Source organism: Bos indicus x Bos taurus, chromosome 9 (genome assembly GCF_003369695.1).
Source record: "Bos indicus x Bos taurus breed Angus x Brahman F1 hybrid chromosome 9, Bos_hybrid_MaternalHap_v2.0, whole genome shotgun sequence".
In the NCBI taxonomy this organism is placed as follows: domain Eukaryota; kingdom Metazoa; phylum Chordata; class Mammalia; order Artiodactyla; family Bovidae; genus Bos; species Bos indicus x Bos taurus.
Window position 1 is genome coordinate 37,929,903 of NC_040084.1, and position 288,358 is coordinate 38,218,260.

Sequence of the window (288,358 nt, forward strand, 5' to 3'; positions counted from 1 at the left end):
TTAAAGGGCAAAATCAGTTATGAGGTCTGGATTTTTTCTTTGGCTGTGCTGCATGGCATGTGGGATCTTAGTTCCCTAACCTCCAGTTTGCAGAGGGAGCTCAGAGTCTTGACCGCTGGACTGCCAGGGTAGTTCAGAGTTCGGGGATTTCAACATGGGATTCTCCGGGCAAGAATCCTGGAGTGGGTTCCCATACCCTCCTCCAGGGGATCTTCTGGACCCAGGCATCAAACCCATGTCAAGTTAGAGGAAATAAAAATGATTTCTGGAATTCTTTGACCCTCAAGACTCAAATAGTTGTGTGTGTGTGTGTGTGTGTGTGTGTGTGTGTGTGTGTGTTTGCTTTTCTACTGCTGCACAACAAATCACCAAAAACTTAGTGGCTTAAAACAGTATACACTTATTCATTCATAGTTCTGTCGGTTAGAAGCCAGGCATGGCACGGCTGTAATCTCTTCTCAAAGTATTGCAAATCTGAAATCAAGGTAATGGCTAAGCTGAATTCTTGTTTGAGGGCCATGAGGAAGTATATGGTTATACTCTTCTAAGCTCATTCTTACTGGTAAACCAGTTCCTGGAGTTTGTCAGACTGAAGTCTTTTATCCTGGCTGGTCATTGTTCTGTGTGCAGCTCTCAGCTCCTAGAAGACATCCACAATCCTTGTCACATGCCCTTCTCTATCTTCAAGCCAATGATGATGTGCCAAATCCCTCTCATGCTTTCTTCTCTGCTTTTAAGTGGCTCATGTAGTGAGGTTAGGTCCATCTGGATAATCTCCTTTACTTAAAGTCAACTGTGCCATATAACATAACTCAACCATGGGAGTACAAGCCCTCATGTTCACAATCCCAGGGATTATACAAGGCAGTACACCTGAGTGGGGACATCTTTGAGTTTTGCCTCCTGCCACAAGTAGTGACACTATTGAGATGACAGACACTGGAACAGGAAAAGGCAAAAGAAAAACTGAATTCCACTTTGGAAAACTTGGACTGAGAAACCAGTGAATACTCAAATGAAATGCGCCGTTGGAAAGGCCTGGACTAGAGAACAAGAAATGAGACTGATTGGCATATAATCAATAACTGAACCCATGAGTATGGATTATATCACCTATGGAAAGGTACAGAAGGCTTAGGACCAAGCCTGGAGAAACTACAATATTGAAGGAATGAGGATACATCAAAAGTGAGTCAGCAAGGGACAAATCAGCAGAACTTGCTAACATGAATTACAAGGGGAGAGGTGACTGAAGAAAGTCATATTTGTTTATCTGTGTTAAATTTTGCTGAGAAACTTAGTATGAAAAATGTTCAACCATACTCCTGGGGATGTGGTGACATGGGTTACAGTGGCTAAAGTTGTCTCTGTAAAATGGCAGATTCAGCAGCCAGACTGAAGAGTAGGAGGAAGGTGAACTTCAGAAATGGAATCAATAAAAGACTACCAAGGAAAGGTGGAGATTTTGTTTGTTTCCTTTAAGATGGGAGAGTTGGGCACATTTAAGCTCAAAGGATATGAAAGGAATTTAGATGAGAGACTAGAAAGGGGACAGACCCTGAAGCAGATGATTAGAACCCGCCTAGAAAGTACATTTTCTAAAAACACCTCTATCATTATAAATTGGCCAAGAAAGGAAAGGATAATTGTGGAAGTCAAAAGATTTATATTTATGGTGTAATGAGGATGTCCTCATCTATTTTCTAAGTAAAGTGAAAGTGAAGTCGCTCAGTCATGTCCGACTTTTTGTGACCCCATGGACTGTAGCCCACCAGGTTCCTCAGTCCGTGGAATTTTCCAGGCAAGAGTACTAGAGTGTGTTGCCATTTCCTTCTCCAGGGGATCTTCCCAACCCAGGGATTGAACCTGGGTCTCCCGCACTGCAGGCAGATGCTTTACCATCTGAGCCACCAGGGAAGCCCAAGTGAAGTAAGAGAGAAATAAAGTTTTTGAGAGAGAATAAGAAATGAATGAAACCAAAGGCTTGAGGAGAAATGTTTAAATGTGCCTTTCTGTGCCAAAAGGGAAAAGAAGCTGACTAAAGTAGTATCACAAGAGTATCTTGTAGGCATTAAGACCTAAATAAAATTAGATTAATAGAGGAATCAATTGGTTTGTTTATACATTTTCTCCAGTAGTATGCAGCTACAACTCCTGGAAATACCAATGGAAATTAATAACTATATTCATTAATCCAGGTTGGTATTTTTGCTAAGGGGCCAAGATAGAAAGACAGTAGAGTAAAACAGTTTTACATAGTCCCAAGAAGGTGGTAATTTAAAAAAAAAAAGAAAGTATAAGGAAAGTAATAACATAGAACAGACATGATAGTGAACACTTAATGGATAATACATGGACCCAGATGGCTCAGTGATAAATAATTTGCCTGCCAATGCAGGAGATACAAGTTGGATCCCTGGGTCAGGAAGACCCCTTGGAGTAGGCAATGGCAACTCAATCCAGCATTCTTTCTGGAAAGTTCCATGGACAGAGGAGCCTGGCAGGCTGTAGTCCAACCGGGTCACAGAGTTGGACACACCTGAGTGAGCCCTCAACGATTCAATGATAATATATAGGGAGAAAATGAAATTGTTTTGGTCAGACAAAAGGGTTGAATAGCAGGAATAATTGCACCTTTCATAAAAAAAGGATGAAAGGTTGCAATGAAAGACTAATGTCTGCATCTGTGACTTCAGAAAAGGGTTTGCTTTCTATCTTGTAACTGCATTTTAGCTTTTTTACCCTTCATTCTTTGTTTATGATTTCAATACCCACTGCAAGTCCTTTTAGACCATAATTTTCCTTTCTTTTAGCTGGTAATTTTGTTTCATGTCTCAGTTAACTAAAGTATTTATTTTAGTCATATTTAAAATAATTTTGTTTAAATTAAAGAAAGCTGAGCACTGAAGAATTGATGCTTTTGAACTCTGGTGTTGGAGAAGACTCTTGAGAGTCCCTTGGACTGCAAGAAGATCCATCCAGTCCACCCTAAAGGAAATCAGTCCTGAATATTCATTGGAAGGACTGATGCTGAAGCTGAAACTCCAATACTTTGGCCACCTGATGCAAGGAACTGACTCATTGGAAAAGACCCTGATGCTGGGAAAGATTGAAGGCAGGAGGAGGAGGGGACGACAAAGGATGAGATGGTTGGATGGCATCACCGCCTCGATGGACATGAGTTTGAGCAAGCTCCAGGAGTTGGTGATGGACAGGGAAGCCTGGTGTGCTGCAGTCCTGCTGCTAAGTCACTTCAGTCGTGTCCGACTCTGTGCAACCCCATAGACGGCAGCCCACCAGGCTCCCTTGTCCCTGGGATTCTCCAGGCAAAAACACTGGAGTGGGTTGCCACTTCCTTCTCCAATGCATGAAAGTGAAAAGTTAAAGTGAAGTCGCTCAGTCATGTCCGACTCTTAGTGACCCCATGGACTACAGCCTACCAGGCTCCTCTGTCCATGGGGTTTTCCAGGCAAGAGTACTGGAGTGGGGTGCCATTGCCTTCTCTGTGCTGCAGTCCATGGGGTCACAAAGAGTCTGACATGACTGAGCAACTGAACTGAAACATATATATATATATATATATATATATATATATATATGTATATACACACACATACATGTTTGTGTGTATATATATATATACACACATAGAGAGAGAGATAAAATACATATATAAAGAAATACATAGACTCATATATAAGATATATACATATATATGTATCTTACGGTCTCGGCATCTTGCTAGATATTTTAGATGCATTTTTTATTTCATCTTTACAACAAAGAGATGAGTCAATTAATTTTTCAGACTAGGTAACTGGAGAGGTTAAGTAATTTGCCCTAAACTATAGTCTATGGAGCAAGCAGCACTGAAAGAAGAGGACCTCAAACAGATCTGCTCAAATTCTAACTTCAAATTTTTCTTCTCAAATACTAAAATTTGGTATATAGCTTTGAGCCTTAGCATATTTGAGTGTCCTTCTGTTCTTTTATGTATGATTATAAATTGAACTGGTATATAATCTGGGAACACACAAGCATTTTTCAATATGTATACTGGAATAATCGGAATGATTCCTACAAACATGGATTCTTATTTTGAGATCCTTGGAAAAGGATGACAAAGGAATGTTTGAGAAATAATTCGTAAAACTGACAGGACTCAGCGACAAACGGGTTAGATCTAAATATATAATTATTCAAAGGCAAATTCAGGATCTCAAGTTATATGAAAGCTGATGCAGAATGCAGGTAACCATTGTGAAATGAAAATATATCCTGTCATATCAATAAACAAATGTCACAGTCATCATCGATTTCTGCCCTCCAAATGTGAGTGAGGGCTCCCAAAACTGCAATCCAGCAGCTGCCTCTACCCCCTACAATGATTGCTGGGGAGCTAGGAAGAACACAAGCAGCAACCATCTGCCACACCTGCCACTCCCTAAGGTGAACAGGGAAACAGGATTTGGCCCCAGATAGCTGAGGTGCAAATGAAAGGAATGAATTCAGTGAGCCCAGAAGCTTGCATCGTCACATACATAGAACACTAAATTTCTTAACTTGATATCTGATCTTTGATATTCAGACTGCCTGCTCCCTTTGTTGCAAACCTGTATATAGCCTGATTCCCACTCGCAACTCTTCATAGCAGTTTTCTCAGAGCTACTGAGACACTGTCTCCCAGGCTCAGAGTCTTAAATATTCCCACCAAATAAAATAACTCTCTACTTTCAGGTTGTGGCTATATTTTTAGTCGATACTATCCATCCTCAGTTTCACCCAAACCATTGGTTGTGTCCAGTGGTTCTTCACAGATTCCTGGTCAGATCACCCTCCCAGACCCCAGGACTACTGCTTCTCTAAATTCACTTTTCTCTTCAGATCCCTATTTCATGTCTCACTCCTTACTCCCACTCCCAATGGACAACTTTGATCTTATTTCGAAGAAAAGGAAGCCATCAAGACCAGTTTCTCTGCTTCTCTCTGTATCACTTTTAGATTTAGTCACTGCAAATACCTACTTTTACCTCTTCCTTTCTGCCTTAAATGAGAAAATAAATATGCTGTGCAAAGTTATTCTCTTCCAGGAGCTAAGGATTTCCTTTCCTATTGTATTTTGGCTTAATACTTGAGAAAGCAAATTATTTTTATAAATTCCAAATACTATATCTGGAATTCTTACAACTATGACATTTTATAGTGTTTAGAGCATAATGAACAAAAGCAAAGAAGGATCAAGAATTTGGACATTTTATCAAATTTAATATTAATTTTATGTCTTCAGAAAAGTCACTTCACATTCTGGACTTGAGATTTCTCATTATTAGCTCTGGTATATAGAAACATTCTATTAGAAACCTCATATTATTTAGAACTCTCAGTCACAGTTCTGTTTTCTATAAAATAGGTTGTTTGAGACTTTCAGTTTCAACTTCATAGCGTAAATGTAGATTTTCCCTTCTTTGACAATTACCCAAAAGCAAAAATGAGAATAAAAAAGAGAAACTCCACTTTTATTAAAACCATGGGATTGCTAAAACCTCATTACAAATAATAGGAAAGTGGCTTCCAGAAGCTCTGAATGTCTAAAGTAGTATAAGAAAAACACAGTTCAAGGAGACCTAGAGTTACGCATCTAATAAAAATCAGGCCCAGTGCACTTCTCCAAGTCAAGAGCACAAAGATATTCACTCCAGATAAGATTAGCAGCTTAAAGCCACAACCATTTTACTGTATCTCATGAAACTGTGGCAACAATTTGACCAAATCGTCAGCTGAATCATGCTTCTGCTCCATCTGGCCTTCACAGAGGTCATTTGACAGAGGTCATTTGGTTGTAACCATCTGGTGGATCAGCTGACTGGAGTGTCTGAAATAGTTTCACTCTTTTGTCTGGTGCCCCTGTGGGAAGGACTGAAATACTGAGGTCAACTGGAACTGTCTACACTTCTGTCTCATGTGGTTCCTCCACTGGTGACCACAGAATACTTGGACTTCTTACATTTTATTTCAATGTTCTCAGAGCAAGTGTCCTAGTAAACAAAGCAGAAGTGACCTTTTATGACCTACCCCCAAAAGTCACAGAGCATCATTTATCACTGTACCGTATGAGTTGAAACAGTCGTAAGCCTAACTAGACTTAACGGGAACCCTAAACTCTAAAGACTTGATGAGAGAAATGTCAAAGAATGTGCAACCATGTTTTAAAACTGTTATATGCAAAACCAATTAACGTTTTTTGGGCCACATGGAAAACAAGTGTGCAAGCTACTGTTGAGCCTCCAAACATCTGGTTTGATTATGAAGATTATGAGTTAGAACCTAACAGGAAAACACTAAAGGTCCACGTTGCAAAAATGATTGGAGAGGAAAATACAATAATGTTAACCCTATAGCTGCTACTTTTACTTCAATAGTGAGGAATAAACTGAAAAATAGTGCACTAATAACTGTTATTGTAAATAAAATTTCTTTTTACCCATGAGATGGTCCTATCCTTGTAAATAGCTAGTACAGAAGTATAAACCTTATTTCAAACTGGTTGATCATAAGAACCAAAACTGAATGCTAAAACCAAAAAGAAGAAAAAGAAACAGGAAAATACTTATAGCAAATAATGAATATTAACTTTCAAAAGTTACTAATGTTAATATAGAAATTAAAATACTGTTCATACACATGTAACTATAAAATTAAATTTAAAAAATTTACTGAAACAGTCACTTCTATAATAAAAGAAACACAGAACTATCACATATCAGGCAAATATGATGAGACTATGTAAAACTATAATATGTAACCTGGCTGAACTCATTACAAACTTGAGGAGAACAACAAATCCATGAGAGAAAAGAGGCCCCACTGGAATCTACACCAAAAAGAGAGTTATTACTGACAACACAGAAAAAGATAGAGGCCAGGATTTGAGTAAAATGAAGAAAAGGAAATGAAGTCAGGTTTTTAAATGGAATACAGTTAAAAGTTAAACATGAACTACAGGTCAAAGAAGTACAAAAAAGAAAAAATCTAATAGCTGGAATCCTAAAATAAATAATGGAACAAAATAATTTAAATATATATTTTAAGAAAACGTTCCAAAAATAAAAAAAAAAGAAGCTGAATCTAAAGCTTAAAGTGGGCACTATATCCCAGAATTTAGAATGATCAGTACCAGGACACATCTTAGTATATTTACTATATGTCACAGATAATAAAAGAATCTTTTGGTGGAATAAGCATAAGATTATGGTATGGGGAAAACACTGCCAGAATGACTGGTGTCGTTTCTCCGACATAGAGTAAACTTTAAAGAAAGTTGAGTAAGGTCTTGCAAAGTCAACAAGAAAGTAAAACCTAAGAATTTTATGCCCAGAAAAATTGTTTAAAAATAAAGACAAAAAAAAAAAGCATATTTAAATAAGTAAGTGTTCATGGATAATTGCTTCTGATGGCTCAGCTGGGAAAGAATCTGCCTGCAATGTGAGAGACATGGGTTCCATCCCTGGGTTGGGAAGATCTCCTGGAGAAGGGAACAGCTACCCACTGCAGTATTCTGTCCTGGAGAATTCCATGGACTATAGAGTCCATGGGGTTGCAAAGAAGAGGACATAACTGAATGACTTTCACTTTCATGGATTATAGATTCCATGAACCCTCTTTAAGAAAGTACTGAAAAACACACTTCAATCTATGAAAAACTGATAAACAACTGTAAAGAGGGGTGATACTGAATTCTGAAATCACTTAACTCTAGGATTAAGACAAAATAAATATGGTGATTATGATGATAGAACAGAACATAAATAGTATAAGCCCTGACAGAGTAGAAATAAAACAGCTGACAAAAGTCAGAAAGAGAAGGAACAAGAACACAGGAGGTAATAAGCATGGTGATTCCTTAATCTTGTACATTAAAGATCAATAGATTTGAATTATTAAAAAGCAATAGCTATATTTAAAATAGGAAATAAATGTTAAATATATGAATGAATGAAAATGTCTGGGTAAAGGAAGGGAGAAGAGAAAGAAATTTTAAATATATCAATTTTATCATTGTTCAGCATTTCAGTAGGAAATCAATAGATACATGACTAAAAATAAAAATTAAATCATTATAATCAAGAGATGGGAATACTAGATCACCTGACCTGCCTCTTGAGAAAGCTGTATGCAGGTCAGGAAGCAACAGTTAGAACTGGACATGAAACAACAGACTGGTTCCAAATAGGAAAAGGAGTACGTCAAGGCTGTACATTGTCACCCTGCTTATTTAACTTATATGCAGAGTACACTGTGAGAAACGCTGGGCTGGAGGAAGCACAAGCTGGAATCAAGATTGCTGGAAGAAATATCAATAACCTCAGATATGCAGATGACATCACCCTTATGGCAGAAAGTGAAGAACTAAAAAGCCTCTTGATGAAAGTGAAAGTGGACAGTGAAAAAGTTGGCTTAAAGCTCAACATCCAGAAAACTAAGATCATGGCATCTGGTCCCATCACTTCATGGGAAATAGATGGGGAAACAGTGGAAACAGTGTCAGACTTTATTTTTCTGGGCTCCAAAATCACTGCAGGTGGTGACTGCAGCCATGAAATTAAAAGACACCTTGGAAGGAAAGTTATGACCAATGTAGATAGCATATTGAAAAGCAGAGACATTACTTTGCCAACAAAGATCTATCTAGTCAAGGCTATGGTTTTTCCAGTGGTCATGTATGGATGTGAGAGTTGGACTATAAAGAAAGCTGAGCACCAAAGAATTGATGCTTTTGAACCATGGTGTTGGAGAAGACTCTTGAGTCCCTTGGACTGCAAGGAGATCCAACCAGTCCATCCTAAAGGAGATCAGTCCTGGGTGTTCATTGGAAAGACTGATGTTGAAGCTGAAACTCCAATACTTTGGCCATCTGATGCGAAGAGCTGACTCATTTGAAAAGACCCTGATGCTGGGAAAAATTGAGGGCAGGAAGAGAAGGGGATGACAGATGATGAGATGGTTGGATGGCATCGTTGACTCAATGGACATGGGTTTGGGTGGATTCCGGGAGTTGGTAATGGACAGTGAGGCCTGGTGTGCTGCAGTTCGTGGGGTCACAAAGAGTGAGACATGACTGAGTGACTGAAATGAACTGAACTGAACTGAATCATTAGACAAAAACACAAGCTCCAAAGTTCTTTTTTTCATTTATTCCCCCCACCACAAACACCAGCGAGGAAAATAGTATAACATAAACTATGATAACAGAGCTAAAACCAAGCCACTTGTTTATATAAAAAATGATAGTAAAAGAAAAAGCTCAACTATATGTTATACATGTCGTTAGCCAAAGCAATGTTACTTAGAAATAAATTTCTTATGTCATTATAGAGCAAATGAAGGAAGTTACTTAGAAGGATTGAAAAATAAGGAATCGAAAATACATACTAGACAAATGTTAGTAACTATCAGAGGTTGTGATTTTAGTATTAGATTAGATTGATTTCTGAGGCGGAAAGCATTAAACAAGATGAAGAAGATAAGACTCAAGTTTCAAACCACAGGAAAATCTAAGAGCATGAATACATCTGTACCAAATAACATTGCATTAATATACATGAAGGAGAAAAGGGTAAAAATACAAGGAGAAACAGAAATACACTAATAATAGGAAACCTGAATTCACTTCTCACAGTCAACGATGGTTCAAGTGGATACAAATTAGTAAGATACAGAAGACATAAATATGATGATGACTTTTAAAGTGGGCATACATCAAACCTAGCATCTCGAAAAGACAAGTGACAATTTCTTTCTAAAGGGCACGTGGAACACTCACAAATAATATCATCAAATATTTATTCTAGGGATGCTAGGATGATTCAACACTTTCAAATCAATCAATGTGATACATGACATTAACAAAATGAAAGGCAAAAATCATATAATCATCCCAATGAAACACTATTTGACAAATTTCAACATTTATTTGATAAAAACTCTTAAAGTGTGTAAAAAGGGAACATTCCTCAACAAAATAAAAGCCACCTATGACAAACCTACAGCTAACATCATACTCAATGATGAAAGGCTGAAAGTATTTCCTCATAAGACCAGAAACAAAACAAGAATGCTCACTCTCATTCTTTTCAACCCAATGTGGTATTAAAAGTTCTAGTCACAGAAATGAGACAAGAATTAAAAGGCATCCAAACTGCAGACAATATGATACTATATATAGAAAACCCTAAAGGCCCTTCACACACACACACACACCAAAAAAAAAAAAAAAACATTAAAACCAATAAATTAATTCAGTAAAGTTACAGGACACAAAATCAATATACAGAAATCTATTACATTTCTGTCGAAAGAGGTATTAACAAAAAAATCCCTTTTACAATTGTATCGAAAAGAATAAGATACCTAAGAATAAATTTAACCAAGGAAGCAAAAGAACTCTACACTGAAATCTATACCTTGATGAAAGAAATTGAAGTTGATACAAACAAATGGAAAGAAATACCACCCTCACAGATTGGAAGAATATTGCTATAATGACCATACTACTCAAGCAATCTAGAGATTCAATGCAATTCCTATTAAAATACCAATGGCATTTTTCACAGAACTACAAAGAATCTTAAAATTTGTATGGAACCACAAAAGATCCCAAATATCTAAAGTCTTGAGAAAGAAAAACAAAGCTGGAGGTATCATGTGCCCTGATTTCAAACTCTATCACAAAGCTACAGTAATCAAATGGGTTTCCCTAGAGGCTCAGACAGTAAAGAATCTGCCTGCAATGCAGAAGATCTAGGCTAGATCCCTGGGCTGGGAGGATTCCCTGGAGAAGGGAATGGCAACCCACTCTAGTATTCTTGCTTGGAGAATTCCAAAGACAGAGAAGCCTGGCAGGCTACAGTCCATGGGGTTGCAAAAAGCTGGACACAACTGAGCAAATAACACATAGTAATCAAAATAGTATGGCACTGGCATGAAAACAGACACATAGGTCAATGGAACAGAATAGACAGCCTAGAAATAAATCCATGTGTGTATTGTATATATGGTCAATTTACAACAAAGGATGCAAGAATATACAGTGATAAAAAGGTAGTCTCTTCAACAGGTAGTACTGGGAAAGCTGGACAGCTACATGAAAAAGAATGAGCAACTGGACCACTATCTTACACTGTATACAAAAAACATTCAAAATTGATTAAAGATTTGAATGTAAGACTTGAAACCATAAAACCCTTAGAAGAATATAAAGGCAGTAAGCTCTTTGACTTCAATCTTAGCAATATATTTTAGACCTGTATCCTTAGGCAAGGCAACAAATGCAAAAATAAGTTAAATGGAACTACATCAAACTGAAAAACTTTTGCACAGTGAAAGAAACTATCAAGAAAACAAAAAGACAACCTAACCTACTGAATGGAAGAGTATTCATAAATTATATATCTGATACAGGCTTAATATTAAAAATATATAAATAAACTACATAGTTTACTTTCAAAAAAGCAAACCTATGAAAAAATTGGGCAGAAAACTTGAATAGACATTTTTCCAAGAAAAACATGCAGATGGCCAAAAATTACATGAAAAAGGTGCTCAACATCACTAATCATTAGGGAAATGCAAATCAAAACCACAGTGAGATATCACCTGGCACCTGTCAAAATAACTTATCAAAAAGACCAAGAAATCAGTGCTGGCGAGGATGTGGAGAAAAGACAACTCTCATGTACTGTTTGTTGGAAAGTAAATTGGTGCATTCATTATGGAAAATAGTATGGAGCTTCTTCAAAAAAGTTAAAAATAGGACTACCATAAGATCTAGTGATTCCATCTCTGGGTCTTTATCAAAAGAAAATGAAAACACTTTGAATTTGAAAACATACCTGCACCCCAATGCTCAGAGCAGCATTTACAATAGAGCCAAGGTTTGGAAACAACCTGTGTCCATCGATAGATGAATGGATAAAGAGGAATGGATAAAATGGAATATTACTCAGTCGTAAAAAATGAAACCATGCCATGTGAGACAATGTGGCTGGACCTAGAAGTTATTAACCAGTGAAATAAGTCAGAGAAGAAAGACAACTACTGTGTGAGTTCATGTATATACGGAATCTAAAAATCAAAACAAATGAACAAATTAAACAAAACAAAAAAAGACTCAGAGATACAGAAAACAACTTGGTGCTTGCCAGAGGGGAGGCAAACTAAGATACAGGCAAAGTATGTAAAGGAAATTAAGAAGCAAAAACTTCTAGTTACTAAATAAACAAGTCACAGGGATATAATGTACAATATAGATAATATAGTCAATGATATTGCAGTAACTTTGTAAGATAACAAGTGGTAACTGGACATATTGTGGTAACAATTTTGAAACTTGTATAAACACTATATTAGTTTAAGGTGTATATCACAGTGATTCAATATTGTTTGTCAATTGTACCTCAATAAAAAAATCACCTGGTTATTCCATAATAAAATTAAAAATTAATAATATGTTTAACACTAATTTAAAAAGCTGCATGTACCCCATAGTTCACAGTAGCATTATTCACAATAGCCAAGATAAAGAGCAACCTAAGTATCCATCAACAGATAAATGGATAAAGAAAATGTTTAAATATCTAATTTTTAACATTTTTACCTCACCATGTTTCTAGATCCAGTTACAGAGTTTCTCTTGAACATTCCAGTAGCAGAAGAGTACAGTATGTTGCTTTCAGAATAGACAGAATAGCCCTAATTGGTGTCAACCATGGGGAGGGGTGTTGAAATAGGTGTTGTTGCTCAGTTAAGGCTTTATTTTGTTTCTTTGTAATCAGATCCCCAGGTATAAAGGAAATGATTTTATCTACTTATTACCTGGTTTCTCAGTCTTGATAGTTCCAAGTTTTCAAAGCTCAATAAATTATTTTATACTTTCACTTTACACTTTCAAATATACTTCAAAATATATTTGTATTTTCCTTTAGTATCTTTCCAACCCCATCAATTTATAAATGGGAGCTTGGAATTATCAAGGAAATCAAAGGGCTTTGCTCAAGTTGCAAGCAAATAACTGCCCAAGAAGAAATCAGAATTTAGTTCTCACACCCTGAAATCCAAATATTTAGAGACGACAGTCATAGACATTCACTTACTGCTCCTCTCCCTCCACCAAGTTAGAAAAACAAGTGTTCATATCCTTAGAATGCTTAATTTGTGGGAAAGAAACAATAGAGATATAGGTAAAGAAAAAATATCTACATAAATATGCATAAGATAGAAACCTTTCCCCCCACTAGAGAATTTTTAATCAAAGATCAAAGTGATTATAAGCCTTATAAAAGGAAAATCCCAGTTTATTTCAATGAAAATATTCTATGAAAGCAAGATAGGCCCAGAGGCCCAAAGGCCTGCTTGATGGCTCATCTTGACTTCAGGATAAGCCATCCCCCACTGGCTATCTAAAGCAACCTATTTGGTGGTTTTACATAAGGTGGAGAACATTGCCATACTCCAGTTCACATCAGGTCTCTGAGATAACAGGAGGAAAAGGACTCAATATATATAATAAGCAGTTCAACAGCTGAGAAAGACAGCATATGGCAATGGAAACGTAGGCGTTGCTTTGATTTTGGAAAAAGCAGCGAGAAATATTCCTAAGTCAAAGTTCACTGCCACCTGAATAAGGTGATTTATTTTTCTGCAACAGAGTGAACTTTGTGTGGGCATAGATTTATAGCAAATACAAAAACACCTGCACAAATCTCAGCAGGAGTTTGAGGAAACACCATTTTCCCATTACTGAATTGATTACAGGTGCAATAATAATAGTATTTTCATTTAATTAAATAGGTTTTTTCCCCAATTCCTAAAAGCATACAATACTTGTTAAAATTAATTAACTTATTTTCAATGAACTTTTCAGCAAAAGAGAGAAAGATGTATGACAAGTAAGCTCAAACTGACAGGCTTTAAATAATAGACCCCTAAGTAAATTGATTTTAATTTAAACAATCAAGTAAAATAAAGCTAATAGCCCACTTCATCAGAAATTTTCTTATAATTTTTCTTAAAAGTTTGTAAAGTAAAACTTGTAAGATACCCCCTGGGGCTGCTCCAGCACACTTTAATATGTTTTAAGTTTTAAATTCTAGATTAGAAACAGTCTTTCCTTCTAGACTTTCAAGATAAAGGAAAATATTATAATGAACATTTCCATGTTTTACAAACTCTGGTTCACTCTTATTTCACTTTAATGTTTCAAAATTGTGCATATGAACCTTTAATGTCTCATGAAAAACTTCATAATCATGAATGCATAAGCTGAGTCATCCATGCTTCACTTTCTTGGCTGCCCTAGAGGGGAGCTGTCTACCTACTGCAACCCAGAGGATGAACACTCAGCTCCACCAGGGAAAATTACTCCACTGGTAACCTTCAGCAGGACCCAGCCAGTGTGCCTATGATGGAAAGCCTGACGCTAGTGCTATCCTCACCTGTGGTGTCATGGTACACAAAACTGACAGGATTCATCACAACCTGTCACAAGAACAACCCATGGACCACCTGGCCTTACCCACCTATGGATGTGAAGTCACCTTGACATCAACAGTAATGCATCTGTTCTTGTTTCTCCCTACAAAGAACCTCAGCCATTTCCATTACAAAGTCATCTATGACAAAATCAAATATTTCTGAGAGGCACTTAAAGGGCATCATATGTGGTCCCAGGCTTTGTGCCACAGCCACCACTTGGCATCTACAATGTCTCTTTTGCCTAATTCTTGTTGATTGGTTACTGCCATTAAAGCCCTGCTTCTGGTGTCAACACTCCTCAGAACAATGTCACAGTCCTGGTCAAAGATGCTTCCAGTAGCAATGTCTTTCAAAACCACAGCTGTGTGCATTCTGTTTTGTACTCCACCCTACATTCAGCATCAACCACAGTGCCTGGCAGAAAGCAGACAACACCCAATGAATAAAATAGGAAGATTTTCAAAATTAGGTGCTTTTCCTAAATCATGTTGGCCTTGGAGTACAGAATGAAGCAGGGCAAAGGCTAATAGAGTTTTGCCAAGAGAACGCACTGGTCATAGCAAACACCCTCTTCCAACAACACAAGAGCAGACTCTACACATGGACATCACCAGATAGCCAACACCGAATCAGATCAATTATATTCTTTGCAGCCAAAGATGGAGAAGCTCTATACAGTTATCAAAAACAAGACCAGGAGATGACTGTGGCTTAGATCATGATCTCCTTATTGCAAAATTCACACTTAAATTGAAGAAAGTAAGAAAAAACACTGGACGATTCAGGTATGACCTAAATCAAATCCCTTATGATTATACAGTGGAAGTGAAAAATAGATTCAAGGGATTATTTCTGATAGTGCATCTGAAGAACTATGGATGGAGGTTCGTGACACTGTATAAGAGATGGGGATCAAGACCATCCCCAAGGAAAAGAAATGCAAAACAGTAAAATGGCTGTCTGAGGAGGTCTTACAAATAGCTGTGAAAAGAAGAGAAGCAAAAAGCAAAGGAGAAAAGGAAAGATATACCCACTTGAATTCAGGGTTTAAAGAACAGCAAGGAGAAATAAGAAAGCCTTCCTCAGTGATCAGTGCAAAGAAATAGAGGAAAACAATACAATGGGAAACACTAGAGATCCCTTCAAGACAATTAAAGATACCAAGGGAACATTTCATGCAAACATGGGCTCAATAAAGGACAGAAATGGTAGGGACCTAACAGAAGCACAAAATATTAAGAATAGGTGGCAAGGATACACAGAACTGTCCAAAAACGATCTTCACAACCCAGATAATCACAATCGTATGATCAGTCACCTAGAGCCAGACATCCTGGAATGTGAAGTCAAGTGACCCTTAGGAAACATCACTGAACAAAGCTAGTGGAGGTGATGGGATTCCAGATGAGCTATTTCAAATCCTAAAAGATGATGCTGTGAAAGTGCTGCACACAATATGCCAGCAAATTTGGAAAACTCAGCAGTGGCCACAGGACTGGAAAAGGTCAGTTTTCATTCCAATCCCTAAGAAAGGCAATGCCAAAGAATGCTCAAACTACCACATAATTGCATTCATCTCACACGCTAGTAAAGTAATGCTCAAAATTATCCAAGCCAGGCTTCAACAGTACGTGAACTGTGAACTTCCAAATGTTCAAGCTAGATTTAGAAAAGGCAGAGGAACCAGAGATCAAATTGCCAACATCCACTGGATTATCAAAAAAGCAAGAGTGTTCCAGAAAAATATCTATTTCTGCTTTACTGACTATGCCAAAGCTTTTGATTGTGTGGATCACAACAAACTGTGGAAAATTCTGAAAGAGATGGAAATACCAGACCCCCTGACCTGCCTCCTGAGAAATCTGTATGCAGGTCAGGAAGCAAGTTAGAACTGGACATGGACAAGACACTGGTTCCAAATTGGGAAAGGAGTACGTCAGGGCTGTATATTGTCACCCTACTTATTAACTTCTATGCAGAGTACATCATGAGAAACGCTGGGCTGGATGAAGCACAAGCTGGAATCAAGATTGCTGGGAGAAATATCAATAACCTCAGATATGCAGATGACACCACACTTACTTATGGCAGAAAGTGAAGAACCAAAAAGCCTCTTGATGAAAGTGAAAGTGGGAAGTGAAAAAGCTGGCTTAAAGCTCAACATTCAGAAAACGAAGATCATGGCATCTGGTCCCATCACTTGATGGCAAATAGGTGGGGAAACAGTGACATACTTTATTTGGAGGGGCCCCAAAATCACTGCAGATGGTGACTGCAGCCATGAAATTTAAAGACGCTTACTCCTTGGAAGAAAAATTATGACCAACCTAGATAGCATATTAAAAAGCACAGACATTAATTTGCCAACAAAAGTCTGTCTAGTCAAAGCTATGGTTTTTCTAGTAGTCGTGTATGGACGTGAGAGTTGGACTATAAAGAAAGCTGAGCGCTGAGGAACTGATGCTTTTGAACTGTGGTGTTGGTGAAGACTCTTGAGAGTCCCTTGGACTGCAAGAAACTGATTTCCATCCTAAAGGAAATCAGTCCTCAATATTGATTGGAAGGACTGATGATGAACTGAAACTCCAATACTTTGGCCACCTGATACGAAGAACTGACTTATTTGAAAAGACCCTGATGCTGGGAAAGACTGAAGGCATGAGGAGAAGGGGATGACAGAGGATGAGATAGTTGGATGGTATCACCAACTCAATGGACATGAGTTTGAGTAAACTCCAGTAGTTGGTGATGGACAGGGAGGCCTGGCGTGCTGCAGTCCATGGGGTTGCAAAGAGTCAGACATGGCTGAGCAACTGAACTGAACAGCATTCTCAAGTGAACTTACTTGGTTTTTCTCTATAGGTTATGTGACACCAAGAATTTATTTTTCATTGCAGTAAGAAAAGTTGACTCACTAACCCTTGGAAAATGCAGTGATGCACAAAAGCCTGTGTAACAGAGCCCCAGCACAATCACTGGGATAAGTAAGCTTTGCTCATTGCATTCTCTCACGGTCTTCTGCGCAAATTTACAAATCGCTTAAGTGTCTCTAAGTGACTTTGGAATGTTTTACCTCCTTTTGTACAAATTTGGATCACAGGCCCTTTTAATCATCATCCTGTTTGATTAGCTAACTGAATTTATTTGTCTTAGATTTTACATTCTCACCAAAGACTTCATGACCTTTTAAGCCCTTCCAGTACAACCCCACAGCACTCTCTATTAGGCAGTATCTCAGCCCTCACCCCTCTCTTGACTCCAGAGACTGACTGTTTTCTTGGAGGGCAGTAAATGCTCTCTGGTTCACCAATGTATCCCCCTGTGTCTTAGTGGGGCCCAGCAAACAGTGTTTCACGCATGCTGAGAGAACAACCTGCAATGCATCATGTAGAGAGCACCTTAGACATACTAAATGTCTACAAGACATTTAACGAAGTTGAAAATTATTTAGCTCCAAGGAGCCTGTTGAGCTACACCCCACTGGCCCAGCTTCAAGACCAAAAAGGCCAGAGTCAGAGACAGAGACATTAATGGGGAGCTTACATGTCTACAGCAAGGTCCCAGAGCAACATCCCACTAAGTGCAGTAGACAGAAGGTAGGATATGGCTGGGGGAGAGGTTATAGGGAGAATTGACAACCAATTGGCTGATGGGTTACCAGGGAAACTAGCGAGGGGCATGCTCCTCACTGCCCCTTTGAAAAGCTATCAAAGGGAAATGTTCTGATCTAAAGCTAAGAACAATTACCAGCTGAGTTCAGGGAAGTATATAGGAAGATCAGCCATGTGAGTAGACAGAAGTGAAGCAGGTGCTGGTTGAGCAGTGGATATACAGAAAGCAAGATAACAGCCATCCTGGATGGCCTGATCATTCACTCCACCCCTACATACCCTGCACCACCCTCATAATCTGGGTCCAGCCCTCTTTTGTGGTATCCCTCAGGTCAGATATGTAGGGGAGTCACTACAACCAGATACCACAAATACAATACAGACAGCAGCAGCCAGAGAGTATCAAAAGTAAGATAACTCATTTACTAAGAACAGTCACTAACCAGGATGTCAGAAAATTTTGGAGTCAAGCACTTATTGGGTCAGTGGAAAGCAAGTCAGTGCCGCAGTGTCCTGTCCAGTTATAAAGAAGGTAAGGCCACTCCTTGTTTTTACAGAGCCATGACTATGAGAAGAGGAAGGTCCCAGCTTTAAAACATCCTGGTGGCCTAGCCAAGAGTCAGCAGTCATAGTACCAACTCTCAAATCCATACATGACTACTGGAAAAACCATAGCCTTGACTAGATGGACCTTTAGGTCTTTCCAAAAAAAAAAAAAAAAAGAGTTAATACCACAAGTTGAATGCGTGTGTCCAGAAGCTGACCTATTTCGCTCCACACAGCATAACCCCAGGGACTCATGGGCCATCAGTTGTACAAGTAATATTCACCAACATGGGCCTTTCTGGTGTACTGGCATGTGGGACAGGAAGATGGTGAGAGGTTTTTCCCCCTGCTGTCAGTTGCCTCCACACAGTCACATTAACCAAATCAATTTTTCATGGAAGTCCAGAGGAGGAAAACCATGCCATTTTGCTCTCAGTTCAGTTCAGTTGCTCAGTCATGTCCAACTCTTTGCAACCCCATGAACCGCAGCACTTCAGGCCTCCCTGTCCATCACCAACTCCCAGAGTTCACTCAAACTCATATCCATTGAGTCGGTGATGCGATCCAATCATCTCATCCTCTGTCATCCCCTTCTCCTCCTGCCTTCAATCTTTCCTAACATCAGGGTCTTTTCAAATGAGTCAGCTCTTCACATCAGGTGGCCAAAGTGTTGGAGTTTCAGCTTCAACATCAGTCCTTCCAATGAACACCCAGGACTGATCTCCTTTAGGATGGACTGGTTGGATCTCCTTGCAGTCCAAGGGACTCTCAAGAGTCTTCTCCAACACCACAGTTCAAAAGCATCAATTCTTTGGCACTCAGCTTTCTTCACAGTCCAACTCTCACATCCATACATGACCACTGGAAAAACCACAGCCTTGACTAGATGGACCTTTGTTGACAGAGTAATGTCTCTGCTTTTTAATATGCTATCTAGTTTGGTCATAACTTTCCTTCCAAGGAGTAAACATCTTTTAATTTCATCTTGCTATAGACCCAGCAATTAGACTCATTTCACAGTGAGGCCATTGCTGCCACTCAGTCCTCAAATAGATTTCCTCTGCTCAGGCTAGGGACGAAATGTAAGACATCTAACAGGCACAACATAGGGAAGATCATGACTATTAAGCAAAATACAAGCAGTAACAGCATCCCAAAATAATACCACACCTGCTGTCTGCAACACAGTTCAGAAAACTTAAGTTTTCAGTAATACAGGAATGTGTCTAAAATCATGTTAATAATCTGAATCACAGCTACTCCATTTTGACTTTCTAGAATCCCCCTCCTCAATAGCCAAAGGAGATGTACAATACATGTTCAGTAGGCCACAAAGCAGGCTACTCTAGTCAGTAGAGTTTAAGCTAAACCATGGGTAAACCAGAATTATTTTCCCGTATCTCCACATGTGAAAATTTTTCCATCATTTCTCTGATTGTAAACCTTTTGATAGACCAAAGTACATGGACCTTGAAGCCAGGGTAAATGCAGCCTTCAGCCCTAGGTGCAGATCATGTCCCTTTAGGTGAGGCAGTCTTTGTATCTGTCTAGGTATACACAGTGCAGGGAAAGTGATCAGATAACATGAACAAGTTCAGAGGTATGCTGATTGGGAAACATTTCAGAGGATGTACATTTTATCAGTTACACCAAGTTGCTACACAAATATTATACATGTGTTTTTAGCAGTAGACTTAAAGCAAGAAGTGTTACATATCATGAGTATTGTGCTCTGTGACAACTTCACTAGAGAATTTTTTCATCCTGAACATCAGGATGAAAGTATGACTGACACAAGAGCTTTTGTAAATACAGACTTCCATTAAAGGAACTCAAATTTAATATCCACTAAAACATAGTATTTTTCTTTCAAAAATTACCCTCCACCAAACACAGCCAAATTAAGATAAATTTGTTTGCAAAATAAGTCTGGTCAATTGACCGTATAGGCTCCTCCAGACTAGCTATGGTAGAACTCCTCAGAAGGAATCTCAGACTGAATTTCCAAAGCCAGGGAATCCATGTTAAATGCTTGCCATCAGACCCCACCTCAGTGGATTTCTTTCTTCTCGAGGTCCCAAAAATACTGAGATTCCAACTCATGCCAGGAAGACAGTTTTTCCCATTTACCTGTTGAGGCTGCCCAGAATGGGAGTCTCAAATTTCTGGAGGGACCAGGCAGAGAGAAAAGAAAAATGTTTCAGTTTTACCCACAGGTGTAGTTTACCAAATTGCTTTAAGTCATAACCAATTTGATGGGAAGAGTTCCCTTGTTTCTGGCAAACACAATTCAAAACCAGTAATATTCCAGACAAAATTATAATCATTTTCACAGTTCACTCAGTAACCAATGCTTCTGTTAACTTTTTATGAAGTGATAAGGTTTTCCGATGTCTAGAGATTTCTTCAAGAAAATTAGAGATACCAAGGGAACATTTCATGCAAAGATGGGTTCAATAAGGACAGAAATGGTATGGACCTAACAGAAGCAGAAGATATTAAGAAGAGGTGGCAAGGATACACAGAAGAACTGTCCAAAAAGATCTTCACGACCCAGATAATCACAATGATGTGATCACTCACCTAGAGCCTGGAATGTGAAGTCAAGTGGGCCTTAGGAAGAATGACTACGAACAAAGCTAGTGGAGGTGATGGAATTCCAGGTGAGCTATTCCAAATCCTGAAAGATGATGCAGTTAAAGTGCTGCACTCAATATGCCAGCAAATTTGGAAAACTCAGCAGTGGCCATAGGACTGGAAAAGGTCAGTTTTCATTCCAATCCCAAAGAAAGGCAATGCCAAAGAATGCTCAAACTACTGCACAACTGCACTCATCTCACACGCTAGTAAAGTAATGCTCAAAATTCTCCAAGCCAGGCTTCAGCAATATGTGAAGCGTGAATTTCCAGATGTTCAAGCTGGATTTAGAAAAGGCAGAGGAACCAGATATCAAACTGCCAACATCTGCTGGATCGTTGAAAAAGCAAGAGTTCCAGAAAAACATCTATTTCTGCTTTATTGACTATGCCAAAGCCTTTAACTGTGTAGATCACAACAAACTGTGGAAAATTCTTCAAGAGATGGGAATATCAGACCCCCTGACCTGCCTCCTGAGAAATCTGTATGCAGGTCAGGAAGCAAGTTAGAACTGGACATGGAACAACAAACTGGTTCCAAATAGGAAAAGGAGTACGTCGAGGCTGTATACTGTGACCCTGCTTATTTAACTTCTATGCAGAGTACATCATGAGAAATGCTGGAACTGGTTGAAGCACAAGTTGGAAACAAGATTGCCAGGAGAAATATCAATAACCTCAGATATGTAGATGACATCACCCTTATGGCAGAAAGTGAAGAAGAACTAAAGAGCTTCTTGATGAAAGTGAAAGAGGAGAGTAAAAAAGTTGGCTTAAAGCTCAACATTCAGAAAACAAAGATCATGGCACCTGGTCCCATCACTTCATGGGAAACAGATGGGGAAACAGTGGAAACAGTGGCTGACCTTATTTTTGGGGGCTCCAAAATCACTGCAGACAGTGACTGCAGCCATGAAATTAAAAGACTCTTACTCCTTGGAAGGAAAGCTATGACCAACCTAGACAGCATATTAAAAAGCAGAGACATTACTTTGCCAACAAACGTCCATCTAGTCAAGGCTATGGTTTTTCCAGTAGTCATATATGGATGGGAGAGCTGGACTATAAAGAAAGCTGAGTGTGAAAAAATTGATGCTTTTGAACTGTGGTGTTGCAGAAGACTCTGAGAATCCCTTGGACTGCAAGAAGATCCAACCAGTCAATCCTAAAGCAAATCAGTCCTGAATATTCATTGGAAGGACTGATATTTAAGCTTAAACTTCAATACTTTGGCCACCTGATGTGAAGAGCTGTCTCATTTAAAAAGCCCTGATGCCGGGAACGATTGAAGGCACCAGCATAAGGGGATGACAGAGTATGAGATGGTTGGATAGCATCACCAACTCAATGGACATGAGTTTGAATAAACTCCAGGAGTTAGTGATGGATAGGGAAGCCTGGCCGTGCAGCAGTCCATGAGGTCGCAATGAGTCAGACACGACTGAATGACTAAACTGAACTAAAGGTTTTTCATTAGGATTCTCTAATTTCTTACCCAGTTCAGCAGTTCAGATCCAAAATTTATCAGAGACCCATACTTGAAAAAAAAGTCCTTTCTACGAATGTCCTTAATGATGAAGCACTTTTTGCAAAAGCTTCAGAGTACAACAGTAATTTTCTATGAATGCCAAGACTTAAAAAGGCAGAGTTAAACACCTGATCACAATGTAATCAATAAAGAAACTTGGTTACAATGATTAGAATTACAAGTGGTTATAATCTTAACTCTTAAAACCTCTCACCAATCTCTTTTTTATTTCTGAAAATTTATAAGTGCTTAATTTCTTTTACACCAATTATAGCTCATCCGCAAACCAATCTTGGCAACACCATCTGGAGGCAGAGACGCATCATATACATAGACATACATGTACCTATATAGACACAGATCTCTCAGTTGTCCTGCTACTGCTAAGTCACTTCAGTCGTGTCCGACTCTGTGCGACCCCATAGACAGCAGCCCACCGGGCTCCCCCGTCCCTGGGATTCTCCAGGCAAGAACACTGGAGTGGGGTGTCATCGCCTTCTCCATCTCAGTTGTCCTAATAGAGCTTAAAAAGACCTCTTTTTTGCCTACATTCTCCAGGGTTAAAGTTCCTGAGAGCCCAGGTAGATCACTTACATCTTGAAGGCACCAGAGAAGACATACCAATTCCTTTTAGAAAGCTAACTTCTGAGACAGAATATACAAAAACCAGTTTTAGAATTGGAAGAGTCCCATCAAGGACATTTTCAGGGATTTTTTTTTTCAGTTTCTAAATATTTAGTGTAAACAAATAACAATAATAGACAATAATAATAGCTATCATTCACTCACATTCACATGCTTCATTTCAGAACAAAAAAATCATCATTCAAGTCAACATTTGCTTCAGCTATTAGGTCAGCCCTTATGACCTTAATACAAAAACAGCCAACCCACAGCTGCAGCCACTTTTCCCCCCTGTAATAGTGGCCAACATCTCCCCAATAGCCCTAGGGGTGTCTATGAGCTCTTTGCACTCTCTTTGTTCCCCACTAATCAAGGACAGACACCCCAGGGCCCCATATACTAGTGGACAGCCACCCTGGGATTCCCTTGCAACTTTTGGGATCGCCTCTGGAACTTGCAGGCCCCAAACACTAGTGGATGCCCCCGCAGCTTTCCATTCCTCATCCTTATTTCCCAATATCTCGGTGCTCACGGGAGTTTCCTGGGTCGCCTGGGCTGCACCCCACAGCTTCAAAACCAGGAAAAAAGCCCAGAGTCAGCAAAAGAGACATCAATGGCTTCATGGATGGGGAACTTACACGTCTGAAGCAAGTTCCTGGAGTGACACTCCACTGTGTGCAGCAGATGGCAGACAGGGCAGAACATGGCGGCAACCTTCGCTTCTGGCAGGGAGGGGGAAGGTTACCATTTATAGGGGGAATTGACCACCGGTTGGCTAGTGGGTTACCAGGGAGACTAATCGGGACGCTCCTCACCGCCCCTTTGAAAAGCTATCAGATGGAGGTGCTCTATTCTAAAGGTTAGAACAATTACCAGACCGGTCGCCGGCAAGTATGTAGGAAGGTCAGTCATGTGAGTAGGATGGAGACGTAGCTGGTGCTGGTCAAGCAGCAGATGTACAGAAAGCAAGAGAACGGCCATCTTGGGTGGCCTGTTCAGACAGAGCCTTCCTGATTGAACCCTGTTCAATTAGAGAGCCGCCTCTTATGGTCAATGTGAAAAATTATAACAACCAGTTTGCTAAGATGTGTTTAAGCAACTACTTTAGCTCATTTTACATCCTAGCTATTTTCTCTTATGTCTGATGTGATTCAGCTAAATATGATAACACCAGTTTAGTCACTTGCTTTGCTGTTATTTGTTCTTTAAAAATGTAGTTATTGATTATATATTGACACACAGACATTGGAGATACTGATAACATAATAGTGAACGTGACAGTCAAGATCTTTGCTCTCTTGGTACTTACAGTCAAGTGGGTGGAAGTAGACAGAAAATAAATGAATATGAAACATTATATAATAAAGTGATAAGTGCTAAGGTGGAAATATATAAATGTGCTTTGTTAGAGAGACAGCAAAGGACTTCAGTTTAGGCAATCAGAGAGATTTCACTGAAGAGGGGGCATTTAATCGGAGGCTTAAGCAGTAAGGAGTCAGTCAGGAGAAAGAAGCTCTGGGGAACACCTTTCTGGCTGAAGAGCAGCTCATGCAAACACCCTAGGATAGGTCCCAGCTTGGCAGGTTTCTAGAGAAAGAATGTCTTTCTTTCCCTCAATTCTCACATTTTTAATGTGTGCACATGCTTGTCTCCTGCATTTAAATATCTGTGGATGATCGTGGAAATAATACAGAAGTGGCCTCATTTATAAAACAAAATTCTCAACTTTGTGACTTAAAGTGTAAAAAGAATTTCTGAGGAATCACCTTTACCAAAGCCTGAAGGATTGAACAAGTGGTCTCAATTCTTACCCTAGGTAGGGCACTGGGGCATGTTGATCCCCACTGCCACAACACAAACAGAACCCAAGGATTAGCTGCTCATCTTTAAATCCCAGTCCAACTTCAGACAAAATTTCTTTCTTCTCTCTCTTTTTTTTTTTTTTTTTTTGGTTTCCTTTAATATTGTCAAAACAGGCCAACTAGGTATAAGTGTTCCTAGAAGGCCCACATCACCCCCAAGACATGTGGCTGACCTTTCTGAACCAGGCTGCCTCTGGACAAAGTTTATTCCTCCTTGTCTCAAATCTGATCTAAAGCTCTCCTGTCTTGTTACCAACAGATTCAATCATTCTTCCTTGTAAAAATTTCCACATTTTCCTGATTTGAAATTACCAGTGAGGATCTTCCTCTAAATGAATTCAATGTATCTTAAAGACAGACCATATTCAGACCCGACAGACAGGGCTATGCTAAAAGTTATAATAATTTGTCTCTACACAATAACTTGTCTAATAGTGCCCATCAGATGTGACACGTCCCACTCAAAAAAGTTTCTTATAAGGGAGTAAAGAAGGGTTCTCTCAGCTGTCTCTATTTAGGAGTCTAAGTAGCCTAAACATGTTCTGAGTAGTCAAAATGCCTTTTTATAATTTTAATCAATTAATCTATTTATAAGTCTTCGGCCACTAACTTATTTGGTCAAGTTTATGAGAATGAATATAGCGATGAGGATGAGCTGCACTTGGGAAAGAATATTATGAATCATCCACCTTTATCAGGGTTAATTTTCTCAAACTAATCACAATTTGAATAGAATTTGAGTAGGAAAAAACATGAACAAAGAAAAACAGTGGCAGAGAAACAGAGGCTTTCAGTTTTGTAAAAACATAAGATTAAGTGAAGATAAAAGATGCCTGTGACATAGGCAAGGAATACAAAGCAAGGCAAGCTCTTGAGAGGGGAAGCAGAGAAATAAAACAGCGGAGATAGTGAAGCACCTTCTTCCTCTTCCTGCTCTCATTCCCTTTCTCTTCTTCTCCTCTCTTTGCTTCCCTTTCCTCCCCTTCCAAAACAGTTTAATTTATTAGGTAGGGCAGAACATGGGAGACCCTGATCAGGATATCAAATTTTGAGGGAGAAGGAAACTCACCCAGAGGGGCAAGCTGGCACAGGGTGTCAGAGCCCAAGGGAGTGAGAAAAATATCAAAGTAGGAGAGTGGCCTGAAGTGGGGTATCAGGGACTTGAACCAGGTAAAGAGAACATCTGTGTAGGGTGGGGTCAGTATGGTCTAAGATTAGTTACATACAGGGAGATTGATCCAGAAGAAAATACAGTAAGTATGATGGGAATCAAGTGTCTCACTGTTCGAGATGGGGGCTGAAATTTTGGAAAGAGAGAAAACTAGAATAAATCTTGTGGCTTTGGTTTGAAACTGGAGGCATTGATGTGAATGTGTAGGTTTATAAATACACACATACACACAGAGGTAGATATGTGTAAATGTGCATAAATGTATATATATACATTTGTACATATATACAAATATACAATATATGTACAATAGTACACATATATTTGTGTACTATTATCTCAGTCAAGCCAGGCTGCTTCAACAAAGTACCACTGATTAAGTGGCTTATAAACAACAGAAATCATATTCCTCACAGTTCTAGAAGTCAGAAATCCAAGATCAGGGTGCCAGAATGGTTATGTTCTGGTAAGAAACTTCTAGGCTGCTGACTGCCGATTTCTTGCAGTATCTTCATGTGGCAGAGAGCACAGAGAAGAAGCAAACCCAGTCATGACCTTTACAGAAAGAAATACATTAGTCACTCAGTCATGTCTGACTCTTTGCGACCCCACCAGGCCCCTCTGTACTTGGGATTTCCCAGGCAAGAGTACTGGAGTGGATTGTCATTTCCTTCTCTATGGGATCTTCCCAACCCAGGGAGTGAACCTGCATCTCCTGCATTGCAGGCAGATTCTTTACCATCTGAGCCACCAGCGAAGCCTGTCATGACTTTTATATGGGCTTCAATTCCCTTCATGAAGGTTCCATCTTCATGATAGCATCTAATCTAATCTTACCTCCCAAAACCCAACCTCTTAATATCATCACGCTAGGAGATAGTATTCAAAATATGAATTTGTGGGGGACACAAACAGTCATTCTACAACAATTATCTAATTGATCCCTGAGAAATGCTGCGAACAGTAATTTCCAAGTAACAAAGTGCACTTAATGATCGCATATAAGTTTCTAAACAACATTTCCATTGAAAAGAACCACAGTTTGTTGGAGAAATAGTCAATGCCAGAGCTTGGGCAGAAAAGCACAAAATAGTTTCAGAACATCTGTTTTTTCCAGAAAGTAGAAAAAGTAGAGAAGTGCTCAAAGAACGGTGGGGTTATATCAGAGGGTCACACACAGAAGCCAACTTGAATGGGTTTTCACTAGTCAAATATAGGACACTTTGAGCATTGACTAGCTAATAATAATAATGAACAACAGCCCACTGGATTAAATAGAAATCTATATTTATATAAATAAACACATTTAAATTTGGCAGTAAGTGGAATATGCACATGATCTCAAACTAACTGCCAAGGAAAAAAGAATGACTTCACGGTAGGGAAGCTTGGCAGATACCACTCTGAACAAGCCCATCAGCCTGAATGTCACTACTGTCACCATAAGGGAATGGATCAAAAATACAGAAAACACCTCCTTAGTATTGCGATAAAAAATGTATAACCTGGATCCAATCGTAAGGAAACATCAAAGCCAAATTGACAGCTCTTCTACAAAATAACAGGGCTGTAATCTTCAAAAATGCCAATATCATAAAACTCAAGGACAGACAGGAGCTGCTCCACACTAGAGGAGACTAACAAGGCATGACAACTCAATAGAGTATGTGATGTTGGACTGGGCCCTTGAGCTAGAAAGACTGTTGTCGCTACAACTGGTAAACTCTAACGGAGCCTGACAATTAGATGGTAGTAATGTATCAGCATTAATTTTTTGGTTATGATGGTCCAGTACTGGGTATGTAGAACAAAGTCCTCTTTGTAGGAAATACATACTAAAGTTTTCAAGGGTGTTTGGGCATCATATTACCAACTTACTCTCCAAGGGTTCTGAGGGAAAATAAGATTTTTTGTACTGTACTTGCAACTATTTGGTGGGCTTGAATTTCTCTCAAAACAAAAAAATGTAAATAAAGGGGGACAGATGCAACTAGATGCTACTTTTTTGCATCTCCCTCCTCTCTCTCCCTTCAAAGAACAGGGATGTCTAGAATTAGAGAATGGCTATGTGGCTTTGAGACAAGATACTAACCTCGAAGCAGAGCAGTGCATAAAAAGGAGATGCTACCTGGCTTGAGCTGCCATGCCAAATCTATTGTACCTAAATTTACTGGGATCTTAGCATGGGGAAAAAAACAAGGGCTATCCTGTTTGATTATAGAAACAAAGAAAACTCCAAAAACTATAAAGATAGAAACAAGTATTTGTTTAATCAGGCACATATACATTTGTGTCCAACTGTCTCAACAACCCAGGTCAATGAATATTAGTATCACTACTAGATATTAAATCATGAAATTGAGGCTCAAGTAAGTTTTTTGGTAAAAGCCACACAAAATAAACTGAGAACACAGCCTGGTTCTGCTTTCGGTGGGAAGGGCTAGTTGATAAGCATATAGTATTCCCATATTTTTAAACGTGAATTTCTCGTGAAGATAATTGAAATATCCTCCGCTCTAAGAAAAGATATTACCTAAGGTGTGGCCAGAGACACCTGCAGGAAGCGTGTCCCTACCTTGATATTTGAAACCATGTGCTGTTGAGATTGATGAAATGCCAGTTAGGGAGACCTGGAGGAGGAACAAGAGGAAAAAATGAAACAAATTATCTTGAAACAAGCAAGGCTTCCCACTGGAAAAGGATTTGCAAAATAAAATCTGTAGTGACAATAAATGCAGATTAAACGTAGGACAAAAATAAGGAGTAGCTCCTTTTCATTTATCCAAAGAAGATTAAAATCAATGTTTTTATTGATCTCTAACTAGAAAACATCAAGCTTTTGAGCAGAGTTACGCACAAAAAACCCAAGAAAGTATAGATTTTTAAAATTTTTTCTCATCATCAATCAATCAACCATACAGTGCATGTGATTGTAAGATCTTAGAACCAAAACATTTTTCATTTCAACACAAGAACCATGGTTTTCATCATTCATGGGGTCATGGAGTAAAGGAGTGTGTGCGAACATGAATTGTGTCTGTGTGCAAGACTGCTTCCACTTGGCATCTCTGCCATGCACCACAGAAATAGTAGTGTCTACATAAACAGTTTAAATAAATGCATGAATTTAGCTCAGTATATTTCCAGCCGTATGCAGTTCAACCTACTCTACTGGTGGCAAAGACCTCAGCATGAATGTTCTGTCTATACTCACTTATAAATACTCATAGCTATATCATTTTGTTTGTTTTTTGACAACTTGGTTTAGCAGTGAAATATTAGATAGAAAAAATTCCTGATTGATTTGGCCTTTCCACCCATGTTCGAAGAAATGGATATTATACCCTTTACCTCTGGATATTCTATAAAACATGGTTTTCAGACTCCTTAAAGCCATGAAAATAAAACTATGAAAAACTATGAAGAATGAAAACTATGAAGAATTAGCTTCTCTTTAAATGGTTTGTCAAGTATCACTTCTTTGATTCATAGCAACAAATACTGCAATTTTCATAAATGACACACTGCTATATTCTTCAGAAACTGATGAGAGCAAAGGGAAGGTTTTCAGAGGTAAGGGGGTGGGAATCAGCTATAGAAAAGTTTTTCAGACTATTTTGAATTCTAATTGTCCTGCTGTCACTTTGCATCTGTCTTCATAAGAAAAGTCTAAAATTTCAGTTTTGGAGGAAGGTTAAAAATAACACCTTCCTTTAAAAAGTATGAATTTGAAATTAGTTAGCAAATATATCTATACTTTGGAATTTTCTAACCAGAAAACACTGAGGGTGTGTGTGTATGTGTGTACACGTGCATGTGTGCGTGTATATTATCACAGTTGCCATGGTAATCAAATAAGCAGCCCTAGGCTTTCTCACAGCTTCACTGTCATTCAGATTACATTTTTCTCACCATCATTTTTCACTGATACAGTTTAATGAAAGCAATATTATATTTCACTGCAAGTTAATAAAGATCCAACAGCCATTAATTTCCCAAGCATTTGTTTTTAATGGTTATGAAGTTCATGTCAGGATGTAAAATGCCAGGATATTTTCCTCCTTGAGCCTTTTGAGCAGAGCACTCACAGCTGCAGAGCACTACATAATTGCACTTCTCAACTGCTAAGTTCATAACTATTAACCTTTTGGCAAGGATCACCAGAGCCACCATGTCGTAAATCACCCCCTGACCTCCTTAGATCAAACAGCTTGAACAGTAGAGTCATGGCTGTGGCAGCCTGGCATGGGTGGCCCCACCCACCCAGCCAGTTGAAGCTTCTTCCTAGCTGACTCTTACGACTAATTTTAAAATGAAGTGCTTAAACTCTTTAATCAGCATCACACCACTCTACAGAGCAACTCTAAAAATTCTGTTTCCATGGTAACAACTGGAGACGTATTCACAGGTCCTCATATTGCCTACATAATCTATTTAATTACAAAGGAACCACTAAACTAGGTATGTGTGTATGTATATATCCATAAAATTAAACCTACAGATGTATATTCCTGCATGAAATTAATCCTGGACAGAACTAATTGCCAAACCTCATTGTTTAAATAAGATTTTAAAATATAAATGTCTAGAAAAATCTTCAACATTTATGAAAAAAGACAGCAGAGAATAAAAATCCTCATACTTATTTTTGGATCTTACCTTAATTGATTTACAAACTCTGCCCAAGATGAAACCTCTATTTTCACTCCTCATAAAATTACTTTGGAATACATGTATCAGTATTCCTAGAAACACTAACTTATTTATCTGATACATAAAGACCAATTATCCTGCCTTTCAATTCACTTGAATTTAAAACTAGACAAGTAAGTGCATAAATTAATAAGATGAGCAGGGCGGAGGGGGTGTGATAGGTCATCTGCATTGCTTTCCCTTTGTCTCCAAAGCATACATTTATTCTCAGCACATACCAATGTGCTGATCAATCAATCAGTATGCTGATATCAATGAGTCTTAATTCTGTACAAGGCCCTGGAGGTAAACCCAGGAAATCCAAATAAGCAAACAGTTCTTATTAAAATTGATGAGCACACCATGTGCACTGGCAGCATCTAATGTAGACTGTGGGGTTAAGCCAAGAAGGCTTCCTGGAGGAGGTGAAATCTGAGCTGAATTTTGATGAATGAGGGGGGAATCTGCCCACTGATATGGAAAGGGAGGGATTAAAAGGCTTTCTCAGAAATAAACAGCATGTGCCAAGCAAGCAGAATACTCTAGGTAAGAAAGCTCATGTGGTGTGCTGTAGCTAGAACATGGGGTACACCAGGTGTGACATGGGGCCAGGCTAGAGACACAGATAAATAGCCATCAGTCAGGGTCAGTGGGGACATACAAGAGTTTTGAGTAGTATCTGAATTTTATAAAGATCATTCTGGTGGCTGCTGACCTATGGACTAAAGGAGGGAGGTAAAGAGACCCATGTAAAAATTAAGAGAGCCTGGGTGAAGGGAGTCTGGTGGAGATGGTGGGGATACATCTGAAAAAAAGTTAAAACGGCCAGTTTTTGGTGACTGATTTTACCCAGGAAATGAAAGGAGCAGTTTTAAGGCATCAGGTTTTGTATTAATACTTACATTATTGACTTCTTAAAAAAAATATTTGCAATCACTGCCTCCATTTTCTCATATTACCCTCATTCCTCAACCCACTTAATTCTCGATTCCACCTCCACCAGGCTATTGAAAGAACTCACACTAAAACGTCTCTGTCTTCCACGTTGCAACATCCAATGGATCTGTATTTTCCAGCTGGGCTCATTCTACCACATGCACTTGCTCCACCCTCAGCATCTGAGATGCAGTATCTTCTTGGTTCTGCTTTCCCTCTCATCATCTCTTCTGAACAACAGTCCCATGTGCCTTAACCACTGCAGGACTCAGATTTTTCCAATTACCACAATTCAATATACCAAATCCTAAATTTACTATCTTTTCCATCTGCCCCTCACCCTTACCCCAACACAGCCTTTCCCAGTCTCTTCATCTCAGTAAATGGTTCCACAATCAACTATGGTATGTTAAGCCCTAATACTCATGTTTCTATTAATTCTTTTCTCTATCTCAAGTCCTATATTTAACCAATGACCACGTTCTGTTGATCCTACCATCTAAAAATCTCTCCGTTCCCACTGTCATCACCCAAATCCAAACTACTAGCATCAGTTTTAATAACTCCCAATTGGATTTCTGAATTCCGTCTTGTATTTCTCCAATTTGTTCTCCAGACAGCAATGTGATTTTTTTTAATGCAAATCTGACTTTATAATTTTGCTACTTAAAACAGCTTAATGATTTTCTATTGCATTATGGATAAGTCCAAAATTGGTAACATGACCTATGCTGACCTTGATTATCTTGCACCTGCACTTTCCATTCTTGTCTGGCATCACTCTCCAAGATTTCAGAGATTTCTGTGTACAGCAATACCAACTTGAATGCACCCAATCTCATTATGAGATTTCAGAGATTTCCTACTGTTAACTAATAACCAATATGTGGTCAGAACAGGTTAAAAAGTTGAAGGGTTAAAGGTCAAGAGCAAACGAGATGACAGTACTGCCATCTGTATGGATACTTAATTTACAAAGAATGATAGTAGAAATTAGGATAGGAAAAAAAAAACAGTAATTTTCCAAGAATTATTTGTTGGTTTGGCTTGTTGATAAGAGTAAGTTTGTTGATTACAGTAACAAGACAGATGCGGTAAGAGTACAAACATCTTGTGAGTTGATGCACCAAGTTTCATTCAAGGAAAGGAAAGTAATGGCTTAGTAACAACAGTAGCAAGCTTAGATAGGCCAGTATTTATTAACATCCTGCATTATGGGTACACGCCAGGCCACAGAATACTGCAGGGAGAGTTGAAAGCTCTGGATTCAAGACCTGATTTTGCCTCTCATGCTACGCAATGAAATATGTGAAACAAAATATTCTCTCCAGTAAAATGCTAATTAGGTCAACTTCCCTGTTTACCTCACAGAGATGCTAAGAAGACTAAGTGAGACAATGTACACGAATAAACTCCATGTTCTTTATAAACTCTATAGTCTTGGGCAATTTATTTTCCCTTATTCTCATATAAAATGGATATACTCCAGACAACGTCTTAAGACCTTATTGTCTCTAAACAAAATTTTTTTGTTATCTAGAAGTAATTTAAGTAGTATAAATGCTTAATATACTATCATCAAATGCCTAAAACTCCTTCATTATCTAGTTAAGAATCCTAAAAAAATGAAATGCTTTACTGAAAGCTGGGCAAAACAGCCAATAACACATCAGGAGGGTGGGCTCCCCACCAGTAGACTGCAGAGTGTGTGTATACTGTCCCCTGCAGGTGTAAATGCCAGGATCAGACCGTCTTTGCAGTCCACATCTTCTCCGGCATCAGAGAGGGCCTTAGTTTCCCATTTCCCACCACCAGGCACCACCAGGCACCACCAGGCCCACCCTCACCACCTCACCACCAGGCACTCTCAACCCTCCTGTTATCCAGCTGGCATTCAGGCTTAGGCAACATGCAGAAGACAATTTTAAGGTCACCCATTTCATAATCAACATCATGAAATCAGAGCTCAGCATCCAAAAAAGAATGAAACCTAAAATTTATTTTCTGAAGAAGCAATATGTTATCTAAAAATAAGAACTAGCCACGCATTTAAAGAGGCAGCTCCAGGCCTGAGTTATGAAGTAACTTGCCAAGCTTCATGTCTCCCAAACCCCAAAGCATATGTCTAATGCTCCAAAGTAGTGTGTTCCCCTTCCAAGTGATCTATTTTGTGTTGCACAGGATCCAGAAGAGTCCTTCAGCAAACATAACTCTTGTATGTAGGTAAGCACTGATTTAATGAATTACCTAAATTATTGGGTTTTTTTTTTTTTTTTCAAAATCAACATTCAGGTGGGAAATGTCTGTAAATTTAGTATGTGTTGAATGTTTCCTGATTCTTAGTTTTATACTTATCTAGTTTCTAGCAATAAAACTCAACCCTTGACAGTTGGAGTGTTGCTTACTCATCTAGTATGGCTACAGGACAGTGATATAATAATGCTGTCTAAATGGACTTGTACTGACATGTTGAAATCATCGTAATGAAGTTTCCAAATGAAGAAATTACAACTGACTCTTACAGACTTCATAAGTGAGGTGACTGTTCTTATATTTTATATTTCAGGTTCAACTATATAAGTATCCAGTAGCAGTAAGGGATTTCACAGTGTTTTTTAGTAACAAAATAACAGATTGCTCTCTCTTCCATTTTAGGTTTATATTTTTAACACAAATCCCTCCATGCAAAGATTTTACAGTGATGGCTCTAAGATACTGGCAAGTTCCATTCAATTTAAGTCCTGGCAATATGATGGGAATAAAGTCTCCTTAATTCCCTTTTTAATCACCTAGCCCAGGAGAAAGAGGGTTACAGGATTAAAGCCATTGCTGTCACATAAGATTAATATATCCACATGTAAATTAGATTCAGTACATAAATCTGTCATATGCTCAGGGCTGTACCAAAGAAAAATCTTACCAGTGGCCAGATAACTGGACATTACACAAAATAGGTTACAAAGAATATATATGAAAACAAGTCATTCTGACAGATCTTGATGGAAGAATAAGACTATAGAAAAACCATAAAAATGTCATATTTGTGATATAGTTGGAAAATATTGAATATTAACCTGTATTTAGTTTCAGAGACATGGAAGAAATAAGAAAGGTTTATTAAATAAGTAAACATTTATCATCCAACAAATATTTATGGTGTCTCTGCTATATGTGGGCACTGTTCCAGGTCCTAGAGAATCAGCATGAAATCAAACAGAAAAATCCTTTACCTTCATGGAGCTCATACTTGTATGAAGAGAAATAAATAATAAATAAATAATAAAGCATGAAATCCTTCTTCTGACCCAGATGAAGTAATAGGAAATCAATTTAATCTCCCACCTGGAACAATCATAAAATGGAAAAATATATGAAACAACAGTTTTCAAGACACTGAACATCAGACAATGAAGGACAGTGATCCCTGAAATTAATGGATTTTTCTCACTGATTGTTTCCCCTCTCGTAGTTTGAAATACATGCATTTAATTTTTCAGTTGTTACCCTTCATTCATTCAGCAAATATTTAATGAGCATCTACTATGTGCCTGGCAATCTTCCCAGTACTAGTGATATAAAAATTGGGAATAGGAGAGGTAGATAGATAATAAATGGGTAAATAAATTTATAGCAAGCCAGATGATGATAAGTGTTATCATAATAGAGTAGGGGATTGGTTGTCTATGGGAAGAACACTTGCTATTTTAAATGAAGTCATCAGACAGAGCTTCACATAGAAAGCAACATTTGAGCAAAGGATCTACAGTATGTCGAGAAGAAAGCTATGTGGGTATTGGGGAGAAAGCTGTATGAGCAGTGGAAGTAGGGGGAAATGGTATATGCACACCATGAACTCTGAGGAATTTCTTCATGATATAGGGTGCATGCTGCTGCTGCTAAGTCACTTCAGTCGTGTCCGACTCTGTGCGACCCCTTAGACGGAAGCCCACCAGGCTCCCCCGTCCCTGGGATTCTCCAGGCAAGAACACTGGAGTGGGTTGCCATTTCCTTCTCCAATGCATGAAAGTGAAAAGTGAAAATGAAGTCGTTCAGTCGTGTCCGACTCTTAGCGACCCCATGGACTGCAGCCTACCAGGTTCCTCTTTCCATGGGATTTTCCAGGCAAGAGTACTGGAGTGGGGTGCCATTGGTTCACTGTAAATGACTTGCAACTCCCCCAAATATGGAAAAGGGGATGTTGAAGAAATAAATTGAGGCGTCTCAGAAGAACTGTATATAAAATCCCTAATTTGGCAAGGTAAAGGCAGGCAGTGGGGCGGGTAGCCAAAACAAACAAAATCAGCGCAACAGGAATTTCTTTAAGGCTAAAACAAATCAACAAACTGTGTGGCATGGCTTCCTTCCAGAACAGATGTCCCCCACAGGCAAACAATACAAAACAGAGTCACAGGGGGAAGAAAAACCTACCCTCGTGTGATTTTCTTCCAGAACAGATGTCCAAAGACAGAAATCTAAGGGTCCAAATCCACTGAAATAAGCGACAGAGGAAAACAGCATTAAAAATAATAGGAATTCGCTCATTGAGAGCAATAGTTCTTTGTTACAGACCGCCTCTCCACCCTTCCAAGAATGTCTAGAAAAGCTGGTCACAATATTTACACATACATGAAAAAAATCTACCAGAAGCCACCAGAAACCTACTAAGTCAAATAGGACTTAAGTAGACAAGGGTCATAGAGGAAAAGTATGCTCATTGGAGACAGCTAACATAATGCAGCCTTGTCTTCTGTGATAATTTGTCAATAGTTGGATAGACTGAAAACCTAATCGGAAAATGGCTGCTAACAGACTGCAAAGCTGAGCAGTACTACTGGAAATTTCATGAAGTTGAGGAGACAAGACATTCATTTCAGTATACACAAAGGAGGAAGGGCATTGATAAATACCCCAGGCACCACACTAGGACATTTGGAAGAACTACACTGTAAGAGTAAGGATTACTTGAAAATGGCCCAACTCTAACAGAAGTCTGAAGACCAGTTTCTGACCAGCTTAATGCCATTCTGGATGGAAGTAATCTTTTCCACCAAGCAGAAAGAAACTTCTCTGTCAATGAAGATCATTTTAACCAGTCTCAGAGTATCTCTACACTTTTCCAAAAACTATTATCTGCATTTGAAGAAAAATTGCCATGAGTCAAAGCAGAATAAATGAAAGCCAAGAGAAAAAACAGAAAATAGAAATAGTTCCATATATATTATAATACCAGAAGATATTGACTTCAAAATATGAAATTTAAAATAATTGTGATTAATATGTTCAACAAAAATTACAAAATGGAACATTTTACCAGAAATCAAAAATATATAAAAAAGAATTACATGAAATTCCCAAGCTGAAAAATATGATAACTGAATCTAAGAACTCAATAGATGGATTCACCAATAGAGTAGACACAGCAGAAAAGAAGATCAGAGGATTAGTGTACTGAAAGACAGGCTAATATATCCAGACTGAAGGACACAAAAGCAAAAATTAAAAAAAGGTAGAAAACACCCACAAATATGCTAAATAGTACTGGGAGACAGGGTTTGTCAAATTTTTTCTTTTTAGGTTTTATTCTGTCACAACTATTCAGCTCCTCAGTTGTAGCATAAAAGCAGCATAGTTCAGTTCAATCGCTCAGTCGTGTCCAACTCTTTGTGACCACATGAACCACAGCACACCAGGCCTCCCTATCCATCACCAACTCCCAGAGTTTACCCAAACTCATGTCCATCGAGTCGGTGATGCCATCTAGCCATCTCGTCCTCTGTCGTCCCCTTCTCCTCCTGCCCTCAATCTTTCCCAGCATCAGGGTCTTTTCAAATGAGTCAGCTCTTTACATGAGGTGGCCAAAGTACTGGAGTTTCAGTTTCAACATCAGTCCTTCCAGTGAACACCCAGGACTGATCTCCTTTAGAATGGACTGGTTGAATCTCCTTGAAGTCCAAAGGACTCTCAAGAATCTTTTCCAACACCACAGTTCAAAAGCACCAATTCTTCTGGGATCAGCTTTCTTTATAGTCCAACTCTCACATCCATACATGACGACTGGAAAAACCATAGCCTTGACTAGATGGACCTTTGTTGGCAATTTAATTTCTCTGCTTTTTAATATGCTATCTAGGTTGGTCATAACATTCCTTCCAAGGAGTAAGAGTCTTTTAATTTCATGGCCGCAATCACCATCTGCAGTGATTTTGGAGCCCAGAAAAATAAAGTCAGCCATTGCTTCCACTGTTTTCCCATCTATTTGCCATGAAGTGATGGGACCGGATGCCATGATCTTAGTTTTCTGAATGTTAAGCTTTAAGTCAACTTTTTCACTCTCCTCTTTTACTTTCATCAAGAGACTTTTTAGTTCCTCTTCACTTCCTGCCATAAGGGTGGTGTCATCTGCATATCTGAGGTTGTTGACATTTCTCCCGGCAATCTTGATTCCAGACTGTGTTTCTTCCAGCCCAGCATTCCTCATGATGTACTCTGCATATAAGTTAAATAAGCAGGGTGACAATATACAGCGTTGACATACTCCTTTTCCTATTTGGAACCAGTCTGTGGTTCCATGTCCAGTTCTAACTGTTGCTTCCTGACCTGCATATAGGTTTCTCAAGAGGCAAGTCAGGTGGTCCGGTATTCCCATCTCTTCAGAATTTTCCAAAGTTTATTGGGATCCACACAGTCAAAGGCTTTGGCATAGTCAATAAAGCAGAAATAGATGTTTTTCTGGAACTCTTGCTTTTTCGATGATCCAGAAGATGTTGGCAATTTGATCTCTGGTTCCTCTGTTTTTTCTAAAACCAACTTGTACATCTGGAAGTTCATGGTTCACATATTGCTGAAGCCTGGTTTGGAGACTTTAAAGCATTACTTTACTAGCGTGTGAGATGAGTGCAATTGTGCAGTAGTTTGAGCATTCTTTGGCATTGCCTTTCTTAGGGATTGGAATGAAAACTGACCTTTTCCAGTCCTGTGGCTACTGCTGAGTTTTCCAAATTTGCTGGCATATTGAATACAGCACTTCCACAGCATCATCTTCCAGGATTTTAAATAGCTCAACTGGAATTCCATCACCTCCACTAGCTTTGTTCGTAGTGATGCTTCCTAAGGCCCACTTGACTTCACGTTCCAGGATGTCTGGCTCTAGGTGAGTGATCACACCATCGTGCAGCATAGAAAACTCATAAACACATAGGTGTGGCTGTCTTCCAACAACCTTCATTTTGAAATGGATGTGGTAAGCAGATCGTAGTCCTGGAACTGTACTTTGGTGAACACAATAGAGGAGAAAGTGGAAACATTTAACATTCATGTAATTGAGGTCCCAGAAGTTGAGGATAGAGATAATGGAGAAAAAGCAATTTGGGGAGAGATACAAAGAATTTTCCAAAATCAGTTAAAAAAAAATAATTATGTCACAGATTCAGGAAACCTGTTGCTGTTTCATCACCTTAAAAACTGATCAACAAGGATAAAGTGAACATCTTAAATGTAGGCGTAGTATAGAAACACATTACTATTAAAGGAGCAACAATAATGCTGATAGCCATTTTCTCAACAGAAATACTGGAAGCCAGAACACAATGAACAGGATCTCTTACACTCTGAAAGAAAGTTAGCTCATGGTCTAGAATTCTAGAGTTAGCAAAAATACCCTTCAAAAGTAAAGATAAAATAGTGACATTTTGTCATACAAAAAAAAAAAAAACCTAACAAAAAGCATCACCAGTCAACAGCATAAGACATAAACACTAAAGAGAATTCTCCAGGCAAAGGAAAATAATCCCAAATGAAAGGGTAAAACATTTACAAAGAATACGATTAATAAAGAGTTAAAATGCATATGTAAATCAAATATTTATCACATAAAACAATGATGTTTTATTGTACAGATTATAATCTATTAGAACTAAAATACATGAAAATGATAACAGAAAAGGTGGAAGAATAAAGGGAGTTAATGATAAAAGCAAATGATAAAGACATTTTTTAAAATAGTTGGATCTAATAAGTCAAGCATGCATGCAGTTAATCCTGGTGATATAACACAAGAACATAAAAGGAAATATAATTAAAAGCTCATAGAAGGGGGAAACAGCATGATTGAAAAAAAGGACAATGGAAGTCCAAGGATGTGAATCACCCTATAGAATCAGAGTCAAGGTTAAATTACATTATGACAAGAACAAACTCAGAGAAGAGCAAAGAGAAGGGTAAGAATCTGAGATTCCCCGCTGGAGTGGAACAAGGCTGAAACAGGCTTGTGAAGAAAAACCAGGGTGAAATGGTGATAGAGTTGGAAGGACTGGTTGAGGGGAGGGAAGGATGGGGAAATGGGGTAATAGGAGGTCCGCAAGAGGAGGGGCTATGAGGTCTCCATGTGTAAAGGAGAACCACTGAAGTATTCTGAATATAGTTAACACAGAATCACTGAAGTATTCTGAAGCATACTGAAAGGTAGATAAGAAATATATTTGAGAGACTTTACCAGGCAAAGTTATCTTGTAGATCATAAAACATAGATAATGAACATATCACCTTTAGACTGGCTAATATTTAAAAAGGAAAATATCATTTTAGTAGCAATATAACTTATTCACAGAAAAATTCTAGCTATCCAACCCTATTTTAAGCAACTTTAGGTTTTGACATGCACCACAAACTTCATATCACAGCACGAAAATAGGCAGAAAAATGTTGGGGAAAAAATGACGATACAGGTCAGTAAGGAAAGATTAGTAACAACTGAAAGCAAATATAATCATAAAAAGGGAGGATGTATTTTACTACTTTTCTGATGTGACTAAGAGGAATTAACACAACAAATTCCTATGATGTCATGGCTTTTTTCATATTACATTATTTTAGTTACTGAGAGTGTGAGAGGATGTAATGAAATAGAATTTGGGGTCAGGCTTTAGTTCATTTAATTTCATTGTCTGGTGTAAGTTTCTTTAATATTTAAATTAATCATCATAGGACAAATAATGAAATTCTGAATCAGGTAGCACTAGTGATGGTATCTATATGACTGAAGAAATACCAAAAACATAATAAATGCTGGCCTATGAAAGTTGACCTTTTACTTTCCTAATAAAACATTTGCAGTGAGAAGCAATGAAGACTTCTTGTCAAAATGGATCTATTGATTCAGAGTTTGGTTGAATTTTGCTTGTTCTTGTCATGGTGATGATGGTATGAAATAGGAATTCCAGACTCACAACATTGCCCATGTCCAAAATAGAACAAAACCTAAAATGATGAGCAGAACAGAAAGCAGAGAGGCCAATTTGGCCCCGCATTCAGAAGTAGGTATTTGGGACCAGGCTTTTGGTTCCCCTGGGATAGAAAATTTCAGAAGTGTTCATGGATGGGAGATAGAAGGGCTAGAAAACAGCCAAATCTGCTTGAAGTCAGGACCATTGGTGTCACTGGAAATAATCTGTTGTGGTTTTAGAAGGATGCTGACCCAAGGAGACACAACAAGCATAAAATCAGGAGTATTATTATTTTTTTATTTATTATTTTTATTATTTTATTATGCAATATTATGCAATATTTCTCAAAATTATTAAAATTACCATAATTAATTAATTAATTTTGAACTAAAAGCAAGATAAAACTGAGAAACTGTCACCAGTTGGAGGAGACTATGGAGACACAGCAATTAAATGTAGCATGGATTGGATCCTAGAAGACAAAAAGGATGTTGGTAGAAAACTGGTAAAATCTGGATAAAGTCTGAAATTTAAGTTTAGCAAGTATATAAAGTGTATCTAATTTATAGATGTTTGGGAATAGATCTTTGCAGATGTGCAGTAGTCAAACAGTAACTTACTTCTTTGACAAAGGATACTACCTTCCTGAACTTGTCGTCATAATTTGTAGAAACTTACTTTTCCTTTCCATCTTATCTACAATGGATAAACATGTATATTTCCTCCTTTGCATGGAAGTATTAAGATCATTAAACCCTGAACTATGAGACAATTAAACAGGACTGATTGTCTAACTCAAATGTTTAAAAAACTGAAACCAAATAGGTTTCTTTTTTTTTTTTTTTTTTAAACTTTACATAATTGTATTAGTTTTGCCAAATATCAAAATGAATCCACCACAGGTATACATGTGTTCCCCATCCTGAACCCTCCTCCCTCCTCCCTCCCCATACCATCCCTCTGGGTCGTCCCAGTGCACCAGCCCCAAGCATCCAGTATCGTGCATTGAACCTGGACTGGCATCTCGTTTCATACATGATATTTTACATGTTTCAATGCCATTCTCCCAAATCTTCCCACCCTCTCCCTCTCCCACAGAGTCCATAAGACTGTTCTATATGTCAGTGTCTCTTTTGCTGTCTCGTATACAGGGTTATCGTTACCATCTTTCTAAATTCCATATATATGCGTTAGTATACTGTATTAGTGTTTTTCCTTCTGGCTTACTTCACTCTGTATAATAGGCTCCAGTTTCATCCACCTCATTAGAACTGATTCAAATGTATTCTTTTTAATGGCTGAGTAATACTCCATTGTGTATATGTACCACAGATTGCTTATCCATTCATCTGCTGATGGACATCTAGGTTGCTTCCATGTCCTGGCTATTATAAACAGTGCTGCGATGAACATTGGGGTACACGTGTCTCTTTCCCTTCTGGTTTCCTCAGTGTGTATGCCCAGCAGTGGGATTGCTGGATCATAAGGCAGTTCTATTTCCAGTTTTTTAAGGAATCTCCACACTGTTCTCCATAGTGGCTGTACTAGTTTGCATTCCCACCAACGGTGTAAGAGGGTTCCCTTTTCTCCACACCCTCTCCAGCATTTATTATTTGTAGACTTTTGGATCGCAGCCATTCTGACTGGTGTGAAATGGTACCTCATAGTGGTTTTGATTTGCATTTCTCTGATAATGAGTGATGTTGAGCATCTTTTCATGTGTTTGTTAGCCATCTGTATGTCTTCTTTGGAGAAATGTCTATTTAGATCTTTGGCCCATTTTTTGATTGGGTCATTTATTTTTCTGGAGTTGAGCTGTAGGAGTTGCTTGTATATTTTTGAGATTAGTTGTTTGTCGGTTGCTTCATTTGCTATTATTTTCTCCCATTCTGAAGGCTGTCTTTTCACCTTGCTAATAGTTTCCTTTGATGTGCAGAAGCTTTTAAGTTTAATTAGGTCCCATTTGTTTATTTTTGCTTTTATTTCCAATATTCTGGGAGGTGGGTCATAGAGGATCCTGCTGTGATGTATATCAGAGAGTGTTTTGCCTATGTTCTCCTCTAGGAGTTTTATAGTTTCTGGTCTTACGTTGAGATCTTTAATCCATTTTGAGTTTATTTTTGTATATGGTGTTAGAAAGTGTTCTAGTTTCATTCTTTTACAAGTGGTTGACCAGATTTCCCAGCACCACATGTTAAAGAGATTGTCTTTAATCCATTGTATATTCTTGCCTCCTTTGTCAAAGATAAGGTGTCCATATGTGCGTGGATTTATCTCTGGGCTTTCTATTTTGTTCCACTGATCTATATTTCTGTCTTTGTGCCAGTACCATACTGTCTTGATAACTGTGGCTTTGTAGTAGAGCCTGAAGTCAGGTAGGTTGATTCCTCCAGTTCCATTTTTCTTTCTCAAGATCGCTTTGGCTATTCGAGGTTTTTTGTATTTCCATACAAATTGTGAAATTATTTGTTCTAGCTCTGTGAAGAATACTGTTGGTAGCTTGATAGGGATTGCATTGAATCTATAAATTGCTTTGGGTAGTATACTCATTTTCACTATATTGATTCTGCCAATCCATGAACATGGTATATTTCTCCATCTATTATTGTCCTCTTTGATTTCTTTCACCAGTGTTTTATAGTTTTCTATATATAGGTCTTTAGTTTCTTTAGGTAGATATATTCCTAAGTATTTTATTCTTTTCATTGCAATGGTGAATGGAATTGTTTCCTTAATTTCTCTTTCTGTTTTCTCATTATTAGTGTATAGGAATGCAAGGGATTTCTGTGTGTTGATTTTATATCCTGCATCTTTACTATAATCATTGATTAGTTCTAGTAATTTTCTGGTGGAGTCTTTAGGGTTAAACGATACAATAGACCGGTTAGACCTAATTGATATCTATAGGACATTTCATCCCAAAACAATGAATTTCACCTTTTTCTCAAGTGCACATGGAACCTTCTCCACGATAGATCACATCCTGGGCCATAAAGCTAGCCTTGGTAAATTCAAAAAAATAGAAATCATTCCAAGCATTTTTTCTGACCACAATGCAGTAAGATTAGATCTCAATTACAGGAGAAAAACTATTAAAAATTCCAACATATGGAGGCTGAACAACACGCTGCTGAATAACCAACAAATCACAGAAGAAATCAAAAAAGAAATCAAAATTTGCATAGAAACGAATGAAAATGAAAACACAACAACCCAAAACCTGTGGGACACAGTAAAAGCAGTCCTAAGGGGAAAGTTCACAGCAATACAGGCACACCTCAAGAAACAAGAAAAAAGTCAAATAAATAACCTAACTCTACACCTAAAGCAACTAGAAAAGGAAGAAATGAAGAACCCCAGGGTTAGTAGAAGGAAAGAAATCTTAAAAATTAGAGCAGAAATAAATGCAAAAGAAACAAAAGAGACCATAGCAAAAATCAACAAAGCCAAAAGCTGGTTCTTTGAAAGGATAAATAAAATTGACAAACCATTAGCCAGACTCATCAAGAAACAAAGGGAGAAAAATCAAATCAATAAAATTAGAAACGAAAATGGAGAGATCACAACAGACAACACAGAAATACAAAGGATCATAAGAGACTATTATCAACAATTATATGCCAATAAAATGGACAACGAGGAAGAAATGGACAAATTCTTAGAAAAGTACAACTTTCCAAAACTCGACCAGGAAGAAATAGAAAACCTTAACAGACCCATCACAAGCACGGAAATTGAAACTGTAATCAAAAATCTTCCAGCAGACAAAAGCCCAGGTCCAGACGGCTTCACAGCTGAATTCTACCAAAAATTTAGAGAAGAGCTAACACCTATCCTGCTCAAACTCTTCCAGAAAATTGCAGAGGAAGGTAAACTTCCAAACTCATTCTATGAGGCCACCATCACCCTAATACCAAAACCTGACAAAGATCCCACAAAAAAAGAAAACTACAGGCCAATATCACTGATGAACATAGATGCAAAAATCCTAAACAAAATTCTAGCAATCAGAATCCAACAACACATTAAAAAGATCATACACCGTGACCAAGTGGGCTTTATCCCAGGGATGCAAGGATTCTTCAATATCCCCAAATCAATCAATGTAATACACCACATTAACAAATTGAAAAATAAAAACCATATGATTATCTCAATAGATGCAGAGAAAGCCTTTGACAAAATTCAACACCCATTTATGATAAAAACTCTCCAGAAAGCAGGAATAGAAGGAACATACCTCAACATAATAAAAGCTATATATGACAAACCCACAGCAAACATTATCCCCAATGGTGAAAAATTGAAAGCATTTCCTCTAAAGTCAGGAACAAGACAAGGGTGCCCACTTTCACCATTACTATTCAACATAGTTTTGGAAGTTTTGGCCACAGCAATCAGAGCAGAAAAAGAAATAAAAGGAATCCAAATTGGAAAAGAAGAAGTAAAACTCTCACTATTTGCAGATGACATGAAACCAAATAGGTTTCTAATCTTTTGGAAACTCTGAGAGTTTATGTCCTAGTCCTCACATTCTTAACAGGACTTTGCTCCTGGAAAACTATCATCTTACCAAGCACAGCACTGTTCATGACTGACTGTTTTATTACCACATAATAAAGAGAGTCATTTTAATTAACCTATTAGTCTTTACCTAATTCATAATTCTATGTCATTAAATGCATGATTCTACTGATATTTCCTCTCAATAACCACTGAACTCAGCATATAACATCAGTAATTTAAAATAGTTCTTTTTAAAATCACATATGATTGGTAACTTAAATATGCAAGTCTAAATAGCCTGTCTGATAAAGGTCAAATATTTGTCATGAAAAAGTATTTAAAATTGGAATTAAAAGGCCAACCCATAAACTTAATAAGTATACTGAAAGCAGTCCTAACAGAACAAGTATAGCTTTTAATATTTTTTAATTAAGAAAAAAATTTTAAATGTTTTCAAGTATTTCAGACAAGCAGCTAGTAAGACACCAATAGAGATAACATAAAGAACAAAGCAAAAGATATAAATTAAAATGAGTAAAAATTAATGAGAAAATAATTGATTCAATAAAATTGGTTTATATAAAAAAGCAAACTACCTAACATAAATATTTACATATATTGATACAGGATGACACAATAAAACATATGGATTTTAATTAATATGGTTAATTATGAATTTTATTAATTATCAATTAATTAATTGATAATTACAAATCTTACCCTCAACGATCTCACTCATCCCCAAGTCCCCAGACTCCCACTGTTTCTATGAAGGATTTATTTTGACAAACTAGCAAAGAAAAATATTTCTTATCACAACAAATTGTTTCAAAGAATGTTGAAGATGAGTGAAGTGCCTCATTTTATATCAAGGACTAGAAAAACCTGAAACTAAAATCAGAGAGAAAGAGCATAAAGCAAAATTTACAAACCAACCTCACTTTTGAACACAAGTAAAGAGCCACCAAGCACACAGCACAGCAAGTATACTACATTGAACTCTAATGTAAAATGTATACAAAGAAAGATGATTCATAAGCAACCTGGCTTTAACCCAGGAACAAAGGAACATGCAACATCAAAAAATCTAATAGCATAGAACATAGCATTAAAATGGGAAAAGAAAAAAATCCACCTCAGAAAATGTTCATAAGCCTACAATGTTACTCAACCTTCATTCATGGGAAAAGCCTGAAGAGGCTGAGACTAGAGGAGCTAAAAATTACCTCTGAAAAGCCTAAGGGCCGTGCCTTTTGATTTGCGGGTCTTAGTTCCCAGACCAGGGACGGAACATAAGCCTGGGCAGTGAAAGTGTCAAGTCCTAACCACTGAGCTGCCAGTAAATTCAAAGTAAAATGTAATGATGAAATTTTAAAATCATTCCTTTTAAAATGAGAAAGCAACCAATACTTTCATTCAGCATTATACTGCAATTTTTAGCTACTGCAAGGAGACAATAAAAAGAAATTAAAAGCATAAAAATTGAAAGATGATGTTAGGCAGAAAAAAATGCTTTTTACCTTGAACATGATGATTGTTTACATAGAAAATATGAAAAAATCTATAGACAAATCATTAGAATGAAGTTCAACACTGTTTCCAGAATGAACATAATAAAACCAAGGGTCTTCCTATATCTCAGTAATAGATCTTTAGAAACAGCAAAAAAGAAAAGTCCCGTTTAAAATACCTACAAAAACCTAAGATAAATAAGAACTGGTTTAATATAAAATGTGAAAATTCATGAAAAAGTATAAAACTTCATAAAGATCATAAAATAAACTATAAATTAATTGTATATCCTGTATTATATATTTTATCACAAGATAATATTATAAAGACATCATTTCATTCTGGGTTATTTGTTCTATACAATTTCAATAAAAATCTATAGTTTTTCTTGGAACTTTGTATACAAACCTCAACATAGAAGAGAAAGGGTTGAAGGTTTGAAAGGTAATAGGATTTGAAGACTTGCCAGGTATAGAGATTTAAAATATACTACTAAAGAATAATTTTTAACATAAAGACAGAATAATGCACAGCACAGAATGATGTGGTGGACTGGAAGGCGCTCCTTCAGATCCATGTCTTTTGGAAAGGTCTTCTTTGAGCTGGTGCGAACACTGTGTACAGCTGGTTTCTGGGATCAGATCCGTCAGGGTTTGCCTGGGCAGAGGGCTGCCTTCCCTGTGGCACACCCTTCCAGAGCAACCCAAATCCAAGGACTGACTGTGGAGGGGGTATAAAAGTCAGAGTTTTTTGCCCACCAGGGTACAATTTTTAGGGCTTGTTATATCCAGAGCTTTCTGTAGGGCCGGCTGAGTCTTTTCTAGCCATTAATCAGTTGATCTCAGAACGAAATGGGAAATTTTATTCCAGCCAAATTGAGAACTGCAACCTCTCAAGAAAGCTCTGAGAACTGTTCTGCCCATCAGAGGTCAAAGCACAGTTACATAGGTTTGTTCAGATAGAGGGTTCTACATAAAATGATGTATTATTGGTAGTTCATACAGTCTAGCAAGGAGTGGGTCGTGGGTCATATGGCCCCTTACAAGATTAAGAAGGAATGTTATTTTTTTAAGGAGTTGTCTTGTTGGTGCTAGAAGAATGCAGTTGTGGTTGAGCAGGTATTTCCATGGATTGGGGGGATTTGGTGGATGCATAACGCAGATACACAAAGCACAGTAGAGGGGAGACAGGAAGCCAAAGGGCAGGAAAAAATATTTATGTTTAAATTTTTCTTTTCTTGCCATAAAATGGGGTCACAAAGAGTCAGACACGATTGAGTGACTGAACTGAACTGAACTGAACTGCGATAAAATACGGATTTTATTTCACACCATGTATCACAGGTTGACTTCTCATCTGCCCAGTTCTACATCCTTCTCCCCTTCATAGATGCCACCCCTTAGTAAATACCCTGCACACCAAACTCTATCTCAGCACTGCTTCTGAACCTCCCAGCCTGTGACATAATGAGCCAGAAACAATCCACAGGCATAGGCATCCTGATAAACAGCAGAGGTCATACTATAAATCACTGGAGATATATTCCATCCAGTATAAGATACTAGGACAAATGAGTATGTGGAAAAGATAAATATATATTACATTGTACACAATAATCTATTAATTCATGATCTAAATTCAAAAGAATAACCTTAAGACTTTAGAAGACTCAACATGAGAATATTTTTAAGACCTTAGATGAAACTTCCAGATGACAGAAGACACTAAATAAAATTGAAAGAGAAACCACAAGCTGAGAGAATACATTTGATGCACATATAATTGAGAAAGCAGAAATTTATAAATAACTTCCATGGATCATTAAGAAAAAGCAATCCAATAAACAAATGAGTAAATGTTATGAATACTCGACTCATAGAGGAAGAAACTGAAACTACCAATGACCATAAGAAAGATGTTCAAATTCGTTAGCAATCATAAGATGCAAATAAAAAAAAGTATAGCATCATTTCTCTCCTATTAATTTGTAAGGATTTAAAGTTCTGACAGTACCTAATGTTGAAGCAATTGAATTTCACAGGCACTGCTCATAGGAAGGTGAACATTAACCGCTGCAGGACAATTTACCAATAATTCCTTATCAAAGTACATACTCTAATAATACTCTCCCATATTTTCACTAAGAGGGTCATACTAGAATATTTATTTAGCATTATTTAGGAAGAAAAATTGGAAACAATCTAAATAGCAATCGATAGGAAATGGTTAACTATATTTTGCATGTTCACAAAGGAATATTATATGGTAATGAATATTCATGAAATATGATCATTGATGTCATCAAGAAAAAGATACTGAAAATAGTGTTCAGAGGAAAAAAAGATGCATATATAACCATACACTATAATACTATTTAAAGTTTTAAAATAAGCCAAACAGTAATATATATTTTATGGATGTATGTATTGGCTCAGACGGTAAAGAATCTGCCTGCAATGTGGAAGACTTGGGTTCAATCCCTGGGGCAGGAAGATACCCTGGAGGAGGAAATGGCAACCCACTCCAGTATTCTTGCCTGGAAAAATCCCACAGACAGACGAGACTGGCAAGCTACAGTCCATAGGGTTGCAAAGAGTCAGACATGACTGAAGCTACTTAGCATGTATATATAAGTAGAAGTGTTATAAAAGACATCATGTAAATAATAAAGACCAAATTCAGAGTGGAGTTTCCATCTGGGCAAAAACGAGAATGAGTGGGATCAGAGAAAAGTATAGAATACCTTCAACTCTATTAAATGGTTTATTACTATTACTTTGAAATGTAAAACTGATGCTGGTACATGCTTTTTAATCTGAAGCTTCTATGACAAAAAAAAAAAAAAAAGATTTAAAAAACCTAAATGAAAGAATAAATGAGTATCAAGTTAATCCCTAGAGTTGTTTTAGAGAGATAATAATCTCTCTTTAAAAGACAAAGAAAATAGTTTTAAGAGTTGCCACCTGTTTTAAATTTGATTAAAGCATTCCTAACAGTACAGAGGTGAGCTTGGGCTGAGTCATGTATTTTCTGTAATTCCAATAATTATAACTATAAACCTATATCCCCTTGATTCACTTTAATTTTTAAAAAGTGTGTTGCTCAGTCCTGTCTGACTCTTTGCAACTGCATGAACTGTTGCCCACCAGGCTCCTCTGTTCATATAGTTTTCATCAGTTTTACCTTCTAAGGATATTTTGCTGCTGCTGCTGCTGCTAAGTTGCTTCAGTCATGTCCGACTCTGTGCAACCCCATAGACGGCAGCCCACGAGGCTCCCCCATCCCTACTATGGGGCTAAGTCTCACTTATATGTAAGAGAATATTCTATGTTTTCAAACCTGAGGAACTTTTAGTTGTACTGATCTTGGTTAATGGAACTTATTGGTCAACTAATCAACAAATACTGGGGACAAAATGGATGTTCAAATGTTCGAAAATGGTATACTAGCTGCATAGATAACACTCAAAGTACAATTTTACACTTCCTGGATATGTTGTTTATGTGGATTTAGCCTTCATTTCAATTCCAAATACTTCTCTTGTTTTCCTTGAAGTAAATGATACCGGTTAGCAATCTGGTATTAAAACAAAATAAGACATAATGTTTATAATTATTTAATTAGCTCCTTAAGTATACTCAATATTACAAATACCTTTCTCTTCCAGATAAATAAGAACTTTGGTACATATTTTTAGCTAAGTTATATTTTTTATTTAGAATGAAACATTTCTTCTACTTTGGTGACATTCTATAAAAATATAGCAAACATTAACTGAAGCAAATATTTTCCTTTATTTATTTTGAACTATATTTTTCTTACTTTCATCATATAAGAAAAAAGAGAAGACAAGAGAAAAAGGTATTCATAACGATTCTACTCCAGAAATCAAGCCTTTGTTAATTTTTTTGTCCTCCATTATAGTACTTGGAATAATTACGTATAGCATATTGTTCACATGACAGAAGTAGATCCATCAGGCAGTATTGCTTAAGGCAATTTGTCAGACTTACAGCTCAAAGTGTTGTTTAGTCGTTCAGTCATGTCTGACTCTTTTGCGATGCCGTGAACTATAGCTTGCCCGGCTCCTCTGTCCATGGGATTTCCCAAGCAAGAACATTGGAATGGATTGCCATTTACTTCTCCAAGGGATCTTTCCAACCAAGGGATCAAATCCATGTCTCCTGAATTGGCAGGCGGATTCTTTAGCACTGAGCCACCAAAATGTCCCAATAGTTGGCTGTAATTATCTATTTGCTTCCCACAAGAAGCTTTCCATGGGCCTACAATGCATATTGTTCTCTGCAATCCATGTTTTCTTCTCCTGCGTCTTGCATCAGGCATGGCCTGGTGACTTGTTCTTACCAGTGGATGAGTGACAGCGACGTTTCTCCTACTCACCCTCACCCGAATCTCTCTATTCCTTTCCCTGCTCTGTTTCTTCCACAACACAGGTCACCATCTGAGAAGCACAAATTTAACTCAATGCATTTACTTTTTGTCTACATCTCTCTGTTAGAAAGCTAGTTCCATAGGGAAAGGGCTTTTCTCTGTTTTTTACTTATAGCCCCAGAATCTACAACAGTGCCTAAGGGCACATAATAGTTTCTTAATAATTACTGATTTAGTATCTATTGAATTTCAATTTAGAAATTAGAAAATATCTAATCCCATTTCATAATCAAAGCTTCAAATTATTTAAATTGTCTTTTCTCCCTCAATTAGGGTCTTCTGTAGGTAGAAGGCCAGAGGAGAGAGTCTATTTTCACTTCTCCCACTTTCTAGTCTTTGTCCCATTTAGCTGAGCAAGTTTCCTCATCCCTGTTGGGTTGGAGTGGAGATTGAGGGAGAGGCTGGGCCTGTGTCAGAGGAGTGGGACATTTCTGAGTGACTGTTTACATTAAGATGACTCTGAGCACTCAGAGCCAGACAGGGGCATAAAGCTGATGTGTACCTCGTGAATTCTTCTGAGACCCCTGGGAGCATTCCCATGTATAGGTGATTCCTTTTCCTCTGGGCAAGTGTTCATCCCTCACCCGTTTGTGCACTGATGACATAAAAACAGATGCCCCATCACTCTTTCATGCAGCACTCTTGAAAAGAATTGAAAAGATCCGTAGAGCAGGTCTGTTGTCCCCACTTACCCACCTCTAAGTCCACAAGAAATAAACATCCTTTGCGACCAACAAAAGGCCAGAGGGCAGTTCAATCTTATCCTGGCATCAAACCTTTTTCGCACAGCCATCAAAGAAGCTAGCCAGCAATATCTTGTCTCCCAGATTTCTCACTTCAGTAAGACAGCAAGTTCACTACATGGCTCTGATGGAGGCCTTCTCACATGACTTGAGAAGAGTATAGAAGCAGCCCTCCCCCACCAAAGACATACCCAGAAAAAGGTTTGACCAAATGTATGGGTATCCAAGGTCCAGTCAAGTTGACACATAAAATTAACCATCACAGGGTCTTTAAAAAAAAAAAAATACTGCCTGCCACAATATCCAAACTACAAATAAGAGAGTGTAAGTCAAGCATTAGGATCTAATCTCCCCTCATTGTGAAAATGATGATGGGCTTTGCCAGGAATGTCTGCCTTAGCCCTACTAAATTCTCCCTCATCTTACTTCTGTGTCACACACTGGTCCCCTTTCCTGTGTCCACTGATCTCTGCTTCCCTGTTTCAGAACTTCTGTGTCTACTGCTGATGCTTCAGTACATCTGTCTACAGATGCTCAAGGTTCAGACTTGGAGCATAAAGCCTTCATCAGTTCTTTCTATAGCTCTCACAAGCCCTACTCTTCATCTGCCCTGCACAAAATCTTTGCAGCTCTAGAACTTCAGCAAAGCCTGTTACTGTTACTGGGTTCTGAAAAATGCCCTGAGTGAACTTCCCTTGCCAGCAACTGCTGTTTTTCCTTGTATAATGCTAAGTAAATGGGTTTGGAAAGCACACAGTCCTGGCTTCAAACACTGGCTCTGCCACTTGCAATTTGCCTCACTTTGGGAAATAAAATTAATCACTCTGAGCTCCACTTTTCTTACCTAAAAAAGTAGTTAAGACATGACAAATGGGTGATGATAATGTAAAATGATGATGAATATTAAATATATAGCACTGTAGCTGACACAGAGTAGAATCTCAACTACTATTCTATTGTTACATTGGTGGTGGTTGTTACTAATATCCTTGTTGCACCAGCTCAAGAAAACTGCTTTTATGGGCCACTTTAACTCTGGCAAGAAGCAAACTTCCTCTAGCCAGGGGATTCACTAAATAAGTCCACAGCATGCCTGTCTCTGTAAGACAACCTGGTAAGAGTAAGATAGAGATATGGTAAGCAGTTCTCTGCCCTGTGAGACGGGCCAAAAATTTACTCTAACAATTGTTTGTTACATGTTTGAAAGAAGACAAGAGAAATAACATTAATTAGAACCAGATATGTACCTGCCTCACTGTTAGGATTTTTATACTTGAACTTAACCCATCTGAGCCTCAGTTTAATTACCACTAAAACAGGAATAAGAATAGTACAAACTTCATAGTGTTGTTACAACAATTAAATGATATAATGAATCAAAACTACTCACAGTGCCTGAGTAAATAATAACTATAAATCAAGAAATGTCATTAAGGTAGAAGTATTTTATTTTTAAAATATACATGTATATAATTTTCTGCATGATGTTTGTCATAAAATTATTATTCTTTTGGAAAATTACAAAGAAATGAAAGCCTATTTGTCAAGTTGGTATAAGCTTGAGGAATTAGTCAGAAGAGGTGGTAAATTATACAAGGTTACACTGTACCTAAGGCATAGAGCTTAGACCTCAGCCCAACTCTGTGCTCTTTTCAATATACTACTTCCTCCCTTACATCCATATAGGTTAATTATTCATAATTTAAAGTGATTTTTGCACTAGAGACAAACAGTTCAAAAACTTTTAGTCTCTGAACTCTTTAAAACTCTTAAAAGTTATGGATCATCTAGTGTTCAGATCTTGGTTTCTAACACTATTTTCTAATAAAAAAGGACCAGGTATCCCTGAAGAAATGGCTGATTCTAAGACTGAGGCAAGAAATCCAAAAGGAGCCTGGAGCGTCTTGTAATGTCAGAAAGTCAGGGAGTGGAAAATAAACCCATATTGATAGACATGTGTCAGAGGTACATAGGAGCCAACAGAAAGATTGCTCACAGGCCAAAGTTGGAAGAATTTAAGCGATGAAACAGATGAAGCAGAAAGAATTATAACTCACCATGTAAAATAAGCACCCATGAGTTGTACTGATATCAATAAATAGGTAGAGAACAGACAAGTCTGCTGTACAGAAGAATTCCAAATAATATATGCAATACTCTGCCTTTATGGAGGGGATGACTATAAAGATGAGCTGCGTGTATTGACTTTCTTCCAAAGACTACAGTGTACCAAGTTGGGGGAGGAAGGAATGATTTACATCAGAGAAACAGCAAGTACCACCTGAACCAGGTGATGAAGGTCAGAATCACAGGTGATAAATCAGATAGTAAGTACTTTGATATGATGAGATAAAAATGACACTTCATCTCTCTGGTCTTTGTCTCAAAAACATGTAACTCCAGTCTAGTCATGAATAAAACATTAGACAAATTCCAATAGAAGAGAATCCTTCAAAATCCACCACTAGTACTCTTCAAATCCTCATGGTCACCAAAACATAGGAATGTCGGAGAAACTATCACAGCCAAGAGGAGCACAATGAGAAAAATCCCATCCACTGGTTAGGACTCCATGCTTCCACTGCAGGGGGCATGGAGTTCCTTCCCTGGTCTGGAACTGGGATCCTGCATGACATATGGCATGCCCCTCTCCCCCCAAAAAGAGGAGCATAATAAGAAATAAAAGCTAAATGAAATGTGGTATCCAGGGTGCGATCTAGAACAAAAACAAACAAACAACAACAAAAAAAGAGCAGCATATTAGGCTAAATTAAAAAAAAAAAACTAAGAAAATCTGACTAAAATACAAACTACACATAGAGTAATATATCACTATTGGTTTATTAATTGTGACAAATACACCATACTAATGAAAAATGATGATAATTAGGGGAACTGGTGCAGAGCACATGGGAACAACTCTCTGTACTATATTCTCAATTTTTCTGTAAATCAAAAAGTGTTCTAAAATATAAAGTTGATTAAAAAAAGATCTGAAGTAAACTTGGACAATATTTATTAGAAGTGAGCTGTTTTGACATCAGCATCTCTGTTATATTATTATCTCTACTTACAAAGAAGGAAATGGCACCCCACTCCAGTGTTCTTGCCTGGAAAATCCCATGGATGAAGGAGCCTGGAAGGCTGCAGTCCATGGGGTCGCTGAGGGTCGGACACAACTGAGTGACTTCACTTTCACTTTTCACTTTCATGCATTGAAGAAGGAAATGGCAACCCACTCCAGTGTTCTTGCCTGGAGAATCCCAGGGACGGGGGAGCCTGGTGGGCTGCCGTCAGTGGGGTCGCACAGAGTTGGACGTGACTGAAGCAACTTAGCAGCAGCAGCAGCTACTTACAAATACGTTTGAAATATTTTCTAATAAATATATTTTTAAAGAATATTTTTAATCAGAAAATCCCAAAAGGAAGCTAAGTCACTAAAAGTCAATTGATTGAAAGAAAACAGACCTTTTAGATTCACAAATACTAGCAGTAAAAATGATTAGAAAATTCTGGATGTTATTTTTAAATTTAAAAAACAATAAAATATTATAGTAAGAAAAATTGAGAACCTCAAAAAGCTTTTATGTATGAGAGTTATATCTATCAGTTATTTCCTTATTATAAACTAAAACACAAGAACACACAAGCACAAATCGCATTAACCATCAGAATTGTTGTGTCATTACATAGTCTCTGGAAGACTCTACTGTACATTCATGAAAGAATAAAGTGAAATAAGACCATAAACCTTAAAATCCTGGGATAAGGCTCAGTTTTTCATAAACTATTTCTTTTATTTTATACATTGTTGAATTTGATTTGCTAATATTTGAGAGTTTGATTTGAGGTACTACCAGAAATGCTGCAATGAACATCTTTATACATAAATCCACACATGTAGATGCTTTTATTTCTGATGAATAGGTTCCCAAAAGTGAGCTGAATGATGAAAACCCTTTGAATATCAATAGTTCTGTCAGACTGTTCTCCTAAAAGTTTGTAACAACTCATTTTTTCTTCAGTCTATGAAAGTGCTATCCCACAACTTTAACAACACCAAATGTTATCAATATTTTATTAATATTTCTTATTAAAGAAACTAATATCAGGCACCTCTAGTTTCTACATAAATGATATTAATTCATAGATATTTACAGGAAAATGTGAAAACATCTCATGCTTAGCATTCTTATACAACTATAAAATCAAAATTACAAATTAAATATAAACTAACTAAAAATCCAACACAATTAAAACATTAATTCAATGAGACAGATGATACTGATGTACTAAAACAGATAGCAGAAGTTGGGACTACTATTAGTGAAATGTAGCCTTAGGTCTGTTTCTGCATTTAATACGTTTCCTTGTTTTCACTTCAATTATACTAATGTAGAGAATGAATGCCTATTCACGTTAGCATGCTTTACAAAATGATATTCATGACTTTAAGGTTCTGCTGTGGGTTCATGATTATCAGACTCCAAATTTAACTAAAATTCTGCCAGTTACCCATCTGCTAAAGCAAGTTTTATTTTAGTATCCTATAATAACTCTTAAAAGTCTCATATGAAGATAAGGTTGTTATGTGGTTCCATTAAATTTTGCATTAAGCCTTACTAACTTGCGCTTCCTTGGTTATGTGCCTTTGTGTTCTTATGTATTTAGTTGTTTATTTTCTGACTCTTTTTCTGACTCCCACTGTAGAATAAACTCCCATGTTTATTGCAGTATCCCTTCATCTAACCCCAGCACTGGCCAAATAAATATTCAAATTAATTATTGTACAATTTAATTACTGCTGGAATTGGGTACAGAAACTACTTCATTGCTTATTTACCACCACAGTTAGAGGTAATGTTCATACCACTTACATAAGTGGTATGTACACAAACAAGGTCCACATGATTCATTTTTTTTTCAAACTGTGGTTATGGTACAACATTAGCAAATCTCACTTGGAAAATTCAATTTTAGATCAAATGTAAATAGGAAAATTAAAATTGCATAGCAGTACTTCACTATAAGGCCATTACTTAAATGACTGAGAAATGACTTATATTAAGCTTTTTGTAGATAAACATTAAATGAAAGCAAAAAAAAAAAAATTAGTTCTCAAAGACTGTACATTAAAGAACTTCCTGGAGGTCATTCAGCTCTTTTGGAAAATATTAGTCTACAATATATATGCCTACTGTCATTTGATGTCATTTTTTTTTTCTGGGAGAAATTTTCTATTCTCCAAAAAATTTCTAGATTCTACATTCAGAAGCAATTGCATTAGGATTGTGGGGAGGACTCCTGGTGTCAAATTAACCCCCCAAATTCCAGATAGTACATGAGAGACAATGGTAACAACCCTATAATTCACAGCTGAACATAAAAAGTCAAGGTCAACTGAGCCTCACATGCCTGCTAGGAATCAAAATTTTAAAAGAAGATTTTTAGATATAAGGGTTAAAGGTAGGTGGCTTCTGGAGGGTATTTTAAAATTTTATGTTTACATACATGGAAATTAAGTTTTTTGACCTATGAAAGGTGACTGGATTTGTTAAACCCTGTAGACTGATGCTAATTTTACAGAGTTTATACATAATTCTGAGTAAATTTACAGACAAAATCTATGAGAACTGCCAGTTGTCCAACATTCAACTATTTTTGCTACACATTTCATATTAGAGTGATAACTATCTCAAAATCATGCACAAGAACCTAAAAATATTTATTATGTATTTCTTTTATTTGAATATTTATGAAGAATATATTTCTTATAAGTCTTACAAGTTACCTTAAGCAAAATCATAGTTTCTTCAATAATTCTAAATAGATTTTTTAAAATAATCATTATTAACACATACTGGTGTTTAACTTATGGAACAGTTTATATTACTTTCATACTTGAACAATGTAAATAGATCTAAACTCCAATTCACTTAAATAAAATTGATTTTAATTTTCCTATATATTTTGAAGAAGTTGAGCATCCTTGCTAACATCTTTAAAACAATATCTTCCCCTTCCAGTAAGCTGGCTCTTATTTATAAAATATTCTAATAACTCAATTTCTATGGCACTTAAATTAAATATATATTCTATATTTGTCAATATCATCAAACTAAAGAAAACTATGAGCTATCAATGACTGTTTCTTAGAGAGCATGCATTTCAAACTTTTGTTTGATCACAGACACAGAAATATTCAACTCTAGTTCTTCCTTTTGTCTTTCAAATGGCTACAGGGGTACATTTTCCATGATTAAAACTAGAATATTTGATCTGAAATGAAAGTTTGTATCTCCTTATTTTATAAAGAAGCATGTTGGAGTACACTGAAAGGCTTCCCTGGTAGCTCAGACGGTAAAGCGTCTGCCTGCAATGTGGGAGACCTGGGTTCAATCCCAGGGTTGGGAAGATCCCCTGGAGAAGGAAATGGCAATCCACTCCAGTACTCTTGCCTGGAAAATTCCATGGATGGAGGAGCCTGGTAGGCTATAGTTCATGGTATCTCAAAGAGTCGGACACGACTGAGCAACTTCACTGACTTTAATATTTTGAATTTAATAAAGTCAGTTGCATTAAGTTAAAGACCATGACTGGTGTTTTTCCCATGGTATCCCAGTGTGTACGCACTGCAAAGTCTCAATCTATTTTAACAGAATGAATTAATGAATGAATGGCAATGACAAATGAGGAGAGAGTACCAAGGCTCAGGAACTGCACAACTTCCAGGAATCTCTTCTGAATACAGGGACACAATTTTAACAGATCAGAAAGACAAAACAGTACCCTATGACTATCCAAATGTAAAGGGAGATGCCCAGCCTGGCTCCATAAGAAATTCTCAGGAACAGCTATCAGCCTCCCTCAACTGCACTGTCCCATTGGCAGATCCACAGAGTTCTGAGGACAGTGGTAGAATAGATGGTAGTAATTGGTTCAAGAGAAGAAAGTAAACAGAGGTGAGGAAATGGGGATAAACATAAAGACAACTTTCCTTTTATCAGGATAGATTCCACTCCTTGTCTAGCTGGAATACCTCGATAACAGAATTTTAGAAGGCATGAAAAAAAAAAAGGATTATATCCTTCTATTTAAACTTTTCTCACTGGTAATAAGATGTATGTTTCTCCCTGTTCAGAAGGATGACCCATTTAGGAAACATCAACATGCTCCCTTGCCCTCTAGCTTTCACTTGTCTTTGGCCAACGGAAAGCCCAAGGAGACTGGGGGAGGAGCGAGGTCGGAGTGCATCTTCTCTTGGTACCGTCCATGCCAGGTCTCCAGAGCTGTCAGCATCACTTCACCAATTAGCCCTGCTCCTGTCAAGATGATCTTGCTCTGAGGCTCTCATTCCACTTTAGGTTGTTCTTTGCTGTTCTTAATGCTAGATGGTAATTATTCCTCAATTGACTCTGTAAATGGAAATTTCATCAAAACTTTCTTCAAATTATCCTATTTCAAATTTGCCTCCATGTCCTTATGGGTACATAAAGATTGATGGAAGACTACATTTTGTTTTCTTTCCTCTGACTTTGGTCACCTTTTTCTACATACACAGAAGAGTTCCATTTCTTCTCCATCTTCACTATCTCTAATCTCTAAGAGAAGGCCAAAAGAATCCTTGGTGCCTGCAAAAGTCTCACAATACATCCTCTGACATCACCTATTCCTTAGAGTAGATTGGAATCAGAAAGGATAGCTTTGAACACTGTCTGGGCTGGGAAACAAAAACACCAGTGAGAAAGTTTATTTTCTCTTCAAAAGTACATATTTTATCTTTTTTAAGGGAGCCAAAGTCTGTCTTCTTATTGCTAATATGTATTGATTTTAGACCTAACACTATGGAACTACAGAGAATGTGTATATTGCATTCCCTTATCCTCTCCATCATAGGAACAGAATTCCCCTTCATTGGGGGCATGCTAATAACCCTATGCTGCACAAGGTGCTTGTTCTCCACTTACTACCATGCCTGGGGGTGTTGCTCACGCAACACTGGTTAGATCGCATCCCGTGTGTGCCAGTCAGAGGCAGGTCAGAGATCACTGTTTCTCTGGCTTTAAATCACAGGCTCCTTCCCTGCGGCCATACTGTTTATCTTCAAATATCTGAAAATAATAATCTTGACTTCCACATCCTATTTTTCTTCTTTGGGTTAAAAGTATACAGCTACTTAACCATTCCTGTGTAACATCATTTTTAGTCACTCTCCTGTCTGGCCACTCCATACTCTATGTGTTCCTTACATAAAATACTCTTCACTTTTTGCATTTAGAATTGAAGGCAGCTCATCTAAGAGTGGGCTTCCAGGTGGCTCAGTGGTACAGAATCTGCCTACAATGCAGGAGACTCAGGTGTGATCCCTTGGTTGGGAAGATCCCCTGTGGGAGGGCATGGAAACCCACCCCAGTATGTTTCCTGGAGAATCCCAGGGACAGAGAAGCCTGGCAGGCTACAGTCCTTGGGGTCGCAAAGAGTCGGACACGACTGAAGCAGCTTAGCATGCATGCACGTAGGACTACCACCCTTTTTGTCTTCCACGGCTACCCTCTGAGCTTGCTGCCTAATAACCCCTGCTCTTTGAAACCTATATCGTACTTTCAATTCATCTTAACTCATGTTCAATTCTTTCCTCTATCTACCACAACCCATAGTTTTCCTGGAGTTTGAACCTGAACTCCAGACAACATGTTGTTTTCTCTATTAGCGTTCCCTGTAACAGCTCCAGCCTGGCCTTCTAGTTGTCTCCACAATCCATGCACTGTTAACATCACAAAGCTGAACAGACTCCTTGCCACCTGGATGCGTGGCCAAATTCAAATAAACATCACTATGACCCCAAGAGCCTTGAAATACAAGCATTTTATAGGAAGACTTCTAAAATCATTATTAAAACCATCTCCCCTTCCCCCAAAACATTACACTTAAGGTCAGTACTAAAAATCTCACTACCTCTCTCTTATGAATTCACTTCCGGCCCAGAGTCCCCTAGAATTCATTCCATGCAACTCTCCACCTCTGGCCACAGAAACCTTTACCCACTGACACTCCTCAAAGCCCACCACCTGCCGTGTGATCTGGACTCCATGCCACTCTAATTCCTTCTCTCAGGGTGCCAGTTCCCTGGAAATCCATGAAATAAATCCCCCTTCTCTCTCCAGCACCATCTTAAATACTGCAGCCTTCTTGTCTAGCCTCTTCTTATGTACAAACTTGGAGAGCATGCCTTTCACTGCTTTATCCAAGTCAGGGTGAAAGATCTTTGTCTAGTTATTTATACCCTAAGTCACTCCAAAAAATAGCTTAAGAGGAGATTAACCTCACAATAATATCTATCCATTGGTAATAAGCATATGAAGTCAAGGCCATACAAAAGAAAGGAAGCAATTAGAGCTTATGTAATTACAGTCTGTGAATGTTACTCTTGGTGCTATGCATTCTGGCAGCAAAAGCAAACAAGAGAAAGATTCTAAATACTATAATTTCCAATATATGACAAAAGAAAACACACCAGTTCTTCAGGAGAAATAAACATTTTCCTCACACAGTCAAGCTTTATAAAAGTATTCTTTGTGACAGCCAAATGAATTTAAAGCTCCTTAAAAATGGGGACTATTTTTGGTGGTTTCCTCTCTACCCATCTCCCCAAGATTTCTGCTGTGCAAAACAACAAAGCATTCTGGTTGTAATGTGTGTTGTTGACAAGAATATTGGGCAAGTGGCTTTTTCCCATGTGTGATATGAGCCTGGGAAGAAGTGGTTACAGTTTATGGGTACAATAGTTGTTAAGGAAGTAAACATGTTGACTAGGTCTGTGAGATATTCCAGAGAGGCCAATGATAGGAGTAAAACATCAGTCAGTTACTGAGATGGGGAAAGAAGAAGAGTAAAAGGGAAAAGCCACAGTGATGGAAGGTGTTAAAAAACAACAACAAAAAAAAGCGTTCTGTTGAGTTTGGGGAAGAACAGATGCTCCCCAGGGCAGAAGTTAAGCTGTGACACTTTGAATGGCTGTGTGTGGTCAGCAGCCATTCATTTACTAGTAGCTCCTGTTTAAAGAGTTAATTTGACCCAGTTACTGTAGCGTTCGACTTTGTTCATCTTCCCACACACACCAAGTTGAAATTCTTTTCTTTCTGAAAGCTATGATGTTGGACTAAACAACACATCCTTGTGGGGTACTCATTGGATTTTAATGAGCATCTGGGCAGACCCTGGGAGAGAGCTGTGTTCTCACAGTGCGAGGGCAGGCTCGACGCTTTCAGCTGTTGGCACCGCTCACAGGAGATAGTGTTCTCAGGAGAAAGAGTGTTAGTAAACCTTTATTTGTGTGTGTGTGTGGCTGCAGAGAATTGGCTGCAAAAGAGAAGTTCAATTCTCTTGTTTCTGAAAGCAGTAAAGAGGTTTCCAAATGACTTTCTCTAATGCATTTTGGTAAGCTGCCCTCAAACACTGTTGTTTGAACCTCTCAAAATGTAGGCTTAAAAACCCCTCTAATGTCTTTCACTATAAATAATCTGCTTAATACTTGAAAATATGAGTTTGTTTACAAATTTCACATTTTTAATGTAAGTTTGTTTACCAGTTGCCTATATTGGGAATAAGATGGTGCCCTGAGAAGTTCTGGAAGAGGATGAAACGGGGGTAGTTTCCATGAGAGTCGATGTAAGCTATCCCACCCGATATAACAGCTGTGCAGAAAGCTTCTGAGCACTCCACCACACAGCAGCGGAGGTGCTGATGCTGGTGGTCCTGGTAACTTCCCATGAAGAGAAGAATAAACACAGAGGGAACCACCGATATGGAGTAGCCCATTGTACAACGTCATATATTCTATTCCCTTCACCTAGAATGCCTTTCCCGTCTTAGTCTTATCTTCTTGTCTTAGTTTTATTAAATTCTTACTTATCCCTCAAAATCCACCTCACTTTGTACTTCCTCTGTAAAGCTTTATCTATGCATCTTAGGAAAAACTGATTTTGCCATTCTTGTACTGAGACCTATGCATTTCCACAACATTTTTTACTGTACCTTGATTTTCAGGCCTTACACCTTCTACTCTTCCACTCTGCTGTTGCTGTTCAGTCGCTAAGTTGTGTCCAGTGATTTGCAACACCATGGACTCTGCCAGGCTCCTGTGTCCTCCATTGTCTCCTAGAGTTTGCTCAAATTCATGTGCATTGAGTCAGTGATGCTATCCACCCATCTCATCTTCTGCCACCTCCCCCTTTTGCTTCAACCTTGCACAGCATCAAAGTCTTTTCCAATGAGTCGGTTCTTCACATCAGGTAGCCAAAGGATTGGAGCTTCAGCTTCAGCATCAACCCTCCGAATGAATATTCAGACTTGATTTCCTATAGGATTCACTGGTCTGATCTGCTTGCAGACCAAAGGACTCTCAAGAGTCTTCTCCAACAACATAGTTCAAAAGCATCAATTCTTTGGTGCTCAGCCTTCCATATGACCCAACTCTCATATCCATACATGACTAATGGAAAAACCATAGCTTTGACTATACGGAACTTTGTCAGAAAGTGATGTCTCTGCTTTTTAATATGCTGCTGAGGTTTGTTATAGCTCTCCTTCCAAAGAGCAAGCATCTGTTAATTTCATGATTGCAAGTCACGATCCAAAGTGATTTTGGAGCCCAAAAAACAAAATCTGTCAATCCCCTTATATTTGCCATTAAGTAATAGGACTGGATGCCATGATCTTCAGTTCAGTTCAGTTCAGTCACTCAGTCATGTCCAACTCTTTGTGACCCCATGGATTGCAGCACCCCAAGCTTCCCTGTCCATCACCAACTCCCGGCTTGCTCAAACTCATGTTCATCAAGTCAGTGATGCCATCAACCATCTCATCCTCTGTCAGACTGTTCTCCTAAAAGTTTGTAAGGACTGATGTTGAAGCTGAAACTCCAATCCTCATTGGAAAAGACCCTGATGCTGGGAAAGACAGAAGGCAGGAAGGGAAAGGGATGAAAGAGGATGAGATGGCTGGATGGCAACACCGACCCCTCTGTCATCCCCTTCCCTTCCTGCCTTCTGTCTTTCCCAGCATCAGGGTCTTTTCCAATGAGTCAGTTATTTGCATCAAGTGGCCAAAGAATTGGAGTTTCAGCTTCAACATCAGTCCTTCCAATGAGTATTCAGGTAGGACTGATTTCCTTTAGGATGGACTGGCTGGATCTCCTTGCAGTCCAAGGGACTCTCAAGAGTCTTCTCCAACACCACAGTTCAAAAGCATCAATTCTTTGGTGCTCAGCTTTCTTTATAGTCCAACTCTCACATCCATACATGACTATTGGAAAAATCATAGCTTTGACTAGATGGACCTTTGTTGGCAAGGTAATGTCTCTGCTTTTTATATGTTGTCTAGGTTTGTTATAGCTTTTCTTCCAAGGAGCAAGAGTCTTTTAATTTCATGGCTTCAGTCACCATCTGCAGTGATTTTGAAGCCCAAGAAAATAAAGTCTGTGACTGTTTTCATTGTTTCACTATCTGTTTGCCATGGAGTGATGAGACCAGATGCCATGATTTAGTTTTTTGAATGTTGAGCTTTAAGCCAACTTTTTCACTCTCCTCTTTCACTTTCATCAAGAGGCTCTTTAGTTCCTCTTTGCTTTTGGCCATAATGGTGGTGTCATCTGCGTATCTGAGGTTATTTATATTTCTCCCAGCAATCTTGATTCCAGCTTGTGCTTCATCCAGTCCAGCATTTCTCATGATGTATTCTGCAGATGAGTCAAATAAGCAGGGTGACAATATACAGCCTTGACATACTCCTTTCCCAATTTGGAACCAGTCTGTTGTTCCATGTCCAGTTCTAACTGTTGCTTCTTGACCTGCATACAGATTTCTCAGGAGACAGGTCAGGTGGTCTGGTATTCCCATCTCTTGAAGAATTTTCCAGTTTGTTGTGATCCACACAGTCAAAGGCTTTGGTGTAATCAATAAAGCAGAAGCAGATGTTTTTCTGGAACTCTCTTGTTTTTTTGATGATCCAACGGATGCTGGCGATTTGATTTCTGGTTTCTCTGCCTTTTCTAAATCCAGTTGGAACATCTGGAAGTTTATGGTCCACATATTGCTGAAGCCTGGCTTGGAGAATTTTGAGCATTACTTTGCTGGCATGTGAGATGAGTACAGTTGTGCAGTAGTTTGAACATTCTTTGACATTGCCTTTCTTTGGGATTGGAATGAAAACTGACCTTTTCCAGTCCTGTGGCCACTGCTGAGTTTTCCAAATTTGCTGGAATATTGATTGTAGCACTTTCACAGCATCATACTTTAGGATTTTAAATAGTTCCACTGGAATTCCATCACCTCCACTAGCTTTGTTCGTAGTGATGCTTCCTAAGGCCCATTTGACTTCACATTCCAGGACGTCTGGCTCTAGGTCAGTGATCACACCATCATGATTATCTGGGTTGTGAAGATCTTCCCTGTATAGTTCTTCTGTGTATTCTTTCCACCTCTTCTTAATATCTCTGCTTCCATTAGGTCTATACCATTTCTGTCCTTTATTGTACCCATCTTTGCATGAAATGTTCCCTTGGTATCTCTAATTCTCTTGAAGAGATCTCTAGTCTTACCCATTCTATGGTTTTCCTTTATTTCTTTGCATTGATCACTGAGGAAGGCTATCTATCTCTCCTTGCTATTCTTTGGAACTCTGCATTCAAACAGGTATATGTTTCCTTTTCTCCTTTGCTTTTTGTTTTTCTTCTTTTCACAGCTATTTGTAAGGCCTCCTCAGACAACCATTTTGCTTTTTGCATTTCTTTTTTTGGGGGATGGTCTTGATCACTGCCTCCTCTACAGTGTCATGAACCTGCATCCATGGTTCTTCAGGCACTCGGTCTATCGATCTAATCCCTTGAATCTATTTGTCACTTCCACTATATAATCATAAGGGATTTGATTTAGGTCATACCTGAATGGTCGAGTGGTTTTCCCTACTTTCTTCAATTTAAGTCTGAATTTGGCAATAAGGAGTTTATGATCTGAGCCATAGTCAGCTCCCAACCTTGTTTTTGCTGACTGTATAGAGTTTCTCCATCTTCGGCTGCAAAGAATATAATCAATCTGATTGTGGTATTGACCATCTGTAGAGCATTTGCCATGACCAGTGCATTCTCTTAGCAAAACTCTGTTAGGCTTTGATCTGCTTCCTTGTGTACTCCAAGGCCAAATTACCTGTTACTCCGGGTATCTTGACTTCCTATTTTTGCATTCCATTCCCTTATGATGAAAAGGACATCTTTTTTGGATGTTAGTTCTAGGAGGTCTTGTAGGTCTTCATAGAACCATTCAATTTCAGCTTTTCAGCATTACTGCTTAGGGCATAGGCTTGGATTACTGTGATATTGAATAGCCTTAGCTACAGTCTTTGTTTTTTGAATGTTGAGTTTCAAGTCAGCAGTTTCACTCTCCTCTTTCACCTTCATCAAGAGGTTCTTAAGTTCCTCTTCACTTTCTGCCATTAGAGTGGTATCATCTGCATATCTGAGGCTGTAGATATTTCTCCCAGAAATCCTGTTTCTAGCTTATGAGTCATCCATTCTTCTACTTAATTATCCCCAAAAGAATGTGAAATACTTAAGAATAAGAACCATTTCACTTTTTATCCTCATTCCTACTGCAGTGCCTAATATTTCTGAATGAATGAATGAAAATAGGACAGAGGACAGGACAGAGAAGGGCAAGACAAAATAAAGCTGAAGAGACTGGACAAAATAAGAAAGAGAAACAAACAGCATAGGTCAAACATATGTCAGTCTGGAGAAGCAGACCAAGTCAAGAAAAGAGAGAAGAACAAATAATGCAAAGATATATGTTAAAGGACAATCAGTCTATATCATAAACAAAAATCACATGGAGAAAATGGGGACTGAATCACAGAGGCACTGAGCTAGGGTAAAGCAGTCGAACTGTCAGAGGACTATTTCTCTTTATAGGAAGCCAAACTGGTGCCCCATAGATAGAGTGCTGGACTCAGCCCTAAACTGATGCTTTTCCAGCAACTAGATTGATGAAGACCCTGGAAGAAGAAATGCATTTGTTGTGATCAGGGCAGTTAACCTTGGCATTGAGTGGAAAATGAGAGCTATAATAGCAAAGCAGTTATTTCCAGGGACAAGAAGAGATGTACATCAGTTTTTATTCCATGACTAACTACATTGCTTTAAATTGAGGACTGGAGTGGCCAAAGAAAGAGAACTTAGTTCATGAGTTTTGACCTGCCACAGGGGTGTCCTCCCAGCTCTACAAATGTGCTCTGAACGTGTGGTTTGTAGGCCAAGCCCTGCTTCACATGAGGTCGCCTCTAAATTTTGGAAGCAAACCATATTAACTCATTTGTATCTTGATTTTCTACCAGATTGTAATTTCCTCAGGGAAAGAGGCTATGTGTACTTCTGGAATCAATCCTGGTATAAAACTGAGAGCCATTCCAAAAAAAGTGGTTGGTGCAACATGATGTTAGTTTCATTATTGGTCTAATTTGACCATAGAAATTAGCATTAGTTACCTAGATTTCAGCCCATTGACAACTATTTTCCTCACTGCTTAGTCTCTGCCCCTAATTATTCCATACTTTAACTAGGGAAGGGCTGATTATAAACTTATATGCCTATATTTTTTCCCAAGTTCTCCATTCTACTATTTATTCTATAAAGTCTCATTCTTTTCTTCAGAGACCTCTTTGCCACCACCTCCACCCTTCTCCAATCTTGAGTGCTAGCCCTCTAGGCTGCCATAAGCCACTAATGCTGGTTCTTCTTATCTTTTATTGCTTTCTGATATAGAAACTGTTTCCTGAGTCATTGTTTTTCTTAGTTGACACCATTATTTTGTTAATGTACCTCCTCAGGAGATTTCTGAAGAAAGGGTATCTGACATCTTAATTTTCTTATTCAGATAATGGCTATACTCTGCCATCACACTTGAATAGCATTCTAGCTAAGTTTAGGATTCCAGATGGGAAAGCATTTGTCTTCAGTCTGAGACTGTGAAGGCATCATTCCTCTATTTTCTATCACCATAATGCAAATCAAAAGTCTTAGACCAATCTGTCATTGCTTTCTAGCTTAACTGCTTTTCCCTCACTAAAATTTTTTAAATATCTCATTTTTATCCTTGAGGTACTAAACTTTTATATTGATGTGTCTAGATATGGATCTTTTGGGGTTATTATGCTCAGTCACATATTGGCCCTTTTAACAAAATTTATGACACCTCTCCTTGCACTCTGAAAAATGTCTTTGTATTGTTTCTTTTATAGCTTCCTCACTCTTAGTTCTTCACTCTCCTTTTATTTTACTTCTACTATTCAGATACTGGATCCTAGGTTGAGATTCTACCCTTATATTTTTTTTTTTAATTTTTGTACCACATTCTAATTGATTTTCCAAATATAATCTTTTATTTATTTTTAAATTATTTTCTTGGCAAACACATTTTAAAGTTGCTCATAGCTCATCTTGATCCCTAAAAGTCCTTTTTCATAGTATATTGTTCCTGTTTTCTTTTTTCTTTTATCATGGTTACATCCTCTTAATTCTCTCTGATTCTAATAATCAGGGTATATGTATGTTGGATTTTTCTTTGCTTTAAGTTATTTTCCATTTCTTGAATTTCTTTATTTCTACTGGGTTTCATTTTTTTTTTCTAGTTGTTTAGCTTCATCTTTCTTTTTATATTGCACAATTTCCCAGAAAATCACAGAAAACCTAGTTGAATACATACATTTATATGTACACACATATACACAATTATATATAACATATGAATTTAAAAATAAAAATATGAAGAGTGACCAGAAGTTCTTTGAGAACAGGAATAATTTCTTAATGGAGAAGATTTTGCTTTAAGATGCATGCTGCTGCTGCTGCTAAGTCGCGTCAGTCGTGTCTGACTCTGTGCGACCCCATAGACAGCAGCCCACTAGGCTCCTCTGTCCCTGGGCTTCTCCAGGCAAGAACACTGGAGTGGGTTGCCATTAAGATGGATAGGGAGCTACTTTTGACAATGTTCAGTTCAGTTCAATTCAGGTTGCTCAGTTGTGTCCAACTCTTTGCAACCCCATGAACTGCAGCATGCCAGGCCTCCCTGTCCATCACCAACTCCCGGAGTTCACTCAAACTCACGTCCATTGAGTCAGTGATGCCATCCAGCCATCTCATCCTCTGTCGTCCCCTTTTCCTCTTGCCCCCAATCCCTCCCAGCATCAGAGTCTTTTCCAATGAGTCAACTCTTCGCATGAAGTGGCCAAAATATTGGAGTTTCAGCCTCAGCATCATTCCTTCCAAAGAAATCCCAGGTCTGATCTCCTTCAGAATGGACTGGTTGGATCTCCTTGCTGTCCAAGGGACTCTCAAGAGTCTTCTCCAACACCACAGTTCAAAAGCATCAGTTCTTCGGCGCTCAGCTTTCTTCACAGTCCAACTCTCACATCCATATATGACCACTGGAAAAACCATAGCCTTGACTAGATGAACCTTTGTTGGCAAAGTAATGTCTCTGCTTTTGAATATGCTATCTAGGTTGGTCATAACTTTCCTTCCAAGGAGTAAGCATCTTTTAATTTCATGGCTGCTGTCACCATCTGCAGTGATTCTCTAAGTGTTATCAAATGAATTGGACCTCACTGCTTGCAGCTTATCAAATCAATACTTACAGATATAAGATTTCCCTGATGGTATGGTGAATAAGAATCCACCTGTCAATACAGGGGACATGGGTTCAAATCCCTAGTCCAGGAAGATTCCACATGCCACACAGCAAATTAGCCCACACTCTAGTGCCTGTGAATTGCAATTACTGAGCTCAATTGCTGCAACTACCAAAGCCCATGTACCTAGAGCCTGTGCTCTGCAATAAGAGAAGTCAACACAATGAGAAGCCCACACACTGCAGTGAAGCGAAGCCCAAGAGTAGCAATGAAAACCCAACATAACAATAGATAAATAATTCTTTTTTAAATCCTAAAAAATAAAAAAACCAAATGTGGATAGAAAGGAAAGGTGCCTTTAATCAATCTGGGAATATAGGGGATTCAATGTCTCCCCAAAACCACCTCTGAAGATTTGGGGAGGAAAAGAAGTAATCTCAATTAATCAGTGAGATAGAGAGTAAGAGTCATCACCTTTCCCCACTATACACAGGCAAGTTAGGCAAAGTATTACGTGATTAAAAGATGTGAAGGTGTGCTTGGGCTGGAGATGAGTAGCACATGGGGGTGCCCGGTTTAAAAATTAGTTACAATATAGCTTTGCTAAGATGACAAGGAAAGGGGTTTCCTGCTTAAGGCAGTTGCCTGCAAAGAGCTCCTTACACAGGATGCAAACTGCTAGAATGAAAAGGACTTACCTTGGTGTACATCCAAGCTAGCTCACCTGTTTCTCTCTTTGATTCTCACCTGGGCTATATTCAATGACTCCAGGCAATTCTTGTGAGGAAGGGGCTTAATGTGCTTATCTGTTCTACACAGAGCTTTAACAGGCAATGAGACTGAGCACAGGCTTTCAGAAAGAGGACAGAGGGAAAATGGTGTCCAGGAAGTCAAGTGATGGATGAGCCTCAAAAATGAGGAAGTGCTGGATCCTACTGCAAATAAACCGTAAGTTGCTACATGACACTGGCTCCTGGCCAGTACTGACTGTTCTATGGGTAGCATTTGACCCAAACTGAGCCAATGAGAAGTCCCTTTCCTCTTTTTGATTTTGTTTCTTTGTTATTTATTTGGTTTAGATTGAGGAAAAAGAGTTAGCACAGTATATCTCTACTGGCTTTGGCAGTAACATTTTTTGTTGTTCAGTTGCTCAGTTGTGTCTGACCCTTTGCCACTCCATGGACTGCAGCACACCAGGCTTCCCTATCCTTTACCATCTCCTGGAGCTTGCTCAAATTCATGTCCTTTGAGTCATTGATGCCATCCAGCCATCTCATCCTTTGTCATTCCCTTCTCCTCCCGTCTTCAATCTTTCCCAGCATCAGGGTCTTTTCCAGTGAGTCAGTTCTTCACATCAGGTGGCCAAAGGATTGGAGTTTCAGCTTCAGCATCAGTCTTCCAATGAATATTCAGATTTGATTTCCTTTAGGATTGGTTGGTTTGATCTCCTTGCAGTCCAAGGGTCTCTCAAGAGTCTTCTGCAACACCACAGTTCAAAAGCATCAGTTCTTTGGTGCACAGCTTTCTTTATGGTCCAACCCTCACTTCCATACATGACTACTGGAAAAACCATAGCTTTGGCTAGACAGACCTTTGTCGGCAAAGTAATGTCTCTGCTTTTGAATACTCTGTCTAGGTTGGTCATAACTTTTCTTTCAAGGAGCAAACATCTTTTAATTTCATGGCTAAAGTCACCGCCTGTAGTGATTTTTGGAGCCCAAGAAAATAAAGTCTGTCACTGTTCCCATTGTTTCCCCATCTATTTTCCATGAAGTGATGGGACTGGATGCCATGATCTTCTTTTTTTGAATGTTGAGTTTTAAGCCAGCTTTTTGACTCTCCTCTTTCACCTTCATCAAGAGACTCTTTAGTTCCTCTTTGCTTTCTGACATAAGGTGGTGTCTTCTGCATATCTGAGGTTACCAGCATTTCTCCTGGCAACCTTGATACCAGTTTGTGCTTCATCCAGCCTGGCATTTTGTATAATATATTCTGCATATAGGTTAAGTAAGCCCAGTGACAATGTACAGTCTTGACATACTCCTTTCCCAATATTGAACCAGTCTGTTGTTCCATGCCATAACATTTAGATGTTGTCTTTACCCATGTTTCCACCATGACACTGGTCTACAGTGGGAGAGAAGCACAGACCCAAAGAGCAAAGAAATGGAGCTGAGTGGTAGAGGGCATCCAGGCATTGTCTGAGATGCTTATTGGACTTTCCCTTCTCACCAAGCTGCCAAGTTCTTACCTGTGGGTTCTGTGAGGTACTCAAATACATTTCACTTTGCTTAATCAATCCTGGAATGTATTTGTGCCATTTGCAATTGAAAGAGGCCGCTGATTAAAGCAACAATATTTCATCTATGATTTGTCCCAACTTTAAAATTTATTAATACTCTACAGAATCTTTTTTTAAAGATACCTAAGCAGAGAAGGAAAGAAGCTTAAAAATGGCAGAGGAAATATATATGACTTTTCCCTAAAATCTGAAGATTGTAAGAGTAAATTTTCAGAGAAATACCACTCCTTTCAAAATGATAGAAACATTATAAATAAGTTACACATTTTAGGACTCCATATTTGGTATAATTCTAGGTTCATAAAAACCTGGTTTTCAGCTTTCAATATTATATACGTAATAAGGTATGCTTAAAATGGACAGAATTTTGCTAGGGAAAAAAATGGTATCTATTCATTAAGCCTTGAGAAACTCAAAAATGTTAGCTTCCCATGTGGACCTCTCGCTTTTTTAAAAAATGTGATTCAGTATCTTTTTCAAAAAAAGATGGTGACTGCATCCATGAAATTAAAAGACGCTTACTACTTAGAAGAAAAGTTCTGACTAACCTAGACAACATATTAAAAAGCAGAGACATTACTTTGCCAACAAAGGTCCATCTAGTCAAAGCTATGGTTTTTCCTGTGATCATGTATGGATGTGAGAGTTGGACTGTGAAGAAGGCTGAGCGCTGAAGAATTGATGCTTTTGAACTGTGGTGTTGGAGAAGACTCTTGAGAGTCCCTTGGACTGCAAGGAGATCCAACCAGTCCATTCTGAAGGAGATCAGACCTGGGATTTCTTTGGAAGGAATGATGCTAAAGCTGAAACTCCAATCCTTTGGCCACCTGATGGGAAGAACTGACTCATTGGAAAAGACCCTGATGCTGGGAAAGATTGAGGGCAGGAGGAGAAGAGGACGACAGAGGATGAGATGGTTGGATGGCATCACCGACTTGATGGACATGAGTTTGAGTAAATTCCGGGAGTTGGCAATGGACAGGGAGGCCTGGCGTGCTGCAGTCCATGGGGTCGCAAAGAGTCGGACATGACTGAATGACTGAACTGAACTGAAGGTAGCTCAAAAGCAGAGAATAGCATTCTTCAGTTGCTGTGGCAAGGCCAGAATGAGTACAACAGGAGAGTTACACACTTAAGCTTCATCAGGAGCCAACAAGGATGGACTGGGAAGGGTCTTTCATTTTTATTCTGAGGAACATAACCAGCTGAGTGATAGTTTCTGCTAACTTCTGGCTCCTTCAGGCTACTAATTACAGACTTCTTCAGTTACTCTCAGGAAAAATCCAGGAGACAACCCTAAGGCTTGACTGTTTACTAGCTAGCACCAGATTAGATTTATATTTACGTCTATCTGTCTATATTTTCTTTTATTTCTTTACATATTCATATAGAAAAGAGCATAGCACCTGTATATTAACAACCCTTCAGTCTCTGCATTTCCTGGGGTATAAACTAGGGATAATAGTAAACCTACTTCACAGAGTTGTTACAAAGATCAAATTTGTTAACAGACGTAAAGTACTGAGAATGGTGTCTGTGACACAGTAACTGCTATACCGATCTTAACTGTTTATCAGTGGTGCAGCAGACCATAGCCATTCACAATGTCAACTTGATGTTCAGAATTTAAGGCTAGAGGGAGGGGTGGCAGCAAGTAGCGTGACCTTGAGAAGACACTGCTGACTACTAGAAGCTTCTAGGGGTTACTGTGCATTCATCCAACAAATACGTATGAAACATTTATCATATCCACAGTACGATACTGTGTAGTAAGAGAGTCATGAAGGTGAATGCGAAATGTTTCAAATATTCTTTAGGAAAAGAATAAGGAAAAAAGGTGAAAACACAGGAGAAAACAGGGGACGGTTAAATGATCACATAGAAGGCAGAAATATATATGTGTGTATATATATATAATTGTGTATGTATATATATATACACACACATATATATATACATATATCTGCATATGAAGAACACAGATGGACAAGTTGGCCTTGAATAGAAAAACACATCTAACCATTGGTGCCCACTTGAAGGGCAATAAGGATGAGAATGCACTTTGCCAAATTTGTAGGTTGGTTGGACAAGCCAAGAAATGTCAAGGAGATCCCACGTAATGGGCTCAATTTTCCCATTTATATTTGTCAAGTGGGTAAGTTATCTGCACAGGAACAGGTGGAAGAGGGTTTTCTGGTAACCTGGAAGAAAATGGGGAAGGTCTGAAATAGACATTGAGGGGAGTGGAAGTGGAAACTAAAGCAAGAAAAAGGAAAATGTTGAGAATCACTAGGGGTCCAGTTGATGTTAAGGTCCTAATTTATGGGGACACCATTCAACAGGCTTAGTTATAGGCTCAGCAGTTTTCTACTGCTTGGATAGAGGAAAGATAAAGTAGGTAGTAAGACTGACCCAGAGATGGGAATCTGCATGCTATGTACAGAGAAAGAATAATTATTATCATGTATAATAATAAGACTTTCCAGGTAGCACTAGTGGTAAAGAATCCACCTGCAGATGCAAGAAACACAGGAGACCCGGGTTTAATCCCTGGATCAGTAAGATCCCCTGGAGTAGGAAACAGCAACCCACTCCAGTATTCTTGCCTGGGAAATTCCATGGACAGAGGATCCCGGTGGGCTACATACAGTTCACGGGGCTTCAGAGAGTCGGACATAACTGAGCAACCGAGCATACAACACTTACAAAGAATTTGCCATATGCCAAACATTGTGTTACCTGTATTATTCCTTATTCTTGTCTTCAAAGATTTACTCCTTCTATGTTTATGGCCCATGATGCCTCCTGTAGACATGTAACTTGCTTAGGGCAGTGGAATGTAAGCAAAAGTGGTCATGCACCAGTTCTGAGCAGAAGCTTCAGGGGGAATTTTGATTCACCTGGAGTGTTTGCTTATTTCCCAGTTTCCAATAACACTGATTCCTTCAGTCTGAGTCCCAGAAAGAAAAGACACAAGGACCAGATTCATGGCAGCTGACCTATAGCCACTAATGTGTTGCCTGAGCCAAACCACAAATGTTTTTTAGAAGTTACTGAGATTTGAGAGGGGAGAGGTTGCTTATCACCCAGTTATTACATGTAAATACTAGTCATATCTATTCTACATATTCCCTCCCTATGAAACTAAAATATAGAGATACTTTTGACAGTCAGCATGCCGATAAATGTCAAATTTAGAGAGTTTATTAAAAAAAAAAAGACATCACTTTGCCAACAAAGGTGTATATAGTCAAAGCTATGGTCTTCCCAGCAGTCATGTACAGATCTGAGAGTTGGACCATAAGGAAGGTTGAGCACCAAAGAATTGATGCTTTCAAAGTAATGCTGGAGATGACTCTTGAGAGTTTCTTGGACTGCAAGGAGATCAAACCAATCAATCCTAAAAGAAATCAACCCTGAATATTCACTGAAAGGACCAATGCTGAAGCTGAAACTCCAATACTCTGGCCACCTGATGAAAGAGCCAACTCGTTGGAAAAGACGCTAATGCTGGTAATGATTTAAGGCAGAATAAGAGGGTGACAGAGGATGAGATGGTTGGATGGCATCACTGATTCAATGGACATGAACTTAGGCAAACTCCAGGAGATGGTTAGGGACAGAGAGGCACCCCCAGAACCTAGGATAGTATCAGGCATTTAGTAAGCATTTAACAAATATTTGTTGAATGAATAAATAAAGATATACACAAACCAAAACCTATGAACTTGAGAATAATTCTGGAGGAAAATGTCTTATTATATGCTAAAACAAAGGCAAACAAACACACAAAAAAAGAAAACAAAATAAAACAAAAAAGAGCCTCTGGTCTTGATCCCCATAGGTCCAGTCCCTTCTGAACACGAAAGCCTCATAATCATTCTAAACCCCAAATCTCACGATGTGCCCTCTTGTTGCTTCAGGTTCTTTAATGGTTCCGATAGTTTTGAAGATAAGGTCACGCAGTTTGGTCTAGTATGGAAGGTCTTCACAGAGGTCTATCTCTCTAGGATCAACAAGTATGATGCCCTCACATTCTCACTGTTAAGTCTACTCTTAAGGAATGACTGGTGTGTTTTGATCACGTGCTTATTCTTGCTTATTTCACTTCCTGGGCTTCCCTGGTGGCTCAGTAATAAAGAATCCTCCTGCCAAGCAAGAGATGTGGGTTTAATCATCTGGGTCAGGAAGATCCCCTGGAGAAGGAAATGGCAACCCACTCCAATATTCTTGAATGCCTAGGAAATCCCATGGACAGAGGAGCCTGGCAGGCTACAGTCCATGGGGTCACAGAGTTGAACATAACTTAGTGACTAAATAACAACAACATCTCACTTCCTTCTGGGGAATTATTTACCTGCCCCTGTCGGTCTTCCTAGGGCATCAAGTAAAACCCAATCACAATACTTATGGTGGGAAGAGGCTTCCATGTGCTTAAAAGCAAAAAACAGGTAGTCCTAGATCAGCTGCCAACTATGCCACACTTGCTGAGAAGGGTAAGTAAGCTGAGAGGAAAGTGAGGTTGCCTGGGACAGCAGAAAAGGAAAAAACAGCTTTTAGAGATTGTTTGGATAGAAGAGAGAGAAAGAAGATACTCTGAGAAGCTGAGAGTAGAATTAAAAAAAAAACAAACAAACCATTTTTAAGGTGATTTACAAAAAGCTTGCTGTGTGGGAATGATGAAGTCACATCACAAAAACCCTCCACCTATAATACTCCCCTGCATTTTAGGTGGTGTCTTTAAAACATTTTATTCTCTACATTGTGTTTTCTGAGAAAGAGCTAGGGCTGTCTTGGGGCCATGCCTGGAACTCAGTCCCCTTATGTGGGATTCCTAATAAGTGAAGCCTTAAAGGGTGACATAACCATATCCTCAGGTGGGTGATCGCCCTGGTGTTGCTTCTAATGAGGAAAGACTGTCCTCAGAGGAATCTGGCAGTCAGCCCTGGTGACTCACAGGCTCTAGGACAAAAGGCCAGTCTGGTGTCAAGACAAAGCCAGAGAGAGCTAAGCAGAGGCCACCCACATGGATCCCATCTCCTGTGGTCACTGGTCTAATTAGCTGCCTCACCTCACATATCGCAGGCAGATTCAATTCAGGGCGAGTGGTACAGTCACTTGATACCCAAGAGTTCAGACCAAATAAATGTTTGTTAGATGAATAAAGAATGTAACCTGGCCTGGAAGCTGTCATCAGTAATATCAAGCCCACACTACTGAGTAGAGTATTCCCATATTTAGGACTATAAAAATGTCACCTAAGATATAACAAGTATAATGTGACTGCCACTGGGGCCCCTTCCACAAGCTCAAGGTTTATAAAATTTATGTTATAAATATCCAGACAGAATAAATATGAGTTCCTTTAAATTTCATGGTGGAACCAAAGCCTGGGCTACAAAAGTGAAAGGCTTTGTTGTTGCTTCTACTAGAATTCTACAGTGATTGTCATATTCTTTATTTGTACAATACCCTGAAGGGGGGAGTAGGGACACAGCAAGTGCTGAAACAGAAGAGAAGAAATTGCATGATGCTGCTGTGAGTTACTACCTACTTCAGACACAGAAACAAAGAGCCTCTTTGAAATCACTGTGACATTGAAACCAAAGTTCAATTTCAGAGTTAAGATTGAATGTCAAGCTCTTGGTTTCCATTTCTTGGTTCAATCCAAGATTTAAGTTTATCTGCAATTGATTATCACAGCTAACCTAGATATTACATTATATTTTAAGTCCTATGGGAGAACACTCTTATGACCATATTTACTTTCCACTATCCTTTCTTTTTTTTATTATATTAGACTCTATCTCATTAGATTCTATCTCATTCTAAAGCCTTTATAAAATCTAGGGATCTTACAGCTAGTCTTTAATTTTTCTAATTCTGACATTAAAAAGTGAATATATGGGGAGTTATATTCAATATCCTGTGATACACCATAATGAAAAGGAATATAAAAAAGAATGTATGTATACTTTGCTGTGGAGCAGACACGAATACAACATTGTAAATCAACTAAACTTCAGTTTTTATAAAGTGAATATACAGAGGCCAAACATATTAAATTTGTTAAAAATACTTAAAAACTTAAGTTTTCTTAGCTTCCTGAAAAATAGCTATCACTTATTGAACCAGGGTACTTTAACATATGGGCTTCCCTAGTGGCTCAGACAGTAAAGAATCTGTCTGCAATTCAGGAGACCTGGGTTCAATCCATGGCTTGGGAAGATCCCCTAAAGAAGGGAATGGCTACCTACTCCAGTTTTCTTGCCTGGAGAATTCCATGGATAGAAGAGCCTGGCAGGTTAATTCTAATTATCACAGCAATCCTGTTGAAAATAATTACCATTTTGCAAATGGAAAAACTGAGGCTAATATTATCTAAGTTACTTGCCAAGATAAACACTGCCAGTCTCTGGCTGCAAAGAGATTTGAGCCACCACCTGTCTAATTCCAAAGTTCTTGTCATTTCTCCCAAATTGTTACATCAGATAAATCTGGCAGTCAGGAAATATTCACAAATTAAAAATCTTCACCAATGTTTTCAAAACTTCAGTGTTTTATATTTCTATCTTCATGATTTTGTCATATCAGGACATGAGTGGTATTTGCTTATACTTTTCTATCAATGAAGTTACCTTTAGCATGTTTATTTTTTAACAAAATTATTGCTATAGGACTGAAAAATCACTATTACTTGTTATAAATAGACTATAACCATAAAAATAAATAAGATGAAAATAAATGATGTTATCAAATAGAAATTGAAGCATAAAATAAACACATGTAATACGGAATCTAATTAATTTAAAACAATTCAAAATAATTTCCTCAATGATAAGAATAAAACAAGATTAGTCAAGAATGAAAAGGTAACAGCTTGATATCATTTAAGATGAAAATAAGATCAATATGACAATCTCATTTTTAGTTGTGACTTATCATTGAGAATTTCATCTCATGTGTGTGTTCTAAAACTGTAGGAGATATTAAACTGACTTTTCTGATACTGTAGGACACTGAGAAATCATTCCTAATGAAAACTGTGTGACTGTCATTCAACAAACTTAAACAATATCTTGACTTTCCTCTGACTGTATCAAGTTTGGGTTTAAAAAAAAATGGTGAAAACAAAATCTATGTTTTAATCACTCATGAATACAGTCTTCTTAGGAAAAATTATTAGAAAGTTTATCAGGTGTTTCTTAGCACTTCTCGAGAGTGTCTAAAACAACTATCCTTTAGTATAGTGCCTCTGGATAACTTTATAACCAAGGTGTTCAGAAATAATCACAGACATTCAACTCATCTTGATCAAGGTAGATACTCCACTGATCTAGTTCTGTGATCATTGCAATCACACCCACCATTGTAATTATTGATAAAACCTCACCTTTTGAAAAGATAGATATTTGGTTGTTCATAAAAGAAAATAAATCTCAGGGGTATTATAATTTGTAAAGCAAGACATTCATAAGATCTCATTCCTCCAGGAAAGTTTGAAGTCCCTCAGACAACCTATATAGACAGAAGAGGACTTTCTGAGAAAACACTAACCATAGTTACTTCATTCTGAGAAAGAAGTCCAAGCTGTATGGGCCTAATTATCATGGCTGATAAATTTAATAGCCTCAGTAAGTGCTCTCGAAAATCTCCATAGTTTTTTAAAGAAGAGGAGCTCCTTTGAGCTTACAATTGGGAGTGGAGTTTGTGTTTTCTTCTGGGTATCCCCACTTGAATCCAGAGAAACATCTCTGAGCAGAAGATTCAAATCCCTCACTGTCTACATTGTACATAGTTCACCACAAACTCACTACTGGGTTAAAATTATCTTCTTCAGTTGCATGAATTGTTGAGTTTAGCAAAACAACACATTTTAATGGATGTCCTTGTGTTCACTTCTGTTTGAAAGGAAAATATTATATATGAGGCTGTTCATACAGCACAGACTGTTGTATCTATCAGTCTGCAATAACTTTCTGGCATAAAAGCTTATTTGGGGCCATTACCATTATGCTACCACAATCTGCCATTTTATAAAATCGCAGATCATAATCTTTTCCAGCATTTATTTTCTAGACGTTTTGATGAATATCTCACAAATAATATTTGTAAATGGAGATCAAGCAGCAATTTTAAATAATTGCCTTTAAAGACTATGCTAGTTTTTAATAATCTACAGTCTTACTCTCACACACACACAAAAAATTAAAGCTATGACAGGATAACAGGACAGATGTTTTATTTCTAATTTTATTGAATTTTTAGCCTATCAGAGTTAGTAGTTCTTGCCTTTCCTTGTGTGTTACTCTATAAATGAGGGCTTCCCTGATGGTTCAGTAGTTAAGAATGTGCCTGCCAATGCAGCTGACGCAAGAGATTCAAGTTTGATCCCTAGGTGGGGAAGATCCCTTAGAGGAAGAAATGACAACCCACCCCAGTATTCTTCCAGAAAAAATCCCATGGACAGAGGAGCCTGGTGGGCTACCATTCATGAGCTGGACACGACTGAGCACACACGAGCACTATAAATAAGTCTGCTATGGATTTTGCATTTTCATCCTGGTCATGCTACACATGACTGATCAGGAAACTTGTCTGTCTTTGCTAAGAAAAATTCTATAGTATTTTTCCTAGTGTGCATTGCTTATTTCAAAGCTGCACTTGAGTTTGAGTGCCCTCAGAATTTGAGTGTCCTCAAACATAATGGAATATGTTCACTCTGTTACCAGTGGTGAACATTCACATTTCAAATAATTTTCATCACATTTGTCATAATTATTACTTTTTACTTGGTATTTTATGACAATAAATAAGATTCAGGCTGGTTCATTCATTTTGTCCTCACATCTATCTCAAGAAATGTGGCTGATTTCATCATACTCACCACTACTTCTAACATTTTCATCACAAATTTGATCTTCTCTAAACTTCAAAATGTCTTTTCTATGGTGGATAATAGAAATCTACCATGGAGCTCTATTTAAAACTGTGCATATTAATGCATTCTTCCCACACTTAATAATTCCTAATAATTTTGCATATTTGTGTGGAAATAGGGTTTTAATGAGCTACAGAGATGTGAAACCAGATGTGTCTGCTATATACACACAAAAAAGCACAGAGAACCATTCTGCAGAGAATTGGAGAAAGAACTAGCTTTTCATGGAAAAACAGGCGAGAAACCATATGGTCTCAGTGGAAAAGAGATTAAAAGAATAACTGCCTTAGATGCTGACAACTCTATGGTTTCCTGTATCATCTTTCCTGAGACTTGATAGCACTTTCTACCCTTGGGTTCTAGGAGATAGTTTAATATCCTAATAATAAATCCCCATTTTTTCCTAAAGTAACTCAAGTAGATTATGGTTACCTGTAGTCAAATAAACCTCTTCTAAAATAATTTCTGACTGACCTTTGTGTTTGATTACGTTAACTGGATGGATACGAATACACAACCTAAAATTAAATGAGTTTTTGTATACTGAGAGTATGAAGCCTTTTAAGAATCACTGGCATGAAGTTACACTATTTTAATAATAAAATATTTTAATCTAGGCAATAGCCACCCACTGAAAAAGAAACCTAATGGCAAAGTTGGGAAAACTGACATAAAAAATGAATACAGCCAACATATAGGGTTACTGAAATTTTTATAGAGATGAGGCCAAGAGAAATCTCAGGAATCCTCTGATATTTTTGAAAGATTGGTGTAGATATAATTGCATACAAATCCTAAATTCAGGAAAATTGAAAGCCAGAGACATCAATTCTGATAATCAATGCAAGATTTCACCATAAGTTCCTTAAGGTCCTGGCAACACTACAACTGCCTATGGCCATGCATCCCTCTCATTGTCCAAGAAATCAGGGTAGATGTGCACCATATGTGCAACTCTTGACAAAATCAGGCTTACAAGTCTATTTTGGAAATATGTCATTAACCACTGGATATATATATATATATTTTTTTTTTAAATCACAGCATATGTTGTCCTAACACAAAAAAGGAATTCTACAACAATGAAATATATGGTGTATTCAGCAAAACCAAAGAAAATATAACTAGCAAAAAGTCTAATCATATTGATGTTTAAGTGTAGAAATCAGTGTCCACTTCCATTCTCAGAGCTAATAGTGCTGTTATATAAAACCTTTACATTAAATAAAGTATTCTCAAATTACCTGCACATGTTAGACCCAAATAAACAGTACTTCATTTTCTTTTCCCCAATCTTTAGATGAAAGATTAGCAAAACTCTTTAGAGGGCAGAGATTAGAGTTTAGGTTTCCCCAATATGAAAAATATACTTGGATGGTGAAAGAACTGGCAAAAATAAATAAATGAAAAGCCAAATTTATAAACATGACTTTGTAATTAAACCCTTTCCTTAAATAATTTCCTTAAAATAATCAGATTGTTTTAATGTTATACACTCATATTCAAACTTAACTGATTCTCATCTCTATGGAAATTGAACTTAACTCCAAAACTTCAAGATATGACTGTGAATTTGTGTGTATTTTCTTCTAATGGTACTAATCCCTTGTCTTTAGTAATTATCTCTAATGCTAGTTGGAGGACTATGTTAACTCACAGTTCTGATTTTAATTATTTTTAATCTATAATCACATTGAAGTCATATTAATTCCAAGAATGTGACTTTTGGAAAAACTCTAGCTATATATATATGGAAAAAGGATTTTTTAAATTTGATATCAAAGTGTTCAATCTCTAGCATTATGTTATGAAAGCCATTGCACATTTAAAAGCAGTAAGTCCTTCCTTCCCTGAGATTCCAACTCAAAGATATATGGAATAATTCACACTTGGGTCACAGAACTATTATGCAATATGAAAATAATTATGGATAGAAGAGTCCATGAAGAAAATAAACTCCAATGACTCAAAAAAAAAAATATATATATATATATAAACAGTGTCAGACTTTATTTTTTGGGGCCCCAAAATCACTGCAGATGGTGACTGCAGCCATGAAATTAAAAGACACTTACTCCTTGGAAGGAAAGTTATGACCAACCTAGATAGCATATTCAAAAGCAGAAACATTACTTTGCCAACAAAGGTCTGTCTAGTCAAGGCTATGGTTTTTCTAGTGGTCATGTATGGATGCGAGAGTTGGACTGTGAAGAAAGCTGAGAGCCAAAGAATTGATGCTTTTGAACTGTGGTGTTGGAGAAGACTCTTGAAAGTCCCTTGGACTGCAAGGAGATCCAACCAGTCCATTCTAAAGGAGATCATCCCTGGGTGTTCCTTGGAAGGAATGATGCTAAAGCTGAAACTCCAATACTTTGGCCACCTCATGCGAAGAGTTGACTCACTGGAAAAGACTCTGATGCTGGGAGGGATTGGGGGCAGGAGGAAAAGGGGATGACAGAGGATGAGATGGTTGGATGGCATCACTGACTCGATGGACATGAGTTTGAGTGAACTCTGGGAGATGGTGATGGACAGGGAGGCCTGGCGTGCTGCTATTCACGGGGTCGCAAAGAGTCAGACACAACTAAGCTACTGAACTGAACTGAACTGATATTTGTATGTGTGTGTGTGTGTGTGTGTGTGTGTGTATAAAGCAATAGAAAGTATTTGGAGACAATCCAGTTTTTTGCAGGAAGAGCCCACTTGGCTATTCTACCACTTTCCCAACGCACCAGGCATGTAATATGTTTCTGGAGAGCTACAAGGCAGCGTGGATCCTGATGGAAGACTACAGTTTTGAGGACCGCATGATACATGACCTTTCAGTGAGCTGGGGCCTGCCTGGGAGTGTGGGGGCAGATGGGTAGGGCTAGGGCCCACCTCCAGGGGTCACCCTTCACATTGAGCGGTGTGGGAACAGGGGCCCCTGGCTTGGGCAGAAGCAGGGGAGGGTGCAGGATGTGGGAGAAGACAATAAAAACAGTCTGGCAGGGCTTATCGAAGAAGGCAATGGCACCCCACTCCAGTACTCTTGCCTGGAAAATCCCATGGACGGAGGAGCCTGGTGGGCTGCAGTCCATGGGGTCGCTAAGAGTCGGACACGACTGAGCGACTTCCCTTTCACTTTTCACTTTCATGCATTGGAGAAGGAAATGGCAACCCACTCCAGTGTTCTTGCCTGGAGAATCCCAGGACAGGGCAGCCTGGTGGGCTGCCGTCTATGGGGTCACACAGAGTCGGACACGACTGAAGCGACTTAGCAGCAGCAGCAGCAAGAATGATTTAGCCATTCAAGCCAGTATCCATCCAAACAATGTCCTAGCTCCTGGTTTATAGCATCACATTGGTTATGAGAGGAGATGGAATAGGGTTGATGAATTAGTTGAATGCAATTTCATGAACTTCAATTCAGTAACAATGAAAATTCCAAAAACTGATGCCATTCCCAAACCAGCCCCTTTTTGGTCCATTTTGGCTCTCATTTAGTGGGCCTACTTCTGCTCAGAAAGTCTGGATATCCTAGAAGCCATAGACACAGTCCTGCTGGAACCACATCAGATTTCACAAAACCTCTTGGATCAACTAACTGGTATCCATATTTTATCCAAGAACATATACTATGCTGGTCTCAGGCCTCAAAAAGTGCCCTAAAAAGTGAAATGGCAACTAACATCTTCTCCGCTGATTTTATTTATATTAATAATTTGTTAATGAAATAGTAAAAATATTTTGTTCAAATTAAGAAACTTGCTTGCTCTTATCATCTGAATTATAGCAACGTTAAGTTCCAGTGTCCTTTCTCAAACTCATGATGACTTCCAAAAGAAAGCTGTCACTTGGTCTAATTCTGAACATATTATTTCCAGCCTAGTTGAAACCACCCTTCACATTCGTTGTGGTATGTGTACCCCCACAAAGAGAGATATTTTTATAAAATTTAATTTAAACAATGACCCAAATTATAGAGTCCCTTGACTCCCCAGAATTCAGTGCATCTCTGAGTTGCCCACAGTACTTATCTTATAAAAACAATTAAACAAGGAAAAAAAAAACAATCAGTTCCATGTTATATAATTTTGACACACTCTCAAGAAAAACTCACTTTATTGAAGTCAGCATTTTATTTAAACTATTGTGTTTATTTTCAGTGATTCATGTTTTGCCTTATGAAAATGAAATCATAACTTGGGGCTAGCTATGGTGCCTCTTCCTGGAACTTAGATATTAAAAGGCAAGGCCTTAAAGGGTCTCATTCATTCAGGCAAAGTGTGTATTAGAGTTAAATATTTTCTGCAATAGTTCACTATTAAGCATTGCATTTAGGAGATAAGTCCATGGCATGGGTTATTCTCACCAGAGAATGCGAATGGTACACACACAGAATGATAATAATGGTTATAACAAAGCAGTTCTACTCAGTTACTGAGTGTCAATTTTGTGGTGTGTTGTATTATTAAAAAATAGAATTTTTAATCATTAGAAGTTGATTCTATTATGTGATTTACTTGACCAAGCACTGAGAGTATTTTCCTGATAGTTCAAGTTGTCAGAATTCCACAGTCATACTATTTTATTTTAAGTTGGCTTCTTTGGGGATACAGATTTGTAAACATTAGTTACACTGATAATAAGGCAACTTAGGTTGAGACAGATTCAGAGTTCTCAAATTTGAGTGTGCATTAAAGTGCCTGTTCAGTTCAGTTCAGTTCAGTCGCTCAATCATGTCCGACTCTTTGCAACCCCATGAATCGCAGTATGCCAGGCCTCCCTGTCCATCACCATCTCCTGGAGTTCACTCAAACTCACGTCCATCAAGTTGGTGATGCCATCCAGCCATCTCATCCTCTGTCATCCCCTTTTTCTCCTGCCCCCAATCCCTCCCAGCATCAGACTGCAGCCATGAAATTAAAAGACGCTTACTCCTTGGAAGGAAAGTTATGACCAACCTAGATAGCATATTCAAAAGCAGAGACATTACTTTGCCAACAAAGGTTCGTCTAGTCAAGGCTATGGTTTTTCCAGTGGTCATGTATGGATGTGAGAGTTGGACTGTGAAGAAGGCTGAGCACTGAAGCATTGATGCTTTTGAACTGTGGTGTTGGAGAAGACTCTTGAGAGTCCCTTGGACTGCAAGGAGATCCAACCAGTCCATCCTAAAGGAGATCAGCCCTGGGATTTCTTTGGAAGGAATGATGCTAAAGCTGAAACTCCAGTACTTTGGCCACCTCACGCGAAGAGTTGACTCATTGGAAAAGTGCCTGTAGGGCTTATCAAAACAAAATTGCTGAATAAGGTTTTCAATAGGTCTGAGGTGGAACCTGAGAATTTACATTTCTAATGAGTTCCCAGGGATCACACTTTGAGAATCTCTGAGATAGAGGGCACATATCATCATAAACTTTTAAGAGAACAACCCTGGGGAAAATTGTGAAACACATTTTCAGAAGAGAATTTAGGTAATTTCCCTCATAGCTCAGTTGTTAAAAGAATCTACCTGCAATGCAGGAGACCTGGTTCAATTCCTGGGTTGGGAAGATCCTCTGGAGAAGGAAATGACAACCCACTCCAGTATGCTAGCCTGGAGAATCCCATGGACAGAGGAGCCTGGCAGGCTACAGTCCATGGGGTAACAAGAGTCAGACATGATTTAGCAACTAAACCACTATCTAAACTTCAGGGTTGCCTAGTTATGAAAATACGGAATACCTAGTTAAACTGAATGTCAGATAAATAAAAAATGAATTTTTTGCATAAGTATGTCCCATATATTACATTTATTTGACCAAGCACTGGAGTATTCTCCTGATAGTTCAAGTTGTCAAAATTCTATACTCATACTATTTTATTTTCATTTGGCTTCATACTGAGAAATAGACATCATTTAATCTGGAACTCAAATTTAACTGGATGTCCTGTACTTTTTCCTTCTAAATCTAGCAACCCTAACCTATATAGAAGTATCAGCAAATTGTTCTTTGGGTATAAATTGTATATCTTAAAATTATTAATATCTCATGCTGTTTTGCTCCATTGCCCCAGTATATACCACAGTTTTTCCTTCATCTTTCCACTGGACACAACAGCAAAGTTTTGGAGGCCTTGGAGAGATGTGGGGTTCCTTTAGCTTCCACTCAGTCCTCAGAGAGGACCTGGACAAAAGAACTCACAACTTTTGGAGTAAGAAGTGTTTATACTCTCACTGGAAATGCTTCGGGGCACACTGATTCCTCAAAACTGTGTGGAAAGTAGAAGAAACAAATCAACAGAAGCAGGAGAGTTCCACTCACCAGAAATGTCCCACAGAATTTAATACCACACACACACACATGACTCTACTTTTCCATGGCTCTGTGTGTCAGAAGGCATGTATTCATGCGGTCCCTCCAGGACTCATAGGGCATCTGGCAGAGCTAGACAACTGGAGACGGAGGGAGAGGAAGACAATTAGAGGAGGAATAAATGAGAGAGAGAGAGTACAGAATTTGTTTTCTTTGTGCCTTCTGTGAAGATGAAACTTTGAAATCACATTTAGAAAAATAAAAAACAATCTGGGGAACTTCCTGTAGGTTAGAGTATGTACAACCACAGGCAGCCCCTTTGAAGAAAACCAGTTGCAGTGATTAACATTATACATTCCATTTGCCATCTTTTTCTTCTTTATACAATTTCAGTCAGTCAGTCCTAGATTTATTTAAGGTAGAATTGAGTGTATAAAGCTATTATAATGGAGTGGGAGGTGGAAGTTGTCAAGGATTTTGCTCCTAAATTCCTTCACTCTGTGCTGTGCTGTGCTGTGCTGAGTCACTCAGTCGTGTCCTACTCTTTGCAACCCTGTGGACTGTAGCCAGCCAGGCTCCTCTGTCCATGGAGTTTCTCCAGGCAAGAATAATGGAGTGGATTGCCATGTCCTCCTTCACTCTGCTATACGTTAAATTAAAATAGGTGTTCCTAAACTTGATTGTACATTGGAATTATCCAAGAAACTCAAAAAATAAATAAATAAATTATAAGTATATCAAAAACCTATCTTCAAAGATTCAGTTGGTTTGGAGTGGTATTGGACAGCCATGGTTTAGAAGTAATGAATTAAACTGATCACACTGCCCAAGAATATGTCAAACTGCTGGGATAACTGAACAAAAGACAGAGCCAGTAAGCCCCCAACCAAAATGATTATTGCAATAACAGCAGCAATTCAAAGGAATAATCATAGAGATACCACTGAAACTGGGATTTCAACTTTTGAGGAATGCTGTCAGAATTGTAGTACTTACCAGAGAACCAAACTTAGGCAATGGTATGTGAGTTTACCAAGTATAGGAAATCTATAGAAAATTCCCCATGGAATCACAAACTTAAATTATGTCTAATTGTTTCCCCATCCTCCATAGCTACCTGGTTTCTGTAGAAACTGGGTGGTAGGAAGAGGTTAACTTTTGATTTTCTCATTTTGTCAAAGCCATCCACCCACAGCTCCACCAGCTAAACTGGACCCCCAGGATTAGTCACAACCCAGAGTCTTAAATTAAGGGGCCTTGAATCTTCTGCTATAGACTAACCAAATGCAACCACAAACTTCAGCAGTGTAAGAGAAAAAAACTTGAACCGCGTTCATTATAACATATAGAAACAGTACAGAGCTGCATAAATGTAAAGACAAAGATGGGCTGCCATTTGTGTCAAAGGCCATGCACTGAGAGTTCATATAGATTCAAAGTCCTAAAAACAAGTATTTCTGAGTAGGATCATCTCACTGTCCCAGAAAGAGGACACTGTCAAAATTTCAAAGTCTAGGATACATACCTTGTTCACAGTAAGAGTTGAACTATACCAGCAAGACTCTCTGCTCCAAAACAGTGGAAAGAGACTTAGAGGCTCAGAAGTTCATATAAGGATAATTTATAGATAGAAACTAGTAAACGATATTAAATGGCATGGTCACCCTAAATAGGTCCTAAAATTCTCATTGATAACAAAGTGAATTAGAGGAGAGGGAAATGGAAGTAATTTAATCAGATATCATGAAGAAAGACTGATAAATGGAAACCAAGTTTGAGACACCATGGTATATTTAGGGGAAAAAAAGAAGTAATACAAGTATATACCTTAAAGATAAGAAGCCAACAGGTTGGTCTCAGTCCCTGGAGATAAGAAAGTACCCCAACCTTGGTGGAAGACCATAAATTTGATTCTCATATGAATGGCATAGTACAGTGCTATATTACTGCCTTTGTCCTCTTACCTCCTAGAATTTCTCAGACTCCAGCATGCTTAGGATAAAACTGGAACTTGCCCCAGCTTTACTTTGGTAGTGACAAAGACATAAATTTACTGTCTAATTGACCCAAAGCATCTTTTCCTACTATAACCAAAGAAGTCAACCTTGGAAGAGAGAAGCTTAAATCTCCATGTTTTTCCCCTCTCTCAGCCCTAAGGTTTGAACATGGAAATCTGAAGGCCATACTCTAATCATGGCACAATCTCTAGAGTCCCCAAAAAGAATCAGGTTCAGTTAGAAGGAGAAAGAAAGAGAGGGAATGTGCTCTAAATAAAAGAAGTCCCAAGGTGATCTAAACAAATATCCACTCAATGAGAAAGATCTCAAATATGTGGAATGCTGAAATGAAATTGAGGACTGTATTCACCAGTGATGCCCCATGAGAATTTCACATAAGAAAGTAATCAGCATGAAGCAAAGAACGCTTTGTGCCTTTGAACATGCAGTCACCTGGCTCCCTAGCCATCTTAGAAATTGAATACATCAGGGGTCAGGAGCACGAATCTCAGTGGCTACTTGTGGCCCGAAAGTGGTGTAATGTGACATAGGATATGTGGAGGGCAGGAAAGGAAAAAGGAAGGAAATGAGTCATCATTTCATAAACATGAGAAAATCAGAGGTATTTCTAGCCACTGTCCCTTGTAGGAAACTTCATGGAAAGGATGTGATTTCAGGGAAGTGTTATGTATAGTCCAAATAAAACCATACTTGTATAAAGATATCTATATCAACATTATTCTTTCAGGTTGCTGGACTGTGGTTGTACGTATGTTATTAATACCTTCATTCAGTCAGTCATACACTCAAAAGTAATCCTTGAGTTCCTACTATGAACTACGCACTATTTAGGGACTTTTTTATATGTGATTTTTCTACAGATATTGTGACGAATGAGTGTCCAAGATTTATTAGGATCATGTAATAAGAAAACAAATGAATCTGCTGATTATATTCTATATAAACAAGCTGAAGGCTAGCTTTCTTTCATGAATCTGTAACAGTTACGAAAACAACCATATGTAAATTTTTCAGTCTATTGTACCACCTGGGGGAGAAAAAAAATTCTTAAACTTTTATATAATTATCTGTTCATATTTGGAAAGAATCTTCAGACTGAATACATCTGAAGAAAACACCATGTTCTAGGACCAAAAAAAAAAAAAGTAATGCACCATGCTGTGGGACAAAAAAGAAAGTTCTATACAGAGGTTTTGTCTACACATAACATTAAGCCCAATTAAGTGGTTTAAAAGTAGAGAATTCAGTTCAGTTCATTCACACAGTCGTCTCCGACTCTTTGTGACCTCAGGGACTGCAAAACACCAGGCTTCCCTGTCCATCACCAACTCCCAGAGTTTACTCAAACTCGTGTCCTTTGAGTCAATGATGCCATCCAACTATCTCATCCTCTGTCGTCCCCTTCTCCTCCCTCTTTCAATCTTTCCAGCATTGGGTCTTTTCCAATGAGTCAGTTCTTTGCATCAGTTGGGCGAACTATTGGAATTTCAGCTTCAACATCAGCCCTTCCAATGAATATTCAGGACTGATTTCCTTTAGGATTGACTGGTTGGATCTCCTTGCAGTCCAAGCGACTCTCAAGAGTCTTCTCCAACACCACAGTTCAAAAGCATCAATTCTTCGGCACTCTGTTTTCTTTATAGTCCAACTCTCACATCCATACATGATGACTGGAAAAACCATATCCTTGACTAGACAGACCTTTGTTGGCAAAGTAATGTCTCTGCTTTTTAATATGTTGTCTAGGTTGGTCATAACTTTTCTTCCAAGGAACAAGCATGTTTTAATTTCATGGCTGCAGTCCATCTCCAGTGATTTTGGAGCCCCCAAAAATAAGGTCTGTCACTGTTTCCATTGTTTGCCCATCTATTTGCCATGAAGTGATGGGATCAGATGCCATGATCTTAATTTTCTGAATGTTGAGTTTTAAGCCAACTTTTTCACTCTCCTCTTTCACTTTCATCAATAGGCTTTTTAGTTCCTCTTCACTTTCTGCCATAAGGGTGGTGTCATCTGCATATCTGAGGTTATTGATATTTCTTTTGGCAATCTTGATTCCAGCTTGTGCTTCATCCAGCCCAGCATTTCTCATGATGTTCTCTGCATAAAAGTTAAATAAGCAGGGTGACAATATACAGCCTTGATGTACCCTTTCCCAGTTTGGAACTGGTCTGTTGTTCCATGTCCAGTTCTAACTGTTGCTTCCTGACCTGCATACAGATTCCTCAGGAGGCAGGTCAGGTGTTCTGGTATTCCCATCTCTTGAAGAATTTTCCATAGTTTGCTGTGATTCACACAGTCAAAGGCTGTGGCATAATCAGTAAAGCAGAAGTAGATGTTTTTCTTGAATTCTCTTGCTTTTTTGATGATCCAACGGATGTTGGCAATTCTGTCTCTGGTCTCTGGTTCCTCTGCCTTTTCTAAAGCCAGCTTGAACATCTGGAAGTTCATGGTTCACGTACTGTTGAAGCCTGACTTGGAGAACTTTGAACATTACCTTGCTAGCATGTGAGATGAGTGCAATTGTGCAGTAGTTTGAGCATTCTTTGGCATTGTCTTTCTTTGGGATTGAAATAAAAACTGACCTTTTCCAGTCCTATGGCCACTGCTGCATTTTCCAAATTTGCTGGCATATTGAGTGCAGCACTTTCACAGCATCATCTTTTAGGATTTGAAATAGCTCAACTGGAATTACATCACCTCCACTAGCTTTGTTCATAGTGGTGCTTCTTAAGGCCCACTTGACTTCATATTCCAGAATGTCTGGCTCTTGGTGAGTGATCACACCATCGAGATTATCTGGGTTGTGAAGATCTTTTTTCTATAGTTCTTCTGTTTATTCTTGCCACCCATTCTTAATATCTTCTGCTTCTGTTAGGTCCATACCATTTCTATCCTTTATTGTGCCCATCTTTGCATGAATATTCCCTGATATCTCTAATTTTCTTGAAGAGATCTCTAGTCCTTCCCATTCTATTGTTTTCCTCTATTTCTTTGCACTGACACTGAGGAAGGCTTTCTTACCTCTCCTTGCTATTCTTTGGAAGTCTGCATTCAAATGGGTATGTCTTTCCTTTTCTCCTTTGCCTTTCACTTCTCTTCATAGTTATTTGTAAGGCGTCCTCAGACAACCATTTTGCCTTTATTGCATTTCTTTTTCTTGGGGATGGTTTTGATCCCTGCCTCCTGTACAATGTCACAAACCTCTGTCCATAGTTCTTCAGGCACTCTGTCTATCAGATCTAATCCCTTGAATCTATTTGTCGCTTCCACTGTATGATGGTAAGGTATTTGATTTAGGTCATACCTGAATGGTCTAGTGGCATCCATACTTTCTTCAATTTAAGTCTGAATTTGGCAATAAGAAGTTCATGGTAGACAGTTCCGACAAAATGTGGTCCACTGGAGAAGGGAATGGCAAATCTCTCATTATTCTTGCCTAGAGAACCCCATGAACAGAGAATTCAATGGCTCATATAATTGGAAATCTAGAAAGAGGCTTTCAGTTACCTTAACTTAGTGGTTCTTGCTCAGTTTCTTTGTTTTCTCCCAACTTAGTCCCCCTTTCTATGTCGGACCATCCCCAGGCTGATTTCTCTCAAAGTAGGGAAGTGGGTGTGATGTCCCAGGCCTTATGTCTACAGAGGATGGCACTTAGAGGAAAAGAAAGTTCCTCTTCTAGTGCTCTCTCTTAAGAATGAAGAAACTTCCAAGAAGCCCAGGGAAACCTTCCTTCTGTCCCCCTGCCTGAATTGAGTCACATGATCAGTCAGTGATCAGTTTCTCTGGTCAGGGGAAATGCCATTTGTTGAACAGCCAAAGCTTGATCTTCTGAATTACTTACTATGGAAAGGAATATGGATTACTTTTCAACCAATTAGGTCCACTCATAAAATTAGGGAAGGGATAGAATTCCCCTGAAGTTTCTGTGCTGCATGGCAAGAATTAGACTTCTGATTGAACACCAAGATACTGTAACTAAGAGGGAAGAGGGACTTGTTGACTAATAGGTAGCAAAAAAACAAAAAGCCACTATAGGAACCTCTATCCACAGAAAAATGCTTCCTGCTATTTCCCACCTAAAGACAAGAGAAGACCAATTTGGTGTCTTGGCAACACACTTGACCCCATAGATGTTCTGCATCATTTGATAAAAGTGTCTTGTTTGGGATGTAGTGTACAACATGATAAATGTAATTAACACTGCTTTATGTTATACATGAAAGTTGTTGAAAGTAAATCCTGAGTTCTCATCACAAGTAAAAAATGTTTTCTATTTATTTAATTTGTATCTATATAAGACAAAGGATGGCCATTAATTTTACTGTGATTATTGTCTCATGATAAATGTAAGTCTTTTCATTATTTTGTCTACTTTAAACTTATACAGTGCTATGTACATTTAACATCTCAAAACCAGAATAAAAATCTTAAAAAAAAAAGAACATTTATCTTCTTTAAAACATCCCTTATTAACAAGTATATACTCCCATGGATTTTATGTTTCGAAACAGTTCAATGTGATGGTATTAATGCTCTAAAACTAAAAATGAAATGAGGTCAATTTGCTAGCTGCCTTTTGTTGATGAACCAGAAATGAAAAGGTTTTGGGAGACCATTTGATGTTTTCCTGAGTGTGGTTATTTATTTATAACATAAAAACCTTTTCCTAGTTATGGGAACACTAATGTTATCTGATAGGTAGCACCACATGGGAATTGTAGTATCTTAAAGATTCAGTCCAAATGGTAACCTCACTGCATATTACTCTGCAAGCATCTTTATAGAGACTTGACTATGTGACATTTATTACCAATCTAAAATATTCCCATTGTGATTGCAGGGAAACATTAAGAGAAAGCTGCTCTGTCAACTATGTTCATGGACTCTGCAATACTATAACATTTTAAAATAAGATGAAATAAAATGTATTAACAATTTATAGCTTGAGGATGCCTACAATAAAGCCTGCTTGTTTTCTCATAGATATTTTATATAAGATTAGACATTATGACCTTGAGGTAATATTGCAATAAAAACTTATTTCTGGTCTGAATTCTCAAATTTGTTACAGGCATTAACTTGGTAAGTAAATAATATGCTTCATTTTTTTTCTATCTTTTCTTTTAAACTGATATCTTTACATAAATCAATAATAGACTTCTATGTTAATACAACCAAATGAAAATATTAACCAGTAATTCCAACCAGCATATTACAACAGACTATACAAATAGAACCTAATTAGAAAAATTCAAGTAGAAGTTGTTTTTTCTCTCTTTTTAACAAATCTTCAACTGTAAGAAATCATTTGTTGTTTAGTCACTAAGTCCTGTCTGACTCTTCTGTGATCCCGTGGACTATAGCCCATCAGGCTCCACTGTCCAGGGGAGTTATCCAGCTCCACTGTCCTGGGGTTATCCCAGGCAAGAATACTGGAGTGGGTTGCCATTTTCTTCTCCAGGGGACCTTCCTGACCCAAGTCTCATGCAAAGGCAGGGGGATTCTTTACCACTGAGCCATTTCTTACTTTAAATTTTGTTTTTCCTGTGCTTGAATACTTTTATAAGCTTTCCAAGAGTATTTCTTTTTTCTACTCAAGGGTTCCTTTAGGAGTATATACATTTTTAATATTTTTTTTAATATAATTCAGGTTTTTTCCTTGGTACCTTGTCTTGGACTTTCTCATTTAAAGAGTATTTTATACAACAGCATCTACGTAATCAGTCACTGAGTCTTCCTACATTTTAGCAGTAGAAAAAGATCATCTTTCAAGCCATAAAGCTGGAAAAGAAAGGACTCTGATAAATATCTTTGTTTGGCCTTAGGCAATAAGTAGGCTTGAATCCCAGGCACATGTGTCTGTGGGTAAAGAGTAGAAGCCAAGAATAGGATGATTAGAATTACAGAGACTGATCATTTTAAGAACAACATTTTTAGACAAAGTCTAAAATAAAACCAGATTAAACTTGTATTAGTCTTGAAAAAAACAGTCCATTGAGATTCTGTTACAAGAACAGAGTCAATACTCTCCTAAATTTTCTAAAATTTATTTTGAATCATCACCTTGATTTGTTAAAACTTTCAGGGTAAAAATAATGACACACAAAAATGATCTTAGAAAGGCATAATTATAATTCCTGATACAGAACACTTGATTATTCAGTTTTTGTTCCATGACTGGAAATCTTTATTCCTTCAGAAAATAAAAACATATTTGTTGAATGACATCTTCTATTTAGTGATTTACTATATAACCACTCAAGATGCATTAGGTAAGCGCTAGAATTATTTTTATATAATAAAAGTAAAACAATATTTAGAAATGTTTTATTTGCATTATTTTTGGACCATAATTTACAAAGTATAAAACTTAGAAACCTTCTCAATTAATATTCTCATTAAACAAAACTACAAAAATGATCTGGTTTACATCATTAACTGCCAAACAATATTTATGTTTAAAACTAAATGGAATACTTTTCCCAAGGCTAATACAAATTTAATGTGATTTTATTTTAGACTTTGTTAGCTTCCATTTAAATGATAGTAGCATGTTTTGTTCTTTAGACAAACTGAAGTAGTTTTAATAAGACAATAATATTCAAATAGCAACCATCTCTAGTGTTTTTAAAATCTAGTCTTTTGAAAATTTTGACTTTTTAAATTCAGGGCACCTTTACTGGTACACTGGAAGGTCTATCACTGGAAGAACTGGTTGTGAGACAATAACAACTTTTGATGATAAGTCATTTATTTGATGCAACACTGCAAATACTGCATTCAGTGATTTATAAAATCATAAGGAGAACACTCTGGTCTAGTTCCAAAATTGTATATACTTTTAGGCAGTAAGAGTTCATAGTTTTATTTATGACTTTGTAGATGAAGTTATTTCTGTAATGAAAAATGGGAGGAAAATATTGAGAAGGAGTTATATTTACAGACAGGCTTCCCTAGTGGCTCAGTGATAAGGAGTCCACCTGCCAATGTAGGAGATACGGGTTTAATCCCTGGGTCAGGAAGATCCCCTGGAGAAGGAAATGGCAATCCACTCTAGTATTCTTGCCTGAGAAATCCCAAGGACAGAAGAGCCTGGTGGGCTTCAGTCCCTGGGATCCCAAAGGAATTGAAAACGAATTAGTGACTAAACAACAACGGCAGTATTCACAGAGAACTTATTTAATATGCTATGTTTTTAAAATGTAAACATACATTTTTAATGCATATCTAAATAATATTTAAGGAAGCTGAAATAATTATCTTATCACAGTATCACATTGTCAATGACAAAAATAAAAACGTTGTAGTGATTATAAGTTTCCCTTGTGGCTCAGCTGCTAAAGAAGCCACCTGCAATGCCAGAGACCTGGGTTCGATCCTTGGGTTAGGAAGATACCCTGGAGAAGGGAAAGGCTACCCACTCCAGTATTCTGGCCTGGAGAATTCCGTGGACTGTATAGTCCATGGGGTCACAAACATTATAGTGATTATAAAGAAAACAACAGCATTTGTCAAAAAGCATTATGGAACAGACATGTGATGAAATAAAAGAAAACCATTAAAATAATGATGCATAGTTATCTCTGTTGATCTACAGAAAATCTAGGATATAGCAAGTAAAAATAATAAACTACAAAAAAGCACATGACTCTATTGTTAAAAACACGTATTTATACATAAATATTTTGTGAATAGCATTTATTCTTCAAGGTGAGATTAAAGGTTATTTTTGCTTTCTTTTTTACACTTTTCTATATTTTCTGAATATTTGAAAAGAGTGCATATTGTTATCTGAAAAAAGGTTATAATTTTGTTTTCTAAGTACAGTTAAAAACTTTAAAACAGAAATAGATATAATATGATTTAAACAAATCAAGTAATTATGAACTTAATTATATGTTCTTTTTCTATCTCCTAATCTAATTCTCACTATGTTGATTAAGAGTTGATATTTTTGTATTTTTCCTTGGTAACCAAGGACAGTCCATTTTCTAGGCAGCAATCCTGTATCATCCAGCAATATGCTGTAATCCTTTTCTATCCTTGTATTAAAGTCATCTTTGGTTAATCGTAAGCTGCCTTTTAAATGAAGAGACATGCTTTTTACGTAGTATGTGGACTGTTACTTTCCAGGAGGCTAACTTGGCTAACAGATCAGCTGACTCTGCCTTTTCTTAGCCGTACTTGGTCTCTTTCCTTCAGGTATAACACCCTTGTGTCAACGTAAGGATCACGTAGAGGAAAGATTCTCAGTATTCTATGCCTGTGACTCTCCAACCATGGATTTGCTAGAGGTTCTCAGCATTCAAATCTATCCCTTACTAAATCTCTCCTCGCTAGGAACTTGAGGCTTGTGACCACAGTGGACCTACAGCGTAGTGCTGCTGCTGCTGCTGTTTAGTCACTAAGTCCTGTCTGACTCCTTGAAACCCCGTGGACTGTAGCTCTGTCCATGGGATTCTCCAGGTAAGAATACCTTAATGGGTTGCCATTTCCTACTCCAAAGGATCTTCCCAACCCAGGAATCAAACCAACGTCTCCTGGATCTCCTACGTTGGCAAACGGATTCTTTACCACTGAGCCACCTGGGAAGCCTATACAGCACAGTGTAACTGATTCCTAAATTCTAAAATGCCCAGAGCAAATCAATTCTGAGTGCTACTGCTAAATAAAATAAATTTTTTATGGTCTTCAGACAAGACCTCAGGTAATTATTTCAGAGGACTGAGTATATCACCCATAATGATAACTTCCTTAGTGTGTTTTCAAAGCCTAGCATATTTAACAACTGTCCCAGCCAAGAAATTCTCAATATCAGCTCATTTAATCATCCATTGCATTGAAATTTATTGAGCGCCTTCTACATGGCAGGCCCTGGGGAAGTCACGGGAGACAAGAAAGGCCATGTCCCTGCCCTCATAAACTTGCAGTCTAGAAGGGAAGCCTAACTTCTAACACACCCTTTCAATCCAGTGTGATATGGGTTATGAAAAACAAGAACAGGGACCCTGGGAGCACCAAGCAGGGGGCCTATCCTTACGTATGAGGTCATGGAGGTACGATAATTTCCTGGGACTTCTGCAACAAATCACCGGCTTAAAACAACTGAAAGTGATTCTTTCACAGTTCTGCAAGCCAGAAGGAAAACAAGGCGGCAGCAGGGACTCACTCCCACTAACTTTGCTAGGCGAGAATCCATCTCTCAAACAATAACAACAAAATGTTTTGCTGGAATTTTTTCTAGTTAGATATTGTATTCCTTTGTTCAATATTGAATTTCTTTTCTTTCATTTGCACATTTAAGCTAATAGGTTAAGAAGCACTGGCATTAACACGTCTGTTACCGTGCCTGTCAGGACAGAGCAGCCCAGCTCTACAGAGGCAGCCTATACCCTGAACAGGCCTCGGACTCAAGAGTCGGATTGAATCAGGACCATAAAGATAGTCCTGTGGGGAAGCTGGATAGCCTCCTCCCTAAATCATTGCTCCTGAGAACTCATCAGGTCTTCCAGTTAAACTGCTCTTCCCAAAATAAACAAACAAACAAAAAAACCTCTAGATCTGTGATAGTTTAGAGGGCTACTGAAGTTTAGATTTTGCATCTTCTATATAGAAAAGTATAGGTAACAAGGCAAGTATCCCATAATATGGACTGAGAAGAAAATAGAATATATCAGAATGAAAACCCTCAATGTAATCATCTCCTCAGTTTTTTAAATATTTCTTTCTTCCAATTTTATTGATAAACAATTTACATAGAGCAGTGTATCAGTTCAAGATGTATAGCACAATGATTTGACTCATATACATCAAGAAGTGATAACCACAGTAAGTTTTGTGAACATGCATGAGTGCATACAGATACAAAATAAAAGAAAAAGAACAAAATAATTTTCCTTGTGATAAGAATTCTTCCAATTATAATAAAACTGAGTCCTAAAATTCCATAATGTTTTAAAAAATATCAGCCACTTAAAAAATACTAGAATGTCTCTTATGATACAGTCTTTAAGGGGGAAAAAACAATTCGTTGATGGTCAACCTTGTGTCAGTTTAGATTTCCAAAGAATTCTCCATGTGTACAATTATTCTCAATGCCTTTTTCTCACCAATAAAAGCCCACATGTGGTTAATACAAGTGGGGATCAAATTAAGAACTGAGGTGGTTATGATACACCTAGCTTGGCAAGTTTCTTTAAAGAGACAGAACCCCAACCCACCTAGCCATATCCACCATTGCAGTGTCAGTCAACAGTAGAGACCGTGGAGAACAACCATACTGTATAAGACTCCAAACTACCACAAAGAACTTCCTCTTAACCATTTCCCTTAAGATAAACAAAGCACTGTGATGTGAAAGGGGTCTTAAAAGGGAGCAAAAAGATGGGAGGGGGCGTCAAATTGCTCACTGATCACTGGCAAAGTGCAGCTGGTCAAAAATTAGCAGACAGATCAGTTTCTGATAGAGAATGAACAGGCTGTGAGAGCTCATTGGATTTCTTTCCCCAAGGACTGAATGAGGAAAAGGGAAGAGAAGTGAGAAATTTAACCCACTCTGTGTGGAGTAAAGGGAGATGAGCTGCCATTGCTTCCATCCCTGCCCTCAGCTCAGGGGGCAGTCTGGTTCAGACAACAGGGTGAACCCAGAGGAAAAAGAAACATCAATACACATCAGCCCAGGAAGGAAGGCATGCAGAAGGTCAGAGCAACTAGATCACCCCTCTCTAACCAAGAAGCTAAGTGGAAAGTATATGGGAACAGCAATGAGAAATTGAGAGAACAGTCTTCTGAGATACCCTAGAAGATAATGTGCTTATTGTTACCCTACTCTCTAATGTAACCTAAGCATTACATAAACAATCTGGTTGGTCTTTGTTTCTGGTTCTGGGTGAAGTGAAAGTCATTCAGGCTTAGTTGTGTCCAACTCTTTTCGACCCCATGGACTATACAGTCCATGGAATTCTTCAGGCTAGAATACTGGAGTGGGGTGGGTAGTCTATTCATTCTCCATCAGATCTTCCCAACCCAGGAATTGAACTAGACTCTCTTGCATTGCAGGTGGATTCTTTACCAGCTACCAGGGAACCCCTATTTGTTCCTGGTTCTGGGAGAGAGCCTTTAAACCCTTGTCATTTCTTGGGTGATAAGAATTTCTTTGTTATTCATGGTGGCCCCTGGCATCTGAGTTTATGCTAATGAAGTGATTCATTGTAGGCCCCTGGATAATTTCAGGATAGGGACTAGTCAGGGCAGAAATACCAACTCTGTGATTGCAGACTGGAACTTTGATGTAGCCCAGTCTCTGGGAAGGAGAAGGATGCTGGAAACAGCTCAGTCACACAGCCAAGGGTTCAATCATACCTATGTAGGGAAATCCCAATAAAAACTCTGGATACCTTAGCTGTGGTGAGTTTCTATGCTGCGAAATGTATTAATATGCAAGGAATACAGTGCATCCTCAGGACACAGAGCATTTAGAACCCTACCAGACACAGTTCTATGCATCTCTTCTCATGGCTTGTCCTTACTTGATAGAAAAACTGTAATGATAAGTTCAGTACTTTCCTGAGTTCCATGCATTACTCTAGTGAACTATCAAACCTGAGGGGGTAATAGAAACCTTCCAAAGTGTAGCCTATTAGTCAGAAGTTCAGATGACCAAGGAACCCCAGAGTTTGCAGATGGCATGTGAAATAAAGGAATACTTATAGAAGGCATAACCTTGATCTCAGAAATATGACCTAACTCCAAGTACAGTCAAAGCTACACTGCACTCAGAAAGTTCCCACTGTTCTTGAATAGCTTTGAGATAGATTCTTCTCTGAAATCTAATGTTTAAAGCACAGGCTCTTGAGACAACTTGGCCCCTTCCATGGTGACTGACCTGTACTTTCTGCAGGATGAGAAACAATTTAGTTTGGTCACCATACCCTCCTATGCCCAGCCTTCCTCTCCAAATATCTCCAACTTATAGTCAAATATCTCCAAACCAAAAATCTTTTCTCTGTATTTACCTGAATTCTTATGGAACCCCTACTTATGGTGTTAATGCAGAAAAGCAGACTAAAATCTATATTCATTTTCACCCCAATGTGTAATCCCTTAATTGTGCCCATAAAGTCAGGAGGACAGGTAACAGCAGGCCATGACCAGAAAGGAAGTCTTCAGTTCAATTCAGTTCAGTTGCTCAGTCGTGTCCAACTCTTTGTGACCCCGTGGACTGCAGCATTGCCAGGCCTCCCTGTCCTTAACTAACTCTCAGAGTCCGCTCAAACTCATGTCCATTGAGTCAGTGATGCCATCCAAACATCTCATCCTCTTTCATCCCCTTCTCCTCCCACCTTTAATCTTTCCCAGCATCAGGGTCTTTTCCAATGAGTCAGCTCTTTGCATGAGGTGGCCAAAGTACTGGAGTTTCAGCTTCAGCATCCTTCCAATGAACACTCAGGACTGATTTCCTTTAGGATGGACTAGTTGGATCTCCTTGCAGTCCAAGGGACTCTCAAGAGTCTTCTCCAACACCACATTTCAAAAGCATCAATTCTTTGGTGCTCAGCTTTCATTATAGTCCAACTCTTACCTCCGTACATGACTACTGTAAAAACCATAGCCTTGACTAGACGGGCCTTTGTTGGCAAAGTAATGTTTCTGCTTTTTAATATTCTGTCTAGGTTAGTCATAACTTTTCTTCCAAGGAGCAAGCATCTTTTAATTTCATGGCTGCAGTCACCAACTGCAGTGATTTTGGAGCCCAAGGAAGTCTTACCATTAGATTTTCTCACATACCTTTGGGGCCCAGAATGGAGGCAAGCATTTCTTTCTGTTGCCTGTTGATTAAGTCCTCAGCCTTTAGGAAACTATTTCAGATGGACATTAAGAAGTTCTCTCCTGCCCTCATCTCCTCCCTCTCTTTCTTCCTTTCTCACCGGCCTTTCAGACTCTTCTATCCCCTCTTCAAGCTTCATGGGGAGAACAGAAGAGCAGATCCATTGCGTCTTCCATTCCACTGAAGGTAGCTTTACAGTCTGAAGTGCCTTCAGAGATAAACACCTGCAAGAGAAACACGTGTTCCATGCCATTATCAAAACCTTTCAATAACAGCACGGCCCATGCCAGGCAACAGAGTCAGTGTTTCTTTTTCTTTTTCACCAAAAAAAGATCTTCCATGGAGCAAAGAGTGGAAAAGAAAAAAAAGGGGGGAGTAAGTAAGGAAATGGAATATATAGCCTAAAAGTGTAGGTAATCATTTTTTTTTTAACTGATTCTGACCCTGCTGTTATCATAAGACATTCCCAGGTGGCACTAGTGGTAAAGAACCCACCTGCCAATTCAGGAGACATGAGAGACACAGATTTGACCCCTGGGTCAAGAATATCCCCTGGAGAAGGAAATGGCTACCCACTCTGGTATTCTTCCCTAGAGAATTCCATAGACAGAGGAGCCTGGCAGACTCCTGTCCATGGTGTTGCATAGAATCAGACACGATTGAGCAACTAACACTAACTGGGTAATAGCTAAAATCAGTCCCCTAGTATGCAGTGAGATGGTAAACCATATACGGAAATCCCTTTCTTCTCAAATTCTCATGCCTTGGCTTGGTAATAGAAAGGACCAAATAGTATGTGGACAACCAATTATATATCTGAATTTTAGTTGTCAGTTCTGTCTATAACGTGAAAACAGTAATAATATCCTTTCATCATTATTGGAAGGATAAAGTGAGATAAAGTATATCAAGTGTTTGACGCAGAGGAGACGTGAAAAAGATAGAGTAGCTATTATCATTTTCCTTTTTTGATCGTATCAACACAGCTAAAACTTCCAGCTTAATGTTGAATACAAGCCTTGTTTGGTTTCTCATTTTAAAAGAAATGCTTCTAAAATTTCATCCTTAGCCTCTGCTTTAGGTTTATGTTTTTAACAGATGATTTTCTCTGTGCAAGGTAGTTTCTAACTCCAGTTTGCCTAGATCTTTTTGAACATCATCTGACATGGCTCTGTGTCTTTTGTGTGTGTGTGTGCCATCTTAATGCTGTGTTCTACATTATTAGATTTTCTGATGGTTGCATGCTTCTTCAATCTGTGGATTAAAAACCAGGTTGTTTATGATTCATCTTTATTTGTATACATTTTATTTTAGAGCTTTAAGGTAGCATATTTACATCTGTTCAGAAGTGAGATTGGCCTATAAATTTATCTTTTGTGCTATCTGTGATTCTAGTTTTGAGTTATTCTAGCCCTGTAAAATGAGGCACTTATTCGATTTTTTAAAATTCTTGGAAACAATTTGTTGCAATATTTTTTTTATTTTGCTATCCTGGCAAAAGAAATTCCATCTAGAAACAGTGTGAGCCTGGAGATTTGCAGGGGGGTTGTGGGGATGAAGCAATTGGGAGTAAGATTTTTGATTATCAATTCAGTTTATTCACTGGTCAGTAGTTTATTCACATTTCAAAGTTACTTCAGTAAACGCTCAATGCTTCTGTTATAAAACATAGCATACTACTTATGTTTATAACATAAGCAGTACGCTGAATGATTATAAACAGACTACTTTTAAATCTGGCAGTACTGGTTTGAAAGTTGTCTTTCTCAATTTTTATCCATTGATCTTAATCAATTTGCTAAGCCTCCCTAATCTTTGAGTTCCTCATTCATCAAAGGGAGATAATAAATACTGACTGCCACAGTTGTTTTAAGAATTAAAGGAATAAATGTATACAATTAGTCACCAGAGTATCTGGAAAACTGTGAACATTCAGTGGATATTATCTATTATTAGCAGGGGTTGTCATGTAGAAAATAATGGATTTTTAGGAGATAAATTCTTCTTGATATTTTGCACATATGATTCATCTGGGTAATTCTGGTGAAGATTGGACCTGCCAATCTCTCTAATGCAGAGATTCTACATTGATGTACCTGCTTCAATATTAAAACAATAAGTAGGATTTTTTTTCCTTCCGATTCTGACACATCTTCCTGGATATGACAGACAGATAGCCCTCTGTCTATGTTCATCTTGATTCTTTAAGTATACCTAAGATGAGCTGATGTGCACTCCAGAAGGGTTTCTCTTTCCTCTGTGCTGAGGTCCCTGGTTGTACAAAAGGTGTGAAGTGGTGCTGTGCACAAGTACACATGCAGTGAGGGCAACAACGAAGACCAGTTCCATGGCTGACTTCAGTGTTTGCTGGACTCAGGCAGATCCGAGTTCACCTCTACTACTTACTCCTAGAGCCTTGGTTCAACTCCGTTCAGTTCAGTCCCTCAGTCGTGTCCGACTCTTTGCGACCCCATGGACTGCAGCGTGCCAGGCCTCCCTGTCCATAACCAACTCCCTGAGATCACTCAAACTCATGTCCATTGAGTCAGTGATGCCATCCAGCCATCTCATCCTCTGCTGTCCCCTTCTCCTCCTGTCCCCAATTCCTCCCAGCATCAGGGTCTTTTCCAATGAGTCAGTTCTTCACATAAGGTGGCCAAAATATTGGAGTTTCAGCTTCATCATCAGTCCTTTCAATGAACACTCAGGACTGATTTCCTTTAGGATGGACTGGTTGGATCTCCTTTCAGTCCAAGGGACTCTCAAGAATCTTCTCCAATACCACAGTTCAAAAGCATCAGTTCTTCAGCACTCAGATTTCTTTATAGTCCAACTCTCACATCCACACATGACTGCTGGAAAAACCATATCCTTGACTAGACAGACCTTTGTTGGCAAAGTAATATCTCTGCTTTTTAACATGCTGTCTATGTTGGTCAAAACTTTTCTTCCAAGAAGCAAGTGTCTTTTAATTCCATAGCAGCAGTCACCATCTGCAGTGATTTTGGAGTCCAAAAAATAAAGTCAGCCACTGTTTCCACTGTTTCCCCATCTATTTGCAATGAAGTGATGGGACTGGATGCCATGATCTTAGTTTTCTGAATGTTGAGCTTTAAACCAACTTTTTCACTCTCTTCTTTCACTTTTATCAAGAGGATCTTTAGTTATTCTTCACTTTCTACCATAAGGGTGGTGTCATCTGCATATCTGAGGGTATTGATATTTCTCCTGGCAATCTTGATTCCAGCTTGTGCTACATCCAGCCCAGCATTTCTCATGATGTACTCTGCATATAAGTTAAATAAGCAGGATGACAACATACAGCCTTCACGTACTCCTTTCCCAATTTGCAAACAGTCTGTTGTTCCATGTCCAGATCTAACTGTTGCTTCCTGACCTGCATACAGATTTCTCAGGAGGCAGGCAGGCCAGGTGGTCTGGTATTTTCATCTCTTGAAGAATTTTAAACAATTTGTTGTGATCCACACAGTCAAAGGCTTTGGCATAGTCAATAAAGCAGAAATAAATGTTTTTGTGGAACTCTCTTGCTTTTTTGATGATCCAGTGGATGTTGGCAATTTGATCTCTCATTCCTCTGCTTTCTCTAAAATCAGCTTGAACAACTGGAAGTTCATGGTTCATGTATTTTTGAAGCCTGGCTTGGAGAATTTTGAGCATTACTTTGGTAGCATGTGAGATGAGTGCAATTTTGCGATAGTTTGAGCATTCTTTGGCATTGCCTTTCTTTGGGATTGGCATGAAAACTGACCTTTTCCAGGTCTGTGGTCACTGCTGCATTTTCCAAATTTGTTGGTATATTGAGTGCAGCACTTTCACAGCATCATCTTTTAGGATTTGAAATAACTCAACTGGAATTCCATCCCCTCCACTAGCTTTGTTTGTACTCCTGCTTCCTAAAACCCACTTGACTTCGCATTCCAAGATGTCTGGCTCTAGGTCAGTGATCACACCATCGTGATTATCTGGGTCGTGAAGATCTTTTTTGTACAGTTCTTCTGTGTATTCTTGCCATCTCTTCTTAATATCTTCTGCTTCTGTTAGGTCCATACCATTTCTATCCTTTATTGTGCCCAACTTTGCAACAAAGGTCCATCTAGTCAAGGCTATGGTTTTTCCAGGAGTCATGTGTGGATGTGAGAGTTGGACTATAAAGAAAGCTGAGTGCTGAAGAATTGATGCTTTTGAACTGTAGTGTTGAAGAAGGCTCTTAAGAGTCCCTTGGACTGCAAGGAGATCTAACCAGTCCTTCCTAAAGGAAATCAGTCCTGAATGTTCATTGGAAGGACTGATGCTGAAGCTGAAATTCCAGTACTTTGGCCACCTGGTGCAAAGAGCTGACTCATTGGAAAAGACCCTGAGGCTGGGAAAGATTGAGGGCATGAGGAGAAGAGGACAACAGAGGATGAGATTGTAGGATGGCATCACTGACTCAATGGACATGAGTTTGGGTAGGCTGCAGGACTTGGTGATGGACAGGGAGGCCTGCTGTGCTGCAGTTCATGGGCTCACAAAGAGTCTGACACAACTGAGCAACTGAACTGAACTGAACTGAACTTGCATGAAATGTTCCATTTGTATCTCTAATTTTCTTGAAGAGATCTCTAGTCTTTCCCATTCTAATATTTTCCTCTATTTCTTTGTACTGATCACTGAGGAAGGTTTTCTTATCTCTCCTTACTATTCTTTGGAAATCTGCATGCAAATGAGTCTTTCCTTTTGTCCTTTGCCTTTCACATCTTTTCTTTTCTCAGCTATTTGTAAGGCCTCCTCAGACAGCCATTTTGCCTTTTTGTATTTCTTTTTCTTGGGGATAGCCTTGATCCCTGCCTCCTGTACAATGTCACAAACCTCCATCCATAGTTCTTCAGGCATTCTGTCTATCAGATCTAATCCCTTGAATCTATTTGTCACTTCCACTATATAATCATAAGGGGTTTGATTTAGGTCATACCTGAATGGTCTAGTGGTTTTCCCTACTTTCTTCAATTTAAGTTTGAATTTGGCAATAAATTCATGATCTGAGCCCAGTCAGCCCCTGGTCTTGTTTTTGCTGACTGTAAAAAGCTTCTCCATCTTTGGCTGCAAAGGATATAATCAATCTGATTTTGGTATTGACCATCTGGTGATGTCTATGTGTAGAGTCTTCTCTCATGTTGTTGGAAGAGGTTGTTTGCTATGAGCAGGGTGTTCTCTTGGCAAAAACTCTGTTAGCCTTTGACCTGCTTCATTCTGTACTCCAAGACCAAGTTTGCCTGTTACTCCAGATATCTCTTGACTTCCTACTTTGGCATCCCTGTCCCCTATAATGAACATGACATCTTTTGGGGGATGTTAGTTCTAGAAGGTCTTATAGGTCTTCAGAGAACCAATCAACTTCAGCTTCTTCAGTATTACTGGTTGGGGCATAGACTTGGATTACTGTGATATTGAATGGTTTGCCTTGGAAATGAACAGAGATCATTCTGTCATTTTTGAGATTCCATCCAAGTACTGCATTTTGGACTCCTGTTGACCATGATGGCTACTCCATTTCTTCTATGGGATTCCTGCCCACAGTAGTAGATGTAATGGTCATCTGAGTTAAATTCACCCACTCCAGTCTATTTCAGCTCACTGATTCCTAAAATGTTGATGTTCACTCTTGATGTTTCCTGTTTGATGACTTCCAATTTGCCTTGATTCACGGACCTAGTATTCCAGGTTCCTCTGCAATATTGTTCTTTACAGCATCAGACTTACTTCCATCACCAGGCACATCCACAACTAGGTGTTGTTTTTGCTCTGGCTCCATCTCTTCATTCCTTCTGGAGTTACTTCTCCACTGATCTCCAGTAGCATATTGGGCACCTACCAACCTGGAGAGCTCATCTTTCAGTGTCCTCTCTTTTTGCCTTTTCATACTGTTCATGGGGTTCTCAAGGCAAGAATACTGAAGTGGTTTACCATTCCCTTCTCCAGTGGACCGCATTTTGTCAGAACTCCACCATGACCCATCCATTTTGGGTGGCCCTACATGGCATGGCTCATAGTTTCATTGAGTTAGACAAGGCTGTGGTCCATGTGATCAGATTGGTTAGTTTTCTGTGATTGTGGTTTTTAGTCTGTCTTCTCTCTGATGGAGAAGGATAAGAGGGTGATGGAAGCTTCCTGATGGGAGAGAGACTGCCTTGTGCAGGTTACTAAAGTCTTCAAACACCAGTTTTCATTCCTAGAGAATGTGAGTACATGTTGTAACACCTTATTGGAAACTCTTGGAGTCTAGTGTGTTCTGAAACTGAGACTTTCCAGATTTTAAGTTAATGGGACAGAAATATACCATATATTATATAACATCCTAGCTGAAGTCTCGAACAGTTCCCTATAATCAATCACATGGACATCTCAGAAAAGATATGTAACATCATTCCCAATAAATAAAATAAGTGAATATTATAAACAGCTTGCTACCAATTCAGTTGAGGTCAGGTCAGATTTTGCTACCAAATGAGTTAGGGAAAATAAATTCCAACATTTAGCGCTTTTTTGGACTTCAATACTGCAGGAAAGCAAAGGTGAACCTGTAATATCAGTACCTACATGATGGTATTTTGTACACATTGAATGCAATTATGTACAGTAAAGTAATCCTAAGCCATATTTCCACTACTGAGATGTGCTCTTTGAACAGAGCATTTATAAACCTAGGAGTACTCAATGCCATAAAAAGAAATACATCTTCCTACAGCAAATTCTCTTCTAATTCTCTCTTTATTCCTTTTCTCTCTTCCTCTCTGTCTCACTGGCTCCTTCTGTATGTGTATGTGTTTGTGTGTGTGTGTGTGTGTGTATGGCTATGTGTATATATAATACATATCTATATATTATATAAATACATTTATGTAACATTTATATAAATCTATACAATAAAGTTATGACCAACCTAGGTAGCATATTAAAAAGCAGAGACATTACTTTGCCAACAAAGGTCTGTCTAGTCAAGGCTATGGTTTTTCCAGTGGTCATGTATGGATGTGAGAGTTGGACTGTGAAGAAAGCTGAGCACCAAAGAAATGATGCTTTTGAACTGTGGTGTTGGAGAAGACTCTTGAGAGTCCCTTGGACTGCAAGGAGATCTAACCAGACCATCCTAAAGGAGATCAGTCCTGGGTGTTCATTGGAAGGACTGATGCTGAAGCTGAAACTCCAATCATTTTGGCCACCTCATGCAAAGAGCTGACTCATTGGAAAAGACCATGATGCTGGGAGGGATTGAGGGCAGGAAGAGAAGGGGATGACAGAGGATGAGATGGCTGGATGGTATCACCGACTCGATGGACATGGGTTTGGGTGGACTCCAGGAGTTGGTGATGGACAGTGAGGACTGGCATGCTGTGATTCATGGGGTCACAAAGAGTCGGACATGACTGAGTGACTGAACTGAACTAAACTGATATAATAAAAACATATCTATCATAAATTTTACAACATATAAATTATGTATATATTTTTTCTAACGTTCTATCTCAAACATGAGCAAGGGGAGCCACAGCACTCCACCTACTGGGGGAAAGACCACTGTTCTAATGTGTCTTTCAGCAGGAGAAAAGAGCAATATGAGCTTCACAAAAATGCCGCTTACTGTTTCCTGTGCCTTCATGCCACAATTGGTAGAAATTAAGAAAAGATCTCCAAGTTCTCCATGCTCCTAATTAGACCAACCCCTGTCCTACCTGCAGCACTTCCAGTATCACACCACTGTCTGCCTTCGCACTTTCAAAACTAATTTCATTTGCCCTACATTTCTGTTTACATTAAACTCAAAAAAGCCCAATACTCACAGGTCATGTCTTAGTCCCAAGACTCTAATCCCCCGTGAAAGTGAAAGTCACTCAGTCGTGCCCAACTCTTTGGGATATCGTGGACTATACAGTCCATGGAATTCTCTAGGCCAGAATACTGGAGTGGGTAGCCTTTCCCTTCTCTAGGGGATCTTTGCAACCCAGGGATCAAATCCAAGTCTTCCACACTACAGGCAGATTCTTTACCAGCTGAGCCACAAGGGAAGCCCAATTCCTACTCCCACCCCATTCCTAAAACTCAATCACTGTGCCCTTTGGCACTCCTGGTCAGTTATCCACAAGATTCCCTATTTCGTTAACAGTTTTTTCACTTTTTTTTTGTTTTTTGCACCAACTAAACTATGACATTCTTCTCCTGCAATTTCTTAGGAAGTGATTTTCTGTCTCACAAAAATTTTACCTCACTGTGTACATTCCAGACCATTTCCATTCCCCTTCTTTCAAAGCCCCTGATTTTGAATCCCATAACATCAAACTAGACTACCTGTTAATTCTTGCTATGATCAACCTCACAAGTGTAAGTCCTTCTAGCTCATCCCTTCAGAAATATTAATTCCTGATCACTTTTTTCTCTTATTTAATTCTTTTCATAATTGATGGTGATTTCAAAATTTACATGTATAATATCTGTCATCTCAGTATCTTGACCATCTTCTCTCCAAAGATCATATTCTTCACCCTTGTTATTGTTCAGTCACTCAGTCATGTCTGACTCTTTGTGACCCCATGGACTGAAGCACACCAGGGTTCCCTGTCCATCATCAATTCCTGGAATTTGCTCAAACTCATGTCCATTGAGTCAGTGATGCCTTCCAACCCTCTTGGTCATCCCCTTCTCCTCCTGCCTTCACTTTATCTATGCCACAAAGGTCTATCATTCCCTCCAGGACCACTTCATTATCAATAACTGCAACCCCTCCAATATTCAATTGCAAAAACACATCTCCTGTCTTCTCAGTGTATATCAACAATTCTCCAACTCTCTGCAGCCAAAAATCCATTTATTCAACTACTTTTTCACCATGAATTACTACTTTCACATCTAATTTTTTGTCAGCTTAAAATCCACAATTTTTCATTAGAATCACCTCCTTGCATTCCCAACTCCCTTGCCCCCTTCTTCATTCATCATTCTCACCTGTCAAAAGCCCAATTCTGGTTAAATCTAACTCTCTACTCACTTTATACTTTCACTCACACACCTGAATACTTCTGGAATAAACAATACAACCAAACTGAATGGCCCATGTTAAATTCATCACCTTGAATTCAGACCCGAAGAGCTTTCTGGGTATGAGATGCAATGAAAATCTACTAAAATAGAAAGGAAGAGTTCATTGAAAGCATAGGCTACAAAAGAATATGTACCATATCATCTCATTTGAGTTCAAAAATGTGCCTGTGTATGTGCATAGTTAGGCAGGTGAAAAGGTGGCTGGATGGACAGATCTGCAAGAGTACACAGTAAGGATTTCTGGAATTATATCTTAATTTTTAAAAGACTTTTGCTTGTCAGATTTTCTGCAGTGTACTTGTGCTTCTTCTTTTATAATAACAGACTATGTAAAATAAAATAAAAATGGAGTAATTCCCCCAAATCAGTCAGTCATTAAACAATTTCTTAGATTCTGAAATAAACAACCTATTCAAGGTGGAAGATCAGGAAATCTTAGTAAAATAAGAACAAAATAGTTTTATAAATATATGTCTGACAATATATAGCCTAAAAATAAGTGAAGTATGAGGGAGGCCATCTCCAGATTGAAAACATATATATAATATATATGTGTGTGTGTGTGTTTCAATTGAGATAGAAAGAGAATATTATGGATTATTTGATGAATGAGATGAGACAGAGAAAGCTGATGCTTTTAAAACCTATTGTGGCAGATTCATTTCGATATTTGGCAAAACTAATACAATATTGTAAAGTTTAAAAATAAAATAAAATTTTAAAAAATCTATTGAGTGGTTAAAGCTGAGGAAAGAGATCTTTCCATCAAAACTCTAGGGACTCTGCAAACTTATTTTAGTTAATAGGGAGGATGGAATGAAAAGTGGGACTAAAAATTAGAACTGAAGGTTTTGAAACCATTTAAAACCAGAGATATTGTAAAGAGCAATACTGGATAGGAACCCGGAAAGTCAGGTCCATGAATCAAGGCAAACTGGAAGTCATCAAATAGGAGATGGCAAGAGTGAACATCGACATTTTAGGAATCAGTGAACTGAAATAGACTGGAATGGGTGAATTTAACTCAGATAACCATTATATCTACTACTGTGGGCAAGAATCCTTTAGAAGAAATGGAGTAGCCATCATAGTCAACAAAGGAGTCCAAAATGCAGTACTTGGTGGAATCTCAAAAATGACAGAATGATCTCTGTTCATTTCCAAGGCAACCCATTCAATACCACAGTAATCCAAGTCTATGCCCCAACCAGTAATGCTGAAGAAGCTGAAGTTGATTGGTTCTCTGAAGACCTACAAGACCTTCTAGAACTAACACCCCCCAAAAATGTCATGTTCATTATAGGGGACTGGAATGCCAAAGTAGGAAGCCAAGAGATATCTGGAGTAACAGGCAAACTTGGTCTTGGAGTACAGAATGAAGTAGGTCAAAGGCTAACAGAGTTTTTGCCAAGAGAACACCCTGCTCATAGCAAACAACCTCTTCCAACAACATGAGAGAAGACTCTACACATAGACATCACCAGATGGTCAATACCAAAATCAGATTGATTATATCCTTTGCAGCCAAAGATGGAGAAGCTTTTTACAGTCAGCAAAAACAAGACCAGGAGCTGACTGTGGCTCAGATCATGAATTCCTTATTGCCAAATTCAAACTTAAATTGAAGAAAGTAGGGAAAACCACTAGACCATTCAGGTATGACCTAAATCAAACCCCTTATGATTATACAGTGGAAGTGACAAATAGATTCAAGGGATTAGATCTGATAGAATGCCTGAAAAACTATGGATGGAGGTTTGCGATTGTACAGGAGGCAGTGGTGATTGAAGGCAGGAGGAGAAGGGGATGACAGAGGATGAGATGGTTGGATGGCATCACCAACTTGATGGACATGAGTTTGAGTAAGCTCTGGGAGTTGGTGATGGACAGTGAATTCGGGCATGCTGCAGCCTATGGGGTTGCAAAGAGTCAGACATGACAGAGAGACTGAACTGACTGAAAACCAGAGAAACCCATGCTTCTCCCCACTCAAGAGTCCTCAAACTGAAGGTAGAGTCTCTTAAGAATTTACCCCCAAGCCAAAATAAAATATACAAGCATAAAATGAAAATTTGAAAGATAAATTTAAAGAATCAATTCAGAAGGTCCAAATCTATTAGATTTTCCCGACAGAGGAAAAATGTGAAGAAACTCAACAACAACAACAAAATACAAAGGAGAATTCCCCATGAAGAAAGACATTAGTCTTCAAATTGAAAGTGCCCACAAAATGCATGGTTAGTTTTAAAAGTACTGTCTATCTTTTAGCTGGGGACTTCCCAGGTGGCTCAGGGGTCAAGCATTTGCTTTCCAATGCAGGAGATGCAGGTTAGATTCTTGAGTTGGGAAGATCCCATGGAGGAGGAAATGGTAACCCATTCCAGTATTGTTTCCTGGAAAATTCCATCATGGGGTTACAAAGAGTTGGATATGACTGAGAGACTGATCACGAGTATCTTATAGCTGTACTGTGAGACTGTATTCATTCACTCAACACATGCTTATCAAGTATCAATTACACATACCGCACATGAGTATTCAGAAAGTAGGCAGGCTTGCTGTTCTCCTGAATGTAGTGGAAATAAATAATGAAAAATTCTTATTAAAGGTCTCTTAAAATTGTCTTAAAATGTATATTCAGGTAAAATTATTATTTTTAAATTTATGTTAACTTAAAAGCTAACAACTCATGTAAGGCTTTACAAAGCACTTATGCTATACTATCTCAGTAAATATTTTCAATAAGCACATATACTTCAATATAAGTACTAGGCGATCTAAAGTTATTTACATAATACCAAAGTAGGACTTTCTCATATCATCTGGGCTTAAGAAGTCTTAAGTCAAGATATAAATTAATAATAATGATAAATGCTGACATTTTGCAACCATATTAGTGTTAAAAACATTGATAAACTGTTGGTCCAGAATAAATAAATGGAAGCCAATTATCTTTAAAAGATTTGGGGAGACTGTATTGTCTTACTTTTCTCTCACAAATAAATACAAGATTTCTAATGTTTTGTAAGTGGAGCTTATAAAAAGAATTGATTTCCATATCACATTTCAACTAAAATATTCTACAGTTCTTTGGGTCATAAAACATAGACATTCCATTTGGTTTACAATGCTTAAGCAATCTGGAGTCAGAATTTTTTTTCTTTTTTGCCAAGGGAGCTTGTGCTTTTCCCTTGTCTTGAACAATAGATCTTTCAGAGACAAGAATCCAATGACCTTCTTCAAGGGTCATTTGGAAACTTGGGCAAAATGTAACAGTTCTTACTGATGGATTTCCACACAGGGTTACTGGAGACTCAAAGTCTATGGTAAATAGAGTCTAGGGAAACACAAACCTGGATCTGTCTGCCAGCTCATTATTAATACATCTGAATGGCTTGAACCTCTGACCTATGCACTGATTCTTTAAGCAAAACTTCCCTTCCTCTCTCTTCTCTGTGGCACTGTGGCCCTTGCTGGCTTTGCTCACTTTCTTCTAAACTTTGTATTCATGTAATCCCCATTACAATATGAAGTCAGATTTATTTTATTTTCCACATCTGCTCTTTTCAGCCCTATTGATAGCACTTGGTGGCAAGACGAGCTTGGGAAAGAAAATAACCAGAGCTTGTGGGGTTTCAGGAAGAAAATGGAACTTTCTGCCTTTGATCTCCAAAGTCCTGTTTCTCCTAGAGAGCTTCCTCTCTACATCTTAGAAAACATTAGATGCTAAAATCATACTACCTTGAGGTTTAGGAAGAGAAAAGGAAAAAGAACAGACAACAAAAACCTTGAAATTAAAAACAAGGACCCTTTACACAGCTCTTAAATATTAATCTAAACATTAAAGAAAAACTCAAGTGAATTTGTGAAAATTCCGTAAGTAGCTGCATGTGTAAATAAAATCATTTGACATACTTAACCCAAGACTCAAAACAAAATTATTACTCAGATTATTATCTGATAAGAAAAAGAAGAATTCTATCATCAGCAGGAGCATATCAAATGTTGCTGCAAAACTTGAAATCTCCTGAAATTCTCTATCAGTATTGCAATATCAGAACTTGAAGGATTTAATTTTTTCTGATGGTTCATCTCCACAGACTTAGTTATTGACTAAATAAAGAAATCATTAGTGTCAACATCGACATGTTCTTTGCCTAGTTGACTTGTAGCTCTTGACTGGCTTAACCATGATGACTTAAAATCGAACCTATATGTTTTCTTGAAAGACTTAATGAAAGTTCTCTGGGCATTGATATCTATACCTAAATGTGACTTTAATTTTGCCCTACTATTATTTCACTCCCTACTTCAGGTTTAAAAAAAAAAAAGGAAACATCCAAGTGTAACCCTGCTTTTGCCCACTGATTTATTCCAAGTCTGGTTTTGCCCTCTTTGTCCCAAAGAGATTATAGTGAACCATTTAAAATTTTTTAATTACATTCTTGTAGGCAGGAAGAGTACCATTCCTTCCCTACAGCTCCTCTCAAGAAAAATAAATAAATAAAGTGTTCAATCTGAGCTGAGAAAAAAATGAGTCCTTCTGCAAGCAGTGAAAAACCAGGGAATCCTTTCATTGTCACAACCCAGTAGCCACCAGATGCTTAGAATTCCATGTATTTTAAGGACAAACCATTCAGTGAACTCCTTTGACACCCAAAGTATGCCAATAATTCAATGTATTAGTTGGATGCAAATTTTATACAATAAGGTATGGAAAGCAAACTGTAATTGGGTCTGCCAGAGTGAATGGAGCTCTATCCTCTGACAGGGCCCATTGTTGAACCCCAGCCTGAACCTCCGACCCGTTACTTTGCAGGGATACAATAGCCTTTGATATGAGATGGTGGGAAACGGACTTAGAGACTCATTTCACATTCAGTTGCAATTCATCAGTTTGGCGAGGACTTTTAGCAGCTTTAATGACCACAGCAATTGATGGTTAAATCAATTTGTGCCGGTGACAGCATGGCTGGCCTGTAGACTGTAACAATCCAGGATTGCACCAGGCAGAAAAGACTGTTATTCAGATGTGCACGGTTCTTACTCAGTTCACAGTGAGAACAACAGGGAGACAGTCTCTCACAGGGCAGGCCCCAGAGAATACATGCATTCACTCCAGTTGACCACACAATGCCGGGGCCTCTTTGTAAAGTGCTGCCACAGATTTTTTTAAAGTATTGTTGCAAGTAAAAATATACAGTAGAAGACAAAGATTTCTAATATTTAACTATATCCTAAGAGAAAGTAGCAAACCAGAAAGAATTTAACCTTTGTACTCGTGATCAAAATGGGTGGTCCCACTCCTGCCACTACTAGCCATCCTTCCCCACTAAAAATGAAAGAAAGGAGTAGAAAATCAACAGCAGAGGTTATGACAAAGGAGGTTTACATGTAGAAAAAAAAAAGGTGAAGTAGGAATTTAAAAAACAACTCTGCATTCTGTGTCAAAAAGAAGGAAATATTGCTCCCTCTTCTGTTTATCAGAGGGAATTTTTCCAAATAGAAGACCTATCTTTTTAAATTTTTTTAATATAAATGTTTATAATGAAAAATGGCAACATCAGCATGGTGGGACAGCTGATGTGATTTATTTATAATAAAAAATGTTAAATAAATAAATACTTTGCTGAGTTTACATTTTAATGTTTGAGAAATACATAACCAAAATTGACATTTTAAAGGCAGGGGAAGGGACAAAAAGTCATTTCACATCTACAAAACTTTTTGTGTCAGCATAAATGAGTGTTAGAATGACTAATTAAATTATATTCAAGTCTGCATAAAATGTACTAAGTAAGGCCTCTAAGCATACATTCAAGTAATGTGGAACACCAATACATTATTTAAACATCTGAATTATAATGGCTGAAATAACCTAAGGTTCACAGATGCACTTGAATGAACTTCTAAGACATGAGAGATATTTCATATTACTGCCTAGGTCTTTTTTGGAATAAAAAGCATTAATGGTACGATTTTCACAAAACAGAAATGATCTCCAAAGGTACAGAAACTATGCACATGTAGTATTAAGATGAGAAGTCAATGAAACACTACAAAGACGGAATGTCTGTAATCCTGAGTTATCTTTTATATTGTATTAAAAATCAGATCAAAGAGTACAATTTTTTAAGCTATAATGGACAGGGTAAGGGGGTAATAATCTCTTTCAGAACATGGATAGATCCAACGGAAATGTGTTGTACCAAACACACAGCTATAGTACTGTGGGGAAAAATGTAAACAACATTTTCCACCAGATTTGTCTAAATATTGAAAGAATGCTGAGGGTGTACAGAGGAGGTCTTGGCACTGAGTCCAGAAGCTGTACTTGGTAACTGAGGAGGGGGAAGACAAGGAGGCGAGTTTCCATGGTGACGCTGGTGCTGAAAGCTAAGGGAACCTGCGTGTATCTTCCCAAGGGAGGAAGGGAGCATGGGAAGTGAAAATGGAGGGTGAAAGGAGGTGGCAGCTTCTGAAAAGCTGGTTTATGCTGTCTAAGTGTTTTGTGTAAAGCTGTGATGTGATCCATATTAGAGTGTGTATTCTGAGATCTGACATTGTCTTATAAAGTAGTGCTCCAGTGATTAAACATCACTTTGCCTGGGAATATATATTTGTCTAACAACTTCCAGTTTGGATATATAAAGATACTGAAGTCATCCTGAGGCTTACACTATCTCCTGCCTTCACAATAAAATAATGAGATGACTAGAACGACCTTTGTGTGTCTTTTTCTTTGTCGTTGTACCTGGGAGTCAAGTTTACATGGAGGGAAAAAGAAACCTTTATTTCCTCCTCTTAGCATTCAAAGGCAGAGAGAAGTGGTTTCTCATACTTGTGATTATGAAACTCTGATTCACTCCTGACAACAGTATTTCACATGTCACAAGGCAGTATATGATTCCTAAGGAATAAGACTATGTTAAAGCCAAACTTATTTATGATTTAAATGATCATGATTAATATTTTAATTTCATTATGAATGGCTCAGTGATCAAGGACATCCCCAAGAAAAAAAAAATGCAAAAAGGCAAAATGGTTGTCTAAGGAGGCCTTACAAATAGCTGAGAAAAGAAGAGAAGCTAAAGGAAAAGGAAAAAGGAAAAGATATTCCCATCTGAAGGCAGAATTCAAAAGAATAGCAAGGAGAGATAAGAAAGCCTTTCTCAATGATCAATGCAAAGAAATAGACGAAAAATAGAATGGGAAAGACTAGAGATCTCTTCAATAAAATTAGAGATATCAAGGGAACATTTCATGCAAACACGGGCATAGTAAAGTACAGAAATGGTATGCACCTAACAGAAGATATTAAGAAGAGGTGGCAAGAATACACAGAAGAAATATACAAAAAAGATCTCTATGACCCAGATAATCACAATGGTGTGATCACACACCTAGAGCCAGACATCCTGGAATGTGAAGTCAAGTGGGCCTTAGGAAGCATGACTATGATCAAAACTAGTGGAGGTGATGGAATTCCAGTTGAGCTCTTTCAAATCCTAAAAGATGATGCTGTGGAAGTGTTGCACTCAACATGCCAGCAAATTTGGAAAACTCAGCAGTAGCCACAGGACTGGAAAAAGTCAGTTTTCATTCCAATCCCAAAGAAATGTAATGTCAAAGAATGTTCAAGCTACCACACAATTGCATTCATCTCACGTACTAGCAAAGTAATGATCAAAATTCTCCAAGCCAGGCTTCAACAGTAAGTGAACCATGGACTTCGAGATGTTCAAGCTCGATTTAGAAAAGGCAGAGGAACCAGAAATCAAATTGCCAACATGCGTTGGATCATTGAAAAAGCAAGAGAGTTCCAGAGAAACATCTATTTCTGCTTTATTGACTACACCAAAGCCTTGACGGGGTGGATCAAAACAAATTGTGGACAACTCTTCAAGAGATGGAAATACCAGACCACCTGGCCTGCCTCCTGAGAAATCTGTATGCAGGTCAGAAGGCAACAGTTAGAACTAGACATGGAACAACAGACTGGTTCTAAATTTGGAAAGGAGTATGTCAAGGCTGTATATTGTCACCCTGCTTATTTAACTTACATGCAGAGTACATCATGAGAAATGCTGGGCTGTATGAAGCACAAGGTGGAATCAAGATTGCTGGGAGAAATATGAATAACCTCAGATATGCAGATGACACCACCCTTATGGCAAAAAGCAAAGAAGAACTAAAGAGCCTCTTGATGAAAGTAAAAGAAGAGAGTGAAAAAGTTGGCTTAAAGCTCAACATTCAGAAAATGAAGATCATGGCATCCAGGCCCATCATTTCATGGCAAATAGATAGGGAAACAATGGAAACAGTGGCGGACTTTATTTTGGGGGGCTCCAAAATCACTGCAGATGGTGACTGCAGCCATGAAATTAAAAGATGTTTGCTTCTTGGAAGGAAAATTATAACCAACCTAGACAGCATATTTAAAAGCCTAGGCATTACTTTGCTGACAAAGATCCATGAGGTCAAAACTATGGTTTTTCCAGTAGTCATGTATGGATGTGAGAGTTGGACTATAAAGAAAGCTGAGTGCCGAAGAATTGATGCTTTTGAACTGTGGTATTGGAGAAGATTCTTGAGAGTCCCTTAGACTGAAAGGAGATCCAGCCAGTCCATCCTAAAGGAAATCAGTCCTGAATATTCATTGGAAGGACTGATGCTGGAGCTGAAACTCCAATACTTTGTCCACCTGTGCAAAGAACCAACTCCTTGGAAAAGACCCTGATGCTGAAAAAGATTGAAGGTGGGAGAAGAAGGGGATGACAGAGGATGAGATGGTTGGATGGCATCACCGAATCGATGGACATGAGTTTGAGTAAGTTCCAGGAGTTGGTGATGGACAGGGAAGCCTGCTGTGCTATAGTCATGGGGTTGCAAAGAGTTCTACATGTCTGAGTGACTGAACTGAAGTGAACTGATAAATGGCTCAATGTAAAGATTAAAACAATCATAGCACCAAGAAGTGACAGATGGAGGGAAACTCTCCTCAGTGCTCTAGAAATACCAAATTACCACAGAAAAAAGCCCTTTCGTGAGAGGTCAGATTATATTACTAATTAGCATTGAGTAGAAGTGCCATGATAAAATATAGGCTTGATTTCACAGGTGTTAAATCTATACCATGACTTAATGGCCTTAATAACAAAAATCTGGATCAGAATATTCATATGTCTATAAGCTCTGTTGAGGGCCATGGCTATGCATTTACCTTTTTCACAAAACATTCCCAGCAGTCCACAGAGCCTGCAATTAGCAGATACTCAATACATATTTGTTAACCATTTTTCAAAATTGTGATATATGACTTATAAACACACAGGAAAGAAAGGAACTTTTTATTCACTATCTCCAGCATAATTATTAAGGCAGCCTGCTCATGTTATTTTATTTTATTTTTGTTGTTGTTGTTTGTTTTTTTCTGCAGTTTTTTTTAATTTTATTTTATTTTTAAACTTTACAATATTGTGTTAGTTTTGCCAAATATGGAAATGGATCTGCCACAGGTATACATGTGTTCCCCATCCTGAACCCTCCTGGAAAGATATTATTATACACATTTTACAAATGAGAAAAGAGAACCTCTGGGACGCTGTTACTTGTCCAAATTTACACCCCTGAAAGAGTTGATACTCAAGTCCCAGTTGTATCCAAATAACGCTTTTGTACCTTTCAACTTTTTCATGCTACTTACCTTATATCAGAAAGCAGTGACTAACTCCCACCTTGACCTAATCTGAAGAACTAAAGTACCAAGGATTTCCTCATCATTCTTATCCTCCCCTGGGGACCCCTCTGAAAACTCACAGAACAAGGCTTTGGGTCTCCCATCAGCCCTGCCCCCTTGAAAGCCAGTGGAGGCCAGGATCTGAAATGTGAAGTTGAATTCACCAAGTGTCTCTTAGTCCTTTGGGGTATCACTGGGGTTAAAACCCTGTAGAAGTAAAAATATTTGTGTTCCTAAGTGCTAACAGGATCTTAGCATAACCCACACTTCCACTGTCCTCTCTAATACACTGCTTCTCACACTCTATGATTCCGTCTCTGCCAAGGCTGAGCCCCTCTGGACTGGCAAAGATTTCCCCAGATGCATCTCAAACCCTTCCCTTCTTCATCCTTCCTCTACTGATGCCATTTAAAAATATCAGTTCCAGTGATTCCAAAGGAACCTCCATCAGTTATCAATATATTTTACCATGAACTTAAGTCTTTTCATAGAAACATCCCTCTACTACATCTTAATGGTTTTCTCTTTCATCTGAAAAAGTTGTTCATTTCTCTTCTCCCTTTATTTGAAGGTTCATAACACTCCCAAATTCCCACCAACAGTTTCAGACTATTATCCTTTCACCCTTGTTTAAAAGATGGGATACATCTTTATTTAAATGCCCATATATTATGAGCAAATAATAACATGACAGCCATTGTCTGAGGACAGTGGCTTATTTTCCATAGATTTCACTTCAATCTATGAAGCAGTGATATTTATTTCCATGTAACTTTCCTTGAAAGTAAGCTTCAAATAGGTTATATAACTGATCTAGCTTTTGAAATGGAGTGGGAATGAAACCCCCCAGTCAGGTTCTCTCCATGACATCACTGTTTCTCTCCAGCTGGGTAAACCAACTTCTTTCCATCCTCATTTCTGCCATCTATCAATCTCCACACAAGTCTCTACAGTCACTGAAGACTCTTACATTAACTCACATTGTACCTCTCCACTGATATGCATCTTAGTATATCACTAACCTCTGCCCTGTGATCTTTTCTTTAAATTTCAGAAATTCACTCTCGTGGTTATATCCTAACCAGGTTCTCAAAAAGTGGCCTAGAGGTTTTTGATGATTACCAATGATGTCAGCAAATAAGTGGCAGTTTAAAGCAAAAGATAATGAAACCATTTTGTCTTTAATTTCAGAAATCTCACTTATTTAGTTCATAAATATTCATTATGTATCAGCTAATTGCCAGGCACTACTGGAGCACTGATGATTTAGGAGTAAATAAGACAGACAATATCCTGTTCTCATGGGGCTTATGATCTTAGAAGTAGAGGAAGGGAGAAATAAAACAATTATAAAAATAAAAGAGGAGAAGCAATACATTACCAAGTAGCCAAATGTAATATTTACCCATTCAGCAGATACTTCCTGAGCTCCTATATTGTATAAGTCACTTTATACATAGTGCAGATGCAGCAGTAACCAGAAAATGCTAAAGTCAGAGAAACATTCCCCACCCAGGAAAGATAATGGTATGAAACTTACCATATCCACTTTGGGTCCATGATTTGGGCTCCAATATCTTACAAAAACTTGTTATTTATCAATTACTATCATCTGGAATTAAATATGCAGGTGTTTGTGTAATCACCTATTCTTTCCTGTGTGTATAACAGTCTTTGCTCATTTGTTCAACTTAGAACTTCTTGGAAGCATGCGTTTCCTTGGCCATGAAATTGAATAAGCCTAGTTTTTTGTTTTTAATCTACTGAGCAGAGTAATTTTATTTGTTTTTCCCAGGATAAACAATGTCCTTGCTATCCTGGAGATTCATTTTTAATCAGGGGGAATCATCTATAAGTAAATGATAACAAGTAAATCTATTTTAGGGTATATGGAATGGAAAAATAAAACATGATAGTGTGGAAGAGAGAGGTGAGGATTTGAGGTCTGGGAATAAGAGAATAAATATAGTGTTGGGGGAAGGCTCTTCAGAAAGAGGAGGCTTGGGAGCTTGAAGTAAAAAATGCCAGAAATTCTATTATGTCCTTAAATATCATCGCATGCTTAATAAGTGCACATGTGCAACTGAAACAGTCAATAGTTTTTACCTAGTATTCAAGTTTAGAGACATCTCAGTCTAATACACTATTGAGAATTTATCTATTTTTTTTTTTGCAGTCGTTAATACCCTATAACATATTTCAAATTTAGAAAAAGAATGGATCAATGACTCAAAAGTTGTTAATTAAGGCATAAAAGTGACAAAAATAAGCAACAAAAGACTACATCTGGGCAAGTCATCAATAGAGAACCAAACTTCAGGATAACATCTGATGGGAACCTCTATATGCAAGGCAAGTGACTCTGCAAGTCTAATCATTTCACATAAATAGAAAAGAACAAAATGAGAACAGGCTACATAATAATGAGTATCTGAAAATTCAATTGTATTGAACCAGAGATCAATTAGTCTCAGTGCATTTTCTGTTGAAAGTATACCAAATAACATTATAAAGTCATAAAAACTTTTAGTACTGTATATTGTTTAAAAAAAAAATCACAATGACTTCTCTGGTAAACCAACTGTTTTTCCAGAATGAAAAACAAATAATGGTTTCCAGTATAGAGTTGATGAATTTGCTTGTCAGAGGAAGAGAAGACATGAAAACAAAGGAAACTTTCAGTCATGTGCTTCGTAGCACAAACAGGTATATGACATATTATTCCTGAGAGGTTTATAAGGCAATCACCACAGATGTGTGTGTTGGAAAGAAAGCAAAATAAGTTGAATACAAAATACCCAGTGTACTTTGCATAGTATCAATGATGCATCATTCAGAAGAGCAGTTGTTAACACTGCATCAGCTGTGCTGATATTTTGTTTTACAGTTCTATGTCACTAACATGAAGAACACGAATTAGGTCCAAGTATGTGTGGGATATACAAGGGCAAAGTGTTATGTGATTATTTGTTCTGCACAGAGATGTGATTTTTGGGTACATAATAATGATTGTACAAGCCAGATATAGATTAGGCAAGTTCATTTAGATCAATGCCAACTAATTTCAACTATGTGTGTGGCAACATGGCATGTCGCTGCACAAATAAAACTAATTGCACCTGCATATCAATCAGTACACATACTCATTCACAGAGAACTCTTACTAGTGAACACCATACTTCCTATGTAGATTCAGTACTGAAAGAAACATGAAGCTTTGTGAACATAATTACTAGTATTGCTGTGTGTATGATGGTTGAATACTTTAAGGAGAAGGTGGTGGTGGTGGTTTAGTCACTAAGTCATATCCGACTCTTGTGATCCCATGAACTATAGCCCTCCAGGTTCCTCTGTCCATGGGATTCTCCAGGCAAGAATACTGGAACGGGTTTCCATTTCCTTCTCCAGAGGATCTTCCCAACCCAGGAATCGAACCCGGGTCTTTTGCATTGCAGGCAGATTCTTTACCACTGAGCTACAGAGGAAGCTGCCAAGGAGACAGTTGGGCAGTGAATATAAACAGTTTACTGATTGTTAAAGGGAAAGATACATCTATTTTTGAACTAAGGAATAAGAATATAAACCCTTCATAATGACACTGATATTGCTCACAACTATTTCAAGTGGCTTTCTCAAATGTTCTACCTTGAATAACCTGCACCTATCACTTAAACATAAAAAAAAATTACACATTTTAATGTTAAGAATCATTTGAAAAAACTACAAGGATTTCTTACAAAGACTGAACTGTTGTTGTACTTTTAGGTCATTTGCTGCAAGTTACACATTTCCCCAACCCATCATGATTTTCTCACTCATTGGAGAAATTGATACCATATTATAAAGCTTTTTAAAAAATTATGGTTTTATAAACTCAAAATTTACCACCCTAACAATTTTAAGTGACCAATTCAATAGTGTAAACTATATTCACATTTTTGTACAACAGATTTCTGGAATTTTTTCATCTTGTAAAATTGAAATTCTATACCCATTGAACACCTTCCCCATTTCCTCCTCCTTTCTGCCACTTTCTAATCAGTTTGACTGCTTTAGGTACCTCATATATGTGGAATCACACAGCAGTCACATTGTGCGACTGGCTTATTTATTTGGCATAATGCACTCGAAGTTCATCCATGTTACATATAACAGGAGTGCCTTCTTATTCAAGAATGAATAATATCCCATTATATGTATATACCACATTTTGTTTATTTATTAATTCATCAATGAACATTTGGGTTGCTTCTATCTCTTGACTATTGTGATTAATACTGCATTAAACATGGTTGTGCAAATATCTTTGAGATCCTGCTTTCTTTGATTTATCTATCCCATTAAATATTCTTGACTACCTATCCCAGTAGATAGCCACTGGATATGCTATTAGATAGCCAATCAATTCTTTGGCTATCTATCTCAAGGCAGAATCACTGAATCAGATGGTAATTTATTTTTAACTTTTTAACCTTTTGAAGAACTTTCATACTATTTTCCATAGAGCCTTCACCATTTTACATTTCCCCCAAGAGTGCACAAGGATTTCAATCTCTCCACATTCCCATGAAGACCTGATTTTTTTTATGGCATTTTTGATGAAAGCCATCCTGATGGTTCCAAATTGGGAAAGGAGTACGTCAGGCTGTATGTTGTCACCTTGCTTATTTAACTTATTCATGCGAAATATCAGGCTGGATGAAACACAAGCTGGAATTAAAATTGTAGGGAAAAGTATCAGTAACCTCAGATACACAGATGACACCACCCTTATGGCAGAAAGTGAAGACAAACTAAAGAGCATCTTGATGAAGGTGAAAAAGGAGACTAAAACAGCTGGCTTAAAACTCAACTTTCAAAAAACTAAGATAATGGCATCTGGTCCCATCACTTCATGGCAAATAGATGGGGAAACAATGGAAACAGTGGCAGAGTTTATTTTGGGGGGCTCCAAAAGCACTGCAGATGGCGACTGCAGCCATGAAATTAAAAGATGCTTGCTCCTTGGAAGAAAAGCTATGACCAACCTAGACAGCAAATTAAAAAGCAGAGACATTACTTTGCCAACAAAGGTTCATTTAGTCAAGCTACGGTTTTTCCAGTAGTCATGTATGGATGTGAGAGTTGGACTATAAAGAAAGCTGAGTGCTGAAGAATTGATGCTTTTGAACTGTGGTGTTGGAGAAGACTCTTGAGAGTCCCTTGGACTGCAAGGAGGTCCAACCAGTCCATTCTAAAGGAGATCAATCCTGAATATTCATTGGAAGGACTGATTTTGTAGCTGAAACTCCAATACTGTGGCCACCTGATGGGAAGAACTGACTCAATGGAAAAGACCCTGATGCAGGGAAAGATTGAAGACAGGAGGAGAAGAGGACAACAGAGTATGAGATGGTTGGATGGCATCATTGACTCGATGGCCATGAGAGCGAGCAAGCTCTGGGAGTTGGTGATGGACAGGGAAGCATAGAGTGCTGCAGGCCATGGGGTCGCAAAGAGTCGAACACGACTGAGCGACTGAACTAAGCTGACCCTGATGGTTATGAGATAATAACTCATCATGATTTTAACCTGTACTTCCTTATGATTAGTGATATTGAGTATCTTTTCTTGGCTTGACCATTTATATATTTTCTCTGGAGAAACATCTATTCAAGTCATTTGCTTGTACTTTAATTGGGTCCTTTGATTTTTTTGTTGTTGAACTATAGGAATTCTTTATGTATTCTGGATAGTACTCCCTTATCACATTTGTAATTTGCAAAGATTTCCCCATTTTTAGTCTGTCTTTTCATTATCTTGATTGCTTCCTTTAATGTGCAGAAGTTTTTAAGATTCAGTTCAGTTCAGTCGCTCAGTCGTGTCCGATTCTTTGCGATCCACTGAATCACAGCACACCAGGCCTCCCTGTCCATCACCAACTCCAGGAGTTCACTCAGACTCATGTCCATCGAGTCAGTGATGCCATCCAACCATCTCATCCTCTGTCGTCCCCTTCTCCTGCTGCCCCAATCCCTTCCAGCATCAGAGTCTTTTCCAATGAGTCAACTCTTCGCATGAGATGGCCAAAGTACTGGAGTTTCAGTTTTAGCATCATTCCTTCCAAAGAAATCCCAGGGCTGATCTCCTTTAGAATGCACTGGTTGGATCTCCTTGCAGTCCAAGGGACTCTCAAGAGTCTTCTCCAACACCACAGTTCAAAAGCATCAATGCTTCAGCACTCAGCTTTCTTCACAGTCCAACTCTCACATCCATACATGACCACTGGAAAAGCCATAGCCTTGACTAGATGGACCTTTGTTGGCAAAGTAATGTCTCTGCTTTTGAATATGCTATCTATGTTGGTCATAACTTTTCTTCCAAGGAGTAAACATCTTTTAATTTCATGGCTGCAGTCACCATCTGCAGTGATTTTGGAGCCCAGAAAAATAAAGTCTGACACTGTTTCCTCTGTTTCCCCATCTATTTCCCATGAAGTGATGGGACCAGATGCCATGATCTTACTTTTCTGAATGTTGAGCTTTAAGCCAACTTTTTCACTCTCCACTTTCACTTTCATCAAGAGGCTTTTTAGTTCCTCTTCACTTTCTGCCATAAGGATGGTGTCATCTGCATATCTGAGATTATTGATATTTCTCCCGGCAATCTTGATTCCAGCTTGTGCTTCTTCCAGCCCAGCATTTTTCATGCATAAAAGTTAAATAAGCAGGGTGACAGTATACAGCCTTGACGTTCTCCTTGATTAATGTAGTCCTATTTGTTTACTTTAGCTGTCCATACTTTTGTTTTCATAAACAAAAATAAACACTGTTATATCCAATGTAATGAAGCATTTTTTCTGTTTTCTTCTTGAAGTTTTATAGTTTCAATTCTTACATTTAGGTCTTTAATCTACTTAGACTTAATTTTTGTGTAGGTAAGGATCTAACTTTACTCTTTTGCATGTGGATATCCAGTTTTCTCAACATCATTTGTTACAGAGACTCACCTTTCCCCATTGTGTTGTCTTGGCAGGATTACCAATATCTCTTGATCATTTATGAGAGGGTTTTATTTTTAAACCACATTCAAATTATATAAAAATTAAAATACAATTTACAGTGATAAATTCAACTTAAAAATGGGTTAGAAATCTGTTTGCATATAGTTTTCAATGAGTGGGAAATGTTTGTTAGCAGCACTGGAATTAGCTTACATGAGAAGTCTCTCTGAATTTTTGGACATATGTTCATTCTGAATATTCAGCACTATTTGACAGCCACTAAATAATTCTTTCCATTCTGCAAATTCCTAATTGAAAGTGTAGGACTTATTTAATACAAATAAAGACGAAGAATACAAACTGCTATGATTCAGCAGTACTAAATAAGCTATCTACAAATGAACTTGATACCAAAACTTTGTAAAGTTAGGAAAACTCTATCAATTATGTTAAGCAATGACCATTTTTATGAACACATATTAAAAATATTATTTATTCTAAGTATTATTATTTATTTTATGCTGTCATAATTTTTATACTTATTTTAAAATATTATTCAATATGTTCCATATAGCCATTAAATGATCTAAAACCTCTGTCTTGAATATATAAATATACATCCACAACATCACCATTCAGTAGAAATATAATGTGTAATACATAAATATGCAAACCACATAACATAATTTTAACTCTTCTAGTAGCCACATTAAAAAATAGAAAGTAACATGTAAAATTAATTTTAATAACATTTAACTAAATGTGCCCCAAACATTATTATTTCAACATTCATTCAATATTTTTAAATACTGAGATATTTTGCATGCCTTTTTTTATACTAAGTCTTCTCCATATTGCACATTTATAAGCTAACATAAGCTAAGTCACTTTAGTCATGTCCGAGCACATCTCTATTTGGAGTAGCCACATGGGACTAGTGTCTACCGTACTGAACCAGATCCTGAAACCTAAGCCTTAACATCGCATTCTCTGATCTTAACCTTCTATTCGTGCACTCCTTCCCATATTTTTCTACCATTAAATCAAAATTTAAACCCCAAGAGACTCTGATCTTGACAGTCCCCTTCTCAGAGTCCAGCAATTCCCTCTGGCCTATGTTAGGGAAGCTCTCAGTTTACTTGCTCTCTATTCAGCCTGCCTCACCTGCCAGACCGTGGGACAGTGCTGGATAAGTTTAAGCACTCACTTTTCTGTTTCTTCTACAGGCTCATGAGCACTACTAAAGGAAGTGCAGAACCATGTTGATTGGTGCTATCTCACATTGTCTCTTCCACCCTCAGATGGTGGAGGGTAGAGGGGAGGGCAGGGGTCGCCGGGTCAGGGGGTGGTATTCAATGCTCCATTACAAATCACAAGCCCTGTATTCATTCTTAGTGGGATCTGCATTCCAGTCCTTCAACAAACAGTTCAAACTGAGATCACTCTCCTAATGTCCCATACCCTTCCTTCCCCCTTGACCTTGGCGGATAGTCTAGCTCCCTACTTTAGAGAAAATACAGGTGCCCGAGCATGCATAGCCCTTACCTCTTCTAGGTACATGCCTTCCACCCAAGCTTTCAACTCATCCTGCGTTTCCTCAATGACTTTGTGTAGAAAACAAGAGGACAGAGGACATTCACATTAAATATTGATGTAATTACTCAATTTCTTAGTGGGAAACTTTACTTCATTGTTCCCATTTTGGTGCCAAATATGTGACATTAAGCAAGTGTTTCTATACCTCAGTTTTCCTCTCATTAAAGGAAGGCTGGATGAAATTTGGTCTATTGTATCTGTTGTCTCTTTTAGCTCCAGTGTTTTAAAGTCCACAGTTTCAGTACAATATAAAGTGAGCTTTGAAGTGGTTACACAGACTGAGGACAAGACAATGAGCATCTGTACAATCAGGTGGCCTCTGTTCCTTTCTGACTGTGCAACCTCAGACATAGGCCTGAACCTCTCCGAGATTCCATTTCCTCATCTGTAAAGTTGAGATAATAGTAACCAACCACTTCACAGAACTGCTCAGAAAAATTAAAGGTGTGGCTCCAGGTAGGCAAGCCTCCCCCAGGACAGGGGCCATGCTGTTCACTGCTCAAGCCTGGCAGAGACCTCGTGGAGGTTGGTGCCTGTCTGCACACAGATGCACCCCTGGCCTGTTTCTGCAGATTACCTCTCCCAGACTCCTTTGCCAACTGGCTTTCTGGCATGCTTACCCAGGCAGAGGCACTGGTAGAAAACTAACAGTAAAAGAAGGAGAGAAATACAGAATTTCTCCCTTTATTTCTATGCCTCAGGCAGCATTTTACATGGTTCCAGCTCCCTGCTAGACACTCCCTACCTTAATGGTCCTGGATTTTTCTTTATCAAAGAGAGGGCCTTTAGTTTGGATTCTGTTAACACCACCACTCGCATCCCTCCACCTCCCCTGAGGTTCCCCCCTTTGTTTAAAATATGTAGTGATTCCTAGCTTCTTCCCAGGTGGCACAGTGGTAAAGAATCTGCCTGCCAACGCAGGAAATGCAAAGAGACACAGGTTCCATTCCTTGGTCAGGAAGATACTCTAGAGTAGGAAATGGCAACTCACTCCAGTATTCTTGCCTGGGAAATTCCATGGACAGAGGAGCCCAGCAGGCTACAGTCCATGGGGCCACAAAGAGTCAGACAGACTAGGCGACGGCACACACACACACTCACACACACACACACCCCCCTCCTGATTGGTCCCCAGCCAGCACAGCTGTGGTTAGTGTCAGCTATCATTGAAGAGGGAGAAGGCAATGGCACCCCACTCCAGTACTCTTGCCTGGAAAATCCCATGGACGGAGGAGCCTGGTAGGCTCCAGTCCATGGGGTCACTAAGAGTCGGGCACGACTGAGCAGCTTCACGTTCATTTTTCACTTTCATGCACTGGAGAAGGAAATGGCAACCCACTCCAGTATTCTTGCTTGGAGAATCCCAGGGACAGAGGAGCCTAGTGGGCTGCCGTCTATGGGGTCGCACAGAGTCAGACACGACTTAAGCGACTTAGCAGCAGAATGATGTGAGGATTTTAACACTGAGGTAAAGTAAAGAGCCAGGTAAGCCATTGAACCTGCTATTTGATTTCAATATTCTGATTTTTCACTTTGTCAAATGTTCATTACACTAGTGTCATGGCCTAAGGCTTAGTGTCAAAGTTTCTCAGAAAAGTACTGAGTTCGTAGAATGAGCAAAATTAACCGATATAAATTTTGGTGAGTCTAGTGTACCACAGCTGGTCCTAATAGCAAAGCCACAGGCTGGAAATTGTACACATGAGCCAGACCAACTGTACTTTATGATCCTAGGTCCAGTTTTCCCACAGCATATCCTCCCACAGCTAATGTCTTACGTGATTCAAAGCTCTTTCCCCATTTCTGCCGGCCTTGCTGTGTTGGAATGTTGAGGTTTCTAATGCTAATCTTAACTACATTCTCCCCTCTGGGTGCTGCTCCAGGATGGTACAAAATGGATGCATATGTAAAATATAAGATTTCTGAGGGGGGGGAAATCCTCAAACTTCTCTTGAGCCTATATATTGAGTGAGAATTCATTTCTTGAGCATCACTATTTCTCAGAAATACTCTGTCTTGAGCTAATAGCAAACTGCCTTGCCAGAAGTTCCAGTCTCTTAGAAATGTCACATTCCTGGTTCCCCCTGACCTCCTAACCTCTCCACCACTGTGCTCCCCTGTTGCAACATCAGACATTACATAATTATATCTATCTGCCTCTTCCTTGAACATTAATTTGTCTAAGCTCCTGCACAGCTGATAATTAGATGGCTTTATATATAGTTCCTTACATAGAAGTGGAAATAGTGATATTGTATTTCATTCTAATATCCCCTAAGTAACAACTATTGCTGAACAAATAGTTTTCATAATTCTAACAAACATTTTATCAAATTAAGCATTTTTCTAAACACTCAATGTACTCAGTGAACTCAATGTTCATTTAATGTTCACAACCACACTAAAAAGTAGGAAGCTTTGCTTTCTTCATTTTACAGATGAGGAAACTTAAGCACTTAGAGATTAATTTAAAAGTTATGCAGTTAGCAGGTAATGGAGCTAGAATTCAACCCCAAGATTTCTGATGTCACAGTCTGTGTTCTCAATTATAACCCCTACTGCAATATCAGCTTATTAGTACTTGCCTCATAGTTGTAATTTTTTAACATACACTTTTTTGTTTAAATTTTAAATAATTTTAAACTTGTAAAAAGCTATAAAAATAGTATAAATAACTTTCACATCACCTTCACCCAGACTCTTGCAGCACAATCAAAATCAGCAAATTAACATTAATGCAGTACCAATAATTAATTGGAGAAGGAAACGGCAATGGCAAACCACTCTAGTATTCTTGCCTGAGAAATCCCATGGACAGAGGAGCCTGGCAGGCTACAGTCCACAAGGTCGCAAAGAGTCGGACACAACTTAGTGACTAAGCCACCGCCACCACAATAACTTATATGCAGAGTACATCATGAGAAACGCTGGGCTGGAAGAAGCACAAGCTGGAATCAAGATTGCTGGGAGAAATATCAATAACCTCAGATAAGAGATGACACCACCCTTATGCCAGAAAGTGAAGAGGAACTAAAAAGCCTCCTGATGAAAGTCAAAGAGGAGAGTGAAAAAGTTGGCTTAAAGCTCAACATTCAGAAAAGTAAGATCATGGCATCTGGTCCCATCACTTCATGGGAAATAGATGGGGAAACAGTGGAAACAGTGTCAGACTTTATTTTGGGGGACTCCAAAATCACTGCAGATGGTGACTGCAGCCATGAAATTAAAAGACACTTACTCCTTAGAAGGAAACTTATGACCAACGTAGATAGCATATTCAAAAGCAGAGACATTACTTTGCCAACAAAGGTCTGTCTAGTCAAGGCTATGGTTTTTCCTGTGGTCATGTATGGATGTGACAGTTGGACTGTGAAGAAAGCTGAGCGCCGAAGAATTGATGCTTTTGAACTGTGGTGTTGGAGAAGACTCTTGAGGGTCCCTTGGACTGCAAGGAGATCCAACCAGTCCATTCTGAAGGAGATCAGTCCTGGGTGTTCTTTGGAAGGAATGATGATGAAGCTGAAACTCCAGTACTTTGGCCACCTCATGCAAAGAGTTGACTCATTGGAAAAGACCCTGATGCTGGGAGGGACTGGGGGCAGGAGGAGAAGGTGACGACAGAGGATGAGATGGCTGGATGGCATCACTGACTCGATGGACGTGAGTCTCAGTGAACTCCGGGAGTTGGTGATGGACAGGGAGGCCCGGCGTGTTCTTCACGTGGTTGCAAAGAGTCGGACACGACTGAGCAACTGAACTGAACTGAACTGAATCTATATTACTATTCGTTTTGCCCATTATCATATTAATTTCTTTTTTCTGACCCAGGGAGCCAAAACTTTCTGTGTTTTTCATGACCTTCATACTTTGACCTCATCATTTTGTTGATTGTCCATTTGAGTATACAAAATAATCTTGAAATTGGGAAAGCTGGGCATTAATCTCTAGGAAGTCCTCCTAACATCACAAAAAGGTCCAGCCTAGATGTACATCTAACCATATACATGATGGAATATAAGACCTGACTTCTCAAGAAGAATCCACAGGCTGGGTCTGAGATCAGTTGCTGGCCCTCCTCTGCATGCTCTTCCCCCACCAATGCTCCATCTTCAGAGCACTATTGGTTTGTAATTAATTAAAGAAATATTTCATTCTACTAAGTAATCTGTAGGAATGTGATCACTCAAGCATTTTCTGCCCTGAAACAATTATGGGGAGAAGCATATGAAGGAATTTAGTTTGTTTTCCTACATATGTTCCTCCTGAGGATTTCCACCTAATTGGTTCCAGATGAATTTCCTGCACGGATAAAAACCATAAATACCACATTTCTATTGTTACATAGGTATTACAGGCAATGTCTCCATGTTTTATAATCTAAACTGAATACAACTATTTGCCATTTTCAGGTTATTACCTACTTTTTTCCCTAGATGACCAAGGCAAAATGTACAAAGTTGATGCTGCTTAGACTAATCCGCATGTCCTATAAATATCACCCTGGCGTTCTTCTCAGTGGACATTCTATATACTGTATGTAACAACATGGGCAAAGGGTGAGAAAAGCACCCATTTGAGAAATAGATGGGGAAACAGTGGAAACAGTGTCAGACTTTATTTTGGGGGACTCCAAAATCACCACAGATGGTGACTGCAGCCATGAAATTAAAAGACACTTACTCCTTGGAAGGAAACTTATGACCAACCTAGATAGCATATTCAAAAGCAGAGACATTACTTTGCCAACAAAGGTTCGTCTAGTCAAAGCTATGGTTTTTCCTGTGGTCATGTATGGATGTGAGAGTTGGACTGTGAAGAAGGCTGAGCACCGAAGAATTGATGCTTTTGAACTGTGGTGTTGGAGAAGACTCTTGAGAGTCTCTTGGACTGCAAGGAGATCCAACCAGTCCATTCTGAAGGAGATCAGCCCTGGGTGTTCTTTGGAAGGAATGATGATGAAGCTGAAACTCCAGTACTTTGGCCACCTCATGCAAAGAGTTGACTCATTGGAAAAGACTCTGATGCTGGGAGGGATTGGGGGCAGGAGGAGAAGGTGACGACAGAGGATGAGATGGCTGGATGGCATCACTGACTCGATGGACGTGAGTCTGGGTGAACTCCGGGAGTTGCTCACTCCAGGAGTTGGTGATGGACAGGGAGGCCTGGCGTGCTGCGATTCATGGGGTCGCAAAGAGTCGGACACTACTGAGTGACTGAACTGAACTGAACGAATGCAAAACAGGCATGCCTAAAATTAGGGGGGCCCAGGGAGTGAGGGCTTCCTCCAAAAGTTCAATTAAAAAGATGACTCATTTTCACCACTATGAGACATTCTCAGTTTACATTGTCCTTTCTCTTGATTATAGAAGATATCATACATTGATCAATGTGCTTAACTCTCCACTTTTCCACATTGACAGGTAAGAGTCCTCTACTACTTTGTAAAGTAACAGCAGTTCTCATGTTTATGGGTCTTAGGATTCCTTTATGTGTGCTAAGTCACCTCAGTTGTGTTTGACTCTTTGCAACCCCATGCACTGTAGCCCGCCAGGCTCCTCTGTCCATGGGATTCTCCAGAAAAGAATCTGGAGTGGGTTGCCATGCCCTTCTCCAGGGTATCTTCCCAACCCAGAGATCAAACACACATCTCATATATCTCCAGCATTGGTAGGCAGGTTCTTCACCTCTAGCACCACCTGGGAAGCCCTTTTGTGTAGGTGGATAAGAACTATCACTATTTTGTTGCTGTTCAGTTGCTCAGTTGTGTCTGACACTTTTGAGAACCATGGACTGCAGCATGCCAGACTTCCCTGTCCTTCACCATCTCCTACAGCTTGTTCAACTCATGTCCACAGAGTCGCTGATGCCATCCAAACATCTTGTTCTCTGTCATCACCTTCTCCTCCCAAGGAGCAAGCGTCCTTTAATTTCATGGCTACAGTCACCATTTGCGGTGATTTTGGAGCCCAAGAAAATAAAGTCTGCCACTGTTCTCATTGTTTCCCCATCTATTTGCCATGAAATGCTGGGGTCAGATGCCATGATCTTCATCTTTAGAATATTGAATTTTAAGCCAGCTTTTTCACTCTCCACTTTCACCTTCATTAAGAGGCTTTAGTTCCTCTTCTCTTTCTGCCATAAGGTTAGTGTCATCTGAATGTCTGAGGTTATTGATAATTTTCCTGGCAATCTTGATTCCAGCTTGTGCTTCATCTAGCCCAGCATTTTGCATGATGTACTCTGCATAGAAGTTAAATAAGCAGGGTGAGAGTGTACAGCCTTGATGCACTCCTTTCCCAATTTGGAAACAGTCCGTTGTTCCATGTCTGGTTCTAACTGTAGCTTCTTGATCTGCATACAGGTTTCTCAGGAGGCAGGTAAGGTGGTCTGGTATTCCCATCTCTTTAAGCATTTTCCAATTTGTTGTGATCTGTACAAAGGCTTTAGTGTAGTCAGTGAAGCAGAAGTAGATGTTTTTCTGGAACTCTCTTGCTTTTTCAATGATCCAAAGGATGTTGGAAACTTGATCTCTGGTTCCTCTGCCTTTTCTAAATACAGCTTGAACATCTGGAATTTCTCAGTTCACAGATTGTTGAAGCCTGGCTTGGAGAATTTTGAGAATTACTTTGCTAGCATGTGAAATGAGTGCAATTGTGTGGTAGTTTAAACATTCTTTGGCATTGCCTTTCTTTGGAATTGGAATGAAAACTGACCTTTTCCAGTCCTGTGGCCACTGCTGAGTTTTCCAAATTTGCTGGCATGTTGAGTGCAGCACTTTAACAGCATCATCTTTTAGGGTTTGAAAGAGCTCAACTGAAATTCCATCACCTCCACCAGCTTTGTTCATAGTGATACTTCTTAAGGCCCATTGACTTCACATTCCAGGATGCTTGGCTCTGCATTGTTATCTGGGTCATGAAGATCTTTTTTATATAGTTCTGTGTATTATTGCCACGTCTTCTTAATATATTCTGCTTCTGTCAGATCTATACCGTTTTTGACCTTTATTGTGCCCATCTTTGCACGAAATGTTCCCTTGGTATCTCTAATTTTCTTGAAGAGATCTCTGCTCTTTTCCATTCTATTGTTTTCCTCTATTTCTTTGCATTGATAACTGAGGAAGGCTTTCTTATCTCTCCTTGCTATTCTTTGGAACTCTACCTTCAGATGGGAATATATTTCCTTTTCTCCTTTGCCTTTCACGTCTCTCCTTTTCTCAGGTATTTGTAAAGCCTCCTCAGACAACTATTTTGCCTTGTTGCATTTCTTTTTCTTGGGGATGGTTTTGATCCCTGCCTCCTGTATGTTACGAACCTCCATCTATAGTTCTTCAGGCACTCTGTCTATCAGATCTAATCCCTTGAATCTATTTGTCACTTCCACTATATAATCATAAGGGATTTGATTTAGGTCATACCTGAATGGTCTAGTGGTTTTCCCTACTTTCTTCAATTTAAGTCTGAATTTTGCAATAAGGAGTCATGATCTGAGCCACAGTCAGCTCCCGGTCTTGTTTTTGCTGACTGTATAGAGCTTCTCCATCTTCAGCTGCAAAGAATATTGAAACTGAGAATATTTTAAAGTATTTATTTATCAGTTACTGAAAGCAATAGTAATCCATACAAATAACATCTTTGTATTATTTTGAAAATGATTTTGACCCCCAAAGATCTCCTAAAATGATCTCAGGGACTCTCAGGGGTTCCAGTATGACATTTGAGAACTTCTGTATAACAGACATTTCCTCTTAGATTCTTGATGCAACACCAAGAAAAATTTAAGTTATAGCTACGTATCTAAATTATGATTTTTTAGCAGAGTTTGGCTTAAAACTCAACATTTGGAAAACAAAGATCATGGCATCTGGTCCCATCACTACATGGCAAATAGATGGGCAAACAATGGAAATAGTGACAGACTTCATTTTCTTGGGCTCCAGTATCACTGCAGATGGTGACTACAACCATGAAATTAAAAGACACTTGCTCCTTGGAAGAAAAGCTATAACCAACCTGGACAGCATATTAAAAAGCAGAGACATCACTTTGCTGACAAAGATCCATCTTAGTCCAAGCTATGGTTTTTCCAGTAGTCATGTGTGGATGTGAGAGTTGGACTATAAAGAAAGCTGAGTGCTGAAGAATTGATGCTTTTGAACTGTGGTGTTGAAGAAGACTCTTGCGAGTCCCTTGGACTGTAAGGAGATCCAACCAGTCCATCCTAAAGGAAATCAGTCCTGAATGTTCTTTGGAAGGACTGATGCTGAAGCTGAAACTCCAAGCCTTTGGCCACCTGATGCGAAGAACCGACTTATTTGAAAAGACCCTGATGATGGGAAAGATTGAAGGCAGGAGGAGAAGGGGATGAGGATGAGATGGTTGGATGGCATCACCAACATGATGGCCATGAGTCTGAGTAGGCTCCGGGAGTTGGTAATGGACAGGGAAGCCTAGCGTGCTCCAGTTCATGGGGTCATAAAGAATCAGACATGACTGTGTGACTGAACTGAACTTAGCAGATAGATTTTTTTTTAATAGATAAACCAACTTCCTCAGACTGAGAAGATAAGACTCAGTAATATATTCCCCTAGAGGAGACTGACAGTCACTCTTTATGTTGGTGGGGTGACATTTTAGACAACATGAAAGCTACAAATAGATCGGTGATTATTTTTATCTTCTGTTTTGACTCCCAATTCTGTGTACAGCATTATTATTTTTGATCATCCAAAGATGGGCAGTAACATAATTAATAAAATCTTTAAACAATCTACATAATACTTTCTTACCTATAAATAACATATTTTTTCACTACTTTTAGCCCATGAACTTAGAAAATATCAAACGATTGGAACATGACAGGTTAGGACCCTTAAATTTTTTTTAAATAAAAATGGTACAAAAACTGTGTAGAAACTAGATTACTGCCCCAAGAGCCAAGAAGTTAACAACATTTTGGAGTGTATTATATCACTCTGAAATGTGTTATCAAGATTTCTTAAATCATTTCCCTATTGTATTTTCACTTATCAAAATTAAATCCTAAAGACTTGGCTGTCACTCAGTTCAAGAACTGTTTCATACTGAAACTTCTCACATATAGAAAAAGTGAAAGTGTTCATTGCTTAGTCATGTCTGACTCTTTGGGACCCTACAGGCTGTAGCCCGTCAAGCTTCTCTGTCCATGAGATTCTCCAGATATATATTACAAAGTTTTAAATTAACATTATTTAGCTTCAGCATTCTTACAGTGACCTACAATGCATGACTACTTAATTGTCATAAACAAAACCTTTATCTTTATTAAAGTCCTTTAAAAACTAAAAGAAAGGCTAATTTAAATCCTCAAACCACAGAAAAGGGATGAAACAGTACTTTGCCACCATTCCTTTTGTCGAAAGCACCAGATTTACAGACAGTTCTTATCCCTGCTTTAACCTGGCTCCTGGCCCAATCATTTCTCATTAGAGAGTCTATGAAGTATTTGCATAACAATTTTTTGGTTAAACAACACACAGTCTTTTTAATTGTAGAGTTGTCAAATTTTATGAAGTGTTTAATAGTTATTTCTGATATATTTCTTCTAGATATCACCTTTTGTATCACCACCACCACCCCACCCTAGACATTTTTTAAAAATAGATCCAAGTGGTAAAATCTAGGCCCTTACTTCTATGTATTACCCTATAATCACTGCCCCAAACATAAGCTGTTTACAGGTTTCAAGTGGGATTGACATATCTGCAAATGTATCACTTCCAATTAATAACCAAAACAAAATGTTTTCATTTTTCTGATAATGCTTTCTTAATCTCATTGAGAAATACACTAATTTGGATTCTAGTTACAAATGACATTAATCCAAATCAAACTACCTTATGAAAATAAAGAGGAGTCCAGATCAGATCAGATCAGATCAGATCAGTCGCTCAGTCGTGTCCAACTCTTTGCTACCCCATGAATCACAGCACGCCAGGCCTCCCTATCCATCACCAACTCCCGGAGTTCACTCAGACTCACGTCCATCGAGTCAGTGATGCCATCCAGCCATCTCATCCTCTGTCGTCACCTTCTCCTCCTGCCCTCAATCCCTCCTAGCATCAGAGTCTTTTCCAATGAGTCAACTCTTCGCATGAGGTGGCCAAAGTACTGGAGTTTCAGCTTTAGCATCGTTCCTTCCAAAGAAATCCCAGGGCTGATCTCCTTCAGAATGGACTGGTTGGATCTCCTTGCAGTCCAAGGGACTCTCAAGAGTCTTCTCCAACACCACAGTTCAAAAGCATCAATTCTTCGGCGCTCAGCCCAATGAGTAGATATTGGGCCAATTTATTGACTCAATGAAGATATGAAGAAGTTGAGAGTTTTACAGACCTTGGAGACTGGAATGGAGAATTCAAATGCTAAAGCTATTATCTGTCTCTCATGTTCTCTCTTCTCTGGATCTCTTTCCCCATGTGTGAAGTGTGCATGCACATCTCACCTTAGTTGCTCACTGCTTGTTAGCTTTTGCTGCCAGGCTTTATCTTTACCAGGGAACATGGCCACCTGCAGCTCTCGAGGTGCAATCTCTACAACTCCAACAACATAGAGCAAACATCTATCTTGGGCTATGTTTCTATGTCTTTAACCAAATGTGGCTAGGAGGTACAGAGCCCTGAATGGACAAGTGTAGGTCATATGGCCATCCCTAGGTGAGGAAAAGGAAGGGAGGAAGCAACAGCAGCCACTTCTGGGTTGGAATCAAAGAGAATAAGGTTCTTGGGGGAAGATGAAAGCCATTGCCAAAAGAAAGGGGGAAAGAGGTACTTTTCAACAAAAAACAAAAGATAGCAACTCTAGATAGCTTTCTTCCATTACAAATACTGATTTTGAAATTAATTATTATTTGGACTTCCCTGGTGGCTCATGGAGAAGGCAATGGCAACCCACTCCAGTACTCTTGCCTGGAAAATCCCATGGGCAGAGGAGCCTGGTAGGCTGCAGTCCATGGGGTCGTGAAGAGTCGGACACGACTGAGCTACTTCACTTTCACTTTTCACTTTCATGCATTGGAGAAGGCAATGGCAACCCACTCCAGTGTTCTTGCCTGGACAATCCCAGGGACGGGGGAGCCTGATGGGCTGCCATCTATGGGGTCGAACAGAGTCGGACACAACTGAAGCAACTTAGCAGCAGCAGCAGGTGGCTCAAATGGTAAAGAATCTGCCTATAATGCAGGAGACCCAGGTTTGATACCTGGGTTGGGAAGATCCCCTGGAGGAGAAAATGGCAAACCACTCAGTATTCTTGCCTGCAGAATCCCATGGACAGAGGAGCCTGGGGGGGCCACAATCCATAAGGTCTCAAAGAGTCAGAGATGATTGAGTGACTAATACACACATGTCTTAGATTTAATCATTCAGTTCCACTAACTTTTGTTTTTCTTAAAATAACTGGTATCTTTCCCTTACTCAGCATTTCACAACTGCTGTCCTAGTATAGTCACTTGATATTTGATCCATTCAGAATTCCCTAGATGGCCAAAAAACTGATTCATCTTTCAGCTTCCTGAAGGGTTACTTTCACAGTACCCTGTCTTAGACAAAGCTGGTCCCAGGAAGTGGGACAAGTGTCATAGTTCTTGCATTTCTCAGGTCTTAGAATACCTCTCCCTTGCCCACTTCTGTATTCAACCCTGAAGCATTCCTTTAGTTACATCTATCAAGTCCCAGGCCCCTGCAAAGTATTTCCCACTGAGGCAGCTCTCACTAGTTTAACTCTTTTCCTACTAGCACATATAATTGATGGCACGTTATATAAATCTTTACTGTTGCAGCTCTAAGACATTAGACCTGCTGCCTGAGAAGAGGTGTCAGTTTTTACAATTTGCATCTGCTACTGTATCTACCTGGTCTATAGCACTTTGACATTTTATTGATTCTGAGTTTCCTCTCATCATACTTTTCATAGGTTTTACATCATCATATATTCAATTTTTATTGTTCAAAGTCTTTCTCATACTCATTTCATAGAAATACCTCCTAATCCATGTAATCCCTTAGCAAACCTTAGATAGCTGAATACAGTTTCAATGCAAAGTTTAAAATGCTCCACTTTTTAAACATTATTTGCATTATCTGGATCATAGGTATCTTTGCTTACTAAAATACATTACTAAGACTTCAACCCTAATTTAGTGAGTGAGCACAATATTGTTTAATAAATGAAATAATTGAGAAAGAGAGAAATGGAAATATACAACAGTAATATCTTATTGTATAGACCTGGATTTATTTTTCATACCTAAGAATACAGAGGTAAATGAGGTAAGGCAAAATATTTTAGTTGAGAAGGAAGGTAAAAGAGAACATGAAAAAGCTACAGAAAAAAAAGTAAAAAGGATCATATGCCATCACCCATTCTTCAGCCTTTAGGATGTATCTGTTTTGCACGTATAACTTAATGGCTCTTTCTTTGAATATCTCCCACCTCGGAGTATTTCTGGATACTACATTTAAATTAAATAGTGGGAGTAAATTAAATCACATGGGCTTTATGATTGGGACCCTTAGCACATACAATTCGATGATTGTTTTTATATAGTAACTAGCCCCATAATGACAAAGTCTTACAATTTCCCCATGTTTGTTACTTCCTCTGTGAGTTGATGTAGGTATTCCCAAAGCCCTACCAACAGGATATATGATAAGTATATTGCACATTGGACCCTCAAAAACAAGACCTTCTAAGACTCAGGCAAGCACACCAGTTGTGCTGGGTTTTTTTCTTCCTCTTTCAGACACCACCCCCAAAACAACCCTACTAGTACTCAGAGCAGGGAAAATCATTCACATTGTTTCATTTCTTATAATTACTCCCTCTTCCATTTAGAAATCAGGACAACATTTAGGCATTCTTTTTTTAGGCAGAAAGCAGATGACACTCTAGCATATGTGGAATTTTAATATTACATTATTAAGAGCCACAGCAGCATTTATATCATTTAAGACAAGTACCTTGTCCAAGACGGCTCCAGTGATCATCACTGCTCTGTAGAGCATTTTGTTAGATGGGGAAGAAAAATCCATTACACTCATTATTTCAAATACCTCTCACCAATGAGAATACATTTGAGAGAGAAAAAAGAAGCAATCTCATGAAGAGATCTTACAGAATGCCATACTCTGCTGGTTTAGAATGCTATAATCTATAATGTGATTATAGATTTATGAAGTATGTCGTTTACAGCGGTGACAGTGTAGAGAGACCTTGGTATGACAGCGTGAGGTGCCTTTAAAATATTTTTTGATGGAGTATAGTTCTTGCTGCAACATGTGACTACCTTGCTTCCAGGGGGAGAAAAAATAGAAAGAAAGAAAAAATGCCCGACACGGGTTGCTATGGCAGCAAGTGCAAAGAGTGAGCCTGAATTCTGTGCCAAGGTAATGAATTTAGCATCTACAGGAAAAGAAATGGATTTCCTGTCACACACTGTAAATCCACCACAGGAAATGAACACATTGTAGACATTTTGGGATGTTTAAAGCCCATTTAAGATGCACAAAAGTGGTAGAGAGAGTGCATCAGATTACCTCAAGAGGCCCAGTCCTTCCCCATCAGTGTGTTTCCATCCATATCTGCGATAGGGTAGAAGAAAGAACCTTCGATATTAATCAGGCAGTTTGTACACAGCAGTTTGTACACATGACAAGGCCTTGATTTTCCCTCTGGGCTTCATGGCTGCCCTGGACTCCTGCAAGCCTTCCCTCAGGGAATGCTCCTCAGAAGGACATATCACTCCTTCCTGATGCTTGCCGATTCTCTTACTCCAATCCATTTATTTACAGGGTCTTCCTTTAACAGGGCTTCCTGGGCCCACTCCTAGGCTCTCTTTTCTCCCTCACAAAAATAGTTGTGATATTTTTGTCTCTGGGCTGCTAAGCTGGCAACTGAGCTAAGCTAGGCTATTTTCAAAATACATATGTGTGTGTGTGTGTGCATACGCAAGTACAAGTGCTGTGTCTTATTGAACTAAGGAACAGACATAATATATAATTTAGGAAGTGTTTCCCAGGTGGTACTAGTGGTAAAGAACCTGCCTGCCAGTGCAGGAGACATAAGAGACATGGGTTCAATCCCTGGATTGGGAAGATCCCCTGGAGGAAGAATGGCAATCCACTCTAGTACTCTCGCCTGAAGAATCCCATGGACAGAGGAGCCTGGCAGGCTACAGTTCACGGGGTCGCAGAGTCAGACATGACTGAAGTGACTTAGCATGCATACACATGCCTGTGTGTAAGGACAAATGCTGTTAATTTACTGAACTGAGGAACAGACATAATATATAATGTAAGAAGTGCCAACTATTCAAAGATTCATGAATAATCCCTCTTAAATAAGATTCACTCTCACAGATACAATCCTAACTACTTAAGTAGGGTTATACATTATACTTAGCAATGATCTTCGGATGTTTACTATGGGTGCTACAACAGACCTAAATCTCAGAAATTTAAAACTAAAAACATTTATTTTTGTTGATGGGCCTGCCTGATGTGAGTAAAGAAGCCTCCTTGCCTTGTAGCTCTGCCATCTAAAGCCCTTGACCTCTAAGGCTGACCAGGGAGGGGAACAGAGAAGTCTGATGGAACAGCTTTGGAAGTAGCATCCTTTACTTCCAACTATATCTCATAGTCAGAAACCACTCACAAGGCAACCAGGACTACAGGGATGCATGGAAAACAGAAAAACATGAACCATTTCTACAACCCTAATTTCCTAACACAGACTTTTGATGGATAATATTTTCTATTTTGAAAATTGGAGTGACCTTGGTTATTGATTGAGTAATACAAGTCAAACGTAGGTAAAATAATATGGTAGCTTAAAACCCTACCTAAGAAACGAATGACTTTCATTGGCAGCTGTACTAAGCCTCTTCATGTCAGCATTATTCCTTCTCTATGAAATTTTTATGTCTCACCTATTTTTCTAAAACATAAGGATGCAGAAAATGATCTCTAGATTTTATTAGAGAAATATTTCTGTATTGACCAGAATATTTCTGTAAGGAATAAGAAACAAAGTAATGATAATAGCAGTCTTTCATTGTACTTTCAGGAAAAATTTAAAACTCTTACTTTCTCAGGATCCTCTCCCACTTTTCAAGTATTCTTAGACTGAGTTTTTAAAGAAGTCCACACAAAAGTGCTATTATTGCAAAATACCTTCGTATCACTTAGCAGTCCAGTAACAGTATTCTGATGTCAGTAAAATTATAATTGAGTGTCTTCTGACCATTGTTACTTCTATCATCTCTGAGGATAGTTAGTGTAGTCAGAATAAAATAGAGCATCAAATCAAATGCTGTTTATTTTTATATTTCTTTATTAAACAAGGCAGAAAGCATAAGCTGTCTCAGTCCACTTATACGGAAAACAAAGAAACAGAATTCCTAAGTATAAACTTGGCTGAACCCATTTGGAAGCCCAACTTGCCTATTGCTTTAGAAATTAATGGACTGCAGATGTTACTATATTTTAACAGCATATTGTACCCAGATCAGAGTCTATGCATGGTCCCAGTAGTACAGATGTTTTGTGCAGTCAGTGGAAAATTCAATCAAATAAGCTATAATTGCAGAAGTAATTAAAGTTCATTACTTACAGTAAATACATTCAGAAAACTTCAACAGTTAAGAAAAAGCAACTTTCTTCTTTTTCCATCACATCAGGCAAAATTAAAAATGAAAGAATTTGATCACTGGGGGCAAGGCAAAGGATTCTCTTCCAGTCCAGAGGTAAGTAAATATTTGCAAAGAAGTAATAAAAGTTAAATTAAAATGTTCAGGGATGTTTCTTATAATAAATACTTGAGATGACAAAAATTATGGGCCACAGAATATTATCAAGCACATGAATGGCAGATTTGGACATATAATAAACTTCAAAATAGTTATATAATTTCAAAATTGTACCATCGGGAATATTATGTAAGAGGTTAAAAATATGGTAGATCTTGCCAGTTTCCTCCACGCTCAATATTTGGTCTTTTAGAATAGCTCTGAGGAGTGTTTGGGGATTTCTTGTCCTTAAAAGTTCAGTGAAGTGTCACCAATCATGCATTTTATAACAGTATCACAATAGCTAATGCTTTTAATCTCCTTCCTATGTGCCTGGCATTGTGCTAAGAATTTAACAACAATCCAGTCAGACAGGTTCTGTTATTTTCTCCAATTTACTGATGAAGATAATAATATTAGAGAAGTCAGTAAGGTCCAAACATCACATGTAAGTGGAGACGCTGTGATGAGAAACTAGGCAGTTATACTCCAGAGGCCACACTCTTAAAGACTTCATAGCCTCAGAAAGTCAACAATATGAACCTCACTTATTTAAACATTATTCATTTTCAATAACCATTGGAGGTGGCTACAATATTGTTTTAAAACCACAGGCTATTCATGAATATCTTAAAATCTCCCTTGAACTAATTTATATTTCCAGCCTCTTGTAACTGTTCTGTGAAGTGTCCCCTTTGATTCTACTTCTACATCAACCTTCGTGATTCAAAGAGAGTTGCTCTGTTGTACACGTTCTGAATTTGAAGAATTAGGGATTCTGCTCACATTTCCCATGATTTAAAACATTTTAGGTATGTCTTTATTTGCTGTTCTGTTTCCTTTTAATTCTTTTTAATAAGCCCTATTTTCTTCCTATTTGTACTGATATAGAATCCACTTACCCACTTTATCAAACAATTATTAATCTTCAGTTTATTCTCTGTAATATTACTGCTCCTTTATCCTTTAAGATACGGCAAATTAGAATTACAAAACTTCTAACTTTAAGTAAAGCCAAACTAAATGCTTTCAGTTTTGCTTCTTTCCTGGTAATGCTTTTTAACACTAAGTATGTTGCTGTTGTCGCTTCCCTGGTGGCTCAGCAGTGAAGAATCTGCCTGCCAATGCAGGAGACACCAGTTCAATCCCTGGGTCAGGAAGATTCCCTGGAGAAGGAAATGGCAACCCATTCCAGTATTCCTGCCTGGGGTAACCCCATGGACAGAGGAGCCCAGTGGGCTATATAGTCCATGGGTTCGCAAAAGAGTCGGACACAACTTAGCGGCTATACAACAACACCTTGGGTTAGTTCAAGAAACAGGCAATTCTTTCTAGAAAGCTTTCCTAGGTTTTAATTTGTAATACATTCCTTTCCAATTATTGCTTGCATTCTTTTCTAGGTACCTCATATTGACCAACATTAAGTTTTAAAAATTCAAATACTGTTATCCTGAATTTTTAAAAATTCACTAATGAAAAGTTTTAACAAAAATGCTGAGTTTTGATGGTATTATTGACCTTTCAGATTCCTTTCTGCACATGGTAGCTTAGTAAACACTGAGACTGAGATATCTGCTCTCAGGTATATGAATCTGAAGAGACAAAAAAATGCAAATTAAGGAAATAGCCTGAAAAATTAGCTTCCAAACTGTTCATTTATCAAAGTCTGCTTAATCCACTGCTTCCTAAATGATAGGTCTCAGAACACTAGCTCCATACTATTAAACCTAATGCATCTACTGTTTTGGATATCAGTAATTAAACAAGTTAGACAAGTTTTTCGGAGAAGGCAATGGCACCCCACTCCAGTACTGTTGCCTGGAAAATCCCATGGACGGAGGAGCCTGACAGGCTGCAGTCCATGGGGTCTCGAAGAGTCGGACATCATTGAGTGACTTCACTTTCACTTTTCACTTTCATGCATTGGAGAAGGAAATGGCAACCCACTCCAATGTTTTTGCCTGGAGAATCCCAGGGACGGGGGAGCCTGGTGGGCTGCCGTCTATGGGGTCGCACAGAGTGGGACACGACTGAAGCGACTTAGCAGCAGCAGACAAGTTTTTATACGCCAGATCTCAGTTCTTTGATTATACTTAAGTTCATTATGAATTTCCAAGAGAAAACATGATTTGAACTATTTCCTGCATTCCGTTGGCCCCAGAGCCCTTTTATTCACAAACTTGCTCTCAGTTCTACTGTTCTAAGCACACACACTGGGAAATGCACAGGTAACCATTATGTTCCACAACCTACATTCTGAAACTAGAATGATTTCAACTTATATAATGTCTAGCAGAGGATAATCTAGGTACCATTTTATATAAGGATCTATTCCTTATATATAATTAGAAGGACTCTGGAGATGGTCAATGCAGAAAAGGACATTACTGAGCAGAGATGAAGCAGGGTGACAGGTAACACATGCAATCTATTATCAATATAAGCTGAAAACTTAGCTAATTAACTTAATCAACTTTTCTCTTGTTTTCATTCCACTGTAAGCATTTGAAATGATCGTGACTTTTTTCACTAAAATTCAACTACTTCCATTTTACTGTCATATACATTAACACAGACAAAAATAGTATGTAATAAAGTTTTCCGTTCCATTCAAAGTATTTAAGTCATTAAACCATTGTGCTAATAGTGTCTGCAACAGACCAACAAAAAACTGGCTTTCTTTAGAAAGAATAAGTCTTCAACTGACTCACTGGGTATTTTTCTACCAAAAGTCATTAAGTTTCCTAAGATTTCTTTAAAATCTATGGAAACAGGAAAACTGCCATTTTTTAAAAATACATCATTCTCACTTATATCAAATTGTTGAACTTGTATAAAATTTGTTTATAACGTGCCACAGCATGGTGTTAGTTGCTCAGTCATGTCCAACTCTTTGTGACTCCATGGACTATAGCCCACCAGGCTCCTCTGTCCAGTGGAATTCTCAAGGCAAGAATATAGGTGTGGGTTGCTATTCCCTTCTCCAAGCGGTCTTCTTGAACTAGGGATCAAACCCAGGTCTCCTGCATTGCATGCAGATTCTTTACCATCTGAGCTACAGGGAAGCCCAACATGTGCCAAGCAATTAAAAATATGAACAAATGTTCATCCTCTGATTATAATATGAAGGAGCTTAAAAACCTTAAAATAAGTTAAGGATTTAAAATTTTTAAAATGCTAGCACCACTAACTCCTTTTCTTGTGTAATACTGCAAGTGCTGCAGAGCTAAAATGCCTTTTCTTATCCAATAAGATCTTAGCTTCAACAAATATCTTCAGTTCCTAAGGGTAAAATTTGATGTGCCTTCTTTAAAGATAACTTTTGACCAAAGGGAGAGAGATATATCCAGATGTATGGTGAGATTGCAGCAGTTCTGAGCCGTGTCAGTGACCTGGAATTTGTAGCATCATTCCCTTGGATACTGAGGAAGATTCTGCATGTGCTATTAGAAATACAAATAGCAGTGATATCAAATGATAGAAGTCAACAATGAACAAGACTTTTTGCTTAGAAAAGGTGAGAGGGTACAGGGTAAAACGGAGAAATAATGAGAAAGTAAGAAGCACAGAAGAAAAGTTTCACCTCCTTAGAAAATGTCTTTTCTGTGGATACAGTAATTTTCTCACCACAGAACAATTAAAGGCAAATAAGACTGCAGAAGAAACACTAGAGGGGCAGATAATGGGATACAAGGGGAAAGAGTACTATTTTTCACTATGTTCACCATTAGTTTTCATTTTTTTAACAAGGAAAGTATTTTTAAATAAAACAAATATATTTTTTTTAACTTCTGAGTTTGAGGGATTAAAGTCTCAAGCAAGGAACAAAAAGTAAAGGAGAAATAAGACCATAAAGCATCCCGTTTCATGCAGCCCATCCAGGGGTAAGATGCCAGGCTAATTCCAAAAACAGGATTAGGCCAATGGAGGCAAGATGAGACCCAACCCTCACTCTTCCTACAACAAGATTTGAAGAAGGATTTGTTTTTATGCCTAAATTTATTGCAAATTCCACAACTGCACAGATAGTGAGTGCAAGGAAATACGACAGTGCATTATCAGTTTTAGTCAGGAATGGAAAACTCAAACAAAATACCCATAATGCATTGGCAGTGAACACTCAAGTGGAATATCAAAAATCTTCCTAATACAGTAGTAAAGTATCAATACAATCACTGGGTCTCAAGTAATAAGTAATGTGGTGAACATTTTTAAATAAAGTATTACCACTCCCAAAACTATAGTTCAAAAAGATGTGTGCATCCCAAAGTTCATAGCAGCACTACACAATAGCCAAGATATGGAAACAACCCAAACGTCCATCCACAGATGAAGGAATGAAAAGAATGGGGCAGAATACTATAAAACAGAATGAAATAATGCCATTTGAAGCAACATGGATAGACCTAGAGATTATCATACTAAGTGAAATCAGTCAGGTAGAGAAAGACAAATATCTACGATATTCCACACTATACCATATGATACCACGTGATATACTCCACTTATATTTGGAATCTAAAATATGATAAAATGAACTTATCTACAAAATAAAAAACAGACTCAGAGACACAGAGAATAGACTTTTGGTTGCCAAGCAGGGAGTGCGGGTCAGAGAGGGAAGGACTGGGAGTTTGGGATTAGCAGATGCAAACTATTATATACTGAATGGATAAACAACAAAGTCCTACTGTATAGCACAGGGAACTATATTCAAAATCCTATGTAAACTATAATGGAGAAAAATATTAAAATGAATGCATATATATGTATGTATAATTGAATCACTCTATTGTACAGCAGAAATTAACACAACACTGTAAATCAATGATTCTTCAATAAAAAAGTCATCACTCCTTAAACTACGAGTCTTATCAGAACACTTAAAAATGAGATCAATTACTCCTTTCTGTAACATACATCTGAAACCTCCAACTTTTATTAATCATAAATTTTCTCAACATATGAATGATGTTAAAGGATAAAAGTTCACTTTCATTGTTAATTTATATGCATATATGTATATATATTTAAAATAGTAAAACAGCCACTGTGTCAACCACCACTCATAATTTTAAAATATTAGTCTGCACATTTGACACTAATCCTTTTTCTTCACTCAAGGAAATAAACATTAAAACTCAAATCACCTTTCCCCAAATTTGTTCTCTACCCTTCCCGTCCCCAGAAAACCATTAACCAGAATTTATTATACATAGATATTTTTATATATTCATAAATATATTTACATATATTTATATATATAACTCAAGCCATTTAAAAAAATAATCATGCTACACCACATATATATATCAATGTGCAATTTTGGTAATTTTTACTTAAAGAATGCCATCGCTAAATATTTTTGTGCAAGTTGTATTTTTATTAAACATTATTTTTCATCTAATCTATCCATATTGGTACACAGACCTAGTTTACTCATTTCAACTACAGCAGAATATTCAAATTTTATTTTCAATGTACTTCTTAAAGAATTTCACCACGTTAAATGTTTTCGTATAAAGGCCTTTTCTTCTGTCTCCCTTTTCCACTCCTTTTCTGGTCTTTCTGACCAAATATACACACACACTCAGAAGTTTTATTTTAGGGTTCTCAAATCCCAGATTCTTTGGAGTATGTTCTGGAATCAGGCTCCCTGGGTCTAAGTATACAACAGGCTGAGACGCAGAGTATGGACAGGAAATACCTGGATTTTTGTCAGGATCCCCTCGGGTGCAGTAATTATATATAACTCAGAACGTGTTTGCAACTGAGTGTGAACCTGAGAAAATTTATCAGCTATGTTTGGAATGTCACGCCAATTTTTCCAAATGGTTAATAGTTAAAATGGCACTTCAGGAACAAGAACTAACAGATAGGGTATACAGATTGTTGACTTAATAGGGTGTTTTCATTGACAATGCTTTTCAGCTGTGCAAATTGGAAAGGAACGTGAAAAGGAAGGGTGAGCTCATCAATTCACTCAAAAAACTAAACTCTCATAAAGTTTTGCTCTTGGAGTTGAGATTGCTTTGGATGAAAAAATGCTGCAACCTCCCTGTTCCCAATTCCCATTTGTTCCATTTCTGGATTTCATTAACATTACATTCTTTTCCTTCACACACACACACACATACACACACACAAACACACACACAGAGACATTTCCAAGGTCAAATTATAAACCTGAATATTCAAAATAATTTAACTATATTTTTATAAGATTATATTTGTCCCATATATTGTGACAAATCTTACTTCTACATTTATGCTTCAAAACAGAATGTCAATTAAAATAATTAAGTGCCAAGCTAATTATTGGCGCAAATCAGCTCAAGCTAATTTTCATCTCCTCACCTGAAAAATATCATGATTTACTTTATAATTACCAAAGGCTACTGATTATATTTATGGAAATTTATACATATATATATATAGTGATTCTATATTGCACATTTAATGTGGGTAACGCTGTGCCATAGATGCTATAAAACAAAATCAACAATCACAAAAGCAAAAATGATTCTTTATCTCAGGGAGTTTACATTCTAATAAGTGGAATGCTGCTGCTGCTGCTGCTAAGTCACTTCAGTCGTGTCCCACTCTGTGCGACCCCATAGACAGCAGCCCACCAGGCTTCGCCGTCCCTGGGATTCTCCAGGCAAGAACACTGGAGTGGGTTGCCATTTCCTTCTCCAATGCATGAAAGTGAAAAGTGAAAGTGAAGTCGCTCAGTCGTGTCTGACTCTTCAGTACCCCATGGACTGTAGCCTACCAGGCTCCTCCGTCCATGGGATTTTCCAGGCAAGAGCATTGCCGTGGGTTGCCATTGCCTTCTCCAAATAAGTGGAATGACACAGTTAGAAATAAGTAGCATTGGCTATTAATATATTTTAATAGGCAAGAAGGGAGAATTTTATCCAGGAAGAAAGAAATGCAGCTGGAAGTCCAGGAAGAGTTCTGTCAACTATACTCATCAGGAAGTGAGGCGCCATGGAACAGGATAGGATTAGAGACTGGGAATTCTCAAATATCTGTCTCCACCCTGGCTCTACTCTTACTGACTTAGCATCATGCCTGACACATAGCAGATGCCAATGAAAATTTGCTGACTTATTGAGTGGACTCGAGAGCATCAGTTTCTCATAGTCTTTGTTCCTCTCCCAAAAATGGGGATAAAAGATAATTCATAAGGTTCTTCTGAGAATCAAATAAAATAATACATATGAAAACATATAAAGTCAGTTTTAAGGTGCTAAAAATATATTGCTTACCATTCTCTGAGGAATTTAAAAATAAGTTGCAGAATTTTTAAAACTCATGCATCAAAGTATGAAGGTAAATTTTCTAGGAAGAGCCTATGGTTGGGAACAGGAAAGAGAACCTTAGCTCACTGTTATCCTCTTCCTTTGGCCTCAACCACTCCCCAACCCACCTTCTTTCCTTCCCCAGGTCAGGAGATAGCTGACCTTCCAAACTTGTGATTTCCTTTCCCATGGGTGATTGGGACTTTTCCCAGGAGAATGTTAAAGAAAAACTACCTCCACACTAAAAACTGACCCCACAATGAAACCAATCAGTGTCTCCTTGATAAGCCCCAGTGCAACAGCCCTGAGGAAGAATTAACAACTGGATTTTGTAAAGCTGTGGCATTACCTGTGACTTTAAATTCCCATTCTAAACCAAACTGCTTGCTAAAAACACTGGAAAGCCTGCATGTATATTAGATGCAATTCTTATGATCTCTGATAGCCTAAGGAAGGATACCCGGATTTAGAAATAAAGCACAGCACTGTAACCACAGTGATCAAAATGTAATGAGGAACTTGCCCTCACAGGTTAGATTTCTGAATCACAACCTTGGAGATAACATTCATTATCCCAGAATAGGAAAACATTCTGAGCATTGTTACATTGACCAAACCTTCTGCACAATTCCTCAAAATAGGCACTGTGTGACTACAATACGTCAGGGGATCATACTTCATGTGTTAATCTTTTCCTGATGTTCTCCTTCTACAGCATGTCAGTGGTGATGTAAAGAGTGATGACTCAACCAAAAAGAGAGATGACTAGGATTATCTGGAAAGAAAAAGAGAGAAAGAAATGATGAGACAGAGGGAAAAGAGAAAGGAGGAAGGGGAGGAAGGAGGGAGGTGGGAGGGAGGGAAGAATAAAGGAAAGAACTGGAAATAGGGTGGTCCCCAGTGGAGAAGGTAAAATAAATTAGGCAAAATATGGGACAATGTATGGTGCACAAACTATCTTGGCATATTTGAGAGAGACTATTTTATTGGGGCTTTTACTCTTGACAGATTTACTATTTTACAAATTTACTATTTACTTGCCATTAAAACAGAAATTGTGTACATATTGATAACGTTGTTCAGTTGCTAAGTTGTGTCTGACTCTTTATGACCCCATGGACTGCAGCACTCCAGGCTTCCCTATCCTTCACAATCTCTCAGAGTTTGCTCAAATTCATGTCCATTGAGTTAGTGATGCTATTCAACCATCTCATCCTCTGTTGCCCCCTTCTTCTCCTACCCTCAATTTTTCTGAGCATCAGAGTCTTCTCCAATGAGGAGGCTCTTTCTATTAAGTGGCCAAAGTATTGGAGATTCATCATCAGTCCTTCTAATGAATATTCAATGATTTCCTTTAGGATTGATTGATTTGATCTTCTTGAAGTTCAAGGGACTCTCAAGAGTCTGCTCCCACCACAGTTCGAAAGCATCAATTCTTTGGCACTCAGCCTTCTTTATTAATAATTATCCACAAATAAATCAACTTGGTTCTAGCTACACACCATTCTTCTCAAAGATGCCAATAAAATGTTGAGGTTACAAGCAAAACTAAAAGTTAAATAAGACCTTATAAATCTCCAGAAACTGCATGATTCATTTTTATCAATCTAACCAGTTAGAATCTTTTCAATCTTTGTTTAAATTGCTTCTTCCTCATATGTAAACACACCTAATACACTTATCATTAAGATGTTCTACAGAGTGTCCAACACACAGTATGTTCCCTTCCCCTTTCCCTGCTATCTTCTTTTCTTCTGTGGTATCTACATAAACTGGCGTGTAGGTAGTACCATAAAACAAGGTGGCAGGAGTAAGAAGAAGTGATTATGAAGGAAAGAAAAGAGGTGATTTTAGAAACAGAAAAGTTCTAGGGTAAGTAGTTTTCAAAAAGTATAAAGTGAGTTTCTGATGATATACAAGCTGTCTTCCTCAAAGCATCTTTCTTCTTTTACCCATCACCCAGTCCCCATTTCTTTGCGATCTTTATCTCTGTTTGCCTCTGCTTTCAAATGATTTTTTGTCTTTCTCTACTACTTTTTTCTCTTTTTCTTCTGTTTCCCTCTCAACATTGGAGACTACTGCTTTAAGACTGCTTCTTCTTTCCCATGGACTCTTTCATGGGAAGTCAATTTGTGGGTAAACTTCAGTATGCTGAGGTATAAGTGGATGAATGGCTTCCCAGGTGGCACAAGTGGTAAAGAACCTGCCTGCAGTCTGCCTGCAATGTGGGAAACCCGGTTCAATCCCTAGGTGGAAAATCCCCTGGAGCAGGAAATGGCAACACAATCCAGTATTTTTGCCTGGAAAATCCCATGACGGCTGGCTACAGTCCATGGGGTCACAAACAGTATAAGCTGACTGAGCAAATAACACATACATGCATGCCAATGCAGGAGACATAAAGACCCCGGTTTGATCCCTGGATTTGAAAGATTCCCTGGAGAAGGAAATAGCAATCCACTCCAGTATTCTTGCCTGGAGAATCCCATGGTCAGAGGAGCCTGGTAGGCAACAATCCATGGGGTCCCAAGAAGTTGGACACAAGTTAGTGACTGAGCATGCACACACTCACTCTTACACACACACACACACACACACACACACACAAGAGGATGCATACAGTGCCAGAGTCACCCACAGTGCATTTTTTTAACGTTAAGAGATTATATTTACAGATGCTTCACAGAGAAATCTGTCAGAAGCCCCCAAGTTTCAGAGTGGATCAGTTTCTAAAATACATACCTACGCTCCACTTGTGCGTGTTGCCATTTACTGGTCCTCCATGGTTCAGGCTTTTACAGTACCACCAAGTCCTCGGGTGTCTACCTTCTTTACCGCCCTTTTCCCAGCTCAATGGATAGACCAGGCTGCAGGACCCTGGAGCAGTCTGAGGTCGCAGAGCCAGCGCAATTGGCTGCGACGCAAGGTCAGTGTGAGGTCATCTCAAGGTCAGCGGAGGCACAGCCTCCACTTCTATTCCTGCCCTTTGGCCATGGGACAGAACACGGCCAATCTGGAGCTAAAGCAGGTTGTTTAAAAAAAAAAAGGTTTGAATCCACATCTTAAAGATCGTAAAGGGAATCACTCTTAGCAGATGGCGTTTTCCTACAGGAACAATACACTGGGATTTTCATTCCTAACCAGAGTCATCTTCAGATGATTCTTAAATATGACCAACAATGTCTTTAAAGTGAAGATACAGTAACTATAAACTACTAGAAATGGTAATGAAATTCCAAGTCCTAAGAAAGTGAAAGTGAAGTCGTGCCTGACTCTTTGCAAACCCATGGACTGTAGGGTATCAGGCTCCTCCGTCCGTGGGATTTTCCAGGCAAGAGTGCTGGAGTGGATTGCCATTTCCTTTTCCAGGGGATCTTCCCAACCCAGGAATCGAAGCCGGGTCTCCCGCATTGCAGGCAGACGCTTTACCGTCTGAGATTTTAACTGTATAAGTCATACAGATGATTGTACCGCAAATCCCTATTATAAAGTGTCTCTAGATAAAGACAGAGGATTGTCCTCAATTTAGTTTAAGCCTAATGTGCTAAGTATAAAAGCTTATGATTAAGCACTTCATAATTACAAATATAGTGTTTTTTGAGCTGAAAGCAAACAGAGAACTCATCTAGTTCAATAATGTACTCGGTCTTTTTTTACTGATGAAGAAATGAATCCTGTTTTATATCTTAGTGTAGAAAAGGGATTTATTTAAATATCTCAGGTCTCTTAAGAAAATAAGTCATGATGTTTAAAATGGTTTCATTTTACTGCATTGAGGAGTTAAAACTGCAGTATCTGTTAACTGAGTAGCACCAGGATGTGTAGTAGTCCCTGAGACAAAGCCAAAGATAAGTCAAGCAAACTGTAGAGTTTCTCAGATATTACAGCTAGGTGTAATTAGCTGTTCTCAGTATTCTTACTAAAAGTATTACTTTTCACCTCATGCCTACTTGTAAATGCCCATATACAAGGAAATGACCCAAGTTTTAGGACTCAGGAGTCATGAGCTTATTCTATTTCAACCTACAGGTGAAAGACCCATAACATCGACCAAGTGAAGGGCTTTTCAGCCCAAGTCACTTAGTCGTTACAGTTCACTCCTGCTTCCTGAATTAAGCATGTCTGTGGATATAAAACCTATCAACTAAGAACACACTGGAAAATGAAGTAAATCATAAATGCCTATCAATTTACCAATTCTGAAAAACCACTCTTTTATTCACAAAATGAGTACTGATTGTCTTCAAACTGACTTATCTGTATAAGCCTCTCTCCTGATCAACTATGACATAACAAAAGGAATCGCAAATTAAAAAAAAAAAAAAAAGGAATCTTAAATATATAACCTGTGTGTTACTAGCTATGTTTTGCTCTTTGAGTCTCACGAGCTATTCAGTTAACATTTCTTTAAAACTATGCAATTAACATTTGAAATAATAAGAACAACACTTGCAGGCAGGTGATGTGGAAGCTATATTCTCCCAAGGACTCTTAACTCTACAGTTTTGTATGAAGCAGCATCTGGTAAGACATGCTGAGTGTAGGAGACATGCAATGCACTTGTCTGATGAGCTGTGGAAGAATTTTCCTGTGGAATGTACATTGTGTCTCTTCTCTGAAGTTTTCAAAAGTGTTTTCTGATCATACACTTATTCCTCTTATTTTTGCAAAAGGTAAGAAGTAGATGAATTTTGCCGGAGAAGGCAATGGCACCCAACTCCAGTACTCTTGCCTGGAAAATCCCATGGACGGAGGAGCCTAGAGGGCTGCAGTCCATGGGGTCGCTGAGGGTCGGACACAACTGAGCGACTTCACTTTCACTTTTCACTTTCATGCATTGGAGGAGGAAATGGCAATCCACTCCAGTGTTCTTGCCTGGAGAATCCCAGGGACGGAGGAGTCTGGTGGGCTGTCGTCTATGGGGTCGCACAGAGTCAGACAAGACTGAAGTGACTTAGCAGCAGCAGCAGATGAATTTTGCTTCTGTTTTCAGAAGACTCAGGAACCTGAGATCACTGCATATTTCAGAAAATGTTACCCCATAGGGCTAGTGGTACATCAAATAATAAAGCTAGACCATAGGACAATCCCTGTGGCTCAGTCCCTGTGGTTCATAGGGTTTCCCTGGTGGCACAGACGGTAAAGAATCTGCCTCTGATGCAGGAGACCTGGGTTCAATCCCTGGATTGGGAAGATCCCCTGGAGAAGGGAATGACAACCCACTCCAGTACTCTTGCCTGGAAAATTCCATGGGCAGAGGAGCCTGGTGAGCTATATGGGTTGGCAAAAAATCAGACACGACTGAGCAACTAACACACACACACACAAATAGGACAATCATAATGATAAATTTCATACAGCACTGAGTCCCTCGTATAAATTAAAACACAAGTGGTGAACCCCTCCTTACAACAGAATGACAATAGAAAGGTAACTAACTAATATGGATGGAATACTGGCATTAGAAAATCCCTTAGCTGCTAAAACTAGAGGATTAAAATCTAAAGCATTCCCCCACCTCAGCAATACTGGAATAAACTACCATTATGTAGCTTCTGATACAATACACTGAGAAAGACACAGCATCACTTCAGTGATATTCCTTCCTAAATACTTTATAACCTGAATCTAATCATGAGGAAACTAGACAAACCCAAATTAAGGAACGTTCTACACAATAAAAGACCTACTTATACTTTTCAAAAATCTCAAGGATGAGAAAAACAGGGAAAAAATGTAAAACTGTAAACTAAAGAAGACTAAAAGGACATGAAAAACTAACAGGACATAATAATTAAATGAAATTCATTTAATTTGGATTAGATTTTAGAGTAGGAAAATCTGTAAAGGATATCATGGAACATTCAATGAAATTTGAATATGTACTATGAATTAGAGTATGCATAAATGCCGAATTTTAGAATTTTAACAAATATACTGAATATACTGTGATTGTAAAAGAGACTGTACTCATTCTTAGAAAATAACCACTGAATTTTTAGAGGTAAAGTGGTATGCTGCTGCTGCTGCTAAGTCGCTTCAGTCGTGTCCGACTCTGCGCGACCCCAGAGACAGCAGCCCACCAGGCTCCCCCGTCCCTGGGATTCTCCAGGCAAGAACACTGGAGTGGGTTGCCATTTCCTTCTCCAATGCAGGAAAGTGAAAAGTGAAAGTGAAGTCGCTCAGTCGTGACCGACCCTCAGCGACCCCATGGACTGCAGCCCTCTAGGCTCCTCCGTCCATGGGATTTTCCAGGCAAGAGTACTGGAGTGAGGTGCCATCGCCTTCTCCGGTAAAGGGGCATATCTCCTTTCTATTCTAAAATGCAGGTAGATGGGTGATAGATGATATAGAAAGTTTAATTAAACAATTACTAATCTGGATAAAAGGGGTGTGTGTGTGTGTGTGTGTGTGTGTGTGTGTGTGTGTGCGCACGCGCACCCACGTGCACCCTTTCAACTCCTTGGAAAATTTGACACTACGTACAAGTTAAAAAGTAAATTAAAAAGTCTGCTAAGATCAGCCCTCTAAAATACCAACAGTCCAGGTTTGACAGCTCTTCAATTACTAACCATTTATTTTTCCCAGACCTAAGGGATTTCTTGGGTGAGAATTTTCATCACTGTAACCAGGAACGTCCCAGCAAACCAGGGGAAATTTGAGACCCGACCCCCAATATGCAGGGTGAGAATTCACATTGGACATGGACGAGAGGAGTTTCCTTGCTGTTTCATTTGAATGCCGAGATCTATGCATTTATAGAAGCATCAAATCAATGTAAGAGAAAACTATTAGGATGAGAAAAGAAGATAGGAATTGTACTATTGGAGAGTTTGGCTTGCTAGAGTAGTCATTTGTTAGAGGAAATAGCAGAAGTAGATATTTACTACACACTTTCTTTGTAAAGAAAGACATTTAGCCTGTACATGTGTAAGTTCCATCATCCAAAAATATAATAAATATGCAAAATTCTTTACTTGAATTTAAAGAGTGCCTCTTTATGTGAAAGATTAAAGGAAACTGATTCCTCTCTTGGTGGTGTTTAGTCTCTAATGAATGAACTTCAATTTATTTCAACTGAGACTACATTTTAGCATCCCATCCAAGGCACAGTACCTACCATTGCTGGTATGCATGGTACACTGATTGGTTCTAAAGGGAAAACAGATGAATAGTGTAATTGTATTTTTAAAACACTGAAAACATCTTTGATGCTTGGAATGTCACTTCATTTTTTTTTTTTTTTTTGCCAAAAAATAATGCCAATTTTTCTTTGATCTTAAGAAAATACTGCAAGTTTAAAGCAAGGTTTTCAGAGATTATTATGTATTTCACTTGAGAAAAATTTTGGAAAATACAGGCCAAAATTTCATATTACTACCATCAATTCAACTTAAACCTTTTTGTAAATAGATGTTAAGCTGAATGTGAAAAAAGAAATTCTGAAGGATTTTTCTGCAAGCATGGCTCAAGTGTCTGCCTTCAAAGTCTCTTTTAAAGAAAGTTAGCAAATAGACTGTTGAGTTACACAAATATCTTCACATAAATACTTTCTCCCCATGGGCCACAACTATACTTCTTAGACTTTGAAACAAAACCTAAGAGAAACATCCTTTATTTTTCAACTGAGTTTTTCTTTTGGAATTGCAACATTGCCTTGAGGAAGGTAATTGGACTGGAATCCTAAGATATTTTTTGAATCTCAGTTTCCCTAATTATTGGTCTTAAGATAGAACAAGTCCTATGAGCCTCTGAGCCTGTTTACATACCTGTGAAATCATAATACAATAACACTTGACTTATCCACCTCACAAAGGATGTTTAAAGCATCCACTGTAATAATGTATAAGAAAATAATTTGTAAACTTTGGTTATGATCCTTTTGGATCATAGTTCATATATATCACCCAAATACTGTCCTGATAGTGTTTACAATAGTTTTGACTCAAAATGTTTTCATTTCATTTTACCTAGCTTCAAGATAACTGTATTAAGAACAGACTAGATTGTGTGAGAAATTCACGTGTGCTGCTATAAGGGGCAAAATATGACTCTCTCCTTAATGAGGAGATAACACATGTTTAGGGCTTCCTAGGTGGCTCAGTGGTAAAGAACCCACCTGACAATGCAGGAGACACAGGAGATGCAGGTTTGATCCCTGGGTCAGGAAGATCCCCTAGAGAAAGGAATGACAACCCACTCCAGTATTCTTGCCTGGAAAATCCCATGAACAGAGGAGCCTGGTGGGATATAGTATATGGGGGTCACAAAGAGTCTGACACAACCTAGTGACTGAACACATAATACACATTCTACAACAAGGGATGAACTGGAGATTTTCAACAATGAGTTGCTGCCTTTATTAAGGCAATACCTGTCAACAAAACCTTCCATCAAAGCATCTCTGGCTCTGCTACCAGCAGCTCCAGGGTGGTTTTTCTTGAAGGATTAACTCTTAGCAAAGACCTTCTATGTAATTCCCATTTGTTTCTCAGTGGTCTCAACACCTTCCCTGAAGAGTGACCCTGGTCAGCTCTCTGAAGGATCTCCATGTTTTTTGGCAGTTCACAGTCCAGGGTCACTGTCTTAATATCATCTGTCCAACAAGTATTTATTATATTCCCACAGTTTTCCCAATACTGAGCTTAATGATTGGGATAAAAGTAAGCAAAACAATATGAGAAACTTATAGGCTAATGTTAGCCACAGACCCACTTCCATGCCTTGCTGACCCTCAGGTAACTGTCAACTCTTAAGGATCCCAGCTAAAACCAGAACTAAAGATTATGAGCAAAATAATGGATATATTTTTAATTCACCAAGTTTTAGAGTGATTAGTTAAATGGCAAAAACTAATGAAATAATAATAAATAAGGATGAAATAAATATAGTTTGTAAGAAACTACGTAATCATATTGCTGCTGATGATAGAAATGGCCATTATCATGGAGCAAATACTGGCAGTCATATATGCCACATTTAGTGAGAGATGTTTAGGTTTTACAGTAATGCATTTTTAGCTTATATTAGTCACATCAGTCTGTCATAACAAAATACCATAGACAGGGTGCCTTAAACAGCAGAAATTAATGTTCTCACAGTTCTTTCACATGGTCAAGTGAACTCTGGTGTCTTTTACTCTTCTTTATAAGGGAACCAACCCTACTGGTTTAGGGGTCCACCTTTCCTCACTGAATATTTATCACCTCCTTAAAGGTCTTATATCCAAATACAGTCACTTTGTGGGAACACAAACATTCAGTCCATACATAAAAAGCACTATTATTGTTGAAATTCCTATAGTAAAATTCACTTTGTTATTGCAAGATGGAAACTTTCTAACCCTTAACTCTCTTTTCCCTGTTAAACAATTGCTTTTGATAACACAGTTTCTTAGTAATGCAACTTTTGCAATATTAAGCTGAACACATTATAAAAATTGTTCTTGCTAAAATGTTTGCTATAGAACCCAATATTTTATGAAGACAAAACATTATATTGGAATAAATAACCTTAGCTTTGGTAGCTTTTTAGAAGTAAAGATAGTCTTTAAAACAAGTAAGTCAAATTTGTTGTTTTACTCCTTAGAAGAACAATTCTCAGAGGTCTACAAATATATCTCATTTTTATTATTTCCGTTTCTTCTCATATATTTTTCTTTTCACATTTTAGAAATAAGATGTCAACCTTGTGACATTAATTGAATAACAAAATAGAAACAGTTATATTATGTAAATGGCAAAGAATGTTTAAAGTCTATTAGGTATTTGTTTATGCTCAGTGAAACAAGGCAGAGAGAGAAAGACAAATACTATATAATGTCACTTATACATGAAATCTAAAAACTAAAACTAGTGAGTATAACAAAAAAGAAACAGACTCACAGATAGAGAACAAGCTTGTGGTTACCAGTAGGGAGAGGCAAGTGAGGAAGGGCAAAATAGGGGTAGGGGATTAAGAGGTACAGACTGCTGGGTATAAAATAAATAGGTTACAAGGGTATATTGTATAACACAGGGAATGTAGCCAGTGTTATTCAATAATTATAAATGGAGTATAGCCTTTAAAATTTTGAATCACTGTTTAACACTTGAAGTTTACATAATTGTAATAATTGTAATCAGCGGATTCATGCTGATGTATGGCAAAACCAATACAATATTGTAAAGTAATTAGCCTCCAATTAAAATAAATAAATTTAAATTTAAAAAAATAAATAAATAAAAAGCAGAGACATTACTTTGCCAACAAAGGTCAAAAAATAATAATTATATAATTATAATTGCAAATCAATTATATCTCAGGAAAAAGAAAAAAGTCTATTAGATATTTGAAGACTATAAGTTTACCACAATGCATATAAAAAGGCATTTTTGCAAATTTTGTATTTCCTATAGTACAATGCTACAAAGATATCACTGGTATACTGTTTCACACTTGAAGTGTTTTGTATTGTTTTGTTTTAATAATTTTTTTAATGTTATTTATGTATTTATTTTATTTTTGGCCACACGGGTTCTTCACTGCTTTGCTCGAGTTTTCTCCAGTTGCCATGAGTAAGGACTACTCTGTTGTGGGGTGCGGGATTACATGTCAGTGGCTCCTCTTGGTGCAGAGCGTGGCTCTAGCCTTGTGGGCTTCAGCAGTTGCAACATTCAGGCTCCATAGCTGCAGTGCAGGGGCTTAGTTGCTCCACAGCCTGTGGAATCTTCCCAGACCAAGGATGGAACCCGTGTCCTGCACTGGCAAGCAGATTCTTAACCACTGTGTCACCAGCGAAGTCCCGTGTTTTGTATTTTAGGTGGTGCTCATGGTAAAGAACCCGCCTGCCAATGCAGGAGACATAAGAGACACAGTTTCAATCCCTAGGCCAGGAAGATTCCGCTGGAGGAGGGCATGGCGACCCACTCCAGTATTCTTGCCTGGAGAATCCCAAGGACAGAGGAGGCTAGAGGGCTACAGCCTATAGGGTCACAAATGTCAGACATGACTGAAGCGACTTAGCACACATTCACGCGAGGAAAGAAGACTAAAGTGTACAAAACAGTGGCTACATCTTAACACATAAAGAAATGGCCTGTTCAATTCAATAAATATTGTTGGCTGTCCACTATTATATTTTTCTCTTTTTTACTACACCAACATGAAGTTAAAGATATAGATTATTCTGTACCCTGACATCATGAAGATATTTTCATGTGTTAATAATTTTGCCTTTCACCCAGGCTTTATTTTGTGTATGATATAAATTAGGATTCTGATGTGTTGTTCATATAAATACATGTGGACTGAATAGAGTTTATGGAAAATATTGTTCATCCTCCACTAAACTCCCATGCCATCCCTGTCATACATGTCATACGTGCACATATGTGTGCGCATCTACTTTGGGGCTCTCCATTTTCATTAGTCCGTCTATCTACACCCATACCACATTGTCTTAATTAATATAGATTTGTAATAAATCTTTTTTTTTAATTTCCCCTCTTCCTACACCCTCACCTATAGTAGTCACAAATCTTATTTCTTTTTCTATGAGTTTCTTTGCTTGTTTGTTTGTAGAAGTGTAATTGACCTATGACACTAAATTAGTCCCTGATGCAATGGCACCCCACTCCAGTACTCTTGCCTGGAAAATCCATGGACAGAGGAGCCTGGTGGGCTGTAGTCCATGGGGTAGCTAAGAGTCGGACACAACTGAGCGACTTCACTTTCACTTTTCTCTTTCATGCATTGGAGAAGGAAATGGCAACCCACTCCAGTGTTCTTGCCTGGAGAATCCCAGGGACAGCAGAGCCTGGTGGGCTGCTGTCTATCCGGTCGCACAGAGTCCGACACGACTGAAGTGACTTAGCAGCAGCAGCAGCAGCACAACACAGTGTTTCCATATTTTTATATATGTATATCCAGGCAATAAGTCTTAATATACAGAAGAGCAAGTCTTTTTAAGACTGTATCTATGTGGTCTCTTGAATTTACATATACATTTTTTAATCAGCTTGTCAATTTTTATGGAAAAACCATGCTATGATTTTGACTAGGATTGCACTGAATCTATAATCACTTAAAGATAATTAACGTAACTTATTTTTTCACTTATTTAGGTATTGTTGAATATCTTTCACTTATATTTTAAATCTCCTCATAGAGTTCTTGAACATATTGTGTTAAATATGTTTTATATAATTTGTATGCTTGGTGATAGTACAAATAATATCTTTAAATTTTTTGTTTGTCAGTTCAGTTTGGTTGCTCAGCATTATCTGAGTCTTTGCGACCCCATGGACTGCAGCAACGCCAGGCTTCCCTGTCCATCACCAACTCCCAGAGCTTGCTCAAACTCATGGCCATTGAGTCGGTGATGCCATCCAACCATCTTATCCTCTGCCATCCCTTTCTCCTCCTGCCTTCAATCTTTCCCAGCATCAGGGTCTTTTCCAATGAGTCAGTTCTTCGCATCAGGTGGCCAAAGGATTAGAGCTTCAGCTTCAGTATCAAGCCTTCCAATGAATATTCAGGACTGATTTCCTTAGGATGGGCTGGTTGGATCTCCTTGCAGTCCAAGAGACTCTCAAGAGTCTTCTCCAGCACCACAGTTCAAAAGCATCAATTCTTTGGTGCTCAGCTTTCTTTGTGGTATAACTCTCACATCCATACATGAGTACTGGAAAAACCATAGCTTTGACTAGACAGACCTTTGTTGGCATAGTGATGTCTCTGCTTTTTAATATGCTGTCTAGTTTGGTTATAGCTTTTCTTCCAAGGAGCAAGTGTCTTTTAATTTCATGGCTGCAATCACCATCTGCAGTGATTTTGGAAGCCAAAAAAATAAAGTCTGTCACTGTTTTCATTGTTTCCCCATCTATTTGCCATGAAGTGATGAGACCAGATGCCATAATTTTTATTTATTGAATGTTAAGTTTTAAACCAGCTTTTGTTTGTAATCTTACTATTTATTACTGTTGTATATGAATGTAATCCCTGGAGGAGGGTATAGCAGCCTACTCCAGTATTCTTGCCTGGTGAATCCCCATGGACAGAGAAGCCTGATGGGCTACAGTCCATGGGGTTGCAGAGTCGGACAACAGAGAGCAACTAAGCACAGAATAGGAAAATAATAATTTTACTATATAGACTTCATTTGGCAACTTTGCTTTCCTCTTAATTTTGAGTAATTTACTTGTAGGTACCTATGGCCATTCCTTATACACAATTATATGATTTGCAAATAAGCTTTTATATTTTGTTCTTTTTAGTCATTAAACATATTTCTTTTTCTTGTGATAACACTGTCTAGAAACTCTGATAAAATATTGAATAAAAAGTTAGTACTTAGAATCTTGGTCTTTTTTTGCAAACTCAGAAGTAGAGCTTTCAGTTTGTTCTCCTCACTCTATATAAAATTTATTGTTGATTTTGAGTCAGTTCAGGTAATTCCCTTCTGGTTCTAATTTGCCAAGGACAGCAATATCAGTGAAGATTACATTTTACTGAGTGCTTTTTCTGCAATTGGTGAGGTAATTTTGTGATCTTCTTTAATCTTGTAGTATGGCAAATTATATTAAGATACATTTTAACATTAATACAAGTTTATCTTCCAGAAATAAATCCAAATTTGTCATGGTAGATTATACTATTATGCTTTATATATGTTCTAAATTCTCTTTGTAAGCATATTATTTATGATTTTTGTATCCTTGCTTCATAAATTCATAAATAAAATTTTCCAATGTTTTGTTTCCTTACTTTGTTACATGTTGGTATTGAAATTACACAAGCTTCATAAAAAAATTTTAGCACCCTGGAATAGTATAATTAAGATTGAAATATTTGTTCTGTGAACACTCCTAGAACATATGGGTAGAGAAACTGTGCTTGGAATTTTCTTAGTGGGAATATCTTTGGTTACTGATACAATTTTTAGTTATTATAATACTATCCAGATCTTCAAATTCTTCTCTAGGTAAATTTGCATGTATATATTATAGAAATTTGTCAGTTCAGTTAATATTTTTAAATCACCTAACATAAATTTTATGGCATATTTTCCATAAACTTGTCATAAATGTTAAAAATCCCAGAAATAGCCAAATAAGTTATAAACTTATGTCCAGACAAAAATCTGCACATAAATGTTTATAGCAGCATTGTTCATAATTGCCAAGACTTGGAAGCAACCAAATGTCTTTCAGTATGAATGGATAAATAATTCATGGCACATCTGTATGACAAGATATTATTCAGCAACACAAATAAATGAGCTATCAAGCCATGGGAAGATGTGAAGGAATCTTAAATGCATGTTGTTAAGTGAAATAATTCAATTTGAAAAGTCTGCATGCTATATGATTTCAACTCTGACATTCTTGAAAAGGTGAAACTGCAGAGACAACATAAAGATCAGTGGTTGCCAGGGGCTTGTAGAAGGGAAGATGGGATGACCAAGTGGAGCACAGAAAATTTTCAGGGCAGTGAAACTATTCTGAATGATACTGTGACAGCGAATAAGTGTCATTATACATTTGCCAAAACCCACAGAATATATAATGCAAACAGTGAACTCTGATGTTACTATCAACTTTAGTTAATAACAATGTGTGACTATAAGCTTATCAGTGGTAACAAATGTTCCACACCAATGAAAAATGTTAATAATTAAGGGAAACTACATTCAGGATAAAAGGGGTTATCTGGGAATCCTCTGTTATTTTCTGCTCAATTTTCTTTAAATCTAAAACTGCCTTATGATCCAGCAATCCCACTGCTGGGCATACACACTGAGGAAACCAGAAGGGAAAGAGACACGTGTACCCCAGTGTTCATCGCAGCACTGTTTATAATAGCCAGGACATGGAAGCAACCTAGATGTCCATCAGCAGATGAATGGATAAGAAAGCTGTGGTACATATACACAATGGAATATTACTCAGCCATTAAAAAGAAGACATTTGAATCAGTTCTAATGAGGTGGATGAAACTGGAGCCTATTATACAGAGTGAAGTAAGCCAGAAGGAAAAACACCAATACAGTATACTAACGCATATATATGGAATTTAGAAAGATGGTAACGATAACCCTGTATACGAGACAGCAAAAGAGACACTGATGTATAGAACAGGCTTATGGACTCTGTGGGAGAGGGAGAGGGTGGGAAGATTTGGGAGAATGGCATTGAAACATGTGAAATGTCATGTATGAAACGAGATGCCAGTCCAGGTTCAATGTCAATTTTTACTTAAAAAGAATAAAAAAAAAAAAAGAAAGAAAGAAAAATGTTAATAATTAAGGGAAACTACATTCAGGATAAAAGGGGTTATCTGGGAATCCTCTGTTATTTTCTGCTCAATTTTCTTTAAATCTAAAACAGATTTTAAATATAGTCCTTTGAATAAATAAATAAGCATTGCATTAATTTTCTTTTTCTCATATGATGCTTTCTAGTTTCCTTTATAATTGCATCAATCTTTAAATATATGTTTCCATTACTATATTACATTTTTATAATGATGGAATCCAAAGCTGTCTAAGTCCTGGATCCAGTTTCCTTTGCAAACTCTTTCTGTGTCATTAAAACACTACATTTTTTCCCTAATTGACTCACTTTTATGGGTATGTTACTTTGACAGACAATTTTAAGAAATGCTCTCATTAGTGTATGTTTCCTTCCTCAATAACTTTTTAAAAAATTAGAGTTCCATTATTGTTGCTAAACTGTGATATTTTTTAATAATTACTAAACACCAGGTGTGCCAACTAAGATAATTCTTAGCTTACCTTAGTGCACATTTGCCTGAATTGTTGACTGAATAAATTTATTTATTTACATTAACATAGTGGTCATATAAAGCCATCAGAACAGATATTTCACAGCTTTAGATAAGTCCCATAACCCTGATGGAATGGTGATATTTTTCCAATAAGTATGGGAAACAGAAAAGAATCAATTCAAGAAATTAAACAGAGACATATGTCTCAGGACGCTTTGAGAGTTCCACGTTCTCTTTCCTATTGAATGCAGCCCATGTGCACAAAGATGAAAGCTTGTGTATGTGGCCCCCTGATTGCATAAGAGAGTCTGGTTTTGTTTTATTTGAGATGTTTAGCTAATACAACTTTCCTAAACTTTAGAATTCAAGCCTCCTTTTTTCCTTTGGGCAGCTATTTTCCCCTCAAATTACAAATGATCTGTAAAGTGAAGGAAGTCATAAGATTGATTCTTTTGCACTGACTTAAGCAGCAAGTTCGAAATATCAGAATTATTTTATGAAATTCCCTGCAAGTAAGCAGAAAATTTGCTTGCTACTATTAGTTATATTTTTTATATTTGATTAGGAGGAATTTTCTTTTGTTTATTCTTTCTTTTATTTATTTGACCTGGAGGAACCATATGAATGAAGGACAAAGCAAAAATAAACTATCTTTCCATGTATATGTATGGCTGAGTCCCTTTGCTATCCACCTGAAGCTATCACAACATTGTTAATTAGCTATGGTGCTCAGTCACTTAGTTGTGTCCAGTTCTTTGCAGCCCCATGGACTGTAGCCCACCAGGTTCCTCTGTCCATGGAATTTTCCAGGCAAGAATACTGGAGTGGGTTTCCATTTCTTTCTCCAAGGGATCTTCCCGATCCAGGGATCAAACCCACACTCCCTGCACTGGCAGGCAAATTCTTTACCACTAGTGCCGCCTGAGAAGCCCGTTAATCAGTTATACTCCAATATACAATTAAGAGTTTAAAAAATTGAAAAAATATACATAAATCTTATACAAAAATATACAAAAATCTTAATACATACATTTTAGGTTTAGTTCATAATTCTAAGCTCTTTTATTTAGAATAAACTTGAAACTATTTCTACTTCAAACTCCTAAATATCGGGAACTATGGCACGAACAGTAAGAAGGAAGAAAATAAAAGTCTTTTCTCCCTCCTGTGGGCATGCAGCTATGTGTTGGACTTCACTGTACTTTTTTACCTATAGGTCTCCAGCACAAAATCTCTACTATATAGCTATTTGTACAAAATCTCTACTATATAGCTATTTGCTAACAAAATCAGTTAGTCACAAAGTTTAGAGCAGGAATTTTTTTAGCTTTCTTGAATTTAAAAAAAAAAGAAATGAGTCATAGTCCAATACCTATTTTTGTAAATGTCCTCTCAGATCCAAAGCTCAACTAAAAATCAGATTTCTCCACTAGGTTAGTTGCTTAGAAAACAGCTGTGGAATCACCATGATTGAATCAGTCAGGTCTAGTCAGGAGGAGAAACCACACCAAGTAGTCCAATAGAGGTTACTAACATAGGACACTAGTTACAAAGGAGTAGGAGCTAGAGACACTGAGGGAAAGGTGAGGATACTCAGAGTTTAGTGTCAATAGCCAGAGCCAAAAGTTATTCTAGAGCTGCAGAGACAAGGGAGGTGATGCTATCAAAGGTCTGAATACAGACCGTCCAGACAAAGGCCAAATCCACAGAGGAGCAGTCGCTCATGGAGTCAGAATTCAGATGGGAACTGGGGCTGTGGCAGAAATCTGCCCAGTGGAAACTGTGGCCACAGAACAGACTTCTAGAAAGAGATGGAATTATGGAGATTCCGATTATGCTAGAAATGCAATCCAAAGCCCAGGGAGATGGCAAAGAAGTAACCTGTCTTCCCTCCCCTAGTCCTCCAATTTCCCAGGTTTGTCACCCATTAGCTGCATCTACTTTGAAAATAATTGGGACTTCCCTGGTTGTCTAGTGGTTTAGAATCCTCTTGCCAATGTAGGGCACTTGGTTCCAATCCCTGGACCGGGAGGATTCCACAGGCCATGGGGCAACTAAGCCCATGTGCCACAACTACTGAGCCAGTGCTCTAGAGTCCACGAGCTGCATCTGGCCCCACAGGCCACAATGACTGAAGCCCAAGAACTCTAGAGCCTGTACTCCACAAGAGAAGCCATCACAGTGAGAAGCCTGTGCACTGAAACTAAAGAACAGCCCCGGTCACTGCAACTAGAGAAAGCCTATGTGCAGCAAGGAAAACCTGGCACAGTCAACTATTCGATTAATTAAAAAAAGAAAACAATTGGCAAAGGGGATGTAGAAAATCAAGTTCTCAGAGATCAGAACCTTGAGACACTGAGTAGGATTGCAAATGGACCCTTTCTCAAAGTGAAGTAGTCATGGTTTGGTGGGATTTAGTAAAACATGCAGAAGCTTGGAACTAGGAAAGGAGAAAGAAATGTAGGGTTGGAGAGTCCCATAGTAACTCAGAGTAACATTATAAGACAGAAATGTTCACATTATTAGTGTCTATATTAAGTTTTATAGCAAATAACAAAGGTTTCAGGAATGTTTTTAAAAGTGAACTCTTAAATCAGTAATAAATCTTGCTTATGCCCAAGTTCTTGTGATAGCAACCATCTATTGAACATGCATTATGTGCAAGGCACAGTGCTATATACACATTTTCTTATCTAATCCTCACAATAACTCTGTGAAGCAGATATGAGTATCTTCATTTTGCAGATAAAGGGACAAAGATATAAAATAGATTAAATAATTATCTGAGGTTACAATGGTAGTAAGGGGGAGAGTTTCTATGCAGACTCAGTTTTCCCAATCTCCAAGCTGTCAAGATCACCATGCAATTCTGCCCTAATCAGTGTTGGCCAAAGGGAGCTTCATTATGTGTTATTCATTATCACCTTTCTGGAGCAGATGGCTCTCTCCCACTTCCACAAGGCTGGCTCACAATAATGGTTAAAATTAAAAAGGTGTTTTACATCCAACCCACACAGAAGATGAAATCATTCCTACTTATGTGACCAATGACTTGTCTAAAAGTTGTATGTACATTTTTCTATCATCTCTTTCATCACCTGTGACTGTTCGTCTATAAGATGGCAAAGAGGACAGGTGCACTGAGGCAGGAAGGAGACATCCGTCTACTGGCAGTGATAGCAAGTCTTTTCCTCACCCAAAGCAACCTTTCAGACCTCCCTGGACTCCAAGCTCTTGCTGACTTTGCCCTGCCAGCCCTGAAGTAGAAAAACATCTGGTGTTCAAGATTGGCACACATTGTTACCTTGCCCTGGCCAAAGGAGGCTTATCTAATTACTATGTCCTCATCTTGCCTATTGGGCTAGAGCCCAAGCAGGGTCCATATGACTTAATTTGGTAACAAGACAGTAAGAGACATCACCTCCAGCAACGGGTCATTCCTGTGCAACTCAGCCAGGGCACCACTGCTGACATTAGAAATGCCTTCATTTCCCAGGGCACAGGAACAACAGATAGTGCTCTTGGGTATCTCAGAGCCCTCTGCCACCAAGCAGATGGCACTGCCAGGAGCAGAAACATATTTTCATGTTGAATTTGAAACAGGAGAGAAGCCTTTCCACAGAATTAAAAGGAATTTTCCTCTGTAGTTTGGAAGAGAGTTCTGGCCAGTAAAGCCATCCTTAATATTCCTGACAAGCCTGGCCGGAGGCAGTGTCGGAGCAGCAAAGAAGCAGAAGAGAATCTGTTCAGCAGGTGTCATTCTGGATGATTAAGCAAAGGGAGCAGGACTTTATGAATTTCACAGGAAGTAAGAGCGGCCTGATTTTAAAGAAACTACAATATCCCTTGGGTACTGGGGCCCTTCTTTTTCGTGCATTCCCTTGAACCCTACCTGCAGCAAAAGGCCTGAGATTGAATGGTTTTTGGAAAAAGTCCATTCTTGAATAAAAACTCCATTTGTTGAAAGCATGTCTGTCACCCAGATCCAAGTACAGCTTGTGTTTATCAACATTTTCAAAAAACATTTAGAGTATCAAAATCCAAATGCTTTTCCATGAAAGAAAAAAAAAGGTATGTGATGGATAGGGGGCAACACTAATTCTGATATTTTTATTTTAGACTAAATTAGGTATTTCTTTGAATAGTTAATCTGAAACAGCTTAATTACTGACTGATTAATATTTATTAACTTCTGATACACTATATAGTGTATATATGTTGTGTGTGTGAGTATAGTATGTGTATGTGTTTAGTAGGAAAGAGTGCAGTGTACTATACTGGAACTCTCTCAAAATTGCCTAAGACAATGGCATTTAAGAACCTTATTTTTAATGGGTATTAGTACTCATTAAAAATAAATAATAATAAAATATATGCTATATAGTAGTAAATCTAATCCTTACATATTTCTATATAATGCTACCCAGGTTACACTGGACATGTTTCTCAAAGAAATGTACTTCCAAGAAAAAGTAGTAAAGAGAGGAGAATTTCACCCATTGGGTATCATGAAACAATTTTCTGTCTCTGGGCCAGCACTCCATTGGGTAGAGATTCAAGTGTCCCTGTAACCGTGGATATGTCACTTAAGCCTGTCCCATTCACAGTCATTTCTCCAAAGTGTGAGGCAATTACTTCCTGAAAATACATTCCAGGTAGGAAAATGTAAAACAAGATGGTTGATGTTAATGTACTTTGCAAATAACAAAATGCTATACAAACTTAAGTTGCAAGAGAAATTCTTCTGAGTTCTTGTGCACCGGTTTAGATATACATACTCATCCATTATAAACACTTTCATACACACACACATATCCCTAGGGAAGGAGGGGTCATGCCATGTTATATGATTCACATTTTCTTATAAGGATTTTGATTCATGGACCATGAAAATTGTTGGAGGGGTGGGAAAGGAAGGCATATAGGTTCTATAGACTGGAGCAGTTGTCCTGGCCCCTATCCTACTGCTGAACTCTCTTAGTATGTTAAACAAAGAGAGAACGGTGTGCAATTTGATGCTGGGAAAAGCATCTGTGGCAGAAAATCAAATTAAACCATCTAATTATTTTATGGTCCCCTAAAGGTTTTTCTTAGTGAGATTAGAAAAAACACATTACCATCTCATCTCTATCTAGAAGAATATGGGATGATACTTTCACAGATAAATTACAAAAAGAACTTTCTCATGATTGACATCTAGAAAAATAATCAGAAACATCAAGCCTGTCATAAAGAGCAGGACTACATTCACTATTTTAAATATTTCACTATACAAGATATATTATATCTTGTATAGAGATTTCTATAACATAGAAATAAAAATAATATTTCTCTATACAAGAGCACCAAAGAATTAATCCTTTTGAACTGTGCTGTTGGAGAAGACTCTCGAGAGTCCCTTGGACTACACTGCCAGGAGATCAAACTGGTCAATCCTAAAGGAACTCAATCCTGAATATTCATTGGAAGGACTGATGCTGAATCTAAAGCTCCAATACTTTGACCACCTGATGTGAAGAACTGATTCATTAGAAAAGACCCTGATGCTGGGAAGATTGAAGGTAGGAGAAGAAGGGAACAACAGAGAATGAGAAGGTTGGATGGCATCACCGACTTAATGAACATGAGTTTGAGCAAACTCCCGGAGATGGTGAGGGAACAGGGAAGCCTGGCATGCTGCAGCCCATGGGGCTGCAAAGAGTTGGACACAACTGAGTGACTGAACAACAACAAATACAAGATAATTGTATTAACTGAAAATTGGAGAACTGAGAAATTTTCAATCTGGGGGATTTAATTCCAGCCAATTTACTTTCTTTTTTTATCCAACACAGAAGTTCAAAACACCATAGCCTACGTTTAAATTACTAGACCATCTTTTCTGTGAAAGTGAAGTTGCTCAGTCACGTCTGACTCTTTGCAACCCCATGGACTGTAACCTACTAGGCTCCTCTGTCCATGGGATTTTCCAGGCAAGAATACTGGATTGGGTTGCCATTTCCTTCTTTTCTATAGCTGTTGCCAAACCATTTGTCATTATTAATTTTGTTTATTGCCTAGGTTTTGGTTGGTTTGTTTGTTTTAGGTATGCCGGAGGTCAGTCTTCCTGATTGTCTTCATTTCAGAAACTACTTTATGGAAAATTCCAAGCTACTCATTTATATGTGCTGTGTGCTAAGTTACTTCAGTCATGTCTGACTCTGCAACTGCATGGACTGTATGTAGCCCACTGGGCTCCCCAGACAATGGGATTCTCCAGGCAAGAATACTAGAGTGGGTTGCCATTTGCTCCTCAACTGATCTTCCCCGACCCAGGGATCAAACCCATGTCTCTTTACTTCTCCTGCATTGGCAGGCAGGTTCTTTACTACTAACTCCATGGTAAAGGTTTTTCTTTACCACACCAACACATTTATGTGTTATTTTAAGCCTCAGTTTTATTCCTTTGAAATGCCACAGTAGGTAACTCAGACTTTAACTTCCCATTTTATTTTAAAATTAAATAATCACTTCTATCTCTCAACTGAAACTTTGCATTCTTCAAGAATATTTTACTCTCTTTTCTATAATTTCTGTTTGAATCTATACTTCACTTATCATTCTGGCAACACAAATGTCTATGAAGCTATAGAAAAAGTTGCCATGCCAACTCATTTATGTGTTGTTCTTAATTTTCTTCTTGACTACCTGAAGCTTTTTATCATTTTTCCTAAACTCTGAAATAAAATATTTTTTATATTTTGGCAGTTGTCACATGCCAACAAAGGAGCATAGCACAGAAGAAAAACTATATGGGAAATTACTTAAAATCTTGCACTTCAGAGCATCTCTTATACATAATCAGTTCAGTTCAGTTCAGTCGCTTAGTCATGTCCGACTCTTTGCAACCCCATGAATTGCGGCACACCAGGCCTCCCTGTCCATCACCAACTCCCGGACTTCACTCAGACTCACGTCCATTGAGTCAGTGATGCCATCCAGCCATCTCATCCTCTGTCGTCACCTTCTCCTGCCCCCAATCCCAACCAGCATCAAAGTCTTTTCCAATGAGTCAACTCTTCGCATGAGGTGGTCAAAATACTGGAGTTTCAGCTTTAGCATCATTCCTTCCAAAGAACACCCAGGGCTGATCTCCTTTAGAATGGACTGGTTGGATCTCCTTACAGTCCAAGGGACTCTCAAGAGTCTTCTCCAACACCACAGTTCAAAAGCATCAATTCTTCGATGCTCAGCCTTCTTCACAGTCCAACTCTCACATTCATACATGACCACAGGAAAAACCATAGCCTTGACTAGACGGACCTTTGTTGGCAAAGTAATGTCTCTGCTTTTCAATATGGTATCTAGGTTGGTCATAACCCTCCTCCCAAGGAGTAAGCGTCTTTTAACTTCATGGCTGCAATCACCATCTGCAGTGATTTGGGAGCCCAGAAAAATAAAGTCAGCCATTGCTTCCACTGTTTCCCCATCTATTTGCCATGAAGTGATGGGACCGGATGCCATGATCTTCATTTTCTGAATGTTGAGCTTTAAGCCAACTTTTTCACTCTTCTCTTTCACTTTCATCAAGAGGCTTTTGAGTTCCTCTTCACTTTCTGCCATAAGGGTGGTGTCATCTGCATATCTGAGGTTATTGATATTTCTCCCGGGAATCTTGATTTCAGCTTGTGCTTCTTCTAGCCCAGCGTTTCTCACCATGTACTCTGCATATAAGTTAAATAAGCAGGTGACAATATACAGCCTTGACGAACTCCTTTTCCTATTTGGAACCAGTCTGTTGTTCCATGTCCAGTTCTAACTGTTGTTTTCTGATGGTATGGACCTAACAGAAGCAGAAGATATTAAGAAGAGGTGGCAAGAATACACAGAAGAACAGTACAAAAAAGATCTTCACAACCAAGATAATCACGATGGTGTGATCACTCACCTAGAGCCAGACATCCTGGAAGGTGAAGTCAAGTGGGCCTTAGAAAGCATCATTATGAACAAAGCTAGTGGAGGTGATGGAATTCCAGTTTGAGCTATTTCAAACCCTGAAAGATGATGCTCTTAAAGTGCTGCACTCAATATGCCAGCAAATTTGGAAAACTCAGCAGTGGCCACAGGACTGGAAAAGGTCAGTTTTCATTCCAATCCCAAAGAAAGGCAATGCCAAAGAATGCTCAAACACCACACAGTTGCACTCATCTCACACGCTGGTAAAGTAATGCTCAAAATTCTCCAAACCAGGCTTCAGCAATACGTGAACCGTGAACTTCCAGATGTTCAAACTGGTTTTAGAAAAGGCAGAGGAACCAGAGATCAAATTGCCAACATCCGCTGGATCATCAAAAAAGCAAGAGAGTTCCAGAAAAACATCTATTTCTGCTTTATTGACTATGCCAAAGCCTTTAACTCTGTGGATCACAATAAACTGAGGAAAATTCTGAAAGAGATGGGAATACCAGACCACCTGACCTCCCTCTTGAGAAAAACATCTTATACATAATAGTGAAGCATGATTAAATAGACTTGGCTACCTGAAAATAATAGCTCCTAATTTGAAAGTGCTGATTATCATATTTTATTCTGGTGTATTTCCTAAAGCATTAGAGGTTTGTATTCATCTTTTGTAATCAACCTAAATTTATATTGCAATAAAGACTATGAAGTTTCTGGGCAGAAGAATGATCATTTGGTACTGATACCAGCTTTCTAGCTGATGGAACAGGGAGGGTGTAATGGCTGGCAGTAGGGCTAAGTATTATTGTGACTTTTCATCTTTTTCTATATCTTCATAGACATCTGTGCTGCCAGAATGATAACTGAAGTATAGATTCAAACAGAAATTATTGAAAAGAAAGTAAAATATTCTTGAAGAATGCAAAGTCCCATTTGAGAGATGGAAGTAATTATTTAATTTTAAAATAAAATGAGAAACTAAAGTCAGAGTTAACTACTGTGACATTTCAAAGGAATAAAACTGAGACATAAAATAACATTTATTGGCTCACAGATTTGCAGTTTGGGCTGCACCCCACTGGAGAGTCTTTCTTCTAATCTCACTTGGGGTCACTCAAGCAGTTTCTGGGATTGAGAGCTTTACTGGGAATGGGTGGTCCAAAGTGACTTCACTCGTGGATCTAGTGGTATCCAAGACAGTCACCCAAGGCACCTCAAGTATTCTGTCCACATTTACTGATGGGGTGAAAGTAGACATTTTAACACCTCTTAGGATACAGGCATACAAATCATACAAGGTACCTTATACTATACTTTAGGTCAAAGCAAGATGCAGCCCTATTCAAATCTAAGAGGTGGGAAAACAGACTCCAATTCTTGATGAGGGCTAAGAAATTGACATTGCAAAGGGGCATGGACACAAGAGTATAATTCACTGGAGGGTCTTATTGTCCTAGTCTATCCACCTAGACATAAAACTATTCTTTCACAATAATGATTAAAATAGCTTCTAATATGCATCAAAACATTTATACATCACGCAGCTTTTCTAAATAATTAATATGTAAATTTTCAGGCAACTATCTCTTGTGCTGAGATAAGTATTGATAATTCTGAAGATGATATATACAATGGAGTATCACTCAGCCATTAAAAAAGAATGAAATAATGCCATTTACAGCACCGTGGATGGACCTAGAGATTGTCATTCTGAGTGAAGGAAGTCAGATAAAGAAGGAGAAATAACGGATGACATCCCTTATATGTGGAATCGAAAAAGAAGTGACACAAATGAACTTACTTACAAAACAGAAACAGACTCACAGACTTAGAGACTGAACTTATGGTTGCCGGGGGAAGGATCAGGGGAAGGAATAGTTAGGGGATTTGGAATGTATAACATGTACACACTGTTATCTTTAAAATGAATGATCAACAAGACCTACTGTATAGCACAGGGAACTCTGCTCAATGTTATGTAGCAGCATGGAAGGGAAGTCTGGGGGAGAATGGATACATGTATATGTATGACTGAGTCCCTTCACTGCCCACCTGAAACTATCATAACATTGTTAATCACTATACCCCCAAAACAAAATAAAACATTTAAAAATAAATAAATAAATAAAATGGATAACCAACAAGGTTCTACTATATAGCACAGAGGACTCTGTTCAATATTCTGTAATAACCTAAATGGGAAAAGAATTCGAAAAATAACAGATACATGTATATGTATAACTGAATCACTTTGCTGCACACATGAAACTATCATAACATTGTTAATTAACTGTATTTAAATATAAAATAAAAAGTTAAAAAAAAAGCAGGCATTTCAAATTACTAAGATAAAATATACTCTGCAACAAATTCTTATATTATTTGGTAATTATTTCATAAAATAGATTATGAACAAAATGCTCATTTATTTGGAAAAAAGTAAACTTTTGATACACATCTCACTGACCAAAATAAATACAAATAAATTGACTAAATAAGTGTATAAGTGTTAGCACTGGAACAAAGTATGAGTAAATACATCTAAAACCTTAGAATGTCCAAGCACACATTTCTGACTTTTTTTTTTATTGAAGTACAGCTAGTTTATAATATTATATTAGTTTCAAGTACACAATATAGTGTTTCAATGTTTCATGGATATACTCTCTTTAAAGTTATTACAAAATAATGACTCTATTTCCTTGTGCTGTACAATATGTCTTTGTTGTTTATGTTATACATAGTAGTTTGGGTCTCTTAACCCATATCCCTACCTTGCCCCTCCTCCCTTCACAAGCACATTTAGATCACAAAATTTTAGGTGAAGTCTGCCTATGAAAGTCAGATTATCAGAAAAAAATTATAGATTTTATTACATAGCGATAATCATAGCTAAGACTCATTAATAATTTATAGGCAGTATTCTTTTTTTTTTACATTTTTCTTTATTTTATTTTATTTTTTAAATTTACAATATTGTATTGGTTTTGCCATATATCAAAATGAATCTGCCACGGGTATACATGTGTTACCCATCCTGAGCCCTCCTCCCTCCTCCCTCCCCATACCATCCCTCTGGGTCATCCCAGTGCACCAGCCCCAAGCATCCAGTATCATGCATTGAACCTGGACTGGCAACTCGTTTCATATATGATATTATACATGTTACAATGCCATTCTTCCAAATCATCCACCATCTCCCTCTCCCACAGAGTCCAAAAGACTGTTCTATACATCAGTGTCTCTTTTGCTGTCTCATATACAGGGTTATTGTTACCACTTTTCTAAATTCCATATATATGCATTAGTATACTGTACTGGTGTTTTTCTTTCTGGCTTACTTCACTCTGTATAATAGGCTCCAGTTTCATCCACCTCATTAGAACTGATTCAAATGTATTCTTTTTAATGGCTGAGTAATATTCCATTGTGTATATGTACCATAGCTTTCTTATCCATTCATCTGCTGATGGACAGTATAGGCAGTATTCTAAATGTCTTACAATTATTATAACACTTAACATTCACATAATGTCTATGAGGTGCTATGCTATGTGTTTAGCCACTCAGTCATCTTTGTTTTTTTGCAACCCCGTGGACTGTAGCTCACCAGTCTCCTCTGTCCATGGGGATTCTCCAGGCAAGAATACTGGAGGGGGCGGCCATGTCCTCCTCCAGGGGATCTTCCCAATCCAGGGATCCAAGCCAGGTCTCCCGCATTGCAGGCAGATTCTTTACCGTCTGAGCCACCAGAGAAGCCCATGAGCTAGGTGTTAGCATTATTCACAATTTACATCTGAGGACACTGAGGCATGGAGTTGCTTATTTTCTATAACCACATAGCTTATAATTGGCCAGTTAAAATTAGAACCACAGCATTTGGACTACATAGCCTGTGCTCTGCTATAAAAATATTTTTTAAGGCCAAAAAATGAAGAAATATAAAGTTGAAGACATAAAAAAAAATGGGAAAGGGAAATAGATAAAAGACATGGCAAGTGAGAAAGAGTCCTAACAAAAAATAATACCAACAGAAAACAAATGGGCAAAGAACAGAAAATGGGACATTCATACAGAAAAAGAAATATAAATATTCAATAGAAACAAAAAATGTTCAATAGCATTGTTAGTTGCTCAGTCATGCCTGACTCTTTGTGACCCCACCAGGCTCCTCTGTCCATGGAATTCTCCAAGCAAGAATACTGGAGTGGGTTGCCATTTTGTTCTCCAGGGGATCTTCCCAACCCAGGGACCAAACCCAGGTCTCCTGCATTGCAGGCACATTCTTTACCATCTGAACCACCAGGAAGCATTAGTAATCAAATAAATACAAACAAAAGCAAGAACAAATTATCAATGCAAATCATTAGCCTGGCAAGCATAAAAATAATGAACTTATGAATCTTATGAAATAGCTATCCATATACAGTGACGGGAGGGGTATAAATTGGAGGGTAACAAAATGTCCTCAAAGTCAGAATGATCACACTGATTACTGATAGTATTTCCTATAGAAGTTTATTCTGATAAGATACCTAGACAAATGTGCAAAGATGTACATTTATCACACTATTGTTTGTAAAACGAGAAAGAAAAGAAGCCATTTTAAAACTCCTCAGTGAGGGACTGCATAATAAATTGTAGAAAAACTGTGTCATAAAATGGAATTCTGTGCAGGCATTAAAAAGGATGATGTAAATCTATTCACACTGATACTGAAATACCCCTATCTTGGTGAATAAAAAAAAAAGAACCAAAACAGTTCCTAAAACATTCTGTAATTGTTGCGGGGAGGAAGCCAATTCTGATTCCATGTTGGAACTGTTTTTTTGACATGCTCTTCCTTGCTTTTGTTATTATAATCCCACAGAATGGTTTGCCTCAGAGAATCCTGCCCCACTGCCTGTTAAACTGAAGTGCCTTTGCTCAGAATCCTATCCACCTGTGGATGGCAGGAAGGAAGAAATTAACACATCCCCTGCCTAAGGTTTGCCATTCTAGATGTTTGTAAGATTGCTGCTGCTGCTGCTGCTGCTAAATTGCTTCAGTCCAACTCTGTGCGACCCCATATACGGCAGTCCACCAGGCTTCCCCGTCCCTGGGATTCTCCAGGCAAGAACACTGGAGTGGGTTGCCATTTCCTTCTCCAATGCATGTAATTGAAAAGTGAAAGTGAAGTCGCTCAGTCGTCTCCGACTCTTCGAGACCCCATGGACTGCAGCCTACCAGGGTCCTCCGTCCATGGGATTTGCCAGGCAAGAGTACTGGAGTGGGGTGCCATTGCCTTCTCTGGTTTGCAAGATTAATGGCCTTTTTACTTTACTTCCTTACCTTCCCTCATCTCTAATCTATAAAAGAATCTGGCATCCAGACCCCAATAAGATGGTTATTTTGAGGCACTAGCCTGCCATCTTCTCAGTCTGCTGGCTCCCGGATTAAAGTCTCTTCCTTGTCTCAGCACCTCTTTTGGATTCATTGGCCTATCGCGGGGTGAGCAGAGGGAGCTTGGACTCAGTAACATAATGTGTGGTTCTTAAAATAACATGGTAATGCATTAAGAGTATGAAAAAGTATTCATACAGGTTAATAGTAGTTACAATTGAAATAGAGAGGAATTGATTTTTATTCTTTATTCTTCTATGTATTATTTAACTTCTTTACAGGAAGCTCTTTTTTATTCATTTATTTATTTATTTATTTTTGGTAAAACAGAAGGCTTTGCTTTCTGGTTGTGGCAGCATGAAGACACTGGAAAATCCTCTCCCCCACCAAAAAAAAAGCATGAAACTCAACAAAGTTGTTAAAAACAAATATTGCAGAACCATAAAAAAAAAATTGACCCATGATAAACAACAAATTGAGACATAATTTGAGAGTGGGATGAACTGAGCAAGTAGCACTGACATATATACACTACCATGTGTGAGACTGATCACTAGTGGGAAGCTGCTGTACAACACAAAGAGCTCAGTCCAGTGCTCTGTGATGACCTAGAGGGGTGGGTGGGAGAAAGGCTGGGAGGGAGACTCAAGAAGCAAAGGATGTATGTATACTTAGAGCTGACTCACATTGTCGTACAGCAGCTGCCGCCGCTAAGTCACGTCAGTCGTGTCCAATTCTGTGTGACCCCATAGACGGCAGCCCACCAGGTTCCCCCGGCCCTGGGATTCTCCAGGCAAGAACACTGGAGTGGGTTGCCATTTCCTTCTCCAGTGCATGAAAGTGAAAAGTGAAAGTGAAGTCTCGAAGTTGTGTCCAACTCTTCTCGACCCCATGGACTGTAGCCCACCAGGCTCCTCCGTCCATGGGATTTTCCAGGCAAGAATACTGGAGTGGGTGCCATTGCCTTCTCCGGTCATACAGCAGAAACTAACACAATATTGTAAAGCAATTATCATCCAAAAAAAAAAAACAGAGACACGTTGAAAGTAAAAGAGTGAAAAAAATCTACCCTACAAAATGAAGTGAAGTTGCTCAGTCGTGTTCGACTCTTTGCGACCCCATGGAGGAGCCTACCACGCTCCTCCGTCCATGGGATTTTCCAGGCAGGAGTACTGGAGTAATTATAAAACTAATATCAGGGAAAACAGAGGTTAAGACAAGAAATATTACTAGTGACAAAGAAGGACACTGCTTGATACAAAGGTCACTATATGTGGAAGTTATAAATGTATATGTGCCTAATATTAGAGCCCCAAAATACATAAGCCAAATATAGACAAAACTGAAAAGGGAAATCAACAGTTCAACAGTCATAGGTGGAGATTTCAATACTCTACGTCCAGCAATTGACAGAACAAGTGGGCAGAAAATCGATACTGTTATAGAAGATTTGAACACCTCAATCAACTTGACCTGATATTTTTACAATACTCTACCCCAAAGCAGCAGAATATACATTCTTTTCAAGGACAAACAGAACATTTCCCAAAATACACCATAAGTCTAGGACATAAGATGTCTCAATAAATTTAAAAGAATTGAAGTCAGATGAAGTATGTTCTCTGAACAGAATAAAATTAAATCAGAAATTAACAGCAGAAAAAATTTTGAGAGATCCAAAATATTTTCAAATTAACACATTTATAAACAACCCAAAGATGAAATAAGAAAGCACAATGAATATAAGAAAATATCTTTAATTACTTGAAAAAGAAAACATAACATATCCAAACTTGGAAATACAGCAAAAGTAGTGCGTAGAGGGAAACTGAGTGCTTTGAACACTTACATTAGAAAGAAATAAAGATACAAAATTATTAAGCTTCCATCTCAAGAAAGAAGAAGTGCCAATCAAACCCAAAATAAAAGATTGGTGCTGAAATCAATGAATATGAAAATAGAAAACCAAAAGAGAAAATCCATGGAACCAAAATTTGTTCTTTTAAAAGTCAACAAAAACTGATAAAGACACATAGGCAAAAAACTGACAAAGGCAAAAAAGAAAGATGATACAAATCAATAAAGTTAGGGATGAATGAGGGGGCATTAGTAATTCTCCAACAGAAGTTCAAATAGTTATAAGAAAATATTGCAACCTACTTTATGTTAGCAAATTAAACAACTTAGATGAAATGGACACATTTATACAAATATATTTATTACCAAGAGAGATATAACAAAAAGTAGAAAATCTGTATAAAGCTATAACAAGTAAAGGAATGAACTTAGTAATTAAAAAGCTTCCCACAAAGAAAAGAACAGATCCAGGTGACTTCACTAAGCATTCTACCTCACATTTAAAGAAAAAATGATACCAATCCATCACATTCTTTCAAAGAAGGAAGAAACTTCCAATTCATCCTGAGGTCAGAAAACTGTAAACAAACATCCTAAATGAATATAGATACAAAAATCCTTTATAAAATATTAGCAAATCTAGACAACATAGCAAAAGGATTATATACCATGTACAAATGAGATTTTCCAAAAGAACACAAAATTGCTTTAACATCCTGAACATCAAATAGTGTAATACACAATATCAGTGGAATAAAGCACAAAGTCACTTGGCCATCTCGGCAGAATCAGAAAAGCTTTTGAAAAGAAAAACTCAATACCCACTTACAATTTAAAAAATACTCTCAACAAATTAGTAATAGGAGGGAATGTTCTCAGTCTCATAAAGGGCACCATGAAAAGCCAACCATTCTTTATAATGAATGTTTGAATGATTTCACTCTTAGATCAGGAACAAAAAGAAGATGCTTGCTCTTGTCACATCTATTCAATACTGTGTGAGAGGTTCTAAATAGTTCAATCAGGCCATAAAAATAAATTAAAAACACATATCAGGAAATAAAAGAAATAAAACTGTCTTCATTTGCAAATAACATGATCCTCTGTGTAGAAAATCTTAAGGAACCTCAAAAGTGTAAAACAAAACCCAGAATCAGTAAACAAGTTTGAAAGGCCACAGGATGCAAAAATCAAAACTAAAAATGCAATTGTTTCGTAATGCTAGCAAAAAAAAACAAAAAACTGAGACCAATAAAACAATTTTATCCCCAATAATATAAAAATGAAATATTAAAGAATAAATTTAATAAAAGAAGTGAAAGACCTGTACATGGAAATATAAAAAGAGTACAGAAAGCAATTAAAGAAGATCTGTAAAAAAACGGAAACTTATTCTATATTCATGGATTATAAAACTCAATATTTTTAAGATGTCAGGTCTCCCCAAATTGACATCTATTTAATGTAATCTCTATTAAAAAATCGTTATAGTCTTTTTTGAAAATAATTTATGGTGATCCAAAAATAAGTGTCAAAGCAAAAGACCTGGAATACCAAAAAAAAAAAAAAAAAGCTTTGAAAAGGAACAGAGTTGGAGGACTTCCACTACTACACAACTACACAACTTTCTATAAAACTATATAATTAAGAGTGTGGTATTGCATTAGGAGACAGATAAATCATGAATCAGAAGAGAAAATCCCAAAATAAAGGCTTAGGTATATGGTCAATTGTTTTGTTTCATTTTCTAGACATATTTACATAAATGCTATTTCCCTAGTTATATTAAATTTTCTCAAAAGCCTTTTTAAAAAGTTAATGTTTTGTATTAGAATAGTTTTAGATTTACAGAGAGTTGCTGCATGTGGTGACTCGATTTCCCAATGGTTACTATATTACTGTGTTTATCAGTCACAACTTCCCTATGGCTCAGACAGTAAAGTCCACCAGCAATGCGGGAGACCCAGGTTCGCTCGCCGGCTCAGGAAGATCTGCTGCAGAAGGAAACAGCAACCCGCTCCAGTACTCTTGCCTGGAAAATCCCATGGATAGAGAAGCCTCGCAGGTCACAAAAAGTCGGACACAACTGAGCTGCTTCACTTTCACTTACACTTTATTTGAATTTCCTCAGCTTGTATCTAATATCCCTTTTCTGTCCCAGGACCCCATCCTGGATACCACATTCCATTTAGTCATCACGTCTCATTAAGCTCCTCTGGACTGTGACAGTTCGTCAAGCTGTCCTTGTTTTTATGACCTTGACAGTTTTGAGGTTTACTGGTCACGTTTTTAGAATGTCCCTCATTGGGTATTTCCAATTTTTCCCCTCCATGGATGTAGTGTGGTTATGTGTTTTGAGAAGAAAGATCACAAAGGTGAAGTGTCCTTATCACATCATATCCAGGACACATGCTATCAACATGACATCACAGAGGATGTTTTCCTGGATCACCTAGCTGTGCTAGCACTTGTCAGATTTTGCTAGTGTAAAATTCTTCCTTCATGCCCTCCCACTCCCATCCATACTGTACTCTTTGCAAAAAAGTCACAATGCAATCCCCACAGCAGGCAGGAAGAATTATTCTCCACAAGGGTCAGTTGGCAAACTATTTGGTACTATTCACTATTCGTTCTCTAAAGAAACTTTCATAGCAACTTAGAGTCATTTTTATCTGTTAAATGTGGAAATTGTGTTTTAACATGTCTTTGTTTTATCACATTTTTCTAATAATCCTTTTTTATTACTCAAATTGAAGAAAGTAGGGAAAACCACTAGACCATTCAGGTATAACCTAAATCAAATCCCTTATGATTATACAGTGGAACTGAGAAATAGATTTAAGGGCCTAGATCTGATAGATAGAGTGCATGATGAACTATGGAATGAGGTTCGTGACACTGTACAGGAGACAGGGATCAAGACCATCCCCATGGAAAAGAAATGCAAAAAAGCAAAATGGCTGTCTGGGGAGGCCTTACAAATAGCTGTGAAAAGAAGAGAAGTGAAAAGCAAAGGAGAAAAGGAAAGATATAAACATCTGAATGCAAAGTTCCAAAGAATAGCAAGAAAAGATAAGAAAGCCTTCTTCAGTGATCAATGCAAAGAAATAGAGGAAAACAACAGAATGGGAAAGACTAGGGATCTCTTCAAGAAAATCAGAGATACCAAAGGAACATTTCATGCAAAGATGAGCTCGATAAAGGACAGAAATGGTATGGACCTAACAGAAGCAGAAGATATTAAGAAGAGGTGGAAAGAATACACAGAAGAACAGTACAAAAAAGATCTTTACGACCCAGATAATCACGATGGTGTGATCACTGACCTAGAGCCAGACATCCTGGAATGTGAAGTCAAGTGGGCCTTAGAAAGCATCACTACGGACAAAGCTAGTGGAGGTGATAGAATTCCAGTTGAGCTATTCCAAATCCTGAAAGATGATGCTGTGAAAGTGCTGCACTCAACATGCCAGCAAATTTGGAAAACTCAGCAGTGGCCACAGGACTGGAAAAGGTCAGTTTTCATTCCAATCCAAAAGAAAGGCAATGCCAAAGAATGCTCAAACTACCGCACAATTGCACTCATCTCACACGCTAGTAAAGTAATGCTCAAAATTCTCCAAACCAGGCTTCAGCAATACGTGAACCGTGAACTTCCTGATGTTCAAGCTGGTTTTAGAAAAGGCAGAGGAACCAGAGATCAAATTGCCAACATCTGCTGGATCATAGAAAAAGCAAGAGAGTTCCAGAAAAACATCTATTTCTGCTTTATTGACTATGCCAAAGCCTTTGACTGTGTGGATCACAATAAACTGTAGAAAATTCTTCAAGAGATGGGAATACCAGAACACCTGATCTGCTTCTTGAGAAATTTGTATGCAGGTCAGGAAGCAACAGTTAGAACTGGACATGGAACAACAGACTGGTTCCACATAGGAAACGGAGTTCATCAAGGCTGTATATTGTCATCCTGTTTATTTAACTTATATGCAGAGTACATCATGAGAAATGCTGGACTGGAAGAAACACAAGCTGGAATCAAGATTGCTGGGAGAAATATCAATAACCTCAGATATGCAGATGACACCACCCTTATGGCAGAAAGTGAAGAGGAATTCAAAAGCCTCTTGATGAAAGTGAAAGTGGACAGTGAAAAAGTTGGCTTAAAGCTCAACATTCAGAAAACGAAGATCATGGCATCCGGTCCCACCACTTCATGGGAAATAGATGGGGAAACAGTGGAAACAGTGTCAGACTTTATTTTTCTGGGCTCCAAAATCACTGCAGATGGTGATTACAGCCATGAAATTAAAAGACGCTTACTCCTTGGAAGGAAAGTTATGACCAACCTAGATAGCATATTCAAAAGCAGAGACAGTACTTTGCCAACAAAGGTTCGTTTAGTCAAGGCTATGGTTTTTCCTGTGGTCATGTATGGATGTGAGAGTTGGACTGTGAAGAAGCCTGAGCACCGAAGAATTGATGCTTTTGAACTGTGGTGTTGGAGAAGACTCTTGAGAGTCCCTTGGACTGCAAGGAGATCCAACCAGTCCATTCTGAAGGAGATCAGCCCTGGGATTTCTTTGGAAGGAATGATGCTAAAGCTGAAACTCCAGTACTTTGGCCACCTCATGAGAAGAGTTGACTCATTGGAAAAGACTCTGATGCTAGGAGGGATTGGGGGCAGGAGAAGAAGGGGACGACAGAGGATGAGATGGCTGGATGGCATCACTGACTCGATGGATGTGAGTCTGAGTGAACTCCGGGAATTGGTGATGGACACAGAGGCCTGGCGTGCTGCGATTCACGGGGTCGCAAAGAGTCGGACACTACTGAGCGACTGATCTGATCTGATCTGATTATATTTAATTAGATATATGGTTCATGATAGACTGAATATTTTAAAAAAGAACAAACTTCTTTTCCAGAGTTGGAGAAGCCGTGATCTTTAACTATTTAATAGGTGAAGAAGCATGAAAAAATTTTGAAAAATATAACACTGGATGAAAAAAAGAAAATTTGAAAAGTGTATAGTATATCACCAGTGATTTTATAAATAAATGTATACTTAGTAAAATATTTGTCATATATATATGTTAAAATGAAATGGTAAAAAATATATAACCTGTATAGTAAAAAGAGTAAGTATATATGGATGAGTCATTCATGAGAATGATATACACCAACCTCTGTGTAGAAGCACCCTCTGCAGAAGGGAAGGAGGCAAGGAGGCAAGTAGACTCAGAGGAGTAGGGGCTTCAACAGTATATGGGGTGTTTTTGCTTCTTTCTAAAAATATATCTAAAACAAGTATGGCAAATGCTACATTTTTTAAAGTTTGCTCGTGGGTATGTGGGTATTCATTAAACTGTTCTCTACCTTTTATGTTTGAAATATTCTATAATAAAATACATAAAAGTAAACAAAGTTTTTTTTTCCAAATGCAATATAAATTACAGATTGTTGGAAATTTTCCGTGGAAAAAAAAAATGAAAAGAGATCTAAGAGAACATCAAAGTTTTTCTGAAGTATCTGACAAATTTTAATGGGTTAGGTATCTTTCCAAAGTCCTTTATTGAACAACTATGTGCAAAGAACTCTGCAAGGTCTTGAAAGTAGGGAAAACTATGTGCTGAGGATATGGAAGAGACTACTGGAGAGGAACCCGAGACTAAAACAAGGGTTTATGAAGCCAGATGTCTTGATACATACCCAAAACCAAAACTGGATCTGTATCTTAGACGGGCAAGATTTTACCTGGAAAGGGACAAGTTTCCCTCTGTTATTACTTCATTTTCCCATATTATCGTTATCTCATATTATCCTGGTCTTAGCACTATTGCCTGGTAAACTGGCACTTCTAGGAACACAGTCTGAAGCTCATCAGAAAGACAAAGTTTCTAACAACAGATGCTGGGCAGATGTCCCCCCTCCAACTATTTTTTTCTTTCTTTTCTTTTTTGTTTTTCCTTTTCTTTTTAATTCAGAAGTTGGGCAAGTGTGATCTTTATGTTTTTGTTTAACTCTGCAGACCAGCTGCCTCCACAGCAGCCTCAGAACAAGTGGGTTTCCTTTGTGTTTGAAATCATCCAACACCAGATGTCAGCTTAGAGGTTTCCATCCCTCAAGAGTACAGGGCTGCCATGTTACTGAGCACTGGGAATGATGCTTCAGAAACAGTGCTTTCCTATCCTGTTTCATTAAATTGAATGTGAAGTGAAAGAGAATTTGACCTCCCTGAGAGGATGGTTTCTTTGACCTGTGAGAAGTTTGCTGTTATAAAATGAAAATGCAATCACCAGAGAGATGTAAAATACGAAGCTAAGCTGGGCAGCTTGTAAATCATTTAACAGTCTGCATGTGATTTAATAGTAATAGGGTCAAGATTTCCAGAGAAAATAATTTGATGCTGATTACATGATACTAAAATGTAGAGATGCTTCTGTGTGCCACTGAACAATGAGGACATAAGAAGAGCAATAAACATTCTTCATTATGACTCTGCCCCTCTAGGGTCTGGTCACTTCAGATATCCTTCAGTAGAAGCTTGAGCAATTAAGATGGCTGATTACCCAGGGAGAGAGCGAGCTTTGTGTTAGCAAAGCTCAACTGAGCACAAAAGCCGAGAAGACTGTCTGAAAATAGCTAACTCTATTGGCTCTAAAATTTCTCTTGTCTTAATTTACAGCCTTAATTAAACCTGACTGTTTTTCAGAACCAAGTATCCAACTATTAAAGTAATCTGGGGAAAAGAAAGATATTTTTTTGTTGACATGAATTTAGAAATTTGCCTTGTAGAATTTTGCAGGAATCTTTTAAAGTCATTTTTCAGATCTAAAGAGAAAAATCAGAGCCATTTTACTGAGTAAAGGAGATGAAATCTGCCACAGGTAAAATTTGTTAGCTATTCGTGAAATTCTTTTTTCTCTTCTGTCATGTTTAAGGAATAAAAGCTGAGGCCAAAACCCAGCCTGGTAGAAACACTGAAATCAGTGGTTTCTAAAGCTGGTTTTGTAGCATCACAGCATATCTCCAATGAACCTCGGAATTTCTTAATTAACTTTCCACCATGTAAATGTTTATGTTATTAATAAGACAGAAAGGCAGGCGCAGAGGAGCATCTCAGGGAATTGCAAGCCCTTAGCCACCCTCTGCCCTCTCTCACCTCATAGGCTTTCCATGAATGTTAAAAGCAATGACTCTCCAGCAGGCCTAGAATCCTGCTTCTGCTACCTCATAGGAGCAAAACGGCTCAAACCCTCTGCACCTCCTCTCTTCATCAATAAAATGGGAAATCACAGAGTACCTACATCACTATTCTGAAGAGTTAGAGCTTTATATTAACATGTGGCAAGGGCACAGTACCTCTTACAAGCAACATGTAAACGTCAGCTACTCTTATCATCTAACTTAATTGGGTCATTTTCCAGTTGAAACATTTTATTCAGTAATGACGTTAACTAGATAAACTTGCACAATTTTTGGCCTTAAAATTTTGTAAATACCTATCTGCATTTCAATATAGAGATATAGATATACATGTTTTAAAACAAAAGGAAATATCAGAAAATATGGAGTGATTATGAGTTTAGTGACATTTTCTTTTTGATGTTTTTCTATTTTCTAATTTTTTAATGATATCTCCTATTTTTCAAATTTTACTTTTGTAATAAAAAAATAGAATTTCATGAGGAAGTAAAAGATATCAGAAAGTTGCAGTTCTAGCATTTGATACCTTGTCCTCCAGGACACCTGAATTCCATGCTCTTTTAGCAAGCTGGATCCAGATCCCTGCTATTTCCCAATTGACAGCTTTCAATTTATAGGCGTGTGTATGTGGTAAGTTGTGTTAGTTGTGTCCGACAACTCTTTGCGGCTCACCAGGCTCCTCTGTCCATAGGGATTCTCCAGGCAAGAATACTGGAATTCAGTTTGTATGTCTGACATGCTTCTCTAAGAGGAAATTTCCAGCTTCTTTCAAGATTGAACTCTACTGACAACAGCTCTAGGAACAGATTCCTCATTTAGTGTAACTATAACCATTTGGGGTTCTTCTTTTGTCTACATTGGAAACACCTACAAATATAACTGCAAATACTAAGGATTAGTCTTAAAGCAACCCACCCTGGTATTTGGTACTTTTTTCACTTTATTTGGGGCCTCATTACTCTCTGAACAAGCTGAGGCCCCAAACTAACAGGTGGCCTAAGTGAAGACATAGGAAATTTGGTTTCTCTTCAAAACTACTCTGAGATCTTTTTAAAACATGTTTTTGGGACCCTCTCCAATCCTATTAAATCAGAAACTCTCAGGAAAGAAATGAGAAGGAAGGAAAGACCTGCATTTTTGAATGACAGCTAAGGATGCTAGTAACTGGGCAACTTTGTAAACAGTTACAGTTTGGGACCAGGTAATATTAGGAGAAATGGTCAGTAATAATTGTATGTAGCTCTATTTTATATCATATGTGTTATATACTATAACATATACATATACAGCATCTATAAATGTTCTGTATATTTGATGTATTTTTAGCTCTACATTATCAGTTCTCCATCACCTTGAGTAAATGGAGATGTTTGTAATTGCTGGTAGGCAAATAATCCTCACTCAAAATGTTATCTTAGGCTCATTTATTTGGTCCAGTATTTGGGTGGTAAGTCCTCTACAATTTCCCTCAGAAGATTTCTTTAAGTCTAGTGGTTTTCAGTAACAGAAATGCAGAGAGATTTTTCTGGCAGGACACTCCGTACTTTTGGCTTCTTGCATTTGGACCAATTCTGAAGTTGAAAGGTGTTTGGGAAATGGTTCAGAGGCCCCTCTAATAAGGCATTAGGCTTCAGTTTTATGTGGACTGCAAATGAATGTTCAATTATTGGTGCGTGAATTGAGTACCTTCCAGTTCAATGATAATATCAAAGCATTATAAAAGTATGCTCTGATCCAACTTTACTGATTTTAGGTGCTTCAGTTTGGCTTGAAAAATTCCTTTTCAATCAAGTTGCAGACATTAGAGTTACTTCGAGAGTGGCTGATATAATCATGAAAAATTCCCAAATATTTTGCCAATTTCTTTCCAAAAAAAAAACACCCTAGTTTTTCCACTTAAGTTATGTAAATTCAATGGGTATTGGGAAATAAATATAAAACAATAATGAAAGCAACTCCCCCTACTGAGGAAGAGAGTAAATAGAAAAGTAGTAGTTTCCTACATTCAGTTTTTACCTTAAGAACAATTTGACCAGGCAATTGACTTGCTGGTCTGTTTCTCCCTACACCTTGCAACTTGAATAGCATGAATCCTGTTGATTCAAGACAGGATTATTTGTTTCTAACCTTCATATTTAAAAAGTCATTTTTATTTAACTAAAGAGAAGATTCTTAAAGGTTTTATCATCCCCAAAATAAGTTCATAATGGAAAAAAAAATAAGTCCATAGTGATATTGGGCTTCCCAGGTGGCACTAGTCATACAGAACTCATCTGCCAACACAGGAAACATAAGAGACGTGGGTTCATCCCTGGGTGGGGAAGATCCCCTGGAGGAGAAAACAGCAACCCCTTCCAGTATTCTTGCCTGGCGAATCCATTGGACAGAGGAGCCTGGTGGGCTACAGCCCTTAGGGTCACAAAGAGCTGGACACGACCGAAGTAACTTAGCACGCACGCATAGTGATATTATTATTTTATGGGTTGAGACTGCTCTTTCAACTAGACACAAAAAATTTTCCAAGATTTAGATTTTTAACATTCAACTTTCAACTAACCTGTCAGTATACATTCCAATGCCATATTCTCAAAATTAAAGCGCCAAAATTTCAAATGAAAGAATTATTTGAGAGAAACAATGACTCACAATACCCTGGTATGCTGATTTTGATTGCTGTATCTTAAAAGCTTAGTTTTTAATTATAAGATAACATCACATCACTAAGGATGAGCTTCTTCCATATGATGAACCAGGTTTGAAGAGATTCCATGTTGAAAAAACACAAGTCTAAATTCTAAGATCCTGAGTTAAAACAGTCCTGCTTTGATAAATCCTACTTAAGAATACTTTAGTCTGAGGACCTTGGGAGAAAACAGCAGAGTACACTGTTTCCTTTCCAAATCACTCTCCCTGGAGAATAAGTGACCATCCAGACTTGGAGAGACCAAAAATGGCCCTCAGTAACTTCAAGAAACCAGATTAAAGGAAGTGATATATTTCTTTCCTTGATAGAAAACTGTTACTTTACAAAGTTGCCCCAAACCAAAGGCCTCTTGTGTTTCAATTTATTTAGTATTCTTTGTAATACCATGCATTCAAAGAGTTCTGTCCTTCTCAGGGAAATTCAGGGGGGAAAAAACCATATTTAATTAACCAGCCAAATGAGTGAAAATTTCATTTAAAGTTAAATATTTTTGAAATATTTGGCTTAGTCCCATAATTCAATACCCAAAGTGTCTTTAGATTTTTGTTCCTAAGTGGGTTTTCAAATTCAATTAAACTTTCTGGCTTCAAAGCTACTTAAGAAGTATTCTGGGCCAAAGATATTTCAGTTACCTTTAAGCCCCCTGGGGAACGCCTCTCCAAAAAAATCAGGTCATTTATTCTTGAAACTCATAAATGTCAATGCAAACATATCCTGAAGTTTCATTTATCACATAGAGGTTCAGTGAACCTATGATTGGAAGTAGAATGAATAGTAATAACTTCTGAATATATTCCATACTTTTGCATGCTCTGTAGTTTTTAGTATCAGTTTTCATTTGGTACCGCAGAGCTGGAATTTATTAAGGTATATTAGGGATAGGACCTAGATTCATATTTCAAATATTTCTGCCAACTCCCATGCCAAAGTAAAAAATAAGTGTTCATTGATACTGATAATTCCCACCACTGTTGACAAGTTTCACTTTTTTTTTTTTTTTTTTCCTTCCTTTTCCCAGCTGAGAAAATACTTGCTGTTGAACATCTGGCTAAGGAATGTTGAAAAGTCCAAAGGCCTGTAGTATCATATGAAGTGGACTTTTTGAAGAACAGTAACATGGAGTACTAGGCAGTTTCCCAGAAAAAGATTTTCAGAAAAAAAAAAAATTGCCCAGTGACATTTTGTGAAAGTCAGAACATTTTAAAAATGGAAGGATGGGAAAAAGACTTTGATCAGTATGGTGAAGTTATTGTGGGTTTAGGATAAGAACACTGTTATCCACCTGTGTTAGCACTCCTGATAGGAACCAGGAGGAAAGTACATAAAATTGTCCTTACTGAATCATCTAATCAAGCACTTGACCTTCCAGGATTGAATTCAATGAATTTTTGTGCTGAAAATACATTCACGGGTAGAAGGAATGGTTGGGGGTATAATTCAGCATCGGAAGAGTTTATGGCAAATTAAAGAGTACGTTTATACATGTATAAACAGGCCTCCACAAACTAATATCTGTTGAGTTACTCTAACACTCCGTCCCCAGCAGGTCAACAGCACAGGCTGAATGAATACTTACAACCTCATATCTATGTGCCTTATCTTCCCTGGTCACTCAGACAGTAAAGAGCCTGCCTGCAATGTGGGAGACCCAGGTTCAAACCCTGGGTTGGGAAGATCCCTTGGAGAAGGAAATGGCAACCCACTCCAATATTTTTGCCTGGAAAATTCCATGGACAGAGGAGCCTACTGGGCTACGGTCTGAGAGGTCACAAAGAGTCCAACACGACTGAGTGACTAACACTTTCCCTTTCATACTTCACCACAAAGCCTTTGCATTGATTATGTTAATGTGCTTCAGAAACAAATGCTACTCATTTTAGACAAGTGAGAACCACTTGTAGCATAATGTGAGTTATGCAAAAGTAAGGATCTTATCCCCCAAACCTGGCACTAAAAATGTCTACTGTCTGAATTTAAATGTGCCCGCTTAATATATAGAATTTTAGATCCGTAAAAGGACAGAGACATCATCTAGTCCAATCTTCTCATCTGGCTGAGTAAGAAAGTGTGATAGGAAGTGGGATATTTCCCTAAAATTATAGAAATAAGTATCAGATTCAGAGCCCCTACCTCTTTCTGTCACACTATAAGAATTCTTTTATGTTCACTGTCATGATATGTATTGCCTTGACTATTAGGAAATTGTTTTGTTTAGGTTTTCTTCAATTTCTGGAATTGTTAAATTCTCCTGCAGTGCATTCAGTGGAAATTTTATTTATTTTTTTAATCCTGAAATGTTAATATGGAGGAGATGAGATGCATGCCAGAAAACCAAGACCAACAAAAGGGGCTGAGAGCTGGTGTGCTGCAGTGTCACAGCCCAGGACCTAAAAACAGGATCCCTGGGGGTCTTTTACCTTCTCTATTTCTCCCTTCCTTATTTTCTTTCTTCCTTCTTTTCTTTTTTCCTTTGTAATAGTTTAACAAATGCAGCTATTACCGTGACTGGGGAAATGATTCTTTCAGAAATGTGCAGCCTGATACCCATTACACTAGAAACAGGAATTTTAACACATTCTCTTGAAAAATGACCATTACTTTTGGAATGGTAATAATTTTCCCATTGAGTTAATGCTAAATTGCCCCCCCCCTTTATTTTGGCTAGGAGCTTTTTTCTTATTTTATAAAGGTAGAAAATAAAGTTCTTGCACAGTGCTTGGTGGTTTGGGTTTGGGTTTCAGGCTCTTCTGGAGGAACAGAGAGGCATAAACGGCTGCCTTCAAAGCCTAATGTGGGTTGTCCTTTCCCTGTGGCTCCTACCAATTATTCACAGCCAAACTACCGATCCAGTTCCCATTTTATTGATAGCTTTCACTTCCAGATCCAATTTTCCCTAGTGAATCCTGTTGGAAACCTAGCATTCCCACACATGGGCTCACATTTTCTCATTTCCAAAATGAACAAAGAATGGACTATTAGTCACAGAACCACAGAACTGGGAACAATGTTAGCCTCATGCATGTAACAAAACCAAAAACAAATAAGCAAACAGAGACCTGGGTCTGTGGGAGGTGAGCACTAACACCAGGAGATGACTGCCTTCCATCCCCTAGAGTCCTGTATTATTCAGAGAGTTCTCAGACAATAATAAATTAGTTTGACAAATTATTCCTCTCACCAGACTTAACCGTTATCAACCTTTCTGAGAAGGGTTTTAGAAAAGAAGCTTTGTCTGCAAGTGACAGGCTGAAGGCATCTGTTTAACAGATTCATTTTCTTAAGGGTCTGTGAAGGCTGCTTTCATGAGGGTAGAGTGTGGGGTATGGCGGCTCTTCATTCTCACAGAGCTCACACCCCATGTGTCACTGTCAGTCTTTCTGCCGCATGCTGATCCGTCCTTTCCCTGCCCTCCGGAGTGATGACCGCTCTCAGAGGGATGGCTCAGCCCACATCACATCCTGTTTTGCAGAACACATACCTGCCACTCACGTATTTCATAAGTACATTTTTCTTTTATCTGGGTGAAATTCATTTTCCAAAGATCATAAAACAAAAGCCAAAACATTTTAGTCAATAAATTGCATTACCATATTTCTCCTCAGCATAATCATTAAGATATATTTTTCATCCTACAAGAAATGAACAGCAAGCACATCCATTTACCAAACTCTTCAAAAAGGCACTGCCACAAATCCTGGAAAAATTAAGGCTGGTCTTTGTGTCCAGCCTTGCCCTCTCCAATCCATTCTTCACAATGCAGCTAGAGTCATCTTTCAAAAATACAGATCTGAGCACAACGTAGACCTCAGCTTAAAATGCCTGAATAATTCACTTCTCTTACAATAAGGCTAAATTCTTAGTAAGATGTATAACATCCTTCATGATCTGGCTTCTATCTCCCTCTGAGATCAGTTTTATCTCTTGATACATTATAATACCACCCTTGTAACCTGTATCAGTTCAGTTCAGTCGCTCAGTCATGTCCGACTCTTTGCGACCCCATGAATCGCAGCACGCCAGGCCTCCCTGTCCATCACCAACTCCCGGAGTTCACTCAGACTCACATCCATCGAGTCAGTGATGCCATCCAGCCAGCTCATCCTCTGTCGTCCCCTTCTCCTCATGCCCCCAATCCCTCCCAGCATCAGAGTCTTTTCCAATGAGTCAACTCTTCGCATGAGGTGGCCAAAGTACTGGAGTTTCAGCTTTAGCATCATTCCTTCCAAAGAAATCCCAGGGCTGATCTCCTTCAGAATGGACTGGTTGGATCTCCTTGCAGTCCAAGGGACTCTCAAGAGTCTTCTCCAACACCACAGTTCAAAAGCATCAATTCTTCAGTGCTCAGCCTTCTTCACAGTCCAACTCTCACATCCATACATGACTGCTGGAAAAACCATAGCCTTGACTAAACGAACCTTTGTTGGCAAAGTAATGTCTCTGCTTTTGAATATGCTATTTAGGTTGGTCATAACTTTCCTTCCAAGGAGTAAGCGTCTTTTAATTTCATGGCTGCAGTCACCATCTGTAGTGATTTTGGAGCCCAGAAAAATAAAGTCTGACACTGTTTCCCCATCTATTTCCCATGAAGTGGTGGGACCGGATGCCATGATCTTCGTTTTCTGAATGTTGAGCTTTAAGCCAACTTTTTCACTCTCCACTTTCACTTTCATCAAGAGGCTTTTGAGTTTCTCTTCACTTTCTGCCATAAGGGTGGTGTCATCTGCGTATCTGAGGTTATTGATATTTCTCCGGGCAATCTTGATTCCAGCTTGTGCTTCTTCCCAGACCACTAAAATGCCTTTGGTGGTGGTGGTTTAGTAGCTACGTAATGTCTGACTCTTGTGACCCCATGGACCCACCAGACTCCTCTGTCCATCGGATTTTCCAGGCAAGAATACTGGAGTGGGTTGCCATTTCCTTCTCCAGGGGATATTTCTGACCCAGGGATTGAACCTGGGTCTCCTCCACTGCAGGCAGTTTCTTTACTGACTGAGCTACCAGGGAAGCCCCAAAAGGGACCTGTTTCTACCCAGTTACAGGCAGAAACATACACTAAATGCCTTTAGTTTATCCAAATGTGCCTTACAAAATAACTTACCCCCCTTGCTCTCACTTCCAGGTCTTTGAACGTGTAATCTTCTCTGCTTGCAACATTCTTTTCCATTGCCTTCCTCCTTTGGATAAATTATAATTTGTGTTTCTCATCTTAGTTGCCATGCTCTTCAGGATGATCCCTGGTCCCCCAAGATTGGGCTAAATGCCCACAGCCCTAACCAACTCAGTTACACCAATCAATTCAATTGTAGTGAACTATTTTCTTCTTTTTCGCCCCAGCAGTCAGTAAATAAAGTGCTTTCAGATAAGGAGTATATCTAACAAGTCATTATAGTCCCAGCATCTAGAATAGCGTCTCATACAAAAATGGCAAAATGTAATAATCTGTTAAATGGTAAGCCTATTACATAAAATAAGAGCTGTTAAAAAATGCCCTCCTAGTGCTGATGGAAACATAACATTTTTACTCAAGGAATTTGCTATTTATTTGGAGTAATGAGAATTCATGTTTTAAAAAATCATTAATAAAAGAAATAAGGCACATAACTATTGGATACAAATGATACATAAGTAAAATAAAACAAAAACAATTGCTACAGTACTTGATAGGGAAAAGTCATCACAAACTATGTAGCCAGGGGGACTCTATGGGGGTGAGATTAACCCTAAACTGTGAGAGACAGGACTCCTTGAATAAAAAGAGTACAAGGATAGAAATTCAAGAATCAAAGAAAGGAAAGGTCTAGATGGAAAGGCATACATATAAGTTCAACAAACAATAACTGACTGGTTAATCTGGAAAGAAGGAAAAGAAGAGTCTTGTGAGACCATTCCTTAATTTAAGCAACACGTACACCACATATCCTATATGCCAGGCACTGCTCTCAGCACCTGGGAAAAGTTAGTGGGCTAAAAACAATGAACATTGCCCTCATGGAGTCCACCCTCCAGTGGAGAGAAAAAAACACCACCAGTATATGAGTCTACAATCCCTTCACTGAAAAACAAGTCTAAATAGGTCTAAAACCCTAAAGTTTTTGCTGAGTTTGTCAGTAAACTTGATCTGAACTGAATGACTATGTGTAGTCTTTATTTCAATTAAAAAGCTTACTTCTGTGTTTTGCTTCAGAAATATTACTCTATTTGATCACAGAACTCAGCTATGAATGAGATGTAATGTATGGTATCTAATGTGGCATTCTCTACTAAAATTTGAAAAAGGCTAAATGCTGAAAAGCATCATCCCAAGGGTTTTGGATGGGATTGTGGACCTAGAGACCTAGAAAATGTGGAGCAGGGTGAGGGAGATCTGGAGGGACAGAGGCAGGGAGGGGAGCTGATGCAGAATTAATTAGAGTGGTCAGGCCTCTTGGAAAGGTGAGATTTAGGCACTTTCACTCACAGAGGGGAGGGAGTTAGCTAAGCAGGGACCCAAGGCAAGAGTGTTTCAGAAGCAGGAGAGCAAAGATCCAGGAATCAGGGGAACACAGGGCACCCCTAGGCACCTGTAAGAAAACATAAAGACACGATCAAGAAGCAAGAGTAGAAAAGACAACCAGAGGAGTAATAGGAGACCAAATCATGTTGAATCGCTAAGCAACTTCAGGGTTTTGAGCAGAGGAGTGACATAACACAACTTCAATATTAAAAGTGTCATTCCAACTGCTATGTTGAAAATAAGCTGCAGGAAAATAAGGGTAGAATAATGAAGACCTACTAGCAGGGGATTGTGAGAATCCACATGAGACCATGGTGGTTCAGACAGGGGTGATGGTAACAGAGGTGGTGAAAAGCAGTCTGATCCTGGAGAAATTTCAAGGACAAAATCAATAGGATTTCTTAACATCCTGGAGAGAGAGGAGACATGGGAGACTCCAAGATTTGAGGCCTGAATAATCAGAAGACGGGAGATGTCATCGTCAAATAGATAAACTAAAGGTTCAGCAGGTTTGGAAGTGATGATTGGGAGGAACTGGACTTATGTTAAGTTCAGACATCTATGGGACTCCTAAGAGGTGATGTGGAATAGGCAGTTGTACATAAAAGTCTGGAGTTAGTCCAGCCTAGATATAAATTTGGGGTTATTAGCATAGCATCGGGAGAAGGTAATGGCAACCCACTCCAGTGCTCTCGCCTGGAGGGTCCTATGGATGGAGGAGCCTGGGTAGGCTGCAGTCCATGGGGTCGGGAAGAGTCAGACACAACTGAGCGACTTCACTTTCACTTTTCACTTCCATGCATTGGAGAATGAAATGGCAACCCACTCCAGTGTTCTTGCCTGGAGACTCCCAGGGATGGGGGAGCCTGGTGGGCTGCCATCTATGGGGTCACTCAGAGTCGGACACGACTGAAGTGACTTAGCTGCAGCAGCAGCAGCATAGCATTGGCATTTAAAGCCATATGACTAGATGAGAACTATAAGGAAGCAGATGAAGCTAGAGAAGAGACATTCAATGATTGAACCCCAAGAAAGAAGATAAACAGAGGGGGAAGTACCAGTAGGGAAGTCATACATGTGTATCTCTAGAATTGAGCATTCACACCTGTTGTCATCTCAAGTAGTATCGAACTCAGAATAGTATGAATGAGTCTAGTAATCCCTAAATATAAGGTTGGGAGATGTAAATAAGATACATTAGAAAATGAACATACATTTCCTGGTTTTTAAAGTATTGGCTGAGACTGGAAATAAGAGTTTACCAGAGTAATGTAGCTCTCCAGTGCCTAATATATTCCTGGCAGGATTCAAATCAACATAAAAGCATACCATTCAGACCTAATTTTTATTCCCACAGAGCTGGAAGAAATGTAATAAATGTTTTCAGTTACTCTAATAATCAGCATCAATTATGGTAACAATGGTGTTTGCTGCTGTGGTGAGAACTAATAGGGAGACTTTAGAAGGTGCCAGGCACTGTTCTAAGTGCTTTATGCTTGTTAACTCATTAATTCTCACGGTAACTCCCTGAAATAAATAACATTACTAAGGTTTAAGAATATTGCCTAAGATCACACAGTTGTGAGTTGATAGAACTTGTATTTGAACTCCAGCAGGGTGAATGAGGGGAGTGAAAAAGCTGGCTTAAAACATTCAGAAAACTAAGATCATGGCACCTGGTTCCATCACTTCATGCCAAATAGAAGAGGAAAAAGTGAAAGCAGTGACAGATTTTATTTTCTTGGGCTCCAAAATCACTGTGGATTGTGACTGCAGCCATGAAATTAAGACATTTGCTCCTTGGAAGGAAAACTATGACAAACCTAGCCAGTATATTAAAAAGCAGAGATATCACGTTGCCAACAAAGTTCTGAATACTCAAAACTATCATTTTTCCAGTAGTCATGTACAGATATGAGAGTTGGACCATAAAGAAGGCTGAGCACTGAAGAACTGATGTTTTCTAATTGTGGTGCTAGATAAGACTCTTGAGAGTCTCTTGGAGAGCAAGGAGATCAAACCAGTCAGTCCTAAAGGAAATCAACCCTGAATATACACAGGAAGAACTGATGCTGAAGCTGAAGCTCTGATAGTTTGGCCACCTGATGCAAAGAGCCAACTCATTGAAAAAGACCCCGAAGCTGGAAAGATAGAGGGAAAAGGAGAAGAGGGTGGCAGAGAATGAGATAGGTAGCATCACCAACTCAATGGACATGAGTTTGAGCAAAGTCTGGGAGATAATGAAGGACAGGGAAACCTGGTGTGCTGCAGACCATGGAGTGGCAGAGTCAGACCCAACTTAGGGACCGAAGAGCAAAAACAACAACCCAGTTACTTTACCATCATGCTACACTTCTTCTTAGGACGAACCTTACTACTTAGCATCTGATTTCTGTAATAAGTTCTAAAAGTGAATCTATCTCTCCAGGATGATATACTATTAAACCAAACAACTAACAGAATAATTGAGATTGACATCAGAATACAGACTCAAGTTTACGCTCTGCCACTCTCTAGTCATGTACCCCGACTTAATATAACAATCTAGAACCCTCCTATGCAAATTAGGATAAAGTGCACGCATGCATGTATGCTCACCAAGTTTCTTCAGTCATGTCCGGCTCTTTGCTATCCTATGAACTATAGTCCCCAGGCTCCTCTACCCATGGGATTTCCCAGGCAAGAATACCCGAGTGGGTTGCCATGCCCTCCTCCAGGGGATCTTCCCAACCCCGGGCTCAAACCCTTGTCTCTCAATCTCCTGCATTAGCAGGCCAGTTTTGTTGTTGTTGCTGTTGTTGTTAGCCTTCAGTTGTGAAAACGGGGAGCCTTCTATCCTCAAATCACCTTCTGCTTTATAGTGGGTTCTTTACCAGCACCACCTGAGAAACCCAAATTAGGATAACACTGGCACTTAATACAACCTAGCTATGAGGATTTATGGCAAGTATATATGAAAATAATGCTCTGTATGTCTTGAAGCATATGTATAAGTTATTTTTTAGGACCTGACAAGTGGGAGGAAATTCTTTGGGAAGAAAATATCTTTTGCTACAATGACACTGCCCCAGTCCCACAAAGTGACAAGGTTCCATTCTCAGTCCCAGAGTGGGAAATCCTCCTCTTGTTACAGATATCCCCAGAGACCAAATTTGGTCCCTTCTTCATACCTCTTCCTACTCCCCTTATCTTCTTGCATATTATATTCTCATTATCTATCTAATTCTGACCTATTGCACCCTAGAGCCAGTTCCTTGCAGCTGCTTACACCCAGAAGCCAGCCTTGATGACAGGTCTCTGAGTCAGAACTGAAAAACACTAGCACTAGGTTGCTTGCCTGGATTAAGTGTTTTAGAGTCTTCGGGGGCAGCAAGACCACAATTAGTTTTGAAAATGTGGGACTGTGACAAAGAGCTTCTCAATGTATTAGTAATCCCTATAAAGGTGGATTTTATGCATCAAGGAATTTCCTCTTCCTTGCAAATTTCACCTGAAGGTACTTCCCCATTTGAACTGGTTACAAGTTCACTGAGAAAGCTGTATGCCTTGGCTGCAGGTGTGAGCAACAATTCCCTCCCGTTGAGAAATGAGCTGTTTAACAAGGAGCATTCAGAAGCCATTGGGCTATGTTAAAAGCTGTGAAAATGACTTAGACTGGTAGCCAGTGATGAATTTCTCATAAATTACTTTGTTTTTTACAGATTATCAGGGGGTGATATCTCTGGAGATAAATGTGAAAGAAATCAGCATTGCTTAACCGTCATATTTATCAGTCCTGTGACCTGTATAAATTCTATCCACTGCTCCCAACCTTACATTATGACCTGGAATGCTGTATCAGTTTTCTGTATGGGATCCCCTTAAGGAAACTCTCAGAAATGAAGCATAGACTATCACCGCTACTGAAGCCACATTGACTTTTGCTATTTTCCAACTTTTGCTTTATTCCACACGGGATGAAATCATCACCTCTGCCATTAGCACCTGTTTCAGGTCTCTGATACCACAGAAGTTGAAATGAATTCATGTATGTCTGAGGGCATGATCCAGAGAAATAGGAGAAGTAACATGGGAAAGAAACACTTTCTTTTCTCTCTAAAATTTGTTGGAAAAAATTGAAGTAGAGCTGTTTTCTGCTTGATGCTTTGAGAGCCTAATATGTTGGGGAGCTCTTCTCTCAGCAAAGCTCATTAACATTGTGTTTGAGAAAAACAAACGATTGAACTATTCCAACAAAAGCTTTAAGACACCATCTGTCTCAGTTGGTGGTAAGACATTAAAGAATCCTACCAAAAAAAAAAAAAGTATGGTGAAATGCAATCTTATGAAGAGGAAAGTGTGCTGCTAACAACTCCTATTCTGTATTTATGAAAATTAAAGAAATCAAATAATAAATAATCTTTAAAATATCCTGAGAGATCCATTTGCCAATCTGACCATTAGTGGCCAAACTCCTTCCTCAAATACAAACTCAAGAGTATTCTTTTAATTATCCAATTACAAGCAGAATGTTCTCAGGCATTTACTCAAAGTCATATCAGTGGGCAAAGGTAGGATTTTCATAAAAGAATTGGGATCTTTAATACCCATTCAGATCTTTCTTTGTTTCAGGACATACTCAGATTCGAATCTCTAAGACTTTGAAAATATTATCTAGCCTTCCAGCCCCACCTTTCACTCCCACTTTGTATTTACAAATTTACTGAGAAAAGTAAGCAGTGGTCTACTTCTCTGCCAAAATACAGCTTAGAGTTCTCTTAAATTCTGCTCATGTTTTCTTTTTAAAACAGCTTTATTTAAATATAGTTGGCGTACAACTAACTACACACAGTATACAATTCTATGAATTTTTAAACATGTACATACTAGTCAAACCGTCATCAAAACAAAGACAATGAAAATGTTCAATCCCCTGCTAAAAGTTACCTTTAGCCTCTTTGCATTTCCTCTTTCCTCTGACCCTTCTCCTCCCAAAGCAGCCACTAGTCTGTTCTCTGTCGCTACAGATTAGTTTTCAATTTCTAGACTTTTGCATAAATGAAATCATACAGTATGTGATGTCTTTGGTTTCTTTCACACAACATAATTATTTTGAGATTCATGCATGTTGTACAGTTCTCTCCTTTTTATTGATGTGTAGTATTCTATTCTATGGATACAGCATCCATTTACTTATTTCTAGACATTTGAGTTCTTTCCAGTTTTTGACAATTTGAAATAAAATTGCAATAAATATTTGAATTTTTGAATATTTGAAATAAATGCCTTTGAATGGACATACACTTTCATTTCTCCGGGTTAAATATTTAGGCATGAAATAGCTGAATCATATGACAGCCATGGGCATTCCTGGTGACTCAGCAGTAAAGAATCTGCCTATAGTGCAGGAGCTGCAGGAGACCTGGGCTCGATCCCTGGGTTGGGAAGATTCCCCCAGAGGAGGACATGGCAACCCACTTCACTATTCTTGCCTGGAGAATCCCCATGGACAGAGGAGCCTGATGGGCTACAGTCCGTGGGGTCGCAAAGAGTGAGACATGACTGAGCAACCAAGCATAGCACAGCAAACCACACATTTACTTTCTATTGGGCACATTTTCGTATCACATAGATCTACCCCATCTTTTTTCAGAGCTGAATAACATTTCACTCTTGGGAGGTCCATTGGATTTCTCAGCCACTCCCTATTGATGGGCATTTTAGTTTCCATAATTTTGTTATTAAACAAAACTTACCTTTTTACACTCACACAACTTCCCGTTAGGAAAGCAGTGCACGTTTGTTACTGGAACTGTTGCTATATTTTCTACAAAGCACTTCCTTCCCAGGTGCATCCCTGCTTTCTGTAGTCTCTCATTCTATGCATGTTCTTTACATGTCAAGAGGCACCAGTTAAATCCTCAGAATTAATAGCTGCTGTGCCTCCCAGGTGGCACTAGTGGTAAAGAACCTGTCTGCCAATGCTGGAGACTTAGACGCAGGTTCAATCCCTGGTTTGGGAAGATCCTCTGGAGGAGGGCATGGCAACCTGCTCCAGTATACTTGCCTGGAGAATCCCATGAATGGAGGAGCCTGGCAGGCCACAGTCCATCTGGTCACAAAGAGTCAGACATGACAGAGCAGCTTAGCACGCATACACATGCCACATTTTGAGGAGAAAAAGCAGCCAGCAAAAGGAAAGTGAGTGCTCTGTGACTTGTCTTGAATCTCTGTGGCCCCGCACTCCACTGCTGCAAAAGGTAGTATGCTTAGTGAGAAAGGCTTGGAGCCATATCTGGACTTAGAGTTGAGCCCAGCCTCTAGTTATCTTTGCCCCACCCCCGCCCCCTAGCAAGTCACTGTAACACTCTGAGACTTGCCTTCCCTATTGTCAGTGGGAAGTGAACGGGGGTGGTATTTGAATAAATTTGGGTGGGGTGATATCCCTACAAACAGAAATGGAAGGACATACTCAAGGAGCCCAGGGCAGCAGTTATTAATATTTCCAACTGGTACAGAACCATATATTAACCACCACAGAAGTCTGACTCTTATCCACCCACAGAAGAACATCAGTATAAAGCATTGTACCTGAAACTTGGTTCAGTTCAGTACAGTTGCTCAGTCGTGTCCAACTCTTTGTGACCCCATGAACCGTAGCACGCCAGGCCTCTCTGTCCATCACCAACTCCTGGAGCCTACACAAACTCATGTCCATTGAGTCGGTGATGCCATCCAACCATCTCATCCTCTGCCACCCCCTTCTCCTCCTGCCCTCAATCTGTCCCAGCATCAGGGTCTTTTCAAGTGAGTCAGCGTTTTGTATCAGGTGGCCAAAGGATTGGAGTTTCACCTTCAACATCAGTCCTTCCAATGAACATTCAGGTCTGATCTTTAGGATGGACTGGTTTGATCTCCTCGCAGTCCAAGGGACTCTCAAGAGTCTTCTCCAACACCACAGTTCAAAAGCATCAATTCTTCAGTGCTCAGCTTTCTTTATAGTCCAACTCTCACATCCATACATGACCACTGGAAAAACCATAGCTTTGACCAGACAGACCTTTGTTAGCAAAGTAATGTCTCTGCTTTTTAATATGCTGTCTAAGTTGGTCATAACTTTCCTTCCAAGGAGTAAGCGTCTTTTAATTTCAGGGCTGCAATCACCATCTGCAGTGATTTTGGAGCCCAAAAAAATAAAGTCAGCCACTGTTTCCACTGTCCCCCCATCTATTTCCCATGAAGTGATGGGACCAGATGCCATGATCTTAGTTTTCTGAATGTTGAGCTTTAAGCCCACTTTTTCACTCTCCTCTTTCACTTTCATCAAGAGGCTCTTTAGTTCTGTACTTTCTGCCATAAGGGTAGTGTCATCTGCATATCTGAGGTTATAGTAAACATTTACTTCTTTCCCTCTATATTATAAAACATTTCTTTTACATTTCTTTCATTTGTTTTTCTGTGTCCTAGCCATATATTTTTGGTTTGTCATGCTTCTAATATAGGAGAATAACATCTTCTTGGAAAGTTTTATAATATCTTTGTGATGAAAAGGGTAATATTAGCAGTCAATTTTTATAGAAAACTAAATCTATTACAAATGCTAAAGAAATCATGGGCTTCCCAGGTGGCTCAGTGGTAAAGAATCTGCCTGCCAATGCAGGATATGGGTGTTTGATTCATGGGTTGGGAAGATCCCCTGGAGAAGGAAATGGCAACAACTCCAGTATTCTTGCCTGGAAAATCCCATGGACAGAGGAAACTGGTGATCTATTGTCTATGGGGTCACAAAATAAGTGGGACATAACTTGGTGAACTAAACAAAAACAAAAAGAAATCATATTTGAGCCATTACCTTCCTCTATTTCTTCTTCTATAGTTGTACCGTCAGTACAACTAACAAATAACTACATTAAAAGTTACATTAGGGCTAGTGTAGGCATTCTGTCCTTGTTTGAGTGAGGAACAGTGTCTATGAGAAGACAGGTAGCCAACCCCATGGTGTGACAAAGGTCCTTATATACTGTTCAGTTAAAACGAAGACCCATTTGTCTGTGCAGTTCCCAGCACCATGCCTGACAGAGGGATGCTGAAGAACATACTTGTTGAGGGAATCCTCTGGCAGTCCATGGTAAAGACTCAGTGCTTTCGCTGCCAGGGCCTCAGTTGATCCCTGGTCAGGGAACTAAGATCCCACAAGCCACGTGGCATGCATGGTCAAAAAAAAAAAAGAGAGAGAGAAAAAAAAAAAAAACTCAACAACGGAAGAGAACCTGTGATGAAACTTTGGTAGAGCTACCGTACTAACTGGAATACCACCACCTGTTTTTGCTTTTCCTCTCTAGTATATGGAGGGGACAAGAAAAACTGGGATGGGAGGCAAGCAAAAGAGAGCAGTAGTGAAGAGCTCAGGGATGAACTAACAAAACACAAACTAGAAAATAATCCTGCTGTAAATTCTATGTACATAACAAGCTATGAAGACAGACATCCAGTTGAAAACCTACAGGTACGAACAACTCCGTGTTCACACTCCCTCTCTTTCATTGTCTATGTCTTCATAAAGTTAAGTCAATGCACACATCTCACAGCCCTACAGTTGCAGCTGAAACTCTCAGGATGGGGTTGTTTCACCCATCATTACAATGATACAAACGGCATCAATAGAAAAGTATCAACATGGAAACAAAAATGGGTGTTTTTATTCATCTAACTAAGCTCTGGCAATGCTGCTGCTATAATCACTTATCCTTGCAAGGAATCTTGCTCTCATTCCCACTAGTTCAGATTGCTCTTAATAGCTCTTGCTTCTCTAATTGGTCACATTTCTTACTTCAGGGCTAATGTGGGCTCCTCATTGTCCCAGCTAATAGGTTTTTAATATTTTAGATTCTCAGTTATGTTTGCTTTACTTGGCCTCATTCCATAAAAATTAATCTTTCCTTGTGGTGTGTTTGCTGTTGTAGTGAAGGCTTAGGCAAGACCCAGGTCGCCACTCGGAGATGAGCCAGCCCCAGGATGTGGCCTCTGGCCAAAGGAATCCAGGTGTTTTGAATCAGAAGGGGAATGAACTGTGTTCTTGGCGTGGGACTCCCAGATCAGAATGAACTTGGGGCTAATGAAGTGAGTAGGGACTGTGTCCAGCAAGGTTAACCAAGCAGGGTCTGCCTGCGAGGTTGCTGTGCCTGGCTAGATAGCCCCTTCATGTCACACATCAGAACAATCTAACACTTTCCTAGTTGCAATGAAAATGATTCTCCAGGCCTCTTTCTCTGAGGTCCTTTTCTTGTTCTCCACTCATATGGCCTAAAGGACGGGAATGTAATAGGAAGTTTGCTACTCTCTAGACAATCCAAAGTCTAAGAAAGGGATTAAATGTTTCCAGGCACTTACAGATACAAAACGTGGATGTAATTGGTCATCAATGAAAAGATCACATTAAGTAGGAGCATATGCATTATGTCAAGGGTATCATTATGTCCATTTCATAGTTAATGGGATGGAGACCCAAGAGATTAAGTGATTTTCCCAAAGATGATACAGTTAATTAATGGCCAAGCTCAGAATAAAACAGGTTTCTTAGCTGCAAAACTATATTCTCTCATCTTCTTTCCTCTTCCAAACCTCTAAAAACCTTTCTGATTTCTCTGTTCTTTGATTATGAAAACAACAGCAATACACAAATGCAAATTAAAATAATAACTTCCTTGTGATAATTTTTTTTATATAAGCTTTGGGAAAAAACTCTGGCTCCTCCATCCATGGAATTCTCCAAGCAAGAATGCTGGAGTGGGTAGCCATTCCCTTCTCCAGGGGATCTTCGCAACCCAGGGATCAAACCCAGGACTCCTGCACTGCAGGCAGATCTTCACTGTCTGAGCCTCCAGGGAAGTCCATATGAAGTATATAAATGGCTATATTAAAAAGTGATATGCCAATGGTATCTCATACCAGAAGTATGGGCAATGGAGTGCCATTAATCATATATCATGTAACTGTGAAAGTTACTGAAAGCCTCCTGTGTAACAGACCCTATTTTAAGAGCTCTACAGACACTAACTCACTTTGTTAGTTTGTTGTTTCATCGCTAAGTCGTGTCCAACTCTTTTGCGACCATGGACTGTAGCCTGCCAGGCTCCTCTGTCGATAGGATTTCCCAGGCAAGAATACTGGAGTGAATTGCCATTTCCTTCTCCAGGGGATCTTCCTGACCCAGGTATTGAATCCTCATCTCCTTGGCAGGTGACTCTTTATCATGGAGCCACTTAAGAAACCCTTAACTTGCTTACTCTTCACAGATACCAGTGGAGTAGGTACTATTATTACACCGTGAGTAGTAGAGCTGAGGTTTGAACCCAGGCAACCCAATGCCCCAAGTCTACATATTAAGGATTCTGCTTTATGCAGATTCTTAATATTTAGTAAATAAAAACAGACAGTAATGTCCCTTGTTCAGAGAAACACATTTTTTTTCCTTTCTTTCCATCCAACCAAAAAATGATACTAAGGTTAAAATACAATACACTATGTAAAAGATTCTTTCTGAGTCTCTATGTACTCAAATTGGCTATAATTGGTCTCTTACGAGCAATTACAATGTATATATAAATTAATACTTTTATTTAATCACAGTTAGAGTCAACTTTAACTAAAATCCGTGAATACAAATTAGCTGAATTGCTTGAGTAGAACAGAAGTGTTTGCAGAGATGTCAGCAGGTCCATGTTACTAACATTTTCAGTTCAGTTCAGTCGCTCAGTCATGTCTGACTCTTTGCAACCCCATGGACTGCAGCACGCCAGGCTTCCCTGTACATCACCCACTCCCGGAGCTTGCTCAAACTCATGTCCATCAAGTCGGTGATGCCATCCAGCCATTTCATCCTCTGTCATCCCTTCTCCACCCGCCTTCAATCTTTCCGAGCATCAGGGTCTTTTCCAAGGAGTCAGTTCTTTGCATCAGGTGGCCAAAGTATTGGAGTTCCAGCTCCAGCATCAGTCCTTCCAATGAATATTCAGGACTGATTTCCTTTAGGATGAACTGGTTGGATCTCCTTGCAGTCCAAGGGACTCTCAAGAGTCTTCTCCAACACCACAGTTCAAAAGCATCAATTCTTCAGCACTCAACTTTCTTTATAGTCCAACTCTCGCATCCATACATGACTACTGGAAAAACCATAGCTTTGACTAGATGGGTCTTTGTTGGTAAAGTAATGTCTCTGCTTTTTAATATGCTGTCTAGGTTGATCATAGCTTTCCTTCCAAAGAGAAAGTGTCTTTTAATTTCATGGCTGTAGTCACCATCTGCAGTGATTTTGGAGGCCACCCCTCCAAAAAAATAAAGTCTGTCACTGTTTCCATTGTTTCCCCATCTATTTGCCATGAAGTGATGGGACCAGATGCCATGATTTTCATTTTCTGAATGTTGAGTTTTAAGCCAACTTTTTCACTTTCATCAAGAGACTCTTTAGTTCTTCTTTGCTTTCTGTCATAAGGGTGGTGTTATCTGCATATCTGAGGTTATTCATATTTCTCTCAGCAATCTTGATTCCAGCTTGTCCTTCATCCAGCCCAGCATTTTGCATGATGTACTCTGCATATAAGTTAAATAAGCAGGGTGACAATATACAGCCTTGACATACTCCTTTCTGGATTTGAAACCAGTCTATTGTTCCATGTCCAATACCAACTGTTGCTTCTTGACCTGCATACAGATTTCTCAGGAGGCAGGTCAGGTGGTCTGACATTCCCATCTCTTGAAGAATTTTACACAGTTTGTTGTGATCCACACAGTCAAAGGCTTTGGCATAGTCAATAAAGCAGAAATAGATGTTTTTCTGGAACTCTCTTGCTTTTTCAATGATCCAATAGATGTTGGCAATTTGACCTCTGGTTCCTCTGCCTTTTCTAAATCCAGCTTGAGCATCTGGAAGTTCACATACTGTTGAAGCCTGGCTTGGAGAATTTTGAGCATTACTTTGCTAGCATGTGAGATGAGTGCAATTGTGTGGTAGTTTGAACATTCTTTGGCATTGCTTTTCTTTGGGATTGGAATGAAAACTGACCTTTTCCAGTCCTGTGGCCACTGCTGCTGAGTTTACAAATACTCTATTTTTTTTTTTTTTTACATTTTACAAATATTCTAATAATTTCAAAAATTATTCTCATTCTTTGTTAAACTGATTCTTAGTCACTCTTGTTGAATAACATACAGAATTTAATATTAACTGGAATGAAACTTTAGCTATAAATAGTTGGTTTTTGTATTTGGAATACATTATTTCTAATGCTACCACTGTTTGTATCAACCAATTCTTTAAAAAAATAATCGATGGTGAACTATAAACTCCGGGAATAAAAAAAAAGCAAGCCATTCGTTTAAGAGGCTAAATGATTCATTTAGGGAATTATTTAACAAAACCACCAGCTGTACCCTCAATCACCATATTAATTAAATATAACTTGTAGTGTCCTAGAAGAACAGAACCATGATTGTATTCTCATATTTCCAGACCATAGCTCTGGTGGTGTTTGAGGAAAAGTCCTTTGTCTGATAGAAGTTTGTAAAAGTGAGATGCATTTTTAAATGGTTCCTGCAAATGGTGAGCATTTCATTTCAGTTTCACTGAAGTTATCAGTGATATTGACAGATGCTCATAAAGAAGGAAAATTATCCTCTGACTTGCAATTTTATTACTTTCCAAAAAACTTGGTTTTTCTTTTAAGCATTTGAAACCATTTTTCAAGATGCAAGAAAATAGATCCCCTATTATTAGTTGGGACCTTAACAAACTAATAATGATAGCCTTCTTCTAAAGACACTGGTTTGCAACCCTTCTTGAATTTTAATGATTCTAGAGACTCATGCAATAAAGGAGAATCAAATAAATGATTGAAAGAATGAAACAATTGTTCCATGTGTCAATTATCTGGACTTATGCTACTTATGACCACAGAAAATTTATCTGCTCCTTGCCTGTGTGGAATATTTTCAAAGTAATATAAACCATGGCCTTTTGCATTCTTTTCTTCTTGTGATAGTTTATGAAACAAATAGATGTATCCACATAGACATATTAAGGCTTTATATCACTTTCTATTGAGAAACATAATGATTAGATAAGACATTAAAAATATAACTACACCCTTTGTCTTCAAAATGATAGGAGCTGGCACTTGGTATAATGGGAAGAATAAAGCTTTGAAAGTCAGACCTAATTTCCAATTGAAGTCTTATGAAGACTTACAAATGTCTGACTTCTAACAGAGCCTAACCTCTTTGAGCTTCAGTTCCTGAGCTGGACACCTTCCTCTTGTTCACCCAGATGTACTACCCACTCCTCCACCCCATTCTCTTTCACAGGAGGCTGACCTCCAGGGACAATGTCATCAGATGACCTTGCCCACTGGCTTCTCATTAAGCTCAAGTATGTGGAGCCTGGCAGAAAACTGGCAGGAGGAAACCAGGTTCAGTATTCACTCTCCAGCTCCCTTTCTGCAGAGTCCCTCCAGTCAACCCTGTCATTTAATTAAAAGGTCACAACATCTCTCAAGGCATCATGCTCCACCAGTCTCCTTCCAGGTTCCAGTGCCCACTCCCACTTCCTCCCCTTGTCCTTCGAGTTTGAGTGTGGGAATAGCTCTGTAATGACCAGCCTTAGAAGACTGCACTACCCTCTGTGGGTCCCTCACCATGAGGACTTTCATAAAGAGCCCCTTTAAGTCACCCTTGATTTATTCTGTTGCAAGGGTCCCATCCGCTTCCTGTTAAAACCCTGACTGATATAGTTCTCCCAACCAAACAAATGGGAATAATCATACCCACCCCATAGGGTTATTATGAAAAGTGAAAAGATAAATGTGTGCAGGGCTCGGCCCTTCCTTGGCATTCAGTATACATTTGTTTTCCCTATAATACTTTGGTTCAGTTATGAATTTTCATTATGTGCAAAAGTGAAAGTATTATATGCTTTGGAATGGATCCTCAGATTCCACAGTTTAAACATTGGTGTGATATCTGTGTGCTACAAAGACTTCACTAATAAAGTGCTAGAAACTGAAGAGGAATTCTACTTCACCACCACCAAGCATTTTGTTTTCTAGTCACACAACATCTTGTTAAATACATAGGTTCTTATTCCCACAGCCAGTCTCTGGATAGGAACATGAAAGAATTACTCTGTGAGATCTATTATATCCAGCTATGGATAACATCTTACTACATATGTAACTACGCTGCTTAAGTAAGTAACCATCCAAGTAACATATCAGTAACATATGTTAAGTAAATAATATCTTACTAAGTTAAACAGGAAACTGGCTATTCTTTATGTTCAAGAAACAGTATATGGGTTTTTAAAGATAATTTCTGGCTTTGGAATTCAACCATGCTAGCCTTATTTCATTCAAAATCAAGTTAAGCATGTATATGTTGATTTACCATTTTATTGCAAAAGAAATATCTAGAATTGCCTTTTCATACATCACATTATTTATTCAACCAGTTTGCCAGGTTTTGCAAACATTGCAATTATTTAAGTTTTTATTTATTGAGTCCATATATCACATATATACAAAATTTTATATATATTTCGCTTCACCTAGCATACTTGATAATCACTTTTATAACATTTTAAATCATTCTGACTCTTTGAACAGCAATTACTCACTAAAAATGATTTAGTTGCATCAGTTCAAGGAACCTATTTCATATCTTCATTTTAAATATGGGGCTGATTATGCTAATCATTTCCAGTTTAAATAGACTAGATATTTGAAAAACTCTGAACTGATATGAATTCCCTGAGCTTAAGAGGAATATTTTAAAAGGGAAGCTTTAGAGAGAAGGAAACATCTATTCCCTCTCTAGGTCAATGGGAAAGGACACTCCTTTATATGAAACTGATGATGTAATAGTGGCCAGATGTCTCTCAGGCTTCTTTATGTGTACTAAGAATAGTACAGTGCATTTTAGATCTATAATCAAATCAATCTTCCTAACACTATAAGATAGCATGTAAATAAGGAATAGCTTTTGGCTGTTCCTTTAGTTAAGTCAATAATGGTTTGTCTTTTTGTTTAACAAAGTCCCAAGTGATGATGCCAGGCTGGTGGAGAAGCTTCACCAGGCCCCAGCAACCCAACTCCTTTCACATACAGATATAGCCCACAACCTCATGTTCACAAGATACCCTGGAGCTCCAACCATTGCATGCATCTCCTTGGAAGGAACAAGAGGATGAGGAAAGAGCAAAGGCAAAAAAGTACCAGTTGGCTAAGTGTACCACCTGTCAAAGCCCTCATTAAACAACTCCCACTCACATCTCTTGATCCAAGACATGACCACCTGGCAAAGTATGCTCCAAAATGGAGTACCTTGCCAATGTCATCAAATTTACTATTCTTTTAAAAAGTATTTAAGAATGGATACTGGTTAGGCAGCCAACTTGCCTCTATCATAGGTAAGTACTGCTGTTATCTCCATTTTATAGATGAGAAATTTAAGCAATCTGCCTTTTGATATACAACCAAGAAGCGGCATTAGTAGTACAAGTAACACTAGAATCCTTCTTGGCCTTACTATGAAACCAGTGCTTCATTTTGTTTAATTAAACTTAAAGTATCAAGTCACCATTTTTGCCATAGGAAAAAAAAAAAAAAAGCTAATTTTTTCTATTCCCTTTACACCAAGAGTTGGGTTTGCCTGGTACCTCAGACAGTAAAGAGTCTGCCTGCAATGTGGGAGACCTCAGTTCAATCCCTAGGTCAGGAAAATCCTCTGGAGAAGGGAATGGCAACCCACTCCAGTATTCTTGCCTGGAGAATTCCATGGACAGTGGAGCCTAGTAGGCTATAGTCCATGGGATTGCAAAGAGTCAGACATGACTGAGCAACTAAACACACTAATTACACCAAGAGTTAGCTTTTAAACCTTCCCTCAATTTTACGTTAAACATTTTCAAACCTCCAGAAAAGCTGCAAGAATACCATAAGAAATACCATTTATATCCTTCACCCAGATTTACTAATTATTAAAATTTCATCACATTTGTTTTGTATCTATTTATATGCATACATATATACACACTTACGTATGTTTATGTGTATATGTATGTATATGTATGTATATAATATGTTATATGATATATATATATACATTTATATATATATCATAGCTGGAGCCTTTTAAGAATTACCAACAAACATCAATACCCTTTATATCAAATACTTCAGATTATATCAGCTAAGAACAAAGACATTATCCTACAATAACCAAATGCAGTTATCACCAGAAAATGTTAATAACATTATCTATTATATGAGCCATATCCAATAACCTTTGTTATCCTGATAATGACCCAGAACTCTGTCAAAGACCACACACTAAATTTTGTTTCCCTGTCCCTTTAATCCTCTTTTATCAAGAATAGTTTCTCAACTTTATTGCCTTTCATTTTCCTGATATTGATATTTCTTTATATCAATGGTTTTGCTGAATGCTGCTTGATATGGGTTTGTCTGAATTGTCCTCATGATTGGATATGGATTAAACACTTACAGAAAGAATAGTTCTATTTTTCTTAGTACTTTGCATGGTGGTAGGAGGTTGCAGGGGAGTTGATATTGGTCTCTCGTTAACGTAACTTTGATCACTTGACTAAAGCAATATCTGCCTAGGATAGAAGTTGGGATTTTTTTTTAGTATTTATTTATTTTTGGCTCCACTGCGTCTTCCTTGCTATGTTCAGCAGACTTTCTCTAGTTGCAGCAAGCTAGAGCCACTCTTCAGCAATGAGGGCTTCTCATTGCTGTGGCTTCTCTGGTTGCAGAGGACAGGCTCTAGGGCACAAGGGCTCAGTAGTTGTGGTGCAAGGTTTATTCGCCCCTCTGCATGAGGGATCTTCCCAGACCAGGGATTGAACCCGTTCCCCTTCCTTGGCAGGTGAATTCTTAACCACTGGACCCCAGGGAAGTCCTTGAAGTTGGTTTGGGGGCCTCTATCCTTGGCTTGTAACTAGCTACCTTCATGCTGTGTCTTTGCATCATCTTTACTCCGGTTTTAGGTCTCTAAATTTCCTCCTCTTGGGCCCCTAGTCACATTGAATTCAGGCTCGCCATAATGACCTCATTTTAACTTAATTCAAAGACTCTATCTCCAAATACAGTTACATTCTGAGGTTCTCAGGGTTAGGACTTCAAAATATGAACTGGAGGGTGGCTGGACACTATTCAGTTCATGACATATAGGAGGTACAATAGAATTCCTCGAGAGTTTCAAAAATTACTTTTGATGGGAAGGCTCCTCTCAGTGAGATGTTAATTCTACAGCTTTGCAAATGAATGAGCAGAAATGCTCCAGTGTGATGGCTCCCATTATAGTTGGAAAGAACATAAGGAAGACTTTATTCTGGGAAATAGAGTACTTTAGGTTATTTTACTCCTGTGTGTCACTGGCTTCCTTATATTCTTTTTTCTCTTCTCTATCCATGGTGAATGTCTGTGAAGTTACCAAATGCCATCTCTTCTATTTGACTCCAAAGCTTATGTTAAACTTCATTCCCCTCGACACACACACACTAAACACCCACCCACTTTTTTTGGAAGGTGCTATTCTCTCAGGCTTTATCTAGGGAAGAAACATAATAGCCAGGCATTTTGTACACATAAAACAGATGACCGTGGGGGGTGGGGGCGGAAAACAGATGACTGGTGCAGCTCTTTTAAAGTCCTCTAATTAATGTTACTGCTGGATCTCTAGCCCACTTCCTGTCCTCACCCTTGCTGATTTCAAGCTTGTATCCCTATGAAAATCTCATGGAAAAAGATAGCTCTTGACTCTATAGCAACCTTCTCTATACTTCTGTCTTTTCCTAGTATCTGTTTCTTCAGCACTCTCAGAAACCTGTCTTTTTTTCTTATTTTTTTTTTCCTGTAATTTCAGTACAAGTTGGGAAGGTAGAAGAGGGAAATCTGTGTCTCAACTAGCTATCTTGATCCAGAAGTCATGAACACTATTCTAAGTTCTTGTAAACCCAATATTTAATAATACATTCTGCAAACTTTCTACCGATCAACATCAAGCTCTGCCTGAAAGTGACAGAATATATATTCCCTTATAGACACAATAACATTTCTCACACCTCTCCTGTGTGCCATGGTTTCTACAGGAAGATAAATGTTCATTCTGAGATCAAGTCTGTAACCTTTTCCATGCCTGAAATGTATTTCCACTTTTAAAGTTGCTGAGTAATCTCTTCTTACCTCATCTGCCTGGCTCTTCTCTTTTTAACCTCCTAAGTTTTTTGGTTTTGTTTTTTTCTTATCCTCCAGGCTGGAGACACTTTCTAGTGAAAAAGCATGTCATTGTATTTTATGGGCAGTAACTCTTGACTTCATCTGAGGCTGTCACACAAGATGTAATCTTAACTTTATTTGACAAATGAACACACCAAGATTCAGAGACAGCAAGAATCAAACCAGAGGGAAAGCTGGAGAAAAAGTTTGCAATTCTTTCTGTTAAGTCAGGATTTGTGACTGATTGAGGATTCTGAACAAGGACGTTAAAGAGAGACTCTTCCTAGTATCCACCTCATTTGGTCTTCTATACTTGACCTAATTCCAGTAGAGGCTTGAGATAGGCTTCAGTGAAAGAATCACAAGACACAAAATTCTTAAAATAGAGATGTAAAAAGGATGCATACATTAGAAATGAGAAGGGGATGAGCCATGGTTATCACCACTATATAAATCTAAATAGTATCTGTTAGATGTTTTAAGTAAGTAACACACAATTGGTCCCACTGGTGAATGTACATCTCAGAGATAAACTATGTGGAATGGGCTTTCTTTTAAAATTCCATAAGTTTGTCAAATACCCCTGTCTTGAGTAAAGCAGCAGTTGTGCAAGATCTTATTATTTTTATATATATTTTATATTTTAACCCCCACAGCCTCATCAGGAACAAAATATTATAGCAAATAATTTGAGTTTGCAAGAACTCAAAAAGGGAACCCAAACAATAACATGAAAATGCAGAATGTCAGAGGATATCTAATAAGAAAAGATAATGAATTTGATGTCTGTTTGGAACAGAAAAATATTGAAAAATTTTAAAGTAGATAAGTGTACTGCAAGGAGATCAAACCAGTCAATCCTATAGGAAATCAGTCCTGAATATTCATTGAAAGGACTGATGCTGAAGCTGAAACTCCAATACTTTGGCCATCTGATACGAACAAGTGACTCATGGGAAAAGATCCTGATGCTGGAAAAGATTGAGGGCAGGAGGAAAAGGGGATGACAGAGGATGAGATGGTTGGATGGCATCAGTGACTCAGCGGACATGAGTTTGAGCAAGCTCTGGGAGAAGGTGAAGGACAGGGAAGCCTGGCGTGCTGCAGTCCATGCAGTCGCAAATAGCTGGATACAACTGAGTGACTGAACTGAACTGAAAGGTAGACAGGTGCCTTTAAAAATAAATGAGAAGGGAAAAAATGTCCCTAGTAAGAAAAAGAGAAAGTGCTATTTAACTCCTGAAGATCCCACTTGAAACCTTAATAAGGACAAGGAAGGAATAGGATATCTTGGAAAATTAAGATCAGAGGAAGGACACACCCTCTACCTCAGGAGTTCCAGAGGATCAATGTAAGTAGAAAAATAGGAGATGGAGGAGGAAATACAAAATGAGGCAAAGGGAACCTCAAGGAGGAGTGGAATCTGAGATGGAAGGAAAGAGAGAGAAGAAGGTTATTCACAATAGCTCATTAAAACCACAAAAAGATGTGTTTGAAGAAACTGTAATGTAAACAGAAAATATACAGTATCAGAACTCTGAAACAGAGCAAAAACAAAATAAAACTCCAAACAGCCTTTTGTAGTTTGATTGAATTTTGAAAATTTTGTGACCATGGTTTAATAGTATATGTAATTGTTACTCAGTCATGTCTGACTCTTTTCGACACCATGGACTGTAGCTCACTGGGCTCCTCTGTTCGTGGGATTCTCTAGGCAAGAATACTGGAGTGGGTTGCCATTTCCTTCTCCAGGGGATCTTCCCAACCCACGGATCGAACACGGGTCTCCCGCATTGCAGGCAGATTCTTTACCATCTGAGCCACTAGGGAAGCCCTAATAGTATATTTAAGAAAGACTGTAAATACAGAGGTTTTCCCTGGTGACTCAGTCGGCAAAGAATCTACGTGCAATGCAGGAGACCTATGTTCAATTTCTGGGTTGGGAAGATCCTCTGGAGGAGGGCATGGCAATCCACTCCAGTATTCTTGCCTGGAGAATCCCCATGGACAGAGGAGCCTGGCAAACTACAGTCCATGGGGTCACAAAGAGTCTGACATGAATGAGCAATTAAATGAGCAGTTACAGTTGTGAAGACTTTCAGAAAAGCAGCCATGTGAAAAACACCTTATCCACTTAAGATACCATGCATTTTATCAGATACCTTTACGGTAGCAATGGATTAGGATAGTAGTAAATGTGTTTTCATAAATATGATAGATACTACTAATTGTCCCCCAGAATCCAGAACCCCTTGAGCCTTAGCTACATATATAGCTGCTCAAATATGACTACATTTTTCCTCACTCCCATGCAGCTAGACACAGCCAGGTGACTAAGCTGTACCAATGGATTAGGAGAAAAAGCAGTGTGTACAACTTCTGAGTCTGGCTCTTCAAAGTCATTGCTTACCCTCCTGCTATGGTCTGAATGTTGTGTCCCCCCAGACTTCACATGCTGATTCCTAATGCCAAATTCACATGGGGAATCCTAATGTGATGGTGTTAGAAGGATGGATCTCTGGGAGGTGATTAGGTCATGAGGATGGAGTTCTTACAAATGAGATTAGTGTTTTTTTAATTTATTATTTTAAGTGAAGTAAAGTTGATTCACAATATTGTGTTAGTTTCAGGTGTACAGCAAACTGATTCATCAGATCAGTCGTGTCTGACTCTTTGCCACCCCATGAATCGCAGCACGCCAGGCCTCCCTGTCCATCACCAACTCCTGGAATTCACTCAGACTCACGTTCATCAAGTCAGTGATGCCATCCAGCCATCTCATCCTCTGTCGTCCCCTTCTCCTCCTGCCCCCAATCCCTCCCAGCATCAGAGTCTTTTCCAAGGAGTCAACTCTTCATATGAGGTGGCCAAAGTATTGGAGTTTCAGCTTTAGCATCATTCCTTCCAAAGAAATCCCAGGTCTGATCTCCTTCAGAATGGACTGGTTGGATCTCCTTGCAGTCCAAGGGACTCTCAAGAGTCTTCTCCAACACCACAGTTCAAAAGCATCAATTCTTCGGTGCTCAGCTTTCTTCACAGTCCAACTTTCACATCCATACATGACCACTGGAAAAACCATAGCCTTGACTAGATGAACCTTTGTTGGCAAAGTAATGTCTCTGCTTTTGAATATGCTATCTAGGTTGGTCATAACTTTCCTTCCAAGGAGTAAGCGTCTTTTAATTTCATGGCTGCAGTCACCATCTGTAGTGATTTTGGAGCCCAGAAAAATAAAGTCTGACACTGTTTCCACTGTTTCCCCATCTACTTCCCATGAAGTGGTGGGACCGGATGCCATGATCTTCGTTTTCTGAACGTTGAGCTTTAAGCCAACTTTTTCACTCTCTACTTTCACGTTCATCAAGAGGCTTTTGAGTTCCTCTTCACTTTCTGTCATAAGGGTGGTGTCATCTGCATATCTGAGGTTATTGATATTTCTCCATAATATATATATATATTCTTTTTTTATTATTTTCCTTTATAGGTTATTGGAAGATATTGAATATAGTTTTCTGTGGTACACAGTAAATCTTTGTTGCTTGTCTATTTTATATATGGTAGTGTGTATCTGTTAATCCCATACTCCTAATTTACCCCCACCCCCCCTTTCCCTTTGGTAACCATAAGTTTGTTTTCTATGTCTGTGAGATTGTTTCTGTTTTGTGAATAAGTTCATTTGTATTATTTGGGGGTTAGTGCTGTTACAAAAGAGATTCCGCCAGCTCCCCAGCCCCTTCTGCCATGTAAGCATACAATAAGATATCTAGGATATCTAGGACCCAGAAGAGAGGCATGCCTGGCACCATGATCTGGGAATTCCAGCCTCCAGAATTGTGAGCAATACATTTCAATTTATAAGCCACCCAGTCTGTGGTATTTTGTTATAGCAGCTGGAACAGACAAAGACACGTCCTCTTCCTCTTTACTGTGGATAAAAAACTGCAGCCCAGACAATGAGGTCACGAGCAGTCTTCAGCCACACAGACAAGGGCAATGTCTTAGGAGGAGACAGAGTAACAAGATAGAAAGGACTTTGGTCCCTCCGGTACTTCATGTAGAACACCCTCATATCCCATGCATATGACAATAAAAAAATTTCTATCTTACTTAATCACCATTATTTGGTCTCTTTTGGGGAGCACATGTATACCTGTGATGGGATTCATTTTGATATTTGGCAAAACTAATACAATTATGTAAAGTTTAAAAATAAAATAAAATTAAAAAAAAAAAATAAAACAAACAACAATCTGATATATAGTAAGCTTATCAGTACTACCTCTTACCATGTCTTTTAACAAATATTTTTGCTCCCTTAATATGGAAATATGTTCAGTGATTTAAATATTTAATTACATCAAAACTAAAAGAAATCTGAAGAGTTCATTATGATCAATGATGTAGTGTTCCTGTTCTCATGTGTATATGTGCATGTGTTATTGTTTAAAGAATAAAAATAAATAGTAATGATGGTGAGAAATTAAACACATGCTGACAAAAGAGAAAAAAGGTAGAGAGCAAAAATCTGTGTGCAAGGAAATTTCAATTTACAAGCAGCATGTATCAATCAACTTAAAACTTAGATGAGCAAGAAATGCGACTTAGCTTATGTTTTTAACCAGACTTGATATTGAGCTGCTCTGCACAAGCACAGGCAGAACAGATGTTAAATACCGAAATGCCTCATTACCGGTTCAAGTGCACCCCTCTACTGCCACTGCCACTCTAGGCCATACTCCATAAACTCCTAGCCATCTGAATGTTCCAACAATTTAAGAGATTTCACAGCAGGAGGACGCTAGGATTTTTAAGCCAACAGCTGTTCTTAGGGATTGGTACCAGTGTTACATGGTTGCTAAATATTTAATGTTACCTTTGTCTTTATTTAAATTTAATTTTAGTTTTTAATGCCCATCTCACCAAATAGCAGGAGCAATGTCAGTTAATTTAAGGTTCTCATCTCTTTTCCCAGGGGTTTTCTCTACAGTCCAGAAAGGTTAAGTCATGCAAAAAGCATCAGATAGAATGATCTAAGGATGGGTGTGGAGAGATTCTGCCCTGTAAGATTGGGAAAACGCACTTTGGCAGTTTGCCACCTTATCTCCAATTTCACTGGCACTCAGCTGTCAGCAAGTAGAAAACCCAGTCCTTGAAATGTTAACAGTGTGTTTACCCTGTCCCACAAATGTCTTCTTTGCCAAGTAAGCACAGTTTAGTAGTTTACAGAAAAACCATTAATAACTCTAAACTTTGGAGTACCAAGTTCACTCAGGGAGAAAATTAAGAGACTTTCAATGGCTTAACACATCATTGGTCACTAAGGTTTGGAACTGAATAGCTGCAAGCTGCAAAACCAAGAAGACCAATTAAGCAAAGAAGCTATAAATATACTGCCTAGCTCCTAACCTCAGAGGTACATGGAGGTTCATCACAAATGAGCAGGGCTGTGCACAGCAGAAGAGAATCAGTGGGCCAGTGATCCATCACAAGGGGCTCTACTGCATGAATACATGCATGGGAGGGGCCCCAAATGCAGGACCTGGGTTGGAGAAGTTATAGGAATTATCCAGGGAAGAAATAGAGAAAGAAAAAAAAAACATTCAAAGACTATAGAAGGTAAATCTAGATAGTTGAAAAGTTCACATAACAGTACTAAGAGAAATTTTAAAAGACTAAAGGTAGCATGGATTTGAGGGGGTTTAAATGCAGCATGGAACAACAGACTGGTTCCAAATAGGAAAAGGAGTACGTCATGGCTGTATATTGTCACCCTGCTTATTTAACTTCTATGCACAGTACATCATGAGAAACGCTGGGCTAGAAGAAGGACAAGCTGGAATCAAGATTGCAGGGAGAAATATCAATAACCTCAGATATGCAGATGACACCACCCTTATGGCAGAAAGTGAAGAGGAACTCAAAAGCCTCTTGATGAAAGTGAAAGAGGAGAGTAAAAAGTTGGCTTAAAGCTCAGCGTTCAGAAAACAAAGATCATGGCATCTGGTCCCGTCACTGCATGGCAAATAGATGGGGAAACAGTGGAAATAGTGTCAGAGTTTACTTTTGGGGGCTCCAAAATCACTGCAGATGATGACTGCAGCCATGAAATTAAAAGATGCTCACTTCTTGGAAGGAAAGTTATGACCAACCTAGATAGCATATTAAAAAGCAGAGACTTTACTTTGCCAACAAAGGTTCATCTAGTCATTGCTATGGTTTTTCCAGTGGTCATGTATGGATGTGAGAGTTGGACTGTGAAGAAAGCTGAGCACTGAAGAATTGATGCTTTTGAACTGTGGTGTTGGAGAAGACTCTTGAGAGTCCCTTGGACTGCAAGGAGATCCAACCAGTCCATCCTAAAGGAGATCAGTCCTGGGTGTTCTTTGGAAGGACTGATGTTGAAGCTGAAACTCCAATACTTTGGCCACCTAATGCAAAGAATGACTCCTTGGAAAAGACCTGTTGCTGGGAAAGATTGAGGGCAGGTGGAGAAGGGATGACAGAGGATGAGATGGCTGGATGGCATCACCGACTCAATGGACGTGAGTTTGAGTAAACTCCAAGAGTTGGTGATGGACAGGGAGGCCTGGCATGCTGCGATTCATAGGGTTGCAAAGAGTTGGACACGACTGAGCGACTGAACTGAACTGAACTGAAATGGAGCTCACTAACTTCAATAACAAAATAAACAAGAAGGTTACTGCCCAGTTATTCCCCATCTCTAATCAAGGTAAAGAGAGAAGAAACAAGATTAAATTCAAGCAGCAGCAATCAGATCAGATGGGGTATTAGAAATACTTTCTCCATCATAAGAGTGAGGCTGGATTTTAAATTCTTCGTAACTATTGAATACCTTCTGCTATAACTAAAAAAACAGACAGGAGGGAGACTGACCAGGGTGCTACGTGGTACCCTGAACACTCTTATTTACTGCAGGGATCTGGCTAGCAGAGGAGAAGTGTTTATAAATATTAATACTACATGTGTGTACCACTTCTTTCAATTATATTAAAAACAGCTGCTACGAAGGAACAAACATTTGGGCCGTTCTGGGGCTGTGATTTTCAACTCCAGAATGCACCAATAACGATGACATTTAAACAGTGCTTTCAAAGCCTTACATAAAAGTTTAAATGAAGACAAGGCTTATTCCCCCACATTTTCCTTCTCATTCTGGCCTCACCTTTGACCCTGGTATATTCCCTCAGGACAGGACTTAAAAACCTAAATTATGTGGAGGCTCTCTCCCCACTTCACCCTATGCCCCAGCTCCAACCACCGCCCAGAGCCCCGTAGATCTACTAGGATTGAAATTCACTTGCAATCATATGCTGATAAATCAAGGACATCGGGGAGCTCTGACCTGTGGCATTCGCTGATTTTCATCTTGTAAATACTTCCACCATGGCCAATTTCAAAGATGACTGTGTTTAACAAACGGCTTGTAAAATTCCTGAAAACTTCACAGTGGGCTCTCATGAGCTGTTGTGGGAAAACTAGTGAGGGAAGTCACCCTGAATCCAGTTCTTAGCCCCAGTCAAGAAATAATCCAAACCTCTGAGCAGCCTTAAATAAAACTATAAAATTAACAGTTACCTAGTGTTCTTGCCTGGAGAATCCCAGGGACGGGGGAGCCTGGTGGGCTGCCATCTGTGGGGTCACACAGAGTCGGACACGACTGACGTGACTTAGCAGCAGCAGCAACAACTCTTAACATGCATAGCTTTGATGTCCTTCAGGATAAAATTGATCACCACCTGAACCTTATGAAGTCATTATCATTACGTCCAAGTGTTACTCTCTCAGTTCTGTCAGGCTCTTTGTGACCCCTGTAGCCCGCCAGGCTCCTCTGTCCAGGGGCTTTCTCCAGGCAAAAATATTGGAGTGGGTTGCCATGCTCTCCTCCAGGGGATCTTCCCAACTCAGGAATCAAACCCAGGTCTCCCGAGTTGCAGGCAGATTCTTTACCGTCTGAGTCACCAGGGAAGCCCCTATGTAATAAATGCTGCTGCTGCTGCTGCTAAGTGGCTTCAGTCATGTCCAACTCTGTGCGACCCCATAGACGGCAGCCCACCAGGCTCCCTGGTCCCTGGGATTCTCCAGGCAAGAACACTGGAGTGGGTTGCCATTTCCTTCTCCAGTGTATGAAAGTAAAAAGTGAAAGTGAAGTCGCTCAGTCGTGTCCGACTCTTCAGTAGCCCATGGACTGCAGCCTACCAGGCTCCTCCGTCCATGGGGTTTTCCAGGCAAGAGTACTGGAGTGGGGTGCCATTGCCTTCTCAGCTGTGTAATAAATAGGGGAAGCTAAATAACCTGAACAAGGTCATGGTATTGGAAGTTAAGGAAGGAAAATTCAAACTCACACCTGACTCCAAAATCCATGGCTTAACCTCTACCCAGTCCTGCTTATTTTACAGTGGAAAGTACCTAGATGGTCTTCCAAAAGTCCTGCTGCCTCTCTTTAATACTTTCCTGTCATTTCTCTTTACCTTCCCTGGGGTCCCCCATCACTTTCTCCCTCCAGCTGAAGGAATGTTTGTTACTGGAGGGCAGGGGCAGGGTCCCAGTGCCCTGTGAGTGTTCTTTCAGCACTCACTTGCTGGATGAATGGAACAATGGATTAATTCAAACTGAATCCATGACTCAGCTTTTATTCCTGTTGCTTAGAAGGTTCTATATCTCACTCCCCAAAGGCATCAGAGCCTCAAGATGGAAGCCTACTTCTTAGGTTAGAATTGGAAATAAGAAGATGCAGTGGAGCCTTAAGTTAAAATTCAATCACAAGACATTGCTTATTGCCTCCATTGGGTTTAGTTTTGTTTTTTTTGTTGTTGTTGTTGTTTTTTTAGGTAAGAAAAGATGAAAGACCTTTAAGGAAATATGCCTAGTTCATAGGTGCCCTGGGCTAGTTGTCACCTGTATTTATATCTCATACACTCATTAAAATCCAAAGCTTTCAAATGGTCATTTCATTGCTTGCCTGCCCTTCTAAATGATTAAGTATCCCCTCTCTAGACTTGAGGCTGAAACTAGTCACCCAGACTCACAGTTCTTTGACCTATAAAGTAGACTCATAAAAATTACAGCCTGGAGAGCAACATCTGGAGCAGTCCATAGACAAGGCTGATAAATCATTTTACAAATTCATAAAAACTTAAGAGCATTTTCAATTGAATAATAATAATCACACTTCAAAAGAATCTCAGCAGGTCCTTTTTAAAATGAGGCACACTGGAGTTTTTAAGTAGCAGTGTCTAATAGAATATTTCTACATGTTTGACTTCCTTTCACAATGTGTGACTTAGGCAAATTAGTCCAAAGTTCTAAGGCCTGTGACACACATCAGATACAAGAGGTATTAAGTTTGATGCGGGTTGTGCTAAGTCACTTCAGTCGTGTCCAACTCTTTGCGACCCTATGGACGGTAGCCTGCCAGACTCCTCTGTCCATGGGATTCTCCAGGCAAGGATACTGGAGTGGGTTGCCATTTCCTTCTCCAGAGGATCTTCCCAACCCAGGGATTGAACCCACGTATCTGAAGTCTCCTGCTTTGGCAGGCAGGTTCCCAGGCACCACCTTTGAAGCAAAATCTGACTCATTTATTTCACTTCTTCCACATATACCTGGGTGACAGGCAATCATCTCCTTTTTAGGATAACCTCTATGTCTTCTTTTGCTGAACCCAATGGCCCAAGGTAAGAATTCATAAATATCCAAGTTTGGTTTTTGTGACACATCTGGAAATAACTATTAACTTAAACCAGGAAGTATGCTCTTCACATATACAAATCTTTCAATAAATACACAGAATTATTTTAGGGAGTTCCTTCTAAAAGACTTTATTTCTTTCCTGAATTAATCACAGTGCCTTGCTCATAAAAGGCTCTCAGCAGTACTGTCTGGTTGCCTTACTGAACTTTAGTTCTGGTAAAACAGCAGCAGAAGGGGACACAGGGCTTCAGTCTTAGATTATCTTTTCTGCTGGTGAAGTTGACGGTATCATCTTTAAGTAAAAGACTGTCCATCTCTGGGTAGCTTGAAACTTGGTCAAATAGAAGAATTCCAATTTAATTCATATTTCAATATTTACTTTCTGCCCTGATAAAAATATTGAAAGAGGATTCTTCCCTTTTAATTAATTTATAAAACTATGGCTTTCAGAGATGACCTAAGCATTCTTAGGTCATCATGTAACAAACACATACTATGCATCTCATTTCATACAGCCCATGATTTGGAACTCTACTCAGCTGTCCAGTTTTAAAGAACAGTTTGAATATATGATATAAACTATTTTTGGAAAGAACATTTTATTTATTCCTTCTTCTGGTCAATTTTAGAGTCACAAAATGCTATCAGTTTTTCAAATATTAGAAGCCTTTAGAAAGAAAAACAAAAATATGGTAGATGGGCTTATCCTTTGTAGAATATTATTTACAAAGTATTTCTCCCCAAAATGAGAAAATGACATTTCCCATCCTGCAACTGAATACAGTCTAATATGTTTTCTAAGTAGCAATGTCACATATAAAAATTATAGATTCAATTTATGGTTTCTATACAATTAGATTCATACTCATGCAAACTAAATAATTTAAAATTCATTTCCCTTTTTTGAGATTTTCTTTTTCTTAGTGTTAGGGGGAGGAGAGGTTTATTGGGCAAGTAGTGAAGAAGCCACTTCTCACTCGTGGTCTTGAGTTTTTCTCCAACATCACTTAAAATACTTGAGTGAAGGTGCTTATTCTGAAAGATGGATGAGTTCACATGAATGCTAAGGAATTGAGAGTATATCATCATACCAATTGACGATGGAAACCAGGAGGTGAGGATATAAAGAGGTTAAAGAGGAGTGAAGGAAAATATATATTGCCAAAATTCCAAGAGAATAAAAGTCTGTGATTTCTGAAGACTTGAAAAACTACCTGGGCTCCAAACCCAAACCAACAAGAAGGGGACCATGAACAGGGTAACTACACACCCAGTTTGCTGACAGTCCCATTTCATATACAGTCTCTTGGACTAAATCAATAGCAATCACTTTAACTCTCAAAATGTTCTCTTCTTGATAATAAATCATGTGCTCTCCCAGCTGTGGAGGAGGCACAGCCCACAATAAGTGTGTGCAAAAATAAAATGGTTGTGTTACGGCAGAAAAGGGAAAACCTAGTATTTTTTAAATTTCTGTAATGAACCAGAACACTGTCTTTGGTGATTTTCATGTTTAATGTATAATGCAATCTGATTTTGTCTTTAAAACAGCAGCTCTATAAATTTATTATCCTGATTTTACAAATAGAGATATGGAACACTAATCTAATACTTAGCTAAAACTACAGACAATAGTCAGTAAATTTGTAATTTCAACCCATGTCTAACTGGCTACAATTTTTTAAAGTTGAGATTATAAGTGGTATATAACTAGATAGACAGGATAGACAAATGTAAGACAAATATAAAACTTTATATTTTAAAAATATTTTAAATATTTTCCTTTTTTACTTTAAAAAATTATTAAATTGTGTTGTTAGAATGCTGGATTTTTTTTTTCATAAAAAAGTGGAGAATTTTTTTCATAAAAAATAGAGAATGACCCTTCTAGACATGTCTTGAATACTTTAAAATTGAAATATCATTTAAGAGCTATCAATGAGGAACTATGGTGGTAGCCTTGGCTTAAAAAATTTAATAGAGACCAGTTAGCTCTTTGCAGGTTCTTGGCTGCAGTGAGTGACTTTAAGGATAAAGAAAAGACTTAATAGTAAATATCATGAACAACCAATTCACAACTATATACAACACTTATGAAGTTAATTCTAAATTAAAGCCCAAAGAGACAAAAATAAATAAGGGAGGAAAGGAAGAGAGGAAAGAAAGAAGGAAGGGAGCAAGGCAGGTAGGAGGGAGGGAGGGAGGAGGTATCAAATCTGCTGTGAATCAAATTAGCTTTTATTAAGCCACATGATTATCAATGCATTATAATCTTTTTTTTAGTCTGAGAATATTCATATGAAGGTTTTTGTTATAAGGAATTTTACTTGTACAAATTTCTGGCTAATATCTGACTTCTACAAATATAAACTGATGAGTAATAGTGCCTGTGATTCTAACAGCCTTACAAAGGAAAGCACTAAGCACCCGATCTGCTGAGGCAACAGTCCTGGGGATTTCTTCCCCCTGTAGACTCAGTTCTCTACCTGAGTAATCCTGCACGTCAGCTATAGCTGTCTGGACCAGAGTAGGCACCACATAACAGATCAGCCCTTTTGAAACCTCTGCCCAATGGTAATCATGGTGATTAACTATCCCAATCAAAGTATTGTACCAGAAATTTTGTGTGAAATATAGAAAGCATTATAGCTAGTATATGGGCATTTAAAGCACCAAAAGCAGACATAAAACAGATGAGTCATAAAGGAACCAAGTTATAAGTAACCAGAAACACTGAATGGGGCTTCCCAGGTGGCTCAGTGGGTAGAGAATATGCCTGCAATGCAGGGGATGCAGGAGATGTGGGCTCGATCCCTGGGTTGGGAAGATCCCCTGGAGGAGGAAATGGCAAACCACTGCAGTATTTTTTTGCTTGGAGAATCCCACAGACAGAGCAGCCTGGCGGGCTACAGTCCACGGGGTCGCAAAGAGTTGGACACGACTGAAGCGATGCACACACACGAATCACTGAATAAGCAGAAAGTACACCAAGGAGTAAAGATACGAGTAGAGAGAATGGTAATTAAGCAGAATAGTAAAATCAGAGGGAACTCAACAGAGAAATAAAGAACTGTCAGTGAGTGGCCATGAAATAATACTTGTTCCCCAGAGCTGTCTTAAATCCTAAAGGACCCTTCCTTCTAGGATGAGCTCTGTAAATCATGGATGAAGCTCAGCTCCCATTTCTTTCCTGTGACCTGGCTGTTATAGTCTTGTGAGGCCCCATCTCTTTTACTGCCACACAGGTAACCTTGTAATAAATCCCCATTATTAGAGAAAGTCTCAAGATTCTTACAAATATTTTAACTCAGTTCAGTTCAGTCGCTCAGTCATGTCCTACTCTTTGCAACCCCATGGACTGCAGCACGCTAGGCCTCCCTGTTCACCAACTCCCGGAGCCTACCCAAACTCATGTCCATTGAGTAGGTGATGCCAGCCAACCATCTCATCCTCTGTCATCTCCTTATCCTCCTGCCCTCAATCTTTCCCAGCAACAGGGTCTTTCCAAATGAGTCAGCTCTTTGCATCAGGTGGACCAAGTATTGGAATTTCAGCTTTAGCATCAGTCATTACAATGAACACTCAAGACTGATCTCCTTTAGGATAGACTGGTTGGATCTCCTTGCAGTCCAAGGGACTCTCAAGAGTCTTCTCCAACACCACAGTTCAAAAGCATCAACTCTTCGGCGCTCAGCTTTCTTTATAGTCCAACTCTCACATCCATACATGACCACTGGAAAAACCATAGCCTTGACTAGACAGACCTTTGTTGGCAAAGTAATGTCTCTGCTTTTCAATATACTGTTTGAATGGTTCAAGTCACCCCAAGTAGAAAGAGGGAAATCTAGGTTTTAAATAGAATTTGTGTTCCAAATCAAAGTGCTGGCAGTGAACAGGGGCATAAAGGATATTCCTAATTTCTTTCAGTTCCGTAGGTTTGAGTGGCAATCCAATTCACATAAATGCCTAATTATTTTCTCAATCTAGTTCCATTGGCCTTATGGATGATATTCTTCACACCTTCTTACAATAAACTGATTGACAGTTCTAGTTTTCTGTGCAGTGAAATCAAATATTTTATTAAAATTTATTTCTGCACACATACCATGTAAACAATGCAAGCCTCTCTCTTTGCTTTTGTTCCCCTTCCTTGTTCTCCTTTTCTCTTTTTGAATGGCAATAGAGTGGTTTGGAGGTAGTAGGAGAGACTGTAAGATCTGCTTTAATAATGTCTTGATGATAAATATTCCCCTGCTCCTTTGGCAGAGGTTAGGGATAGACCACCCCATTCTCATTACAAGTAGGCACTAAGTTAAAAGGAATTGAATGGAATCAGAGGGAAGCAAAATGGTGAGATCCTGCTGAATATCCCTGAGTTCCTGGTGAGGTGAAGATGGAACAGTAGAGCCAGGTTGTTCCAGTCTTGCCCTCTGCTGGAGGTTCTGGGGCAACCAGGAGCATTCTGCCACTGAAGCTTCATGGCCACTCGCCATCTCAGCCAGAGGTGTGTGATACCAGGAAAACACCATCAACGTCAAGTCTGAGGGTGCCTTTTTCTCCCTGGAGGAGTGGCTGACTCACCACAGCATGTTCTTATTTTGGACCTCAAGTCTCTGAGTTGGTTGTCTTTCACCTCCTTCATTGTTTGGCTTCACCTAAGACCCCAATCCTACAGGAGGGACTCCATCCACATTTAACTTTGAGTTAAATCAGATAGAGAAGCTTGGAAATTTGGACATAGCTATTTACATGGCATCTGGTCCCATCACTTCATGGGAAACAGGGGAAACAGTGTCAGACTTTATTTTTCTGGGCTCCAAAATCACTACAGATGGTGACTGCAGCCATGAAATTAAAAGACACTTACTCCTTGGAAGGAAAGTTATGACCAACGTAGATAGTATATTCAAAAGCAGAGACATTACTTCGCCAACAAAGGTTCGTCTAGTCAAGGCTATGGTTTTTCCTGTGGTCATGTATGGATGTGAGAGTTGGACTGTGAAGAAAGCTGAGCGCCGAAGAATTGATGCTTTTGAACTGTGGTGTTGGAGAAGACTCTTGAGAGTCCCTTGGACTGCAAGGAGATCCAACCAGTCCATTCTGAAGGAGATCAGCCCTGGGATTTCTTTGAAGGAATGATGCTAAAGCTGAAACTCCAGTACTTTGGCCACCTCATACGAAGAGTTGACTCATTGGAAAAGATTCTGATGCTGGGAGGGACTGGGGGCAAGAGGAGAAGGGGACGACAGAGGATGAGATGGCTGGATGGCATCACTGACTTGATGGACGTGAGTCTGAGTGAACTCCGGGAGTTGGTGATGGACAGGGAGGCCTGGCATGCTGCGATTCATGGGGTCGCAAAGAGTCGGACACGACTGAGCAACTGATCTGATCTGATCTCTGATTTACATATTGCTTCTATCATCTACTAAACTCTAAAAATGGTGTAATTCTCTGATAGAACTTGGTAGAACACGGTCAGTGATGAGGGCAAAAATCTTTAAGAGAGTGTTTATCCCTGCTGATATTCAGCTAACATATTTCACTGACATAGGACATTTACTCCCTTAAGAAGGTATTGCTTGAGCTCCTTCAAAGCCATTGTTGTTCAGTCGTTAAATCATATCCAACTCTTTGAGACCCCATGAACTGCAGCTGACCAGGCCCTTCTGTCTTCCACTATCTCCTGGAGTTTGCTCAAACTCATGTCCATTGAATCGGTGGTACTATCCAAACATCTCATCCTCTGTTGCTCTATTCTTTTGCCTTTAATCTTTTCCAGCATCAGGGTTTTTTCCAGTGGGTCAACTCTTCACATCAGGGGGCCGAAGTATTGGAGCTTTAGCTTCAGCATCAGTTCTTCCAATGAATACTCAGGGTTGATCTCCTTTAGAATTAACTGGTTTGATCTCCTTTCAGTCCAAGGGACTCTCAAAAGTCTTCTTCAGCACGACAATTTGAAAGCATCAATTCTTTGTCCCCAAAACCATGCCAAATACCAATATACCATCAAGGTTCACTGTCATTCCCAAATCTTCCATATCCTCAGTCACTGTCTCTGCCACCACAAAGTTGGGCACAGAAAATACTCTACGGCACCTTGTCTCGTACATCTACTTGTGTCAAATATCTGATAATACCCACTCCTAAAACTTAATTCTGAAAACCAATTAAATGGCCTTGAGCATCCAGCACTCACAACATAGGATAATGGTATATTTTCACATCTTTAGTACATGGGTTAATTCATACTTTACCTCATTTAGCCTGGTTTTTTCTATACCCATACAGCTGGCTAAGGACAGGGACACTAACAAATAGCTGTCAATAATTCTTTAATATACCTACTCAACTTACTTATCCCTTCCAAGTCATTCCCTCTGGAATTCTCCCTCCACAGTCTGGTGTGTTGTGACTTTATTTGAAGCCCATCAGCTTTAACATAGCTTATATCTCACTCAGGAAGGCAAAGTGCAGTATTACCAGCCTCTCTCTTAATCTCTCCTCTCTTTCCTTGGTCACTAGAAAACCACTAAATTTATGCTGCAATAGGGAGAAGGTACATCTTCACATGTTTGTATTTTCATATCCACCTGCGGTTTCATCCTTGAATGTTTTAGATTTCAGTGATTTTAATGTGAATTGAAATGAAAATCTTAATGACTCTATCATCTCCATTTATATTAGACAAATATACAATCCAATCTACATAAATATACATGCATTCCAAAAAAAGAGAATACTAATGCATTATACTAAGAAGAAGGTCTCAAAAGAAAATTTTTAAAATAATGTACCTAAATCTGCAACAACTTATTATACTTTACGCATAGGTGAAATTATTTGAAATCATTGAACAACTCTCTACAGTCACATTAGCAAACCAAATTTGAGCCCGCTCTCTGGGGCACAGTGAAGTTGATGTACTGACACCAGGTTGTGGTGAGGGAAGTGCAGCATTTATCACCAAGCAGAGAATCCAGAACAGCTAGTTCTCAAAACACCTGCACCTGGGTTTCAGCAAAGCATTTTTAAAGGCTAGGTGAAGGGGGGCGACCCAGGGTGTGTACTCAGCTCATCCAATTGGTTGATGATGAGGTTAACAAAGTGGGGTCATAGGAGTTAACATTATCAACCCTTAGGTGCCAGTAGGTCTAGGGGCTGCATCCTCATGGTCGAGTACTTAATTTCTTCCATTTCGTGGTGGTTTTAGCATCTGTAAAACAACTCACATAATGTGCATCGGATACCGTTATCTGGGCACTTCAGAGACAAGCTAAAGCAGAAAATATGGGGGAGAGGTCTGTCCTAGAAAGGCCCCATAGTCATGATGCTTACAGTTGGGGTTAGAGTTTCTGGAATTTTGAAGTAGAGGCAACTGTAACAGAAGGGTACAGTTATGACTATTCTACATTGGTGTTTCTAAAACTTGCATTTATCAACTCAAAATATGCTTCCTTACTTTTTAAAATCAGTCTCAAGAGACTTTCAACAATTACTAACATGTGTTTAAAATTTTGCATATTCAGAGTACTAATCTATGATTGAATATCATTACCAGCAGTAAATTAGGTCTATGGTATCTGCTCAGATACACAATATAAATAATTCAATCTCCTTATATTCAGATTGCAGGGAAGTATAATTCAGCCTTAGGGTTTAATTAAAACAAGCCCTCAAATGTAAAGTGGAATTTTTGTATTTTTAAACAACCAGAATGTAAATGTCACTGAGTGGTAGCAAACTAATGGAAGGTTTCAGTTTTATGTCACATTCAAGTTTGTGTCAAGTCCATTGAAAGACATTAATAACTACCTCTGATAAACTGTACATGCTGAACCAAAATGATGCCAATATTCCCTTTCAACTTATGTAATTTTATTAAATAATTCTATCATGTATAATTGATACATGTGTATATATGTACATACACATGTATATACATCCAACTTACATAATTTTATTGTATATTATACATATATTATATTGTATATTATATATATATATATATCTCAGATTGTTAAAAATCACTTTGGTGCCTTATTTGATGGCTCAGTTCAGTTACTCAGTCATGTCCAACTTTTTGCAACCCCATGGACTGCAGCACACCAGGCTTCCCTGTCCATCACCAACTCCCGGAGTTCACTCAAACTCATGTCCATCGAGTTGGTGATACCATCCAACCATCTCATCCTCTGTCGTCCCCTTCTCCTCCTACCTTCAATCTTTCCCAGCATCAGGGTTTTTTCCAAGAAGTCAGTTCTTTGCATCAGGTGGCCAAAGTATTGGAGTTTCAGCTTCAGCATCAGTCCTTCCAATGAATATTCAGGACTGATTTCCTTTAGGATGGACTGGTTTGTTCTCCTTGAGTCCAAGGGACTCTCAAGAGTCTTCTCCAATACCATAGTTCAAAAGCATCAATTCTTCAGTGCTCAGCTTTCTTTATAGTCCAACTCTCCCATCCATACATGACTACTGGAAAAACCATAGCTTTGACTAGACGGACTTTTGTTAGCAAAGTAATGTCTCCAAATGGTGGCTACCACATTTCAAATTGATTCTAATTCCAGGCTGGACATTTCACTACCACCAATATCCAAAATATTTGTTGAGGTCCATTATGGTAAGAATATTTTTTGTTGCAACATTCTTGATTCTCCTGCTCATAATTCATGTCATGGATACTCTAAGAGTTTTCCTATGGAGAGTGTCAAAGTCAATAAGTGCCGTCAGATTTCTGATCTTTAAAGTGAGCTCTCAGCCTTGTTATAAGTGAGTTATTTCAGAGTGAAAAAGAGTTAAGGGTTTGACATTGAAATGACAAGTTCCCTTTGCCTCTAATCTTGAAATTGATGTTTACAAGGAACACAGTATTACATGTGTTTTGAACTAAGAGAAAATTCTACTCAAAACTCAAGGTTAGTTTGTGGTGAATGTCTAAGCTATTCTCTTGTCAGCCCCAGCTCTTACTTTTCCAAGGACGTGACACTGTAACCACAAAGACCCCATCCACGTGGCCCCTTGGGAGATGACACTCTTCCCTGACTTCACCCCAGGGCCCCAGTTGATTGGACCAGATGTTGCTACTCATTCAAGTTGGGCCAAGTAAAGTCCTCCTTGGGGATTTTTTTGGACTGAAACTGAGAAAGTAGGTCAGTATTTAGTGTCAGTGGAAAATTTAATATGGAAAATTCATGGACTATTTATGGCTTATATTCAACTCTCTGTCTCTCATCAGAGATGAGAAACATTACATCCTGATGGCATTCAAATCCATGGGCACAGGGGGCTTGTGAGAACCAGCTACTTCTCTGAAATTTGGTTGTTCAATTCTTCCATGGATTCTGGGAGGTGATTTTAAGTCTGATTATGGTTACTTAGGACTTCCCTGGGGACTTTTCTGGTGGCTCAGTGGTAAAGAACCCACCTGCCAATGCAAGAGACTTAAGTCATGTGGGTTCAATCCCTGGGTCAGGAAGATCCTCTGGAGGAGGGCATGGCAACCCACTCCAGTATTCTTGGCTGGAGAATCCCATGGACAGGGGAGCCTAGAGGGCTACAGTTCATGCAGTCACAAAGAGTTGGACACGACTAAGGTGACAGCACACACACACACACACACACACACACACACATGGTAACTTACAACCAAAAGAGTCTGGTTCCTACAGGGACAGAACCTTAAATGTTGACCAGGTAGGGTGGAAGTGAGTATCTTTTTGAAAGTCAGAGCTTTCCAATGCAACAATTTGATATGCACACTTTCATTAATAGGCATACCTTTTGAAGGCTATGAAGCAATCGGTTAAACCACTACCTGTTATCTCCTGGATTCAGACCAAGTAATTACCGAGGCTTGAGCCTTGGGCGACATGGTGGGAAATGCTGTCATCTCTATCATAGGATGTTGGGTACTCCTTTCAGCATTCATCAAGTTGAGGCACAGACAACCTGACTCAGACAATCTGAAAGTTGACAGGAAACAAAGGGACAGATGATACAGCTTTGCCAAAGAAAGATTATTCTGGAGGACTTCTCTGGTGGCCCAGTGGTTAAGACTCTCTGCTTTCAGTGCCTCTACTGCAGGGGCTGTGGGTTTGCTCCCTGGTCAGGGAACTAAGATCCCACATGCACTGCAGGGGCTCAACCAAAAAAAAAAAGATAATTCTCCGCGGACTCAGTAATCTGAGGCCTCTGAAGTTCAGGTAACAATACAATTTGATAAATTGCCACAAACTCTGTCTCACCCCAAAGTAGCAAGCTAAAAGGAAAAATACTGGCTTCTAGCAATTGGAATGGGTATATTCCAGAGGACCCAGCATTCTTAGCAATATCTGATTCTTTGGCACTTCCTATATACCTACTACAAGAAAAATACAAAACACATGCATAAAAAAACCTTCTATTAAAACATTCATTTCAGGGACTTCCCTGTGGTCCAGTGGTTAAGAATCACCTTACAATTCAGAGGACATGGGTTTGATCTCTAGTCCAGAAACTAAGATCCCATATGCCTGGAAACTAAAGATCCCATATGCGGTGAAGCAAATTAAGCCTGTGCTCTGGAGCGTGCACACAATTATTGAGCCTTCCTAAACTCCTCATGGTGAAACAAAGGATCCTGCTTGCTGCAACTATGACTCAAGGCAGCCAAATAAACAAATACATATTTTTAAAATTCATTCAGTTCAGTTCAGTTCATTTCAGTCGCTCAGTCATGCCCAACGCTTTGCAGCCCCATGGACTGCAGCATGCCAGGCCTCCCTGTCCATCACCAACTCCCGGAGTTTACTCAAACTCATGTCCATTGAGTCGGTGATGCCATCCAACCATCTCAGTTTAGTTAAACATGGCAAATTAACCTTAGTCTCCTCTTTCTCCTTTAACTCCACTAAAAATGATAGTTAAGGGAGATAAAAAAGATAGAAGCCAAAAGGCAAAGTAAATCGGAGACCAAACAACTGCAGAGGAAAGATTTTAATAAAATTTTCAAGGATGGAAAAATGGATGGAGTGGTAGTAACTGACTTAGCAGAGTTGAAAAACTTATAAGAGCTTATAAAGAGAGAATACAGACAGGAAATGAACCAACATGCTACAGCACCCACAAAAGACTCATGGGTAAGTGAGAGGCCAGGTAAGTGTTAGGTGCAAAATGGAACATAGATGGATTTAATGACAGTCTAAACAGGGAGTTGCTGGATTTGCCAGCTCTCTTCTCCAATCAAGCAGAACAGGTAAGCCCTTAGTAGTTCCCCCAGAAAAGCTGGAAGATGTATTCTTCGAGGAAACCTAAGCAACAAGGGTCTAGACTGAGGGAGGCAATGACTGTGGCAAAGTTAAGACTGAAACGGAGATTAGTGAAAATATACATATATTGAACTGTCGACCTCTAAAGCCTTTTACCATGAACAAAATTCTTCTCTGAAGAAACAGAACAGCCTGAGACAGAAGACACCCACAGAGTAAGTTTTTGGCATCCTCTGACAAAAAGGCAGTTTCAACAATCTGTGAATCCTACAGTGAACCCCAGGAGTCAGAACCCTGATGCACACATACACAACTTCCAATCCACTTTCTAGCGACTCACTCTTCACTATGCACAGAGAGCCCAGATCATCAGATCTGAGGAACTCTTCAAATGTCTGAGACAAGCATCAAATCAAACAAAAGGAACCCAGAGGAAGGAAAGACAGGGAAACCAGAAAAAAAGTTAATCCTGTGATTAATAACCTCAGACAGATACTAAGAGTGGCATGGCAAGTGCTAATGGAGGGATTTGCTTTGGGTCAAGCACTGTTCTAAGTGCTTTTAACTCATTGAACAATCCTTTGATGAAGGTTTTAGCCCATTTCACAGATGAGAAAATTTAGTAATTTGTCCAAGTTTACACAACCAGTAAATAACAGAGCTGGGATTTGAGTATAAATTGTCTGATTTTGGGTCCACCTCTTAACCATACCTTATAACATAGCCATAAAAGAAATTATCCCATGTCAATGAAACCAGTTGTATCCATATAAGAATAAGATAGAAATCTTTGGCATGATGTGATAATCATAATAAATAATATTAATAAAAGAGGGCTTTCCTGGTGGTTCAGCCAATGCAGGAGACATAGATTTGATCCCTGATCCAAGAAGATCCCACATGCCATGGAGCAACTAAGCCTGTGAGCCACAACTACTGAGCCTGTGCTCTGGAGCCCAGGAGCCACAACTATTGACGCCTACAAGCCCTAGAACCTATGCTCCACAGCAAGAGAAGGCACAAGAGCTGTGTGCATCACAACTAGAGAGTAACGCCTGCTTGCTGCAACTTGAGAAAAATCTGTACAGCAGCAAAGATCCAGCACAGCCAAAAATAAAGAAAATAAATTTTTTTAATATTAATAGAAGAATCAAAATAATATTTTAAGAATTCTCCAAGAAAGTTGTATTTAAAATAAAGTAAACAAAGATAATAAAATCAGATACTCAGTACAGAAGATCTAGTATGTGACTAATAGGAGTTCCAAAATAAAAGGACAGAAAGAATAAAAACAAAGAAATTATCAAAAACTATGATGATGGTGATGATAACAAGGGCAAATCCTGGGGATAAAGGAGCTAGTCTAAAGGTGGTGTTGATATTTCGTCCCAGGCTTCCCTTGAGTAAGCACCATGTCCTGAAAGGTCTACTACTCTAAGGAGAAACTGTGTAAATCTTAGGGTGTCATCTGGGTGGCCAGTGCAGTCACACAGCTTGCCGTGCTCAGAAGAGCTCTGTGCTTGGTGTAATGCTCTGGTGTCACCATCTCTAATTCTTAACACCATTATCTTTATATTTATACTTCAGTTTTGTCAGTGAGTCTGAAAGGACAGTGGAGCATGAGCACAGAAGATGCGTGCAGTCTGCACATGGACCATTCCCAGCTGCCCTGTTCGCAGATGGCATTCTCCGTGCCCCACAAGTGAGATGCTCCAGTGGACCCGCAGTGGCAGGAGTCCAGCAGGGCAAGCATGTTGTATCTGTGACCGAGTAAGTGGAGGTGTTGACAATCCCAGAAAGCCACCTCCCCGCTCCATTCTCAGCTCAGAAAGAAGGCAATGGTGGCCTGAGAAACATTAAAAACTGAGAAACCCAGTCATGTCCTTTCTTATTTGTGTAAATTCCCTGTATTAACCAACCACTTACACTGAAAATGATAACATGGAAGTTAAGGGGGAAAGGGTAAAGATAGAATAGCCCATATTTTGCATTTATCAAGAAGTGAAATAATATTTTAGTTATTTTTTTTGTCATCTGTTAAGAGAAAATTACATATGCCTGTATGAAATACAAATTATGGAATTTCAGTGATTCTGCATACAAGGTAAATGGTCTTATATTTGCATTGAGAATTGACAGTGTATAATATAAAAAATGATAAAATTCATGCTAACAATGAAAAGTTATATATATATATATTTACTATGACATTAATAAATTAAAAACACTGTGACAATTCGAGAGAAATACTATTACTGGGAAGCCTTTATATTCTAATACTTCTAATGGCACATTTTTGAGCAATTCTCAATACACCAAGTGATTTTAGTAAAATAAGAATTAGGAGAATCTTTGTACCTTCACAATCAGTTTTTCCTTGCATTTTTTTACTTTAATGCCATGATAACCAAACACTGTGGCTCACTTTTCTGTCTCTCCAAACTTCCCCCCACCCGCAACTGGCTCCCAAACATTTTACAAAGGGCAGTGGAGTGAAGCAGCAAACCCTCCACCACCCCTACACACACACACACACACACACACACGTGCGTGCCCGCCTCTACCAGTCATTGCATTCTTCAGGTCCTGTGGTTAAGCTTTCAGACTCCTTTTGTTACCGCAAAGGCAGAAACCACTAACTTAGACATGAACGGGTGCCAAGAGTGTGTAATGCTGCCACCGTGAACTGACCCAGTCCTGACCTGTTTTATACAAACAGGCTACACCAGTTCTGAAAATGTCCACTAGAGTGTGCACTCTTTCCAATTCACTGAGGATGACTAGTGATCCTCAAATAAAACTAGAGATATTAAAAGCAATCTACTCCAACCCTCCAAACTCATCCAAATGGGCCTCCTAAATTAAGCAGTCAATATTAGGGATCTCAAAAAGAAAACACGATTTGCATTTAGTGGGTCAAGTGGCCAATGGGGAAGTAGCAGCAACTACCTACCTTAGTCCAATGGCAGGATAATTTTTAATCTAAGAGCTGGCAACCTCAGGATAAATGTGACAGGCACCACATACACCATGATTTACTGGCATCACCTACACACATACACACATACAATCCCCACTTCCAGAAAAAGATGAAGGAGTAGAGATGAATCCCAGATCAGTAACCAGGTGGGAGAGATATAACCTAAGCAGCAGTCCTGCCTGACCACCAGAGCTCAGCCTTTTTCAATAGTTGCCCTTGTCTCTCTGCTGCTGCGTATCAGAGCAGGGCAGCTGCTGCTGCTGCTGCTGCTGCTGCTGCTGCTGCTAAGTCACTTCAGTCGTGTCCGACTCTGTGTGACCCCATAGACGGCAGCCCACGAGGCTCCTCAGTCCATGGGATTTTCCAGGCAAGAGTACTAGAGTGGGTTGCCATTGCCTTCTCCCAGGGCAGCTGCTACAGTTTGTTAATTCAAAAGCAGTCTTAGTTGTCAGTGATCAATCAATGGGGTGAGCTTTTAACTGTGTGTCTTACAATATAGACAGATCACACAGCTACCAAGAGTGGAGGAGATACCATCAGATTAGTGTGCCTGTGACACCACACAGCCTTCCATAGAGAGAGTTGGGAAGAGACAAACACGTAATCTGGGCAGCTGAGATTGCTGATACTCATAATTAAGGAAATAGAGATGGACATTTCTCAATAGTGATTTTGTTTAATGCTCATAATATCATTTAGTATATTATCTTTTCCTCAACTGAAATTCATGTGTTTAATACAACGTCTTCCCATAGTCTGTCAGCACACTCAACGTTACTCTTTTTTTTTCCCCTAGGAGTATGAAACCAAAATTTCTGTACAAACTCAACCTGTTTCACTTCATGATAGTGACTGACTTATTTGCCTCTGTAGGGCTGGTCTCTTTTCCCCTCTCAATATTAACTCTAGAAATCTCTGAAACTACCACTGTTTCCCCATCAACCAAGATGTTCCAGACCTACCCTGCTTTACTTGTTCCATGTTTAGCAATGGCCACCCTCAACGAGACCTAATGCATTTTGGAGAAAGATAGTACAAAGTCCTGTAATCTAGTCCTACTCAGCATTTTTCATCATTCATATCACCGTTGGCAATAACTACAAACTGTATCATTTATTTTAGTAGCTCAGGAGTAGACTTTCAAAGTCAGTACTTCAGGTACCTATGTGAACTAACTAGTGTTCACCAGGATTGTCAAAGCAGTGGATTTTATCTGCAATGCACGTTGATCTCTAGTGTAGGTACTCTGGTGGTAGTAAATGGGGTTAAATAAAAAAACTGGTTTCTCTAAAATGGTAGAAACTTCTAATGCGTCCAGATCTACACATAACCAAGCACAGGTCCAGTTCTGGTTGATTTTTCCTACATTATCAAATGCAGGATAGAAAATTCTATTAACACACTCTGGCAAAATGCCCCTTGGCTGTTGGTCTCTGTTAACAAAGAAGCAGTTCAATAAAATGAAGTCCATTCACATCACTCTTCTTACCAGCACTGCCCTTGACAATGAAATATATATCCTGTACACGTGACCAGTGTATGGAGGGGTTGGGGTTTCCTTTGACTTTACTTTAACCCAAAATAGGACATTGTATTACAGCTTTCTTAATTTTTTGTACCTGTTACATATCAGTTATGAATGTAGTAGATAAATTTGTCATGTCATCCATAGGTTACAAACTCTATAAAGAGTATCTCTTTTTTTAGATTAAGCTTTTGAGTTATCTCTGTACTTCATACCAAAGGATGTTAATTTTTAAAGACTGTCTCAGGTAATCAGCTATTTGAGTATAGAACATCCTTAGTAATCAAGGAAAGTCATGGATGGAAAAACTGCTGTTTTCTGACAAAACCCTGCAGGATTTAAAATGCATTGGCACATTTTTAGCAAGCTAAATTGGAAACTTTAATCAGGAACTGAACATCTGACCATTCCCAAAGAATAGAATCAGAGGTAAGAATGCACTCATCTGGTCTATGCTCCTCATGGGTCTCTTACCTGAATTACTAATGATGGGAGAAGACAGTGCACGCATAAAAGTTTCTTTATGGGCTTTGCCTAAAATCATTCCTCTGTCTAAATCTTCTGAGGGATCCTTCCTAGGGAGAATTATTGACTTCAGGGCATGTAACATCTTCTGAGCTGCTTGTCTTTGGGATTCTCAGCCCAGGGGGAACTCATCACCATAGCAAGAACTTTTAAGATAAACTAACTCACCCTGTTATGCTTATGTAACTGGTCTGTGCCCACGAGGTCTCCTGCTCCTGAGATCCACATCTGGAACAATGTTCTGTAGAGCAGAGGCCTTAATGCAGATGCTTGTAGAGGCCAGTGAGGAATATACAAGGATGCATCTGACTGCTGAAAGACAGAAGGGAGGTAATCTGTGATGGACTGCTCCATACCTACCCGCCTCATGGCTCCCAGCAAGCCAGATCTTAAGTTGTCAAATCTTCCTCTTTCTTAAGAGTAACTGGTTAGAGATGTCAGATAAGCAGAATGGGATTTATCATACTATCAACTCATGACACATTATCTTCATTTATTCTTTATTTTATTTTAGAGGTTTATCCCCTTCATCCCATATAATCTACTTTCCCTCCCACTCCATATGCTCCCAGCCTAAAATATTAAATATTTGTACTTTCAATCCAACATCATTATTTTCATTTGTATATGTATGTGTGAGAATCTTTAAAAAAATATTATTGTTTGGGTATGTTTAAGTTACATAAACAGTGTAGGATTACAAAACTTATATTTTAGAGATGTATCCATGTGGCTAAACATCTACTTGGGCGATTCCTTGTGACTAATGTGTATAGGTCAATAATTTGACTTAATCAGTCCCTGCTTTTTTTGCTACCACAAATAACGCTGTGTTAAACATCTTCATAAAAATCTCATGGTACACTCTTATGAGGGTTTCCTACTGTTTAAAGTCTATATAGTAATTACTACTATTACTATCTTACTATAGTATTCAGTTCAGTCACTCAGTTATGTCTGACTCTTTGCAACCCCATGGACTACAGCATGCCAGGCTTCCCTGTCCATCACCAACTCCCAGAGCTTGCTCAAACTCATGTTCACCAAGTCGGTGATGCCATCCAACCATCCACCCTCTATCATCCCCTTCTCCTCCTGCCTTCAGTCTTGCTCAGCATCTGGGTCTTTTCCAAGGAGTCAGTTCTTTGCATCAGGTGGCCAAAGTATTGGAGCTGGAGCTTCAGCATCAGTCCTTTCAATGAATATTCAGTACTGATATCCTTTAGGATTGACTGGTTTGATCTCCTTGCAGTCCAAGGGACTCTCAAGAGTCTCTTGAAGTATAGAATACTACAGAATTACTATACAGTAAATACTTCATTCCATGAAATTATTTTATTGCTTTCAAAGTGACCATACAGTCTACATGATCCCCAGCAGTGCTGAAGCTTTCCACCTCTCCACATCCTCATCAGCATCTGATACCCATCCATCTATATTTTGCACAGTCCCCTGGTGGTCTAGTGGCTAGGATGCAGTGCTTTCATCTCCAAGGCCTGGGTTCACACCAGGGAAGATGTGTTTTTTTTGGAGCTCCCCAGGTGGCACTAATGATAAAAAACCTGCCTGCCAACACAGGAGACATCAGAAATACAGGTTCAATCACTGGGTCAGGAAGATCCCTTGGAGGAGGAAATGGCAACCCACTCCAATATTCTTGCCTGGAGAATGCCATGGACAGAGGAACCTGGTGGGCTACAGTTCATGGGTCGCAAAGAGTCAGACATGACTGAAGTGACTTAGCACACATGCATATCTGTATTTTCTCCTCTCTAAACAGTATCTCAGACTTTTAATTTGTATTTTATTGATTGTTGGGACGTTAATATCTCATCTGTGTATTTTTAACTATTAAGGTAGCTCAATCATGATCCTTGCCATTTTTTGGTTCTTTTTCTTGCTTCCTTATAGGAATTTACCCTCTTATTACAAAGATATTAATTTTTAGTCCTAAATATTTTATAGATCCTCTCCTGAAGTATCACTTATTCCTAAATTTTGTCAATGGCACCCTTTATTGTCTTTCATTAAGCACCGACTGAAAAGCTGAAGTGCACACCTTCCAGACTGCATTGCAGTTGTGAATGGCCAGATAACTAATTTTGAGGTAATAAAACATACTCATAAACTACTATGTATAAAATAAGCTATAAAGATACATTGTATAACCAACATCTTATAAAAACTATAAGTGGACTATAACCTTTAAAAATTGTGAATCACTATGTTGTACACCTGAAACCTGTATGATATTGTACATCAACTATACTGCAATTTTAAAATATATGAAAAATTCAACATCATTGACAAATAAATGCACATTAAAACAAACAACAGAAAAAAAGATGAGAGCTCTCCAAAATTTTTCCACAATTTAGAAGTTTTTCCAATTCAGAGGATCCAAGAAGCTGGCCCTACAAATATTTTCTCCTACTAGCCTAATTTTAGAAAAGAGAAAACACTCTTTCCTTTCTTATTTTAAGTAGACCCTACAGGCAGGGTTCCAGGAGGCTGACTGACACAGTAGGAACTTACCTCCTGCTGGCTTTAACTGGACATGCAAAAATCAGTTTTTGAATGCCAAAGAGGCCTATCCTGGCCATTTCAGGGTGGGATTTTCTTTAATTCCCAACTAAGTAAGCACATACAAGCTTACATAAACCTAGCTGGTATCCGCATAGGTGGCTTTTTGTCCAGGAGATGTTTGGCCTTTGAGGCACAATTTCCCATGATTAACTTGGTAGTCTAATTCAGATATGAGATATGGTCTGGTGGTAGATCACACATGTGTTGCTTTTAGCTGCCCAAGGAGTTATACTTGGGTCGGTTCAAATCTTTTACATGGCTCAGTCTCTCCCTCCAACAGTCTAAAACTCCGTGTGACTCAGAGCACTGGATGGTCAGGCCTTATCTCCTGCATTCCTGGAACAGCAAGCAGTATTTGCTGAATAGTTGTAGTGGGATTCCCCTCTAGAACCACTGCACATCTTTGGCAAGTGGTATTGGGAAAACTGGATAGCCATATGTAAATCAATGAAGTAGAACACACCCTCACACCATACACAAAAAATAAACCCAAAATGGCTTAAAGACAAATATAGGACAAGATACCATAAAACTCCTCGAAGAGAACATAGGCAAAACATTCTCTGACAGAAGTTACATCAATGCTTTCTTAGGTCAGTCTCCCATGGCAATACAAATAAAAGCAAAAATAAATAGGACCCAATCAAACATAAGTTTTTGCACAGCAAAGAAAACCATAAACAAAACAAGAAGATATTCTATGGATTAGGAGAAAATATTTGCAAATGATGTGACTGACAAGGGCTTAATTCCTAAAATATACTAACAGCTCTTACAAGTCATTAACAAAAATCAAAACAAATAACCCAATCGAAAATGAACAGAAGACCTAAATAGACATTTTTCCAAAGAAAACATACAGATGGCCAATAGGCACATGAAAAATTGCTCATCATTGCTAATTTATTACAGAAATGCAAATCAAAATACAACAAGGTGCCACCTTACACTAGTCAGAATGGCTGTCATCAAAAAATCTATAAACAATAAATGCTAGAGAGGGTGTGGAGAAAACCCTCCCACTATTGGTGGGAATGTAAGTTGGTGCAGCCACTATGGAAAACAGTACAGCGGTTCCTCAAAAAACTAGAAGTAGAGTTGCCATATAATCCCACAATCCCACTCCCGGGCATATACCCAGACAAAACTATAATTCAAAAAGATGCATGCAACCTTATGTTCATAGCAGCACTACTTACAATAGCCAAGACATGGAAACAAACAATGTCCATCAATAGATGAATGGATAAAGAAAAGGTTTTGTACACACACACACACACACACACAAAACAGAATAATTACTTAGCCATTGAAAAGAATGAAATAATGTCATTTGCTGCAACATGGATGGACCTAGAGATTATCATACTAAGTGAAGTAAGTTAGAAAGAGAGACAAATAACATATGATATCACTTATATGTGGAATCTAAAACATGACACAAATGATCATATCTATGAAACAGAAATAGTCTTACAGATGTAGAGAACAGAATCATGGTTGCCAAAGGAAACAGAGGGTAGGGGAGGGAAGGATTGGGAGTTTGAGACTAGCAGATATATAGGATGGATAAACAAGGTAGTATTGTAGGGCATAGGAACTATATTCAATATCCCGTGATAAACCATTGTGGAAAGGAGTATGAAAAGACTGTATAACTATGTTACTTTTCTGTACAGCAGAAATAAATACAACATTGTAAACCAACTACATTTCAATACATTTTTTTAAAAAAAGAACCACTACATGCTAGGAGGATTGATCCTCAGATAATCAGGTAGGTTCTCAGTCACCTGAGAACACCCTGTGGCCCGAAGGAGCACATGCCCCTTGTTCTTTAGATTGAATAACCTAGTCTCTTATTTCACTAGTATAAGTTTTTTGACCATATGTCAACTTACTTTTTCAATTTGAGGCAAATTTAACAAAAACCCAGCCATTTATGTTTCCCTGGCCCTCCTGCCCAGATTCCCCTAGGTCCCTGCCTAGCAAATGCACCAGTGCCCCTCAAAACTCCAAGTCTTAAATGAAAACTGCTTGGATAAAAGTCTTAGAATCATCACTTAAAACCAATGAGATTAAAAAAAAAAAAAAAAACCAGATCCAGGTATCAGGAGAACTCTCCAGAACATTTGAGAGTACTAAGCAGGTAGGGGCTCAGTGGGACTATGCTGGTCCTGAGTGCCAGTTGGGAGTAGACATCAGGGGTCTGCTGGTGGGTATCTCTGATCTCCTGCTGGCTACACCACACACAAACTCAATGGACATGACTTTGAGCAAACTCCAGGAGTTGTTGAAGGACGGGAAGCTTGGCACATTGCAGTCCATGGGGTTGCAAAGAGTCGGACATGACTGAGCAACTGAACAACACCACCACCACGCATATGTTGACAAAATCAGTCAACAGCAGATCTAAGAAGTGAAAATTTTCACTTCTTTCAGAGCCAATCTGAAATTATAACCCTCATGACCCTTTATAAGAATAAGAAAGAAGATTATCTTCTAAGGAGGTCTGGTTAATGCACATGTATAGTACACAATAAAGGGGAAGGGAGAGGGCCAAAGGAGCAGAGAAAATTTTTGTTTAAATTTTTCTTGCCTTGCTATAAAATATAAATTTTATTTCATCAGTTTCCAGCGCCACATTCTCAAATTTCTTACAAATTCCCCCTTTTGGTATTTCCCTCTCATCTTTCCAAGAGAAGGTAACATGTGCTCTGGGCCCATGAACTTGAACCAGAAGCCTTTGTATGCACCTGAGATATATTTAGATACAGTACCAAGAAGCAACTGACTTCCCTGGTGGCTCAGACAGTAAAGCATCTGTCTACAATGAGAGAGACCCGGGTTCGATCCCTGGGTGGGGAAGATCCCCTGGAGAAGGAAATGGCAATCCACTCCAGTACTATTGCCTGGAAAATGCCATGGACAGAGGAGCCTGGTAGGCTACAGTCCATGGGGTTGCAGAGTCAGACATGACTGAGTGACTTCACTGTCACTTTCTTTCACCAAGAAGCAAGATGTGGGGAAGAAATTCTTTCATGTCACAGATCTGCACTTATGGTGGGGGAGGGGAAGGTATAATTGCCAATGATGAAATGAGAACCAGAAAGAAGAAATCACATTATTTTCAGCAAAGTGCTGATGAAGAGTGATTGGCTAGCAGCCAGTCATTTATCATCACTACACAGTATCTGTATTTTTAAAAACCAGGTCCCTTTTTAGCGTCAGAGCATTGTCCCCCAAGTTCACTGGTAAAATTTCTCACCACAAATCAATAATTGTATATAACACTGAGATACACAATGCCAGAAAACTTGGGGAAATAGTTTGCACTGAGGGTGTCAGAAGAACCCTATTGATCTCGGACAGGTAAAGTCTTCTTATGCAAAATTTTAATTGTCTTTGCAAAAAGAGTGTGGGGAACACAGAGGTTTTTCCTTCATTGATTACATAAGAACGTTTGATTTTACTGGCTTCCTTGGTGGCTCAGTAGTAAAGAATCTACCTGCCAAGCAAGAGACACAAGTTGAATCCCTGGATCGGGAAGATTCCCTGGAGAAGGAAATGACAACCCACTCCAGTGTTCTTGCTTGGGAAATCCCATGGCCAGAGGAGCCTGGAGGGCTGTGGCCTATGGGGTCACAAAGAGTCGGACACGATTCAGCAACTAACAACAACAGGTTATTTCATTAGGTAATCTGGTTTAGAAATGAAATGAAAGAAACCCCAAACTGAAGTGTCTTAGACAAAAGGTGGAGTTTAGAGGAAGGACACGGTAGCATCTCATGACAGCACGATGAGCAAACTAAACTGAGATGCAGCCAGGCCTGGGTCTCTGAACCAGGGACTTGAAACCAGCAGGGTAACTTCTTCGAATTCCTTCTCTCACTCAGTTCAGTTGCTCAGTCGTGTCCGACTCTTTGTGATGCCATGGACTGCAGCATGATAGGCTTCCCTGCGTGGAGCTCGCTCAAACTCATGTCCATCAAGTTGGTGATTCCATCCAACCATCTCACTAGACACTGACGTTTTTCCCTTTCTTGATATGGATTGGTCTTCTCCATAATACAGAAATCATCAATGCTGTCTTTTCCAATCTTTCTATTTGTAAATTCAGTCAGCACCAAAGGAGGCATGGTCTGTCTCCAAAGCCTGGATCAGCAGTCTGACCTGTATATATTTTTTTAATCTCCTTAATTTTGAGAAGCTTTTTTCCCCGCTAAGGTTTTCAATACATGAAATCATATGTTCTCTAAGTTACGACAGTTTTAATCTCTTTTCAATAGTTAGCTTTATTACTAGCTTTTCATTAGTGCTCTGCTGATAAATGCTTAACAGATTCTCCAAAAAAAAAGATATATCAACATCATGATATTGTTAGGTAGTTAGAATAGGAAAAAGGAGTCCAAAATGGTGGTGGCTAAAAGACAAAGAAGGGAAAAGTCCTCAAAAATAGAAGGTCCGAGGACCGGTGTGAGGACCTCAGGTATAACAAACAGCCCTCCTGGCTAGCCCAATTTAGATACGGCAGGCCCAGGGGGAGGAGAAAAAAACATATAAAAAGAGGAGCCAAAATTGAGCTGGGGGCTTCTCTTCTCTTCGAGTCTTTTGGGTTGGCCTGCCCTCACGCCATGAGGATGTATTTTTCTTTGCTTGACAATAAAACTGAGCTATAACACTGGCCCATCCATCCTTTCAAATTTTTGCTGCAGCAATATAGAACAGAGGAAATTAAACACCCCCCAACAATATCACCAGCCCAGAATTAGGAAAAGAAGCACGCAAGGCTCCTAGAGCTGGGACAAGCAGCATCCCACACAGCCCCGCTTATGATTCAGTTATTTGGCCTCTGTTTGCGTAACAATGTGAAATAGTAGTGATAGCAGCCAGCCGCCTTTTCTTGATTATGATGCTTCAGAATCTAGCAGGATAGAGCTTGCAACCTGAATGCTTCACTTAATTAAATGTTAATGGGTCCCTGGAACTCTGTGTCAGGACTTGGAAAGAGGGAATGTCTTCATCAGTTAGAGACGCTAACCAAGAGCTGGGGGAAGGAAAGGGCCACCATGTGGGCCCACATCTGTATTTAAGACTACGGTCTCTGAACCCAACCATTTGATTCCAGAGTCTATTTTTGTCCTTTTTGAAGAAGAGACTTATTAAGGCAAGGCAACGTATTGCTTCCCCGGTGGCTCAGTGGTAAAGAATCCAACTGCCAGTGCAGGAGACACAGGGATTTGAATTCAATTCCTGGGCCAGGAAGATCCCCTGGAGGAGGAAATAGCACCCCACTCCTGTATTCTAACCTGGAAAATCCCATGGACAGAGCAGTGTGGCAGGCTATACAGCCCATGCGGTTGCAAAAAGTCAGACACCACTTAGCGAATAAACAACAACAAGGCAACTTATTTAACCTCCTTCTGCCTTAGTTTCCTAGTTATTAAAATAAAAGTATTATTCAGTTCAGTCACTCAGTTGTGTCCAACTCTTTGCGACCCCATGGACTGCAGCATGCCAGGCCTCCCTCTCCATCACCAACTCCCTGAGTTTACTCAAACTCATGTCCACTGAGTCAGTGATGCCATCCAACCATCTCATCCTCTGTCATCCCCTTCTCCTCCCACCTTCAATCTTTCCCAGGCATTTCAAATAAGTCAGTTCTTTGCATCAGGTGGCCAAAGTTTCAGCTTCAAAGTTTCATTGGAGTTTCAGCTTCAACATCAGTCCTTCCAATGAACACTCAAGACTGATCTCCTTTAGGATAGACTGGCTGGATCTCCTTGTAGTCCAAGGGATTCTCAAGAGTCTTCTCCAACACCACAGTTCAAAAGCATCAATTCTTCGGCACTCAGCTTTCTTCACCATCCAACTCTCACATCCATACATGACTGCTGGAAAAACCATAGCCTTGACTAGACAGATCTTTGTTGGCAAAATAATGTCTCTGCTTTTTAACATGCTGTCTAGGTTGGTCATAACTTTTCTTCCAAGAAGCAAGTGTCTTTTAATTCCATGGCTACAGTCACCATCTGCAGTGATTCTGGAGTCCAAAAAAATGAAGCCAGCCACTGTTTCCACTGTTTTCCCCATCTATTTGCCATGAAGTGATGGTACCGGATGCCATGATCTTAGTTTTCTGAATGTTGAGCTTTAAGCCAACTTTTTCACTCTCCTCTTTCACTTTCATCAAGAGGCTCTTTAGTTCTTCTTCACTTTCTCCCATAAAGGTGGTGTCATCTGCATATCTGAGGTTATTGATATTTCTCCCAGCAATCTTGATTCCAGCTTGTGCTTCCTCCAGCCTAGCGTTTCTCATGACGTACTCTGCATATAAGTTAAACAAGCAGGGTGACAATATACAACCTTGACATACTCCTTCTCCTATTTGGAACCAGTCTGTTGTTCCATGTCCAGTTCTAATTGTTGCTCTCAATAAACCTCTATTCCCATCTCTTTCAGAATTTCCCACAGTTTATTGTGATCCACACAAAGACTTTGGCATAGTCAATAAAGCAGAAATAGATGTTTTTCTGGAACTCTCTTGCTTTTTCGATGATCCAGTAGATGCTGGCAATTTGATCTCTGGTTCCTCTGCCTTTTCAAAAACCAGCTTGAACATCTGGAAGTCCATGGTTCATGTACTGTTGAAGCCTGGCTTGGAGAATTTTGAGCATTACTTTACTAGCGTGTGAGATGAGTGCAATTGTGCAGTAGTTGAGCATTCTTTAGCACTGCCTTTCTTTGGGATTAGAATGAAACTGACCTTTTCCAGTCCTGTGGCCACTGCTAAGTTTTTCAAATTTGCAGGCATATTGAGTGCAGCACTTTCACAGCATCATCTTTTAGGATTTGAAATAGCTCAACTGGAATTCCATCACCTCCACTAGCTTTGTTTGTAGTGATGCTTCCTATGGCCCACTTGACTTCACATTCCAGGATGTCTGGGTCTAAGTGAGTGATCACACCATCGTGATTATCTGGGTCATGATTGTTTTTGTACAGTTCTTCTGTGTATTCTTGCCACCTCTTTTTAATATCTTCTGCTTCTGTTAGGTACATACCATTCTGTCTTTTTGAGCCCATCTTTGCATGAAATGTTCCCTTTCTTATTTCTAATTTTCTTGAAGAGATCTCTAGTCTTTCCCATTCTATTGTTTTCCTCTATTTCTTTGCATTGATCTCTGAGGAAGGCTTTCTTATCTCTCCTTGCTATTCTTTGGAACTCTGCATTCAAATCAGTACATCTTTCCTTTTCTCCTTTGCTTTTCACTTCTCTTCTTTTCACAGCTATTTGTAAGGCCTCCTCAGACAACCATTTTGCTTTTTTGCATTTCTTTTTCTTTGGGATGGTCTTGATCCCTGTTTCCTCTACAATGTCAGGAACCTCCATCCATAGTTCATCAGGCACTCTGTCTATCAGATCTAGTCCCTTAAATCTATTTCTCACTTCCACTGTATAATCATAAGGGATTTGATTTAGGTCATACCTGAATGGTCTAGTGGTTTTCCCTGCTTTCTTCAATTTATGTCTGAATTTGGTAATAAGGAGTTCATGTTCTGAGCCACAGTCAGCTCGCTGTATTGTTTTTGCTGACTTTATAAAGCTTCTCCATCTTTGGCTGCAAAGAATATAATCAATCTGATTTTGGTATTGACTATCTGGTGATGTCCATGTGTAGAGTCTTCTCTTGTGTTGTTGGAAGAGGGTGTTTACTATGACTAGTGCATTCTCTTGGCAAAACTCTATTAGCCTTTGCCCTGCTTCATTCTGTACTCCAAGGCCAAACTTGCCTTTTACTCCAGGTGTTTCTTGACTTCCTATTTTTGCATTCCAGTCTCCTATAATGAAAAGGACATCTTTTTGGGGTGTTAGTTCTAGAAGGTCTTGATTTCCAACAGAAAATTGTATTAAACATTTACTGAGCATGACCCCACCCGTCAGAACAAGACCCAGTTTCCCCCTCAGTCTCTCCCATCAGGAAGCTTCCATAAGCCTCTTATCCTTTTCCATCAGAGGGCAGATTGAAAAACCACAATCACAGGGATCTAACCAATCTAGTCACATGGAGCACAGCCTTGCCTAACTCAGTGAAACTATGAGCCATGCCGTGTAGGGCCACCCAAGATGGACGGGTCATGGTGGAGAGTTCTGACAAAACGTAGTCCACTGGAGAAGAGAATGGAAAACCACTTCAGTATTCTTGCCTTGAGAACCCCATGAACAGTATGAAAAGGCAAAAAGATAGGACACTGAGAGATGAACTCCCCAGGTCAATAGGTACCCAATATGCTACTGGAGATCAGTAGAGAACTAACTCCAGAAAGAATGAAGGGATGGAGCCAAAGCAAAAACGACATCCAGTTGTGGATGTGACTGGTGATAGAAGCAAAGTCCAGTGCTGTAAAGAGCAATATTGCAAAGGAACCTGGAATGTTAGGTCCATGAATCAAGGCAAATTGGAAATGGTCAAACAGGAGACGGCAAGAGTGAATGTTGACAGTTTAGGAATCAGCAAACTAAAATGGACTGAAATGGGTGAATTTAACTCAGATGACCATTATATCTACTACTGTGGGCAAGAATCCCTTAGAAGAAATGGAGTAGCCATCATAGTCAACAAAAGAGTCCAAAATGCAGTACTTGGATGCAATCTCAAAAATGACAGAATGATCTCTGTTCGTTTCCAAGGCAAACCATTCAATATCACAGTAATCCACTTCTATACCCTGACCAGTAATGCTGAAGAAGTTGAAGTGGAATGGTTCTATGAAGACCCACAAGACCTTCTGGAGCTAACACCCCAAAAAGATGTCCTTTTACTATAGGGGACTGGAATGCAAAAGTTGGTTCTGCTTAGGGATAAACAAAACACTTGTGGCTCAGACATTAAAGAATCATCCTACAATGCAGGACACCTGGGTTTGATCCCTGGGTTGGGAAGATCCCCTGGGGAAGGGAATGGATACCTACCTAATCCAGTAGTTTTGCCTGGAGAATTCCACGGGCAGAGAAGCCTGGCAGACTACATGAGGTTGCAAAAAGTCAGACACTATTAAGAGACTAACACTATCACTTTCACTTTTTCATGGATAAATAAAGAACTTTCTATTAATCAGCATATATCAATAAATTACCACCTTCTCCTGTCTACCTAGGGTTCTCTTTCTCCGTTAGTCCTGGCCTTCTTCCAGCCCAGGCACCCTCCCACAACACCCCCAACAAGCCTCCTGACCCACCAATTCTCTTTGGGGAACATGCCTTCCATAATCCCACTTACAGCCACTCCCACTTGCTCTCCACAGAAATGCATTTAAAGCAAAATTACACTGCCATGAGAGAATATTAGCAGATGTTTGGAAAATAATCTAGACAAATGGGACAAGCCACTCTATCTTTTTAAAACTCTGCCATGCTTTGTGAAGTTCAGATGTCACTGGTTCATCATCTCTGCCATCTTCATCAAAGAAAAATAATAAGCTAAAATGGAGCTTCAGCATTTATGAGAAGCACAAATAAATCCTTTTAAAAATATATGGCAACCATTGGTAAGGATTTATGTATTTGATCTGCCTCCATTTGTAACACTAAGGAAATATATCCCATTTTGAACTTAAAAAGTCTTGATGAGAAGTGTTTGTGTTTCTGATAGAGCAGACCGATATTTGATAAGATCTGCTCGTGATTTCTAAAACCAGAAGTTTGGGTTTTTTTTTTTCCCTCAAGAATGCAACCATTGGATTTATTAAGTGCTATATCTGAAGAAGAAAAGATATATGTTTCATATGCAATAAAATATATGACTAAATAACAATATATTAATAACAGTAAAGATATTAGCTTTCCAAGACTCTGGTCTGTTTTAATCAGGGAAAAGAATCTCTGTTATATTCTTTTTGGTTCATCAGCTTGCAGACACAAACAGTGAGTAGATACACCTTTAAAACAATCTTCATAGATTAATTCAAAATTCCTCCTCTCAGACCATCTGGAATATATGGATCTAATATTACTTACAAGTCAAAGGCTACCTCCTACTCTGCTGTTTTGTGGACTCTGCACTCAAGCCAAGTCTTAAAAACCATCCACATCTTTAAGGATAGACTTGCACTCTTATTCTCATCCTCCTTAGCCTAGCTCAGGATCACCAGCATTGCCCTATACCGGGCTTCCTGCTTTGGCCACAGATTGGATCCTCAGAGTCCAGTAAAGTGAAGCATCAGCATCTTTTTTTTCCCTAAGAAATTACTGTCAACTTCCTGCTTCTTGCCCGTCATTAAGGTCTCCAGAGAATTACCTGAGATCACATCATGTCCTTTAATAAACCTGGCATTTCAGCCTTTTCTAAGGGTTTTACCAACACATTATTTTTATTATACCCAACAATCCATGCTTTAAAAATATTTCTTACTTGAAAGATGGGGCATGAGGTCAGTCTGTTTTTGCTGGTATTTTGTAGTAATTAGATATTCTAACGGTTTTTTGATCATAGTCACAGTGCCGTGCATTTTGTTGTGAGAAAGGCTAGTGACTTCCTGGAAAAAATTTAAGGCACTGTTACACTTACAAATATGACTGAAAACTGTTTTTAGAAATTGCCTAAGTTGATATACACAGTACAAGAAGCCCTCATTATCTGAGCCCTGGGAAAAGACCATTTAAATCCAATCTCCTTAAAAACTCTCAAGTGAAAAAAGCAGGATACAAAGAAAAGTACATACTAAGTGAACATTTTTGTAGAATATATATGTATATGCATATAAGACCTGTAGATGAGTCCCCAGGTACTGGTGACCAGAGCTGTTTGTGGAGAGAATGAGGTAAGTGGGGAAAAGAGTGTCGTGAGACAATTTTACCCTGCACCTCTTTGAATACTGTACCATGTGCTTTTATTCTCTGATTTTTAAAAAGGTAACAAGAATCAGAATGTGAAAAAAATACCTCTGGTGGGGAATTCCCCAGCGGCCCAGTGGCAAGGACTCCATGCTTCCACCGCAGAGACACAGGTTCCATCCCTGGCTTGGAGAAATACCGGTATGCCAGCTCAGCCAAAAATGTTTTAAATAAAGAAAATACCTCTAGTGGATACAAATCCAGAATTTGAAACTTTTAAAATCATTTGTCCCCCTGAAGCTTCATTTCAGTCACTGGGACAGGATTCCAGGTACCCCTTGCAAGCTTTAGATTTGACACAGTGGTTGGGGCAGGGCAGGGGGTGGAGCTGGTGAGGAAGGTCCTGATTTTCTCGTCAATATCTTTAAAAAAAAAAAAAAACTAAAAAAACAGTGCCTTCTTGTTTTGAGGTTGGAAACCTTGATACAGAAAGTACAGGGACACCAGGTTTAGACAGCTCAGGATATCTGGCCCTACTTAAAGTGAAACTCTCAGAGCTGAGTCAGAAGGGAGAATGGGAACATTAATTGGATGTTTGATGATATTAAGGAATGATTGACATTTTATATATGATAATGGTATCATAATTTTCTTAAGTGCTTTTCATTTAGAGATACTTACTGAGTATCTCTAAAAAATTTAGAGATTTATCTCACATAAAATGATACGTGAAGCTGGCTCTTAGATCCAATGAGGATTTGGATATTTGTTGGCAATTGTTGAAACTGAGTGATAAGTACATGAATATTCATTACTCTGCCCTCTGTATTTGTACATGTCTAGAATTTTCCATTAAAAGAGGGAGCTGAGGCACACTTTACACATTGTCTTTCAGTTACTGAAGCTGGTCAGAAAAGAGAAGAAGGAAGCTAAGAGCAGACTGTGAGCCTGAAAAATCCTGGAAGACACCCCCCGCTGGGTGCAAGGGAAGACAGGACAAAGTAGACACGAGAATTTGGGGCTGCTCCAAAGGTCTCAGGACAAGCACATGGGAAAGAAGTCCTCTAGACAATGCCCATGAATCAATCACCACCAGGTCACAAGATCTTGGCACCCCATAGTATGAGGCAGGAATTAGGCCAGCTGCAAGAACACAGAAATGAGAGCATGTTTGTCTCCAGATGCAGAAGTGAAGCCAGTTGAGAATCCAGGGATTGGAGTTAAAGGAAACAATGTGTGCATGCATACTGAGTCACTTCAGTCGTGGCCCACTCTGTAATGCTACGGACTGTAGCCCCGCCAGGCTCCTCTGTCCATGGGATTCTTCCGGCAAGAATACTGGAGTGGGTTGCCATGCCTTCCTCCAGAGGATCTTCCTGACCCAGGGATTGAATACACATCTCCTGACTTGCAGATGGATTCTTTAGCACTGGGCCACTGGGGAAGCCCTAAAGGAAATATAACCACATTCAATTCAGGAATCACCTGGTTTACTACACATAATTCACCCACACAAAACACGGGTCCAAGTGTCAAAAGTGGGGTAACAAACACTCCAAGGAGAAGTCAGAAAAGAGGCATCTTAGCATGACCACTGGTCTTTGGTTCAGAAATGTGTCTTAGGACAAGTGTGAGCAGGTAGTTGCCCTGGGCTCTCACAGATAAGCTTTTACCAGCATCGGATGGAATCAGTTCTCAGCTGGGTGGGATCGGGTCTTCCAGCAAACAGCTTTCAACACATTCTGTTCAGTAGCCTCTTGGAGTAAATGTTAGCCCCAAGGAAGGGGGTCTTGACTCTATCAGTGGCTCCTTCTGTTCCAGTAATGTACATCACCCATCAAATTTTTATCTAAAGTAATATTTTTAGGGGCCACCCCGGTGGTTCAGTGGTTAAGAATCTGCCTGCCAATGCAGGGGACACAGGTTCAAACCCTGGTCTGGGAAGATTCCACATTCTGCAGGGCAACTAAGCCCGAGCACCAGAAATACTGAAGCCCCCTGTGCCCTAGGTCCTGTGCTCTGTAACACGAGAAGCCACTGCAGTGAGAATCCTATACACCACAAGAAAAAGAAGTCCCCACTCATCGCAACTAGAGAAAGCCTGCATCAATGAAGAGTCAATATAGCCAAAAATAAATAAGTCTTTTACAAAATAAAGTAATATTTTTAGTTTATCCCTCTAAGATTAAACAACCAGCTTGCAAGTTCACATTGGCCACTGTGTGACTCGATTTTGAACTACTTAACATATCTTAGATCCCATATGTTTCACACAGGATGAGTAGGAATAATTCAAAAGAAATCACATCATAACACAGGCCTAAAAATGGAAAGCTACTTATTTCTGTACCACATCAAGTCAGACGTCACGTTGCAAAGCAAGCAGAGAGGCTCTGTAGCCAGCAGGGGTCCCTGCACACTTCACGGGCACAGGCTTCTCTCTGACCCTCAGGCAGTCCCTTACCATTTTGGTCCAAGAGAGGAGAGCAGCAGGATGAAAGAAGAGACCAAAAAGTGAGCAAAGGAGGAAAGCCAGTAGTTTCTTAAGAAAGGTTCCTAGAAGTTTGCCATGAGGAAGTCAGACCAGGTTGCATGTGGCACCATACATACATGTTAGAGCCTGGGCAGAATCCACCATATATGAATAACAAAAAACAGCACTCACTAAACTCTAGCCAGCATGTGTGGGCTGTCCAGAGACAGTCACCTCGTAAGAAGCAGGAACACTCACTGCGTGCTCAGTTGCTAAGCCATGGCCAACTCTTTCCAATCCCATGGACTGTAGCCTGCCACGCTCCTCTGTCCATGGGATTCTCCAGGCAAGAATACTGGAATGGGTTGCCACTTCCTCCCCCAGGAGATCTTCCTGATTCAGGGATCAAACGCTCATCTCCTGTGTCTCCTGCATTGGCAGGCAGATTCTTTACCACTGCACCACCTGGGAAGCCCAAAAATCTCACTGCTTTTCCTAATTGCTCTCTATGAAAAACAGCTGGTGCAGCAGGGCTTGAACAGCAGAGTCTTTAATAACAGAAAGTCCTAAAACCAATTAAGAAGAATACAGGCTTGGGTCATTATGGTGAACAGTCATTTTTATGCACATTTTGGGTTATTATAGAGATATTATAATTGATGAAAATAGTGTGATCAACACGAGGAGAGGCAGTGGTGGGTTAGAAGGTCCATAATGTTATCTGAGTTTTGTTAACACACTGATCTAATTCTGTTGCAGGAAGGGGACTCTTTCCACAGCTCAGAGAGTGGGCTCTTACCACTCAAGAATGAAGTGTCCAAGGAGACACACATGCTGACAAAGAAAGAAACTTTATTGGGAAGGGATACCCAGGTGGAGATCAAGAGGGTAAGGGAACCCAGGAGGACTGCTCTGCCACATGGCTTGCATTCTTGGGTTTTATGGTGATGGGATTAGTTTCAGGGTTGTCTCTAGCCAACCATTCTGACTCAGGGTCCTTCCTGATGTGTGCACTGCTCAGCCAAGATGGATTCCAGTGAAAAGGATTCTGGGAGGACATATGGATTGGACTCTCCTGTCTCCTTTTGCTCTTTCCTGATTTCTTCTGGTTGGGGGTGGCTTGTTACTTCCATGTTCCTTACCAGGATCTCCTATTGTAAAATAACTCTCGCAAATGGTTACTGTGGTGCCTGGCCAGGGTGGGGGTTTCAGTCAGTGGTTCCCCTAACCATTCCAGCTAAGACCACCCAACCTCCTTCATTCCCCCTTCCTTCTCTTGAACTGTTCCAGTGTTTTATAAATGTGTTTTATTTTTTATTTTTCAATGCAAGAATTAAAATTAAGACAGATTTGAATTTTAATCAATTTAATTGATGAGTTAATTCAAGAATGAAAATTAGGGTGCATTCTGTCCTCTAGTCCACTGGTTTGAAAATGTGGTCCTCGCCAGCATCACTTGGGAACAGATTACAAAAGCAAATTTGAGGGCTCCACCCCAGACCTACTGAATTCATCCAAGGGATTCTGAGGCACAATAAACTTTTGGAACCAGTTATTTAGTCCAGTAACTTTCAACCCTGGCTGCACACTGAAATCACCTAGAAAACTTGGGGAAAAAACACTGTCTGCATCCCATACCCAGAGGTTCCAATTTGATTGGTTTGAGGGTATTGTTTGGGGAAATTTTGAAATTCATCACATGGCTGTAAGGAGAAGCCAGGACTGAGAACCATTGTTCCAGACGTTATCTGGGCCTTTACGGCCAAATAAAGCCGTGAAAATCAACTACATTCTAGGAGTGGTGGGGGACCAGTCTTCTTTCCAAATAGAAAGTGAAGGTAGTGTTAAGTTTTTCCCTGTTCTCTCTGACTCAGGTGGGAAAGATTGAGTTCTCCTACACCATTAGCCTCACTTGGTTGGAGCTCAGCCCACCCCTCACACTTCTTTCCCTCCATCTCCTTGGCCTTTTCTAGCTCTTCTTCCCCACCTAGCCTGTAGCTTTAGTCAGTTATGCTAATTGAGGCAGACTGAGTTTGGTACTTCAACAGTGTAGTTAAAGAAGACTGTGGTGGAAGGAATGTTATGCATGTATATAATGTATTCCTTGAAGAAATAGTATAGGAGAGGCAGAGGAATATGTGAAAAAAAAAGAGTAGAGGATATGATTCTGGCAAATCTTTGTTGGGGAGGCATTTTATTAAGGGGATGTATGGACTGAGGGCTGGAAAGCTGGAATTTGAGGAGGGACCTTGTAGGGGAGGTGGGAGATGCAATAATAATTTATTGATATTATCCTAGAATTATCATTAGATTTAGACTTGTAATTATCCTCATAGAACTATTGCTTTTTGAGGCAACTAGAGTTTTATGCCCCAAACTGACTCCACCTCTGCCCTTAGCACCAATTTAAACCTTTCTGTATACATCCAGTCCTCACAATTTGCAATAGTGGGAGAGATTAGCCGGGGGATAGGAAGGAGAGAAAGGACTAACATAGATGGGTGAGGAGGATGGGCACACCAAGATGCTTTCTCCTATCAGTCCATAAGTAATACCAGTTGTTTCATTACTAAAAGACTAGTCAAAATGCAGTGTGTGCATACTAAGTAGCTTCAGTTGTGTCTGATTCTTTGTGACCCCAGGGACTGTAGACTGCTAGGCTCCTCTGTCCATGGGGATTCTCCAAGCAAAAACACTGAGTGGATTGCTATGCCCTCCTCTAGGTAATCTTTCGGACCCAGGGATCAAACCTGAGACTCATTTCTCCTGTATTGGCAGGTGGGTTCTTTACAACTAGCACCACCTGGGAAGCCCCAAAAATGCAGTACCTCTTCCTGCTGCTGCTGCTGCTGCTGCTACTAAATCTCTTCAGTCGTGTCCGACTCTGTGGGACCCCATAGACAGCAGCCCACCAGGCTCCCCCATCCCTGGGATTCTCCAGGGAAGAACACTGGAGTGGGTTGTCACTGCCTTCTCCAATGCACGAAAGTGGAAAGTGAAAGTGAAGTCGCTCAGTCGTGTCCGACTCTTAGGGACCCCATGGACTGCAGCCTACCAGGCTCCTCCGCCCATGGGATTTTCCAGGCAAGAGTACTGGAGTGGGGTGCCACTGCCTTCTCCGAATGGTGACATTAGATTACACATAAAGTGTATAATAACTGTAATGTGCTTGAATCACCCCCAGACCTCTCCCCTCTCTTCCCAGTCCATGAAATAATTTTCTTCCATGAAACCAGTTCCTGGTGCAAAAAAGGTTGGGGACTGCTGCCTTAAAACAAATGGTCCTTGAGAGAACCTCTAGTCCTAGCAAACTGGGGCTCCCTTCTCTTTAGCACTCAAAGACATGAATAGCCAGGGACTTTCCCAGCTTTTCAAATCGTAGTTCTAACCTATTGGTGAGTTGTGAAATAAAATTTAGTGTGAGGCCAGCATTTTTTCTAATATAATAAAATAAAATTATAGTGTATTACTCATCATAGTTATTGTATCAGAAAACTTGTTTCAATATTACAAACACCTGTTAAGGTGGATTGGCGTGGTCCCCACCCAAGCTCCATGTCAGAGAAGGGCAAGGAGACCCCTGAAATAAAATCATAGGGATCAATAACAACAACAACAACAACACACCCAAACTGAGCTGTTCTTCACTCCCAACGGAGCTAGAAAGAAACATGAGATGACAATTCTGTTAGGGAACCATTTACCAAAATTGCCCACCTTGGCCAGACACAATGATAACCAATTGCAGGAGTTGTCTCACACAGGAGGTCCTGATTAAGAACATGTTTCTGCCACTGAAATTAACCGGGAGAATTCAGGAGGGACCAAGAGGAGGAAGGAGATGCCAGCCCATAATATTGTCCTACCAATCTCCTAGAAACCTTTGCACTAGAATTCATCTTGGCGGAGAGATGCTGGAGCTACCAGGAAGGACCCTGAGTCAGATCAAATATGGGCCAGACAAGATAACTGGCCAGAGACAACCCGGAAACTAACCCTATTACCATAAAACCTGAGACTGTAAGCCACATGGCAGAGCAGTTCTCCTGGGTTCCCTTATCCTGCCACTCTCCACCCAGCCACCACCCCTTTCCAATACAGTAAATTCCCTACATAGGAATGAGTTCCTTTCTGAGAGTGCATTTGTTAAGTCCAATTTGTTGGGAAGTCCAACAAGCTAACATAATAGGCTATATAGTACTGTACTGTAATAGGTTTAAAATACTTTTCACACAAATAATACATAAAAAATGAGCAAGCAAAAAACAAGAAAACATTTTTCATCTTACAGTAAAGTACCCTGAAAAATTCAGTAGCACAGTACAACAGCTGGCATACAGGGGCTGGCATCGAGTGACAGGCAAGAAGAGTTACTGACTGGAAGAGGCAGAAGAGGCGGGAGATGGTAGAGCTAAAGGATTATCAGCAACAGGAGATGGAGAGCAAGCTGAAATTTCACTCATTCCTGACGATGATGGCACAGGTTCTGGTTCCTTGCTGAATTCAATTCTATCCACCCTCTTGGAAAAAAAAAAAAAAATCCAATGATATCTGGGGAGTAGATCTTTTTTTCTTGTTATAGATGACATGGATTGCACTCTGAATGGCTGCTACGACTTACGTGTACTGTTCTATGTTCCAGTCCTATGGCCCAAAACCTAATAGCGCCTCCTCAAATAAAGAAAATCCCCTTCCCGTTTCCGCTTCCTGCATCAGGAATCTCACTGGTTCTTCACTTACTTCTTCTTCCTCTTGTCTCTCTTCGTCATTTCTCTGAGTCTTCAATTTCATCATTAGTAAGCTCCCTGTGTTGCACAGCAAGTTTCATCATTCTTACTTGGCACTTCTTAGCAGTACCAGCTATACTGCTGCTGCTTTTATGCTTGCTTCAGGACATCCTGGGCTTGAAATAAGGTTACTGTACCACGGTACTCTATACAGCACTGTAAAGTACACAACACCACAGCCACTTGTAGAGGGTGCACGCATGTGACAATGCATGCTAGACAAGTGAATAACTTAGTGACTGCACATGCAAACACACCTTTCCATTTTTGAAAGTTTGCAACTTGCAAGTTCATATGTAGGGGACTTACTGTAAAGTCTCTTGTTTTATCAGTACTTGTGTCTTTTCAGATAATTCATTTCCAAGTGTTAGACAAGAGCCCACTCTCAGGCCCTGGAATGGACCCTCTTCCTACAACAATTCTGGGTCTCTGGGGCTCTTTGGAAAAGAAGTCAAAGGCAGAGTCCAGAATATGTCCCAACCCAGCTCTTCTAGGACAGATGTGACCTTGGAAGTGGCTGACTCAGTAAAATTTAGAAATACAACAACCTGAAAGCACCTGAATGGTTTGAAAAGGAGCCATCGTGAGCATTTAAGACTGGGGTGTGGGAAACTGCAGTCGAGGACAGTGTGGGTGTCATGGAGAGGGAGGGGCACAAATTTCAGATTGGATGTGTGAGGACCCAACATTCTAAACAGTCATTTCTCTCCTTACATAATCGATTCCAGAAAGTTCATAATCTTAGAGAAACTGTTACTGGACCAAACATGGGTCTGTCCACCCATTTGTAGTAAAGGCAACCCACTGACAGGGCTGTGGAGAAGGAAAGTGCAGTGTTTATTGCAGGACACCAAGCAAAGAGTCCAGGACAGCTAATGTCAAAACCCCTGAAGCCCCAGTGGGTTTCAGTAAAGCATTTTTAAAGGCCAGGTGAAGAAGGAGCATCCCACGGCTTGTGTTCAGCTCATGCACAATTCTGATTGGTTGATGGTGAGGTAAGAGAGTAGGGTTGCTGGGGTTAATATTATCAATCCTCAGGCAATAGCAGGCCTCGGGACTATATGTTCATGGTCATCAAGGAGTTAACTTCTTCCATTTGGTAGGGGTTTTTAGCATCCATAAAACAACTCTGGAAATGTGCATCAGATATTACTATCTACACACTTCAGAGAGGAGCTAAAGCAGAGGATATAGGGGAGGGGTCTGTCCCAGAAAGTCCCCATAGGGTTCTGCTTGGTTACAAAACTTGATACTCTCTGACTGACCCTATTGGCACCTCTTTGGCCATCATATATACCATAGCACTTTGACAACCACCCAATATACCAATTCGGAGAAGGCAATGGCACCCCACTCCAGTACTCTTGCCTGGAAAATCCCATAGACAGAAGAGCCTGGAAGGCTGCAGTCCATGAGGTTGCTGAGGGTCAGACACAACTGAGTGACTTCACTTTCACTTTTCACTTTCATGCATTGGAGAAGGAAATGGCAACCCACTCCAGTACTATTGCCTGGAAAATCCTATGGATAGAGGAGCCTGGTAGGCTGAGTCCATGGAGTCACTGAGGGTCGGACACAACTGAGCGACTTCACTTTCACTTTCACTTTCAATATACCAATTATTTTGAGCATTCCAATTAGGAAAAAAGGGCTGCCCTTGTGGCTCAGTGGTAAAAAATCTGCCTGCAATGTAGGAGACACAAAAGACACAGGTTTTATCTCTGGGTCAGGAAAATCCCATAGAGGAGGAAATAGCAACCCTCTCCAGTATTTTTGCCAGGAAAATCCCATGGACAGAGGAGCCTAGAGAGCTACAGTCCAATGGGTCGCAAACAGTCAGACATGGCTGAGCACTCAAGCATGCATTAGAACAAACATTAATCACCACTAGCGATATCTACCTCAGTGAAATGTTCTGTTTTTCAAGAAAGTAAAAATGAAAATTTTCTTTCTTTCCCAGTACCTTTGTCTCTCACATTTGAATTTCATGTCAAAATATCTCAACCTGGCATCTCATTCTTTTTCCCAAGACACTTATCATTATCAGGAATTTTATTATAGTAAAGGTATTAAATACTGAAAAAGACACTGTTCCTATCCACAGAATGTAATAATTTAATTTATAATCTCCAACTCCCCATTGTATATACTACAAAATAAATATACAATGTAGTCTCTGATCATCACAGATATTTGGCTGAGAAACAGAATTATCCTCAAGTAAAGGCTAAAAATCTGAGGCTTTAAAGTGCTTAATAACACCCCTTTGAAGCTGCAGATTTATTTAGTGTCAAGGTCTACAAAATATACCCCCAAATCAATAAAAAACTGCCTAGCAACAAAGTCTACCAAATTGCCTCTTCTTTGGTCATTCTGACGTTTCTCACATGGAAGATCTCATTCATCTCACTGGAGGAGTCTAGAAAGGGATGAATTTCTGATGGACAGATGGTCAGGAGGGGAGCATTACCACCTTCTAAGGGCAACTCAGGACAAAAGAATGGACACAAAGGCTCCAAACAGGAAATATTACTGTTGATATAGATGAGGGCATCATGGCTAACATCAAAAAAATTGATTCCTTCCAACTCAATGTCTAGAAAAATTCCTACTCAGCTAAGGCGAGGGCTCACAGGAATTCTAATTTCTGGGATGGAGCAGGTATATATTGTCCCAGCCTTCATGCTGATGACCCAGCACTGTGGGGACCACCCAAGATGGGCAGGTCATGGTGGAGAGGTCTGACAGAATGTGATCCACTGGAGAAGGGAATGGCAAACCACTTCAGTATTCTTGCCTTGAGAACCCCATGAACAGTATGAAAAGGCAAAATGATAGGATACTGAAAGAGGAACTCCACAGGTCAGTAGGTGCCCAATGTGCTACTGGAGATCAGTGGAGAAATAACTCCAGAAAGAATGAAGGGATGGAGCCAAAGCAAAAACAATACCCAGCTGTGGATGTGACTGGTGATAGAAGCAAGGTCCGATGCTGTAAAGAGCAATATTGCATAGGAACCTGGAATGTCAGGTCCATGAATCAAGGCAAATTGGAAGTGGTCAAACAAGAGATGGCAAGAGTGAACGTCAACATTCTAGGAATCAGCGAACTAAAATGGACTAGAATGGGTGAACTTAACTCAGATGACCATTATATCTACTACTGCGGGCAGGAATCCCTCAGAAGAAATGGAGTAGCCATCATGGTCAACAAAAGAGTCCAAAATGCAGTACTTGGATGCAATCTCAAAAATGACAGAATGATCTCTGTTCGTTTCCAAGGCAAACCATTCAATATCACAGTAATCCAAGTCTATGCCCCAACCAGTAACGCTGAAGAAGCTGAAGTTGAACGGTTCTATGAAGATCTACAAGACCTTTTAGAACTAACACCCAAAAGAGATATCCTTTTCATTATAGGGGACTGGAATGCAAAAATAGGAAGTCAAGAAACACCTGAAGTAACAGGCAAATTTGGCCTTGGAATACGGAATGAAGCAGGGCAAAGGCTAATAGAGTTTTGCCAAGAGAATGCACTGGTCATAGCAAACACCCTCTTCCAACAACACAAGAGAAGACTCTACACATTAACATCACCAGATGGTCAACACGGAAATCAGATTGATTATATTCTTTGCAGCCAAAGGTGGAGAAGCTCTACACAGTCAGCAAAAACAAGACTGGGAGCTGACTGTGGCTCAGATCATGAACTCCTTATTGCCAAATTCAGACTTAAATTGAAGAAAGTAGGGAAAACCACTAGATCATTCAGGTATGACCTAAATCAAATCCCTTATGATTATACAGTGGAAGTGAGAAATAGATTTAAGGGACTAGATCTGATAGACAGAGTGCCTGATGAACTATGGACGGAGATTTGTGACATTGTACAGGAGACAGGGATCAAGACCATCCCTATAGAAAAGAAATGCAAAAAAGCAAAATGGCTGTCTGCGGAGGCCTTACAAATAGCTGTGAAAAGAAGAGAAGTGAAAAGCAAAGGAGAAAAGGAAAGATGTACCGATTTGAAGGCAGAGTTCCAAAGAATAGCAAGGAGAGATAAGAAAGTCTTCCTCAGAGATCAATGCAAAGAAATAGAGGAAAACAACAGAATGGGAAAGACTACAGATCTCTTCAAGAAAATTAGAGATACCAAGGGAACATTTCATGCAAAGATGGGCTCAATAAAGGACAGAAATGGTATGGGCCTAACAGAAGCAGAAGATATTAAAAAGAGGTGGCAAGAATACACAGAAGAACTGTACAAAAAAGATCTTCATGACCAAGATAATCATGATGGTGTGATCACTCACCTAGAGCCAGACATCCTGGATTGTGAAGTCAAGTGGCCCTTAGAAAGCAACATTATGAACAAAGCTAGTGGAGGTGATGGAATTCCAGTTGGGCTATTTCAAATCCTGGAAAATGATGCTGTGAAAGTGCTGCACTCAATATGCCAGCAAATTTGGAAAACTCAGCAGTGGCCACAGGACTGGAAAAGGTCAGTTTTCATTCTAATCCCAAAGAAAGGCAACAAAGAATGCTCAAACTACCAAACAATTGCACTCATCTCACATGCTAGTAAAGTAATGCTCAAAATTCTCCAAGCCAGGCTTCAGCAATACATGAACCGTGAACTTCCAGATGTTCAAGCTGGTTTTAGGAAAGGCAGAGGAACCAGAGATCAAATTGCCAACATCCGCTGGATCATGGAAAAAGGAAGAGAGTTCCAGAAAAACATCTATTTCTGCTTTATTGACTATGCCAAAGCCTTTGACTGTGTAGATCACAATAAATTGTGGAAAATTCTGACAGAGATGGGAATACCAGATCATCTGACCTGCCTCTTGAGAAACCTATATGCAGGTCAGGAAGCAACAGTTAGAACTGGACATGGAACAACAGACTGGTTCCAAATAGGAAAAGGAGTACGTCAAGGCTGTATATTGTCACCCTGCTTATTTAACTTCTATGCAGAGAACATCATGAGAAACGCTGGGCTGGAAGAAGCACAAGCTGGAATCAAGATTGCCGGGAGAAATATCAATAACCTCAGATATGCAGATGACACCACCCTTATGGCAGAAAGTGAAGAGGAACTCAAAAGCCTCTTGATGAAAGTGAAAGAGGAGAGTGAAAAAGTTGGCTTAAAGCTCAACATTCAGAAAACTAAGATCATGGCATCTGGTCCCATCACTTCATGGCAAATAGATAGAAAAACAGTGGAAATAGTGTCAGACTTTATTTTTGTGGACTCCAAAATCACTACAGATGGTGACTGCAGCCATGAAATTAAAAGACGCTTACTCCTTGGAAGGAAAGTTATGACCAACCTAGACAGCATATTCAAAAGCAGAGACATTACTTTGCCAACAAAGGTCCGTCTAGTCAAGGCTATGGTTTTTCCAGTGGTCATGTATGGATGTGAAAGTCGGGCTGTGAAGAAAGCTGAGCACTGAAGAACTGACGCTTTTGAACTGTGGTGTTGAAGAAGACTTGAGAGTCCCTTGGACTGCAAGGAGATCCAGCCAGTCCATTCTGAAGGAGATCAGTCCTGGGTGTTCTTTGGAAGGACTGATGCTGAAGCTGAAACTCCAATGCTTCGGCCACCTCATGTGAAGAGTTGACTCATTGGAAAAGACTCTGATGCTGGGAGGGATTGGGGGCAGGAGGAGAAGGGGATGACAGAGGATGAGATGGCTATATGGCATCACCAACTCGATGGATATAAGTTTGGGTGAACTCCAGGAGTTGGTGATGGACAGGGAGGCCTGGCGTGCTGCAATTCATAGGGTCACAAAGAGTCAGACATTATTACTGAGTGACTGAATTGAACTGAACTGATTTCACTTGCATGAGTTAAAAATCTATAGCAATGGGTCTCAAAATTTTAAAATCTTAATCTCAAGACTTCTCACACTCTTAAACTTGACTGAGTACCCTCAAAATCTCAAAATCTTTGTGTTTATGTGAATTCTATTTCTGCATATATAGACCATTAGAAATTAAAACAGAAAATTTTAAAGAATATATTTAATTCAGTTAAGATAACAAAACTACTATACTTTAACATAAATAACAGTTTTATAAAAAAATAACATTTTCCTCTGGAGCAAAAAAATAGTGAGAATAATGCCACTGTTTTGCATGTTTGCAAACTTCTGTAATTCCTGCTTAACAGAACACTGATGGATCCTTATATCTGCCTCTGCAATCTGTTGTCATATTTTGTTTTAGTTGAACTATGTGAAGAAAATTTGGCTGCCCACAGATATTTAGTTGGAAAGGGAAGAGTTTGCCCTAGTTAGTATTAGATGCCCTAATAGGGACTCTAATGGTCAGGAATCCTCTGGCCATTATTGAAGAACCATTGCTGTACAACAAATTTCATGACTCTAAGAGGAAGCTCCAAATCTCAGCTTCTTGACAATCAAAGACCCTAATGATGAACCCAGCCATCTTTTTGTGTGGCTTCTGTAATCTCAAAACTAATTCATATTATGTATTTAAATATGAATCATCTTCATACCTTTGCCCAATTATGATGAGGGTTCTTTCTTTTTCTTTCTATTTCAATTATTAACTACGATGATGATGCCAAATCAAGTTGTTCTCCACGGCAGTGTTTGACACCTAATATGCCCAACAGATGTTTAACTATGACAAAAAGCATCATCTCTCATTGACATACATTTTTCAGCCAGATCCAAATGTGGCTTGATTATACACTGACTCACTGCTGCCTCTGAGACTTGGTATGCTGGAAAAAATATTTCTTCCCCAGAAATACTTTGATTCTAGATTCTTCATTACTACCATAATGCTGAGTTCAGGCAGAAATGTCATTTTTAAAATTTTCAAGTGCTGGAATATTTGGAGCCACTTATCTATAATATCTTAATACTCTCATGACAACAGATCAAAAATGTACATGTTTTTTTTAATTTTTAGAATAAATTTTAATTATCATTAGTGCTTACAAGTTAAGATTAAATCACAAAATGAGCTTGTTTCTGTAGCTTCCTGATTAAAAAAGAAATTGACTTTCACATATGCTAGTTAGATAAGACGCAGCCTTTGGTGAGGGAGGGGGCATAGTCTAACATTCCTACAAGATGATGATGTGTTTACTTAAACCATGTTTATATTTTTCAAAAGGCAGCAGCTGTAGTGGGGCAGCTTTTCACAATTAGTTTCCATCCCCTGGTGTGGGACTCATCTCCTCTCTTCTCTGTTCCCCTGTGATACATTAAACTGGACCCTTCTGTGTATCTGAAAGAAGACAGAGGGCACTTCTCTGAATTATTAATACCACCAAAGCCCGCTAATGGAGCGCCCATGCTCTCCTCTTCAAAAGGAGCCATGCTTTGCAGACCTGGCAAGCTCCACGAAGAGAATATATTAGGCACTTTAGAATATACAGAATGCTCACTTATTGTAAGGGACAGACTCTACAAAAGAAGCCAAGGATGATGAGATTCCTTAGTTATATATTTGATAAAGTATAACCTCTACTCTGGTAATATTCAGGACCTCTTAATGTTTGGACCTCTGATTTTATTTTCAAAAATATTGAGAAAAAAATTGAATAATGTTTATGTGTTTCATTCACAAGGTGTGTTCCTATCTGGATAAGAACTAGCCACAGAGTCCTTTATCTACAGAAAATTACCTATAAAAAATACCAAATTCTAGTCTGGGTCTCCATGTGAGTTTCAGTGACCTTAGGCACCTGCCTTCAAATAAAGTATTGCTTAGTCACCCCTAGAGGCCTCACTCTTCTGTCACCCTGTAGGTTCCAGACTCTGAGCAAGGGTCAGTGTGAGTTTGCAGAGGCCAGAGGGAGTCAGTGTGAATTTGCAGGAACAGTGACAGACACATAACCCTGCCCCTGGGGCTGTTTATCTTTGCAACTTCTAGAGCCAAATATAAGTGTTTTCAGATTATCCATATGTTTCTCCTCTGGTTTAGGGCTGTCGAAATATTTTTGTGTAGGTGAGGAAGTCTAAGTCAAAATAATTTTCCTTTTCCCCTAACTATCTGACATTCAATGTATTATTGAAAGCAGCCTGCAAATCTCTTCAAAAGCCTAGAGCTGCACCACGTGGACCTCAGGGAATTCAGGTAGTTAGGTAAGCCCTCCCCACAGTCAGGTGAGCCCTCCAGCTCAGGGGCTCACCAGCCCTCGCAGAGGTCAGAGACCAACAATCAGGCTCACGAATAAGGCTGCATCCAGCTGGAATCACCCTCCAGGCTTTCTCTGTGGATGAGCAGGCCCACTGCTCTTCAGTTACAGACCAAAATCCCTACTATGTCCCCTTGGAAGCTGCCCCTCTCTCCAGACTCATCTTCTAGGATCCACAAACCCTCCTTTTAGTCCTTTCCCATATTCCCTCCCGATTCAGGACAGGTTAGTTCTCTCTGCCTAGAACCAGTTTCAGCCGGCCACCGGGCCAACACCCAGCCATGTGGGATTTTAGTTCACAGATCAGGGATGGCACTGTGCCCCCTTCAGTGAGGTGTAGGGTCTTAACCACTGAACCACCAGAGAAGTTCCAGAAACCCTGATTATATCCTCTCATAACACCCTGCATCCTTCCTACAAGTAAGTTATCACAGCGTTAGTTTTCACTTACGGATGTGATCTCTTGATTCATCCATGGTCCCTAATAATATTAACAGTTAGGACTTTTACTGTGTTGCCAGGCATTTTTCTAAGTATGTCGTTTTCTAGTATTAAATCTTTGCAGCACAGAAGGCAGATGCTGTTATCAATTAACCTCTCAGATGATGAATTTAAAGTTTTGCCATCACCAAACTGTTTGACTCTGGTGTGTTAACTAAAGTTCTCTGGATTAAGTATCTCTGGTGTCTTTCACGGGGCTTCCCAGGTGGCGCTAGTGGTAAAGAACCCACCTGCCAATACAGGAGACATAAAAGACTAAAGATCCCCTGAAGGAGGAACGGCAACCCACTCCAGGATTCTTGCCTGGAGAATCCCATAGACAGAAGAGCCTACAGTCCATAGGGTCACAAAGAGTTGGACACAACTTAAACAACTTAGTATGCAGCAGGCAGCAGTGTCTTTCACAGGAGACACAAATAAATTTCTACACTGTTAAAATCGGTATATTTTATGCATACAGTCCAATCCAATTGAAGGTCAGTTAAAATAGGTGCTAACCTAGTTTGGTTTTTTTTTTTTTTTTTTAAGTTTCTGGAGCTATATGGATCCATGCTATCTTGACAATCTCATCAGACTTTACCCAGGGATTGAAAATCCTGGACCCCAGCTATATTTTCTACTGTATTTTTCATTTTTCTGACAGTTTATCATCTAACTGAAGAGACAGGTGTGACTTACTGGCCTGTCTATACTTCTAAGTGTCCTTTCTGCTTGGACATTGGCTCTCAGTTTTTTTGCAGTTCTATTAGAGTTCCTCAGATCATCGCAAGACAAGAAATGGCGATGACTAATTAGAAAAGACTGCCCAGTTTTGTGTACACAACACAGGATACCTTATACAGCCAAATGCTTCAGTTGCTATAAACATAACACGCTGTGCTGCCCATCATCATGAGGCAAGTCCAAATAAAGTAACCAAAATAACTCTCCTTCAGAAGAACCAGCTACATCCCAAGTTTTACACACAAACATCCAATGAGCGTCTGCTATCTGTGAGACACACACATTGTTAAAATACTGAGGCGACCCTCAAACAGTAATGATACTGCTGATGCCCTATATGTTACAGCACAATTAACAGAGGTAAGACAAATATATGAGAAAGTAAATAATACTGCTAAGTAGACAAGATGGTGTGTGGTATGTGCCGGACTACTGGTTACTCAAACATCTTTAAACCACATCTATATATAGATAACAGAGGACAGTATAGTTTGGTCTGTTTTTAGACATCCTCTTTTCAGACTCTTCATACCTATTAATGCTCATTTCTTAAAATGGCATCAAAGACCATTGAAAGCAATGTCAACTAATCTATTCTACATGAATGGACTGGAGGTACTTGGTATAGCTTTATATTCTAACCAAGCTCTCCTCGCATCCTAAAATAATTCCAATTATCCACGATTGCCCACAGGAAGTGTCTAATAAGTATTATGGATTGATAGTCCGTAATGAATTTCTTTATTGATTCCTGTAGTTCTACCACTTCCCAGCTGGCGCAGTGGTAAAGAATTCACCTGTCAATGCAGGAGATGCAAGAGATGCCAGTCTGATCCCTTGGTCGGAAAGATCCCCTGAAGAAGAAATGGCAACCCACTCCAGTATTCTTGCCTGGAGAATCCCATGTACAGAGGAGTGTGGTGGGCTACAGTCCATGGGGTCGCAGAGTTAGACACAATTGAGCATACATGCACTTATACTTCTTCTACCACAAATAATGTACTACTATCTGCTGTGATGGCCCTGCCATTGGTGGCAGGGAGACATCTAAGTGCCTCTACTGATGTGAGGCATCTAAGTTCTGAATCTCAAGGGAAGGCTCTGCAGACTTGGAACTGTAAGGGGCATGGACATGTACATGAAAGCCTGGAAGACTGGAAAAGAGGGCCTAGGGCAGGACCCTGGGCAACACCACCATTTAAGGAAGGGGAAAAGCAACTCCCAAAAGATCATGTTAAAGACACTGAGGAAAAGAGACTCCTGCAATTGACAACACAACTCTGGAAGCCAAAGGCCAATGGAATCAACCCTTGAGAAGATCTTGCAGTTCAGCCTAACTGGAGCCAGAAGAGTGAGTCAGGCCAGGAAAAGCCAAAGCTAGGAGTTTCAGGGGACTGTGTAATTGTTCCTAAATGGACAAGGAAGTCTGGGAAAAGAAATATAATGTAGCATATTAGTCCAAGTGAGAAAGGCCAGGCAACCACATACACTGCAGAATGGAGGTCAGAGCAAAGCTCCCAATTCAAGAACACAAATCCAAATAGGAAGAAAGGGTGGGAAGGCATGAGCATGTCTACTTAAATTATTAAATTTCAATGTAATACAGTGTTGTACACAATTTATACATAATATCTTTCCTCTAAAAAACTTCTAGGGAAATTCTCTTAAAAAAAAATACATTAGTGGTATTGACCAAGGTCTCTGCTAGTGCTTAAAATGAGAAGCATATTAGAAATGATTTATTTGCTTATTAATGAAGTAATCACAGTCTTAAAATCTTCAACAAAACTATCCAAGATGCCTCTCTTCTGTAATAAAAATTTAAATTATCTTACATATATTTAAGGCTATTGGAAAGTAATCACTGAGTTTTAGGGGTGCTATTGTGCAAAAATATAAAAATGCTTTAAAATAATCAAAGACCAGTCACCTAATTAAACATGGCCTTGAAGGTATATACTGATGCTCAAATCAGTCCAGCCAGGATGTTGAAAAGTCAAATCACAAAGTATATCCAGCTTGTGCTTATGAAATGTCCAGAGGATTTATCTGTAGGTTGCCCAGAGTGATCTTGTTCAGGGATTAATAAAAAACCAAGCACAGTGAGGTCAGCACATCATATAACTGAAAGATTATTCCATGCACTGAAGAAGAGTTTTGAAGTGCAGATTTTTTTCAGGCTTAAATTAAAGAAGCTTAAGATTCTTTGGTGTCAAAGTATTTCAAGTAACATCAGTTTACTGATTCGGCAAAACTAAGTTTCTGTGGAGAATTCATTTCCTAGGAAGATGACCTCTTCCTCTGACTGGGCTGGAAAGAACAACACTCCTGTCCAGAGATTCCATCTATTCCCAGCCAGTTGCCCCTGCAAGGCCAAGAGGTGGGAATCTGCCGTTGCACACTGCCATCTACTGCGTCTCTATGGGAACTGGAGCCCCAGACTGCAATATTTTTTATTCCAACCTTGATGGCAAGGAAACCAATTCATCTGTGGGAGGTTTTATGAATATTAAGAAAAAGATATAACAGAGAGATGTGCACTTATGCAGTTAAAATGCATTGAGATTCATAGGATGCTGATTTTAAGAATGGCAGGGTAAAATTAGACAAGAAATTGTCTCACTTGGGGAAATCAACTTAAAAAATCTCTAATCCCTTTTCTTGGCATCCCAGAGAACAGGCAAAAAGGCATTCTGTTTTGGTTTTTAAAAAAAATCAAATCCGAAAGCATACAATTCTAAGATGACTGAGTTATGTATATGTACATATAAAAAGAAAAAAAATATCTTCATGCATGTCTGTTTTATTTGCTCTTCTAACATTATCAGCCATTAACTGTCCAAGGTTCAGCAGCCTATGTTTGTCCATCTGCTCCTATTTTTCATCTTGGTGCCTGACTTCTGGTCCTTTCTCTGCAGTAGTGAGGTCAAAAGAGAGGAGACAGTACATAATACTGAACTGGGACACAGAGGGTTGTTAGCTGAGATTGTCAGCAGGTCTTATAGGTCAGTGGGGTGGGGGGACGGATTTTGAAGTTCAAATAGAATTTTAATATGGGTTTAATTCACCAAATCATCAACACTACTAATAACTGAATAATGGGTGAATTTCAATGTCATAGTTGATTATAATCTGTGCTAGGGCATGGTCGGTATACAACTAGTACCTAATACTAGTGAGCCCTGGCAAGACCATCTTTGCAAGGAGTTGACTAACTGCAGAAAAGCACTCTGCATTAGCAGAGGGCTTGAAATACCATGATTCCAAATGCAATTTTTCCCTAACATGTTAGGCAGGGTCTTGTAAAAACTACTCCGGGGAGAATAACAATATAGGATGACTCCTGGAGTAGATGAGTAAGAATTCAGTCTCTGGGAAACAAGCATCTAAAAAGAAATACGAGTCACAGACGCTCAGTGTGGAAAAGAGCAAGGGTGTTAGACAAGAAGGGAGAGGGGACTCCCACTGTGCGATTTTGTTCTGTGTTGGTTCTTACCATCTTGCTCCTCAGTCCAAAAGACTGAGAGGGCTCCAGCATGATTTTTTTTAAGTTAATTATATCAAAGGAATGGACAGTTTTGTTTTGTTTTTGGCAACCAGTTTACTGAAAGAATTTTTACAAAGAAGATTTGTTTTTGAGCCTTCAGATCTCTACAGATCTTTCAGAAATGGTCTGAAGTCCCTTTTCAAGGAAAGGTAACAGTGTAAAGGCATGCGCTTCCCTTGGGTATGGGAGAACTGAGCACAAATTCGGCACTTCAGCTGTTACAGCCATTTCTTTCTGCTCCAGGCTGACTGGACAGTTCAGAACAACCCAGTCTCTGAGAGTTAAATGAAGCTTCAGTCTCCTAACTGTGAGCACCCACCCACCACAGCCCTCACTGCTCACGGGACTAAATAAAATCATCAATTTCTCTCTCCCTCAGAATGAGATGGGTTTATGAAAGAGAGACTTTTTTTATCCTTTCTCGTAATCTAAATATTTATCTCATGTTTCTGAATAACTTCCAAGAAGGGCAAACCCAAGCAAAATGTCATTTGGACCCCTAATTTTAAACTCTCGCCAGTATCATATTCAGACAAGTTCAGTCAGAAACTTTCCAAGCCTCTGATTTCCCCTCTTCTCTCATGTGCTTGCCTAAGGCACTCACTTCTCACAGCTAGACGTACCTCCCACCACTTCGGCTGTTACCCCAGGTTGTCAGCCACCCAACTGCTGACAACAACCTCCTACTTGGTGGGCCTGCATCTATTCTGCTCCCCTTCCAGCCTTTCTGTTACTCACACCCACCACTCCCTGCCCCTTGGTTAAAACTCTTCAGGGGATCCCTATTGTCCCTAAGATAAAGACCAAAATCCTTACCCAGGCCCACAAAGCATGTATTGCTCTGTGTCTGGACACTGTCTGCCTCTGTAGTCTTAATTCTCATCACTCTCCTCTGTTCTCCATACTAGGTTCTTCCTTCAGTTCTACGATGTGCTAAGCCCCTCCCCACAGTGCCAGAGCATGCACTGATGAAATGCTCTTTTGGCCTGAAAGGCTCCTCCCTCCTTTAAGCATTACTTCCCCTGAAAAGCTTCCCCTGAGCCCAGGCTTAAGTCTTATGCCTTTGATAAACAATTTATTGAACTTCATTTTGGAGCACTTATTCTAGTATATAATTATTAACATTGTATCTTTACTGCTACCAAGTGATCAAATTATTGAACATGATTATTCATTTATAAGGGCCTGCCTGGTGGCTCAGATGGCAAAGACTCTGCCTGCAATGCAGGAGACCCGGCTTTGATCCCTGGGTTGGGAAGACCCCCTGGAGAAGGGAATGGCAACCCACTCCAGTATTCTTGCCTGGAGAATTCCATGGACAGAGGAGCCTGGTGGGCTACAGTCCATGGGTCGCAGAGTCAGACACGACTGAGCTACTAGCACAACAGACAGATTCACTGATAATCCAGCTCTGCTGGCAGACTATACATTCCATGAGGACAAGAGCAGCTTCTGCTCACTTTTAAATCCTGAGCACCTCGCCAGCATCAGCTTCATAGAGGTATGCTCTATGTAGACTCTTGAATTTCCTGTGAAGGGAAGACCTTCAAAATATGTCTCTTGTTAACTTATATCAGAGATTCTTGTAACATGGTTAAAACATTTTGCTAACAATTAGAGGAAATCTAAAACTTCCAGTGTCTCTGAGATAGGTTAAAAAAAAAAAAATCCTTAAGTTCACTCAGGTGTATAGAACTGATGGTGTGATTTTCATCAAGACAAGCATTGTTGAAGTAAGATGGAGAGAAATGGTGGCCAAATCCTGAGTGGCAGACCATGGAAAGGCTTGTTGACTGGGGAAACACACACACACACACAGAACCTAAAAGTTGAGAATTATGTTCTATTTGGCAGATTTTCAGAGGACTTAAGCCTGGAAAATAGCCTCTTGGATCACTCCCAGGAACTGCTCCAAATAGATACGGGAGAAGCCAGGACATAGAGGAATTTTTTCAAATATATATATATATGTACAGATAGTCAGAACATCAGAGATTACTCTTAAAGAAAACCAAACATCTCAAGTTAAAGAATTTGGCACCTTTCTGTGCAAGAGAAGAGAGTCTGGGCTCATTGAAATCATTCCTTTGATAAGCACCTTAGCTATCTAGGGCCTCTATCTTTTTTTTTTCTCCATCATGAATCCCCATCAGGATGCATAGTCTGGAGTGGCTTCTGTGACTGCCAGCTTGATGGCAGCAATATCCTTTGTTTACTGATAGAGCAGGCACATTCTTGGTCCACAGGCTAGAATATCTGGCTTTATGTGGTAACTATATACCACTGTCAAGCTTCTACAACTAAATTCCTTGACTAGGTCAATGTCATTCATTTTATTGATTTACGTCCATGTAAATATTTTATTCATGGATTGAGATAGATCTAGGTTTGATTTCTGGGAGCCCCTTCTTAGCTGTGTGACCAGAGAAAGTTATTTAACCTCTGTGAGACCCAGTTTCCTCATCTGTAGATTAGGGGAAATAGAGCTTACCTTATGGTACTATGAGTCAGAGATAATGTATGGAAATCACCTATCATTCTGGCATTTGGTTGCCACTCTAATCATTGAAATGGTTATACCAAGAAGAGGCAGAACTACCAGTAGAATTTATATATTTACTGCCATTTACTTAACATTTACTAAACTAATAAAAAGCACATTTTCTTTATTTCCTTTACCATCTACTCACTGTATTAAGTACCAGGATTCATAAGTCATTCAATAGTTTAACCTCTTGATATTTAATTTAAGCTATCTCAATATCACACAGATGATGTTACTATTAACCCAAGCAGTTTAAAAATGAGTTTTAATCCTTCCTCCTCCTGTCTAAGTAATCAGATAGACTCAAAGCTCCTTATAGTTTAAAAGCTCTTCCAAGTTTATAGCACTGGAAATGGTATGTCCATTGAACCTAGTCTTTATTTCCACTTACTAATGAGCACTGACTGGGTTATAATCTTCTTATGAACTAGCAGAGATGATTTATGTGTCCCCAGAAATGAATTACGACTGAGGTCAGAGTTTGTCCTCGGGGGACTAATAAGAAAATTATAAAACTGGGCCAGAAACTGAGCAAGTACTCAGTAGAAGTAAAGAAGCTAGTTTCTAAGGTCATGGTGGTAAAGATGAAGATTTGCTCTGGTATACAATTTGTGACAAGGGAAGGATAACGGTACAAGATACAAATGAGACAACTAAACTCCTTTTCATTGTCCTCATCATGGTGATTTTATTCCTGAGTTTACAGAACAAAATCAGTAATAGACTGAAGGCAAAGGCCTCTAAACCCTGAAACTTATATCAGTCTGATCACAGAAAAACTTATGGACATCTGGGTTTTTTTGATGATGATTCATCAACTCAGGCTTCCTAGGTGGCGCTAGTGGGAAAGCTGCTGCTGCTGCTAAGTCGCTTCAGTCGTGTCCGACTGTGCAACCCCTGAGACGGCAGCCCACCAGGCTCCCCCGTCCCTGGGATTCTCCAGGCAAGAACACTGGAGTGGGTTGCTATTTCCTTTTCCAATGCATGAAAGTGAAAAGTGAAAGTGAAGTCGCTCAGTCGTGTCTGACTCTTAGCGACCCCATGGACTGCAATTAGGAGACATAAGAGACGTAGGTTCCATCCCTGGGTCAGAAAGGTCTCCTGGAGGAGGGCACGGCAACCCACTCCAGTATTTTTGCCTGGAGAATCCCATGGACAGAGGAGCCTGGCGAGCTATAGTCCATAGGGTTACACAGATTTGGACATGACTAAAGAGACTTCGCACACACACATTTACCACCTCTCCATCCATCCGTTCATTTTAGGCAATGATAATTTTCAAAACTCTACCATATACAACTTTGATAGGTACTAAAGGTATTTAATGAATGTCAGGGAATTGGCTCAAGAAATGTATGCTCTGGGCTGATAACCACAACATATTATGCAGCTGCCATACTCCTGAAGCGGGGTGGGGGGGGGGGGGGCGGGGGGGCGGGATTGAATCATGAGGAAGGAGCATCTCATTATGCTAGAATAATGAAGAAGGAAGCCAGGACAATACTTTGTTTATGACTTGCATATGCAGGGATTCCTGCTGAATCCCATTCACCCTAGAAACCAGAAGGGCACAGCTTACTTCATCTCTTCCTCACAACGCACAGCACAGTGCCCAGCACAGCATTATTAAAGTTCCCACTGAAATAAAGTACAGAATGTTTTTTGAGAAAAAAGTGCACGTGGCAAAAGACTGTGCAATAGAGAGGTGCATCTTTCAAAGTATCAAAGAATTGGGGCAGAATTTTGAAGTTATTCGACTTGCCAACGGGCTACTGAAAGCTGGTCTTTTGGGACCCAGGTGATGATTGTCAGATGCTCAAAAATGATGACCCAGCAAAAGAGCAGAATGGTCAGATTTGTGACTGTTTGTATGCGGGGGTTCAGTCGTCTTAGTCGTGTCCGACTCTATGCCACTCCATAGACCATGGGACTGAGGAGTCTTTAAAAACTGTGAATTTTTTTTTTAAGGTTTCATTTATTTTTTTGACATGTACACCCTGCTATATTTTATTTACTTAGTTTTGGCTGCACTGGGTCTCCGTTGCTGCGAGGGCTTTCTCTAGTTCCGGAGAATAGGGGCTGCTCTCTAGTTATTGTGTGAGGGCTTCTCACAGCAGTGGCTTCTCTTGTTTCTGAGCACAGGCTCTAGGCAAGCAGGCTTCAGTAGCTGCACTTGAGGGCTCCAGAGCAAGGGCTCAGTAGCTGTGGCGCACAGGCTTAGTTGTTCAGCGGCATGTGGAATCTTCCAGGGATCGAACCCGTGTCCCCTGCACTGGCAGGCAGATTCTTATCCACTGTGCCACCAGGGAAGTCCTAAAAAATGTGAATTTATATCAAATTACTTTTGATATTTTTAAAGTAAGAAGCCCCAAAGACTTGCTTTAAAACCATGTTCCCAAACCACACATGTGTCCATGCCCAGTCCCTGGGCTACATGGCCAATTAGAGCACAAAGATTCTCCACTAGCTAACGCAATCATGGAATTTTTCTTTCAAATTTAAGAATCAAGCCCTTAGTAGACAGTGAGGGGATTTTTATGAATAGCCTCCCTATTATCATGGTTCATGACTTTTTACAACCCAATTACTGTGACACATATCATAACATAATTGAGATTCTAGAAAAGGAAATGAGTGGTAACTGAAGGGACAGTTACTCAAGAAAATGCAAATGCCATTTTATTTGCAAATTAAATTAAAAATATAATGAAGTAGGTATAGAAATTGATTGAAAAATTAATTGAGAGAAACGAATTTGGAATACTTTGTAAGGGACATCTGTAAGAAATTCCTCTGACACACTTTTTCAGAGAGTAAATCTCTTCCTGTAAGCTTAAACTTTAATAGAAGCCAGACTAAAGACAGATCTTTATAAGATGTCAGAGTAGCCAGATTTATACTCTGAGGCCAAATGGTGAACTTGTGGACTTGCCTGGCCTGAGCAACAAGCAATAGGGAATTTTTCAATATGAACTCCAAATCAATATTTAGACTAGAGTTTTTTCACATTTGTCTTCTTTTCACTCTCACTCTCTCTCTCTTTCTCTCTCAATCTTCTCTGCCTTTACTGATTGAAAAAAAATATATAAGTTGAAGACATCAAGACATTTTGCTCTAAATACTTTAGCATGTTGCTCTTAAGAACAAAGGAATTCTCCTTCAGTGACAGTATCATCGCAATCAAGAATCAAGGCATAAGAATCTACATTCTATTTGTTATATCTCTTAAATCTCCTGATTCTAGAACAGCCTACCAGCACCACCACCACCACCACCAACAACTTTTTGCTTAAGCCAACATTTTGATAAGTCCATGCCTGGTGACTGTAGACAGTCTCCCCATCTGGATCTAATTGAGTCCTCCTGTTTAGGTTCAGGTCAAACTGGATCATTGTTTTTAAAAGTGGATCACAATAGTGTTTACTGCTCATTGTCTCTTTCAATGATAGGTGATGCTTTAAAACAAATAGAAACTATGAGTTGACCTTTTAAAACAAAGTATCAAAATAAAGTATCAAAGAGGTAAGAAAATGTAGATTTGTTTACTGCCAATTTCTTTAGGTTAGGCCAGTGTATTCACCAGGTGTGTGTGAATCTTAAAATTTCTGAGCATGTTCTAAAGGGATACAACCAGACTTTAGAGATTTACTCAAAACTCCTTCTTCTTCCTCCACTGAGAGATTTTTGAACTTGAGAATTTAGAAAGTGTTCATTATCCAAGCCTTTTTAAAAGAGAAAAAGAAGTGGGTGGCACTATAAAGGGAGAATCTTAGCTGCCGGGATAAGAGACAAAATTTATGACTTTCCCACTGATTCCTCAGCCAATTTTGCCCCTCCTCTGTCCCCACTTCTCCTGAGATTAAAACATGCTTGAATTGGAGTAGTCGTTTCCTTCCTTCTGTTCAGTGCCAGTTCTCAGAGGAAAACATCCATTTTGTTCTTTGGTTCTTGTAGCCCAGAGACTGCAATGAAAGAACCTGCTGCTTCCTCCAGTAGAAGGATTTTATTTGGGGGGCTGCAGGGCAGGAAAGACAATCGAAGGGTGTGTGTGTGTCAGGCGTGGGTGTGAGAATGATTTTCTCCAGGGCCAGTTAGTTGGCCTAGAGCCCAGAGTGAACCATTCATCCACCTTAAATTGCACCATGAAACAGAGATGGCTGGAGGAAGTCACTAAATAGCCCTGCCACTCGCTGCCTGTTTTCATTGCTTCTCCTGAAAGAGGGGAATATCCTAGAAACTGATGCAGTTTTCTGTCTCCTCCTACAGGGGGAGTAAAAGATGCACCTCACAGTGGGTCAGTGAGCTGTAATAAGGTGAATGTGAATCATCTCCTGTAAAAAGCTGAGTTGAATCTTCTCTTATATTGTTGTTGTTGTTTAGTCACTAAATCGTGTCTGACACTCTTGCGACCCCATGGACTGTAGCCTGCCAGGCTTCTCTGATCATGGGATTTTTCAGGCAAGAATACTGGAGTAGGTTGCTATTTCCTTCTCCAGGGGATCTTCCTGACCCAGGAATTGAATCTGAGTCTCCCCTGTTGGCAGGCAGATTCCTTACCACTGAACCACCTGAGAAGCCCACTCTCATATTACTACAGCCCTGTATAACCATATACAAATATACTCACAGTCTTTAATCATAAGTTCTAAGTACTTAGTGGATGGTAAAGATGAAAGGGCTCTAGATACAGACATGGAACCTATTCAGACATCTGATGCTCAAAAAGTAGACTCAACTCAATCCATTTTAATCTGAGAATGCTTACAAACATCCAGTTGCAGGTTATAAGAAAAAAAAGACATGAAATAAAGCATATAAATAAACCTTTCTAAGCTCCTCACACAGAGAAGGCAATGGCACCCCACTCCAGTACTCTTGCCTGGAAAATCCCATGGACGGAGGGGCCTGGTGGGCTGCAGTCCATGGGGTCGCTAGGAGTCGGACACGACTGAGCGACTTCACTTTCACTTTTCACTTTCATGCATTGGAGAAGGAAATGGCAACCCACTCCAGTGTTCTTGCCTGGAGAATCCCAGGGATGGGGGAGCCTGGTGGGCTGCCGTCTATGGCATCGCACAGAGTCAGACACGACTGAAGTGACTTAGCAGCAGCAGCAAGCTCATCACAACATGAAATCAATATCTTTAAACATTTCTAATTAAGGACACACAAACTGACAAAGAGTATGGTTTTATTTTTGCTTTTTTTTTTTAATTTGAGACAAGAAGAGAATTTTAGTCAGGCTATATGGTGGATTCACTGAGCCTAGGCTGGCCAGTTGCCCTGGTTTTCTAGAGCTAAGGAATTTCTTAGGACAAGGTGTTTGCAGTGCTAAAACCAGGACAGTCTATGGGCAAATCAAGAAAATTGGTCACCCAAGCAAGAATAAAACGTGCATAGTACCTAAAATATGTAATGCTTTGCCTAGTCAAATTGAACTGATACTCAAATCAAAAAATTTACAGAACCAAAATACTCACTTTTCAGTGAATTTAAAAATTCACTGAACAATATCTTAACATTCTAAAGGATTAATACACCTTCAGAAGAGTCTGTAAACTTCTGATCAAAAATAGGTTGGGATTTGGGAGGAAAATGTACATCAGAAATCTGAAATATTGACATTGGTTTTTATTTTCTAGAATAACCAAACAAATATCTACTAATTTGCTCTAATTTATGATAACCTCCACACATAAGTCTAGAAATAAATTGTTTTGAATCAATTTAGTTCAGTTATATATAATTATCCTATTTGTATACAGGAGTCAACATGTCTCTGGAAATTGCATTAACTTACCAAAAATAAAGTTTGAACTTACCTTTTTTAAAATCAAATATTAGCTCACTTTAATTATAAGGACAAGCTGAATAAAAATTTTGTGAGCAATTCAAAAATTACAATGTATTTTGTATGTTTTTGAATTTTCTTTTTAGTTTTAACAGAGTTATTTTTTTTAAAAGAAGTCTTTGGTAGTTATCAAAACAAGAATCTAGTTATTTTAAAACAGTTTTAGATGCCCTAATCTTGCTAGATGCTCCTCAACAGCTAAAAATTTGAATTGGCTGTCGTGACAAATTCAGAAAAGCACCTTTTTTTTTTTTTTTTCAAATAATTCCTAGGACATTTACAATTGGAATAACCTAAAACATGATAATATGTTGGTGAGCCACTACTGAAAACTAGAAATCTAATATTTGATTTTGGAATGCTTCTTTATATAATTAAGTTATCTCATAACAATTGAGTTTTCTCTTTGAAATGAAAAATTCATACTAAGGGCTTTGCATGTGTTATCTGACTTAACTCTCAGATAAATGAGAAATATTATCAATCCCATTTTAAAAGGTGAGGAAACTGGGGCACAGAGGGGTTAAGAATCTATGGAAGCACAAACAGTGAGAGACAAGTTAACTCAAAAATCGTCACTCTTAATGAACACCAATCCTGCATTCAACAAAATTTTAAGTGGTGGTAGAGGGAGGGGAGCCCATGTGGGAGAGAAGTAGAACCAGGTTGGGATGAAGAGAACTGGAAGGACATAGCAGGAGAAACGGAGGAAATATATAGATTGTTTTAAGAAAGAAAGCATGGTCAGCTTTGCTAAGTGCAGCACACAGAGCCTTGGAGATAAAGACTAAGAAGGGTCAATTGCATCTGGGTTATGAGGTCATTTTTGGTGACCTTAGTGAGAGCAGTTAATGAATGGTGGGTTCCAAAGCCAGATCCTGTATGAGATAGGAAAGCCAAGTTAGGGGTCCAGCCTACTCCTTTGAGAATTTTGAATTCTCAAAGAAAAGAGAGATTTGATGGTGGCTCCAGAGGGAAATGGCCTCAAAGCCAGTTTACATTTTTAGAAACCTGTGGAGAAGGAAAGAGTAGAGAAAGAGGAGGGTGGGGCAATGACTGTAGGAATAAAATTCCAGAGAGTTCCAAGTGGCCCGAGGGTCATTGATTTAGGTCACTGACTTAGGTTAGTGGCCGAGAGGACTTGGACTTGAGAGGGAGCAAGCCATCCTCTGAGATAGGAAAGCAGAGCATGCTAGCCGGTATACATGTGGATGGAGGGAGCATGTGGCTCCTAGCTGGTAGTTGATAGAGGGCTTACTTGGGACCTAAAGGTCGTCAGAGTAGTGACAGCAAGGTCATCTTTGGAGACAGAGGAAGAGAGCATTAAAAGGGGTCAGAAGGCGTCTGGTGAGGTTGTGGGAAATCATTAAAGGAACGGGAGAGGGAGGCAACTCTGAAAAAGTAAAAGCATTGACAGGAATTTCTGAGCACCCAGCTCAGACTGGAGACCAATTGTCTGCAGTGGCCGTAATCTGCCAGGTGTTATGGCTTTACCAGAGGGTTTACTCTCTGGAGCATGGGAGCAGAGGAGGCAGATAAACTCAGGATTCAGTGGTGCTGTGCAC

General features: G+C 39.0%; 1 pseudogene; it reads left to right on the top strand.

The window, feature by feature from the left end:
• The first annotated feature begins 24,095 nt into the window (after positions 1-24,095).
• Positions 24,096-172,686, top strand: LOC113898711 (annotated as a pseudogene).
• Positions 172,687-288,358: the final 115,672 nt, after the last annotated feature.